The sequence below is a fragment of the Pristiophorus japonicus genome, chromosome 4 (assembly GCF_044704955.1).
Source record: "Pristiophorus japonicus isolate sPriJap1 chromosome 4, sPriJap1.hap1, whole genome shotgun sequence".
Lineage (NCBI taxonomy): Eukaryota > Metazoa > Chordata > Chondrichthyes > Pristiophoridae > Pristiophorus > Pristiophorus japonicus.
The window spans coordinates 74,019,508-74,244,209 of NC_091980.1; the positions used below are offsets into that span (position 1 = coordinate 74,019,508).

Genomic DNA, 224,702 nt, shown 5'->3' on the forward strand with positions numbered 1-224,702 from the left:
TTGTACGCCGCCGCGGAGTGTCTGATTAAGGTTAACGGGTCCTTGACGGCGCCCCTTCGCTTTAGGAGAAGGGTGCGCCAGGGATGCCCCATGTCCGGCCAGTTATACGCCGTTTGCGTGGAGCCTTTCCTGCGCCTCTTGCGGACGAGGTTGACGGGACTGGCTCTGCAAGGGCCGGGCGTGGAGGTCGTCCTCTCGGCTTACGCCGATGACGTGCTCCTCGCGGTAGAGGATCCCGCTGACCTGCGGAGAATGCGTGAGTGCCAGGAGATTTACTCGGCCGCGTCCTCCGCCAGGATCAACTGGGAGAAATGTTCCGGACTCCTGGTGGGTCAGTGGCGGGTGGACTCCCTGCCGGAGGAGCTCAGGCCTTTTGCCTGGAGCACGACCCATCTTCTCTATCTGGGAGTCTACCTTAGCCCCGACGAGGGAGCCTGGCCGGCGAACTGGCAGGAGCTGGAGGCCAAGGTCGCCGCTCGCCTAGGGCGCTGGACAGGACTGCTCCGAGTGCTGTCCTACAGGGGTCGAGCGCTAGTCATAAACCAGCTGGTGGCCGCAATGTTGTGGTACCGGCTGGTCACTTTGACCCCTCCCCCTGCGTTTGTCGCCAAGATACAGAAGAAGCTGGTGGACTTCTTCTGGAACAACAGGAAGCACTGGGTCTCTGCTGCGGTCTTGAGTCTCCCGCTTGAGGAGGGCGGTCAGTCGTTGGTGTGCGTCAGCACCCAGCTCGCGACTTTCCGTCTTCAGACCCTGCAGCGATACCTTTACGTCGAGCCCCCTCCTAGGTGGTGTGCTCTGGCGAGGTATTTCTTCCGCCAGCAGCGCGACCTCAATTATGACACGCAGCTCCTGTTTGTGAACGTGGGGGGTGCCAGGACCGCCCTCCGGGAGCTGCCTGTCTTTTACAGGGAACTCATCAGGGTCTGGAACAAAGTCTCCACCAAGCGCAGCTCTCCGCCGGCTGGAGTGGCGGCCGTCCTGCAGGAGCTGCTGCTCGGGAATCCGTACCTCCACGACTGAGGTTTCATGTGGCGGTCAGAAGAGAGGGCTGTGGCTGGTGAGGTGACCAGGGTCAGGGACCTGCTCGATGGCGGAGGAGCGGGCTGGATGGTGCCAGACACGCTGGCGCGGCGCCTAAATTCTGCCAACGTCCGCCACGCGGCCGATGCCATCGAGTCGCTAAAAACAGCTCTGGGCCCTGACTCTGTTAGGTGCATCGAGGAGGCTCAAGCACATGGGGAGATCCCGTCCGAACTGACCCCCGTCCGGACGGAATTCCTCATCGGCGCCAAACCCCGGAACCTCCCTCGGGGGCCGGCGCCTCACAACTTGAGCCGCCTCGGGGAAATCCCCTCCATGCCTTTCAGTTCCGCGCGGAGGGGTTTCCTGTACGGGCTGCTCCTGCACACTCTCAACTTTGCCATCCTGCCGGCCGTCCGGACACGCCATGGCGTACCATCCTGCCGTCCGGAGGAGGCGGGGGTCCCCGATGGAGGGCACTCTACGCAGGGGTCCTCCCACTATTCGTCGGGGACTTGGCCTGGAGGGTGGTGCACGGAGCAGTGCCGTGCAACAAATTTTTAAGCCGGTTCACGGACTCCCAGGCCGCCTGCAATTTCTGCGGTCTGGAGGAGTCCGTGTTCCATGTTTTTATTGAGTGCACGAGGTTGCAGCCCCTGTTCCATTATTTGAAGGGGCTGCTCCTGAAATTCTGGCTGCACTTCAGTCCCACTCTCCTGATCTTTGGGCACCCTGTGCGGAGGGGAGCGGGTAGGTCCAAAGGCCTCCTCGTAGGACTGCTCCTGGGCACGACCAAGGGTGACATCAGCCGGTCCAGGCAGCGGGCGGTCGAGGGGGTCGTTCAACCTGACTGCCTGCCTCTCTTCTGCTCTTACATCCGGTCCAGGGTGTCCTTGGAGATGGAGCACGCGGTGTCCACCGGTACGCTCGCGGCTTTCCGCGAGAGGTGGGCACCGGAGGGACTGGAGTGCATCATCACGCCCGGCAACCAAATTTTAATTTGATTTTACGTTTTAAAGTTTAATTTGTTTTAATTGCCGGTGCTTTTAGTGTCCCCCTTTCCTTTTATAGGGGGCACTGGGGAAAAATTGTGATTTTAGTGCCCAAAAAAAAACCAAAAAAAAAAAGAAAAACACAAAAAAAAACAAAAAAAGGAAAAAAAAGGGCCTTGTAAATGTCTGGTGTGTCACCCAGGTAGGGTGGCACAGTTTAATGTCTTTTGTTTTTGCAGATAAACTCCAAAAAGGAACATTTACCTACTTCTTGCCTGTCAAAAACTTCTCAATTTTCATTGACTGTTAGGGCTTCACAAAACTCCTCCTTTCTCCCTCTTCGAGCCCTGATATATGGTCCATCTGTAATGGGGGATTTATTTTTTGATTTTTCAACCCCTTTAGCCCAGTTAGCACCTCTGCTTTGCCACAGTCAAAGTCTGAAAGCACACATGATGATGAATGGATGTTGGCTGATGTTTTGTTAGTATCCTCCAGAGTTAAAAGAACTGTAAGAAGTAAATAATTTAGCATTTCTTCACTATCATGTTCATCCTTAACAGCAATATTCACTTGAGGTGTCAATCTTGGCTCAGTGATAGCACTCTTGTCTCTAAGTCAGATGATTGTGGGCTCAAGCCCTAGTCGAGAGATTTGAGCACATAATCTAATCTGCCATTTTAGTGCAGTACTGAGGAAGAGATGCCATCGGTCAGATTAAACTGAGGCTCTGTCTGTCCTCCCAGGTGGGCATAAAAGAACAGGGGCATTCTTTTGGTGTCTCGGCCAACATTTATACCATGGCCAACACCACTAAAATGGATTATCTGCTCATTTATTTCATAATGTTTGTGAGACATTGCTGTGGGAAAATTGACTGCTTTATTCCCCTACACTACAATAGTGACTGTACTTCAGATTACTTCATTGGTTGTTCAGCACTTTGGAGCACTCTGAGGTCACGAGAGGTGCTATATACATGAAAATTCCTTAGGCCCGAGTTTGGTGAAACCTAAGTTCCGCCCATGTACCATCCAAATAACCGCCAGGTGGCAAAAATGGGCCTTGCATGTCGATTCTGGGCGGCAACTGCAATCCTCGGCAAATTATCGCCAAGGATAGAGTTGGACCCAGGGAGGGGAGAATGGTGAAATTAAAAAATGTTCAATACAAAAAAAAACGCACCAGAAATCCTTCAGAGGGCTTCATCAACTTAAATCCCTGCAAAAGAAATAAAGAAAAGAAGTGCTCTAACCTTTTTTGCAGGTCCTCATACTTACCGTTCAGGCCACGAGGCGGTCTCTTCTGCTGCTGGAGCGAAGGGCCACCCAGATCAAACTGGCAACTCAGCAGGCAGGAGGACTTTTGTGGGCGTTGCACAACGGCGGACGCCAGCAGACGGTCCCCAGCGGTCTTCTCTTCATGCCGGCGTTAGGACCAGACCAAACTCGCTTGGAGGGGCAAGCACTCAAAAAACATCGAGACCGCCGCGTTTTCAGCTAGCGATAAGTCAACCAAACTCAGGCCCTTTCTTTCTTATATAATGCCTTTCGCATAGCTAGTCATTCTGAGGTGCTTTATAGGAGATAGGAGACTGTGTAGAAAGTGGAAGAGAAGTTATAGTAAGTAACCAAAGATGAGGTCAAAGGGGCAAGATTTGAGGAGACTTTTGAATGGAGAAACATTTTAGAAATGGATATTGGGTGGGGCCTAGATAGCTGAATGGCTGAAAAAATCATTGCTCATGAAGGGGTGAAGAGGGACAGATATACAAATGGCTAGAGTTGGAAGAATGCAGAGTTTTGGGGGTTGAATAGCTGAAGGAGGTTAAAGAGATAGGGAGAAGCAAGTCCATGAAGGGATCTAACTATGAGAATTTTAAATTGGAGGTGTTGGGGTGACATTAGCCATTGTAGGTCAGCAAGGGCATGGGTGATGGATAAGCAGGACTTGGTGCAGGATAAGATATTGACAGCAGAGTTTTGAATGAGCTGAAGTTTACAGAGAATGGAGGATGGGAGGCCAGCCAGAAGACCATTGGAGTCGTTGAGTCTGGAGGTAACAAATGCAAGGATGAGGGTTTCAGGAACAGATGGTCCAAGGCAGGGAAAGAGGCGGGTGATGTTACAGAGGCGTAAGTAGGCAAGGGAGAGGATATGGGGTTTTAAACTCAGCTTCGAGTCGAATAAGATATTGACGTTGCAAAAACTCAAGTTCAAACCCAAGACTGGCCAAAGAGGGGGATGGAATCATTGACAAGGGTACGGAGTTTGCGGCTAGGGCTGAAAATGCTGACTTCAGTCTTCCCAAGGTTTAGCTGGAAAAAGTTGTGGCTCTACTAAGACTGAATGTTAGATAAGCAATCTGACAGCACTGGGTCAGAGGCTGGCAAGGGAGAAAATTGTGATCCAGAGAAAGGACAGCATGAGCCTTTCCCAATACCACTGTCATGGGGTTGCGTCTTTACACTCCATCTGCTCTGCATGAGAGTGAAGGAGTGTAGCGATGCTCTGACAGATTCTATCCATGCTCTCCTTCATGTGCTGAAAGTCTGAGGAGCTGCTAGGCCCTAGATCCATGATGGCAGCAGTCTGCATTCCCAGCGAAGCTGTCACCAGAGGCTCCAACATTGTGGGGCTCACTGTTCATAGAGTTGACCATTCTCTCCATGGTTGATTGCATGGTCGCAATGCCTTGCTGGATGACCCCACACAAGCTACAACTGGACTCCTCCACATTCTGTGCTATATTGCGCAGGCTCTCTGGCAGGCGGCCCAACGCACTTAAAAGGACTTGGTGTATAGGGAACAGTCTTTGGATGTAGGCTGCGACATCAAGATCTTCATCTGTGCCATCTGCAGCAGGCCTAGGATCATAGAAACTTACCGAACAGAAGGAGCCCATTCAGCCCATCGTGCATGTACCGGTTCTTTGAACAAGCTATCAAATTAGTCCCACTCTCCTGTTGGTTCCCCTTCACCCAACAATTTTCTCCCCTTAGAACATAAGAACATAAGAACATAAGAACATAAGAACCCCTTCATATGAACATAAGAAATAGGAGCAGGAGTAGGCCATTTGGCCCCTCGAGCCTGCTCCGCCATTTAATAAATCATGGCTGATCTGATCATGAACTCAGCTCCACTTCCCTGCCCACTCCTCATAACCCTTTATTCCCTTATCACTCAAAAATCTGTCTATCTCCACCTTAAATATATTCTTTGACCCAGCCTCCACAGCTCTCTGGGGCAGAAAATTCCACAGATTTGCAACCCTCTGAGAGAAGAAATTCCTCCTCATCTCAGTTTTAAATGGACGGCCCCTTATTCTGAGACTATGCCCCCTAGTTTTAGTTTCCCCTATGAGTGGAAATATCCTCTCTGCCTCCACCTTGTCGAGCCCCCTCATTATCTTCTATGTTTCGATAAGATCACCTCTCATTCTTCTGAACTCCAATGTGTATAGGCCCAACCTATTCAACCTATCTTCATAAATCAACCCCCTCATCTCCAGAATCAACCTAGTGAACCTTCTCTGAACTGCCTCCAATGCAAGTATCTCCTTCCTTAAATACGGAAATATTGTATGCAGTACTCGAGGTGTGGCCTCACTAATACCCTGTACAATTGTAGCAGGACTTCCCTGCTTTTATACTCTCTCCTCCTTGCAATAAAGGCCAACATTCTATTTGCCTTCCTGATTATTTGCTGTACCTGCATACTAACCTTTGTGTTTCATGCACAAGGACCCCCAGGTCCCTCTGTACTGCAGGATTTTGCAATTTTTCTCCATTTAAATTATAATTTGCTTTTCTATTTTTTCTGCCAAAGTGGATAACCTCACATTTTCCCACTTTATACTCTATCTGCCAAATTTTTGCCCACTTTCTTAGCCTGTCATATTCCTTTGAAAATTATTTGCGTCCTCCTCACAATTTGCTTTCCCACTCATCTTTGTATCATCAGCAAACTTGGCTACATTACACTCGGTCCCTTCATCCAAATCATTAATATAGATTATAAATAGTTGAGGCCCCAGCATCAATCCCTGTGGCACCCCACTAGTTACAGTTTGCCAACCAGAAAATGACCCATTTATCCCGACTCTCTGTTTTCTGTTAGTTAGCCAATCCTCTATCCATGCTAATATATTACCCCCAACCCCGTGAATTTTTATCTTGTGCAGTAACCTTTTATGTGGCACCTTATCGAAATCCAAATAAACCACATCCACTGGTTCCCCCTTATCCACCCTGCTCATTACATTCTCAAAGAACTCCAACAAATTTGTCAAACATGATTTCTCTTTCATAAAACCATGTTGACTCTGCTTGATTGAGTCATGCTTTTCTAAATGTCCTGCTATTGCTTCCTTAATAATGGACTCCAGCATTTTCCCAATGACAGATGTTAGGCTAACTGGTCTATAGTTTTCTGCTTTCTGTCTGCCTCCTTTTTTAAATAAGGGCATCACATTTGCGGTTTTCCAATCCACTGTGATCTCCCCAGAATCCAGGGAATTTTGGTAGATTACAACCAATGAATTCACTATCTCTGCAGTCACATCTTTTAAAACTCTAGGATGCAAGCCCTCAGGTCCAGGGGACTTGTTCGCCTTTAGTCCCATGATTTATCAAATTTGTTCAAAGTCCTTTTTATGTACCTGTAGAAACTTTTACTATCTATTTTTATACTTCGTGCTAGTTTGCTTTCATAATCTATCTTCCCGCTCTTGATTATTTTTTTAGTCATTCTTTGCTGGCTTTTAAGTTTCCCAATCCTCTGGCCTTCCACTAGTCTTGGCCACTTTGTATGCCCTTATTTTCAATTTGATACTATCCCTTATTTCCTTAGTTAGCTACGGATGGTTATCCCTTCTCTTACAGTCTTTCCTTCTCCTTGGAATATATTTTTTGTTGAGAATTATGAAATATCTTCTTAAATGTCTGCTATTGCTCATCAACTGTCCCACACTTTAATCTATTTTTCCAGTTCACTTTAGCCAACTCTGTCTTCAGATCTTTGTAGTCTCCTTTGCTTAAGCTTAGGATACTGGTTTGAGATCCAACTTTCTCACCCTCCAACTGAATTTGAAATTCAACCATGCTATGGCCATTCATTCCTCAAGAATCTTTTACTAGGGGATCATTTATTAATCCTGTCTCATTACACAGTACCAGATCTAAGATAGCCTGCTCCACTGTTCAAGGAAACTACCCCGGATATAATATGAACTCTTCCTCAAGGCTACCCTGGCCAATTTGCTTTGTCCAATCAATATGGAAGGTTAAAATCGCCCATGATTATTGCCGTTCCTTTTTTACAAACCTCCATTATTTCTTGATTTATACACCGTCCAACAGTGTAGCTACTATTAAGGGGCCTATAGACTACACCCACCAACTTTTTCCCCTTATTGTTCCTTACCTCCATCCAAACTGATTCAACATCTTGATCTTCTGAGCCAATATCGTTTCTCACTAACGCACTGATCTCATCCTTTATTAACAGAGCTACCCCATCTCCTTTTCCTTTCTGTCTATCCTTCCGAATTGTCAAATACTCCTGAATATGTAGGGCTAGACTTTCCACTTTCAGGCTAAGGCCGAAAAAAATGGGCCTTGTTCCAGCGATCGCCCGTGCTGATCGCCGGCTCAAGGCCCTTTTTTTTTTGCGATTTTCCACTCGGCCTTAGCCCAGCAATGTCAAATGGGCGATGTCATTTCTTGGCGATCTCCTGATCGCCCAAAGAAAACGGAAGTGAATGAAAAAAAAGCTTCCCTAGCAACGCATTACTGCGCATGTGCAGGTTGATTTTTTTTTTTCCAGGTTGATGCTTCTTCCCACGTTTTGAGAGGTCAAGGGTTTTCACACATGCTCAGAAGCTCTGGGTGGGTCTGGGGGAGAGAGAGAGAGAGAGAGAGAGAGGAGAAAGGAAGCAGGTCAGAAAGTCTTATCCAAATTACAGATAAATTTAAAGAATGGAGGGAGGTGCAGGAAAGAGAAGGGCCAAACCCTTCAGTGAAGAGGCAAATGAGACCCTCATAAATGCTGTCAGCTCCAGGTGGGAGGATCTGACATGGGGTGGGCAGGGGAAACATAGAAACATAGAAACATAGAAAATAGGTGCAGGAGTAGGCCATTCGGCCCTTCTAGCCTGCACCGCCATTCAATGAGTTCATGGCTGAACATTCAACTTCAGTACCCCATTCCTGCTTTCTCGCCCCGTGCATATCGTAGGAATTGGTCCGAAATAGCCGACGTAGTCACATCGGCCTCCAATGAAATGTGCACACCAGACCAGTGCCGCAAACAGTGGAACAGCCTACTGACAGCTGCGAGAGTAGTTGAAATTTATATTTACCGTATATACTCGCGTATCATGCGACTTTTGAAGACCTAAATTGTAACCTAAATTTGGGGGTCGCATGATACGCGAGATACAAAATTTGCGGGTGTGAAGTGCTGGCCAAGATTAGGCTGTTAGGCTGTTAAGCAGACCGTATCCACACTGAATCTCGGCATGCTCCAACAATCCTCTATGTAAAGACATTTCTCTTGGTTTCTCCTCTCACTCTCCATGATGGTTGTAAATCGAATATCCCTGGTTGATATTAGTTCCTCGATACTCATGACCAAATCATTAGTTTATGTGGAAAACAAGCCAAGTTCCTGCAGCACACCACCAACTACATCCTCCCAATGCAAAAAAAAATCCATTTGACTCCTGCTGAAATTCTTCTCTTCAGGGGGAGAGAGTCGCGGAGGTCGGGGGGGGAGAGAGAGTCGCGGAGGTCGGGGGGGGAGAGAGAGAGTCGCGGAGGTCGGGGGGGGAGAGAGAGTCGCAGAGGTCGGGGGGGGGGAGAGAGAGTCGCGGAGGTCGGGGGGGGGAGAGAGTCGCGGAGGTCGGGGGGGGAGAGAGAGTCGCGGAGGTCAGGGGGGGAGAGAGAGTCGCGGAGGTCGGGGGGGGAGAGAGAGTCGCGGAGGTCGGGGGGGGAGAGAGAGTCGCGGAGGTCGGGGGGGAGAGAGTCGCGGAGGTCGGGGGGGGAGAGAGAGTCGCAGAGGTCGGGGGGTGGAGAGAGAGTCGCGGAGGTCGGGGGGGAGAGAGAGTCGCGGAGGTCGGGGGGGGAGAGAGAGTCGCGGAGGTCGGGGGGGGAGAGAGAGTCGCGGAGGTCGGGGGGGAGAGAGAGTCGCGGAGGTCGGGGGGGGAGAGAGAGTCGCGGAGGTCGGGGGGGGAGAGAGAGTCGCGGAGGTCAGGGGGGGAGAGAGAGTCGCGGAGGTCGGGGGGGGAGAGAGAGTCGCAGAGGTCGGGGGGGGAGAGAGAGTCGCGGAGGTCGGGGGGGGAGAGAGAGTCGCGGAGGTCGGGGGAGAGAGAGTCGCGGAGGTCGGGGGGGGAGAGAGAGTCGCGGAGGTCGGGGGGGGAGAGAGAGTCGCGGAGGTCGGGGGGGGAGAGAGAGTCGCGGAGGTCGGGGGGGAGAGAGAGTCGCGGAGGTCGGGGGGGAGAGAGAGTCGCGGAGGTCGGGGGGGAGAGAGAGTCGCGGAGGTCGGGGCGGAAGAGAGAGTCGCGGAGGTCGGGGGGGAGAGAGAGTCGCAGAGGTCGGGGGGGGAGAGAGAGTCGCGGAGGTCGGGGGGGGAGAGAGAGTCGCGGAGGTCGGGGGGGGAGAGAGAGTCGCGGAGGTCGGGGGGGGAGAGAGAGTCGCGGAGGTCGGGGGGGGAGAGAGAGTCGCGGAGGTCGGGGGGGGAGAGAGAGTCGCGGAGGTCGGGGGGGGAGAGAGAGTCGCGGAGGTCGGGGGGGAGAGAGAGTCGCGGAGGTCGGGGGGGAGAGAGAGTCGCAGAGGTCGGGGGGGAGAGAGAGTCGCGGAGGTCGGGGCGGAAGAGAGAGTCGCGGAGGTCGGGGGGGAGAGAGAGTCGCAGAGGTCGGGGGGGGAGAGAGAGTCGCGGAGGTCGGGGGGGGAGAGAGAGTCGCGGAGGTCGGGGGGGGAGAGAGAGTCGCGGAGGTCGGGGAGGGAGAGAGAGAGTCGCGGAGGTCGGGGGGGGAGAGAGAGTCGCGGAGGTCGGGGAGGGAGAGAGAGAGTCGCGGAGGTCGGGGGGGGAGAGAGAGTCGCGGAGGTCGGGGGGGGAGAGAGAGTCACGGATGTCGGGGGGGGAGAGAGAGTCGCGGAGGTCGGGGGGGGAGAGAGAGTCACGGAGGTCGGGGGGGGAGAGAGAGTCGCGGAGGTCGGGGGGGGAGAGAGAGTCGCGGAGGTCGGGGGGGGAGAGAGAGTCGCGGAGGTCGGGGGGGGAGAGTACGGAGAGAGAGCACGGAGAGAGAGTACAGAGAGAGAGCACGGAGAGAGAGCACGGGGAGAGAGTACGGAGAGAGAGTACAGAGAGAGAGCACGGAGAGAGAGTACGGGGAGAGAGTACGGAGAGAGAGTACAGAGAGAGAGCACGGAGAGAGAGCACTGAGAGAGAGCAGAATCCACTCGATGTTTCATGTTAAGGTCTGTATTCGATCTCAAAAAAGTGACTCGCATGATACATGAGATATATGGTAAAATCATGTTTTGGGGACGAAAATTTAGGGGTCGCATGATACGCGAGATCGCAGGATAAGCGAGTATATACGGTATGTATTATTTAATGATCTAAATAGTAACTAGAATCTGCAATGTTATTGTGTTACATTTAAACATAACTAAATTTTACGCAACCCAGCACAAAGTTAAATGTTCACTTGTTCACTTGTTATCATTACTTAACTGTTCCCTTTCCATTCTTTCTGAAATTGTCACTTGTTGTCATGGCTGAAATGGTCACTTGTTGTCATCACTGAAATGGTCACTTGTTGTCATGACTGAAATGGTCACTTGTTGCCATCACTGAAATGGTCACTCGTTGTCATGACTGAAATGGTCACTTGTTATCATAACTGAAATGGTCACTTGTTATCATTAATTAAATGGCCACCTGTTCTGTAAAATGTTTATTTCTTCTTCTTGTAACGTTTTGGGGATTTTGAGGGAAGGGTGGGTTGGTGCAGGGGGTGAGGGGTTGGAGGGAGGGTGTTGTTCATTAGTTCTTTGTTAATTAAAAAAAAATTCTACAACTTTTGAACCTTCTCTTTTACTTACATAGGTTTTACAACGTACAGTTCTTCATGCAGATTTGTTTGTTTATTTTGTTTCCCCACGGAATATCATTAAATAACTTCACTATGTAAAAGCTATTTCATAAATAATTCCAATATATGCATAAATAAGGTGATAATACCTATTTATATTCCCTGTCCCAAATTTCTGAGTACAGTTTGCATCAATTTTACTCTCTAAATAACTCAGAACAATTCTCCACCCTTCCTCAGAGGCTAAAAATGGTGTCCGTAGTGCCCATTTCCCTCTCTAAGGCCCTGAAAAAGCAACTATTTTTGAGCACTCTTTTGGGCCTTGCATCAGCCCAGCGAAGTGCATGCTAAGTACTGAAACTTGGGATGGGCCTTGTGTGGGCGATCATTTGGGCGATCATCTCAGCGATCAAAGTGGAAACATGGGGGCCTATTTTTACGGCGCTATTTTGGGCCTAGTTTCCACTTTTTGCTCAAAATGGGCGATAGAGGTCCATTTTGGGCCATAGATGGGCCTTAGATGGACGATGTGAAGTGGAAAGTCTAGCCCTTAGTTCCCAGCCTTGGTCATCTTGCAACCACGTCTCTGTAATGGCTATCAGGTCATACCCATTTGCATCTATTTGTGACATCAACTCATCTATTTTGTTATGAATGCTGCGGGCATTCAGATAAAGAGCTTTTAAATTTGTTTTTTTACAATTTTTTCCTGCTTTGACCCCACTTTCATGTTTATACATTCTGTCCCTTCCTGTCACGCTCTAGTTTTTATTTACCCAGTATTAACCTGCTTGGTTGTCTTCTCCTTATTCTTTTACTTTTTAAATTTCCTTTCACTTGAAAGCCCCTGCCCCCCCCCACCCCACACTAATTAGTTTAAAACCCTCTACAGTCCTAGTTATTTGATTTGCCAGGATGCAAGTATTTATCGAATTCCCTTTTGAAAGCTACTATTGAAACTGCTTCCACCGCCCTTTCAAGCAGTGCATTCCAGATCATAACAACTCGCTGCGTAATTTTTTTCCCCCTCATGTTGCCTCTGGTTCTTTTGCCAATTACCTTATATCTGTGTCCTCTGGTTACTGACCCTCCTGCCAGTGGAAACAGTTTCTCTTTATTTACTCTATCAAAACCCTTCATGATTTTGAACTCCTCTTAACGTTCTCTGCTCTAAGGAGAATACTCCCAGTTTCTCTAGTCTCGTTACGTAACTGAAGCCTTTCAGCCTTGATACCATTCTGATAAATCTCCTCTGGACTCTCTATAAGGCCTGTCAGCCTTCCTAAAGTATAATGCCCAGAACTGGGCACAATACTTCAGCTGAGGTCTAACCAGTGTTTTATAAAGGTTTTGCATAATTCCTTGCTTTTGTACTCCATGCCTCTATTTATAAAGCCAAGGATACCATATTCTTGTTAACAGTCTGTTGAACTTGTCCTGTGTAAAACTTATTTCATGAAGACAGGTTTTCTCAGTCACTTTTAGTTCAGTTTATAATCCTTTCCTTTAGTCAGTGTTTCCTGTATCAGCTTGAGCCACTCCTGCTGTTGGTGTATTCTGTTAACACGGCAGATTATGTTCAGAAGATACAACACAATCACTAGCTGCACAATGACCAGCACATGCGAGACAATCCGTATCCAAGGAGGAGTTTTGATATTTGTAACAATGTCCCACCAGGGCGAATCTTCCCCAATCTTAGACACTTCTTTACGTAGTTCATGGTTTTTCTGGGCCAGGGTATAATAATGGTTTGGGACTGTTTAACACGTTTCATTAACTCTATTAAGTGTTCTGGTATAGGGGGTGGGGGGTGTCATAGCCAAATCGTACCATGTACAGGTGTAATGGCTCCTTTAAATCATCTTCTGCAGTAATATCTACTTGTCTATGTAAATAAATGCTTAATAAAACCTCACCCCAAGTCTCACAATTTGGATTGGGGTAAAGGAAAAATTTCCTGCTGCGATGGGAAAATCAAGTTGGTACCCTACTGGTATTCCTGGTGTATGGTGGTGACGCAATATTCACCCTTCACTCTATATGCAGATCGTACGGGAAAATGCTGTCCTGCAATTACCTTCATGGCGCAGTTCCATGCTATCCCATCCCAATTAAACCTGCATGCAGGGGTTGCATGTGAAACCACCTTGTAGGGGCAAATGAACATGTCCTGAGCTTGAGCACACCCAGTTAGTTCTGGGGCTACCTGTGTTGTCCCATCCACCAAGGTCACATAGTTCGGGGGTTCATTGTATCCTACTAAATGGTCTCCCTGAAGCAATCCTATGTTCTCTACTTGGAACAAAGGATTTGGCGTTATTCTCTTTGGCATGATTGGGTAATACAACACTGTCCTTAACAGGGTGATGACATTTTGTTCCTGTAGATGACTCTTGTGCTTCACCGGGTACACCTGTACCAACCTTCTGACTTGGCACAGAGTCTTAGTAAGTTGGTAAGTGTACATTGCCCTCAGATCTCAATCAGTTACCCACAAGGGGAGCTTTCCCTTTGTAATACGCTGCAGGTTTTCTCGGGCTTGTTCCACTAACCAAGATCTATACATTACACATACATCATTTTGAGCAGTTTCATCAAAGACTTTTTTGTTCTCTTCTATAAGCTGGTTTATTTTTTTAGCATGGGATTCTAAGGGCTAGACTTTCCACTAAGATCGTTATCGCCCAAAAAATGGGCGCTGTTACCGGCCTTAGTGATTTTTTATTTTTCAGGATCGCTGGAATATCAGCCATTTTTTTTTAACCGCTCCTTTCGGCTTTTTATTTTGGGCGATGGCCATAATGATGTGGAATGAGCCTTAGCGAAGTATTCATTCATGGAAGGCTGGCATCCATAGCAACGGCCGTTTGCGCATGTGCTTTTTTTTGCAAAGAAGAAAGGAGGTTGAGGAATTTGTGATTTGTAAAGTTAAAGAGAGTTATCGTGAGAAAAATAGCAAAAATTGACATGGAGAGTGGGCAGGAAGTTTCAGGGAGAAATATAAAGCAAAACCCTTCTCTGATGAAGCAAACGATGCTTTGGTGAATGAAGCGGAGACGCGGTGGGGCCAATTAGTCCAGGGTGGGCATGGGAAACCTCCACCCCGGACATACCAGAAGATATGGGGAGAGATCACTGATGTGGTGTCCTCGGTGTCCCATGATAGGCAGGAATCGGACCAATGCCGCAAAAGGTGGAAGAGCCTGGTTGCTTCCGCAAGAGTAAGTATTAAGTAGATTTTAAATTGTAATGATCCACTGAATATGTAAATCTGCCGGATTGGATATTCTTGCATAGATTCCCTGCTAAGATTTGGACTGGGGTTGGAACCCGCGCCCTTTAAGTCTAATTTTGGCACCGTTTCCTTTTGAGTTACATTGGTGGATGGGGCACGACTGAGCAATGAGGGGTCCAGTCACCTTTACCCAGACTGTATCAGTCTCTCAGGCTGCTATCATATTAAAAAAATAGATCGGAGCAGAGGCACAACGGAGGAGGCCCTGCAGAAATAAACACCCTGAAAGACTTGGAGGAATGTACTGCAGCACTAGTGGGCAGCCACAGTCGCTCTGCCACCCATGGTGGTGCAGATCCCGTTGTTGCGCCACGTGAGTAATGTGTAAAGCAGTGTTAAACCAGTGGTAATTCAAAGTAATGTAACGGCATTTCATTATAATATATGAATGAAGTCATGTTATGCATGCAGCTTCTGTACTACTCTCAGGTTAACAACATAAGAACATAAGAAATAGGAGCAGGAGTAGGCCATTTGGCCCCTTGAGCCTGCTCCGCCATTCAATAAGATTATGGCTGATCTGATCATGGACTCGGCTCCATTTCCCTGCCCGCTCCCCATAACCCTTTACTCCCTTATCATTGAAAAATGTGTCCATCTCCACCTTAAATATATTCAATGACCCAGCCTCCACAGCTCTCAGGGGCAGAGAATTCCATAGATGTACAACAATATGATGCAATCATATGTAACGTCTCTTGTTCACATTTATTGCAGTAGTGTTGCTCCTCCTACATATGCCAGCGCAGCGCATGCATTCTCACGTCTACCCTTCTGTTCTAATAACCTCAATTACGTTTTGCAGGCCCGAGACTCCTGAGGCACAAAGGGAGGCCGCTCCATGAATGCCTGTGCCATTGCAGGTGGTCATCACCACGGGTGGAGAGGAGACTACTGAAGAAGAGGTGGAAGATGACCAATTTTCATCCGTTGTACCTGCGGCCACGTCTTCATCAACAGATGAAATAGCGGGGCCAAGCGGTTTGCAGCAGGCGACTCCAAGGCATACAGTGCCAACGCCAACCCCATGGAGGTTGAGTCGGCGAGGTAGTCACACGCTGCGATGGGCAGATTCTAACGAGGACATGGTCGCACTGTCAAGAGCGGGCATCAACATCGATCGAGAGCTCCTCCAGGCGATTAGTGGGTTGACTGGAAACATTGCTGCAATGTCCGCACAAATAATAGAGGTCATGGAGCGGATAGTTGTGGCAATGGGCCAAACGACCGACTCTGTCCATGCCTTGCGGCATGCGATAGTGTCGGGAGATGGCACTGCACCCCAAGGTGCCGCCCACCAACCATCCGGACAGATGCGAGTCAGGAGGAAGAACTTCCTTCTGGCTCAGAAGATGTTTCTTCCGAAGCGTTTTCTCCTCCAGCCACTGAGGGGATTCTGCCAACGTCACCCCCCCCTCCCCCCACAGCAGCATGCCTTGAGGTCTCCTGCTGCAAGACGTATTGGTCCTATTACTCGGGGATTGAAATGGGGGCTTATTAGAAGGGAGTGTCAAGGGTCAGGAGGGAAGCGTGGCTGCAGGTAGAGAGGGGGTGTATTGTTAGCTCTTGTTAAAAATAATTTTTTGTTAAATGTTCACTGTTACGTTATTGTTGTGTTAAAAATATTGTTGAATGTTTGAGGTGGGGGAGGGGGGGTGTTATATATGTTTAAGTTAAAAAAAATTCATATCCCTGTTTAACTATTAAATTCTTTTATTTTAACTTTACAATTGTCCTGAAGTATCTTCTAATAATGTAAAGTAAGAAAAGAATACAATGGTTGGAAACAATGGCTATGGCCAGGCCAGGTGAGGCAAGGATGAAACGTAACGCAACTGTAAGTTCACGCAAAGCGTTCATTTATGAGCTGCTAACGCAAGAGTTTTGCAGCTGCGTAACTGGGCTTTTCCAGTCTTCCAGGGCGGGGGGTGGGCGGGGGCGTGTAGGGGCATGGGTTAATTGCCAGACTGATTGTCCTCCCCGAGGTCCTTGTCATCCTCCTCCTCGTCTTCCTCTTCTGCCTCCCCTCTCTCCTGAGGTGGACCGGCGGTCCCATCTGGCAATTGTTGTCCTCTCCTCATAGCTAGGTTATGCAACATGCAGCACACCACAATAAACTCAGTGACCTGCTCAGGGTGGTATTATAGGTTGCCTCCTGAGTGGTCCATGCATCTGAAGTGCTGTTTAAGAACTCCAATTGTCTTTTCGACGACATTGCGTATAGCTATATGGCTTTCATTGTAGCGCTTCTTGGCTTCCGTCTGGGGCTTACGCAGTGAGGTCATGAGCCAGCTGGCAAGACCATATCCTTTATCCCCCAGCATCCAACCGTGAACTTGTGGCTGACTCTTAAACAGGTCGGAAACAGTGCTCTCACGCAAGATGTGCGCATCATGGATGCTGCCTGGAAAATTTGCATTTACTGCTATGATTATTTGCTTGTGGTCGACAAAGAGTTGCACATTCAGGAAGTGGAAGCACTTTTGGTTACAAAACACCTCTGCATCCTGTAAAGGTGCCCGCATGGTGATGTGTGTACAATCTATTGCTCCCTGCACTTTGGGAAGTTTGCTATTCGTGAGGAACCCAAAGCCCTCTCAGTCTGTGCCTCCCTGGACATAGAGAAGCTTATAAAGTCCACCCTGCAAGCATAAAGGGCTTCAGTCACCTGTCGAATGCAGCAATGTGTGGCGTGCTGAGAGATGCAGCAAATGTCACCAGCTGAAGCCTGAAAGGAGCCTGATGCATAGAAGGAATGTGCCGCACATGTTTTGGGATATGTTTAGGGCTAACAATCGGCTTTTCCCCCAAAATCTGTTTTATTCACAGGAGGAGGATCCTTTAGATGAATTTTTAATTCTACTGCTTGTACAACCTCGCTCCCGTCCTTGCATTCCTTGATATAATGGACGGTTACAGTGGTATGGTTACCATAACACTGAAAATGTACCCTGGTCCTATATCCTCGGCCATCCCTAATTCTACCATTCACAATATCTAAGGGGTCTCCTTCTCTTTCTTTTACTGCATCGTGGTGATGGAGGGGGCTGTGGGGTTTGTCTGTGGGCAGGAGGTGGCTCTGTATCTGGGGCTGAGGAGGTTCATTTGGATCATACTGTACCTGATTTGGTGAGGGTGTCCCATCAGGCACCCCTCCCTACTCATCCTACTGGAGAGGATGAATCCGGGTTACCATGTTCATAATCGTTTCCTGTTGTCTTGGTGACCTGCTGGTGCGCTGAAAAAGCTTCGTTATCAACATGCTTTCAAAAATCAAGTAAATAGTTGTCAACATTCCATACTGGAATACAGGTGAACATCACCAATTCCATCCCTTCTTCCCAATGGTCACCTACTTAGAAAGTAAAAGAAACAGAGAATCCATTGCGACTCTGCTTAAGAGCCCAAGGGGTTAATTTGTCAAATCATAAAATTCCTTCTGCCCCATGGGGCAAATATTCATTTAAAATTAAGAAACTTTAATTTAATAATGTCCAATATCTTTAAAATTTAATTCAGTAATTCAAAAGTAGTTCCTTGCTGAATTAAGCAAACACCTGTCAGCAGAAAGGGTTAACTTCTTTCTAGGTTTATAAAAAGGCAGAGCAAAGCATTCTTTGACATCATTACATCACTTTACATAAATTTAAGAAAACTTTTCCAAACAACCAAACACCATTTTTTTATTTTTCTGAGTAAAAGTCATAAGGCGTCTTCCTTTTTTTCTCCCAGTGGGAAAGTCTCATGTCCAGAACTAGAGACATTCAAAATTTAAAATAACCAGAATTTCACCGTGACAACAATGAAAGAGGGTTTTCATAGGTTAATTAACCTCAATAATTCCAAGTTAATTCAGACTAGTTGTATCAGTGCAACTAAACAGAATATCCATCATTATCAAAAAATTATCAACATGCTTTCAAAAAGAGCAAGTAAATAATTGCATTAACTTTCTCTTTTTATTCCTTCTGGCACCATTCCAGATGACTAAAACCACTGTAAATATGACTGGATAAAAATTAGTTTCCACATTTCAAAGCGATACCTCGCAAAGACAGAAACTTTCCCTTTCTCCTTTCTTTCTGTAACCAAAACTTGTTGCCTCCTGTACAGTTTTTAACACTTTCCTCTAGTATACGAGAGGTGAGTAATGACATAGATCAAAGGGTGATGGAAAATGCCGAAAATTCTGTCGTCTAGCATCCCGTCCTTCTCTCAGTTTACCCTTCAGATCTGCTGTAACTGTTACTCTCAACATTTTCAACATTCCGACTTCCATTTAACTTTCCCTCAGATCATGCTTACAATTCCCATAGTTTTAGCTTTCCACTGAACATCTTTATAATTACTGATTACTTCTCACTTGTCAAAACTTAGAGAGTGGGTGTCTTGGACTTTCAGTAACCAAATTGAAAAGACAGTGCTTTGTTACAATTCTAATTTTTGAATTGATTGAAACCATAAGACAATAACATTTTCTTATAATCCAATCAACACAAAATACTTTGTCTGGTTTACTTTTTAAATGGTCAAATTCATAATTTTTTTTTAGCAGACACCATAGCAACTAACTTCAAGACTGAAGCTTATCTTTTGCAGAACAAACAGTCTTCTGTGCATTTTATAACTGATTGAATTATATCTGCACCTGCATTTTTAACATAAGACATAATTCAATTCTGGGTACACAATTTCATTAGTTCTTAAACAACCGCATTCACACAACTTAGAAATTATTGACCCTTGGAATGGATTATGGGCTGGATTTTTGGCTCCTTTCCGCTCCGTTTTTCTCTCCGGAGCAGCAGCAAGGCAGCATTGAGGACTTCTTGGCAGGCGGTCAGCCTCCAGCGCCCTGCAGTGATCCTCGGGTCTAGTTTTGCGGCGGCAGGGAGTACCACCACCCGGAAGAGCTGCGTGGTATCAACGCCCATGGTTGCGACACCAGCATGAGTTTGAGCTCCTGCCCGACCCGTCCACCTGGAAGCATGCCTTGCACTGACCGCCTGTCAAATCAGGGCGGTCCAACCATCCCATCGACGAAGAGGTGAGTAATGGACTCCTAAGGTAAATGTGATTTGCTTTTTCTTAAATATATTTAGTGATTTGTGTTGTGGTGGCAAGGGCGGCAATGTTTTGGGAATGTTTTTGTGGAGTTTTATTTCGGTTTCTCCCACCTCCCCCCTCCCGCCCCCCCCCCCCCCCCCGCCTGCCCACCTCCCACCCCCGGCATTTCTCGAAGCGCTCCCAGCCCAGCTCTTTAGCTTAGAGATTCCCATTCAAGCACCGAGAGGTGTACAATGCCTCCCTTAGCACTGCACCCCCAAAGGAGGGCCCAGCTACCCAAACTTACCTCCTGACGCACAAACTATTTCCGGGCGCTAACTTTCCCGCCCCGCCAACATTATCGCCCCAAAAACATAAAAGCCTAAAATCCAGCCCAATGAGCTTGAGGAGCCAAATCAAATCAAAACCAAAGACATGGCTCAAGTACCTCTCAAATAATACATGTGTATACATTCATAAATCAATTAACCAACTTAACAGCATAAGCATTTGTCTAACATCCACGAAAAGAATACAAAGGGTTAAACAGCTTTCAGAGCTCTGTCCGAAAAGGTGGACAGAGCTAAGAAAAACATACAGACAATCTCTTTTTTAAAGACAGGCTTTCAATCAAACAAAAAATTCTTAAACTCTCCAAACATTCATGGCTAGTAAGTTTCAATACAAACGTACAATTTCCAAGCAAACTCGAATTCCAATATTCTTTCAAGCTTCTTTCACTCAGTGAAATCCTATGTTTTAATTTTTTTTCCTGGAACCAAATCTGATAGCTTTAAGTGTCGGTTTCAACATTCCATTTGTTTAAAACCTGCTTCCGAATAACCCTATGGGGCCGATTTTCAGCACCTCACTGCCCGCGCCCGCACACTGCCGCCCACTCCCACCAATATTCCTCCTACAGATCCGGCACTTTCGAGGTGGCATGGAGTGGGCGGGAGGGGAGAGCCGACGGGAACCGCCCGCTGACGGTCAACAGACGGTCGAGTGGCGCAACTGAGCTCCCAGCTGCCGAGCTCCCAGATTCCTGCGGACAGGAGTTGGTGGCAGAACAGGGGTGGACCGCATGCTGCAGGCTGGTCTGTCCCCGATGGTAAATCTGAAGAACCTGAAAAAAAGATAAGTGAACATTTTTTTAAAAATTCAACAGTGACTTACCTGCATGGGATCCCCTGAAGGTCTTCGGATAGTTTTTGTATTTTTTATTTGTGATTTTTTTTTCCAGGTTTTTGACCCTCCGTGGGCCTGATTCAATCCTCGGCAGTACTTGGGCGGCAAGCACCTCTGCTGCCGAGAATGCGACCTCCCGCCGGCTGCCGCCCAGATTGGCAACGTATGTCATCCATTTGACGCCCTTCAAGGGACCTTCTTCATGAATATCCCACCCAAAGTACCGTCCGGTACCTTGGCGGCCATCAGCAGCACCTTGGGCGGCACTTGGGTGGGCGGAGGCCTTGCTGAAAATCGGCCCCTATATCTCCCTCTAAGTCTTTTCTCCTTCTCTCTGTTCTGTGCGGTGTCTTTGATCTGTTTCCTTCAACGCCCACATTCCACACGCACTCTCGATGTACTGTGGTTTCTTACACTATCTTTCCTTTTCCTTCTTAAACTTTTCTTTGAGCTTTTTCTTACTTTCCTTTAACTTCCCTAACTCCTCTTCTTTCTCTCTCTCTCTCTCTCCCTCTAACTCCGTCCAAAGTCGGGTTTTCACTGCTTCTTCCTCACTAGCTTTTCTTGCCATAACTTGTTCTATCTCCTTTTGTAACTTAATCTTTGCATCCGCATTGATCTTAACTGACAATCAAATGGCTTCCAGCAATTCAGGCCGACATGGGGACCTTGTATAGTGTCCAACCCCCAAAACCGGATCACCACCATCTATAATGATTCATACCCACCCCTCTCTAAGGGCAACATTTCAGTCACATACGTTGTAACTGATTCATCTATAGGATTTGACATTGTTTGTCTTTCAGAAGTCCATGTTCGCTCAGGTACCAAAACTATAACACTTATCTTAATTTAACCTATAAAATTTATGTATGTTCTTTCCACTTTTCAGAGTTAAGACTTATCTTAATAAATCAGGTTTTATCCTGTAAGATTTATGACTTTTCTCTACACTTTACAGTGTTCGGACTTGTGAGACAGAACAACACAGACACAGGGTGTTTCTTCACTCACCCCTATCCAGTGGTTATCGTTACTTGGAATAATCAAAAGAGATACAAACAATAACGATAGCATCAAATGCACAATCATTTCTAATTATTAGCCCACACCAACCTATCCCATTAAAGTACTTCCGAACAGTTAAAATTATATATTCTCTAAGTGATTAATAGAAAGCAAGACATAAGAGCATAAGAAATAAGAACAGGAGTAGGTCATACAGCCCCTTGAGCCTGCTCCGCCATTCAATTAGATCATGGCTGATCTGATCATGGACTCAGCTCCACTTCCCTGTCCGTACCCCATAACCCCTTATCCCCTTATCACTCAAGAAACTGTCTATTTCTGTCTTAAATGTATTCAATATCCCAGCAACCATAGCTCTCCGAAGCAGCAAATTCCGTAGATTTACAACCCTCTGAGAGAAGAAATTCCTCTTCACCTCTATTTTAAATGAGCGCCCATTATTCTAAGATCATGCCCGCTAGTTCTAGTCTCCCCCATCAGTGGAAACATCCTCTCTGCATCCACCTTGTCAAGCCCCCTCATAATCTTATATGTTTCGATAAGATCACCTCTCATTCTTCTGAGCTCCAATGAGTAGAGGCCCAACCTACTCAACCTTTCCTCATAAGTCAACCCCCTTATCCCCGGAATCAACCTCGTGAACCTTCTCTGAACTGCCTCCAAAGCAAGTATATCCATTCGTAAATATGGAAACCAAAGCTGCACGCAGTATTCCAGGTGTGGCCTCACCAATACCTTGTATAGCTGTAGCAAGACTTCCCTGCTTTTATACTCCATCCCCTTTACAATAAAGGCCAAGATACCATTGGCCTTCCTGATCACTTGCTGTACCTGCATACTATTCTTTTGTGTTTCATGCACAAGTACCCCCAGGTCCCGCTGCATTGTGGCACTTTGAAATCTTTCTCCATTTAAATAATAATTTGCTCTTTGATTTTTTTCTACCAAAATGCATGACCTCATACTTTCCAACATTATACTCCATCTGCCAAATTTTTGCCCACTCATTTAGTCTGTCTATGTCCTTTTGCAGATTTTTTGTGTCCTCCTCACACATTGCTTTTCCTCTCATCTTTGTATCATCAGCAAACTTGGCTACATTACACTCAGTCCCTTCTTCCAAGTCGTTAATATAGATTGTAAATAGTTGGGGTCCCAGCACTGATCCCTGCGGCACCCCACTAGTTACTAGTTGACAACCAGAGAATGAATCTTTTATCCCGACTCTCTGTTTTCTGTTAGTTAGCCAATCCTCTATCCATGCTAATATATTACCCCCAACCCAGTGAACTTTTTTCTTGTGCAGTAACCTTTTATGTGGCACCTTGTCAAATGCTTTCTGGAAGTCCAAATACACCACATCCACTGGTTCCCCTTTATCCACCCTGTCCGTTACATCCTCAAAGAACTCCAGCAAATGTGTCAAACATGACTTCCCCTTCATAAATCCATGCTGACTTTGCCTGACCGAATTTTGCTTATCCAAGTGTCCTGCTACTGCTTCTTTAATAATAGACTCCAACATTTTCCTAACCACAGATGTTAGACTAACTGGTCCATATTTTCTTGCTTTCTGTCTGTCTCCTTTTTTAAATAGGGGTGTTGCATTTGCAGTTTTCCAATCTGCTGGGACCTCCCCAGAATCCAGGGAATTTTGGTAAATTAGAACCAATGCATCCACAATCCCTGCCGCTACTTCTCTTAAGACCCTAGGATGCAAGCCATCAGGTCCAGGGGATGTATCTGCCTTTAGTCCCATTATCTTACTACACTCACACACAAGTTAACTCTAGTCATGATCAACAATCAGAAATTAAGCCCCTGATTCTCTTGGTAACTGACCAGGTCACCAATCACTTGACTGTAGTGTTGACCTCACGTTATGGTCTTTATATACCATTTTTCTGGATGGTTGCCCGCCGTGTACGTAATTGCCTAGGTTTAAAAAAAAAGGATAGCCTTTCACAATAAATAGGTTTTTCATTCTCTTATCTCCTTTAAACAGCTCCTTCACAGTTCCCAACCAATGTCCTTTGTAGCTGAGAGATGTTAAAACTCATGAGAAAGTCTTTTAATTTCGCAAAGCCTTTTGGGTCACTAAAAATGGTCAACACATGTTTTATCCATCTTGGAGCAGTTTGCAAGCACGGTATTAGCAGAAAATGAGACGGAAAAAATGCTGTAGTCTTACAGCTCCCACTTTCAAAGACTTGTGTACATAGATCGCCAGATCTCTCTGTTCCTGCACCCACTTTAAAATTGTACCATTTAGTTTGTATTGCCTCTCATTCTTCCTACCAAAATGAATCACTTCACATTTCTCTGCATTTAATTTCATCTGCCATAGATACATAAGAATTAGGAACAGGAGTAGGCCATTCGGCCCTTAAAGCCTGCTCAGCCATTCAATAAGATCATGGCTCATCTTCGACCTCAACTCCAATTTCCTGTCCAATCCCTATATCCCTTGATTCCCCTAGAGTCTGAAAATCTATCTATCTCAGCCTTGAATATACTCAACAACTCAGCATCCACAGCCCTTTCGGGTAGATAATTCCAAAAATTCACAACTCTCTGAGTGAAGAAATTCCTCCTCATTTCAGTCTTAAAAGGCCAACCCCTTAGCCTGAGACTATGTTCCCTAGTTCTAGACTCTCCTGCCAGGGGAAACAACCTCTCAGCATTTACTTTGTCAATCCCCTTCAGAATCCTATATGTTTCAGTGAGATCACCCTCGCTCTTCTAAACTCCAGAGAGTAAAGGCCCATTCCACTCATGTGTCTGTCCATTTTTACCAGTCTATCTATGTCCTCCTGATATCTATTACTATCCTCCTCACTGTTTACTGCATTGGTTCTTTTGCCAATTACCTTAAATTTGCACCCTCTGGTTAACGATTCCTGCCAGTGGAAACAATTTATCCTTTATCAAAACTCTTCATGAGTTTGAACGGCAGTATTAAATTTCCTTTAACCTTCTCTGCTCTAAGGAGAATGCTCCCAGTTCCTCTAGTCTCTCCCCCTAACTAGTGCTGTGGGGAGGGTTTCAACTAATTTGGCAGGGGGAGGGAAACCAAGATGAAGCTTCAGAGAGAAGATACAAGGTGTACAGAGGACTGGGAGAGACAAACAACATTAGAATAAAGATATAGTTCAGAAATAGAAGAATTCAGGCAGGAGAGAAATACAAGGCAGATTAAGGTGGGTTTGGAGTGCATGTGTATAAATCACTGAGTGTGGCAAATAAGGTGGTGAGCTGCAGATACATGTTGCCACATGGGATTATGATATAGTAGCAATAACGGAAACCTGGCTCAAATAAAGGGTGGATGGGAACTTAAGAATCATGGTTACGATGCATTGAGGAAAATTAGGGAAGGGAAAAAAGGGGAGGTGGTGTGTGACAGTTTCGATCAAAGCTACTGATACAGCCCTGGAAAGGGAGGCAGTGCTTGAGAGTTCAAAGATAGAGAGCTGGATTTTTGGCTTTTCAGATTTCGAGGCATTAATGACGGCAATACGGTCTTGATAGCGCCTGGAAAAGGTTTGCACCTCAGTCAGCAAAATTGGGCAGCTGGGCCCTGAGTGGGGTGGAGCAGTAAGGGAGGCATTGCACACCTCTCTTAAGGCTCTTGGCCAGCTGACCATGCTGAAATCGAGCTAAACAACAGGCTTGGGAGTGCTGTAAGAGAGGTCTCGAGAGAAAAAAAAACACTGAAAAATGAACACCAAAATCATTCCCAATACATAGCCCACGCCATCGCAACATTAATCGCCAAAAGAAATAAAATAAATCACAATCACACTTACCTGAGGCCGACATTACTTTGCACACTGCAGCCGCTGCAGCTTAGACTGTCCGTTTTCACAGGCGGTCCCAGCAGGGCGCTCTATGCAGCACTATGAGTTGGATGCAACTCAAAAATTGAGCCGGTGTCGCAACCGGGGGCATTGCACACCAGCTCGCCTCTTCCAGACAGTAATGCTCCATGCCGAAACCATCGCCGAAAACCCCGATGGGGCAGTGGAAGCTTGTCGCCCGCCCAGAAGAGCTCACCGCCATCATTGCCATCCCTCCGGGGTGCAAGCTGAGGTGGACATGACTGGAAAATTCAGCCCACAATCTATTTGGGTTCAGTTAAAGAACAGAATAGGAGTTGTTACACTACTGGGTGTATATTATAGGCCACCAAATAGTAGAAAGGAGACAGAGAAGCAAATTTACAGGTGATTTTTAGAAAAAGCAAGAATAATAGGGTAGTGATAATCGGGGTCTTCAATTATCCTAATATTGAACTGGGAAAATAACAGTGTAAATGGCAAAGAGGGCAGGAATTCCTGAAAGGTGTACAAGAGAACTTGCTTACTCAGCATGTTTCTATGGTATACTCTCTACGACATCACAACACACAGACTATATGATGGCTTCATTAACACAGGAACTTATCAGGTGACCTGTCACCTGATGCCTTTATTGTATTTACAGCAATGGCTGCATTACCACAATAGTCCACTAGGTGGAGCAGTAGTCGACTAGATAGAGCTATATATTACACTTCTCCCTCCTTAATGAAGAAGTAATTATAACAAACAATCATTATACATAACTGGCATGGTTACACATAACAAAAGATATGGACTTAACTTAACCACGGATTTTCTGTTTCGAAGAGGATACCTTCACTCTCGAACAGAACTTTCCAAACATGGTGTTGAACTTAGACTCATTCTAGGTTGATTCTCAGGAAAGTTTTCCTCCAAGGGAAGCCCTTGATCCACATGTGAACTCTCTACAACTGTTTGTCTGCCTGGCTCGGACTCAGACTTAAATTCTGAATTTCTCTTGGACTTGTTCCTACTTCTAGGATTTGCTACTAGTACTTTACTTGTAACGAAAACTATCTGATGAGTCAGAAATAATCAAATTATTCCAACTTTCAACTCCTTCCACATCTGTAGGTAAATTATGATCAATTTGAACAAACCTAACCTGTCCATGATCAAACATCTTGACCAAATATGTGCGTGGACCACATATCTTCACCACTCTTCCTGGTAACCACTTTAACCATTTATGGTGATGGTTCTTCATTCTCACCTAATTTAATTTCACACTTCTCTCTCTTACTCTACCTCTATCATGATTCTCTTTCTGTCTTAATTGTTTCTCTTCTACTGACTGTGCCAAGTTTGGATTTAACAACGAGAATCTGGTTCATGGCTGTCGCTTGAGAAACAACTTTGCTGGTGTTCTACCAGTAGTTATATGAGGAGTATTATGATAAGTAATTAGAAAATTGATCAACTTGTGGTCCAACGACAACTGCCATTTCTTTGGATTTGGATCTAACATTTGCTTGATGAGGGCACGTTTTACAATTTGTCTTGTGTGCTCTGCTGCACCATTTGAAGCAGAGTGATATGGTGGAATACCATTTTTGCTCATGAACTGTGCAAATTTTTCTGAATAAAATTGTGGGCCATTATCAGATACAATTTCTTCTGGGAGGCCATATGAAGAAAAATAATCTTCGCAAATTGTCTCGTGTTTTACTTGTTATTTTCTGGATCGGAAACACCTCTACACACTTCAAATGGCTATCAATCACAATGAACAATTGCTGTCCTTCTAGCTCAGTAAAATCGATATGTAACCTTTGCACACCCTGGGAGGCTATTTCCATGGATATAATGGTACTGATGGTGATTTCTTGCTTACCAATTGACATGTTGTACACTGACTAACAAAGTACTCTATATCTTTATCTAGATCTGGCCAACATAAGTAACTGCGTGCAAAACTCTTGGTTAAGCACATTCCCAGGTGCTGGTCATGAAGATCTTCTAATACTTTGGACCTGAATTTATTTGGGATAACCCCAGATGATACAATCTTTATCCACAGACAATTCATTCCTATGAATGAGGAATGGATCAATATCTTTCTCTGATACCTGATTTGGCTAGCCATTTGCAATGTAATCATATACCTTTGACATAACTGAGTCACATTTGGTTGCTCTACCAATCTCTTCAGCTGTGATTAGCAGTTCATCAATGTATGACAAATAGAAACCTCCTCTCTATCGAGTGTAACTTGTGATGGGGATGGCAATCTAGACATAGCATCAACATTACTATGAGCAGCTGATCGTCTGTACTCAATGTCATACATAAATGCTGACAAAATCAAAGCCCAGCTCTGCATTCGGGCTGCAGCTAAGGTTGGAACTGGGGACTTCGGATGGAGCAATACTGTCAGGGGCTTATGGTCCATAATGATGGTAAACTTATGACCATACAAGTATTTGTGGAACTTCTTGACCCCAAAAATTAATGCCAAAGCTTCCCTTTCGATATGCGCATCATTACGCTCACTGGCAGTGAGAGTGCGTGAAGCAAAAGCAATTGGTCTCTCCTCCCCACTATGTAATACATGAGAGATCACTGCCCCAACTCCATATCAAGAGGCGTCACATGCTTGCTTGATTTCCTTAGATACGTCATAGTGAACTAACATGGTGCTCTCTACCAACTGGCTTTTATACTCATTGAATGCTGCATCGCATTCTTCTGACCACTTCCAATAGATCTGTTTTTTCAACAGTTCATTCAGTGGATGTAACACTGTAGCCACATTTGGTAAGAACTTGCCACAATAGTTCAAAAGACCCCAAAATGATCGAAGTTCAGTGACATTCTTGGGAGTTCGCGCATTTCTGATTGCATCCAGCTTTCCCTTGGTTGGATGTAAACCATATTTGTCTACTATGTGCCCTAAGTACTCCACTGAGTTTTGAAATAACTCACACTTGCGAGCAGTCACTCATATTCTGTGCTTCTCTAGTCATTTGAGCACTTCATTCAATACGTTATTATGGATTTGCCTGTTTGGTGCATGAAATTAATATGTCATTTAAATAACATACTACCCCTTCAATATCTTGCAAAATCTTGGAATATGGCAGGAGTAGAAGCAACTCCAAATGGTAGCCTATTAAATTGCTATAGGCCAAGATGAGTATTTATAGTCAACCATCTAGTTCAAGTTGTAAGTAGGCATTTGTGAGATCTAACTTTGAGAAGATCTGACCACCTGTCAGTGTTGTGAACAAATCTTCTACATTTGGTCATTTATTGGGGAGCTTACTCTCTAGAACCTGGTTTATGGTTACTTTATAATCAACCTTACCTTACCATCTGACTTATGTATTACAACAATGGGTGTAGCCCAATTATTTAGATCTATCTTAGAGATAATGTTCTCAGTCTCTAGTCTTTTGAGTTCTTGCTCAACTCTCTCCTTGAGTGCATATGGTACGGGACGCAGCTTGCAGTAAACTGGTCCAGTGTCCTTCTGTACTCTGACACTCACCTTGAAGCCTTGGATCGAACTGCCTGTTTCGCAGAACATCTTTGGATATGTCTTTATGGCATCATCCTTCAATGCAAATCTCCTTTCAACATGAAAAATCTTATTCCAATCCAGCTTCAGTGATCCCAACTAATTTCTACCTATTAAGGCAGGCTTGTCTCCTGCTACCACTAAGAACACAAGAACACAAAAACACAGGAAATAGGAGCAGAAGTCGTCCATTTGACTCCTCGAGCCTGCTCTGCCATTTAATAAGATCATGGCTGATAAGATCATGGACTCAGTTCCACTTCCCTGCCCACTCCCCATAACCCTTTATTCCCTTATCACTCAAAAATCTGTCTATCACCGCCTTAAACATATTCAATGACCCAGCCTCCACAGCTCTCTGGGACAGAGAATTCCACAGATTTACAACCCTCTGAGATTATGCCCCCTAGTTTTAGTTTCCACTATGAGTGGAAATATCCTCTCTGCATCCAACTTGTCGAGCCCTCTCATTATCTTACATGTTTCAATAAGATCACCTCTCATTCTTCTGAACAATGAGTATAGTCCCAACCTACCTTCATAAGTCAACCCCCTCATCTCCGGAATCAACCTAGTGAACCTTCTCTGAACAGCCTCCAATGCAAGTATATCCTTCATTAAATATGGAGACCAAAACTGCATGCAGTACTCCAGGTGTGGCTTCACCAATACCCTGTGCAGTTGTAGCAGAACTTCTCTGCTTATATTCTCTAGCTCCCTTGCAATAAAGGCCAACATTCCATTTGCCTTCCTGATTACTTGTTGTACCTGCAAACTAACTTTTAGTGTTTCAAGCTCTGAAATTGATCTTTGTATTTCACCGGTTTGGTGATACAACCTACCACAGAAATGTTCTCTCCTGAATAGCCTCGCAGCTCTATCTTCGACTTCTCCAGTGGAAAATCACTCAGCTTCTCGAAATATATTGATTCTGGTACGACGTTCATGGATGTGCCCATGTTGATTTCCATGGGTGTCCTGGTTCCTGCAGGTTCCTGGTTACCCTCCTGCTCCTGATGACATGTATCTCTTTGTCCTATTGCTTTTCTTCCATGCTATGTAGTCTTTGGGGATTTCTACTTATAGTCTTGAAAATTGGTTTACTCTTCAGTCGGCATGCCTTCGCAAGATGCCCAGTTTTCCTGCAGAAGAAGCACTCTGCCTTCACTTATAGACAACTTTGAGAAATGTGTTGTCCCAGGCACCGATAGCATGACTTCAATGCTCTGTTACCTTGGCCAGTTGCTGAGGCCTTGGGGCCCAAATGCTCTTTTCTTTTAACCTGCAGGCGATTCACCTCGGTTGTCTAACGACTGGAAATGGTATGAAATTCTCAGGAATATTGGTCGGCCATATCCATTGACATAGCTGTCTGTCTGACAAGCTAAATCAAAAGTCAAGTTAGGAGTTGTCAACAACTTTGTTCTGATTTCTTCACTTTTCATCCCACAAACAAAGTGGTCTCGCAATGCTCGATCCTGAAAGTTTCCAAAATGACAGCGAATAGATAGCTTTTTTAATGCTGCAATGTAATCACTGATATTTCAGCAATAACTGATCTCGTATTCCGAAACAATAACTTTCAGCAATTTCCAAAGGCTGAGGATGTAGTGCTGTTCTAACTTACTTAGAATCTCTGTAACTGATGTGTCCTTTGGCTTGACGGGAACAAGCACATTTTTTTAGGGTTTCATACACCTCGGGCGCTGCTTCAGTCAAGAAAATAGTCCGTTTTCATTTTAACACCATTTGGTTATGGTTTTCATCATCGGAGACTTCGATGATACTGTTTGCAGTGAAAACCATTTCTAGCCGCTCCACATACACTCCAAAAGTCTCTCGGTCATGTTGAAACTCACCCAAGCACCCTATTATTCCCATAGGCACGGCCATCTGGACTCTTCAGATCAGCCAAGTGTGCTTGTAATGGATTTTTACCTGTTCTGCAACATGGAGGATCTCTCTAATCTCACTGTTGTTTCACTAGAATCATCCACCAACAAAAATTTCAGTTAGGGTATCCTGGAATCCGATCATTCATTACCAATGTGGTATATTCTCTACAACATGACAACACACAGACTACAAGTTGGCTTCATTAACACAGGAACTCGTCAGGTGACCTGTCACCTGATGCCTTTATTGTACTTACAGCAATGGCTGCATTACCACAGTAGTCCACTAGGTGGAACAATAGTCCACTAGATAGAGCTATATATTACAGTTTCCAGCCCAACAAGGAAGGAAAGAGTGCTGGATTTAATTCTGGGGAATGAAGTGGGGCAAGTGGAGCATGTTTCAGTGGGAGAGCATTTGGGAAACAGTGATCACAATATCATTAAGTTTAGAATAATTATGGAAAAGGACAAGGAAAAAGCAAATGCAAAAGTACTCAACTGGAGAAGGGCTAATTTCAGTGAGTTGAAAAGGGATCTGACTCTGGTAAATTGGAGTCATTGATTGGCAGGTAAAACAGTAAATGAGCAGTGGGAGGCCTCCAAAGAGAAGACACATTCCCATGAGAGGGAAAGGAGGCATCCAAAGCTAGAGCTCCCTCAATGACTAAAGGTATAAAATAATAATAGGGTAGTTCGTGGAGGTGGAACAGAGGCAGCAGAAATATGACCTGCCAATGGGAATTAATGTACCAATCGGGCAGACACTGCTGCCTGCTCTGACAGTGAGGGCACAGTGGGCTGGTGTTCCTTCCGCTCAGAGCCATACTGCTCCCCCTCGCCAAACGAGAGTCGCCTCAGGAATCGATGGGATCAATTTTCATCTTTACTGCATGGGCTTTAAGCATTGCCTGCACAGCATGCAAAAATAAATATCTGGTGGTGAGGATTGCACATCCCTTACAGAACCCATTAGATTTTCCTTCCATTCAGTTTGATGGAAGGAAAATCCAGTGGGTTCTATTACCAGCTTTTCAAAGGTGTCCATTGATGTTTAACAGAGTAGTGCCTCCCAGACTAGGTTATCGTGTTCGGCCCTGATACCTCTACGTTTTCCCATTCCAGTTGTATACTGCAACTTAGGCCGGAATTTTCCGGCGTTCAGCGGGCACGGTCGGTGGCGAGTCCAGTGTGAAAGTGTTTTTTTTTTGACAGTGCTTTTCCCAGTGTCAGGTCTGTCAGAGCTGAGCAGATTCAAAAGGCAGAGGCAGGCAACCCAATTAAACTCATTATTGCCGTGTTGACAGATCATTAATAGGCTTTTTAACTTACCTTTTCACTTTAACTTCATGGCCATGGAAACCTACATTATCAACCTGAGACGGGACTTCAGTGGCCAATGCGCCAACTGAATCCTTGTCAGTTTCAAATGTACAGTAAAAGCTCCCAGCTGACAGAACTTCACTTTCCTCAACCACAAGCTGTTTCTCAGTCCAGTTTCAGCACAGATTTGGCAGGCTTTTCGCTTTCCACTCTCAAGCCAGTATCACCTCTTTGGAAGAACTCTCTCACCATTGACAGAATGCTTCTATCATCTGTACCTCAGCTGCCATCTATTCCATCAACATTAGCCCTTTATAATGTCTCAGCTTGGTCCTCAGAATCTGACCATGAACACCAGGAACACAAGCAGCCCCAACTACAACACCAACATTCTCCTCAATCACCTGATGCTGTTCAGGACAGAGGGCTTCAGCACCCGAGCACATTGCTGCCCAGGAGCCCATGACCAGATTTACTGCCATATGATGCGCCAGGTTGGCACCACCCCACACCAACACCATAAAGCATCCCTACAATGCCCTAGCTATTCCTTTCACACTCACCACCATTGTGGAGGGCACTGTTCTATCTCACCATTCACTGCAACTCACTAAGCCACTTTCAAAGGTGTACACAAATGTGTCCAAGAATGGAAAGTGTTGAAAATAAAGGTTTCAATGTTTGACAGCACATTAATAGAAACTTTACATGAACATTGGACAAAACACCCAAGTGGCTACCCTTGTGTGTTGTTAGTTGGTATGATTGCACTAGGATGAGGGTGAGTGTGAGGGGTGGCTAGTGAGATGGGGATATGAAAATGTAGATAGAGAGAGAGACGGATGGGTGGATGTGCAAGTACGTTGGTATGAGTAAGGATGGCAGGGGTGAGGTAGGGAATGCAAAGTGATGGGGATGTGATAAGAGGCACAGCAGGATGAATATGAGTGTGGCTTTGTACTAACATCTTGACATCTAATGAGATTGAAAGATTTGTGCCATTGCACCCAGGTCCTCCTAATGACATCCCTACTTGTGACCCTCTGTGGAATGTGCAACCGGCTCACCCATAGGAAGGGAAGAAGAGCTCTCTGCATGCTGTGACTTCCTCCATAAGCAAATGGAGGGAGTCCTGGGAGAGCCTGGGTGAGGCCCTGCACCTCTGTGCAGTGATTGTCATTGTTGCAGCACTTCAATGCTGTAGAACTCCGACAGCACAAATGTGAAAATAAAGTTGGCCGTGGTCCCTTTAAGGAAACCGGCTAATGATGCGTCATCAAATTAAGTCATCAGACCTGCTTCCTCTAATTGGAGTGGGAAACGTGCCGGGCGGGCTTAACAAGCCCTATCAATGGAAAGTCATTTCACAGTGCGGGATTGCACCAACAGCGGGGTCGGGACCCGCCACCGACGATGCCCGCCCCAGACCCGCCGAGGTGAGCAAATTCCCGGCCATAGTTTCCCCAGTCAGAGTGAATGTTATTGCTCTATGGTTACCATCATCAGTGTTCCAACTATTTTTACTACTCTGACAATTTCTTCATCAAGAGCCAAGTTCAACCCCATCCTTGAAACTCTCATCCATACTGACCTGACTTTTCCAACACTGTCCCAACTGCTTTTCTGCCCTACACAAACACATGTCTGCAACCTACATCAAATGACACGTTTCCATCACCCCAGTCCCATTTATCTTTCCCATCTCCAATATATTGATTTCGAAATATTCATCTTCATTTATAAATCCTTCCATGGCCTTACTCCACCCTAACTCTGCAACTTCCTGCAGCTCTACTTCCCAGCTCACATCCTTTGCTCTTCTGTATCTGGGCTACTATGAACCATTCTTGTACCTCACGGTAAATGCAGTAAAACTCCAGACATAGAAATGTAGAAACATAGAAAATAGGTGCAGGAGTAGGCCATTCGGCCCCTCGAGCCCGCACCACCATTAAATAAGATCATGGCTGATCATTCCCTCAGTACCCCTTTCCCGGTTTCTCTCCATACCCCTTGATCCCTTTAGCCATAAGGGCCATATCTAACTCCCTCTTGAATATATCCAATGAACTGGCATCAACAACTCTCTGCGGTAGGAATTCCACAGGTTAACAACTCTCTGAGTGAAGAAGTTTCTCCTCATCTCAGTCCTAAATGGCCGAACACTTATCCTAAGATTGTGTCCCCTGGTTCTGGACTTCCCCAACATCGGGAACATTCTTCCCGTATCTAACCTGTCCAGTTCCGTCAGAATGTTATAAGTTTCTATGAGATCCCTTCTCATCCTTCTAAACTTCAGTGTATAAAGGCCCAGTTGCTCCAGTCTCTCCTCATATGTCAGTCCAGCTATCCCAGGAATCAGTCTGGTGAACCTTCGCTGCACTCCCTCAATAGCAAGAACGTCCTTCCTCAGATTAGGAGACCAAAACTGAACACAATATTCCAGGTGAGGCTTCACCAAGGCCCTGTACAACTGCAGTAAGACCTTCCTGCTCCTATACTCAAATCCCCTTGCTATGAAGGCCAACATACGATTTGCCTTCTTCACTGCCTGCTGTACCTGCATGCCAACTTTCAATGACTGATATACCATGACACACAGGTCTCGTTGCACCTCCTCCTTTCCTAATCTGCCGCCATTCAGATAATATTCTGCCTTCACGTTTTTGCCACCAAAGTGGATAACCTCACATTTATCCACATTATACTGCATCTGCCATGCATTTGCCCACTCACCTAACCTGTCCAAGTCACCCTGCAGCCTTTTAGCGTCCTTCTCACAGCTCACACCACCACCCAGTTCAGTGTCATCTGCAAACTTGGAGATATTACACTCTATTCCTTCATCCAAATCATTAATGTATATTGTAAAGAGCTGGGGTCCCAGCACTGAGCTCTGCGGCACTCCACTAGTCACTGCCTGTCATTCTGAAAAGGATCTATTTATCCCGACTCTCTGCTTCCTGTCTGCCAACCAGTTCTCTATCCACATCAGTACATTACCCCCAATACCATGTGCTTTGATGTTGCACACCAGTCTCTTGAGTGGGACCTTGTCAAAAGCCTTTTGAAAGTCCAAATACACCACATCCACTGGTTCTTCCTTGTCCACTCTACTAATTACATCCTCAAAAAATTCTAGAAGATTTGTCAAGCATGTTTTCCCTTTCATAAATCCATGCTGACTTGGACCGATCCTGTCACTGCTTTCCAAATGCGCTGCTATTTCATATTTAATAATTGATTCCATTTTCCCCACTACTGATGTCAGGCTAACTAGTCTATAATTACCCGTTTTCTCTCTCCCTCCTTTTTTAAAAAGTGGGGTTACAATAGCTACCCTCCAGTCCATAGGAACTGATCCAGAGTCGATAGACTGTTGGAAAATGATCACCAGTGCATCCGCTATTTCTATGACCACTTCCTTAAGTACTCTGGGATGCAGACTATCAGGCCCTGGGGATTTATCGGCCTTCAATCCCATCAATTTCCCTAACACAATTTCCCGCTTTATAAGGATATCCTTCAGTTCCTCCTTCTCACTAGACCTTCGGTCCCTTAGTATTTCTGGAAGGTTATTTGTGTCTTCCTTCGTGAAAACAGAACCAAAGTATTTGCTTAACTGGTCCACCATTTCTTTGTTCCTCATTATAAATTCACCTGAATCTGACTGCAAGTGACCTACGTTTGTGTTCACTAATCTTTTTCTCTTCACATATCTATAGAAGCTTTTGCAGTCAGTTTTTATGTTCCCAGCAAACTTCCTCTCATACTCGATTATCCCCCTCCTAATTAAACCCTTTGTCCTCTTCTGCTATATTACAAATTTCTCCCAGTCCTCAGGTTTGCTGCTTTTTCTGGCCAATTTATATGCCTCTTCCTTGGATTTAACACTATCCTTAATTTCCCTTGTTAGTCACGGTTGAGCCACCTTTCCCATTTTATTTTTACTCCAGACATGGATGTACAATTGTTGAAGTTCATCCATGTGATCTTTAAATGTTTGCCTTTGCCTATCCACTGTCAACTCTTTAAGTATCACTCGCCAGTCTATTCTAGCCAATTCACGTCTCATACCATCGAAGTTATCTTTCCCCAACTTCAGGACCCTAGTCCCTGAATTAACTCTGTTACTCTCCATCTTAATAAAGATTTCTACCATATTATGGTCACTCTTCCCCAAGGGGCCTCGCACAACAAGATTGTTAATTAGTCCTTTCTCATTACACATCACCCAGTCTAGGATGGCCAGCCCTCTAGTTGGTTCCTCAACATATTGGTCCAGAAAACCATCCCTAATACACTCCAGGAAATCCTCCTCCATCGCATTACTACCAGTTTGGTTAGCTCAGTCAATATGTAGATTAAAGTCGCCCATGATAACTGCTGTACCTTTATTGCACGCATCCCTAATTTCTTGTTTGATGCTGTCCCCATCTTCATTACTACTGTTTGGTGGTCTGTACACAACTCCCACTAGCGTTTTCTGCCCATTGGTATTCCGTAGCTCCACCCATACAGATTCCACATCATCCAAGCTAATGTCCTTCCTTACTATTGCATTAATTTCCTCTTTAACCAGCAACGCCACCCCACCTCCTTTTCCTTTCTGTCTATCCTTCCTAAATATTGAATACCCCTGGATGTTGAGTTCCCAGCCTTGGACACCCTGGAGCCACGTCTCCGTGATGCCAATGATATCATATCCGTTAACTGCTCTCTGCGTAGTTAATTTGTCCACCTTATTCTGAATACTCCTCACATTGAGGCACAGAGCCTTCAGGCTTGTCTTTTTAACACCCTTTGCTCCTTTAGGATTTTGCTGTAATGTGGCCCTTTTTCCTTTTAGCCTTGGGTTTTTCTGCTCTCCACTTTTACTTTTCTTCTTTCTATTTTTTGTTGCTGCCCCCATTCTACTTCCCTCTGTCTCCCTGCATAGGTTCCCATTCCCCTGCCATATTAGTTTAACCCCTCCCCAACAGCACTAGCAAACACTCCCCCTAGACTATCTTTCTATCCTTCCCTTTTACATTTATGGTTGCCTAGTCCAGGAGGTTTAGTCACATGACCTCCTGCCTCACCCTTATGCTCCCGCTACTGGTTGCCTGACACATTCATCCTCAGGGGTCAGCGCCTTTCCATACTAATTGGAAAGCCAATAGATTCTTTGGTACCCGATTGGATGATTCTTGACGGTTCAAAACCAGCCTTTTTTCCCCCATCTCCAATATTTTTACAACTAATAAACAAGCATGTTGAAAGAAAAAAATCCCAATATTCTTAATGCCCTCATGATTTATTTTCCCCTGGCTGTTTGCAGTAGTGTCCTGAGATTAATCTTTAATTCCTGGAGACTCCAGAGCAATCCTACTTACATTACTTCTCCTTGTCCAGTTACCTTCTTTCTGGTAATATCTTCATGTCTCAGAAAGGTTTCAAGGCTAATGTGGAAAATATGCTATTGGTGCACCTGTTCTGAGGTGGCGTGGGAGGTGGGGGGGGGGGGGGAGTGGTGGGGGGGATTGGGGGAGGCGGTGCTGTAAAGCTCCTTTGTTATGGCAAAGTAGAGAAAGATTTAAGCAGCATCCAACTGATGCTCGACATGCCTTGGGTGGAAAGAATGGAAAACATTTACTATTTCCTGGATCTGTCGGCCTCACCATCATCAGAAATTCCCTGAGAAATATTACATCTTCCATTTACTGTCCTACAAAGCAGACATTTTATTTGTGTGGTATAATACAGCGCAATGAGTATGATTAAATAAGACCAGATATTTTGACAAATTACTTGTCCTTCCTTTAGTGTTGTTTTTTTTATTGTTACCATTCCCCCCACCCCCCAACTTTTCAAAATCCCCTTCAAGTCATGCTTAAATCCTACAAATCATACTTGAATAGAACTTTAAATGCCCAAGGCTTAAATCGGGGGTGGCAGAACAAAGTACAGACTATGAATGGAGTGAAATTAAACTTATTGTCTTCATTGAAAAGGGAGGGGGGATTATCAAGTGCAGTTTCATGGTGTTTCGGGGGAGCCAGTTGTTCCTGCACATTCTGTTCATGTTGGCTGGGGGAGGGAATGTTTAGTGCAGGATATTGCCTCAACTCCCCGTGGGCTCTAACAATAAAAGCAAATGCTCTCCCCTTCTTACTTTTCTTTCCTGGTTTGAGCTGGTGTCTTATTTCAGTTGAATGTATGAGGGAGGGGGAAGGGTGAAAACCAAAGAGATTGATTGCTTTGTCCTTTTGGTCATTTTTATTGTTTTCATTCCTATGATTATAAATCCCTCCTCCCCCAAGGTACCTCCTTAATCAGGGACTATTTGCATGAGTTTTAAGATTCTGCTTTTAAATTTTACTCCCCTTATTCTCACCAATTTTCTCCTGTCTCTTCCTGAACCAGTCACCTCTGCTAGCAGTGAACTCAACTGCTAAGAGTGTCCAAGAGTGATACAGTCAAACCAGACCCCAAATTAGATTCACCTAGGGTTGCTACCTCTTCCAGATTGACCAGGAATCTCCCAAAATGGGGCATCATTCACCTGAAAGGCCCATTTATGGCTTCGGCCTGGATTTTCTTCTGTGTTAGTGTTTCCGCCGGAATTGCGTCAGGGTAGGACTTCCACCTGACAGTGTGACCCACTCTGATCCTGCTGCTTTTTCCTTGGTTGGAGTCGTTATGATTTTCAGGGTGGCTTCCCAGTCCTATTAACGCACTCTATTAGGATAACAATCTAGTGGTTGGGCGGGAGAGGGGGAATAAAGGATGGTGTTGCTGCAACATTTAACTGGCTGAAGCAGCAGCTTAAAGGGGCAGACCACTAATGTAACAGACTTCAAAGAGTTTGTGAGGATGTTGCAACAGGTGCCAAAGCTCTAGAATTTGCAAACACCCCCAGAGAAGTTTTATTTGCCCAAGTAAAGGAAAGGAGGGAGTAGTTAGATGGAATCGAGGGAAGCCAATCAAAGGAATGGTCCAATGGATGGGGAGGCCTTGTAATTCAATGCTACCTTCACATGACAATGTGCTGGAAGAAATTCAAGACTTTACCAAACTAACGAAGGTAAGAAGAGACAGTGAGTGAGAGGGAAATTCAACTTCGATGGGGGTGTAAAACGGGCAGTCGTGGATCAACTGCCTATTATACAGCCTGCCCGATTTTCCTTCTCCTTAAAGTCAGGGGTATAGGCACTACATGTACATGTGTTTCTCATTTGACAGTGTCTATAGCCTGTAAATGACAGCACACTCTGTTTGATCTGAGTGACAATCAAGGCAGAGACAGAACCTGAGCCATTAGAAAACCTGAGACTGCAACTGTCGGGACATTTATCTTTTAATTAGCCTTATCCTGAAAAGCTGATTGTACTACAGTTTGTTTGCTTGGGTAACTCAAACCCCATTTAGTGTACATTTCTCCATATTTTACAGAAAATGAATGAATTTAATAATTTACGGGCATTCATTACTTTGTGTGTATAGAGTAATCGATACTATGGAGAGAGTAACAAAGCTGTAATTCAGCAGAAGCAGTTTTGTAGATGTCTCAGTTCTTCAGGGTTTGTACCAACATCATATGATCATCATGATTCCAAAATAAAATGACAGTCTTTATTCTGAGGGAATGTTAATTTGGTGTTTTCTGAAAAAGGAAACCATGGAGATTGACTGTGTTGCAGTGGCCTCAGGTGGCAGTCAAGCAGAGGTATTAGTTCTGCCCATAGATGCCCTACACCTGGTACAAGGTTCTTATCTGCATTATCTTCCTGCAGTGTCCACACCTGTGTGCTCAGACTGCTGGTCTTACGTGTTTTCCAATTCACTAAATATATTCAAAAAGGAGTTAGATGTAGTCCTTACTACTAGGGGGATCAAGGAGTATGGCGAGAAAGCAGGAATGGGGTACTGAAGTTGCATGTTCAGCCATGAACTCATTGAATGGCGGTGCAGGCTCGAAGGGCCGAATGGCCTACTCCTGCACCTATTTTCTATGTTTTCTATGTTTTTTCTATGTTTTCTCTGGGGCATGTATCAGGAGTCCTTTTCGAAAAGCAAAGCTGTGCAGCAAATAACGCACTACGACAACCCTAGACACCTTCTCTGGACTTTAGTGCAGACCTCCCTCCGATCTAACATGGGCTTTCAAATTCCAGTTGTCTGCTCTATAATGATTCAGGTGACACCATGGACCTGATTATATTGGTGATTACCTGCAGACCCAAACCAAGGTCATTGGCCTCTCTCCAGAGGGTAACCATGATATCCAAGGAGCCACCCACATCCCTTTCAGTTGCTTTCAGTGATGGTAAGATGGACTGCCTCAGTATGAAAGGATTCTGGAAAGAAGCTTCCTGGATGGCGAGAATTTACATGAAATATTTGATGCTTTTGATCACTAAAGGGCTGGACGTTTTTTGAATGAAACCTTTTCTTGTTTAGGATGTTGATTGCATGTAAACAAGAAAGAAAGAAAGTCTTGCATTTATATAGCACCTTTCATGACCTCAGGATATCCCAAGGTGCTTTATAGCCAATGAAGTATTTTTGAACAGCCACTGTTGTAATGAAGGAAACACGGCAGCCAATTTGAGCAGGCATACAATCAGTGACCCCCCTCCGCACCTTGCCAAATCCTGCCACATCGAAAATGTTGATAGCCCTCTCATACTGATGAGCAATTTCTGTAGAGAACATGATATACTGGCTAGCTGTAGCAAACACTGCACCTTTTCTATCGTTCTGAGCAATGGGTGGGCCCCAGGTGGACACATTTGGAAATCCACTGTTTATGGTATTTGGGTGAGCACTTCTTTCTCGCTTATCTCACTTCTGATGGAAAACCCTTATGGGTATTTTTGGGGGGGTGGATGAGGTGTTACACATCATATCTGCATTTTCCTCCACCGGCTCACCACCACCTTCTCAAGGGCAATTAGGGATGGGTAATAAATGCTGGCCTTGCCAGCAATGCTCACTTGCCAGGAACTAATAACAAAAAAGCCACCCAAAATTGCCCAAAATTGTGCGGTTAAATGGAGAAAAACCTGACCCTTGTGACACTATTGAAACACTAATGGAGCAAGCTGCTTCCAATAACAAAGTGTCTTCACTCCCACCCATTTTTAATGATTTTATTTTCTTTCTTCTTTATGTTCCTCCCAATATCACACACCATATGGGGCTAGGCTTTCCACTTTTTTTGCATCGATACCGCCCACTTAACGTCCATTTTAACGCTGATATGAGGTATAATGCCCAGATATCGCACATTTAGCAACAAAATTGAAACTAACACCCATGTATCACTCATTTATCGCCCAGCGTTACTTTCGGCATGTAGTTAATGCTGAGAATTAATAATACCGCCCGCCCACTTTTTTTTGCCGTAAAGATCAGAATGGGCAACACTAACTCCCATAATATCGCCGAGCGTTACTTTCGGCACCTCAGCCACATATCACCGAAAATATCACTCGCCGAAAAAACCGCTGAGAAAAAGTTGCTCTCACCTGAACTAAACCCAGTGGTGTGGACGCCATGTTGTAAATCGGAGGTCGGTTCATATAAAAGGCTGCTTCAACCTGGGGAGTTTTGATGTACTGTGGAGTTCTTTTAAGGTGATTTGAACATCTGAACAAACATCTTATCATACTGTGGATGATTTGAATTTATTTTAGGTGTTTTAGTAGGTAAATTCATTGTTTGTGAACAATAGGTATAATACTGATTGTTATTGTAATGGGGCCTGTAATTTCTCAGCCTGTCTTGACGACTACGCACATGCTGCAGACTTGAGATGGCAGAAGGTATATTCAAGAGCATTATGTGCCCAATCAAAGATGTGGCTGACTACTGAGGACGACGAGAACTTATACCCCGGTTTATCTGAGACAATGCGCAACAAGGTTGTGAAATAAAAAACATTTAATGAGAACATTTGTATAAAATCATAATTATAACTGTAAAAAATGCCCCACCCCACCACAAATCGCTAACATTTATATCATTCATTAAATTTTTCACATTACAGACATAACTTCATAATCACAGAACACAAATGCAAAAAAACAAGGTACCCCCTCACCCCTTCTCCCAAAGCTCCCAACAAAATAGCAACCACAACATAAAAATATTGTGACCAATACAACTCCTGCGGCCATGCACCTCACTTTCCTCTCCACCCCTTCTCCTCCCCACCTCTACCCCTTCCCCTTCCCCTCCCGACTCCAAGCTGCCTGGCCGAGGAGCTCCTCAGGCGCTGCTTCATTGGGGGGGATGACGGCAGATCCACTGGTTGGCATGGAGACAATTGGGGTGCCCTGTGGCAAGGTGCTTGGGCCCCCTACCCCCAAGGGGGAGGAGGGCATGGCTGCAGGAGCACTAGATGTCATCGGTGTTGAATAGGTTATGGAGCTTGTCGATGCAGGCTCCTCAAAGTCGGCACTGTCATCAATGGAGAAGGCACCCTGCAGCTCCACGGGCGAGATTCGGGGCTCCTCAGCACCAGATTGATGATCCTCCGGCGAGTCCAGCGTCGGAAGTGCAGCTTCTTGGCTCGGTGATGTTGCATGGGGCTGCACTGCTGGCTGAGCTACAAAACATAAATGAGGTTATTAGAGGAGAAGGGGGTGCTAGGGTCACAAGGTGATTCAAACGCTACACACAGCATTTGCACGACAAAAGCACCACCGCTATCAAAATCATCACAAACATCACATTTCATGACATGACCAAATTCTGCATTACAATGATTTTCTTGAGGCTATCATTATTTCGATAACACTATTATCAATCATCTATCATATATTAGTGTTCGGATATAAGTGGGCGTTGCATCTATTGACTTAATATCACGCAATGGTGTATACTTTTCTCACGTGGGCATCACATCAGGTTCTGCTGCTGCTTGCGTGGTCGACTGGGGGTGGATCCCCACTAGTGCCAGCACCCACTCCTCAATGTCGGTCAGCTTACTGATGACTGGTGGTGCGCCGTTGCTCGGCCCTCGGCCCTGTTCTTCGAAAGCTTCTTCTGCAAAAGGTAACATCAGCACGAAATGGCATGAGATCATTGCATGAGATCATTGTTAGGTACTATCACAGAGACTGATACAACACATAACTGACATATGCAATCATGATTATTATGAAAATTATTATTTACCTAAAGACGTACACCGTCAATGCAGGCTTTGAGTAAAACATTCCCGGTATAAGTGCAAGACATCACATCTGATTTTAATCATTCATTACACTTACAATTCAAATTATATAAATATATAAGTAAATGTAAATAAATGTAATACTTACTCTGGCAGATCCGACAAGGTGCTTGCGGCACTGGTTGCCCTCACGCACCTCATTTGTCGCCGACGAGACCACCTCGGCTATATTGGCCCAAATCATCTGGTAAACCTTTGGAGTGGGCTCCCCACGCCCACCCCGGGTCAATTGACCCCAGCGTGACGCCACCTCCTACAGGAGGGAGGCATTTGCCTCGTTGGAGAATCTCCGAGCTCGTTTTCGTCCTCCCACTAGTTCTTCTCCCACCTCACTGCTTTCACCAGTGTCCTCAGCCTCCACAGCATGCTATGTCACCTCCTCTATGCCTTCCATTTTAATTATATTTTTTTTCCCAAAATCTCCGTGCAAACAACATTATTGGTGCTCTCAATTCATTTTGCTGCTGCTAAATGTCTTTCTTACCTCCCACAACAGCCAAACAACCACACATCACACCCACACACTCTTTCAGTTCCTCTCTGCTCCCCCTTTCTCTCTCTCCTCTTCTGCGCATGTATTGATGACCCCTGACCTCCTGAAACGCGGGAAACGACATTGCCATGGCGTTGTTATGGATGCCGACATTTTACGCCAGAAAGGCAAAAAATGTACCACTAACGACCATTTCACATCGTTCGCAGTAATACCCATTTTATAAAGTGGAAAGTTAGGGTTTTGAAAATGGACGATAATCCGGCAATCTCAAAACTCATAATGCCAACGCTGGAAATAATGCCCATTTTTGGGCGTTCTGCATAATAATGGAACGTCTAGCCCCATGTCTTAGTCAAGGTATTGATTCCTCCCTACCCTTAGTTTAAGGCTGCTACATATCTGCCTAACCTCCGCCATGTCTATATAACTCAGCTTTCCCTCTGTTCCCATTCATATACATATTAGGCTGCTGCTCCAGACCCATGCCTACTACCTTTCTCTCACTTTTTCAGCATTTCTTCAGTCCCCGCTCTCCTCTCTCCTCTTTCCCTCACCTGGTCATGCCAATCTTTCAGTATATTAGCCTTCCCCCCCACCCCCCTTTCGCCCCGCCAATCATTATCCCACCCATTACTACTCTTCAGCCTACCTTCTCTCCTGTCATCATTCCATAGAACCATAGAAGTCTACAGCACAGAAGATGGTCATTCGGCCCATCATGTTCCAGACTTGACTCCCTCTTGGCTATGATCACATGCTGATCACACACTGCCCTTTTCCAGCACCGGCCACTGGGTAGCAGCAATCACGTGTGCAAAACCTATCTGATTCTACATTGCTGACTGTGGGATCTTGTTGATGCAGTTGCCTACAAAATAACAGTGACTGCACTACAAAAGTAAATTATTGCCACTTTGGAACGCCATGAGTACGTGAAAGGTGCTATATTTACACAAGTTCTTCTTCCCCCTCCTTCCTAGCCAAGGATGCAGTGTCAGTGTCCCAACTGCTAGGCTGGGCATGAGAGATTTAAATATCACACTTTCCTGTATATTACTCAGCATCATGTGCTAAGAAACAGCTTTACAGTTTTATTGCTGGCGTGAAGTCTGCATTGTGTTTGAAGAGATTGTTCCTAGCAGGCACAAGGACAATCCAGTTATGCAGTCACTCTGTTAGCTCTGGATGTCGCTGATGTGTTGTGCAGAATTCACTCCATAAAAACAAGCTGCAAAGTGGATGTTTTCCATTGGCCTCATAGTAGCCATTAACTGCTGTGCAGAGATTGTTAACAACCTTTGTTACGAGACAATGATACATTCAGCTGAAATACATGGAAATCTGGGAACGTTGTATTTTTCCAGTACCTTTCTGATGTCAATGTGTGATAGATCCCAGCCCCGAGGCAGGAATCGATCCAGCTTTAAATTATTGGAAGTGTGCTGCCAAAGTGATGTGATGAAGAGGTCTCCTGGGCATAACTAAAACAGTCGTCATTCATGAGATCCTTCATCGTTTCAAAGGTGAAGAACTGTGGCTTTTCAGCATGACCAACCCCTCGGTGTCCATTTGAAAGAGGCTGTAGAATACTCTAATTAAACCGAGAGCTGTGTGCAGGAGCATGTTTACTGCATGCTGTGGACTACTAGCTATATGACGTGCAGACTCTTCAATATGGAGTGTATTGTCTGTGCTTTAGGGCTCATGCTGCAAAGCATGTTCTGGGTGCTGTATGTTTCTGCTACATGTTGTGAGCCGCTTGGTGCACACTATATGCTGACTATAGTGGGTGGGCTGCATGTGTCTGAGCTAAAGGCTGCAAGCTGCGGACTGTGTGCTATTGGCTACTGAAACTGTGGACTGTGTGCTAATGGGTGCTGCATGCTATTGGTGCTGCATGCTTTTGGGTGGTGTATTCTGTGGTCTCTACAATGTTCTACATGCTGTGTGTTGTGATCTCCATGACACAAACTATGAGCTGGGGCATGAAAACCATTTGCAAAGTGTTGTATCTGTGCAATGTGCTGTATCCAGTTCTGGATGAGCCAAAATGTCCTCTAATTGAATATTGGGAAGACCGAAGCCATTGTTTTCGGTCCCCACCACAATCACTGTTCCTAGCCACTGACTCCATCCCTCTCCCCAACTTTTGTCTGAGGCTGAACCAGAATGCTCGTAACCCCGGTGTCAAATCTGGGGAGGCATGAATGGCAGAGAGAGGGTAGGGAAAGCCAACTCCAGCGGTACCCTATTCCTGACAAAATGTCTAGAACACGAATTCCTCATCACCAACACCTGTTCCGCAAGAGGAACAAATACAAGGCATCGTGGCAACACCCTCGCTCCAAACACTGGCACCTGCTTGACTATGTCATCGTCCGAGTCAGAGATCGCAAAGATGTGTGCATCACCCGCGCCATGACAGGAGCTGACGACTGCTGGACGGACTATCACCTAATCTGATCCATCATCGATATAAACATAGTCCCAAAGCAGAGGGAACAGCAGAAGCAGTGCCGCAAAAAGATAATGCCGGGGCACTTAAAGACCCAGCTGAGAGAGCCTTATACAGCCAGCGCCTCACAGCTAATCTGGCGTGCCTTGACGACCCTGAGATCCTGAATGCCCACAGCACTTGGTCTGCTCTCCAGGTCTCTATAACCAGTGCCTGTGAAGAGACACTTGGTTACTGTTATGTATGTAAACATTACCAATGTGTAAGACTTGCCACCAGGGGGCGCACCTGTGGGAGACCCAAGGGTCACCTGCACACCCTGGACAAGCAGGTATAAAAGGCAGTCTACCATGCTGTTCCTCACTCTGGAGTTACATTAAAGAGACCAAGGTCACAAAAGTTTGAGCTTACAATATATAGTCTTGTGGAGTTATTCTGAACATAACAATTGGCGACGAATAACAGATCATGAACTTTCATTTAGTTATGGCTGCCATTGGTATTCTTGAGAGATTTGTTGAGGGTGATGATTGGGAAGCTTTCGTTGAGCACCTTGACCAGTACTTCGTGGCTAACGAACTGGATACGGAAGAAACCGCGGTCCAACGCAGGGCGATTCTCCTCACTATTTGTGGGTCTACGATATATGGCCTCATCAAAAATCTGCTAGTACTGACGAAACCAATGGAGAAGACATATGAAGAGTTGTGCACCTCAAGCCAAAGGAGAGCATCTTAATGGCCAGATATCGCTTTTATACGCACCATCGCTCCGAGGGCCAGTATGTGGCGAGCTATGTCGCCGACCTAAGACGCCTTGCGGGACTGTGCGTATTTGCTGGATTTTTGGGGGAAGTGTTGTGGGACTTTTTAGAACTTGGAATCAGCCACGAGGTCATTTTTCGCAAACTGCTGTCTGCTGAATCCCTAGATCTGAGCAAGGCCATCACGATAGCCAAGGCTTTCATGTCCACGAACAATAACACTAAACAGACATCATTGCAGCATCGAAGCTCACTGGCAAGTACTGTGCATAAAATAATGCCTTCAGCAGGCAGGCAGAACTGTACATGGCAGGGCCTACACGCCTGCAGAGGCCAGACCTAGGATGACTCAGAGTCCGCCATGGGGCGTGAATGCGAATCCATTAACACCATGTTGGCGCTGCGGGGATAATCATCGAGCCCATCAATGTCGATTCAAGCACTACGTATGCAAGGGCTGTGGAACAATGGGGCACTTCCAGCGAATGTGCAGACGTGTTCCGACTCACCATGTGGCAGAGTCGGCAAAAGATGACCAATCCGGCACGCGTCACGCTGAACGAGTAAGAGAGGCAACTCAAACCAAGGCTGAAGAGGAAGTGTATGGGGTAAACACCTTCACCACCAAAAGCCCTCCGATAATGTTAAAAGTCAAATTAAACGGCATTCCAGTTTCCATGGAATTGGACACGGGGGTGAGTCAGTCAATTATGAGCCAGAAGGCTTTTGAGTAACTGTGGGGCAACAAGGCACAAAGGCCAAAACTAAGCCCGATCCACACCAAGCTGCGCACTTACACCAAAGAACTCATACCAGTCATTGGCAGTGCGGCAGTGAAGGTATTGTACGATGGAGCTGTGCATGATTTACCACTATGGATTGTACCAGGCAATGGCTCAACGTTGTTCAGCAGAAGCTGGCTAGGAAAGATCCGATGGAACTGGGACGACATCAAAGCACTGTCTTCGGTAGAGGATGCCTCGTGCACCCAAGTGCTAAACAAATTCCCGTCGTTATTCGAACCAGGCATCAGCAACTTCACAGGCGCCAAAGTACAGATCCATCTAGTCCCTGATGCATGACCTGTTCATCACAAGGCCCGAGCGGTTCCATACATGATGCGAGAGAAAGTTGAGATCGAGCTGGACAGCCTTCAATGAGAGGGGATCATATCGCCAGTCGAATTCAATGAATGGGCCAGTCCAATTCTTCAAGTGTTGAAAAGCGATGGGATGGTCAGAATTTGCGGGGACTACAAGGTAATGATCAACTGAGTTTTGTTACAGGACCAGTACCCACTACCGAAAGCGGATGACCTGTTCGCAACGCTAGCAGGGGGTAGTCGTTCACCAAGCTGGATCTAACCTCTGCTTACATGACACAGGAGCTGGCTGAACCTTCGAAAAAATTGACGTGCATCAACACGTACAAAGGACAGTTCAGATATCACAGATGCCCCTTTTGGATTCGCTCAGCTGCGGCCACCTTCCAGAGGAACATGGAGAGTCTGCTGAAATCGGTTCCGCGCACCGTGGTGTTTCAAGACAATATCCTGATCACTGGCCGCAACACCACCGAACACTTGCACAACCTGGAAGAGGTTCTAAACCGACTGGACAGAGTGGGACTCATGTTGAAACGCTACAAGTGTGTTTTCCTGGCGCCAGAGCTCGAAATTCTGGGGAGAAAGATTGCGGCGGACGGCATCAGACCCACGGACTCCAAGACAGAGGCTATCAAGAATGCACTCAGACCACAGAATGTGACGGAGCTGTGTTCGTTCCTGGGACTCCTCAACTATTTTGGTAACTTTCTACCCGGGTTGAGCACTTTGCTGGAACCTTTGCATTTATTGCTACGCAAGGGTGATGACTGGGTTTGGGATAAAGCTCAAGAGACAGCTTTTAACAAGGCCAGAAACCTGCCATGTTCTAACAAGTTACTTGTATTGCATGACCCGTGTAAATGTTTAGTACTAGCTTGTGATGCATCTTCGTAAGGGATCGGTTGTGTGTTACAGCAAGCCAATGGGTCAGGCAAACTGCAACCGGTTGCATATGTGTCCAGAAGCTTATCTAAGGCTGAAAGAGTCTACAGTATGTTTGAGAAAGAAGCATTAGCATGCATATAAGAAAATTCACCAATACCTATTTGGACTCTGGTTCAAGCTCGAAACCGGCCACAAGCCGCTCATTTCGCTGTTCTCAGAAAGCAAAGGTATTAACACCAATGCTTCGTCCCGCATCCAAAGATGGGCACTAACGTTATCTGCGTATGACTATGTAATCCGCCACAGACCAGGCACTGAGAAATGTATTGATGCCTTCAATCGGCTACCATTGCCCCCACCGGGGTGGAAATGACGCAACCCGCAGATTTGCTTCTTGTAATCAATGCTTTTGAGAGTGAGGGGTCACCCGTTACGGCTCGCCAGATCAGGACCTGGACTAGCCAGGACCCTGTGCTATCACTAGTAAAAAGCTGCGTCCTCAATGGATGCTGGTCGGCGGTTACTGGGGAAATGCAAGATGGAATTAAGCCGTTCCACCGATGCAAGAATGAAATGTCCATCCATTCGGACTGTCTCCTATGGGGGAATCGTGTAGTTTTGCAAAAAAAAGGTAGGGAAACGTTTATACGCGACCTTCACAGTACCCACCCATGCATCGTCATGATGAAGGCTATGTGCCAGGTCGCACCTTTGGTGGCCCGGCATTGACTCGGCATTGGAGTCATGCATAAACCAATGTAACACTTGCTCACAGTTGAGCAACGCACCAAGGGAGGCCCCAGTGAGTCTGTGGTCATGGCCCTCCAAACCGTGGTCCAGTGTCCACATAGATTTCGCTGGCCCCTTTCTAGGAAAGATGTTCCTTGTAGCAGTGGATGGTTACTCTAAATGGATTGACTGTATAATAATGTCGTCATATACGTCCACTGCTACCATTGAAAGCCTCCGGGCCATGTTCACCACCCATGGTTTGCCCGATGTCCTTGTTAGTGACAATGGACCATGTTTCACCAGCTCGGAATTCAACGAGTTCATGACCCGCAATGGCATCAAGCATGTCAGGTCTGCGCCCGCATCCAATAGTCAAGTGGAACGGGCAGTCTAAACCATCAAGCAGAGATTAAAATGCATGATGGACGGTTCCCTGCAGATCCGGTTATCTCGGATTCTGCTCAGCTACCGCAAACGACCCCACTCGCTTACCGGGGTTCCCCCTGCAGAATTGCTAATGAAGAGAGCACTCAAAGCCAGGCTCTCCTTAGTCCACCTGGATCTGAATGATCATGTAGAAACCCGGCGTCATCGGCATAACGTGTACCACGATCGCACGGCTGTATCGCGTGACATTGAGGTTAATGACCCTGTGTTTGTTCTTAATTACGGTCATGGTCCCAAATGGGTTGCTGGCACTGTGTTAGCCAAGGAGGGGAATAGAGTGTTTGTTGTCAAACTTTTGAATGGACAAATGTGCAGAAAGCATTTGGATCAGACCAAACTGCAATTCACTGACAACCAAGAACAGTTTGAAGAGGACATTACCATCAGTGATCCACCCACACACACCTAACCTGCAATCGACCTCGCAGTCAACTACGAGGATGAACCCACCATGCCCAACAGTCCAATCAGACCAGCCACACCGCAGTGCAGCAATGATCCAACCGACTCACCCATGTCAGGACTTCAACTCGGACGATCAACCCGGAAAACGCAGAGCCCCAGATCATCTCAACTTGTAAATAACTTGTACCTAAGACTTGGGGAGGGGGCGGGGGGAATTATGTTATGTATGTAAACATTACCAATGTGTAAGACTTCTCATCAGAGGGTGCACCTGTGGGAGACCCAAGGGTCACCTGCACACCCTGGGCAAGCAGGTATAAAAGACAGTCTACCATGCTGCTTCCTCACTCTAGATTTACATTAAAGAGACCAAGGTCACAACAGTTTGAGCTTACAATATACAGTCTTTTGGAGTTATTCTGAACATACGTGGCCCAAGTGAGGGCTTATGGAACATCCTCCTCCGTTTTGGATGGCCCCAAAAGTTGGCCAACATCCTTCGCCTGCTCCATGACGACATGCAGGTCGTGATCCTTACCAGCGGTTCCATTAAAGACCCAATCCACATCTGGACCGGGGTCAAACAGGGCTGCGTCATCGCTCCAACTCTCTTCTCAATCTTCCTCGTTGCCATGCTCCACCTCACTGGAGTGGAACTAAACTACAGAACCAGTGGGATGCTGTTTAACCTACGCCGCCTCCAGGCCAGGTCCAAGATCGCCCCAACCTCTGTCATTGAGCTGCAGTACGTGGAACCGAAAGCTACGCTGGTGCACAGGAGGCGGTGTTGGACCTCGTCAGCGATGTCTGCCCTTGCTGATAGTAGGCTCCCAAGGTATGGAAAACGGTCCACATTGTCCAGGGCCGCACCGTGGATTTTAATGACCGGGGAGCAGTGCTGTGTGGCGGGGTCAGGTTGGTGGAGGACCTTTGTCTTATGGATGTTTAGCGTAAGGCCCATGCTTTCGTACACTTCGGTGAAGATGTTGACGATGGCTTGGAGTTTACCTTATCACTAGTTACCTTACCTTTTGTAAATTTGACTATCTCTGTTGGATCACCCCTTAACCTTCTCAGCTCCAGTGAAAAAGCCCTAACTTCTCAAGTTTCACTTTATAACTTTAACTCTTTATCCCTGCTAACATGCTAATGAATGTACATTTCACCTTTTCCACTGCTTTTATAGCCTTCCTTGTTAAGATCTCCAAAACTGCACACAAACAACTGCACGCTATCATCCATTATACACTCAGTTATCAGAGCCTTAGCATTCTGACACAGCTTGTAACCCATTTCCATTCATTCTGACCTCCGACGTTCTACCCTCTGTATACTTGAGATCATCCAAACCTCTGTTGCCCACTTCCTAACTCCCACCATGTCCCCTTCACCCATCACCCTGTGCTTGCTGACTTATATTGGCTCCCAGTAAAGCAACAACTCGATTTTAAAAGTCTCACCCTTGTTTTCAAATCCCTCCATGGCCTTGCCCCTCCCTACCTCTGTAATTTCCTCCAGCAGTACAACCCCCCAAGATCTCTGCGCTCTGCAAATTCTGGCTCCTTGAGCATTCACGATTTTAATCGCTCCACCATTGGGGCTGTGCCTTCAGCTACCAAGGCCCTAATCTCTGGAATTCCCTCCATAAACCTCGCTGCCTTTCTACCTCTCTTTCCTCTTTTATGACACTCCTTAAAACCTACCTCTTTGATCAAGCTTTTGGTCATCTGCCCTAATATCTCCTTATGTGGATCGGTGTCAAATGTTGTTTGATAACCCCCTTGCGAAGTGCCTCTGGATGTTTTACTATATTAAAGGTGCTATATAAATGCAGGTTATTGTTGTCGTTTAGGCTCATAAGTGTTTTTTTAGTACAGTGTGGAGTTTTACTTGGAGCTGGTAGACTTGGTTACGGCTTTTGTTCCATCTGTCACGGTGTGCTTGGCCAGCTCCCTTGGGCAGCAACAGACACACAACAGTCTGGCTCTCCCGGGAGCTGATGGTTGAATGCTTATTGTAATGGGCCGGGGGGGAAGCTTCACCCACGATCCACTCGAACACATCATTCATACAGGAAGGTGAACCTTCTCCATCACTCTTAGTGTATGTTTCTGTCTATTTAGTGGGTGCTTGTGTGTGAGAATGAATGTGAATGGATCTGAGTGTTTTTGTGTGCATTTATGAGTGTGTAAATGCCAGAAGCATGTCTAAGTGTTTTTTGTGTATGTATTACAGTATAGAAACAGGTCATTTGGCCCAACAGGTCTATGCTGGTGTTTATGCTTCACATGAGCCTTCTCCCACCTTTCTTCATCTAACCCCATCAACATATCGCCTCAGCTACTCCTTGTGGTAGCGAGTTTCACATTCTAACCACTCTCTGGGTAAATAAGTTTCTCCTGAATTCCCTATGGGATTTATTAATAACTATCTTATACTTATGGCTCCTAGATTTGGTCTTCCCCCACCCCTGTGGAAACACCTCTATGTCTCCACTATCAAATCTTTTCATAATCTTAAAGACCTTTATTAGGTCAACCCTCAGTCTTCTTTTTTCTGGAGAAAAGAACCCCAGCCTGATAGTTATAACCTCTCAAGTCTAGTACCATTCTAGTAAATCTTTTTTTACATCTTATCCAGTGCCTCTATATACTTTTTATAATTTGGAAATCAGAACTGATCACAGTACTCCAAGTGTAATCGAACCAAGGTTCTATACAAGTTGAACGTAATTTCTTTGCTTTTCAATTCTACCCCTCTAGAAATTAACCCCAGTGCTTGCTATGCTTTTTATGGCCTTATTAACCTGATTTGCTACTTTTAGAGATTAGTGTATCTCTACCTCGATCCCTCTGCTCCTCTACAATTTCAAAATTTGCTGATGACGCCAAATTGGGGGATGTAGTTAATACAGAGGAGGACTGCATTTACACACTCATAAATGCACACAAAAACAACAACAGCAACTTGTTTTTATATAGTGCCTTTAATGTAGTAAAATGTCCCAAGGCACTTCACAGGAGTGCGATAAGACAAAAAATGAATTTGACACCGAGCCGCATCAGATGAAATTACGGCAGATGAAGGAGTTGTTTTAAGGAGCGACCTAAAGGAGAAAAGAGAGGTAGAGAGCAGAGAGGTTTAGGGAGGGAATTCCAGAGCTTAGGGCCCAGGCAGTTGAAAGCGCGGCCACCAATGGTTGAGCAGTTATAATCAGAGAGACTCAAGAGGACTGAATTTGAACGGCGCAGACATCTTGGGGGGGTTGTGAGTCTGAAGGAGATTACAGAGATAGAGAGGGGCAATGCCATGGAGGGATTTGTAAACATGGATGAGAATTTTAAAATCGAGGCGTTGCTTAACCGGGAGCCAATGTAGATCAGCGAGCACAGGGGTGATGGGTGAACAGGACTTGGTGCGAGTTAGGACATGGGCTGCCGAGTTTTGGATGATATCAAGTTTATGTGGGGTAGAATATGAGAGGCCAGCCAGGAGTGCATTGGAATAGTCAAGTCTAGAAGTAACAAAGGCATGTGCCATGTATGTAGACCATGTATACTAACTGTATAGTCACATAAGGTGTGCCACCAGAGGGCAGTGTGGTGGGAGATCTGAGAGTCACCTGCATAGGTGTGCAGGGCCCGGTATAAAAGGCTGCCCACCATGCTTGTGCCTCAATCTGGAGTTACAATAAATGGGACTTATGTCACAACAGCTCAAGTACAATACTAGACCTCGTGGAGTCATTCATAAGAGTCTTAAAGATGTAACAACTGGCGATGAGATTACGAACTTTCACGCAAAAATGACTAATGTTGGTGCATTAGAAAAGTTCTCAGCGGGTAAAGATTGGGAAGTCTTTATGGAGCGGCTCGACTAATATTTCGTAGCAAACTACCTGGCAGATAAGCGCAGAGCTATCCTGTTGACCAGTTGTGGGCCCGCGGTTTATGGCCTCGTCAGGGACTTGCTTGCACCAGAGAAAACAATGACCAAGTCATACAAGGAGCTGAAAGTGCTAACTTGGGACCAACTCAAACTGAAGGAGAGCATCCTCACGACCAGGCATCGATTTTATACACACCGCCACCCCGAGGGCCAGGAAATCGTGAAGTATGCTGCCAATCTCAGGAGGCTGACAGGACCGTGTGATCCCTCGCCAATGCGTTGCGGGATGTCTTTGTAATTGGCATCGGTCATGAGGCCCTTCTTCACAGGCTACTGTCTGCCGAAACCACCGTCACTCTGCAGAAGGCCATCAGTATCAGCTAGACGTTCATGACCTCAAGCTGCAGCTCCAAGCAGATGATGACTCACTCTCAGGACTCAAACCCGGCAGGTACTGCAAATAGAATGGCGCCTTTCACAGGCAGAACTGTTGAACGTGAATCTGCCCAGGGGCAGAGTGTACAGGCCCCCGAGTCCTTTAACTCAGAGTCCACCGAGGGGTGCAAACGTAAGTCGAGTAGCACCATGCTGGCGTTGCGGAGGTAATCACAGGGCTCATCAGTGTCGGTTTAGAACCTATGTGTGCAAAGGCTGCAGTACAAAAGACCACCTCCAGCGAATGTGCAAAAGAGCTGTAACTCACCACATGGAAGAGGAGTCAGCAGACGGCTGTGAATCCAGTGCGGATTATGAGGAGATGGCTAGAGAGGCAGTTCAGTCTCAGGACGAAATGTATGGAGTATATACATGCATCACAGATTGTCCTCCAGTGATAATAGAAGTCGAGATAAATGGCATTCCAGTCTTCATGGAAGTGGACACGGGGGCGAGTCAGTCAGTAATGAGCCAGGAAGCCTTTGAGAGGCTATGGAATGATCAAGCTGAATGACCCAAAGTGGTCCTGGTTCAGGCAAAGCTGTGCACCTACACCAAGGAACTGATATCAGTTGTTGGTAGTGCGGATGTAAGTGTATCCCAGGATGGCGCGGTGCACAATTTACCATTGTGGATTGTTTCAGGTGATGGACCAATGCTACTTGGAAGAAGATGGATGGGGAAGATTCATTGGAAATAGGAAGACTTCATCCCTCCAGCGATTGACGTCCCCTGTGCTCAGAGGCAGAGCAAGCCCTCACCTTCGATTGAACCAGGCACTGGAGAGCAGATCCGTGCAGCCCCCGAGGCACAGACCGCTCATCACGACTGCGGCCGAGACGACCCGAATGCACCTTCCCAGCTTCAGTGGTAGGACTCCTGAGGAGGAAGATTGGATCCGAGGGCGCCTTCTCAGCTTCAGTGGCAGAATCCCTGGGAAAGAAGATCGCGGCAGTCGACATCATGGACAGGGAAAAGGTGGCGTCCAAACCATGAGGTGCAGCGCTAATGGAGCAATGTCACATTGTTCCACGCAAGGAAGATGATTGGGATAAAAGTAGTAAGGCCATTTTAAAGGAGGCCAGCAAAGCGCCATTTTTGAATGACCTGCTTGAAATTGGTAACCAATGTAAAAGTCCAGCTGTAACAAGCAAAATGTTTTTGAGCGATGTCGGGTGCAAATTGCAATCAGCCAATGTAGCGGGTGAACACCATCGGTCGTATACAGGTTCAGCGGGCTACCCAATGCTGTAGCCTGTGTCCCCAGGACCAGAATGATGTATCTTAAAGTGTCCCCACAGCTGACAGAAGTAGACAAGCCGCAGAGTAAACGATCCCTGGAGAGCTGAGGCACCGGTAGCGATACCCTGCCTCAAAGCGGTTTAACATTGCAGGCACCCGATGGCATGAACCGCTATGGGCCAGACACAGTAAACTGCGCCTATGCTCGCAGTCAGCTACCGTCGCCCACCACCCGGGTGGAAAAGGCGCAGCCCACAAACCCACTCACCACCACGGCAATGCCCAAGAGCGAAGGGTCACCCGCAACGGTTCCTCCAAACGGGACCTGGAACAGCCAGGATCCCAAACTAGAGAGTGCTCACAGCGGTGCCCTCAAGGAAAGTGAGTCAGCAGTCCCCTGCGAACTGCTCGACAAGACGAGGCAGCCCCACCGTCGCTTAGACAAAACGCTCACTCGCTCAGACCGCTTTCCAGGGAGCAACAGCGACACTGTGCTAACGAAAAGGACAGGGAGGTCACAGATACATCAGCTGTCTTTGGGCCTGCCCGACACTAGAAGTAACGGCAAAAGCCTTGAGCTCCGGCAACTCGAGCAAAATTAGCTCACCTCGCCCACAGACCCATTAGCACTGGGCGCTGCGCCGCCACCAGACAACCCGGATCTCATCCGGCCGTGCTGGAACTAGACTGTGCTTCTGTACCTGTACTTATATATCTGCACTGATCATGTAAATGTACCACACAAAAAAAAACGCAACTGTAATCCACCCAACAAATATACCAAGATGTAAATTTAAAACCCATGTGATGAACTTGAATGCAACTTGCATGTAACGGGCCATTACCATGATCTCTGTGTGGGGGGGAGAATGTAATAGTCATGGACTCACAACCAGAAACCACGGGGACCTGCACTGGCAACAAATCTCACTACCAACCCACCCAAGCTAGAAACGACCCTCCAATGGTCAACCAGGAAGAGCAAAGCCCGGGTCACCATCAATGTATGAGTCAATTTGCATTAAAGACTTGGGGGAAGTGATGTCATGTATGTAGACCATGTATACTAACACTATAGTCACATAACGTGTGCCACCAAAGGTCACTGTGGTGGGAGACCTGAGGGTCACCTGCATAGGTGTGCAGGGCCCAGTATAAAAGGCTGCCCACTATGCTTGTGCCTCAATCTGGAGTTACAATAAATGGGACGAAGGTCACAACAGCTTAAGTACAATACTAGACCTCGTGGAGTCATTCATAAGAGTCTTAAAGACGTAACAGCATGGTTGAGGGTTTCAGGAGCAGATGAGCTGAGGCAGGGGTGGAGACAGGCAATGTTACGGAGGTGAAAATAGGCAATTTCTCAGATCCATTCACATTCATTCTCACACACAAGCACCCACTAACTACTCAGAAACATTTAGACACTTATGTTCCAAAGAGTATGTTCCCTCCTTATTCTTCCTACCAAAATGTATCACCTCACACTTACCTATATTGAAATTAATTTGCCGTTTATAAGCCCATTCTACAAGTTTTTTAAATATTTTCCTGCATTTAGTCAGAGTCCTCCTCTGTATTAACTACACCCCCCAATTTGGTGTCATCGGCAAATTTTGAAATTGTACTTTGGATTCCTAAGTCCAAATTATTTATGTAAATAGTGAACAACGGTGGTCCCAACATCGATCCTTGTGGAACACCACTTCCTACCTTTCCCCAGACTGAGACACTATCTGTAACACCTACTCGCTGTTTTCTGTTTTGTAGCCAGTTTACTATTCATTCTGCTACTTGTCCTCTGACTCCACATGTTCTGACCTTAGTCATGAGTCTACTATGCACTACCTTATCAAAAGCCTTCTGGAAATCCAAATATATTATGTCTATTACATTATCTTTATCTACCTTTCTGTTATTCTTCAAAAAATAAGTTTGGTCAAGCATGCCCTTCTCTTTTGAAATCCACGCTGACGACTTTTTATTATATTTTCAGTTTCTAGATGTTTTTCTATAACATCTTTGAGTAAGGATTTCATAAAAATTCTACCATTGACATTAAACTAATTGGTCTATAGTTCTCTGGACATTAGCTGTCTGCCATGTAAAATAATGCCTCTGCTATCTCTTCCCTAACTTCTTTTAATATGCACGGATTCAATCCATCCGGACCAGGGATTTTATCCTCTCTAAGCTTGATTAGTTTATCAATAACCTCCCCTGCCTTGCTATCTTAAATGTCTTTATATATTTATGATATCTTCTTCTAATGTCATGTCCAACATGTTAGTCTCCTTGGTAAATATCAAGGCAACGTAATTATTTAATATTTCTGCCATTTCACTGTCATTACCTATGAGTATATCGTGTATCTCTTAGTGATTTTTCTTGTTATTTAGGTGTCTGTAGAGTACTTTACTGTTTCTTTTTATATTCCTTGATAAATGTAATTTTGTAGTACCTCTTTGCCTTTCTAATCTCTTTTGCCTTCTTTCCAAATCTTTTCGTATTCCCTTTTGTCACGCTTTCCTTTGTAGTCTATGTACTTAGCGTATGCCTTTTTCTTTAATTTCACTGTTTCCTTTATTTCTTTATTCATCCATGGTGTATCAGTATGGGCTAGTTTGTTCTTGCTTTTTAGTTGGAAACATTTCTCCTGGATTCACTAAGGAGGACACAAACAACCTTCCGGATATAAAAGGGGTCAGAGGGTCTAGTAAGAAGGAGGAACTGAGGGAAATCCTTATTAGTCGGGAAATTGTGTTGGGGAAATTGATGGGATTGAAGGCCGATAAATCCCCAGGGCCTGATGGACTGCATCCCAGAGTACTTAAGGAGGTGGCCTTGGAAATAGTGGATGCATTGACTTTCATTTTCCAACATTCCATAGACTCTGGATCAGTTCCTATCGAGTGGAGGGTAGCCAATGTAACCCCACTTTTTAAAAAAGGAGGGAGAGAGAAAACAGGGAATTATAGACCGGTCAGCCTGACATCGGTAGTGGGTAAAATGATGGAATCAATTATTAAGGATGTCATAGCAGTGCATTTGGAAAGAGGTGACATGATAGGTCCAAGTCAGCATGGATTTGTGAAAGGGAAATCATGCTTGACAAATCTTCTGGAATTTTTTGAGGATGTTTCCAGTAGAGTGGACAAGGGAGAACCAGTTGATGTGGTATATTTGGACTTTCAGAAGGCTTTCGACAAGGTCCCACACAAGAGATTAATGTGCAAAGTTAAAGCACATGGGATTGGGGGTAGTGTGCTGACATGGATTGAGAACTGGTTGTCAGACAGGAAGCAAAGAGTAGGAGTAAATGGGTACTTTTCAGAATGGCAGGCAGTGACTAGTGGGGTACCGCAAGGTTCTGTGCTGGGGCCCCAGCTGTTTACATTGTACATTAATGATTTGGACAAGGGGATTAAATGTAGTATCTCCAAATTTGTGGATGACACTAAGTTGGGTGGCAGTGTGAGCTGCGAGGAGGATGCTATGAGGCTGCAGAATGACTTGGATAGATTAGGTGAGTGGGCAAATGCATGGCAGATGAAGTATTATGTGGATAAATGTGAGGTTATCCACTTTGGTGGTAAAAACAGAGAGACAGACTATTATCTGAATGGTGACAGATTAGGAAAAGGGGAGGTGCAACGAGACCTGGGTGTCATGGTACATCAGTCATTGAAGGTTGGCATGCAGGTACAGCAGGCGGTTAAGAAAGCAAATGGCATGTTGGCCTTCATAGCGAGGGGATTTGAGTACAGGGGCAGGGAGGTGTTGTTACAGTTGTACAGGGCCTTGGTGAGGCCACACCTGGAGTATTGTGTACAGTTTTGGTCTCCTAACTTGAGGAAGGACATTCTTGCTATTGAGGGAGTGCAGCGAAGGTTCACCAGACTGATTCCCGGGATGGCGGGACTGACATATCAAGAAAGACTGGATCAACTGGGCTTGTATTCATTGGAGTTCAGAAGAATGAGAGGGGATCTCATAGAAACGTTTAAAAATCTGACGGGTTTAGACAGGTTAGATGCAGGAAGAATGTTCCCAATGTTGGGGAAATCCAGAACCAGGGGTCACAGTCTAAGGATAAGGGGTAAGCCATTTAGGACCAAGATGAGGAGAAACTTCTTCACCCAGAGAGTGGTGAACCTGTGGAATTCTCTACCACGGAAAGTTGTTGAGGCCAATTCACTAAATATATTCAAAAAGGAGTTAGCTGTAGTCCTTACTACTAGGGGGATCAAGGGGTATGGTGAGAAAGCAGGAATGGGGTACTGAGGTTGCATGTTCAGCCATGAACTCATTGAATGGCGGTGCAGGCTCGAAGGGCCGAATGGCCTACTCCTGCACCTATTTTCTATGTTTCTATGATTCTATTGATCACCATTTTAAAAGTTTCCCACTGCTGTTCTATTTGTTTGTCAGTTCATTTTTCCAGTTTACTTTCCAGTCTCATCCCCTTAAAAGCAATTTATTACTTGATCGTTGTCTTACTTATGTCCTTTTCCATCTGTATCTTAAACCTCATTTGTTGTGATCGCTATTGTCTAGATATTCCCCAACACTTCTCTTATCTGTTCTGGTTAATTTGAGCTTTCATTCATTTGAACATTTATCTCCGAATGTCTGTTTGAGTGAATGTGTGTGCCGAGAATGTTGTGCGGGCAGGGAACATTGAGTGTAACTACGTCTCTTTAAAAATCCATCCATGTACTGACGGCTTTTGCAGCAGTGTTGAATTGCGCGTCCGGTGCCTTAGCTAACACAAGCTGTGTGTCCCATGTAGTGAAGCGAAATTGAGTGTCGTGTCTCATCAAGGATCGCTGCCGAGTAATGCGCAGGTTGTCGACTTCAATTAGGTGGAGCTGAGTGTCCTGTTTCTTTAAGAATCCAACCCCGTGCTGTTTGAATTGTCCAGTCCCTCTTTTGCAGCTGCCCCGTTTCAGCGCTGTATTGCATTGATAAAAGTGAGATTAGCGCTGGCTGCGCTTTCACAGCGTGTCAGTGTGAGAGCGGGATGGGTTGCAGTCTCTTTCAGTGAGTGCATCCAGTGCAAAGCCGGACAGAAAGGAGTGCAGTCTACCCGAGTGTGTGCATCCAGTGCCAACCCGGACAGAAAGGAGTGCAGTCTACCCGAGTGAGTGCATCCAGACTGGGAGAGCGGGGCAGTCTGTCCGGCGGCTCCTTAAAGCATCGGATCATCCGCCACCCGCAACCTAGCCACAAACGGACATTGAGGAGCAGCGAGTAGTGGCAGCGAAATATGGTGAGATCGGGGGGCAAAGGGCTGTGCATCGTGAGGACATTGTTCTGTGTCCCTGATGGTGTATTTGCTGCTGTGATTGTGGAGCTTGTGTCGACCTGTAAAAGAATGTGTTTCGAGTCTGGGACTGCCGGGTGGGGGTATTGGAAATAGTTGGCGAGCTTCTGGTTTAATAAATGTGACTGGTTACCCTCACGTTGCCTCTCTCTCTAGGTGGTCCTGTGTGTCTGCCTCGCACGTTAAAGCGTGCACTTTACACAATGCACTTGTCCAAGTCAGTGGGCCATGATGGAAACTGACCTGTGCTGCCACTTTAAAACGGAGACCTCCCACTCTCCCGAAGATGGAGGCAGGATTCTGATCTGGAGGTGGAAAGTAAAACACACATCTGCTTTGAGAATATTGTATCCATGGCTAGTATCAAAATAACAACTTTTGGGGAGGGAGACTACTGTTACTTTTGTAACTGCTTCAGTGCCGACTGCTCCAGAGTTTTATAAAATCTTGCACAATCCTCAATGAACAGTTTTTTTTTATTGGTGAAGCTGAGTATTACAGTTGGCGATCTCCTTTTTTGCTTCACACACTATGCCAGAGTGAAGGTCTGATTTTCAGACGAATGTTTAAGCAGCTTTACGCTATCCAAGACCCGTGGTGCTGGCTCCCTACACATGGCTGATCTTGCTGAATCCCCACCAGTTGGTTTTCACCCGGCTGCAATGATCCGTCCGTTAGGGGCCGGCACCACTGGCACGACTCCTGGCGCGATTTAAAAGCGCCTTAGTTGATCCTAGCTGGGGCAACAGATGAGATCTTACAGCCAGCTTCGGCAGCAAGAAGGGGGACACATTGGCTGAGGTTCCTGCTCCCGATTGCTATTCGTTGATCCTTTCTGGAGAGTCCATGTTGATGGATATCGGGTTAGACCAAGATTGAATCCCTCTAGGTTCAATAGCCCATTGACCCTGTTGTTTAGACTTGCATATGAAGAATAGCACCTTGCGCGATTGCTCTGAAGCAACTACAAAAGTGACAGTATGTTCTCCCTTGCGGGAGAAGGCCTTTTTAAGGGGTCAATGTTTAGTGGAGTCAGGGAAATGCAGCAACTGTGTTAGTGTGGAAGTGATGCAATTATATTTTTGTAATGCAATGATTTTCATGACCAGTTAAGCAATCTCACCTGAGGATTTAGATGGGAGATAATTCCCAGTCTATGAATACACTTGGGGCTTCAGTACTGAATTCAAAGTGTTCATGTAATCAAGTTTAAACTTTGGTTGGGATAGAGCGAATGGCTTGACAGGGGACGTCTCATTGGGAGGGAGAATTTTGCACTTTTTAAAATCTTTTATTGAGAGGAATCGAGTAAAGAACAGATTATATGGATACTGACACTGTGAGCAAGTGGTTGCTCTCCTCCTTCTCCCCATCCCCCAGCGCTCTTGTTCCTGCTTGGCACAAGCAATCTCCATTTGATTTCGATACCAATTTGGTGATTAATTTCCTCCCTTCACCCCACGATAGATTTGAAATGAGAAGTTTTGGGAATGGCTGCAGAAAGAGCTCAGAAATCAAACATTTTGGGCAGACCGGCTCTTCCTGATTGGCTATGAATTGCACTTTTCCAGATTTAATTCTGGAGAAGCCTCTCCAGTTTGTCCCTCGGACGCTAATAAGAAAGGCCAGTCTCTAAAGCCGTATCTCTTGTAATTTATTAACTCGTATCAAACTCAGCAGGCCAAAATCTACCATTCTCGGTCTGTCTCCAGAAAATAAATATCTTAAGCATTTTGAATTAAAAAAAATAATGGCAGTGGCAGAGTACAGAGCGGAAGTATAATGATAACTACCTTAAGGACGGGGAAAGAGACTATAATTGAGCAAGAAAGTTATATTGCTTCATAATGCTCCATAAAATTTAAGGATTATTTAACCAGTGACAAGACACCTAGTTGACTCATGTACAACTTCTTCCCTTGGACCAATTTTTTCTAAAATAATTTTGTGATTGAGGTGCTAATTGTAGGTCATGGTAATTCAATCTGGGGTGTGTGTCGCGGGGGGAGGGAGGGGGTGGGGATGGTGAATCAAATGTATAGGCCTTCCATTAAATACTTTGTGAAATGCTGATCCAGTATTTCCCGTTTCCCTGTATATGAACCATATCAGTCACTGAGAGCATTACTGCCTTGTCCCAGACTTGTACAGTCTACACTCCGTGGCACTATGCAGTAGGTTTAAGGCATTGGCTCCAGTCTCTCTGATAGTGATCTTTGTAGCTTGTAATGGAACATGAGGAGGTGGTTGGTGGATAGGGATGGTGCTGGATTTGTCTGGGATGTAGCCTTATGTGCCTGACCACTGCTATGTGAACACTTGTCAGGTTTTGCTCAGTAACATTTTAGAAATTGGCAGGCAGTGAGTAATTCAGTAACGAATAGTGGACAGTGAGCGATTGAGCTGCTAACAGTTCTCTGAAGCGAGTCTGAGCCTGTCTTGATAAGCCTCTCTGCTCGGAGAGTCAGGCATGTTTGAATAATAAATTTCTTTGAGATTTTTCTTCTAAATTCACTGCATTTTTTTGTGCAGATTCCCCACCTCTTCTGAGAATGTTATGAGAAACAGAAAATAGAATGAACAAAAGAGTTCATGACCTGTTTATTCCATTGGATGACATCCTTGTGAGTCACTGAAAGTTGTCCAGTGAAATAGGGATGTTTGATCAGTTTATGTTCCAGAGTGGCTATCTGTGTGATCTGTGTTGTGTGGTTCTGGTTGCTGCAAAGAATTATCAAGTGTGTTATATGCTGTAATCAAATGGACAAGGTTTAAATGGTGTGTATATATGAAGTAGAGGAAATGGTGAAAGAGTGAATTACTAGCTGTAATATAAGCTAGGATTTCAGATGCTTTTTATTCTTTACAGGTCACTTTATCCCTGTCCGTCAGATTCAATTAATCTCTGTGACACTCTTATGATCTGATCTTGCTCTTCCATCCAATTCCCTAATAACAACTTGTATTTATATACAACTTTTTTAACATAGAAAAACATCCTAAAGTACTTCACGGAGGGGTGGAAGGAAGGAGGAGAGAGGAATAGATACCAAGCCATAGTGGGAGAGTTTCGAGAGGTGACCAAAACCTTGGTTAAAGAGATGGGTTTGAAGAAGACTTTGAAAGGCAGAGATTGTAGAGGTGGAGTGTTTTTGGGGAAGAAAGATCCAACAAGGCTGAAGGTTCACCTGGAGTGAAGGGAAAGGAGGATACACAGAAAGCAAGAATCCGAGGACTGAATGGTGAAAGAGGACATAAGACTGGAGGTGGTTGTCAAATTATGCTTCGGTGACCCTATGGTGAGATTTGAAGACTGGGATGAGGTTTTTAAATGCGGGATAGGATTTGGACAAATTGGGCTTTCTGGTGCATGGAAGGACAATGTTGGAGATTACCATAGGTGGGCTAAAAAAAAAATGGGGTGTTGTGTATATAAGAACTCTACGAGGCTCAGTACTGTGAGCTAAACTTAGTGTGACCTTAGTCTTCTTTATTACAACTCCAGAGTGCCTAAACAGCGTGATAGCCAACCTTTTATACTGTGCAGGTGACCATTAGGACTCCAACAGTCACGCCCTCTGGTGGCAAGTATTACATAGTTACATACATAACATCACTCCCCGCCAACACCCCCCCCCCCCCCAAAAGTCTTTGGTACAAGTTATTTACAAGTTGAGGCGATCCGGAGCCCTTCGCTCCCTGGTTGATCGTCTAAGTTCAAACCCTGGCACGTGTGAGTTGATCGGACCATTGCTGCACTGCACCGTGGCTGGTCTGACCGGACTGTCCGGAATGATGGGTTCATCCTCGTGATTGACATCGAGGTCGATTGCTGGTTGGGTGTGTGTTGGTGGATCGTCAATGGTGATGTCCTCTTCAAGTAACTCCTGGTTGTCAGTAAATCGCAATTTGGTCTGATCTAAATGCTTTCTACATGTTTGGCCATTTAATAGTTTGATTATAAACACCCTATTCCCTTCCTTGGCCAAAACAGTGCCAGCAACCCACTTGGGACCATGACTGTAATTCAGGACAAACACAGGGTTGTTAACATCAATGTCATGTGAAACAGCCACGCGATCGTGGTACATGTTCTGCCGGTGTCGCCAGGTTTCCACGTGATCATTGAGATCTGGGTGGACTAGGGAGAGCCTGGTTTTGAGGGCTCTCTTCATTAACAATTTTGCCGGGGGAACCCCGGTGAGCGAGTGGGGTCGCGTCCGGTAACTAAGCAGAATGCGAGACAAGCAGGTCTGCAGGGAGCCGTCCATCATGCGTTTCATGCTCTGCATGATTGTTTGGATTGCCCGCTCCACTTGACTGTTGAACGCAGGCTTAAACGGAGCAGACCTGACATGCTTGATGCCATTGTGGGTCATAAACTCGTTGAATTCCGAGCTGGTGAAACACGGTCCATTGTCGCTGACAAGGACGTCGAGCAAGCCATGGGTGGCGAACATAGCCCGGAGGTTTTCAATGGTGGCTGTGGATGTACTGGATGACATAATTACGTATTCAATCCATTTGGAGTAAGCGTCCACAACTACTAAAAACATCTTTCCTAGAAAGGGGCCGGCAAAATCTACATGGATCCTGGACCACAGTTTGGAGGGCCATGACTACAGACTCAGTGGAGCCTTCCTTGGTGCATTGCTCAGTTGCGAGCAAGTGTTGCACTGATGCACGCATGACTCCAAGTCCGAGTCAATGCTGGGCCACCAAACATGCGACCTGGCAATTGCCTTCATCATGACAATGCCTGGGTGGGTACTATGTAGGTTGTGTATAAATGTTTCCCTACCTTTTTTTTGGCAAAAACTCGCGATTACCCCATAAGAGACAATCCGACTGGATTGACATTTCATCTTTGTGTCTGTGAAACGGCTTAATTTCATCTTGCATTTCCCCGGGAACGAATGACCAGTTCCCATTTAGGACTCAGCTCTTTACTAATGATAGCACAGGATCATGGCTGGTCCGGGTCCTGATCAGGCGAGCTGTGATGGGTGACCCCTCGCTCTCTATGACCAGTAGCGAGTTTGTGGGCTGCGCCATTTCAACCCCAGTGGTGGGTAATGGTAGCCGGCTGAGAGCATCGGCACAGTTTTCAATGCCTGGTCATGGCGGATAAAATAAGAACATAAGAAATAGGAGCGGGGTAGGCCATAAGGCCCCTCGAGCCTGCTCCGCTATTCAATAAGATCATGGCTGAACTGATCATGGACTCAGCTCCACTTCCCTGCCCGCTCTCCATAACCCCTTATCCCCTTATTGTTTAAGAAACTGTCTATTTCTGTCTTAAATTTATTTAATGTCCCAGCTTCCACAGCTCTCTGAATTCCACAGATTCACAACTCTCTGAGAGAAGACATTTCTCCTCATCTCAGTTCTAAATGGATGGCCCCTTATTCTAAGATCATGCCCTCTAGTTCTAGTCTCCCCCACCAGTGGAAACATCCTCTCTGCATCCACCTTGTCAAGCCCCCTCATAATCTTATACGTTTCTATAAGATCACCTCTGATTCTTCCACAGCAAGTACATCCGTTTGTAAATCTGGAAACCAAAACTGCTCGCAGTATTCCAGGTGTGGCCTCAACAATACTCTGTACAGCTGTAACAAGACTTCCCTGCTTTTATAATCCATCTCCTTTGCAATAAAGGCCAAGATTCCATTGGCCTTCCTGATCACTTGCTGTACCTGCATACTATCCCTTTGTGTTTCATACACAAGTACCCCCAGGTCCCGCTGTACTGCAGCACTTTGCAGTCTCTCCATTTAAATAATAACTTGCCCTTTGATTTTTTTCTGCCAAAGTGCATGACCTCACACTTTCCAACATTATACTCCATCTGCCAAATTCTTGCCCACTCACTTAGCCTGTCTATGTCCTCCTGCAGCCTCGTTATGTCCTCCTCACACATTGCCCTTCCTCCCATCTTTGTATCGTCAGCAAACTTGGCTACGTTACACTTAGTCCCCTCTTGTAGATTATAAATAGTTGAGGTCCCAGCACTGATCCCTGCGGCACCCCACTCGTTACTGATTGCCAACCAGAGAATGAACCATTTATCTCGACTCTCTGTTTTCTGATTGTCAGCCAATCTTCTATCCATGCTAATATATTACCCCCAACCCCGTGAACTTTTATCTTGTGCAGTAACCTTTTATGTAGCACCTTGTCAAATGCCTTCTGGAAGTCCAAATACAGCACATCCACTGGTTCCCCTTTATCCACCCTGTTCGTTACATCCTCAAAGAATTCCAGCAAATTTGTCAAACATGACTTCCCCTTCATAAATCCATGCTGACTTTGCCTGACCAAATTTTGCTTTTCCAGTTACTGCTTCTTTAATAATGGACTCCAACATTTTCTCAACCACAGATGTTAGACTAACTGGTCTATAGTTTCCTACTTTTTGTCTGCTCGTAGTCATAAGCGGATAATGTTAGTGCCCATCTTTGGATGTGGGGCGCAGCATTGGTATTTATACCTTTGCTCTCTGAAAACAGCAAAATGAGCGGCTTGTGGTCAGTTTCAAGCTCAAATCGGTCCAAATAGGTATTAGTGCATTTTCTTAACCCCATATACACATGCTAATGCCTCTTTCTCGACCATACTATAGGCTCTCTCAGCCTTAGACAGGCTTCTAGACGCGTATGCAACCTGTTGGCGGTTTCCCGATACATTGGCTTGCTGTAACACACAGCCGACCCCGTACGATGAGGCGTCACAAGCTAGCATTAACCGTTTACATGGGTCATAGTGTACAAGTAACTTATTTGAACATAGCAGGTTCCTGGCCTTCTCCAAGGCTGTGTCTTGAGATTTGCCCCAAATCTTTACGTAGCAACATGTGCAAAGGCTCTAACAACGTGCTCAACCCGGGTAGAAAGTTACCGAAAATGTTGAGGAGTCCCAGGAACAAATGCAGCTCCGTCACATTCTGTGGTCTGGGTGCATTCTTGATGGCCTCTGTCTTTGAGTCCGTGGGCCTGATGCCGTCTGCTGCAATCTTTCTCCCCAAAAATTCGACTTCTGGTGCCAAGAAATCGCACTTGTAGCGTTTCAGCCTGAGTCCCATTCTGTCTAGGCGACCTAGAACCTCTTCCAGATTGTGTAGGTGTTCGATGGTGTCACGACAGGTCATCAGGATGTCGTCTTGAAACACAATGGTGCGCGGAACAGATTTCAGCAAACTTCATGTTTCTTTGGAAAATGGCTGCAGCCGAGAGAATCCCGAAAGGGCACGTGTGGTATATAAACAGCCCTTTGTGTGTGTTGATGCACGTCAGTCTTTTTGAAGATTCAGCCAGCTCCTGTATCATGTAGGCGGAGGTTAGGTCCAACTTGGTGAACGACTTCCCCCCCACCCCCCACTAATGTTGTGAACCGATCATCCGCCTTGGGCAGTGGGTACTGGTCCTGTTGTGAGACTCGGTTAATTGTTACCTTGTAGTCTCCGCAGATTCTGACCGTGCCATCGCTTTTCAACACCGGAACAATTGGACTGGCCCACTCTTTGAACTCGACTGGCGATATGATTCCTTCGCGTTGGAATCTGTCCAGTTCGATCTCGACTTTCTCCCTCATCGTGTACGGAACTGCCCAAACCTTGTGATGGACGGGCCGCGCATCGGGGCCTAGATGGATCTGTACCTTGGCACCTGTGAAGTTGCCGATACCTGGTTCGAGTAGTGAGGGAAACTTGCTCAGCACTTGAGCATACGTGGCGTTATCCACTGAAGATAGTACTTTGATGTCGTTCCAATTCCATCTAATCTTTTCTAGCCAGCTTCTGCCGAACAGCGTTGGGCCATTGCCTGGAACAATCCACATTGATAGATTATGCACAGCTCCATCATACAATTCCTTCACTGCCGCACTTCCAATGACTGGTATGGGCTCTTTGGTGTAGGTACGCAGCTTTACATTAATTGGGCTCAGTTTGGGTCTTTGTGCTTTACTGCCCCACAGTTTCTCGAAAGCCTTCTGGCTCATTATTGACTGACTCATACCCGTGTCCAACTCCATGGATACTGGAACTCCATTTAATTTGACCTTCAGCATTATAACACTGCTCTTGGTGGCGAAGGTATGTACCCCAAACACTTCTTCCTCGGGTTGAGTTGCCTGTGTTGCGTGATTCGTGCCGGATCGATCATCCTCTGCCATGTGGTATGTCGCAGCATGTTTGCACGTTCGCTGGAGTGCCCCATAATTGCGCAGCCTTTGCACATGTAGTGCTTGAATCGACATTGATGGGCCCGATGATTATCCCCCGCAGCGCCAACACGTTGCTAATAGATTCACATTCACCCCCGATGGCCGACTCTTGAGTCATCACAGGTCTTGCAGCCACAGCCATTTGCAGTATGGCCTGTAGCGATGTAATTTTATGCACAGTACTTGCCGGTGAGCTTCGATGTTGAGAAGATATCTGTTTGGTGTTATCGTCCGTGGCCATGCATGCCTGGGTGATCGTGATGGTCCTGTTCAGGTCTAGGGTTTCGGCAACCAGCAGCTTTCGAAGAATGAACTTGTGGCTGATGTCCAGCACGAAAAAGTCCATAGCATTTGCCCCAACGCAGCTCCAAAATCGCAAGATCCCGTGAGGCGTCTCAGGTCGGTGACCTAATCCGCCACGTCCTGGCCCCCGGAGCGATGGTGCGTGTAAAAACGATATCTGGCCATGAGGATACCCTCCTTCGGCTTGAGCTGGTCCCAAACCAACGTGCACAACTCTGTATATTCCTTCTCTGTTGGTTCTTGAGGCAGATTCTTGAGGCAGTATATTTTAGGCCCACAGATGGTGAGGAGTCCTGCACTTGGCTGCATTAGTATTTCCTTCCAGCTCGTTGGCCACGAAGTACTGGTCAAGACGCTCGACGAAGGCTCCCCAATCATCACCCTCTATGAATCTCTCTCATATTCCAACGGCAGTCATGGTTGCGTGAAGGTTCGTATTCTGTTAACTCTTCGCCAATTGTTGTGTATAGAAGAGCTCCACGAGGCTGAATACTATTAGCTAAACTTAGTGTGACCTTAGTCTTCTTTATTACCAACTTCAGAGTGTCTAAACAACATGGCAGCCAACCTTTTATATTGGCCCTGCACGTGTGTGCAGGTGATCATTAGGACTCCAACAGTCGCGCCCTCTGGTGGCAAGTATTACATAGTTATATACATAACATGGGGAAACCATTTAAAGTCTTTTAAAGGGACCAGGTTTCAAATGTACACTAAATCCCTTGTGAATATTTATAGGTTTGTACAGTTTGACAGCACACTGGAATCATGTTCAATGTGGTATCAAATCCAGGTCTTGTGAGGCTGCCTCCTCCCAACTATTTTGCACCACTCCCCTCAGTTAGATCAGTGTTGAAAGATACCAAGAATATAGTTTAAACCCAACTGTTACGCTTACACTTGGTAATCAGTACAGGTAGAGACCACAACTCACAATTGGGATGAGGTCAGAGTGAGTTGTGTCCAGGAAGGGAAGTTGATATGTTACACGTCTGCATTCTGTTGTAGGATTACTCTTGGAGAGGGGTGCTTCAGGTTGCTATGAAAGCTGAACCAACACAACAGGAATAAAAGATGATAGTTTTAAAGAATGCATAGAAACAGGATGGAAATAGGATTAGAATAGGTAGATCAGTTGGGGGAGCTGGCATAGTCATGATGGGTAGGATCGGCTCCTTCTCAAATTTTCAACTGTACTCTGACCCCTTCTAATCTTTCCTTCCACGATGTGGTGTCCATTTCCTTGGAACCTCTGACTTAAAAAAAAATTCAATGAGATCACATACAAGCATGTTCTATATAGAAATTGCTATAAGATATTTTGTTATCTTGTATGCTGAGGAGAATGCAGTACAGATATTATGGGCCTAACAGCTATGACCTATTTTTCTTTCTTCTTTTAACAGATGCACTTGCTGTCTGTACGCGCCACTGTGCTCTGCTCTTGATAATTCTAAATCTGGGACAGACATTACTATACGAGTTCAGTTTCTGTCTGGGCAGATTTTGGCAGTTTGCTCCACTGATGTATTTGCGAGTCTTGCGATCTGCATTAATATCAAGTTCCATATGAAAGATGAGGTCAAAGCTATAGCGACTCTGGGTAAATCTTGGTAATGGATAAGAAATGGGATGAAGGATAGAAAACAATGGTACTTGTTAGAGTTGTGTTGGGGTTGAAGATAAGTCAGAATCATCATAGCCGGTCCCTCGAACGAGGATGACTTGCTTCCACGAGTTCACAGATGTTTCAATGAAGGACCCGATGTTCCAGTCCTGAACTCCAATTGAGGGGGTGGAAGATGCCTGTGCGTGAATTTTTTTAACGTGTGGTGACTGTTGCACACCAGCCACCTCACGGGCTTGACAGAGCTAGGCAAGGGCAGTGGCAAGGGTTAACCAGGATGACTGGAGACCTGCTCTGCTGCACGGACCTAGCGCACACATATCGCAGTGTGGGCTGGCCCGTGCTGCCCCTGGGCCCTCGGCTCTTCTGGGCCCCATACCCTCATTTACCGCTCCTCCGCCACAATCTCTCGCTGCTCCTCCGCCACAAACGTTCACCGCATCGCCGCCACGATCTTTCGCCGTTCCTCCGCCAAACATTCGCCCCACCTCCGCCGCGATCTCACACTGCTCCTCCGCCATGATCTCTCGCCACTCCTCCACTACAAAAACAATCACCGCACCTCCGCCACGATCTCTTGCCGTACCTACGCCATAAACTCTTCACCGCTCATCCGCCCCAACCTTCCCACTCCTCTGTACCTGGGCCCCGCCGATGTTCCTGCCCACGCTCCAAGATAAGTAGCACTGAATGGATGCCCAGTACTGGGACCACTGCTGTTTTTCATTTGAATCGATGTCTTAGATTCAGAAACCTAATGCAAATTGGTCAGATTTACAGATGATAAACTGAAGGCAGCCAGTGGAATAGGAGCAGGCAGTTTAGAAATTTCAAAATGAGTTGGAAAAAATATGCAAGTTGGTAGAACAATGGAATTTAAAGCAAGAACTTTATAATACCTTTCACAATCTCTGGACATAAGCGCTTTACAGCCATTTAAGTACTTTTGAAGTACAACCACTGTTGTAGGAAATGCAACAGCCAATTTGCACGCAACAAGGTCTCACAAACAGCAACATGATAAATGACCAGATCATTTGTTTTAGGTGTTGGTTGAGGGGATACATTTTGGCCAGAACACTGGGGAAAATTCACTTGCTCTTTGAATATTGCTGTGGGATCTTTTACATTCACCTGAGAGGGCAGACGAGGCCTCGGTTTAACATCTTATCCGAAAGATGGCACCTCGATAGTGCAGCACTCCCTCAGTACATGTCAGCCCAGATTTTAGTCTCTGGAATGGGGTGTGAACCATGACCCTCTGACTCTTGAGGCAAGAGTACTAACACTGAACCAAGACAGCTATCATGGACAAATGTGAATTACAGCACATATGGAGGAAAACTGGACAGCACGGGTACTATTTAATGGTTCTGAATAGCTAAGGGTGAAGTTGAAAGTAGTCTTGGCAGACTTGATGCTTAATAACTCTCACCAATGTTGAGCAGCAATCAACAAGCTAATAAAATGTTTTTAACTATATAATATAAACAGTAGAATACAAGTCAGAAGAAATCATTATCAAACTGTACAGGACTATTGGTCAAACTTCACCTTGAATACTATGTCTGTTTCTGGTCACCAAGACACCAGGGAGACATTCAAACATTGCAAGCAGTGTACCAAAGAAGCAAAATGGCTGATTCCTAGTGGCAAAGGCTTTGAGAACAGTTTGCAGAAAACTTTGGCTTTTCAGTTGGAAAAAAGGTGTCTGAGGGGTGATTTTTTTTTTATGGACATGTATTAAGACAGTAAATGGTGTGGAAAAGATAAATCCAGAAAAATTGCTTAAATTAAGTTGCAAGAGCATGATAAGGGAACACTGTATCAAACTAGAAAAAGAAAAACTTGGGTCTGCTGACAGGAACTTCTTCACAGCAAGCATGGTCAACTTGTGGAATGGACCTCTGGGTAGGGTATTGGAGGCAGAAATCCTGGAATCCTTTAAGAAACAATTGGATGCTGCAGTGGGGCCGGGACTTTAGGGTCTCTCAAGATGGATGAACTCCGATGAGCTGAGTGGACATCCTCCTTCGTAGTGATCTTATCAGGATTTCCCCAAAAGGAGTTGTGCAGTGCCTTGTTTGCTCTTGCACTATGCTTTCTGAGTTATAAAATCCAGAGTTTGCAATTGTTCTGTATTCAGATACTGGCCACACTGCAGGTTGTAAATGACCCTCTGATGTATTTTTTCTGATTCCTTTCTAGTTCAGAAACGGATCCCAATGATTCTACTGCACATGTGTGATGGCTGAGGAGTAGTGTCGTTTTATGCTGACACTCTGACATTCCCTATTATTTCTGCAGATGTTAATTATTGTGGTCATTAAAATCCTTACCATGCCATTGAATATAATTTTTCATATTATTTTCATTCCATGTATAGACAAACCAAACTTGCTCATTGTTTAAACTCTACCAGCTATCTTCACTTCACCCATGATATGGAGAAAAATTAAACCCAAACAGTAAATATTCCCCATAGCATTTGCAATGCCGCAAGTGAAGAGAAGTCCCAATAACCAGCTGCAATAGATTCTGCGAGATATGTCTGCCGGCTGTATGGGTTTTACGCACAATAAAGTTGGGCTGTCTCAATCCAGTTCCTACTTGGTATGAGCCCACAGTATAAAAGTGCCCATAAATTTATTACAAATTGAAACAAGACTGAGATGTGGAAATTCTCAGTGATGTGGAAGGGTGCTTTTCTGAAATTGGGGTTCTGACATTCTACTCTGGTCATGTACAAGAAGCTTTACTCTGCATCTAACTTGTGTTATGTTTATAATTGACTTGAGAGGGCTTGATGCTGACATTTGGCCTGAAACATGGAAAGCATTCTATTCCCCAGCACTGGCATCCTTTGCCTTGAATGTTTTTTTTTAAGATACAAATGAGAACAGTCCTTACAATCATAGGCACTGCAAAGTCAGTTCCAATTATTTATTTTGTCATGAGAAATCTAATCTTCTATCTCATTAATAATATGTGCCAATGTTGCCCTAATCAATAACAAATCCTCCTCACTCTTACTCCTGTTTTCTAACCATTTTCTAATACAGATATAAAAACATTTATATATGTGCTGGAGACCTCTAGATACGACGTTGAGTGGTCCGAACCAGAATCGTGATGCACCCTGATCTTAAGCGTGTATGTCATTTGGTGGTTCCCACCTGTTGGATAAATATCCAAATGCCCTCTCCAATGGGTATATATCCTTAGTTTGTATTGTGATTGATTGCTGGTTGAGTTGACAATTTTGAGTCAACTGCAGGATTTGTAAATTGCTGTAAAGCCAGTGAACCTGTCATTCTGCATAGGGCTGTACTTGTAGTATGAGCAAAGATACCAGAGTATCAGTGAGCTCTCCAGTGACTTAGGATGTGATGTGGTATGACACCATGGAGGCCAGAACTTCCAGCTTCGGTTCCCAATCTGTGCTGAGTTGCATGGTCTTAGCCAATGCATCAGTATGAACATCGTATTTAGTTTTCCTTTGTTAATTTAGTAATCCAAATTACTGTCCACTGACGCATGGCCATGTGTGTGGATGTCTGGTGTGGCATGGTTGGGTTTCGCTGTAATATCCTCAGTGGTTGAACGACCTGCCAATATTCTGCATAGGGTTGCATGTGAAGACTGGCCACTTGAATGAGGTATTAGAAGGTGGCCAGCGTCTGTGATGCTGTACCCTAGAACAATTAACATCAACAGATTATCTGGTCATTATCACATTGCTGTTGTGGGAGCTTGCTGTGCACAAATTGGCTGCTGCATTTCTTGCATTGCATCAGTGACTACACTTCAAAAAGTACTTCATTGGCCATAAAGTGCTTTTGGATGTCCGGTGGTTGTGAAAGGTGCTGTATAAATGCAAGGCTTTCTTTTTTAAACAGTGTTGTCCAATAGAAATCAGTTACTAGCAACAGGTGTGGCCACGGCAATGTTGTTTTAGCCACGTGCACTAATTTTAGTAGATAGTGCCTTGCATATACTTGCACAATACAGGTAAATGTATTTTGCGTGTATATTTACTTAAACTTCTACCACTATTTGGTAACCAAGGAAATAAAGCACTCACAATGATCAAAGACCCTCCCACAGTGCCTTTGTCTTACAATATTACCAACAAACACACACAAGGTTTAAAATACACATGCATATGAGCATTGAGATCACATGCCCAATACCGGTACCCATTACTCATTTGCATTTCTGGTTAGTCAATAAAAATAAGAACATCTGGTACCCAGTTAGGCGCAGGTAAATGTCCCGTTTCTTGTGCTAACAGTAACATAGCAATTGATTTGTGAATTCCAACATTTGTGCCCATACCAATCAAGCTGCTATCACATAATTTTCAAAAGAAAGTTAATATAATTGAAAGTAATAACCCACATATAGCATCTATTAGCAAGTCACTGGCTCGATGGCAAGACTTGCATCTGAGTCAGAAGGTTATGGCTTCAAGCCCCATTCTGCAGACGAGCACAAAATCTAGGCTGACACTCCATACAGTACTGAGGGAGTGCTGCATTAATGGAGGTGCTGTCTTTCAGATACAACATTAAATCGTGAAGAGTGCTACTAATTCAACAAATCGAAGTTGAGGTTGAGCAGAAAAGTGTAGTACAGTTAATTCCTACTCTAGCCTTTCCGATTCGGACTGTAGGTGAAAGAACCTCCAGTAGGATGGATTCTATGATTTGTGGTAAGCATAATAAATTGCCCTTCATCTAGCACTAAAGTAATAAACCAACTCGTCTGCTATGGTGTGGAGGTGCTGAATGGAGGCCGGCAGTTTGTCCCTTGGGTAGGAGAGGTGGACAGTGAGAATTGGCGCCAGTTGTCATCTCGTGTCAAAGGCGGCTTTTGTCATGGTTACACCCACACATTAGGAACTGGGCTGAAACTAGCCAAATCATCTTGTGCAGAACCCTACCCTGTTTATATTTCCTCAGATGCAGGCTGAATCTGCTGCCAGGCCCCAGAGGTAAAAGGCCAGTGTAGGAATCAACTGCAACATTCTTTCCCTAGCAGTGCCATCCCATTCCTTTCCCGCAACAGCTGGTAAAAAGGCCATTATGGCTCATTAATGTTTTCTCGAAGCGGGAAAAAAAACGATTGAAATGTTTATTTGATTTCATGCAACTAGCTTATCGCTGCCAGGTAGTTGGGATATTGTAACCCCTAGGTGAGGGGAGAACGAGATTCTGGAGCCAACCTACTGTCCAGTAGTAATGAGATTTTAGTACCATGTTGCTGTCTCATGAGTCTCCTCATTGGCATTGTGGGAGACTTGGATGTAGGTCACCGACAAGATGTGTGTTGTTGACGCAGGTTATTGGGGCCAGGGGGTGAATAGGGAAAAACTAGATGTTGAAGAAAACGGGTAGCCAATTTAAAATCAAACTCTTCCAAACCACAAAGGGATACCTTTTTGCTGGAAACTAATTTGGAGCACATTGGGAATAATTTAAATTAGCTGTACTGTAAATTGGAGATTAGCTTTAGTTGGAAATGGGGCTGTTCTAATTTCTCATGTGCAGCATAACTAGGTAATTTGAAAATGACCTTTGTCAGTTGATGCTCAAGTCTCGGAAAGGTTTACGTTTCTTCTAGATATCAGCCCCCTGCCCCCACTACCAAAGCATAGGGCAGGGTTTTCAGAGGAAGTCTGATCATTGGGGTCGGATCTTTTATAAATTGCCAAACATGGGCTGTCTTGTATACTATGGGCGAGTTTGACAAGCCGTCAGTGTGTTAGTGCTGACTGTCACCATGTTGACATGAGGCCACTTCATCAGCCTGGCGATCGTAGGAACGCTGGACTGGCACACTGCAGAAATGGCCAAGGGACAACTGGGATCTTTTTGTAAACAAGAGTATGTGACCTACCACTCAACTAAAACAACTTGTAGAAAGGTTTATCCTGGGAGCAATTCTATATAATATGGTGGGGGGAAAAAAATGAATGAGAAAAGCATAGCTGAGATGGAATGTGCGTGCAAATTTTCAAAATTTAGAGTATGAAGCATTTATTTGAGGGATCTGGACCAATGAACTCCAGGTTAGCTGTTTTATTCCACTATCCCCCGCCCTTCTATGAGCTGAGTCATGCTTAAACGATAAGGGGATCTTAAACGATAAGGGGATAAGGGGTTATGGGGAGCGGGCGGGGAAGTGGAGCTGAGTCCATGATCAAATCAGCCATGATCTTATTGAATGGCGGAGCAGGCTCGAGGGGCTGTATGGCCTACTCTTCCTATTTCTTATGTTTTTGTGCTAGAGTAAGGGGTCGCAGGCGCCATCCATTGTGTTGAAACCCTCTGGTTCCTCACTGAGGTAGCCATTCTTTATTAAGTGTTTGGATGGTGAGCATTAGCAGGCAGTTTGACTGTGGCAGGCATTACACCCAAGCCCAATCTATTCTCCTCTGACCTCGACACGTGAACACCTTTTCGGCAGAGGTTGCTGCCATTAGTTTGGCTTCAAAATGCTGGCTGATTTCATTTCTTCCCCACCTTCCTTCAAGTGTTATAGCATCCACCTGCCCAGTAGAGAGGAGCTAAGCCTGCAGAAACCAGGGATCAGACTCTGGACTTTGCTGGTTTGTATAGCTGACCCCTATAGTGGTCAGGGCATTTACTAACCAAGATCAGACCGTTTGTTTTCATTTTTTTAAAAGTGAATATTCTACTTTCGCTTGATTTGTTGCTTGGACTGAACTAGAGAGGATGAGCGGGCAATGTATTCTGTAACAGAGCACAGTGAGGGAAGGTGTGATACTGACCTGGATGTCCCCTCCTTTCCTGTGGGGAAGTGGCCGGCTGCCTCACGATTCCACACAGCTCTGCGGCACCTTATTGCATTGCTTACAGATGGACCCAGCTCATTTGGAAGCCTTTGTGTAAATACAGGAAGGTCGTTTAAATTTTTTTTGATGTGGGGGAGGTGAAGGGGTGGGGGGGGGGTGGGGGGGTGGGGAGAGAGGAATACATCTTTTCAGAAAAAAAGATGCAGCAACAGGCTGCTTTTGTGAGTCCTCTTTTCAGAGCAGATGCAAATTTAAATTTTGCTTCATGCTGGTTTTTGAAAAGCTGACGAGAGAGTTTGTGTGGCGAGCAACAATACTGCTGTTATGTACACTCGCTGTCGGTCAGTGATGAGTTTGTGATGTGTACAGAATTGGTGCTGGAGAGCACTAGGTTTCAAGAAATCTTAATTAACCTTGAGGAAAATCTGCTTCCTGACAGCAGGAGATAAATTACTTTTCGCATATCGCCCCAATCCCATGTTGGTAGTTCTATTTACATTAAATGTTAAGGTAGCAAACTGGTGAATGAGACCTGTGGTTTTGGGTCCGAGTGGAGAAATGGGAGCCCACAGTGTAGATTTCTGCTCGGGATGGAATTTGAGCAAGACTTGATTCGTGCCTGCCAAGGCGTGGATTGACTTCACCGGAGCATCTCATGGAAACCAAAGGTCGTTCTCATTTTCTGTACTCTTTCAATGAGAAAATAGTGCATAACAGCAGTGCAAAATTAGCAGCAGTCGATGAATCTCATCCCCTCCATGTGGAGCAAACATTGGCAACTCCCGGAGTGGGAGTGAGCTGGAGAGGAGGAAGTAGGAGGACAGGTTCCTGATGACATCTGCTTGTCATGAAACCCTCCTGTCACTCCTACAGAAAGTGATGTGAATCTCTCTCTCTTTCTCTCCCCTCTCTTTCCATCCCCCCGTCCCGTTTTTCTTCCTCCTAAATATTGTATTCCTAGCACAGATGAGACTGCACACAGGGAGGTTAAAGTAAGAGTGACCTCAGTCTTCATTAAGACACTCCAGAGTGAGAAACAGGCCTTAGGGGCCGGCTTATATACAGTGCTCCCAAGGGATGCTGGGTTCCCTTGGAACTTCAGGGGATGCGCTCCCTGGTGGCGGAATATGGGAGTGCATGCTTTACAGATACACAACATCACTCCCCCCCGCCCCCCCCCCCCCCCCCACTGCAAAGTCAAAGTGAAAACTATTTACAAGGTGAGGCGATCGGGAGCCTTTCTTTCCCTGGTGGACCGCCTCGGTACAAATGTCTGTTCTGGTGTGTTGATAGCCTTGCTGGGCTGTTGGGCGTGATGGATTCAATTTCCTGGTCCGGGGTGGTGTCGTTGATCCTTTGGAAGTGTGTTGTGGACTTGAAAAAGGTGGTGTCTGCTGTGGGTTGTCCAGGGCAGTCTGTGAACCACAGCCTCGTTTGGTCCAGGTGCTTTCTGCAAATTTGTCCATTGTCTAGTTTGACTACAAACACCCTACTCCCTTCTTTAGCTATCACCGTGCCCGCGATCCACTTGGGACCATGTCCATAGTTTAGCACATACACAGGGTCATTCAGATCAATTTCCCGTGACACAGTGGCGCGACCATCGTTTACATTTTGTTGCTGCTGCCTGCTCTCTACCTGATCATGCAGGTTGGGGTGGACTAGCGAGAGTCTGGTTTTAAGTGTCCCCTGTGAGCAAGTGGGGTCTCGTGTGGTAGTTGAGCAGTACTCGGGACAGGCGGGTTTGGAGTGAGCCTTCTGTGACTCGTTTCAGGCTCTGTTTGATTGTTTGTACTGTCCACTCTGCCTGCCCATTGGAGGCTGGTTTAAACGGGGCCAAGGTGACATGTTTGATCCCATTGCGGGTCATGAATTCTTTAAATTCGGCACTGGTGAAACATGGCCTGTTGTCAATGACCAGTATTTAAGGCAGGCCGTGGGTGGCAAACATGGCCCTCAAGCTTTCAATGGTGGCGGTGGCGGTGCTTCACGACATTATTTCACATTCAATCCATTTTGAAAAAGCATCCACCACCACCAGGAACATTTTACCGAGAAACGGGACCGTATAGTCGACATGCTTCACGACATTATTTCACATTCAATCCATTTTGAAAAAGCATCCACCACCACCAGGAACATTTTACCGAGAAACGGGACCGTATAGTCGACATGGATCCTCGACCATGGTCTGGAGAGCCAGGACCACAAACTTAGTGGTGCCTCTCTGGGATCGTTGCTCAACTGAGCACTTACGCTGCATTGCCGTACACAGGATTCTAAGTCTGAGTTGATACCGGGCCACCACACGTGGGATCTGGTTATCGCTGTCATCATTACTATACCCGGGTGTGTGCTGTGGAGATCCGAGATGAACGTCTCCCTACCTTTTTTGGGTAGCACTACGTGCCTGAATGGGCAGCTCGTCCTTTCGCCGCTGGAACGACTTGATTAGCTCTTGCATTTCAACGGGGATGCTGGCCCAGCTCCCATGCAGTACACAGTTTTTTACTAGGCACAGCAGAGGATCTTGGCTGGTCCAAGTCCTAATCTGGTGGGCCATGACAGGTGAGTTATCATTTTCAAACGCTTCCATGACCATCAACAAGTTTGCAGGCTGCGCCATTTCCACCCCCATGGTGGGCAATGGTAGCCGACAGAGAGCATCCGCACAGTTCTTAGTGCCTGGCCTGTGGCGGATGGTATAGTTATACGCTGATAGTGCGAGTGCCCACCTTTGTATATGGGCTGAGGCATTAGTATTTATCCCCTTGTTTTCAGCGCACAGGGATATGAGGGGCTTGTGAACGGTTTCCAGCTCAAATTTGAGGCCAAACAAGTACTGATGCATTTTCTTTACCCCGAAAATACACGCTAATGCCTCTTTCTCAATCATGCTGTAGGCCCTCTCGGCCTTAGACAAGCTCCTGGAGGCATAGGCGACACGTTGCAACTTAACCGCAACGTTGGCTTGTTGTAATACACACCCAACTCCGTATGATGACGCATCACATGCTAACATAAGTCTTTTATACGGGTTATACAATACAAGCAGCTTGTTGGAGCATAAAATGTTTCTGGCTTTCTCAAAAGCAATTACTTGTTTTTTTTCCCCATACCCAGTGCTCACCTTTATGCAATAACACATGTAGGGGCTCTAAAGGGTGCTTAACCCCGGTAGGAAGTTACCAAAATAGTTGAGTCCCAGGAACGACCACAGCTCCGTGACGTTCTGTGGCTTGGGCGCATTCCTGATAGCCTCTGTCTTGGCGTCTGTGGGCCGAATGCCTACCGCCGCAATCTTTCTCCCCAAAAACTCCACTTCTGTTGCCATGAAGACGCATTTCGACCTCTTCAGCCGCAGCCCTATGCGATCCAGTCGCTGGAGGACCTCCTCCAGGTTTTGTAGGTGCTCGACGGTGTCCCGACCCGTGACCAATATGTCGTCCTGAAAAACCACCGTGCGTGGTACCGACTTGAGTAGGCTCTCCATGTTTCTCTGGAAGATCGCTGCAGCCGACCGAATTCCAAACGGGTATGTGTTGTAAATGAACAGTCCCTTGTGCGTGTTGATGCAGGTGAGGCCCTTCGAAGACTCCTCCAGCTCCTGCGTTATGTAAGCCGAAGTCAGGTCGAGCTTGGTGAATATCTTGCCTCCTGCCAGCGTCGCAAATAGGTCGTCTGCCTTAGGTAGCGGGTATTGGTCCTGTAGCGAGAAACGATTAATAGTTACTTTATAATTGCCACAAATCCAGACCGTGCCATCACTTTTGAGTACTGGAACAATCGGGCTGGCCCATTCGCTGAATTCCATTGGGGAGATGATGCCCTTGCGTTGCAGCCTGTCCACCTCGATTTCCACTCTCTCCCTCATCATGTGAGGTACCGCTCGTGCCTTGTGGTGAATGGGACCGCACCTTCGCCCCAATGCCTGGCTCAAATAGGAAAGGAAATTCATTAAGAACATGTGATAGCGCTCGGATGTCATCCCAGTTGCAGCGGATTTTGCCCAGCCAGCTCCTTCCAAGCAGTGTGGGGCCATCGCCCGGGACAATCTCGAGTGGCAGTTCGTGCACCGTGCCCTCATAGGTGACCTTGACCATGGCGCTGCCCAGGATAGTGATGAGCTCTTTGGTGTACGTTCAGTTTTGTGTGGATGTGGCTCAGGGCTGGTCTGAGTGCCTTGTTGCACCACAGTCTCTCAAACATCTTTTTACTCATGATGGATTGGCTAGCGCCAGTGTCCAGTTCCATGGCTACGGGTAAACCATTCAATTTTACATTTAGCATTATAGGTGGACATTTCGTCGAAAATGTGTGCACCCCGTGTACTTCAGCATCTGCCTCCTCTCTCTGAGGCTCAAAGTTGCTTTGATCCAATATGGACCGATCTTCCTCTGCCACGTAGTGGTTAGCAGGTTTTGCAGATCTGCAAGCTCATTGGAGGTGCCCCATTGTTCCACAGCTCTTGCAAAAATACCCTTTGAAGCGGCATGAATAGGCTGAATGGAAGCCTCCACAACGCCAACAAGGTGTGAATTGCCTTGCATTCATCCTTTGTTGCGGATTGAGTCATGTGGGTCACCTGAGGCCTGCTGGCAGTTGCAGACTCGTGATTTCTGCCCTGTACATTTCTGCTTGCAAACAAAGTTCCAGTTATTTTATGAACATTGCTAGCACTTGTGTGCTGAGAGATTTATTTGGTGTAATCACTGGTGGACATAAACGCCTGTCCTATCGCAATGGCCTTACTGAGGGTCGGTGTCTCTACAGTCAAAAGTTTTCGTCGGCTGGTCTCGTGGCCAATGCCCAGTACAAAAAGGTCTCTGAGCATCTGCTCCAGGTAGCCATCAAAGTCACATTGTCCTGCAAGTTGCCTTAGCTGGGCAACGTAGCTCACTACTTCCTGACTTTCAGATCGCTGGCACGTGTAGAACCGATACCTCGCCATCAGCGCGTTCTCCCTTGGGCTAACATGCTCCTGAACCAGTGTACACAGCTCCTCATACGACTTCTGTGGGTTTCACCGGAGCCAGAAGATTCTTCATGAGGCTATAGGTCGGTGCCCCACAGACTGTGAGGAGGACCGCTCTCCTTTTTGCAGTGCTTCCTTCTCCGTCCAGCTTGTTGGCTACAAAGTACTGGTCTAGCCGTTCGACGTAGGCTTCCCAGTCCTCACCCTCCGAGAACTTCTCCAGGATGCCCACAGTTTGCTGCATCTTTGCGTTGGATTCGTATACTCGTCGCCAGTTGTTGTGTTCCTAACACAGATGAGACTGCACACAGGGAGGTTAAAGTAACTGTGACCTCAGTCTTTATTAAGACACTCCAGAGTGAGGAACAGGCATTAGGGGCCGGCTTATATACAGTGCTCCCAAGGGATGCTGGGATTCCTTGGGACTTCAGGGGATGCGCTCCCTGGTGGCGGAATATGGGAGTGCATGCTTTACAGATACACAACACAAAAATGATTGCAGACAAAGAGCCAGACCCCTCTGCTTCTAGCCCTGCCATCACTTCATTGCACATGCTGTCAGTGACACTCTGTCTGCCGCGTACCAGCCCAGAGATAACTACATGAGGGAGTAGGGGTATTAGTGCGTGAGTCAGAAAGGTGTGCACTGGGTGATGCACAGAGCATGAGGAGCAAGGAATTGTTGTTGTACCCAGCTCCTCAGTCAATGAGCCTGGTGCAGCCAAATCTCATGAGTTCTGCTTTTAAAATAAGGATGCTTAATAAATGTATCTCCCTGTTGCCTGCATAGTTTCCAGCAAACTGCAACACATGTGTAATTGAAGGAGCCCACATCTGTCGTTCCCTGATGGATGGTTTCTTGGCACAGCATGCCACCCAAGTAGATCTGCAACGGCGCCCCTAAGGGCAGTCTGTTCCTTCCATGGATGTTCTGACTGTTGCCAAAGAGACCTGGGAGTAACTTTGAACTTTGCCAGGGACGGAAAACCGTCCAGCTATTTTACAGTTACTTGTCCATTGGTTTAATTGGAAAGGGCAATCTAGGTGGGGTATAATGGGTGGCTGATCTGATACTCTTCCACCCCTCCCAAAGTTGAAAGCCACACCCCTTGGGTGCCTGATCGGAGAGGGCTGTTTCACCTCGGCCTCCGGGTGACCGAGCTGGGATACAGAAAAGTGTCTCTCAGGGCATCTCTAACTCATTGGTACCATTGGGTCTGCTTTCCCACAGATTAGTCGCTGTGCAGAGCCAGTGCCTGATATTAGTGGCATGACACTGGAGCTGTCTCTCTTGGGATAGCAGCTTTTGTGTGTCCTCCCACCAGCCCCCTCTGATGCCTGCACTAGGTGGAACACCAGAGGACGGGTTCAGAGTCGCACTTTCTATACTGGTACACAGTATAATGAGCACTCGGCATATACCAGTGCTATGGATGCTCATTGAGATTGTGTGTTATGGAGCTATCATCACGTATCAACCGGAGCTGAGAGTGCAGATGAACATACAGAAGGGTCTGTGGATGATGGCATTTTGGTAGTGGAAGAGTAAAGCTGTCCAGAGGGCTGATTGTGCAGTGGCCAGATGTGATAACAAGAGAAGATCTTCACACCTCAGTGTGGCACAATTTTGCCTTGCAGCCAGGAAACGATTGCCCCTGGCATTTACCTCGGGCTGCTGCTTCCTGACTAAAGGCAGGTAAGTGTGCCTGTGGTGTCCGGTGTGTGGGATACAGACAAGTAGGCGCCTGACTGCCTGCCATTCCTCTTGCAGGAAATAAAAATGAAGGGGGTCTCCAAATGGGACGAGCATTTGATGCATTGCCTGGCGGAGAAGAGTAGGCAGCCCACAGCACAGATGGTGAAATAGTTTGCAGGAGCAAAAGAAAATACCAAAATCCGTGGAGATGTGAGGATTCTGCAAAGCTTTAATATATGTGTTTGGCCTGTTTAAAACTTATTCTATCTTCTTCTTGTGTGCCTCACAACCCTGGGCATATGTTATATGCTGCCGTTTTTTTCCACCTGAGTGGAAATGAGACTGTAATGATGGGAAATAGTGCGGGAACTCACCACAACTTCACTTGCATATGCCCGACCATTTTAGGGTGGGTACATCCACCAGAAATCTCAGCGGAAAATTGGGTGGTACTAAAGTGGGCGGGCGTTTGCATAACGGATCCACAGCTCCCTAAAATCGGGAAGTATTTTTCGGAAAATCTAATCAGTGTGGACACTATTTGCAACCTCAGGTTTTTATGAGCTGCAAGCCTGGGGCGTAGACTTTACACATGAGCAGGCAAACAGGGCCTCAGTTTTATGTCTCATTCAGAAGATGGCACCTCTGAAAATGTGGGATGCTCTCTCTACTGAAACATTAGCCTAAATTATTTGCTCCGATCTGTAATGGGACTGGAACCCACAGCCTCTGACTGGTGAGAGTACTGCCAATTCAGCCAAACTGACACTTGGGGTTATATCGTGCTTTTTAGAGATTGTGGAGTACTGTGCCCAAAATTGAAGGATGCATGCAAGTCTGCCCATCCTTTGCTGACGCAGCCATAAGCCATTCTATAAAGTGCCTGTTCTACAAATTATTTGAAAGACTCTTGTGTAGATCTATCGAATGTTTAAAGTAGATATACTTTACTGGAATTGCAATGGGGGCAGATTTTTACATATTTTATCATTTTTTTCTGCGGGAAACCACCTTAAAAATTAAAATACTTACAAAGTTCAGATTAACTTGAGTGTCCCTTTTTGGTTTATGTTTGAATGGTGTTTTTTTTTAAAGAAGTCTGGCTTCGAGTTGCAGGAAGTGTGGTAAGTGAGTACCTGTATTGTCAATCATCAAACCTTCAACACTCTTGCTGTTTTTAACTGTTCAGATTCCACTCATGCCCAGCTATTTGCTCACTTCTCAATGTAGTGACTCGCATCAGGGTGTCTTTCCACATGTCACAAGTCCTCTGGTGCCCTCCTCGAGTGGCTGTTCTTTGCGAGACTAGATGATTAATGTCTAGACTAATCGCCTGTGGAAGGAGTATAACAGCCCAAGATTATGTTTGCACGTGCAGAAGTTGCAGCTATAGTCTCTGCTTAGTCATGGGTGGAACTCCAACTGACTCTGTCTCCTACTTGGCACGGGTGGTTCTAAGACCAAATGAACCACCTCAACAGTTACTTACCAGCTAACTCAGTACAGATAGGTGGCGGAGAGAAGGAAATCCACATTAAAAGGAAATATTAAGTGATTTGGTACTTCAAAATTTACATTTATACACCGATGACATATTTTGCAGAAACCGTCTTGCTTATCTTGATAGACAGTTTCCACAGGAACCAGACTACAACATTAAAAACCATGCATATACCACCTCCTTTTTGCCTCCGCCCCACCCCCCCCCACCTCAAATCCACCCTGTATGTTTGTGTTTCTGAAGATTTTGCATACTTAAAACTTGGCTGAGCTCCAGGTGACCTGGCATTATACAAACTCCTCGAATCTATTGCTTCTTAATAACATCCCAGACTCCAGCTGTGAGCAGCTATTTCTGCTCCTGTTTTTAATAAAGGAAGACTAACCCAAAGGCTGATTCTTGGCTGGCCAAGTGATGCCGAGAGGCAGTTTTTCAGGCTGGTTGCCAGTTGCCTATGAGGTTAGTGGGTGTGAAGCCTGACTGTTTTGGACTGCAGGTTACTGACTTGCCACAATCCTCTGCTATGAGGTGCATATAAGAACATAAGAACATAAGAAATAGGAACAGGAGTAGGCCATACGGCCCCTCGAGCCTGCTCCGCCATTCAATAAGATCATGGCTGATCTGATCATGGACTCAGCTCTACTTCCCCGCCTGCTCTCCATGACCCTTTATCCCCTTATCGCACAAGAAACTGTCTATATTTCTGTCTTAAATTTATTCAATGTCCCAGCTTCCACAGCTCTCCGAGGCATCATTTTCCACAGATTTACAACCCTCTAAGAGAAGAAATTCCTCCTCATCTCTGTTTTAAATGGACGGCCCCTTATTTTAAGATCATGCCCTCTAGTTCTAGTCTCCCCCATCAGTGGAAACATCCTCTCTGCATCCACCTTGTCAAGCCCCCTCATAATCTTATATGTCTCGATAAGCTCACCTCTCATTCTTATGAATTCCAATGAATAGAGGCCCAACCTCCTCAACCTTTCCTCATAAGTCAACCCCCTCATCCCCGGAACCTTCTCTGAACTGCCTCCAAAGCAAGTATATCCTTTTGTAAATATGGAAATCAAAACTGCACGCAGTATTCCAGGTGTGGTCTCACTAATACCTTGTATAGCTGTAGCAAGACTTCCCTGCTTTTATACTCCATCCCCTTTGCAATATGTGTCCGCTTCTTTATTTTGTTCCCCCTTGCCATTCCAATCCAGTGCAGCTGCTACAAGAGCCCATTGTGTTCTTTGTATAAAAAGGGACACTCCTACAATTGTATGATTCAGTGGTTCCTGCAATTCTTCTTGCAAATCTGTATTTATATATTGATCTGTATTTATCCAACATTCAAGTGTAATATATTTTGGGCTTACTAGGGTGAGGAAAGTTAGTGCTGGGGTGGAATACTTTCTAGTTCAAGTACTCCATGGTCAGGTTATAGAACCTTTAGGTACAGAATAAGGCTGCCTCTACTCTGCTTGGAAAAATGTGCAGAGGCCCTAACCTCCAGTATCCCTGCACTAGTGTGACATTTTTTCATTTCGCACTAGTGTGACATTTTTTCATTTCACACTGCGTGAGTTTGCTAGTAAGTCCAGAATTTAGGTCTTTTTGTGCCAGAAGCCCATGTCCACTAGAGACTTGGTTGAGACTGCCCAAAGAAATTTCACCATAACCCTTGCAGCGATGCAGTTGTAAAGTATGTTGAGTCCTGTATTATCTTGTGCTTTATTACATACTCCGCACATCTCAAAATGGTCCACTTACAATGAATTACTTTTGAAATGCTACTGTTATGTAAGCAAACATCGCAGTGAATTTACACACAGCCATGTCACGCTGGTCCAGGAGGGGCACTCTGCTGAAGTAGCAACCTGGGCACCATAAATTAGACGAGTGACCAGTTAATCTGTTTTTTGATATTTATTTGAGGGATAAGCGTTGATCAGAATACTAAGAGAGCATGATACTTGTTATGTCTGTAAGCACTCTAGTTATGACTCCACGAGGTAAAGGTATTATACTTGAACTGTTGTGACCTTAGTCCATTTATTGCAGCTCCTGAATGAGGATACAGTGAGGTGAGCTCCCTTTTATACTTGGTTACCTGCAGTGTGCAGGTGATCCTTAGGTCTCCACCAGTAGCACCCTCTGGTGGTACAGGTATAGTGTATACAGTGTGAAGATACATTCAGTGGTTTAATGTAACTGTACATACATTATACATACACATTACTTTTCTTCCAATTCTGGCCTCTGGTGCATCCCCCACTTCCTGCGCTCCACCATTGGAAGCTGTGCCTTCAGCTGTCTAGGCCTTAATCTGGGGAATCCTCTCCACTTCTCGCTCCTCCTTAAAACATACCTCAAACCAAGCTTTTGGGTCAAGTTGTATTGTCCCTTCATGTCAATTTTTTTTTGTCTGATTACACTCCTGTGAAGTGCTTTGGGACATTTTACTACTTTAAAGGTGCTGTATGAATGCAAGTTGTTTTCTTTGAATATTGCTTGTGATCTTGGATGGGGCCCCAATTTAATGTCTCGTCTGAAAGATGGAGCTTCAGTTTAGTTTTTCATCTGAAAGGAGGCATGTTTGACAAAGTAGCATTCCCTCGATAAAATACTGGTAGTGTCAGCTGAGATTATGGGGTCAAGTCCTGGAGGAGGCATTGAACCATCAACCACTCTGACTCATGGGGAAGAAGTGCTACTGCTGAGCCACACTGACTAGTCCTATTGTAGTTTCCCATGTTTTCTTGCCAATTTGCTATGTTGCTGCATCATGTGGGTGGAATTCCTGCTTCAATCGTATTCACACAAAATGGGAAAATACAAGCCAACTGACTGATGGTTGAAATTGTGTGGAAAACAGGATGTGCTGTTACATGGCTGCTACACACTCGGGTTGAACATTTGGAAATTATTTCCAAAATGGCTTTGTTCTCTTTGTGGAACAGCTGGCTCAGACTGTCGCCTCCTGAAAGCATTAATATGGAGGTGGTGGGGCAGCTTCTGGCTCCTGAATATCAGAAGGAATCGGGGAATTGTGAACATGAGGGGAAAGTGCATATTTGAATAAGTTACTAACTAAATACAAATCTATACAAAGATATCAGCAATAAGGCTGAAGAACACAGCTAATAAGGGCTGAGAAGTGTAGTTACGTGTGTTTTGAACTTATTTTTGGGAAGGAACTGTTCATCCATATGTCTAGTTTCATAAACTCGAGTATAAGTTGTTTGAGAGGAGTGCTAGCTACTGTCAACATGAACTTGTGTAGTAGAGTTAATCCTCGTTTTAGTAAATTATATTGACTTGGTATGCTTTCTTGTAGATTAGTTCCCCCCCCCTTTTTTTGGAAAGGTACTCTGTGTAGAAGCAGAATTTATTTTTAGTGGAATATTTCCACATCCTGTACTCAGGAAATGCATTGTATTTGGAAGCACGTGCACAGTGCTGATCTCCTTTCATAAGATTGGTTTGTTCAAAATCTTTGATCTGTTTACACTACTGCCCTAGTTTGTGGATTAGGAGTCCTAAAAAATGGATGATTACATTGTTTGAGCTCTGGCAAAATTCATTCAGACTAATAACTGATTTGTGGAATCGAACTGCTCCTGAAAGTGACTCTCTCTCTACTTTCAGGTCGTAGTGAATGCATCACAATTCATTATCATGTCTGAAATCTGTAAGTGTCTAAATATCACATGAGAAAACGTGGAATCTCGTCCCTGAATATCTTGATGAATAAAGACGCTTCCTGGTGTAACAGTGAGCCGTACAACTATTTTAAGTAGAACATTAAATCAAGTGCCCCCTTTTGGCAAGGGCACTAGAACTCACAAATTTCCAAATAAAACTTTAACGGAAACTTAAATCAAATTAAAGTTTGGTGACCGGGGGTGATGATGCACTCCAGTCCCTCCGGTGCCCACCTCTCGCAGAAGGCACCGCGTGCTCCATCTCCAGGGGCGAATGTAGCCGCGGAAGAGAGGCAGGCAGTCGGGCTGAACGACCGCCCTCTGCCCGGACTGTGAGCCGTACAACTATTTTTGTAAAACATAAAATCAAGAACCCCCTTTATTAAAGGGGCACTAGAACCGACAAATTAATAACGTGAGCTGTACAACAATTTTGTTGTAATCAATTAAATCAAGTGCCCCCTGATTAAAGGGGTGGGGGGGGGGGGGGAACACCAAACACTTTCAAACAAGTACCCCCTTGGTTTTTTTTTGTGGACACTAAAACACAAATTATATAAGTGTCCTCTGGCTAAAGGTGGGGGGGGGGGTATTAAAACCGGCACAATAAACAAATTAAACTTTAGACAAAACATCAAATTAAAATTTGGTTGCCGGGGGTGATAATGCACCCCAGTCCCTCCGCTGCCCATCTCTTGCAGAAGGCCGCGAGCGTACGGGTAGGCACCGCGAGCTCCATCTCCAGGGGCAAACATAGCCGTGGAAGAGAGGCAGGCAGTCGGGCTGAACGACCGCCCTCTGCCTGGACTGTGTGAGCCGTACAACTATTTTTGTAAAACATAAAATCAAGAATCCCCTTTTATTAAAGGGGCACTAGAACCGACAAATTAATAACATGTGAGCTGTACAGACCACGTTCAGCTGTGCCAGGTGCGCCTCATAACAGAAGACCCTGACCTCTAGAATAATCAATGTAGCTATTCCTCCGTGGGAGGCACTGACTGCTAGAGCAGCTTGTCCTTCAGGATGAGGCACTGCTGTGTGTGTGGGGTGGGGGCGGGGGGGTGCTTTTAAACAATCTCGTTATTTTGAGGGCCGGGTGGTGCTGGCATAATAGTACTTCATGTTGCCTACCTGCTGTTTGAGAGTTTTATTTTTGGGCGCATCTTTCTTGGTTTCCCTTCTCCAAACCCCTGGGTCAATTCCAAAGTGCAATACTGCGATGGAGCTATGCTGTTAACCATTTGACAATTCCTTCTGGTGAAAGATCTGCTAGTTCTAAGTAAATGATTATTGGCTAGTTCTTCATGGGGGAGGACATCCTCCCAAGCATCTAGTTAGAGTAGCATAGTTTCCCCATTCCAACTGGGGAACTCTTCATGGGCAGTGGATAAAGGAGAAGAAATAGAATTCCAACTGCCATAAAGTTTACAACATGGATATAAATTCAGTAAACAGTTATGACCTGTATGCCATATAATATCATGATTCAAGCTGTGTTCTTGGTTCTGTTGTCTGATACAATAATTATTTCCCCAAAGCTTTTTGATGTGGAATGGTTTAATTTTGTGCTCATTAAATAAAGGCTAATTTGCCTTGACTGAGATGTGTTTTTGTAGAAATGATTTTTTTTTCTTTTGCCTTTTTATCCTGCTACAGCTTCTGGAGGCATTACCTCTTCAATTGGATTTTAAGCTAACTGTTGTGTACATTTTCAGTCTCCGCAGCATTTTAACACTAAAGTAGATATCCTGTCCGGTCGAGCTGTAAGGTGCAAAATGTCCATTAGTTTATATTTTGAGCCGGGGACACAAGGAAGAGGAAACATCAGCCAGCTAAATGAAGTCAATCCCTTTTATATTCATGCCCTCTTGTTCTGGACTCACCCACATCTAATCAAATCTCATCAAAATTTTAAAGACCTATCTTTTCCAGTCAGTTTTTCTTGATGGTTAGATTTGTATAGCACCTTTAACATAGCAAAACATCCCAAGGCGATTCATGGAAGCATTATCAGACAAATTTTGACACTGAGCCACATGAAATATTTGGACAGGTGTGTTTTAAGGAACATCTTGGAGGATAGAGAGATTGAGAGGTTGAGGAATAGAATTCCAGAGCTTATGGCCGAGACAGCAGAAGACACCAAAGAAAATCCTACAACATAGAAAATCTTTTCTGCACTTCCTCCAGTGCTTCAATATCCTTTTTTGTAGTATGGAGACTGGAACTGCATACAGCACTCTGCGGTCTCTCCATTCTATAAATTTAACAGTACTTCCCTGCTCTTGCATGCTATTTATTTTGCACTCCTCTTTATAGCCTTACAACCTGTGGTGCTGCTTTAGTGATTTGTGAATATTTATCTTTATTCCCAGATCACGTTGCTCCTTTATGCTCTTAGTGTCAGCTGTGGCTCAGTGGGTAGCACACTGGCCTCTGAGTCAGAAGGTTGTCCCACTCCAGGAAGTTGAGCACATAAATCTAGGCTGACACTCCAGTGCAGTGCTGAGGAAGTGCTGCACTGTTGAGGTGCTGTCTTTTGATGCAACATTAAAACGAGCCCCCATCTTCCCTCTTGGGTGGATGTAAAAGATCCCATGGCACTATTTTGAAGAAGAACAGGGGAGTTATCCCTGGTGTCCTGGCCAATATTTATCTCTCAATCAACATAACAAAAAAAAAACTGATTATCTGGTCATTATCACATTGCTGTTTGGGGAGTTAACTATGCGCAAGTTTCCCACATTACCACATTACAACAGTGATTACACTCCAAAAAGTACTTCATTGGCTGTAAAGTGCTGTGAGACATCTGGTAGCAGTGAAAGGTGCTGTGGAAATGGAAATCTTTATTTCTGTTACTCCATTTACTTTTTTTATCTAAATACAATAAAGGTGCAGTTGTGGTTAAACTGTGCATGCTAATCAGACCAGGAAAGGTTACTGCTCCACTATTGGGACTGTTATGTATGTAAACATTACCAATGTGTAAGACTTGCCACCAGGGGGCGCACCTGTGGGAGACCCAAGGGTCACCTGCACACCCTGGGCAAGCAGGTATAAAAGGCAGTCTACCATGCTGCCTCCTCACTCTGGAGTTACAATAAAGAGACCAAGGTCACAACAGTTTGAGCTTAAGATATACAGTCATGTGGAGTTATTCTAAACATAACAGGGACAAGCTTCATTGCACCCAGGAGGCTGAAGATCTGCAGACAGAAATGGCACTAAGTCCTTTGGAGTTCAACCATTTATTACTAGATTGAATTTTATTTCTGAAAGCCCCACCTGTACTGTTAGCTTTTAAACAAGTTTGTACCCACGATCCAGCCTCTCATTGTAAGGGAAACTTGGAGGGAGGGAGGGGGGTTGGGGGTGGGGGGCCGAGTTTTTGTCGAACTGAAAGGCAGCGTTGGGTCAGAAACAAATCCAATAACACATGCTTTTAAATCTGGGATTCTGAGCAATGCTGTGCTTAGGATTTCAGGACAGGATTGCAATGGATGTATGAACTTTTCATACTAGGTCCATTGGAGCTTGAAACATTTCCATAAATGCTAGATGCTTGCCATCCAAACTTTGTCTCTGTAGTCAGTGTATTTTGAGTAATAGACAACACACGGGTGAGATACTGGTCTGTCATTGGTGGCATGCAGTTTAAGACCAAGGCCATGTCAATGCAAACATATATTTTTTTCAAACACTCTGTTTGAAGACCAGGCCACCAAGCTCATGGTCTACAGGGCTGTAGTAATACCTGCCCTCCTGTGTGGCTCAGAGACATAGACCATGTACAGTAGATACCTCAAGTTGCTGGAGAAACATCACCAACAATGTCTCCGCAAGATCCTACAAATCCCCTGGGAGGACAGGCACATCAACATCAGCGTCCTCATGCAAGCTAACATCCCCAGCATTGAAGCACTGACCACACTCGATCAGCTCCGCTGGGCAAGCCACATAGTCTGCACACCAAACACGAGACTCCCAAAGCAAGTGCTCTACTTGGAGCTCCTTCATGGCAAACGAGCCAAAGGCGGGCAGAGGAAACGTTACAAGAACACCCTCAAAGCCTCCCTGATAAAGTGGGACATCCCCACTGACAAAGAGCGTGCGGCAAACCAGTCCCTTTCCTCAATGACTATCTGTCCCACCTGTTCAGCCATCAAAGAACTCACTTCAGGATGGAAGCAAGTCTTCCTCGATTCCGAGGGATTGCCTATGATATTTTTTTAAACTGGCAACAAGGAAGATGTTTTTCACTTTGCCTTCCTCTCTGCTCTCTGTCTTCCTGAGGCTAATAAAAATGTTGCTGAGGTGGTGGCAGCCTGTTTTGGTTATGACATATCACATGTGATGGGCTCCATCTCGATGGAACCAGTCATTATGCAAAGTCATGACATTACCACTCTACAGTTAAAGGCTGTCCAAGTTGCCGTGGCCAGCAGATGAATGCGTGGAATGGTGATCCCCCTACATTGCACCAGGTTTCTGAAAAGGAAGGTAGTACAATACAAAAAAACTAAAGCTGTTCGAGCAGCCCAATGAACTCGCTGCTCTGCCGTGAGACCCAGTATTTAATGTTAAAGTAGCTTGAGAGAATCACAAAAGTGATCAAGCAACATTAAGTTGTATTGCCTAAAAGTGTGTTTTTTTTTGTTTAGTACATGCAGTGCTTTAAACTGGGAGTTCAATCTGGCTCCCATGTCCAGTATTTAATTGAATGAGTTCGGAGAATATGAAGTTCTTTGCTTGGATGTCTTTAGCATCCTTAATGTGGCTTGCTGCAACTCTGGTTCAAATGTGATTGCATTAAAAATACTGTACGAGACATCTCAATGCAAGGTGTATTGCATATTAATTTTATCAATTGCCTGATATTTGCAGAAGCAAAGAGGGGAGCCATAATGAGGAGCCCTTTCCCAGGGCTGACATGTTCAAAAATGATCTTATTCAAGACTCCATTAAAAATTTACTGGTTGTTAATTTCAGCATTAGCGTAATGGGGAGGGAAAGCTGTTTTGAGAACTTTAGGTATTGTGTTGCAAGTAAGCTGATTTGCGAAGTGTGGTATTACATTGCAAATCTACAAATTGTGTGTATATATGCTTCTAATAATGCAACCACTAACAAGCCAACATCAGAGAGACCTGCCCACATGCCTTCATTCAAGGATCATTGAAGCCATGAGTCTGTAGTTCTCAAACGTTCCAAAATAAAACCAACTCAAAACGATTCTTATCCCTCACTGATTTCTAGCTCAGAATATTGGTTGTAGCACACCTGCAATAAAATGCCGTTCCTCCTTCTCATTCACTATTTTTTCCTACCCACTCGCCACTTGTTTCTCGTGCTCATTTTGTTTCTTTTGCTAAAGGGGAAAGTAATTTTCTTTGCACTCTACTTACATCATTGGAGCCTCCATGTAGGGAACTGTATGCGGGATGTGAGGGACCCAGAGAGCCAGGTCGCAAACAGTCAGGGTAGCGACATTTTTGAAAGGGGTGCAAGGGATCAGGCCTTTAAACAGGTGGGGGGAGGGGGGAGAAATAAACAAGCTGGCGTGTGTTAAATTTGATAAAAACAAAAAGCAAAATAATGCAGACGTTGGAAATCTGCAATTAAAATAAAATGCTGGAAACACTCAACAGGCCAAGCAGCAACTGTGGAGAAAAGATACAGAAAGCTACAAGACCCCTTTAGGTTCCTTTTCCAGCTGCTGTTTTTTAATTTTAGTTTTTAAGGAATGTGTTGCGGCTATTGATGAAAATTCTGAGTGCAACACAAAACAGTTGTTGAGTGCCTGGTCTCTAGTGGGAATCCTGACCCTTTTTTTTAAATGGAGGCAAACAAAAATTAGATACTCCCAATCGGATTGAGAGATGAAATATCTATATTCCCCTCCCTTCCTGAATGTCCTATTGGCGTCATTCTTGATCTCTCCCTCTCTCAGCTCATGTGAAGCATAAACACAGGCATGGAACTGTTGGGCCCAGTGGCCCGTTTCTGTGCTGTAAATACATTGTCAGATCTCCCCACCTCATCCTTGAGGGACGATTCAAAGGAATATTCATGCAAGGAAGCATACAATAATGTGTACCTTTTAATGTATGGCTGACTGAGGAGGGAGGGCAGGTAGACTATATTGTCCCTCTTTCTTCTCCCCCTACCATATTTACCAAATGTTTGTGTGGATGTTCTATTCCTAACATTGCATGTTTACTCAACCAGAAGGACTGATGTTAAAGGTGGTTTATTTGGGCCAGTTTCAAGCTGTGTCATGGTTAACCATTTTGCTTGGTCTTGTTCTATCTTGTTTTTATTTTTTTTTAAATCTTGCTGCATTATTTTATACATTTTATTTTGTTATTTAAAAGCAACACAAGTTCTGCCCAGCAGTGAGGTTATTGGTTACATTTTCAAGTCCTTCATAGTGATAAATTAGCAAGCACGTATTAATTTCTTTTCTTTCAAGAGCTCAGGACTTTATATTTTTTTTTATTTCAGTGACTGTTGATTTCCTGTGATACAATCTAATTCATGCATCTGGAGTCTCTGCTTTTGATGTCCTAAGTTTGTGTTGAGTTTTCATATCCAAGAATGATCCTTTTTATAATTCTGTTTTCTGTAGTTTGACTGCTTTTGGTGTACTGCTGATTTTGATCTTCCTGGATCTGAGTTTCTCAGAATTATCCGTGATTTCTGTCCATGGAATACCAATAGATTGGTACTTTGCAGGTTGTCATTCTTTACTGTATACGGAGCATGGCACATTGGAGAGCTGGAATTTTGGGTACCGGTAGCCATTGAAGGGCTGCTGCCTCCGACCGCAAATTCTGGGCCAATGTCGAGTGTAAGAGGAGGCAAATCGGGTGCTTGGCAACTGAGACTGCTGCAGAACCTTTTGACTGTGAGCAGACTTCCTAATTTAAATATTTTGATGGCTCTAATGAGCTGAGTACATGGGGCTGTACTGAGTTTGCTGGGCACATGGTGCGATTGAGCGCCAGATAATAATTGAGCGCCTCATCTCTCCCATCTGGAAGGAGGAGACTATGCCGGGAGATCTTAAAGATACAGGGGACAAGTCAGACTGCGGCAACTACAGAGGAATCTCCCTGCTATCAACCACTGGGAAAGTCGTTGCTAGAGTCCTCCTCAACCGTCTTCTCCCCGTGGCCGAGGAGCTCCTCCCGGAGTCGCAGTGCGGATTTCATTCCCTCCGGGGCACAACGGACATGATTTTTGCAATGCAATAACTACAGGAAAAATGCAGGGAACAGTGCCAGCCCTTATACATGGCCTTCTTTGACCTTACAAAGGCCTTTGACACTGTCAACCGTGAGGGCCTATGGAGCGTCCTCCTCCGTTTTGGATGCCCCCAAAAGTACATAAGAACATAAGAACATAAGAATTAGGAACAGGAGTAGGCCATCTAGCCCCTCGAGCCTGCTCCGCCATTCAACAAGATCATGGCTGATCTGGCCGTGGACTCAGCTCCACTTACCCGCCCGCTCTCCATAACGCTTAATTCCCTTATTGGTTAAAAATCTATCTATCTGTGACTTGAATACATTCAATGAGCTAGCCTCAACTGCTTCCCTGGGCAGAGAATTCCACAGATTCACAACCCTCTGGGAGAAGAAATTTCTTCTCAACTCGGTTTTAAATAGGCTCCCCCGTATTTTGAGGCTGTGCCCCCTAGTTCTAGTCTCCCCGACCACTGGAAACAACCTCTCTGCCTCTATCCTGTCTATCCCTTTCATTACTTTAAATGTTTCTATAAGATCACCCCTCATCCTTCTGAACTCCAACGAGTAAAGACCCAATCTATCATCCTAAGGTAACCCCCTCATCTCCGGAATGTACAGTGACCTAAGAACTCGTGTACGTCACCAAACTCCGCCTGCTCCACGACGACATGCAAGCTATGATCCTTGCCAGCGGATCCATCACAGACGCAATTCATGTCCGGACCGGGATCAAGCAGGGCTGCATCATCGCCCCAACCCTCTTCTCAATCTTCCTTGCTGCCATGCTCCACCTCACAGTTGATAAGCTCCCCACTGGAGTGGAACTAAACTACAGAATCATTGGGAAGCTGTTCAACCTTCGCCGTCTCCAGGCCAGGTCCAAGACCACTCCAACCTCTGTTGTCGAGCTACAGTAGGCGGACGATGCCTGTGTCTGTGCACATACAGAGGCTGAACTTCAGGACATAGTCGACATATTTACCGAGGCGTATGAAAGCATGGGCCTTACGCTAAACATTAGTAAGACAAAGGTCCTTCACCAACCTGTCCTCGCCGCACAGCACTGCTTCCCAAACATCAAGATCCACGGCATGGCCCTGGACAACGTGGACCACTTTCCCTATCTCGGGAGTCTCCTATCAACAAGAGCAAGCATTGATGATGAGATCCAACACCGCCTCCAGTGCGCCAGTGCAGCCTTCGGCCGCCTGAGGAAAAGGGTGTTTGAAGATCAGTCCCTCAAAACTGTCACCAAGCTCATGGTCTACAGGGCCGTAGTAATACCCGCCCTCCTTTATGGCTGAGACGTGGACCATGTACAGTAGATACCTCAAGTCGCTGGAGAAATACCACCAGTGATGTCTCCGCAAGATCCAGCAAATCCCCTGGGAGGACAGACGCACAAACATTAGCGTCCTCGTTCAGGCCAACATCCCCAACATTGAAGCACTGACCACACTTGATCAGCTCCGCTGGGCAGGCCGCATAGTTCGCATGCCAGACACGAGACTCCCAAAGCAAGCACTCTACTCGGAACTCTTCCATGGCAAACGAGCCAAAGGTGGGCAGAGGAAACATTACAAGGACGCCCTCAAAGCCTCCCTGATAAAGTGCGACATCCCCAGTGACACCTGGGAGTCCTTGGCCATAGACTGCCCTAAGTGGAGGAAGTGCATTCGGGAGGGCGCTGAGCTCCTCGAGTATCGTCGCCAAGAGCCTGCAGAAATCAAACGCAGGCAGCGGAAGGAGCGTGTGGCAAACCAGGCTCCCTGCCCACCCTTTCCCTCAACGACTATCTGTCCGAGCTGTGACAGAGACTGTGGTTCTCGTATTGGACTGTACAGCGACCTAAGAACTTGTGTTAAGAGTGGAAGCAAGTCTTCTTCGATTCCGAGGGACTGCCTATGATGATGAATATGGAATGCCCTCCATAGCGGCATCAACCACATGTTATGTACCTTTTTGCCTTCATTGTACAGAATGTGACCAATCGCATTCAATGTGTTGGCTGCCTCAACACTGAATGTTAATAAGGCTCTTTTATATTACCTGTTTCGTACTGTTCCCAGCTAGTAGATGTGACCTTCGTATAACACACTTCCACTTTTACTTTTCAGCCAAGCACCAGTTGTAGCATCAGCTGTGTAATGGAGGCTCAGTTGCTTAAGGCACCAGCTGCTTGGCCCTTTCTCAAAGAATTTCAATTGGGAAAAATGCTGAGCAGAAGGGGAAGGGTGAAAAAGCGATTTGAAGCTTGACAGAATTGAAGTGATGTTAATAGAGTGTAAGTGCAGTGTCCGGCTCCTATATCCCAAAGGCACATTTGTAGTTTGTGTTTACAGTGCCATCAAGTCACTAAACATCAGGGTGTTTATATACAGTGAGTGTAGCTGACAGAACGGGACACTGGTGTTTGCCATCTACTACACTCATGTAATATAAAAGCACCTTTAGTTTATCCTGGCGGCTGATCTGGGATGAGGAAAATCTCACGGGAAAAGTTGAGGCTATCTTAAACTGACGATAATAGCACAAAAAAAAAGCAAAGCAATAAGCAAATTTGGAGAATCTGAGAGAGACAGCCTAGCACCAGTCTGTGACATGCCATCACACTTCCAAAGGTTTCAGTTGAGCCAGTGAGGAAATGTGTTTTTAGTTCATCTCTGCAATTTTTCCTCTGCCTCCTTCTGAAGCTATATCATTTCCTGCCTAAGTGGTGACATGGAAAAGCTCAACAGGGATTCTCCATTTGTATTACTAATGGCTCATCCACACTGCTCCGGCACAATACCCATATATTTTGTCTGACTTCTGTTTTCTGGTTGGGCCGTTTTGAAGATGCCTCCTGTAAAAGGGTTTGAGTCCAGCACTACAATGCCTCTCCCCTTCCATTAAAGGGGAAGGATTCTACACACTCTGCATGGCCCTGTGATGGCCGCCACCAGGGATGCGGCGACTGGGCCAACAGCCCGGCACCCAAGACAGAGTGCCAGGCTGCACGATGGCGGCCCGGTCCACTCTAGGGCCGTCATGGTCATGCCGACCCAAGAGTCGGCCGATCAACAAAGATGGCGGCTCGGGGCGCTGCAGGAGTCTCCTTTAAAAATTGCCCCAGGAGCGGATGTCCGCCAGCTTCAGGGCTGAACACGACCTACAGGTTGAACGTTTGTGATGTGTTAAACAAAATCTGTGATTGCAGCTCTGCAAGGGGTGTCTTTTTTGATATTTAAAAAAAAACATTATCAAATTCAGTGGAAAAAGATTTCGGGATGGAAAACAAGTCTCCTCCAACATACTGACCCAGATGGAAAAAACAGCAACTGCATCACAAGCTCTTGTTTTGTACTGCTTGGATATGTTTTGTTTGTTTTGATTTGATGTTGCTCTAATGGACCTGCAGAATGTACATGTTTCAGACTTTGTTTCAATTGGGTCCACAGGCGTGGGAAGGATATCTTTCTCTCAATGAGCTACTGTATTTAGACTGCCTGCATTTCTTTTAACAATTGTAACCTTGTGTGTTGCTGGGTTGGGCCACACTTGATTATGTACAAAGATGGCTCTGATAAAGGCCATTGTTTTTTTGCAAAAGCCCACAACTCCTGCAAGGCGCCACCATTTGCCTATTGATGCAGAGAGTTTGTTTCTGCTTTTGATCAATCCTTTATATCAATACATTCAGCAGCGGTTTCTTCCTGTTGCCACATTTATTGTATGATTTGGTAGATGACCACATTTAAATTACAAATAACTTTTTTGTTGATGTTTGTCCAGATTTTAATTTGGAAATTTGTACTGGGAAATTGAGCTTGTGATAACTATCACTCACGTCAGCGAAGAATGCAGGTTAATTGCAGAGTAATACTGAGCATCGGTACCTACATCTAGAAACTGGCCCTCTGGAGATGTAGGTCCCATTATTAACCCAGAGACTGGAATGCAGCGTGTTAGCAGGTGACGTGTGTAAGGCTGGCTGATTTTAATGACCAGCCATCATTTACATAAAGTTTCTGAGTTCCTCAATAGAATTCCGTGACTGAGTGTGACACCCACCCGCATGACATACCGCTTTGGATATCAAGGGATAGAGGGATAGTGCAGGAAAGTGGAGTTGAGGTAGAAGATCAGCTATGATCTTATTGAATGGCTGAGAAGGCTCGAGGGGCCAAATGCTCCTCTTGTGTTCTTGTGTTCTTGTGACACAATTTCCCCATCACTATTTAAAGGCTCAGTCCACCTCTGGAAGGCAGGCTGAGGACCTTGAGCACTGAAATAATTGTTCATGATTGGAAGGATGTCTAGTAAGAGAAGGAGGGTCGGCCCCAAAGTTCAGTGATTCATTCTTGGAGATAATGCTGGGTACGGAGCGGTCTAGGAGCGATGTGGTGTTCCCCACAAGTGGATGTGGGGAGTGAGGGGAAAAGAAACCTGCAATGGACAAGAAGGCCTGGATAGTCAGCAGAGCAAGCATGTCGCCCAGGATGTGGATTCAATGCAGGAAACTTTTCAATGACTCGACTAGGTCTGGACAATTCCTCCTTTCACTCCCTGTAGTCCACCCTACACCATTCACCCCTGAATCACTTTCCTCACCACCAATCATAATAGTGCACTACAATACCTCTCGTCCTCACTCCTTACACTTCCTCACGTAAGAGTGGTAACGGTGACGTATGTTTAAGTGAAGTACTGAGCTAGGAAAGCATCTCTTGCATCTCTGACTGCAAGATGATCCACAAACCATGTGTTTGGCTTGCCATCTTCCTCCTCACCATCCTCTTCCTCATCAGATGATAAGTCCTGAATGACGACTTTCTGCTGCACCTCCAGTCCTTTGAGAAAAATTATGCAGGACAATTTGAACATCCAAGTGGCCTGCTCTACGACTCACCTTGTGCTCATGGCTGCTGTTATATCTGTTCGGCTTGGTTGGGTTGTGAAGAAGTTTCATGAGCCATGGTAGAAGGGGTTCCTTAAGCAGCCAACCTTTAGGACTGGTCCCTGGGTGAAACATAGTGGTGATATTAGACTGTCAATATGAAGGCATCATGGCCACTCCCTGGGTATCGGGCTCATACCTGCAAGAACCTCTTGTGGCTAGTCAGTAGATATCCTGATGGCTATGTTTGTGTCGATCTTGTGAAAGGCATTTTTAAAATGCAAGTATGTGATGTCTACTGCATTACTCTTGTCTATTCTTTCCATTATCATGTATACTCTTTTCATTATTGCTTCTGTCTTCACTAAGGAAGAGACGAATAACCTCCCGAAAATACTTAGGGACCGAGGGTCTAGCGAGAAGGAAGAACTGAGGGAAATCCTTATCAGTCAAGAAATGGTGTTAGGGAAATTGATGGGATTGAAGGCCGATAAATCCCCAGGGCCTGATAGTCTGCATCCCAGAGCACTTAAGGAAGTGGCCCTAAAAATAATTGATGCATTGGTGGCCATTTTCCTACATTCCATGGACTCTGGATCAGTTCCTATGGATTGGAGGGTAGCTAATGTAACCCCACTTTTTAAAAAAGGAGGGAGAGAGAAAACAGGGAATTATAGACCAGTTAGCCTGACATCGGTAATGGGGAAAATGCTGGAATCAATTTATTAAAGATGTAATAGCAGTGCATTTGGAAAGCAGTGACAGGATCGGTCCAAGTCAGCATGGATTTATGAAAGGGAAATCATGCTTGACAAATCTTCTAGAATTTTTTGAGGATGTAACTAGTAGAGTGGACAAGGGAGCACCAGTGGATGTGGTATATTTGGACTTTCAAAAGGCTTTTGACAAGGTCCCACACAAGAGATTAGTGTGCAAAATTAAGGCACATGGTATTGGGGGTAATGTATTGATGTGGATAGAGAACTGGTTGGCAGAGAGAAAGCAAAGAGTAGGAATAAACGGGTCGTTTTCAGAATGGCAGGCAGTAACTAGTGGGGTACCGCAAGGTTCAGTGCTGGGACTCCAGCTATTTACAATATATATTAATGATTTAGACGAAGGAATTGAATGTAATATCTCCAAGTTTGCAGATTACAATAAGCTGGGTGGCAGTGTGAGCTGTGAGGAGGATGCTAAGAGGCTACAGGGTGACTTGGACAGGTTAGGTATGTGGGCAAATGCATGACAGATGCAGTATAATGTGGATAAATGTGAGGTTATCCACTTTGGTGGCAAAAACAGGAAGGCAGGTTATTATCTGAATGGTGACAGATTAGTAGAAGGGAAGGTGCAACGAGACCTGGGTGTCATGGTACATCAGTCATTGAAAGTTGGCATGTAGGTACATAAGGCAGTAAAGAAAGCAAATGGCATGTTGGCCTTCATAGCGAGAGGATTTGAGTATAAGAGCAGGGAGGTCTTACTGCAGTTGTACAGGGCCTTGGTGAGACAACACCTTGAGTATTGTGTGCAGTTTTGGTTTCCTAATCTGAGGAAGGACATTCTTGCTATTGAGGGAGTGCAGCAAAGATTCACCAGACTGATTTTCAGGATGGTAGGACTGACATATGAAGAAAGACTGGATCGACTAGGCTTATATTCACTGGAATTTAGAAGAATGAGAGAGGATCTCATAGAAACATATAAAATTCTCTCGGGATTGGACAGGTTAGATGCAGGAAAAATGTTTCCGATGTTGGGGAAGTCCAGAACCAGGGGTCACAGTCTAAGGATAAGGGGTAAGCCATTTAGGACCGAGATGAGGAGAAACTTTTTCACCCAGAGAGTGGTGAACCTGTGGAATTCTCTACCACAGAATGTTGTTGAGTCCAGTTCGTTGGATATATTCAAAAGGGAGTTAGATGTGACCCTTATGGCTAAAGGGATCAGGGGGTATGTAGAGAAGGCAGGGGTGGGGTACTAAAGTTGCATGATCAGCCATGATCATATTGAATGGTGATGCAGGCTCGAAGGGCCGAGAGGCCTACTCCTGCACCTATTTTCTATGTTTCTATGTTTCAAAGAATCTGGTTCGTTAAGCATGACTTAGCCGTTCAGATGCCATGCTGACTTTTTTATTTTCTGACGTTGAGCTAATTGGTCAATAATCTACAGATTTTGTTCTGTTTTTTTGTATAGAAATTGCAGATAAAGGGAGCAACGTAGTGGACAGGTTTGATGACTGGAGCAGGATCTTGAAATTGATTCACTTGAGCAGAGGGAACCAATGGAGCTTGGGGAGGGCTTGGGCTAATGTGCATGTGAGGATGAGGGTGATGGATTTATGTGTGAATGAAGGTTTATACAAAAAACCTCTGCTGAGTTACTTCAGTCCTGCCACAGAGAAGGCACTGAGCACGGACTGGCAATTCTCCAATTTATGAAAGAAAAAAAAACTTGTATAGGGACATATGAACATGAGACATGCACACGCACGCACACTTCAGCTCTTTGTCTTTCTTTTCAGGCGGACCGGAAGTCGGTCATAATGGGGGTGGCAGTGGGGCGGTAAACAGAAGATCAACCACGAGGGGCAGATGTGGAGGAGGGACGGAGTATCCGCCCGCTGTCATTCATCAACGGAGTGGTGGTGACGTCATGACGCGTGTGCGCCACCACGTCTCGCCACTTCACTTAAAGAAGACAGCTGCTGCGAGCTCGGCGAAGATTTTAGTTGGGTCCACTAGCCCATCAGGGAAGGTTTTGGCCAGGCCAGCAGCCTGGCACCCAAGAGGGGCTGCCTGTTTGCGGCCCAGCCGAACCTAGGGGCCTTAATTGTCGGGTCGATCTGGAATTCGGCCAGCAACAAAAATAAACTGGCGGCTGTGGCAGTGCACCCTCCCCTTGAAGGGCCACCGCGCAGCCATTCCGCACACACTGAAAACAAGGTGCACCCACAGAAAAAGCTGTCGGGGCAATGCTCGGTGGCCCAAACATTTTTGTGCTGAATATCAATGGAGGCGTGAGAGATCGGCAGTGCGCCCTTTGATGACGCACTTAGGAGGGATCAGCAACAGCGGGGTGGAAGTGGGGACTACCGGAAAAATTAGAGGTGAATTTCACTGGCGGCAGCCACTCGACCCCACCGCTTGGCCGCCGCTTTCCGGCGGTAAGCGGCCTTTTTGGGTGGCTGGATTTTGGCCCCTTCGTCTTGCCCCACCTGCTACTGGGCCCACTCTGCAACCTGCACGTTCCTGCATGCGTTCCTGCCTCCCAAATCCGTGCCCACCTTTCCTGCAACTCCATGTTTCAATCTCTGTCTTCCGCCTTGGCCACAGCGCTGAAATGGTCCAATTCAAAGTTACAAATGATATTCCCTGATGTATTTTCCTTCCACAACCTCTCTGCAGCTTTTGACACCGTCAAGTACACCATCTCCTGCCAACACCTCTCCTCTGTTGTTTAGCTCAGTGAAGTTGTCCTCGCTTGGCTCCACTCTTGGCTATCCAATCCTGCCCAAATCATCTCCAATAATTACAGGTCATTGCTTTATGCCAGTGTTTATGCTCCACACTAGCATCCTTCCAACTTACTTCATCTCACCATGACTTCTCGTCCCACCTTCCCCATCGGGAGTCCCACCCCCCCAGCCCATACAGGCCAGAAGTTCTGGCGCCCTGCTACTGGCTGGATGGGAGAAGTGGTCCTGGCTTATAACCCAGCCAACCACTGAATTGATTACCCCAACCCCCCGCCCCAGAGTTATGACAGGAGTTTGCTGGAAGATCTTTGTGTTTTTGGAGCCAATACTGTACAAAATCATTACATTTTGTACCAGTTACAATTTTGAGTTGTATTTATTAGTATACTAAAAACAGAAAATGCTGGCAATCTCAGCGGGTCAGGCAGCATCTGTGGAGCGAAAAACCAAGTTAATGTTTCAGGTCGATGACCCTTCGTCAGAACTGGTGAATGTTCGAAAAGAACATTCTTAAGGAGCACTGAAAGATGGAGCGGAAGAAAGAACAAAAGGGAAGGTCTGTGATAGGGTGGAAGGCAGGAGAGATTGGAGAGACAAAAGGGATGATGGGCTGAATTGAAATGGTAATGGAAGAAGTTGGAAAAAGGTTAGTCCAGATTGGGTGTGAATGGCAGAATAATGACCAGCTGTCATTGGAGACAAAGAGAAAAAAATAAATAAAATTGGGGTGGGTGGCGGGGGAGGGGGAAAAGGAGCCAACAATGGGCTGGGGTTATCTGAAAAATTATTGAACTCTATGTTGAGTCCAGAAGGCTGTAAAGTGCCTAAACAAAAGATGAGCTGACATTGTTGAACTCACTGAAATTTCCAGCATTTTCTGTTTTTATTTCAGATTTCAGCATCTGCTGCAGTATTTTGTTTTTTTTATTAGTGTACAGTTGGTTATACTGGTCCAGAGCAAGAAAAGTGCTGTATGTGATCAATTTTATTACAAATCAAACAAGTGGCTTAAAACACACAACAGAACTAATCTAGGTAGAATTAATTATTTAATTGGACTTAACCTTTTAATAAAGGCTCTCTAATATGTCACATCACCATCTTGTATTGTCAATATAGGATGTGAATTATGTATGCTGAATTAGTTTTGGTTTTGAATATCACTCTCCAAACTAGGAGCCATTTTTGAGGCACACCAATGTATAAGGTGGTGAAACGTGTTTGAACTATACTTTGGTTCCTTTGCCCAGGGTTAGCAGGATAGAACCAATTGATGCTTGCAGTTAGTGGTAGAGTTATAAACAGTTGAATTACAACCACTTTTAAAATGCTCTTGTGTTTGTTGTCTTTGTAGGGACCTCAAAGGCCTATGGTAATAGGCTGTCCATGGCAGAGCTAATTCTTATCCATTACTCACTTTTAATCTATCCATCCCTTTTGGCGGCCGGGTGGGAGTCAAAAATCTTATTCTAAGTAGGCATAAGTGGATTATTATCTTGAGTTCCACTGCATATAAACCCACTTCAGGCCAGGCTTGATGCTTTGAATAGTTTTCCTGGCATGTAAATGTCACTTCCAGATGTTTTTAATTCTGGCAGACACTGTTAACTATACAATACATTCCCTTTCAAACATATGCATGAAAATCCCATTGCCTGGTTTACCAAGAGTCCTGTGATGTGTGCTGAATATTGACTGTGCGATGCTGAGTGTACGATATTGCACCTTCTTTGTGAAGGTACGGCACGAGAAAAAGGAGCCTGCGGGCATGTTGCAATTCCAGAACCTGCACAGGTGAAAGGATGTGCTCATATCGCACCTACATCAACTGCCAATGTGACACTATCCTGAGGATACTTGGGTTTGGACATGTTCACTCTACATATAGACACTTTCAGTCAAATGGATTCTATAGCCCCAAGTTTCGGCCCGCGCCGAAAACGGCGCACCTCCGAGCTGGACGCCTGTTCTTCGCGCCTAAAAGTGCACTAGAAAAAAACTTCAATATTCTCCGGCTCCTCGGAGCTCGATCTCAGCTTGGCGCGGCGCGCTCTTCACAGCGGGGGGCGGAGCCAAACACTCGCGCCGATTCTGTAAGTAGTGGGGGGCAGGTCCAATTTAAATGAGCCAACGTGGTGCCGGCAACCCTGCGCGTGCGCGTTAGAGCGTGCGCGCACGCACAGTGTCAAACAAACATTGGCACTCGGCCATTTTTAAAAGGACTCGGCTGCCGTCGAGCCAGTGACGCCGCTCCTATCCCATGGCCGAATGGCCTCAACCCCCTTGAAAAGCTGCGTGCCTCCGGTGTTGATCCTTCGGCTGCTGGCCAGCCACTGAAGCCGCTCCTATCCCATGGCCGAATGGCCTCAGCCCCCTTGAAAAGCTGCGTGCCTCCGGTGTTGATCCTTCGGCTGCTGGCCAGCCACTGACGCCGCTCCTATCCCATGGCCGAATGGCCTCAGCCCCCTTGAAAAGCTGCGTGCCTCCGGTGTTGATCCTTCGGTTGCCGGCCAGCCACTAACAGAATGAGGCCTGCCTGCAGCACAGCAGCTCAGCTCGAAGGCTGCTTGCTGCTGCTGTTGGGGCTGCCGTCGAGACACTGACGCCACACCGCTGTCTGTCTCCAACATGAAAGGCCTGCCTGAAGCACAGCAGCTCGAAGGCTGCTGATGTTTCACACAGGTAGGAACATGGTTTATTTTCTTTTCTTTGCTTATAAATTTTTATTCAGGTTGGATTTATTTGTATAATATTTGTATAAGTATAACTAAGGATTGATTGTAGAATTTAATGACTTCCCTTCCCCCCCCCCCTCCCCCCCCCCACCTCGTTCCCTATGCCTAATTTGTAACCTATGCCTGATTTTCTAAAGTGTAGACAAGGTTTTTTCGAGCGTACAAAAATCTTCACTTACTCCATTCTGAGTTAGTTTGGAGTAAGTTTTCACTGCTGAAACTTTGAAAACAGGCATAAGTGGCCGGACACGCCCCCTTTTGAAAAACAAATTCTGTTCCAAAGTGAAACTGTTCTAACTGACTAGAACTGGAGCAAACTAAATGCCGAGAATTTGAATTTCTAAGATACTCCGTTCTACACCAGTTGCTCCAAAAAATCAGGAGCAACTGAGGCCGAAACTTGGGCCCTATGTGTTGCGCTTTTATGTACTGTATGATGACCGCTATGAACTGGGTGCTGTAGGCTCCCTATTGCATTGATGACGTGCTGTTGGCACCAGGAGTAATTTTTAAGGCTTGCTCATAAGTCATTGGATTGAGGGATAAACAGGAATGTAACAGTATAGTCCTATGGTAGTTCCTTCCTATTCCATTGGGATTACATTTAAGTGGAGTAGAGCTTTTTGTCTATAATAAAAACAGAAAATGCTGGAAATCTCACTAGGTCAGGCAGTGTCTGTGGAGAGGAAGCAGAGTTAACGTTTCGGGTCGACGACCCTTCGTTAGAACTGGATTTGTGTTAGAGCTTTTTGTCTCCCTTTTGTAAAGCGCAGATTAATAATTCTTTTCACTGCCACTTTATTAGTTCAAAATTAATTCTCTCTTTAGCTCACTAAAAATGTTACCTGCATGTCTTGATATCTGAATGTGCTTACATAAGCTGTTTTGAGGCTGCATTAATAACTACCTTTCAGACCTGATTCTGTGAATTTAAAACTCTAACTGGGATCAGCGTTCTAATTAAAATGGGACAGGGGTGGGAGGAGAAAGGGAATGAGAAGCTACTGATGAGGTATGTTCCATCTATAAAAGAGGCAGGTACAGAACAAAACAACTGTACACAGGTCTATCAATTTATTTTGGGATCGTGTACTGTGATAATCTTTTCCCAGGGGATTCTGAGTACATGGGGAAGAACTCTTGCCGACTGACTCTCTTGCATTTGGCCAGAGTCTGAGATTTTGTGTTGTGTGCTGCTAATTTCTGGCCTTTTTCTTGTTAATGAGCAAGAGAAATGGAGATGGGGCTTTCCTAGTGGTAATGAAAGTCCTTGCACTTAGCTCAGCAATAGCGTGCCCCCTTCTGATTTAAGAAATTTGTGGGTTCAAACCCACTCAAACTTGAGCTGATACTTCAGTGCAACACTGAGCGAGAGCTACATTGTTAGAGGTACCGTCTTCTGGTTCAGATGCTAAAGCAAGGCCCTGCCCACCTCTAGCACTTTGCTCCTGGTGTCTCGGTGTCTTCAAACAGCAGAACTCTGAAGAGTCATCTCTTGTGGGATTCATCTATATGTGGGACTTCTATGCAAATTAGTGCTGTGTTTGCACGGCAGTGACAACACTTCAAAAGGCAATTCATTTGCTGCAGAGCACCTTGGGATGCTCTGAGCAAGTGCGATCGGCATGCTTGTTACTGTTAAGTGTTGTTGGTGTGATGCAACTACTCCGGATTATGGTTTGACAAAGTCTCGCATCTAGGATCTGTGTGATTTGTCAATAGCTACAATGCTCAGTTATGTTGGAATTCTCTCTTTTAATGGGAAGAGTTTTGGTCCAGTACATTCTACTTCACAATCAACCATGTGTTTACAGGAAGGCAATTCCTTTTGGCAGCCATGTCTGCTTTGTAGTAACTGATTTCTCATGAGCGATGTCACTGTGTTGTGCTGTATTGTAAATCCCTTTGACCACTAGGCTTGCCTGCGTGACTTGTATAATACTGGTTCAGCATCTTCCTCGACTCCCTAATTATAACATCAATGGTGGCTTTCAACAAAGGAGCCATTCATCAAAAGCTGAGAGGAGCTTGGGGTTTGATTGATTGATGACGTGAACCAAAGAGAATACCGTCTATGGATTTATTTCCAGATTTAATTTGAAGGTGTCAGAATCTTCTGGGGAGAAAAAGGAGGCTTTGTTTACTTATAATATAATAAAACTCTTTTTTAAGTGCCCCAGTGTTGGGTAGAGGCTTTAGGGGGCAGCATCTTAATTGTATGTTTTATGTGATCATGAAATCTCACAACCAGGCAGACAACTGACTCCAACAGGAAGTAATTAAACTGAGTTATGATCTACTGCTGTCAACAACATTCAGATGATTTAATAAAAAAGAAGTGATCCTTTGCTGGTACTGATCCCAAGCAATTTGTGCTGCAGGATCTTGTTGTGAATCCGCTGTGTGACGTTTTCATGGGAAGCCTCTGTCCCAATACACTTTTCTAGTATCCAATTCCACTTGCAAATTTAAGTCACCGACACAAGAATCTTTTTTGAAGTGCATGTTTCCTGCTCACACTGCAGCAATTGATCACTATTGAGCGAGGTGATTAATGGCTGTTGAAAATGAAATGCTGACTCAAATTTCATGAAGATGTTTTGTTTGTGCGATTTGGGATGCTGTTAACGCACCAAAGAGTTCTGCTTAATCTCCACTGAGAGCGTGTTTTAATGGAATGTCCTGATTAAAAGCCCTCCCGCAGTGCTATTTATAGTTTCCCTGTTTTAGTTTGTCCAGCGGCAATTGGTGTGACAAATCATCTGATGCTGATGAAGCTGCTTAGGATCTCTCTGCAATTTAATGACTGCACTTAGTAATGCCCTGTTTACTATTGCTGAATGACTAAGATTAAGGTGATTTAAGAAACCCGATTTTTAATCTAATGCGTCCAGTGGGCCACAAGGTGCATTCAGATCTGATACCCGATTTTTATTTACCCCACTCGAGTTTTGGCTCCATTGAAATCAATGGAACATAGAATCGGGTGAGCTGTAAATCAATCCAAGGGACTGCCTGTGATGATGTAAATCCGGTGTCCGGCCCGATCTTGTCGGGTGCGTTGGGTTAAAATCAGGGCGGAGAGTTGATGCAGGATGGGGAGACATTTGACTAATTTGACTTGACCGTGCAGATAAGGGTTTCAGCAGCCGAGGGCCAGACTCGGATCTGGGTTTTCAAGCTCGGCAGAGGGCCAGACAGGATACCAAGGTTGTGCACAGTCCGGTTCCATTTGAGCGAGTGGTTGGGGGAAAAATACAAGGAACCCACTTTTTTTTAAAAACATGGCGTGAACTGTGAAGCACTTGTTCTACATTCAAGGCCGTTTAGAAAACGGGGAAGCTGAATCTGTTTCTCTGTACCGCTAACAATCTAAAAACAGCTCAGACTTTTTATATGAATGTACATGGAGCTAGAAGCTAACTCTCAAGTAACCACATCTCAGAAAAATCACAGAACCTTTATTTGCGGGTGAAACAGACTAGGCTCCAGTTTCTTTCTCCTGTCTGTGATGCTTGTGTTTGTGGCAAGCCACCTGGTTGAGCTGCAAACAAACCCTTCCATTTTTTTGATCCTTGACTCCACGCAAAGCGCTCCTTTACTTGGAGCTTCTGTGTTTTGCACTGAGAGCGCGGCACCTGATCCCCACATTAACATTGCTGAAATGTGGATCTATATAAATTGGCTGCCAAGTTTGTTGATGTAAGCACTACTACCCTTCAAGGGATGTGATCGGGGTCAGGGGCCCAGGGGCAGCACGGGCCAGCCCACACTGCGATATGTGTGCGCACTGGGTCTGCAGCAGAGCAGGTCTCCAGTTGTCTTGGGTAATCCTTGCCACTGGACCAAGACCTAGCTCGGTCAAGCCCGTGTGGTAGCTGGTATGCAACGACTATCACATGTTTAAAAAAAAATAATCCACGCACAGGCATCTTCCACCCTTGAGGATGTAGTTCAGGTTCTTCATTCGAAACACCTATGAACTCATCCTTTTTTTTGGCGTGGAAGCAAGTCATTTTTATTTCGAAAGACTGCCTATGATGATGAGACCCTTTAAGTACTTAATTGTCTTTGGGAAAATGTAAAAGTGTATCTGATTTCTTTCCAGAGAGCGGACACACCGATGCCACCTCTTGATCCAAATGATAGAAGCACTGAATGAATATACAAGTTTCTATAGCTGAACTTTGTGTACCCACCCTTCCTGTTCTGATATCCAGTGCAGAATCTCATTGATTCCATTTACACAATCGTTGTGTAGCAACAGATTTTTAATCTTGTTAAAATGATGGCGATGGGGCAAGTGTAATTGCTTTTTAATTGTCATGATCAGGAACATTTTTGACCAGTTTGAGGTTTCAAAAAAACAGCTAATATATGTAGATTGCATATAATTACATGGTAACTGCCATGTAGATATATGCAATTGTCAGAAAATAGTTGAGATTTTGACTGAGGAAAGAATGATGGCGTGTACATGCAGCCAGGAAACCTCCCAATATCCACGACAGAATATTTTGAGATTTATCAACACTACACCAGATGAAATTAAACGTCACCAAAATGTGTGTAAATGTGTTTGAAGTTCTTGTTTTTTGGGGGATTGGATATTCTCAGCTTCATGTAGAGCCATTAACAGACCTGGAAGCACTGAGCAGGTTATTCCAGTAAGCCTTCCATTTTGGTGCTCATCCTTTGTGGATTCTCTTCTTGGAGATCCTTGTAGGAACAAGGAAAAGCATTTCCCACAATCACTTTTTTTGTGGGGGATTGCAGTGAAAATTATGTAAACAAATATGACGGCCGGTCTGTGCCAGCAAACCCCCACAAAAAGCGGAGAATTAATGGGCTGTTACTTTTATTATAGCACTGAAGGGGCAAGTTCCACATTGGCGCTGTGGGTTTTCAGCTGGCCTATCTTGCGTGCAGTAAATACACAGGAACACTGAAGTCAAAATTTTGTTTTTAAAATCTTGTCTCTGATTGTGCTGCAGACAATGTTAAATGGTACCCTTAGAGTTCCAGTATTTTTGGAAGTCAGGCCATGTTTATTCTCTTTCCTGTTCTTCCAATCTTTGACACCTGATGGCTTTTAGGCACTTTCCTGGTGATGGGATACATAGAATTGCATAGGATATACGGCACAGAATAATGCCATTCGGCCCAACCAGTCCATGCCGGCGTTTATGCTCCACTCGAGCCTCCTCCGTCTTTCCTCATCTAAATCTATCCACACCACTCTTTGGGTAAAGAAATTTCTTCTGAATTCCCAATTGGATTTCTTGGTGACTATCTTGTATTGATGACCTCTGGTTATGCTCTTCCCCACAAATGGAAACATTCTCTCTGTATCCACTCTATCAAAATTTTTCATAATTTTAAAGACCTCGATTAGGTTACTTCTCCGCCTTTATTCAAGAGAAAAGAGACCCAGCCTGTTCATCCTTTCTTGATATGTATACCTTCGCATTTCTGGTATCATCCTTGTAAATCTTCTCTGCATCCTCTTCAGTGCTTCCTATGTCCTTTTTTTTATAATATTGCGACCATAACTGTATATAGTACTCTTAAGTGTGGTCTAACCAAGGTTCAATACAGGTATAGCATAACTTCCCTACTTTTCAATTCTATACCTCCAACCCTAGTGCTTGGTTTGCATTTTTATGGCCTTGCTAGCCTGTGTCTCAACTTTGTGATACTGTCGTCCCCTCACTATCATCATCATCATGGGCAGTCCCTCGAACGAGGATGACTTGCTTCCACATGAGTTCACAGATGTTTCAATGAAGGACCCGATGTTTCAGTTCTGAACTCCAATTGAAGGGGTGGACGATGCCTGTGCATGGATTTTTTTAACATGTGACCGTTGCACATCAGCCACCATATGGGCTTGACAGAGCTGGGCCTTTATCCAGTGGCAAGGGTTAACCAGGACGAGCTGACTACCTCCAGAAACCCTGTTTTTTTGGGGCCCCATAAGTTGTTTAATGTATTCCGGAGTAACGGCACCAACAAATATTTATGGTAGGTGGAGAACAGGGAGTTCCTTTTTGAGTGCCTCTCCTGGAATGCATTTATTTAATATAAAAGTGCCTATTAATGCATGGAGCAGCCTGAGCCTGTCTGTGCCACTAATCCTGTACTAACCAGATGCCAGACTGGAAACCAGGCATTCATCATGTAAAAAACAATTAAAAAAACATTTTGTTTGCTATATTTTAAAGATCCAATACAGGTACAAACAATTGCAAAAACATTGAAAAATAACATTCTTCCTGAGCACTGCACAGGCTGTATGTAGAGTTTATTGACCTGTTTACTCACTGAGGAAGAAACCCGTGTGATGATTGTAACACCACCTCTAATGTAGATCTCGGGTTTCTGAATCTTTCGAGCCAGGGACTTTTATGATTGGGGCGAGTTTGGCTTCTGGCTTTTTTCCACGCCTAGGCGGAATCTTCCCAGCCCTGCAAGTGCTGGTTTGGAGACTGGCCCGCTGTCTTAAATGGCCCTGATTGACAGCGGGTCGGGATCCTGCTCCAAACCCGCTTCCGTGTGAGTTTCTGACCTGTCAGATGCATTCAGATAGTAGACCCGATAGCAAGCGGCGGAACAGGTAATTAACATTTTAAAAAGTACTTAAATGCTAGTTAAGAGGCTTAACAGCAGGCACTTAGAATTTTACCAATCTTTTGATGGGTTTGCCGTGCCTCAGACAATATGCCAGGTAAGTGGAGTCAGGTTCTCAGTGACTATTGCTTTGGCTACTTGACAGCTGATGAAGTGGTGTAAAATCTACCATTTCACAGCTGTTCACGTTCCAATGTAAGAAGCTGAAGCCTTCAGGTTTTGGAAGAGACTTTTGAGCTGTATGCACTTTGGAAGTGTTTGCAGTGAACTCTCTTAACTGTCACCTCCTTAGAACAACCTCTCTTACCATTGACAGATCGCTTCTGTCATCTCAACCTCACCTGCCATCTATTCCAGCAGCATTGGTGCCCTTGAAAAAAATCTCCCTATGGTCCTTAGAATTCCACCACGATCAGCTGCAACACCAACACTAAACACACCAGCATCACCAACAACACCAACCTTCTCCGCAATCACCTAATGCTGCATGGAACCCAGGGCTTCAGCACCTGACCACATTGCTGCCCGGGAGGCCAGTGATGGTCTCACCATGGCCACATTTACTTCACTTCATGCCGTACATCGTGGCTGCCACATGAGGCACCAGGTTGCCACCGACCCACACCAGCTCCATAAAGCATCCCTGCAATGCCCAACCCATTCCTTTCACACTCATCACCATTGTGGGGGGGGTACCCTTCTGTCTCACCATTCACTACAACTCACTAAGCCGCTTCCAAAAGAGCCCACACATCTGTTCAAGAACACACAGTGCTGAAAATAAAGATGTTGATGATAATTCAACATTAACTATACATGAATATTGGCTAAATTGCCTACCCTTGCATGTTGTTAGTTGGTATGATTGGACAAGGGCGAGTGTGAGGGGTGGCCTTTGAAAAGGGGAACTGATAATGGGGGGAGAGAGAGAGCGAGGCATGGGTGAGGTGCAAAATAAGTTGGTGCGAGTAAGGATATGCAGGGGTAGCATAGGGAAGGCAGAGTGATGGGGATGTGATGGGGATGTGATGAGTGGCATAGCAGGATGAGGTTATGTGTGACTTTGCAGTAAAGTATCGTGATCTACTGAGATCATTGAAAGGTTTGTACCTGACGACACCCCTGCTTGTGCACTGTGCAACCAGGCTGCGTTAGTGTCCTGGGGAGGTCTCTTCCACCCATTTGAAGAGAAGAGGACTTCCCTGTGTGCTATGACTCCCTTCATAAGCATCTGGAGGGAGTCATGGGAGAGCCTGGGTGCAGCTGTGCACCTCTGCAGTGCTTGTCAGTGTTTGCAGCCTGGCTGGTGAACTGGCAGGAGCTGGGAGGACGGTCAGGCGTTGGTGTGCGTCGGCACCCAGCTTGCGACTTTCCGTCTTCAGACCCTGCAGAGATAGCTTTACGTTGAGCCCCCGCCTAGGTGGCGTGCGCTGGCGACGTATTTCTTACGCCAGCAGTATAGCCTCAACTACGACACGCAGCTCCTGTTTGTGAGCCAGGGGCTGCCTGTCTTTTACCAGGAATTCATCAGGGTCTGGAACAAAGTCTCCACCAAGCGCAGCTCTCCACCGGCTGGAGTGGCGGCTGTCCTGCAGGAGCCGCTGCTCAGGAATCCGTACCTCCACAACCGAGGTTTTAGGTGGCAGTCGGACAAGAGGGCTGTGGCTGGCGAGGTGACCAGGGTCAGGGACCTGCTCGATGGCGGAGGAGCGGGCTGGATGGCGCCAGACGTGCTGGCACGGCGCCTAAATTCGGCCGACATCCGCCGCTGAATCGCTAAAAACAGCTCTGGGCCCCGACTCCGTTAGGTGTCTCGAGGAGGCTCAAGCACGTGGGTAGATCCCGTCCGAACTGACCCCGTCCGGACGGAATTGCTCATCGGCGCCAAACCCCGAAACCTCCCTCGGGAGCCGGTGCCTCACAACTTGAGCCGCCTCGGAGAAATCCCCTCCGTGCCTTTCAGTTCTGCGCGGAGGGGTTTCCTGTACGGGCTGCTCCTGCACACTCTCAACCTTGCCATCCTCGTCTGCTGTCCGGACACGCCATGGCGTACTATCTTGCCGTCTGGAGGAGGCGGGGGTCCCCGATGGAGTGCACGCTACGCAGGAGTCCTCCCACTATTCATCGGGGACTTGGCCTGGAGGGTGGTGCACGGAGCAGTCCCGTGCGACAAATTTTTAAGCCGGTTCACGGGCTCCCACCCGCCTGCAATTTCTGCGATCTGGAAGAGTCCGTGTTCCACGTTTTTATGGAGTATGTGAGGTTGCAGCCCCTGTTTCATTATTTAAAGGGGCTGCTCCTCAATTTCTGGCTGCACTTCAGTCCCACACTCCTGATCTTTGGGCACCCTGTGCGGAGGGGAGCGGGTAGGTCCGAAGGCCTCCTCATCGGACTGTTCCTGGGCACGGCCAAGGGGGCCATCAGCCGGTCCAGGCAGCGGCGGTCGAGGGGGTCGTTCAACCCGACTGCCTGCCTCTCTTCCGCGCCTACATCTGGGCCAGGGTGTCCTTGGAGATGGAGCGCGCGTTGTCCACCAGTACGCTCGCGGCCTTCCGTGAGAGGTGGGTGCCGGAGGGACTGGAGTGCATCATCATCCCCGGCAACCAAACTTTAATTTGATTTTATATGTTTTAAAGTTTAATTTGTTTTAATTGCCGGCTTTTAGTGTCCCACTCCCCTATTATAGGGGGCACTTGTAAATTATGGTTTTAGTGCCCAAAAAATTACAAAAAACACCCCCAAAAAAACCAAAAAAGGGCACGTGAAAAGTGTTTGGAGTGTCCCCCAGATCGGGGGGCACTTGATTTCAATGTTTAATTTTGCTTCCCAAAAAGAGTTGTCAGTGTTTGCAGCCTGGCTGGCGAACTGGCAGGAGCTGGAGGCCAAGGTCGCTACGCTGGACAGGACTGCTCCGAGTGCTGCCCTATGGGGGTCGAGCACTAATCATAAACCAGCTGGTGGCCGCTATGCTGTGGTACCGGCTGGTCTCCCTGCGTTTGTTGCCAAGCTACAGAATGGAACAAGAGGAAGCACCTCTGCTGCGGTCTTGAGTCTCCCGCTTAGGGAGGGCGGTCAGGCGTTGGTGTGCGTCGGCACCCAGCTTGCAACTTTCCGTCTTCAGACCCTGCAGAGATACCTTTACATCGAGCATGCGCAGGCGACGTATTTCTTCCGCCAACAGTACAGCCTCAATTATGACACGCAGCTCCTGTTTGTGAGCTTGGCGGGTGTCAAGACTGCCATGCGGGGGCTGCGTGTCTTTTACCAGCAACTCATCAGGGTCTGGAACAGAGTCTCCACCAAGGGCAGCTCTCCGCCGTCTGGAGTGGCGGCTGTCCTGCAGGAGCTGCTGCTCGGGAATCCGTACCTCCACGACCGCGGTTTTAGGTGGCGGTCGGACGAGAGGGCTGTGGCTGGCGAGGTGACCACTGTCAGGCACCTGCTCGATGGTGGAGGAGCGGGCTGGATGGCGCCAGATGTGCTGGCACGGCGCCTAAATTCGTCCGACGTCCGCCGCGCGGCCAATGCCATTGAATCGCTAAAAACAGCGCTGGGCCCTGACTCCGTTAGGTGTGTCGAGGAGGCTCAAGCACGTGGGGAGATCCCGTCCGAACTGACCCCGTCCGGACGGAATTGCTCATCGGCGCCAAACCCCGAAACCTCCCTCGGGAGCCGGTGCCTCACAACTTGAGCCGCCTCGGGGAAATCCCCTCCGTGCCTTTCAGTTCTGCGCGGAGGGGTTTCCTGTACGGGCTGCTCCTGCACACTCTCAACCTTGCCATCCTCGTCTGCCGTCCGGACACGCCATGGCGTACTATCTTGCCATCCGGAGGAGGCGGGGGTCCCCGATGGAGTGCACTCTACGCGGGAATCCTCCCACTATTTATCGGGGACTTGGCCTGGAGGGTGGTGCAAGGAGCAGTCCCGTGCGACAAATTTTTAAGCCGGTTCATGTGCTCCCAGGCCGCCTGTAATTTCTGCAGCCTGGAGGAGTCCGTGTTCCATGTTTTTATGGAGTGTGCGAGGTTGCAGCCCCTATTCCATTATTTGAAGGGGCTGCTCCTCAAATTCTGGTTGCACTTCAGTCCCATACACCTGATCTTTGGGCACCCTGTGCGGAGGGGAGCAGGCAGGTCCGAGGGTCCCCTCGTAGGACTGCTCCTGGGCACGGCCAAGGGGGCCATCAGCCGGTCCAGGCAGCGGGCGGTCGAGGGGGCCGTTCAGCCTGACTGCCTGCCTCTCTTCCGCGGTTACATCCGAGCCAGGGCGTCCCTGGAGATGGAGCACGCGGTGTCCACCGGTAGGCTCGCGGCCTTCCATGAGAGGTGGGCGCCGGAGGGACTGGAGTGCATCATCACCTGCGGCAACCAAATTTTAATTTGATTTAATATGTCTAAAGTTTAACTTGTTTAATTTGCCGGTTTAAGTGCCTCCCCCCACCCCCCCTTTAGCCAGGGGGCACTTGTATCATTCGTTTTTCGGTGCCCTCGGGGAAAAAAAAAAGTAAAAAAAAACAAGGGGGCACTTGTTTGAAAGTGTTTTGTGTGTCCCCCCCCCCTCACCCTCTAATCAGGGGTCACTTGAGTTAATTGATGAATTGATTACAACAAAATAGTTGTCAGTGTTTGCAGGATCTCAATGCTGCAGAACACTGATGAGAACTATCAAAAGCAATGTGGGCATGGTTCCCTTAAGGAAACCAGCTGATGACGTGTCATCAAATGATGTCATCAAATTGGCTTCCTCTTAATTGGCCGGGAAGCCCACAGGGAGGGCTTAACGAGCCCTATTATCCGATCAGCCATGATCTTATTGAATGGCTCGAGGGGCCAAATGGCCTACTCCTGCTCCTATTTCTTATGTTATATTATGAAGATCTGGGACACGCCACTAACCCCGGCTGTATCGATCCTGCCAAGTGTGGTGAAACCATGACCCCAGTGTCACCCTGGCTCCTATCGGTTGTCACTAAATGATGAAATGGGAGGGGGGCAGAAACATGCAAACTAATTAAATAGCTGCTCAGACCAAGGACAGCAACTAATCAATCCATCTAACCATGTCGTGGTGAAAGTGTTCGAGCAGGACCTATTTGAGAAGTGTGCTGCACCTCCTGTTACCAGACTGGTAGAGGAATGAGGAAACTGCCCAATCTTGGATTAGTCACTGGCAGAATGTCATCTTGTTTTCCATAGCTCTAGTGTCTGTCCTAGTTTTTGAGCATGATTAAAGGCACTTTTACATTAGTGGAGCACAGTTGGCTGCAGCGTCGTGGGTCTTCCTCTGCCAACTCCACTCCATAGTGTGAACGAGCCCTGGTCTCAGTATCTTGAGGTAACACGGACCCACCAAAATGTGGGTCTCTAATTCTTCCATTTGAGGGACACCATACCTAGATAGAACAGTCATCTTCAATCACGTTATTCTCTTTATTCCAAGATCCGTGGTTTTCTAAATTTGCTCTTAAATCCAATTGGAAACTTGTAGATTGACGTTGTAAGATTCCTCCAGTGGCTCAGCTGTTCCATGTACAACCAGGTGTGGTACTGAGCTATATATGCCAGCAAGATCCGAGGTTGGTTATCGATTGCATAGTGACGAGCTGATTTTCAGTCTAGGTTGAGTGTGTTGGGAATTGGCCTCAACAGCCCCTGGGCAAAGAACAGACCAGCATCAGTTGAGGTTCCTTCTACTGATTTAGTGTGCAGTGACTCTGCTGGGGAGTGCAGATATAAGTTAGATAAGGGCAGGATTGACACCCTACACCTCCCCTCCACACACACATCTGGGTTAACACATGAAGAATGACTTCATGCAAGGTACTAGAATGCTGCTGGACCCTTTTGTTTTGTATCCCAGCAGGAGTCAGTCCTAACAGGAATTTGAATACATTAATGGATTGCTGCAATTACTTTCTCAAATGGACTAATTTTTTTTTAGTGGCAGACATTACTAGTTGTATTCCCTGTTTCTGTAAATACATCAGTATCTGCTGTTTTGCCACAGAAGGAATGGAAGAGTGGAAAGACTCCTTCCTCCTGTGTTGTTCACCAACGACCTTGGCACAGTCCCAAAAGCACTTGATTGTTCCAATTAAAATCACCCTGTCACTAGTGCAGCCAAAATAATGTCAGACGTGGATCTTCCTCCAGTTCTCCTCCTTCAGTTCCCGATAAGCACAGCAATTTTTATTCTTTTTAGTTATGTGCATGTTAATTAAAAGATTAATAATGTTAGCTGGTGCAGGAGAGTTCGAAGCATGGGCTGAAGTATTTTGGGGCATCTGGCCTTGCCATATTGCAAATGGGAAGAATTCCATTCTCAGCATTATTACCCCTCACCTTGATGAACACAACATTTTATTAAAAGTATTCTAAATCTACATCAACTTATGTAAATTCAGAATTGTATTTGCTAAATTAGACCTAGCATCGCTCAATTGCGTGTCTAGGATTATGCTCACACCATATAAATAATTGCTGGATTTATGACCACATCTCTACTGCTTGTTGTGCAGTCTGCCTGCCATATGATATCAAACAACAAGCTTTACTCTCCGTATGAGCGCTTGCAGTATAAATGAATGCATTCAATCTGCTTACATTGGGTTTTTCTTTCCACATTTCTCTTGTGAGGCTGCTGATTATCTCTAGCGTACTTTGCCATTGCTATGGGGGGTAATTTACTGCTGCTGGTGCGTTATTAACCCAAACTAGTGTCGTACAAGTTGGGCTGATTGTGGGTTTCACAAGTTTTAAACTAGTAAAAGTAGTTAAATTCACTGAGACCAATGGCGCTTTTTGCCTTCGGATCTCCACCCAATAAGCTCCGTTTCTGCAACGCAGCAATAAGGTGTGCAGGGTTTGGTTACTGTGCATAGTTTAACAGCTACTAAACCTTTGTGTAAAAGATTTTTGAGTCATGGTTCTAAGCATAGTTAATATTTAAACATTTGGCTGCAGTTGAATTGTCTGGCTATCCACAGCAGCAGTACTAATGATGTTGCCCAATGTCCGTAAATTACCTTTTAGCAAAGCTTTAACTAAATAGGAGTGACCTGCTGTGGGGTTTGTGGACAAAGACCAAGATTCCAGCTTGCTGCAGAGGGGTTTGAGGGTAGACAGCAAGACTCCAATAAACTGGAATAACATCGAGACTCCTTTTATGGCAAACCTACACACCGCAGATGATAAGACATTAACCATTTCTAGTTCTTGATCTGTCTGTGTTGCATTTTCATACTGGCATCCTTCTTGGTATGGGTATGGAGGCGGCACAGGCTGCAGAGCTCTGTCACTTTAGGACTTCATTGTAATGTCCTGCCACCTACATCATGGTGGAATAAACTGCACTGCCAAGGGGATGTGCCTTCCTCCCCTTTCCCCAGTTTGTAGATACCAAAGTTTTATCTGTATTGAATTCATCCATGAATGAAGTACAGGGAATTGAGCAGAAGTGAAAGAAAGAACTTGCATTTATATAGCGCCTCTCATGACCTCGGGATGTCTCAAAACGCTTTACAGCCAATGAAGTACTTTTGAAGTGTAGCTGCTGTTGTAATGTAATGTAGGGGAACGTGACAGCCAATTTGTGCATGGCAAGATTCCAGTAATAGCAATGAGACCAGATAATACCGATGTTGGTTGAAGGATAAATATTGGCTAGGACACCGGAGGAACTCCCCTGCTTGTCTTCAAATAGAATCATTTATATCCACCTGAGGGGGCAGATGGGGCCTTGATTTAATGTCTCATCTGAAAGGTGTTTCTGGAACCAGTGTAATGCAACTTGTTTGATCATTTACAGCAGCTGAATAGGTATTAAAACACAGACCAGCTTCGGGGCCAGTTATGTGGCAAACAGAAAGGAATTGCAATGAACATGTCCTGGTCTATCATGCTCATAAATGAGGGAGATGTATTTGTAATAACTAGCCAGGAGATAGAGGGAATGACCAGATGTGCATTGGACAGCACAGCAATTGTGAGGGTAAATTGAGGTGAAGCGTCACTGCCCTCTTCGTACAGGAACTTGCTCCGCCACAGTATAGTACACCCCGCTCCTCCATGTGGGAATGGGATACCGGTTGGCATCAGTAATTATATCAAGATGGGGAAGTACTAACTGTAGGCAAACAGCTTTTCTAACACAGCCAAGAATCTCCAGGGATAGCTTTTTCCTGCACAGCCACCTCAGGCAGTCTCTAAAGATTGATCCTTGGATCCTGCTATTTTCTCGCCTGGCTATTTGCAAGTACCCAGCTCCTAAATCTCCAACAGTTTTCTCGCTTACTTCTGCTGTCAGACTACCTGCGTTTGATATTAAATTGTGGATGAGACAAAATTTACTGGGAAGACTGAAGCCATCATTTTTCACCCCCACTATAAACTCTATCACTGAGACTACCCCTCCCCATCACTTGCCCAATTTGAAATGGGATATAGGGAACCATGGCATTGTGTTGAACCCAGAGCTATTACCAAGGCTGTTTATTTCCACTGCCATAAAATGATTACCTCAATCCCTAGTTCATATCCCACTAGTATGGGATCCTGCTGAAATCCTTGTCCTCATTGTTGTTGTCTCTCGACTTGATTATCCTCGTTATAAAATGCCTTTTTGTCTCTCTCCACCCAATACATTTGAATTGTAGTCATATTCAAATCTACCCATGACTATGCCCTATCCTAGTTTGACCATCTCCTCTGTTTTGTCCTGTTCCCCTCAGTCCTCTGACTCTGGTCTTTGCAAATGTCATCCAATGCAAGGTGTGCTGATATGCAGAGTACCTTTAGTAGAGGAAGGCAACATGTTACTTGCCCTCCTACTGCTGATTGGATGCCCACCTACCAACATATCTTTGTTTTTTCTCCTTAAGTTTCCCCCCCCCCCCCGGCCATTATAATGATCTTTCCCCTTTGGTAGGTGACCGCTGCTGGAACACTGGTCCTATGGTGGCAGCAGTCCTCTAGCACCCTGCTTGATTGGTCAATGTTCACATATGAACCTAGAAGCAAGTCCCAGATTATTCAAACATGTTTTGGGGAAGGGAGAGAGTTACAGCCAAGCTGGATCTTTAGTTGCCTTTATGCACACTTCCAACAGGTTGGTTTTCCCCCCCACGCTAATCCTGGACACCAATTGCACCGCCCTTCTGCTGCCCTGCTTGAAATTATTTAATTTGCAGGCATTAAGATCAAATCTGTAACTTTCTTAGTCACTGGCCTACTGGAATCCAATGCACATAGTATTGAAATCACTGAATGTTAGTACTGAAAATCACCAGAACTTTCCGTCCTAACCAAATGTCAATGTCGCCTCTTTCTCCATTTGTAGAAGGATAGGTTGTGGGCCTGGTTTTAAAGAAAGACTTGCATTTATATAGTGCCTTTCACGACCGCGGGACGTCCCAAAGTGCTTTATAGCCAATTAAGTGCTTTTTGAAGTTTAGTCACTGTTGTAATGTGGGACACATGGCAGCCAATTTGCACACAGCAAGCTCCCACAGACAGCAATGTGATAATGACCAGATAATCGGTTTTAGTAATATTGATTGAGGGATTAATATTGGCTAAGACACCGGGGATAGTGGCATGGGATCTTTTATGTCCACCTGAGAGAGCAGACAGGACCTCTGTTTAATGTCTCATCTGAAAGACGGCATCTCCGATAGTGCAGCGATTCTTCAATACTGCACTAGTGTGTCAGCCTAGATTTTTGTTCTCCAGTCTCTGGAGTGAGACTGGAACCCATAACCTTCTGACTTGGATGCAAAGGTTCTACCAACTGAGCCATGGCTGACTCCACCCACTCAAAGGGTATTTGTCCGAAGATCTCCAATTGGACTAACCTTTCCGCTTAGAAGTTTGGTGTTGGTAGTTAAATTTGTCATGCATGCACATCCAGGCAAGAGTAAAGTCCTGTTCAACATATCTATCAATCTACTGCAAAATCTTCAGCTCCAGTGACTGCACCAAAAGCTAATTTTGCTTTCCAGTTGTCTTCAAAGTAATGAATACAGAAAAGTCCTGAGGCAGCTTGCACAAACGTCAGATGATTGCTGCTTTTAACTTGGTACTTTTTTGATACTGCGCCAGAAGGGTCCTTGTTAAATGTTTTGTGGAAATCCAGTTATAGAATATTCATTCATTGAACTCAATCCATCCTTAAATTCCAATTAACCTGTTGGTTACAGTCTCTGTTTAATGAATCTCTCGTTATTAATTCTATTACTTTCAACTCTAGATCCTAAATTGCTTCTCTCTCTTTTTATTAAAATAAATGTCAGTAACTGGCCTATAAATCTCAGGACCATAACTCGCATACTGTTGGAGAGCAAAATAATCCTCCTCCCTGCCCCCATCCCAGTAGGTTTTTAGAACAATTTCTCCCTGAGGAAGTATTCCTATTTGTGTCAAAGTGCGACTTGTGGAGACCTACTATTTCTGCACTAATGTCCTTGTACTTTTGTCTTTCCTTCCTCCCTCCTCTCTTCCTCTGCCCCTCCCCCCCGCCAGCTGTGATAACCGACTATTAAATAATCAATGTCCCACGTAAGATGTATTCAAGCAAACTGATTTTAAAAAATCAATGTTTCTAAAACCAGTTAATTCCCTTCCTTACATTCTCTCACTGAGATGTTGACTGCTGCTGGGGTTACTGTTCCACGTGTGCCAGTCACTCTCCAGTACCTTGCCCAAATGACCATCCTTTCATGTGCAAGCCTAGACCAATGAGTTTTGCCACGGTGTTTGACACTGGAGAGCCATCACTGCTCAGCCAAATCGTTTCATTGCCCGTTCTCCACTTGTACTACTGCCTTGAGCAAGTTTTTTGTGGTGGTGGACCTCGAGTGGCTCTCCACATGACTAAGTTTTAAAATGAGTCCCTGTCGCAGGTTTCGGGTCTATCTTGTGTATATACTCGCACGTACAGCCATGCTGGTTGCTCCTGTTACTAGTCTAAGGACTAGAAATTCGGTTGGTTAGCGCCGGGGCGCTAAGCATCTCCCGCCCGACGCTGCGCTTTCAGCGCCTGCCGTGAACTCCATGAAGCTTTCGAGGCGGCGCTGACGATTTGCGCTGTGTTCACTAGCGCTGACGACTTGGTGACGTCACTGAGTGTACAACGCCCCCGTAGCAGCGGGTTTGCAAAATTCAGTCTTTTGCCTGCCGCTGAGACCGGCAAGGAAAAGCAGTCGGTCCAGCGACGATCCCAGGGCTATATTGTCCAGTGTGCAAGGTAAGTGCTGAAATTCCACTTTTTCAACTTTTATTTATTTGTTGCAGTAGTGGGGAAGTGTGGGTGAAGTTTATTGGATTTTTTTTGCCAGCATCCTAGTGCCAAAAATGAGTAGGCCTCCTGCACTATCGCTCTGTTAGCGGCCGAAGAGGAGTGTGGAACGCTTCTCTTAGCGCTCCACTTGCCTCTGGGGCGGTACAACAGAATATCCCACTTGGGGAAGACATGGCCTGGTGCTAAACGTAGCACCCCGGCGGCATCACTGCCTCAAAACAGGCGATACTGAATTTCTCGCCCCAAGTGTCTTGCGTGCAGTGGTATACCTGTACCTATATTTAAAAACAATTCTCTGTATGGGTGTCACTGGCAAGGCTGGTATTTATTGCCCATCCCAAGAGCCGGTGATGGTTGGCTGCTGACTTGAACTGCTGCAGTCAGTTTGGTGAAGGTGATCCCACAGTGCTGTTGGGTTAGCGAGTTCCAGGATTTTGACCCAGCGACGATGCCCAATATCTAATTTGTGCGGTAGAGTAATCCAGGGCTACTTGTGATCTAAACTGGATGTCGTGTCTTTTGTATGTGTCCTCAGGTGAGCTCTTCCAACCTTTCAAAGGTGAATTAAGAAACACTTGGTAAAATAAGGTCAGATACATTGAAACATAGAAAATAGGTGCAGGAGTAGGCAATTCGGCCCTTCGAACCTGCACCACCATTCAATAAGATCATGGCTGATCATTCACGCCCGTACCCCTTTCCTGCTTTCTCTCCATACCCCTTGATCCCTTTAACCGTAAGGGCCATATCTAACTCCCTCTTGAATATAGCCAATGAACTGGCATCTATAACTCTCTGCGGTAGGGAATTTCACAGGTTAACAACTCTCTGGGTGAAGAAGTTTCTCCTCATCTTAGTCCTAAATGGCTTACCCCTTATCCTTAGACTATGTCCCCTGGTTCTGGACTTCCTCAACATCGGGAACATTCTTCTTGCATCTAACCTGTCCAGTCCCGTCAGAATGTTATATATTTCTATGAGATCCCCTCTCATCCTTCTAAACTCCAGTGAATACAGGCCCAGTCGATCCAGTCTCTCCTCATATGTCAGTCCTGCCATCCTGGGAATCAGTCTGGTGAACCTTCGCTGCACTCTCTCAATAGCAAGAACGTCCTTCCTCAGATTAGGAGACCAAAACTGAACACAATATTCCAGGTGAGGCCTCACTAAGGCCCTGTACAACTGCAGTAAGACCTCCCTGCTCCTATACTCAAATCCCCTAGCTATGAAGGCCAATATACCATTTGCCTTCTTCACCGCCTGCTGAACCTGCATGCCAACTTTCAATGACTGATGTACCATGACACCCAGGTCTCGTTGCACCTCCCCTTTTCCTAATCTGCTGCCATTCAGTTCATGTTTTTGCCACCAAAGTGGATAACCTCACAATTAGCCACATTATACTGCATCTGCCACGCGTTTGCCCACTCACCTAACCTGTCCAAGTCACCCTGCAGCCTTTTAGCGTCCTCCTCACAGCTCACACTGCCACCCAGCTTAGTGTCATCTGCAAACTTGGAGATATTACACTCAATTCCCTCATCCAAATCATTAATGTATATTGTAAATAGCTCGGGTCCCAGCACTGAACCCCACTAGTCACTGCCTGCCATTCTGAAAAGGACCCGTTTATCCCGACTCTCTGCTTCCTGTCTGCCAATCAGTACCCTATCCACGTCAGTACATTACCCCCAATAGCATGTGCCTTTAATTTTGCACATTAATCTTTTGTGTGGGACCTTGTCAAAAGCCTTTTGAAAGTCCAAATATACCACATCCACTGGTTCTCCCTTGTCCACTCTACCAGTTACATCCTCAAAAAAATCTAGAAGATTTGTCGAGCATGATTTCCCTTTCATAAATCCATGTTGACTTGGACCAATCCTGTTACTGCTTTCCAAATGTGCTGCTATTACATCTTTAATAATTGATTCCAACATTTTCCCACAAATTGACTGGGTGCTTGCAGCTATTTCACCCTTTTAAAAATAAATAAAAATAAACTGCACATTCTGCCCTTTTCATGCCCTGACTTGCTTGCTTTTTGGTATATATTTCTTTCTAAGTAATTATTAAATTCAAACTTGATTGTGCATTTTCAGGCTCCAACTCCAGCCCCAAATCTATGCCTCATTCCTTTTACTGAAATCCTAATTGGCGCCGACCATTGTTTTCCCCTTGTTTTGTAATTCTAACCCCAGGAAGCAGAGAGCTGGTATCAGACATTTTTTATATTAAAAAAATCATAGAGATTCATTCATAAGCAGGCCTGCCAAACAAGCCGACAATCTCCTCTCCAAGGACTAAATTCTCTGAATTGGTGAAAATATTTGTTGACCATCTGGGATGAGTTGACAAATAATTTTAACATTACCAATAACCTTGACTAATGAGCCTGGGATAAGGTACTTGATCCTTCTTGTACGAGTTTTGACATCCCCACAGACTGACGTGTCTGACTTCAGTACACATTGGTATCTACAGCCAGGGATTTTCTTTAAAACATACACAAATTCACTGAATTATATTTAAGGATTGCGTTTAAACACAATCAATCCCAAAGTCCTTTCCGTGAATAAATAATTGAAATCCCAAATTGCAACCGTTCCATTCATGCTGTTTGGGGAGAAATTATATGTTTTTATTATTTGCAAAGAGGAAGGAATGCTTTCTTTCTATTCTTCCCCTCGCACCCCCCCCCCCCCCCCCCCACCCCAGTAATCTCTTCGGGGATGAAGTTACATTGGCTATTGTCCCTATTCTTCCCAGCGTGGAGTGTCGATAGAGATGAGTAAATATTGGTCTGACTTTTTGTAGCTTGATTTGCTGCTCCTTCCAGTCCAGCTACAACTATTGTACTGTTGGGTTTACTCCTTCCTCCACTCAGTGACAAACTCTGGATACCCCAGCATTAAAGCTCCATGTGTAAATCTGAACTTAGGAAGGTTGGAGCAACCTTGCATTCTCACACCTGCCAGTCTTGTGACCTTGGAACCTCCACCTCCTTACATATTTGACAGAACTGGAAGAACAAACAATGATTGTGGGGATGTTAGACTTGCTGGCAGTGTTTCGTAAACAGCAGTCTGGTTCTCGCTTTGTTTTGGCCGATACAGCTGGGCTTTATCTGTGTTCAAAAACGAAGCATTAATGATTACTGAAGAGGAATTTGTGGTATTTGTGCATTCCATCCGCTTGTGCAAACAAATGAAATTTCCTTTGGCTAGGTGTTCAGGAACAATAAAATGATTATTGGGAGCATGATGGCTGAAGAGGCTGTTCTGTTCTTGACCAGGCCAATCCTGAATCTGTCTGTTCTGATTTGGGTGTTCTGGGGAAAGTAGCAAGTCCAACTGCACTATGCAACCCCCCGCCCCCCCCACCACCCTCCCAGTCCACAGAGAATGAAATGTAGATATTCATAGGAGCCATGTGGCCAGATCGGAAAGTGCAGTCCCATTGTATCACCTTGCACCCTATAAATGGGAGTCTGGTGATGTATAGGGAAGGCCGTTGATCTATTTCAACTACTTTTTGACTTTTTAGTCTTTAAAAAAATATATATATTTCTATGAATATTCAACTCCAAAGTAGATTTGATGCCAATTTCTTCCCACTTTGTCTGCTCCTCTTCTGATGGAGCTGACTTAATAACCGGGATTAATTTCATCGGCACCAGCCACTCCTGGTACCGTGCCCAAGTGGCTGTTTTTCACACATGAGCCTACACAGTATGTTTTGCAGGACCTTCAACTAATGAGGGCATCTCTCCTGTGCCTGATCCAGCATCCCGTGTGAATGGTCTATCAAGTGACCCAGGATAACAATCGGAATTGGAAACCCTGGCTGTGTTTTTTTTCTTCCTTTTTCCCTTCAAGTTCTTCTGTGTAGAAATATTAAAACTGATATAATGCAACAATGGATGAATAAACATCTGACAGTAATATGTAGTCTTGGTGTGAATGTGACATATAAAACCACACAACAGTAGTGTAATAAATCTGAGTGGGTATATCACTGCAAGGGTTCCCCATTCACCAAGTCCAGAGGTGACATGCAAGACTGGATGTTACTATTTTTAGCCTTTGGATTTTGTATCTTTGACATTTAACGGCTGCACTAATAGTTTGTTTGGTTGGAATTTCTAGTTGGCAACAGTTTGTAATTGAGATTGGAAAAAACAATGCACCTTAAATGCTAGTCTTTAAATGGAGTGGAGGGATTTGAGTATGCAAATACACAAAGCCATGAAAGGTGGCAAGGCAAATAGATAAGGCCATAACAAAAAAAACTGCAAAGAGGAATTTATTTTATGCTAAACTGCAGATGGTGGTCTCTGTACCTATACCTATTGAAGTGTTGTGGCTGATGTTTGAAGGGCCGGGGGTGGAAGGGGGACATTAACCAGTGTTCCTTTTGATAATTGTAGGGGGTGGTGTGTGGGGTCAGGTTCACCTCTGACCTTCTGAGCGGTTGAATCGCTCCCACTCCCTGGGTTCTAGACTTTAGATTTATTTGGGGGATGTGACAAAGTGCAAGAGACAACTGGTTTGGTGCAAAGAACTTCGATTTTATTAAGGACAAGAAAATACAATGTCAAACTTGTAATCATTCAAATGAAGAACACTTTATCACAGATTCAAAGGGGTTGCAGAAATAATACACCTCCCACCTCCCAATGCCAAACTCTGACTAGGTTAAACTCCAGGGCAAACAGGGATTATGCTCACCAATGCTTTATTGTCAGTTGGCGGTGGTTCGCGATTTCAGGGTTCGTTGGACTCTGTAGGCTCTGCTTGCCGTACCCCGAACCTCGTAGAGGACTTCTCACTGTATAGTCTTCAGTTGGGTGGTGTCCGCTGATGCGGTAGGACGCGTATTGGACTTATGGGGTGAGTACCCACTTTCTTTCGTTAGAAATAGGTTTCAAAAGCCTCTTTAGATAATGCTTCACCTGTTGGTAGTCAGGACTAGATTGTAGAGTGGAAACTTTCGAATCTTCGGTTTCTTCTTTGAGGAGCTTTGTTTCGGAGTTGGTCAATCGCGGTGTTTTCGATGGTACCACATTGGCTGTGGTCGGTTGCTGCCGCGATGGCGACGTCCGGAGTTACTGGGGCTGCTTTCTCTGCCGTGGTGATATTCTTCCTTCTTCTTCGATAGCAGGGCAGTGTGGCCCCGGGAGTGTCGTCGAGGCTGGAGAGGCTTGTTAAAACTGCTGCGGTGGTCTCTCTCCTTTCCTTTCTCCCTCTGATGCATTGCCATGTAACTTCATTAAAACAGGGTCCCAGTTATGCCTTGGGAGCTGTTCTAATCTTCGCGCCAAATCAGCCCTGATTCTTTGTTTAATTTTTGGCAGGCTTGATGTCGCTTTGTCATATTTTGGCGGGCCCATTAACGTTAACCTGTCTCGGATGTGTCGCTCTTTTAAATTTGTTTCTTGATGGGGAAAAATTAGCTTTGGTATTTGCAATGTCTGCCTAGGCCTGGGTTTTCTATGCGGGCTGGATGTACCATTGACATTATGTATGCGCTGGATTGGTTTCTTGCTCAGGGTGATGGCTGGCTAGCTCTGGGTTAATTGTTGCTATTTTAATGTCTCCTGGGGAGAAGGGTTTTCGAGTTTACACAATTCCCCAGACAATTTGTTTAGCTTCAATACCCCAGACAGTTTCAATACTCAAAACTGGTTTCTTTTCAAGGATAGTTCTCCTTTAGTTCTTAGCCCTTTCCACACGGACCCAATCTGTCTTGTAAAATCCCAAATTCAATTAAAACTTGTAGTTTCTTCCATGTGCACTTTAGGATCTCAAACTTTCTGGTAGATAGTTCCAAATTAAATTTCCTTTCCAATGAGTCCAAACACTGAAGGGGGGAGGGTTTCCCACGAATTTTGCAACTCTACATAATCATCCATACACATATACAGGCCAACCATCAGTTTCATGCTGATTGTTGGTGTTTTGAGGGCATGTCGGCATTTACTGACCATTTGGCTCAAACTGGGTCTGTCTGCATTCATTGCTGCTCTCAGTCCTGATGCTAATTATGGCAACTGCAAACTAGCCAGGAATTGTTACGAGAAGAGGAGTTCCCATCTACACTATGTAGTGGCCGGGATCCCTTCCATTGGATGCAGTAGTGAGAAACTAAGGGCAAAATTGCCCCTTTTTATAGCCCTGTTTGTGCAAGGCAGATTTTGCCCAGAGGAGGTGGGGCACTACCGCCTCCCAGGGAAGTGCACAGGAGTTTGCGGAAGCACTGCCATCGCAATGCCTAGCCCCGCGGTTAGCACCCCAGGCTGCCGCGCAACTGGCGATGACATAAGAATTAGGAACAGGAGTAGGCCATCTAGCCCCTCGAGCCTGCTCCGCCATTCAACAAGATCATGGCTGATCTGGCCGTGGACTCAGCTCCACTTACCCGCCCGCTCCCCATAACCCTTAATTCCCTTATTGGTTAAAAATCTATCTATCTGTGACTTGAATACATTCAATGAGCTAGCCTCAACTGCTTCCTTGGGCAGAGAATTCCACAGATTCACAACCCTCTGGGAGAAGAAATTCCTTCTCAACTTGGTTTTAAATTGGCTCCCCCGTATTTTGAGGCTGTGCCCCCTAGTTCTAGTCTCCCCGACCAGTGGAAACAACCTCTCTGCCTCTATCTTGTCTATCCCCTTCATTATTTTAAATGTTTCTATAAGATCACCCCTCATCCTTCTGAACTCCAACAAGTAAAGACCCTGTCTACTCAATCTATCATCATCTCCGTGCGCGGCGACCCCTGCGCCGACCCCTTAATGCCCGTGGGGGAAATTGCCCCACAGGCTGAGAGGCTGGCCCGAGCGGATGCCAACACCAGCTTCGCTGGTCACGGACATCCGATCACAGATGCTGATTAAAGGGGATGGTGCCAGTGCCCCGGGCCGCCATCTTTTTTTGGTAGCCAGCTTGACGATGGCAACCGCCATCATGCAGCCTGGCACTCCTTCTTGGGTGCCAGGCTGATGGCCCGGTCACACGCTGCCCTGGTGGCCCAGTGGAGGCCATGAGAGACTGCCCAGCGGCCCTCCCCTTTAATCGAAGCGCATCAGTGCTACACTGAGCATCTGCGAAGCGCTGAACATTTTGCCCCAGTAGCGTCCTGGGACCCACCTCCAAAGGAAGTGGAGCGCCAGAGATTGCGCTCCGCTTCCTTTAAGGGACGGTAAGCCCAATTCAGCGACAGGGGCGGGACCTCCACGCCGTGAGCGAGTCCTGGTCCAGGAAGGTTATCGCCCCGCCGCCCCCCCCCCCCCCAGCCCCCCTGCCAAATTGGGGCACGGAGAAATTTTGCCCCCTAGGAGTGGTACTGAGGGACAGGAGGGTTAATGGATGGCATTGGGGGGGTGGGGGAATGGATGACGGTGAAAGAGGAAGGATGTGAGAAATTGGTGATGCAATGGGGAAATGAGGAAGGGCAGAAGCAGTAAGTGTTTTGGGGAGGAGAGTGCCAACATTGAACTAATGTTTGGAGGGAGGAAAGAAAAATGGCAGGTTGACTGGAGAGCGAAAGTGTGTCAGCTTGTACAAGGTTAGAGGGTGCAAGGAAAGGGTTGGATTGATAGGGTGGGGAAAGGGTGAAATGTATCCAGGAGGGCTTGGAGGTAAAGCAATCATCTCTCAAAGGGTAGGAAATTAGTGAGGTCATGGTCGGGGAGAAGGACTGTTTTGGGAAGTCATTATCTAGTTGGTCTGTTGAAAATCCAAAGGCCATTTAATCTAAATCTTAAAACAAAATATCAATTATGAAGTATAAAAGTCCTAAAATGAACCTGAATGCATAATTTTTAATGTTAAAATGTGTGCATTTTTCATGGGCTTCTAATCAGAGCTATTCTTGATTTGTGTGAATACAGCCCAGGGGCTGACCTCTGTTAATGATTGATTTCAGAGTGATGATCATGGCATCTTAGACTGGGTGTTGTGTAATGAGAGAGGATTAATTAGCAATCTCGTTGTGCGAGGCCCCTTGGGGAAGAGTGACCATAATATGGTGGAATTCTGCATTAGGATGGAGAATGAAACAGTTAATTCAGAGACCATGGTCCAGAACTTAAAGAAGGGTAACTTTGAAGGTATGAGGCGTGAATTGGCTAGGATAGATTGGCGAATGATACTGAAGGGGTTGACTGTGGATGGGCAATGGCAGACATTTAGAGACCGCATGGATGAACTACAACAATTGTACATTCCTGTCTGTCGTAAAAATAAAAAAGGGAAGGTGGCTCAACCGTGGCTATCAAGGGAAATCAGGGATAGCATTAAAGCCAAGGAAGTGGCATACAAATTGGCCAGAAATAGCAGAGAACCCGGGGACTGGGAGAAATTTAGAACTCAGCAGAGGAGGACAAAGCGTTTGATTAGGGCAGGGAAAATGGAGTACAAGAAGAAGCTTGCAGGGAACATTAAGACGGATTGCAAAAGTTTCTATAGATATGTAAAGAGAAAAAGGTTAGTAAAGACAAACGTAGGTCCCCTGCAGTCAGAATCAGGGGAAGTCATAACGGGGAACAAAGAAATGGCGGACCAATTGAACAAGTACTTTGGTTCGGTATTCACTGAGGAGGACACAAACAACCTTCCGGATATAAAAGGGGTCGGAGGGTCTAGTAAGGAGGAGGAACTGAGGGAAATCCTTATTAGTCGGGAAATTGTGTTGGGGAAATTGATGGGATTGAAGGCCGATAAATCCCCAGGGCCTGATGGACTGCATCCCAGAGTACTTAAGGAGGTGGCCTTGGAAATAGTGGATGCATTGACAGTCATTTTCCAACATTCCATTGACTCTGGATCAGTTCCTATGGAGTGGAGGGTAGCCAATGTAACCCCACTTTTTAAAAAAGGAGGGAGAGAGAAAACAGGGAATTACAGACCGGTCAGCCTGACATCGGTAGTGGGTAAAATGATGGAATCAATTATTAAGGATGTCATAGCAACGCATTTGGAAAGAGGTAATATGATAGGTCCAAGTCAGCATGGATTTGTGAAAGGGAAATCATGCTTGACAAATCTTCTGGAATTTTTTGAGGATGTTTCCAGTAGAGTGGACAAGGGAGAACCAGTTGATGTGGTATATTTGGACTTTCAGAAGGCTTTCGACAAGGTCCCACACAAGAGATTAATGTGCAAAGTTAAAGCACATGGGATTGGGGGTAGTGTGCTGACATGGATTGAGAACTGGTTGTCAGACAGGAAGCAAAGAGTAGGAGTAAATGGGTACTTTTCAGAATGGCAGGCAGTGACTAGTGGGGTACCGCAAGGTTCTGTGCTGGGGCCCCAGCTGTTTACACTGTACATTAATGATTTAGACGAGGGGATTAAATGTAGTATCTCCAAATTTGCGGATGACACTAAGTTGGGTGGCAGTGTGAGCTGCAAGGAGGATTCTATGAGGCTGCAGAGCGACTTGGATAGGTTAGGTGAGTGGGCAAATGCATGGCAGATGAAGTATAATGTGGATAAATGTGAGGTTATCCACTTTGGTGGTAAAAACAGAGAGACAGACTATTATCTGAATGGTGACAGATTAGGAAAAGGGCAGGTGCAAAGAGACCTGGGTGTCATGGTACATCAGTCATTGAAGGTTGGCATGCAGGTACAGCAGGCGGTTAAGAAAGCAAATGGCATGTTGGCCTTCATAGCGAGGGGATTTGAGTACAAGGGCAGGGAGGTGTTGCTACAATTGTACAGGGCCTTGGTGAGGCCACACCTGGAGTATTGTGTACAGTTTTGGTCTCCTAACCTGAGGAAGGACATTCTTGCTATTGAGGGAGTGCAGCGAAGGTTCACCAGACTGATTCCCGGGATGGCGGGACTGACATATCAAGAAAGACTGGATCAACTGGGCTTGTATTCACTGGAGTTCAGAAGAATGAGAGGGGACCTCATAGAAACTTTTAAAATTCTGACGGGGTTAGACAGGTTAGATGCAGGAAGAATGTTCCCAATGTTGGGGAAGTCCAGAACCAGGGGACACAGTCTAAGGATAAGGGGGAAGCCATTTAGGACCGAGATGAGGAGGAATTTCTTCACTCAGAGAGTGGTGAACCTGTGTAATTCTCTACCATAGAAAGTTGTTGAGGCCAATTCACTAAATATATTCAAAAAGGAGTTAGATGAAGTCCTTACTACTAGGGGAATCAAGGGGTATGGTGAGAAAGCAGGAATGGGGTACTGAAGTTGCATGTTCAGCCATGAACTCATTGAATGGCGGTGCAGGCTAGAAGGGCCGAATGGCCTACTCCTGCACCTATTTTCTATGTTTCTATCTATAGGCCCCTCTTGGCTAGAATATGTGGGCGACTCGAAGGTGGAGTAATGTTTTCATTTTTTTTCTTTTTTTACTTCCTTGCAGATTTCCCCTGAGGTGCTAACTCGTGACATGCCTATGATGACATGTAATGTTTTACAGCCTGTCTTCCAGTACCACCTCCGAGATGTGAGGCTAGATAGTAACTGTCAGCAGGCTATTAAACTGGTGGCATTCCATCCAAGCACGATCCTGCACACTATTTACACACACTCGTTCCCCAACAAAGGTCACTTGGGTAGTGATCAGGTGTGGGAAAAATAAAAACATAGAAAATAGGTGCAGGAGTAGGCCATTCGGCCCTTCGGCCCTTCGACCCTTCGAGCCTGCACCACCATTCAATATGATTATGGCTGATCATGCACTTCAATACCCCATTCCTGCTTTCTCTCCATACCCCTTGATCCCTTTAGCCATAAGGGCCACATCTAACTTCCTTTTGAATATATCAAATGAACTGGCCTCAACAACTTTGTGTGGTAGAGAATTCCACATGCTCACAACTCTGAGTGAAGAAGTTTCTCCTCACCTCGGTCCTAAATGGCTTACCCCTTATCCTTAGACTGTGATCCCTGGTTCTGGACTTCCCCAACATTGGGAACATTCTTCCTGCATCTAACCTGTCCAATCCTGTCAGAATTTTATATGTTTCTATGAGATCCCCTCTCATTCTTCTAAATTCCATTGAATACAAGCCTAGTCGATCCAGTCTTTCTTCATATGTCAGTCCTGTCATCTCGGTAATCAATCTGGTGAACCATCGCTACACTCCCTCAATAGCAAGAATATCCTTCCTTAGATTAGGAGACCAAAACTGTACACAATATTCAAGGTGTGGCCTCACCAAGGCCCTGTACAATTGTAATAAGACCTCCCTGCTCCGATACTCAAATCCTCTCACTATGAAGGCCAACATGCTATTTGCCTTCTTCACCGCCTGCTGTACCTGCATGCCAACTTTCAATGACTGATGTACCATGACACCCAGGTCTCGTTGCATCTCCCCTTTTACTAATCTGTCACCATTTAGATAATCTGCCTTCCTGTTTTTACCACCAAAGTGGATAACCTCACATTTATCTACATTATACCGCATCTGCCATGTATTTGCCCACTCACCTAACCTGTCCAAGTCACCTTGCAGCCTCTTAGCATCCTCCTCACAGCTCACACTGCCACCCAGTTTAGTGTAATCTGCAAGCTTGGAGATATTACATTCAATTCTTTCGTCTAAATCATTAATGTATATTGTAAATAGCTGGGGTCCCAGCACTGAACCTTGCGGTACCCCACTAGTCACTGCCTGCCATTCTGAAAAGGACCCATTTATTCCTAATCTTTGCTTCCTGTCTGCCAACCAGTTCTCTATCCACGTCAGTACATTACCCCCAATACCATGTGCTTTAATTTTGCACACTAATCTCTTGTGTGGGACCTTGTCAAAAGCCTTTTGAAAATCTAAATACAGCACGTCCACTGGCTCCCCCTTGTCTACTCTACTAGTTACATCCTCAAAATATTCTAGAAGATTTGTCATGCGTTATTTCCCTTTCATAAATCCATGCTGACTTGGACCGATCCTGTCACTGCTTTCCAAATGTGCTGTTATTACATCTTTAATAATTGATTCCAACATTTTTCCCACCGCTGATGTCAGGCTGACCAGTCTATAATTCCTTGTTTTCTCTCTCCCTCCTTTTTTAAAAAGTAGGGTTACATTAGCTACCCTCCAGTCCATAGGAACTGATCCAGAGTCTATAGAATGTTGGAAAATGATCACCAATGCATCCACTATTTCTAGGGCCACTTCCTTAAGTATTCTGGGATGCAGACTATCAGGGCCTGGGGATTTATCAGCCTTCAATCCCATCAATTTTCCTAACACAATTTGCTGACTAATAAGGATTTCCTTCAGTTCTTCCTTCTCACTAGACCCTCGGTCCCCTAATATTTCCGGAAGGTTATTTGTGCCTTCCTTAGTGAAGACCGAAGCAAAGTATTTGTTTAATTGGTCTGCCATTTCTTTGTTCCCCATTATGAATTCGCCTGATTCTGACTGTAGGGGACCCACATTTGTCTTCACTAATCTTTTTCTCTTCACGTATCTCTGTAGAAACTTTTGCAGTCAGTTTTTATGTTCCCTGCAAGCTTCCTCTCATATTCTATTTCCCCCCTCCTAATTAAACCCTTTGTCCTCCTCTGCTGAATTCTAAATTTCTCCCAGTCCTCAGGTTTACTTTATATGCCTCTTCCTTGGATTTAACACTATCCCTAATTTCCCTCGTAAGCCATGGAATTCTGGATGACATTCCCCCCCCCAAAAAAAAAATTCTCTAGCTAAGGGTTTCTGGGGCCATTAGGCTGAGATACACAAACTTAGCACAGGCTAGATAGTAAACCTGGGACTGACCTGGTCTGCTGGATTGAATTCTGCCATGTTAGTATGGTTGCAAGTTGCACTAATGGGTGTGCTTAGCAGAAATTTTTGAATGTAATAAAGTAATGGTATCAGTGAACTGCAGGACAGTGATCCATTTTCAGGGTTTAAATATCCATAAGAATGCAAGCTTTACTCATGACCTCTGATCCCATTTGGAGGTGCTTTAGGTGCTATTGTTTTAGTATGCATGGAGGTTCCTTGTTTAGTGATTTTCAATTATTTATATGTGGTTAATCAATATATTGTCTAGAAAACAATGATGCCCGCAAAGTGGTTGTGAAACATTCTTTAGATGCTGGACTCCGATTTCTTGGTTGTTGAGTGAGTGGGTTGATGTTGACAGGAGCCAGCTGTAATTCTTTGTTGAAGAGAGACTGGTGTATGTTCCACTTGCTGACCTCCTGTCACCCGGCATACTTCCTTCAGCTTCTCAAAATGTGGTGTGTGAATACCAGATTAGGGCTCGTGCTCTCTCCTTGATGGAGATCATCAGAGGTCACCTGAGCTAGTCATTGCAACAAAAGTGTTTTGAAATGCTTGCCTCCTGGTTTTATGAATGAAGTGTTGCTTTTGAGTTTCTTCTAGCAGCAAGCCTAGGCCTGAGTATTGAAGCTTCAGTGCATGGTGTGATTTGAGAAGCATTTTTTTTCTTAAATTTTAAGAAAATTTAGTGTGATATTTTAACCTTGCATATTGAGGCTATGCAGCCAGAGCTGTCCAGCTCTGTTTGGGGTTTTCATAAATTGCTTTCCCTCCCCCTCCTCAGAGAACAGTACTTTAGTAACCTATTGATTTGGTTCGGATATGCACGGTTATCTTAATGCATTGCATGATGTTGCATTTGAAAATCGATATTTGGGGATCTTGGTCTTTTGCTAGAGCGGCATATCTTTGAGGATGGGATTCAACTCCTTCCTTTCTGTTCTCTGCCTCCCCAGCATTCCACTGCTGCACATTATTTACTGTGAGTTGCTTCCTTTTGTTGCATTCCCAGAAAAGATGAGAGGCCGAATGTGGCCACTTTAACATGACAATAACATGAATCGCTCCTGATTCTTAGAAAGGTTATCCAACGAGTAGCTTGAGTCACACACAATGGGGAAAACCCTAGGTTTCATCCGCTGCCTTTGTTGGTTTTAATCAATCTCTGCTACAGCGATAATGGGGCTGCCACATTTGGCTTCAGCACCCCCTGAGTTAGGGAGGGGAAAATTAGCTTGTGTTCACTCTGCTGATCCTTATCCAGAGACCCCTCCTGGACCTGCACATGGACATTGGGCTCAGCTGTGGTGCTTCCCACACACAATCTATTGGCCTTCACTGTTTAGGCTCACACGTCAATAATTGCTATTTGAGCAAGTCACCAGAGGTCGACTGCTAGCCCTGGATCTCTACCCCAGCAAAGTGTTAGTGTTTGGGAGGGAAGGAAGAAAATGAACAAAGAAAAAAACCCAAATTTGACCTTTCTAGCTGCACTGAGCCCTTGCGACCAATACCCGGCTCATCCTCTGACTCTCCATCATGTAACTGGTGATTTGGTGAAACAGAGCTTTAAAACTGTTAACTGTCTGCACTTGAACTAAAAGGCCGAGAGCAAAGTGTCTTTTTATCGAGCAAATATTGTACATCATTGACCTTGTTCTGTTAGGAACTTGTCTCACGTGGAACTTGTCTCTCGCTATTTTGCAACTTTTTGCAATTGTATCAGGAAAGTTTTAATCGTAAAAAGCTGCAAAGAACACAGAAGCAAAAGGTTGATGAATTTCTCCTATTCAACAATGCATGTGATTTCCCATTTGAGAGGCCTAGCAGGTGCCTGACTTCTGCTCCGTCTCTAACGACATGACTGAGATGGGGAATTATGGATGGACCGAGATCCTGCTGTTAATGTTGGAACGCCAGTGACTGCACCATCAGCAATATCAATCTGCAAATTTTGCTATCTATGTGCTGGGCCATGCAGAACCTGAGGTCTGGTGTGTGTGGGAAAAACAATTGGACTCCTTATCCTCAAACTTGTCTTGGTCTGTTTCGGTCTCTTTATTTTGTCTTGTCTTTCACTAGCCCTGACTTATGCTTTCTTTCTCCTTTTTTCTCTAAACTTTTGTGCTGTGGGTAATCTGCTACCTTGGTTAATAAGAAATTTCCGGCTGGTGCTGGCTCTCTCTGAAGTGGCCAGGATTAGAGGAAGTAACTCTGCTGAGCGAAGGGCTGTTATTAATCAGGACATCTGTTTCCAATCGTTAAACCTATATCTCATCAACAAAATCTACTCTCGCCTAGAAATGAGAGATCAGCAGCTTCTCTGGGCACGGGATTGATCTCCTCGTCTGCAGGGAGAGCCATAAATTGCTGCTTTTATTTGTTTTTTTTCTCCCGCTGTGCGAGAATTTAGAAGGATCGATATATTGGAGGATTGATCACCATCTGAATTGTACAGCTTGTACTGAGTTTTACTTCTGATTGCAGCATGTAACCTGTATTAAAGTGAGACGGGTGCAATGCTGGTCCTCTCCAGGGAAGGAGGAATCCAGGGGCGGTTGTATGTTTGTGTGTGTGTGTGTGTGTGTGTGGGGGGGGGGGGGACGGGGAAAGAGTGTGGGGAGGGTGGTAGTAATTGTAGCCAAAAACCTGTCTTTAGGATGAACAGAGCCCTCCCCACCTGGTAACGATCATTCAATGCCTCTGATGTCCTTTCCCCAGTGAAAGGAAGCTGGATCAGTAATTGTGGGCAAAAGGTAAGGGGATTGAATATATATCTAAAGAGTAACTGCAGCAGTTGTTTATATCTAGATTGACATCTTTAATCTTGATACACAAAATCAGTCTTCAGAATGCAGTCTTTGTTTTTACCCTAGGGTAGACATTACCACATCAGGTTTAGTCTGGATTAGGTTAAGAATAAATTCCATTTATGTGGTCCCACAGCTTGCCTTTTATTCCAATTCACAACTCCCCTCCCCTCCTTTTCAACTTCATCATTGTGACATTTCTATTTCCTAACCAGCCAATCTAGGAGCAGGTTTGAGGTGTGGTCCTGTATGCAAACTTGTTTTGATTCAGGATCCTTCCAGCTGGGCTGAGTTTGAATCCACCAGCCCAATGTGCAACCAGCTTTGTCAAACAGTTGGGGATACAGTATTGTCTCATTAGAGAGCTTGATATTAACTGAAGAGATTTATGGTAGCTGCTCTTTCACTATTGGTAAGTTGAAACTGCATATCTTTATCCTGCCTCTTGCCAAAAGTGCTGTAATACAGTTCCATGGGCATTGCCAAATGCCAGCTTTTCATGTGTGTGCTTTTCTGAACAGCAAGTGTTGAGGGGTCAGTTTGACCTTGGGTTCAATTGTATCAGAGCCCAGCCCTCTACTGTGGTGTGTTTCCATCAACTGAGCTTGGTCGATGTTTGGGAATGGGAACCTTAGCACCCACTCCCGCACACCCAGATAACAGTTCCAGCTGGTGGACAGCAAGCCAGCTGTGACCTTGCAACATACTTGGAGTTTAAACAGTACCGTCTTCATCTGGAGGCTTCTGTTGGCGCATTACATTGCATTGTCCTGATGAAGATCTCCTAGTCTTTAAAAGAGGATGCCATTTCACATCCCTCGGAATTTCTAATGGTGCTCCTTCAAAAGCTCCAAGGCTATCATCTAAGGCTATTGCGCAAAGCTGTGTTTATGTGAAACTCTTATCTGAAGAGCCAAAATAGTTTTAGATAAGGCTGTTGCAAAATCCGAGAGCGTTGACACTTTCCCACTTCCAGGCATTCTTGTCCACAGCTGGCTGACTGTTGCAGAAGGAAAACACGCACACTGCTTCTAGCAGCAAGTATTAACTTGAAAATTTCAACACTCGAAGCAGATTTTATTTATAAATAGCCCTGTAAAGGGAGTCATACTGGACACTGAAGTAGGGACCATAAGACAAGAAACTGATTTCTCTTGCCTTAAGACTATTGCCTGTTGAGGCACTCGGTGAACTCACAAGGTAATAGTTTGTCTAACCCTTCAGCAATTGTACACAATCCAATTCTCTGATGCCAAGATTGCCTGAATCCCATGTAAAGACATCCAATTGCAAGCTGCCATGTGTATGATGTGTCAGTGCCAATTGTTTTTTTTAAATAATGCTGTGTGGTAGTGCTGCATTTCCTAGGAGAGAATGGCAGTTTTATTTTGTTCTCTGGATGTAGGTGATGGCAAGGTTGCTTTTATTGTCCATCCCTACTTGCCTTGATAAGGTGGTGGTGAGCCGCCTTGAACCGCTGTGGTCCTTCTGATGACGTTAGGTAGGATTGAGTGCAGCTTGTCTGGCAACCATCAACTTGATCCAGACATGGGCACGACACGAGATGAGATGTGGAACTGAGTAGTTCCCTCCATCATAAAATCAGAAGTGGAGATGTTTGCTGATGGCTGCAGTGTTCAGTTCCATTTGAAACTCCTCAGATAATGGAGCAGTCCATGCCCGCATACAGCAAGACCTGGGCAACATTCAGGCTTGGGCTAATAAGTGGCAAGTAACATTCGCGCCACACAAGTGCCAGGCAATGACTATCTCCAACAAGTGAGAGTCTAACCACCGCCCCTTACATTCAATGGCATTACCATCGCCGTATCCCCTACCATCAACATCCTGGGGGTTACCATTGACCAGAAACTTAACTGGACCAGCCACATAAATACAGTAACAATAGGAGCAGGTCAGAGGCTGGGTATTCTGTGGCGAGTGCCTCACCTCCTGACTCTCCAAAACCTTTCCACCATCTACAAGGCACAAGTCAGGAGTGTGATGGAAAACTCTCCACTTGCCTGGATGAGTGCACTCAAGAAACTCAACACGTTCCAGGATAACTGCTTGATTGGCAGCCCATCCACCACCTTAAACATCCACTCCCTCCACCACCGACGTACCGTGGCTGCAGTGTGTACCATCTACAAGAAGCACTGCAGCTACTCGCCGAGGCTTCTTCCACAGCATCTCCCAAACCCGCAACTTCTACCATCTAGAACGATAAGGGCAGCAAGCACATGGGAACACCACCACCTCCACGTTCCCCTCCAAGTCGCACACCATCCTGATTTGGAAGCATATCGCGTTCCTTCATCGTCGCAGGGTCAAAATCCTGGAACTCCCTCCCTAACAGCACTGTGGGAGTACCATCACCACACGGACTGCAGCGGTTCAAGAAGGTGGCTCACCACCATCTTCTCAAGGGCAATTAGCGATGGACAATTAATGCTGGCCTTGCCAGTGAGGTCAACATCCTGAACGAAAACAAAAAAGTTCTTATGGAACAGGAACTGAACTTTGGTAAATAGGTGTTGCAGGCTGGCACAATTGATGACTCCTCGATCACATTGATTTGTGGGGAAACTAATAGGGTGGTAATTGGCAGAGTTGGATTTGTCATGTCCTGTAGCTAGGACATATTTGGGCAATCTTCCACATTGTTGGGCAGATGCCAGTGGGAAGAGCTGTGTGGAAACCGCTTGTATGGTGCACAAGGTTGAGCAGTACAACTGGGATGTTGTCGAGGCCTATAGCCTTTGCTCTTGAGGTTAACCAAATTGGCTGCAGACTGGGGATCTCGGGAGGAGGCTGTGTACATTCAGCACTTTAGGTTGAAGATGCCCCTTCTTGTGCTCCATATTTCAGTGTGTTTTTTTGCACGTGGGGTTGGGATGTGGTGGGTTAGGGTGTCGATTCAGTGTAGCAGCACAAACTAGGGCCTAATTTTTATGCATCTGGCTCATTCTTCAAAGAATGAATCGTGCTTCAATGAAGGATATATGTATTCTCAGCCAGGGTATTGTAGGTTCACCAGATCACTGATGCCATCTTTAGAAGAACTGGAAAACTCATCCATTTTGGGATGATGGCATGAAAAGCTGTTTGAAGCACCCTGAAAGCCATTTTTGGGGGTCATTACCTTTTTGAGATTTGATTTCATTTGTAGTCTGCAATTTTTGGACCACCTATCAACATTGTGCCCATGAGTCTTGACACACTGCTCCCTTCATCTTTTTGCCCAATCTCCTACAGTGGCACATTAAGTCTGTGAGCAGAAGTACTGGTATATAAATAGAAAGTTCAGACTTGTGACCTTGTGCATACCAGAATTCAATAACCTCACTCACTTTTGGCAAGTCCCTTTTCATGAGGGAGATGTGCACTCTTGCTGTGGAGATATTGTAGATGGCCTAAGGTTTGACTTCAAATCTGACTGCAGAGAAAGTACTTTGCAATCTGCCTCTTTGAGAAACCATTTTAATTAGAGCTACTACATCTGGCAGAAGGTGAATTGTGAGTCCTACTTGGCCTAATAACAGATCTGTGGCAGTGAGCTATGTGGCTGTCGGGTAGTTCATTAGCATGATGGATTGCAGGTGGCATTTGGCATGAATTCGAGGACTGGTGCTAAGTTTCCTTATGTTTAAATTTTGTGTTTTAATTTTATTTAAAAAAGATACTTGTTGAAATATAGAATGGCTGAATTAAATCGACATGAGTAACAGAAACGACTCTAAGTCACTGCACAAAAACAAATTATTTTGTGGCTCGACCTTTATTCTCCATGGCTACTTGATGATTTGTTGCATATGGATATCCGGGATCCTTTTTGTTTGAAACTTGGAGTTGCATCAATAATTTTGAGATTTCTTGGAGAATACCTGCAATACAAAGTGACGCTAACTTTTGATTTTTAATACGTGTTTCAAGAGTGTTGAAAATATCCCATGGTATAATTACAGTAAACTGTCAAAGGACTGAAGTTGTGACCTGAACAGTCCCTTCTGAAAGTAAAGATTCAGGGACCGAAATTGCCCACCGCCTAAAACGAGGCGCACCTACTGTTTTCAATGTGTTCTGGCCACCTCAATGCATGGGGCGGCCTAACTCTCGAAATTCTGGAGCGGGGCGGAAGTGGGGGTGGGACGGAGTAGCCGTCACTAGCAGTGGGGGTGAGACAGAGTGGCAATCACTAACGGGGGCGGGGGGGGGGGGGTAAGTGGGGGTGGGACGGAGTAGCCGTCACTAGCAGTGGGGGTGGGACAGAGTGGCAATCACTAACGGGTGGGGGTGGGACGGAGTAGCCGTCACTAGCAGTGGGGGTGGGACAGAGTGGCAATCACTAACGGGGGCGGGGGGTGGGGGGTAAGTGGGGGTGGGACGGAGTTGTCGACACTGCAAGGCATCATCGCGCTGGCGCATCAAAACATCTCTCTCCTACAGAAAGGGGACTGTCACTGTGAACTCTGCAGCCACTTTAGTGGCAAACACTGGGCCACCAGGGAGGGTTTTGGCCGGGCCAGCGGCCTAGAACCTAAGAAGGGGTGCCAGGCTGCCTGTTGGCGGCCCGGCCGAACCCGCAGCCATAATTGTAAGCTCGACCTGACAGTCGGTCGACAAAAAAAATAAAATGGCATTGCCGGCAGTGGCACCTCCCCTTTTAAGGGCGGCTGTGCCGCCAAGCCACAGTGTACCGACAGCGAAAGCTGTCAGTAGCACCGACCGGCTGCGGGGCCACTCCCGCGGGGCAATTCCGGGAAAAGGACAATTTCCCAAGGGGCAATTTTGAGAAGGGGGTAGGCGAGTTCACGCCGCGGCAGGAAAGCGGGCGCAGCGGTCTCCTACAACACTCCAAACCTGAGGAAGGGCAATTTTCAAAATGGCGGCCCCTCTTCGAAGACTCGGCGGCCATTCCACACCAGCCCATGGCCGCCGATTTCCGGTGGCCAGAGGCCTTGTAGAAAGGGGCAATTTCGGCCCCTGAGTATTTTTTAAATGAGCTTTTTTGTAAAGTCCAGTGTGGATTAGGTCATGCAGAGGTGTCACCACGATCTGGTTGGCCTGAGAGACAGAGACCACTGATTAAATGATGGATCAATTGGAAAAGCAGAGAATTTTAACTCTCCTGGTTACTGAACACTTGCAGAAAAGTTGTGTGGCTGACGATAACTAAAGACTGAACTGAAGGATTAATATCATGTGTGCTTCATAGGAAGGTGAGTAGTAATGCTGGAAAGTAGAAAACCCCAAATAACAAGTGTTGGCTTGGCTCAGTGGTAGCACTCATACCTCCAGGTCAGAAGGCTGTTGGTTTGAACCCCAGTACAGGGCCTGACCTGTGCATATGAATTTAGGCTGATGCTTCAGTGCAGTAGTGAGGGAGTATCACATTGTCAGAGGTATAGGCTTCTCAATCTTCCTCGCTGCCATGCTCTACCTCACAGTTGACAAGCTTCCTGCTGGAGTGGACCTAAACTACAGAACCAGTGGGAACCTGTTCAACCTTCGCCGTCTCCAGGCCAGATCCAGGACCACCCCAACCTCTGTCGTCGAGCTACAGTACGCGGACGTTGCCTGCGTCTGCGCACACACAGAGGCTGAACTCCAGGACATAGTCGACGTATTTACTGAGGTGTACGAAAGCATAGGCCTTGCGCTAAACATCAGTAAGACAAAGGTCCTCCACCAGTCTGTCCTCACCGCACAGCACTGCCCCCCAGTCATCAAGATCCACGGCGTGGCCCTGGACAAGTGGACTACTTCCCTTATCTCGGGAGCCTCCTATCAACAAAAGCAGGCATTGATGACGAGATCCAACACCGCCTCCAGTGCGCCAGTGCAGCCTTCGGCTGCCTGAGGAAAAGAGTGTTTGAAGACCAGGCCCTCAAAACTGTTACCAAGCTCGTGGTCTATAGGGCTGTAGTAATATCAGCCCTCCTCTATGGCTCAGAAACATGGACCATGTACAGCAGACACCTCAAGTCGCTGGAGAAATACCACCAACGATGTCTCCGCAAGGTCCTACAAATCCCCTGGGAGGACAGACGCACCAACATTCGCATCCTCGTCCAGGCCAACATCCTCAGCATTGAAGCACTGACCACACTTGATCAGCTCCGCTGGGTAGGCCACATCATTTGCATGCTAGACACGAGACTCCCAAAGCAAGCGCTCTACTCGGAACTCCTTCATGGCAAACGAGCCAAAGATGGGCAGCGGAAACATTACAAGGACACACTCAAAGCCTCCCTGATAAAGTGCGACATTCCTACTGACATCTGGGAGTCCCTGGCCAAAGACTGCCCTAAGTGGAGGAAGTGCATCCGGGAGGGCGTTGAGCTCCTCGAGTCTCGTTGCTAAAAGCATGCAGAAATCAAGTGCAGGCAGCGGAAAGAACGTGCAGCAAACCAGTCCCACCCACCCCTTCCCTCAACGACTATCTGTCCCACCTGTGACAGAGACTGTGGTTCTCATATTGAACTGTTCAGCCACCTAAGAACTCGTGTTAAGAGTGGAAGCAAGTCTTCCTCGATTCCGCAGGACTGCCTATGATGATGATGAGTCTTCTGGAGAAAACTGAGGTCTCGCCTTGGATGGATGTCACTTTTCTGAAAAGCAAGGGAGTTGTCCCTGTGCCCTGGCCAAAATATAGCTCTCCACCATCAGCAGCAAAACAGAGTAACTGTTTGTACAACATTGTGTGCCGATTGGCTTCCATGTTTATTTACATAACAGTGATTACACTTCAAAAGTGAATCACTTTAGAATGCTTTGAGTACATGAAAGGCATTATATAAATGCAAGTAATTTACTTTTAAATGGTTATGGATACAGTCAAACTAATCTCCAAATTATGTGTTCTTCTCTGGGAGTGACTGGAATCTGTGGTTGTTATTATCCATGGTTTGGGGGCAAAGAATGTAAAGGGGCAGAGATAGCCGAGGAGAAGGGCTACTTAGGACTATGTGGCCAGATCAGAAAGTAGGGGGATTCGGGGTGTTAAATTGGGGAATCTATTCAAACTTTCCTGTTCCATATTAAATTTGAAAAGTCATCCTGGGATTACTGTACAGTTCACCTACATGGATTTTTAAAAAACTTGCATTTATAAATACAGTATTAAATAAAATGTGCTTGAGACAACATCAATATTACACCAACTTCTAAAATATCAATTCGATGATGAGGGGGGGAAAAAAAAAACTGAAAATGCTGGAATTATACAGCAGGGCCATCAGCATCTCGAGAGGGGACTGGTTAATGTTTGGTTATATTGACCAGTTGCCTGCAAGTTCCAATTCTAGATTGTTACAAGAGGGGTTCTACAACATTTTCTCACTTCTACTTTGGAGATCATAGAAGTTTTCTCCCAACTCAACTCATTTTTTGTTTCATTGGCAATGAGCTTCTACACCTCAGCAAAGGAAACTTTGCAAGGGCTGCTACAATCTAATATCCTTATACTTGCATTGATCAGATTGTACTGGTTGGGCAGCAGGCAAAAGTAGTAATTATTTGAAAAAATTGGAGAGTTTGCTGTAATATGTGCTGGCTGCACATTTTTGTCATTGGGAGATTCATTTAATGACTCTTCTCGGTGAGATGTATGTGAGTGAAATCTCTATACTGTGGAGGCACGTGAGGGTGGGCTCTGAATGAACAGATTCACTGTCCTCCATCTTTTAACTGGTTGAACAGAGTAGAAACACAAGATTTATAGAGCGGTGACCTGATAGCAGAAACCAGGCGCAGGCAACGGAAGGAGCGAGGGACAAACCAGACTCCCCACCCACTCTTTCCTTCAACCTGTGACAGAGACTGTAATTCCTGTATTGGACTGTACAGTCAACTGAGAACTCACTTTTAGAGTGGAAGCAAGTCTTCCTCGATTCCGAAGGACTGCCTATGATGATGATGATGATGATAGCACATCTGATATTGGCTCACCAATGAGAGTGTCAAATTGTTGGGGTGGGGTAATTCTTATTTGCCAGAGAACAAAACAGCATTTCAGATACATACCTGAGTTCACTTTGATTTCAAGAACAATAGATTTTTTACCCAATTGGATGATTCTTGACAGTCAGAACAGCTTTTTCCTCATGTCTCAATGTTTTTATAACTAGTAAATAGGGATTCAAAGAAAATGTAAAGATAACACTTGTTTTCATTGCCCCTATGATTTTTCTCCTGTTTTGCTCACAACAGTGCCCTGTTGGAGATGAGTCTTTATTGGAGACTCCAGGGCCACCCTGTAATGTTGGCAACCCAATGAATTGTGACTGATCACTGCTACAACTAGTCAGCACCTTGTGTGTGTTTTCCTCTTTTACAAAATCAAATATTCATTGTTGGTTCTGGAGATACTCCAGGGTCTTGTTCCTGACTGAGCTAGGTCAAGAACATAGAGAGAAAATTGAACAAATGCAAATTGAATACAGGTTAAAACTGTTTATTCTACGTCTAGACCTGTTCATGCTAAACAGTTTGATCAAAGTAGAGGATTATTGGAGCAGTCATGCAGCAGTGAGGCTACATGCACTGCTGGCTTTAGAGGGACTTTTGAGTCTCTGGATATCATAGCCAGGAGAGCAGTCCTACAACCATTCCTACTTTCTGATCTCACCATATAGTCTTAAATAGCCCTTCTGTTCTTTCCTCTTTTCCCTCCTCAGCCACTAGCCGCCCCCCCCCCCCCCACCACCCGCTCCGCTCCAGCCCGGTTACATTCTTACAAATGTTGTCACTCGCTTGATTTCTCAAAACGCTCGGTGTGGGTTGGGGGAGAAAGAAAAATCACAAAGTCTAGTATAAAGAACAAACCACTACAAAGTCCAGATTTTTTTTAATGTTCAGGAGGAAAAGCCAGTAGGGTTGAAACTTGAAACTGTCTTTCTGGCCCTTGCATAATAGAAATGACTCGTAGATTGTTCACTGTCCGCTCCCCTCCTTCATGGCACACCTGCACTATACTGTCTACACATGCACAGAGATTCATCCTACTCTACTATAGGAATTAACTACATCACTATTGTAACATGACTGCTTTATCTGGAACAAGTATTCAGCTTTATTGTTCCCAAAAAGAAGCCACAGCACTGACACAATATACAGATGTAACTAGCGTGAAGTTGATCCTTTGAGTTTTTTGGGAGTTGAGAGAACTTCATTGAATTTTTTCCTCTCTTATTTGTGGAGTCACCAGTCTCGTAACAATGGCTGCAAGTTTCCACATGATTTGCTCCTGATTTTTAGGAGCAACTGGTGTAGAACGGAGTATCTTAGAAATCGGAATTCTCGTCATTTAGTTTGCTCCAGTTCTAGTCAGTTAGAACAGTTTCACTTTGGAACAGAATTTCTTTTTCAAAAGGGGGCGTGTCTGGCCACTTACGCCTGTTTTCAAAGTTTCGTCCGTGAAAACTTACTCCAAACTAACTTAGAATGGAGTAAGTGAAGATTTTTGTACGCTCGAAAAAACCTTGTCTACACTTTAGAAAATCAGGCGTAGGTTACAAATCAGGCGTAGGGAATGGGGGGGGGGTTTAAAGGGAAGTTTACAAACATTAAACACTTCAGTTTTACAAATAAAGAGCCATCATCAATAATAAATGATAAATACATCAATAAATCAATCAAAAAAAATTAATAAAAAAGATTTTTTTTTTAAAAATCAATAAATAAAACATTTTCTACTTACCGACTGCAGCACCGGGAGCCCTCCAACAGCATGCTGGGATGCCCCCCTCAGTATGTCTCTGTCAGTGTCTCTATCTCTCTGTCTGTCTGTGTGTCTCTCATTCTCTGTCTGTCAATGTCTGTGTTTCTGACAGCGAGGGGAGGGGGAGGAGGGGGGGTAGAGGGAGAGAGGGGGGGAGCAGAGGGAGGGAAGGGGGAGGGATGGGGAAGATGGGAGAGGGGGGGAGAAGGGGGGAGGGGGGGAGAAGGGGATAAAGGGGAGAAGGGGGGGATTGGTGGGGGGGAAGGAGATTGGGTGGGGGGGAAGGAGATTGGGTGGGGGGGAAGGAGATTGGGTGGGGGGGGAAGGAGATTGGGGGGGGGGTGGGGGGTAAGGAGAAGGGGGAGGGAGGCTGAATGGGCCGGGCCCGAGACTTCGGGCAGGGCCCATCCCCAGCACCAGATTTACAGGTAGGTGGCGTTGAGTTGGGTCGGAGGGGTGGTGGGAGGGAGGTCGGTTCGGTTCGGGTCGGGGGGAGGGAGAGAGGGAGGTCAGGTCGGATCCAGTCCGGGGGTGCGGGGAGCGGGTATCGGGTCCGGTCCGGGGGCGAGGGGGAGCGGGTGTCGGATCCGGTCCGGAGGTGGGGGGGTGGGAGCGGGTGTCTGGTCCGGTCCGGGGGCGGAGGGGGAGCGGGTGTCGGGTCCTGTCCGGGCGGGGGGGGGGGGGAGCGGGTGTTGGGTCCGGTCCGGGGGCGGGGGGTGGGGGGGAGCGGGTGTCGGGTCCGGTCCGGAGGCGGGAAGCGGGAGTCGAGTCGGGTCGGGAGGAAGCAGAAGCTGGCCGTGGGAGGAGCCTTATTCACACAGCCCCAGTGAGGCCATTCGGCTAGGGGCTGCGTACTTCAGGCTTCTCCCACACAGTTTCGGGCACCTGGAGCTACTGCACTTGTACGCCCACTGTAGCGCGCATGTGCAGAGGTCCCGGCATTGTTTTCAGCGCAGGGACCTAGCTCCGCCCCCTGCAGCTCTTGCTGTGCTGCGCCGAGGGCCAGAGGACCTGCAGGGAGGTGGAGAATCTGGAGGTTTTATTTAGGCGCACTTTGTGGCGCGAAAAACGGGCGTCCAGGTCGGGACTGCGCCGTTCTAGGCGCGGCTCGAAACTTGGGCCCAATATACCTACCTCTGCTAGGTGGCCTAACTGGAGACCTGACAATGTTACTTTATAGTCGGCTGCTGAGAAATGTGCAACATCAGCCTGGGCAGCCCTTCCTCTGATTTCCTTCCCTTCCCTCCTCTGTCGCCCCTCGGCGTGGGAAACCGCCCCTCACCAGAACAGCACTGTTCCGATTGGGAACTCCTAGGAAATAGCAGGTGTGAGCCCATGGTCGGCCATTGTGTGGTGCAGCAGTGGAATGCTGGTGGACTGTCGGTCTGCTGCCTAAGGCTGGTTTGGTTCAATTGGGCAAGACTGGTGGTTCTTTTTTTTTAAAAAATTTCTTTAAATTTTTCTGTTGATTATTAAAAATGTTTTTCACTTAAAACTTCTTAGTGTACAGACTGCCTTAGTCGTGTGTTTAAGTCTTGTTTTTTTCCCTCCCATTTTTTTGCTTTGATCTTTTACTAAACTTTGATCTGTGCTCCTACCAGCTGCGCATTGAAATCAGGACTTTGCAGCTTTTTCTTTTTGTCTGATAACCAGAAGTATGCGAGCAAAAGAATAAGTCGTGTAAAGTCTGGTTGTTGGTTGATCTGCACGTCTTCAGCTGTGAGATTCCCAGCTGCCAAGTTTCCTGTTGCACTGTTTGAATTCCCAGTCTGTCTGTAGTCTCTGTTCCATTTCTTCCTGGTCTCTCTCTCCATTTCCTCCAAGACTGTGGAGTTTCACCTGCATCCCTCATTATGCTCTGTCCAAACAGCCTTCAGTGCTGTGTAGATGTAATTCAAAGGCAGCACTGCACAGCCTGAACTTTAATACACACATCAGTTGAAATTTCCAACATTTTAATGTTGGCAAAACCTGAAGCCCTCAACTGCCATTCTCTCTCTAACACCTGCATGTCTCTGGCAAGGCAAATCAACCTCCCAGGCTGCCATCTCAGACTACGTCTTAAGGGGCCCAAGTTTCGCCTCAGTTGCTCCTGATTTTTTGGAGCAACTGGTGTAGAACGGAATATCTTAGAAATTCAAATTCTCGGCATTTAGTTTGCTCCAGTTCTAGTCAGTTAGAACAGTTTCACTTTGGAACAGAATTTTTTTTTCAAAAGGGGGCGTGTCCGGCCACTTACGCCTGTTTTCAAAGTTTAGGCAGTGAAAACTTACTCCAAACTAACTTAGAATGGAGTAGTGAAGATTTTTGTACGCTCGAAAAAACCTTGTCCACACTTTAGAAAATCAGGCGTAGGGAATGGGGGGGGTTTAAAGGGAAGTTTACAAACATTAAACACTTCAGTTTTACAAATAAAGAGCCATCATCAATAATAAATGATAAAAACATCAATAAATCAACCAATAAATCAATCCAAAAAAATTAATAAGAAATAATTTTTTAAAAATCAATCAATAAAACATTTTCTACTTACCGACTGCAGCACCGGGAGCCCTCCAACAGCGTGCTGGGATGCCCCCCCCCCGCACCCCCAGTGTGTCTCTGTCAGTGTCTCTCACTCTCTGCCTGTCAGTGTCTGTGTTTCTGACAGCGAGGGGAGGGGGGTAGAGAGAGAGAGGGGGGGCAGGGGGAGGGGAGGGAGGAAGGCAGAGGGGAAGGGGGGAGAGGAGAAGGGGAAAGGGGGGAGGAGAAGGGGGAAAAAAAGGGGGAAAGGAAAGGAGAAGGGGGGAAGGAGAAGGGGGGGGAAGGAGAAGGGGGTGGGAGGCTGAACGGGCCGGGCCCAAGACTTCGGGCAGGGCCCGTCCCCAGCACCAGGTAGGTGGCGTTGGGTCGGGTTGGGTCCGGGGTCCGGGGTCGGGAGCGTGGGTCGGGTCCGGGGTCGGGAGCGCAGGTTGGGTCGGGGGGGCGGAGGGAGGTCGGGTCGGGTCCGGTCCGGGGGGTGGGGGTGCGGTCGGGAGCACGGGTCGGATCGGGGGGGGGGGCGGAGGGAGGTTGGGTCCGCTCCGGTCCGGGGGGTGGGTGGGCGGTCGGGAGCACGGGTCGGGTCGGGGAGGAGGGAGGTCGGGTTGGTTCGGATGGTGGGGGGGAGGGAGGGAGCGCGGGTCGGGTCCGGGGTTGGGAGCACGGATCGGGTCGGGGGGGCGGAGGGAGGTCGGGTCAGGTCGGGTCGGGTCCGGTCCGGGGGGTGGGGGGGCGGTCGGGAGCACGGGTCGGGTCGGGGGGGCGGAGGAAGGTCGGGTCCGGTCCGGGGGGTGGGGGAGCGGTCGGGAGGTCGGGTCGGGGAGGGGGGGAGGAGAGAGGTCGGGTTGGTTCGGATGGTGGGGGGGAGGGAGGGAGCGCGGGTCGGGTCCGGGGTTGGGAGCACGGATCGGGTCGGGGGGGCGGAGGGAGGTCGGGTCAGGTCGGGTCGGGTCCGGTCCGGGGGGTGGGGGGGCGGTCGGGAGCACGGGTCGGGTCGGGGGGGCGGAGGGAGGTCGGGTCCGGTCCGGGGGGTGGGGGAGCGGTCGGGAGGTCGGGTCGGGGGGGGGGAGGAGAGAGGTCGGGTTGGTTCGGATGGTGGGGGGGAGGGAGGGAGCGCGGGTCGGGGGGTGGGCAGAGGGAGGTCGGTTCGTGTCGGGGGCGGGGGGAGGGAGGTCAGGTTGGGTCGGGTCCGGTCCGGGTGGGGGTCGGGAGCGTGAGTCAGGTCGGGGGTGGTGGTGGGAGGGAGGTCGGTTCGGTTCGGGTCGGGGGGGAGGGAGGTCAGGTCGGGTGGGGGGGGGCTGGGGGAAGCATGGGTCGGGTCCAGTCTGGTCCGGGGGCGGAGGGGGGGGGAGCGGGAATTGTGTCGGGGTCGGGGTCAGGTCCGGTCCGGGGGCCGGGGGGGAAGCGGGAGTCGAGTCAGATCGGGAGGAAGCAGGAGCTGGGCGTGGGAGGCAGCCTTATGCACGCTGCCCCAGTGAGGCCATTCGGTCAGGGCTAGGGGCCGCGTGCTTCGGGCCCCTCCCACACAGTTTTGGGCGCCTGGAGCTACTGCACATGCGCGCCCACTGTAGCGCGCATGTGCAGAGGTCGCGGCACTGTTTTCAGCGCAGGGACCTAGCTCCGCCCCCCCACAGCTCGTGCTGCGCCGCGCCCGGCTCCAGAGGACCAGCAGGGAGCCGGAGAATCTAAGTTTTTTTTAGGCGCACTTTGTGGCGCGAAAAACAGACGTCCAGGTCGGGGCTGCGCCGTTCTAGGCGCGGCCCGAAACTTGGGCCCAAGGTGTGGAACCTTGGGTTATTCCTTGATCCTGATCTGAATTTTCATTCCCTACTTCTGTTCTGTTCTGTTACTAAAGCGGGTTTCATCCACCTTCACGACGTTGTACACCACATACTTCTTCTCCAACTGCTGTCATAGCTCTCGCTATCCAGAAATTAAAACTCCTTCAAAATCCTGCTATCTGTCATCAGTTACAGTCTCCTCACTTCCATTATTCCAGCAGTTGCCAAACTTCACTAGCTCCCTGTGCCCCAGTGAGTTGATTTGAAAATCCTTGCCTTCATTTTCAAATTCTTCCATGGTGTTGCCCTGCCCTACCATGGCAACATCGAGATGTACTTTCCTGCACGCATTCCCCTCATCCTGCACTCCCTGTACTCCATCCTTTCAGCCAGCATTCCTCTACCCTCTGGAACTGCTTCTCAAATTCGGCCATTCCTCACTGCCTTCTAAACCCTCCTGATTGAATAAGCTTTTTCCTCTCCCTCCTGCTTAACATCTACCCTTTCCCTCTGCTCTCCAAACCATTGTGAAGCGCCCTTCTGTAAATGAGGAGCACTGTGGACATAAGTTGTTGTATTGGGGAAAGCTGTTGTCGGGAGGAAATAAACAATAAGTTGTAAGGAAACCAGGTGAAAAATGTGTGTTTTTTAGTAACACTGAATCTTCCCTTTTTCTACATCACAGCTACACTTCTATGATCTTGTTGCAAATAAATCCTCTATTAAAGAAATAAAAAGAAAGGCTTGGATTTATATAGCGTCTTTCACAACCACCGGACATCTCAAAGCACTTTACAGCCAATTTTTGGAGTGTAGACACTGTTGTAATGTGGGAAATGGGGGAGCCAATTTATGCACAAACAAGCTCCCACAACCAGCAATGTGATGACCAGTTAATGTTTTTATTGTTGTGTTTGTTAGTCTATTTATGCTCGTGCTTTTGATTCGTTCTGCAACTGATAGTTGTGCTGATTCCCTCCATATGAAATTTTATTTGCGAGTCTGACTACCAACATTGTGCCTGCTGGTTTACATTGTGGGACATTTGTCTCAAGTGCCAGTATCTATATTCACATTGCATTCATGTCCATCATTTCTAAATTAGCTTGATTGAAGAGCTCCTAGATGAACAAAGTCACTTAGCCTCGTATTACTTGTGATGAGCTAAATTTGGAACCATGGAGGGGTTACTCGGGTGACGTGGTGATTACAGGATTAGATATGGAAGTAGCTACTTTAAATGGTGATACTGACCTTCTAGCTTAGTGTTTTACATTTCTCTCTGCTTCAAGGAGCAGAAATGTTCATTTGTAAGTGAAAAGCTGTTTTGAGGACTGAGATAAAATGTGGGTAGGTGGATTTGTTTTATACTGCATTCTCTTTTTCCATCCCAGATCAGTTATATGGTGGTGCATTTTGAGGTTTCATGTATTAGAGTCTGGCTGCTATTGGTATCGATAACATTGCTTTTATATCTGATTGGAAACTTCCAGGTGGCTATCTGACAGAATTGACCATTATTTGTTGTTCTAAGAAGACATTTTATTAGATACTGGTCCCTGCTGGTGTTTTATGAATGTCTTCATGCTGTATAATATACATCTGCTCTGTCCATAAGTAAAATGCAGAGGAGTCTCTTTGAAAGCTCTGCTTCCCATTCATAATATATCTATCATATGTACTGGTGAATGGGATTGTGGAAAAGGGTAGTTCATTATTTTAAATTTCTTTCCTTAGGCTGTTGTGTTCTCCAAAACTCCATCATTTCTAATTTCTCTTCTGACTGGATGTTTCTGTTGTTCTTCTACTGCAAAGTACTGAGTCATTCTGTACATTTACAAGGCATTTATATAAATGCAAGTAGTTGAATACAGTAGCTAATGTCAGAAACAGGTTCCACAAACAGCAACAGTGCCCCTCTAATCCCTTTCCCCAAGTGTCTGTTATTTATGTGAGTCTGACAAAGAATGTTGGAAGACTATATGACAAAACTTCAGTGCCTGCTCAGTCACACTCTTACTAATTCGGCTAACATGGCATTTTCCAGACATCTTTCTGGTCTAGCATAAACATGGAAAATGCTGGGAACATTCAGTAGGTCGGGCAGTATCTGTGAAGAGAGAAAGAGTTAACGTTTCAGGTCAATGACCTTTCCTCGGATCTTTCTGGTCGATATCGCCTGCTTCCCCTACCCACCGGAAGAGCCAGAGCTTGCTTCTATTGCTGCTCTTGTGAGAAACATTAAGCTGCTGGATTACACTTTTTTTCAGTTCCTGAGGCTGCCTTGAATTTCTGTGAGGAATCTACTGTGCTCCTGCCACAATGTTGGCAAAATCCTGGAGTAACGAGTAATGGCTATTTTCGCCATTTTTTAATGCAGGGTTTCCACTGAAGTTAGTGAGAGATGGGGACAACTCAGCAGACATTCCACCCCCAGATAACTTAAACTAATTTTATCTGCGGCATCCAGTAGGAAGAAACCTAGTTGTCTAATGCCTCCAGCCTTCCCTCTTGTCCTTTAGCTTCATGGTAATGTGAAAACCTGGCTGCAGTCTGAAAGATATGATCTGAAAATTGTCCAAGGTTTCACAAAATCTTAACTCGAGTTCACAATGTGTCCACCTCATCACCCATCCTCCCACCAGCAATTAATCTGGCCCAAATTTGGATTGAATCCAGGTCTTTCCTATTCTACGTGACTTAACACCATGCCAATCAGTGAACTTGCCCACTGCTATTTACTGACAAACTAAAATTCTGTTTGCTGCTTTGGTGGTTCTATTCAGCCTGAAGCTGAGCTTCTGACCCCCTATTCTCTCCTCCAACACAGAGACTTGCTGCCATCTCAGCCCATCAGTGGCTGAAACTCTTGATTTATGTTTTTGTCACCTCCAGACTTAACTATTACAATGCTCTCCTGGCTGCCCTCCCATCCTCTAAACTTCAGCTCATCCAAAACCCTTGCTGGCCATATTCTATCCTGCACCACCGTGCTGCTTGCCCAGCACTCCGTCTTCACCGACCTACATTGGCTGCCGATTCCCCCATTGACTCATTGAAAATTCTCATCTGTGTGTCTAAATCCCCCGCCCCATGACCTTGCCCTTCCGTCGCGCTCTCTAACCTCCTCTATCCCTACAATCCAATCCCCTGGGGTCTCCACTCCTCTGACTCTGGTGTCTGACGTATCTTTCATCTCTTCGCCCCACCATTAGCAGCCACCTCGGACCCATGTTCTGGAATTCCTCTCCTAAACTCTTCCACTTCTACACTTCCATCTCACTGAAAAGTGTTACGGTCTCCTGGTGAATTATGGATGAAGATTGATTGCATTCACTCTGCTGAGCATCAACTAAAACTGACATAACATTTTGTACTGGGCTCAGGAATTGTGTGCAGTTTGGGTGAATCTTGGGTGATTGGTATGTTAACATTTGATACATGAATCAGACAGCATATCTTGTAGGGAGGGATCTAGATTTGTGCCCAAGATTTTTCCCATGGCAAAAAGTTGTAGCAGGGGCATTATACTGCCAAATGACTCAATTTGTAGAGAGGGAAATTCGACTTCAGGGCTGCTGCTAAGGATCTGCCATTCTTAAATAAAGTCTGTCTCCATCAAAGTGTATGCATCTGCTATTTCCTATATACCAGGTATGTATGTGCTCCTGTTGATTTCTGTGGATTTATGGACCGTTTAATGAGATCCAAATGGCTATTCAGAACATACTGTCAGCAGAAGATAATGTCCTCATCCTGACTATTGGAAATCCCAATCTGACCTAAATGGATCATTCACCGACACCAGGCCATTCTTCCAGTGCACTTGTACCAAAGTGTTTAAAAGAAAGAAAAATAAAATGTGTTTTACATTTTTCAGAAGAGTTCCATGGTCTAATTTGTGATACTTGGTGAAATTGCAGGAGTATCCCTGCCTTGCAGAGCTTAGGTTCCAGAATGAGGAATGGTGCAAGAGGGAGGGATTCAAATTCCTGGGACATTGGAACCGATTCTGGGGGAGGTGGGATCAGTACAAACCGGATGGTCTGCACCTGGACAGGACTGGAACTGATGTCCTAGGGGGAGTGTTTGCTAGTGCTGTTGGGGAGAATTTAAACAAATAGGACAAGGGGATGGGAACCTATGCAGGGAAACAGAGGGAAGTAAAATGAGGTCAGAAGCAAAAGGTAGAAAGGAGAAAAGTAAAAGTGGAGAGCAGAAAAATAAAAGACAATGATCAAAAATGGTCACATTACAGCATAATTTTAAAAGATAAAGAGTGTTAAAAAAACAAGTCTGAAGGCTCTGTGTCTCAATGCGAGGAGCATTTGTCATAAGGTGGATGAATTAGCTGCGCAGATAGCGGTAAACGGATATGATGTAATTGGGATTACGGAGACATGGCTCCAGGGTTACCAAGGCTGGGAACTCAACATCCAAGGGTATTCAATATTCCGGAAAGATAAGGAGGTGGGGTAGCATTGCTGGCTAAAGAGGAGATTAACGCAATATTAAGGAAGGACATTAGCGTGGATGAGGTGGAAACTCTATGGGTAGAGCTACGGAACACCAAAGGGCAGAAAACACTAGTGGGAGTGGTGTACAGACCATCAAACAGTTATAGTGAGGTTGGGGATGGCGTCACACAGGAAATTAGGGATGTGTGCAATAAAGGTACAGCAGTTATCATGGGTGACTTTAATCTACATATAGATTGGGCTAACCAAACCGGTAGCAATACGGTGGAGGAGGATTTCCTGGAGTGTATAAGGGATGGTTTTCTAGACCAATATGTCGAGGAACCAACTAGAAAGTTGGCAATCCTTGACTGGGTGTTGTGTAATGACATAAGATTAATGAGCAATTTTTTTTGTTGTGTGAGGCCCCTTGGGGAAGAGTGACCATAATATGGTAGAATTCTTCATTAAGATGGAGAGTGACACAGTTAATACAGAGACTAGAGTCCTGAACTTAAAGAAAGGTAACTTCGACGGTATGAGATGTGAATTGCCTAGGATAGACTGGCGAATGATACTTCAAGGGTTGACGGTGGATAGGCAATGGCAGACATTTAAAGATCACATGGATGAACTTCAACAATTGTACATTCCTATCTGGCATAAAAATAAAACTGGGATCGTGGCTCAACCGTGGCTTACAAGGGAAATTAGGGATAGTGTTAAATCTAAGGAAAAGGCATATAAATTGGCCAAAAAAAGCAGCAAATCTGAGGACTGGGAGGAATATAGAATTCAGCAGAGGAGGCCAAAGGGTTTAATTAGGAGGGGGAAAATAAAATATGAGAGTAAGCTTACAGGGAACATAAAAACTGACTGCAAAATCTTCTACAGATACATGAAGAGAAAAAGATTAGTGAAGACAAATGTAGGTCCTTTACAGTCAATCAGGTGAAGTCATAATGGGGAACAAAGAAATGGCAGACCAATTGAACAAATACTTTGGTTCTGTCTTCACTAAGGAAGGCACAAATAACCTTCCAGAAATACTAGGGGAACGAGGGTCTAACGAGAAGGAGGAACTGAAGGAAATCCTTATTAGTCAGCAAATTGTGTGAGGAAAATTGATGGGATTTAAGACCGATAAATCCCCAGGGCCTGATAGTCTGCATCCCAGAGTACTTAAGGAAGTGGCCCTAGAAATAGTGGATGCATTGGTGGTCATTTTCCAACATTCTATAGACTCTGGATCAGTTCCTATGGACTGGAGGGTAGCTAATGTAACCCCACTTTGTAAAAACGAGGGAGAGAGAAAACAGAGAATTATAGACCGATCAGCCTGACATCGGTGGTAGGGAAAATTTTGGAATCAATTGTTAAAGATGTAATAGCAGTGCATTTGGAAAGCAGTGACAGGATCGGTCCAAGTCAGCATGGATTTATGAAAGGGAAATCATGCTTGACAAATCTTCTAGAATTTTTTGAGGATTTAACTAGGAGAGTGGACAAGGGAGCACCAGTGGATGTGGTATATTTGGACTTTCAAATGGCTTTTGACAAGGTCCCACATAAGAGATTAGTGTGCAAAATTAAAGCACGTGGTATTGGGGATAATGTACTGACGTGGATAGAGAACGTTGGCAGACAGGAAGCAGAAAGTAGGAATAAACGGGTCCTTTTCAGAATGGCAGGCAGTGACTAATGGGGTGCCACAAGGTTCAGTGCTGGTACCCCAGCTATCTAAAATGTACATTAATGATTTAGACAAAAGAATTGAAAGTAATATCTCCAAGTTTCGAGATTACACTAAGCTGGGTGGCAGTGTGAGCTGTGAGGAGGATGCTAAGAGGCTGCAGGGTGACTTGGACAGGTTAGGTGAGTGGGCAAATACATGGCAGATGCGGTATAATGTGGATAAATGTGAGGTTATCCACTTTGGTGGTAAAAACAGGAGGGCTGATTATTATCTGAATGGTGACAGATTGGTAAAGGGGAGGCGCAACGAGACCTGGGTGTCATGGTACATCAGTCATTGAAGGTTGGCATACAGGTACAAAGGGGAGTAAAGAAAGCAAATGGCATGTTGGCCTTCATAGTAAGAGGATTCGAGTATAGGAGCAGGGAGGTCTTACTACAGTTGTACAGGGCCTTGGTAAGGCCACACCTTGTATATTGTGTTCAGTTTTGGTCTCCTAATCTGAGGAAGGACATTCTTGCTATTGAGGGAGTGCAGTGAAGGTTCACCAGACTGATTCCTGGGATGACAGGGCTGACATATGAAGAAAGACTGGATCGACTAGGGTTGTATTCAATAGAATTTAGAAGAATGAGAGGGGATCTCATAGAAACATATAAACTTCTGACAGGATTGGACAGGTTAGATGCAGAAAGAATGGACCCAAGAACGGCACAGCCCCGACCTGAACACCTGTTTTTCGCGCCACAAAGTGCGCCTAAAAAAAACTTACCTCTTCTCCGGCTCCCTGCAGGACCTCTTGAGCCGGGCATGGCGTTTCATGAGCTGTGGGGGGCGGAGCCAGGTCCCTGCGCTGAAAACAGTGCCGGGACCTCTGCACATGCGCGCGACAGTGGGCGCGCATGTGCAGTAGCTCCAGGCGCCCAAAACTGTGTGAGAGGGGCCCGAAGCACGCAGCCTCTAGCCCTGGCCGAATGGCCTCACTGGGGCTGCGTGAATAAGGCTGCCTCCCACGACCAGCTCCTGCTTCCTCCATACCGGGACCCGACCCGACTTGACTCCCGCCCCACGACCGACCTCCGCTCCCAACCTCCCCCACCGACCTCTCCCCCTCCCCCGACCGACCTCCGCCCCCCCCCCGACCGACCTCCGCCCCCCCCCCAAACAACCGACCTCTGCCCCCCCACCCACCGACCGACCGACCCATGCTCCCCCAGACCCACGCTAATGCCCTCCCCCGGACCCGACGCCACCTACCTGTCAATCTGGTAAGTCTAAGCTCGAAGTCTTGGGCCCGGCCCGTTCAGCCTCCCTCTCCTTTCTTTCTTTCTCTCTCTCGCTCTCCCTTCTCTCTCTCTCTCTCTCTCTCTCTCTTCCCCCCCTTCTCTCCCCCCCCTTCTCTCCCCTCCCCCTTCTCTACCCCCCTCCTCTCCTTCCCCTCCCCTCCCTTCCCTCCCCCTTCTCACCCCTCCCCCCCTCTCCCCCATCCTCCCCTCCCCCCTCCGTCCCCCTTTCCCCCCTTCCCCCCCAACCCCCTCCTCAACCCCCCTCCTCTCTCCACCTCCTCACACCCCCCCTCTCCACCCACTCACTCCACCCCCCCACACCACTCCTTCCCTCCCCCTCCCCCTTCCCCTCCCCTCGCTGTCAGAAACACAGACACCGACAGACAGAGAGTGAGAGAGACACACACAGACAGACAGAGCGATAGAGACACTAACAGAGACACACGGTGGTGGGGGGGCGTCCCAGCATGCTGTTGGAGGACTCCCGATACTGCAATCAGTTAGTAGAAAATGTTTTATTTATTGATTGAAAAAATATATATATTTTTTATTAATTTTTTTGATTGATTTATTGGTTGATTTATTGATGTACTTATCATTTATTATTGATGATGGCTCTTTTTGTAAAACTGAAGTGTTTAATGTTTGTATGCCCCCCCTCCCCACCATTCCCTACGCCTGATTTTCTAAGTGTAGACAAGGTTTTTCTGAGCGTACAAAAATCTACACTTACTCCATTCTAAGTTGGTTTGGAGTAAGGTTTCACTGCCTAAACTTTCAAAACGGGCGTAAGTGGCCGGACACGCCCCCTTTAAAAAAAAAAAATCTGTTCCAAACTGAAACTGTTCTAACTGACTCGAACTGGAGCAAACTAAATGCCGAGAATTGCAATTTCTAAGATACTCCATTCTAAACCAGTTGCTCCAAAAAAACAGGAGCAACTCAGACCGAAACTTGGCCCCAATGTTCCCGATGTTGGGGAAGTCCAGAACCAGGGGTCACCGTCTAAGGATAAGGGGTAAGCCATTTAGGACCGAGATGAGGAGAAACTTCTTCATTCAGAGTTGTGGGCATGTGGAATTCTCTACCACAGAAAGTTGTTGGGGCCAGTTCGTTAGATATATTCAAAAGGGAGTTAGATGTGGCCCTCACGGCTAAAGGGATCAAGGGGTATGAAGAGAAAGCAGGAATGGGATACTGAAATGCATGATCAGCCATGATCATATTGAATGATGGTACAGGCTTGAAGGGCCAAATGGCCTACTCCTGCACCTATTTTCTATGTTTCTATGTATTCCCCTAGTTATTTTAATGAGATGAGAGGGCTGTCTTATGATGAAATTGTGTAGAATTGGCCTATACTCTCTGGAGTTTAGAAGAATGAGACGTGATCTCATTGAAACATACAAGATTCTGAAGGGGATTGACAGGGTAGGTGCTGAGAGATTGTTTCTCCTGGCTGGAGAGTCTAGAACTAGGGGGCACAGTCTCCGGATAAGGGGTAGGCCTTTTAAAACCGAGATGAGGAGGAATTTCTTCAATCAGAGGGTTGTGATTTTTTTGGAATTCTCTATCCCCAGAGGGCTGTGGATGCTGAGTCTCTGAGTATATTCAAGGCTGATATCGATAGACATTTGGACTCTCGGGGAATCAAGAGATATGGAGATCGAGCGGAAAAGTGGAGTTGAGGTAGATGATCAGTCATGATCTTATTGAATGAGAGAGCAAGTTCTTATGTTCTTATCACTGGTCAGCAACCGTTTGAAGATAAGGGCCATTCACTCTGTAGGTAAAAATGCAGAATATTTCTCAATACTTTGCAAAAGAGATACTTGGAGTAATTTATTCAGTTTTTTTCTAACCATTATTGTCTTGATCTGGCAAAAGCTTTGCTGATTTGTTATGATACAGACTGGCCTCAATTCACGTACCATATGATTCCCGATTTCTGGATTTTTAATTTGTTCTAGGTTGAACAACTGAGAAGTTGTTTTCGACCACATTTGTGTCTTCCTCCTCCTTTGGATATACTTCATGTTGAATAAAGGCCCTTTGGTTCTGTCTAGTACAACTTGACACTTGGGGGTAGAAATTTCCCCCCACCTCCATTTCGGTGTTTTTACCGCAGCTGCAGTTAAGATCGCCTCTTGAGCGACATTTGGCTCTCTTTTCTTTGTTTTGATCCGGAAGTCGGTCATAATGGAGCGGCAACTACACCTGAGGGGTAAAAACGTGGCGGTGACAGCAACTGAGGGGCAGAAGTTGGGGGCGGAGCGGAGTCACCACCGCGATGAAGTTATCACGGCGCCTCATCACCACGGCCCTCCCCTTCATTTAACGGGAAGAGCCTTCGCGATTTCAAAACTTCGGCCCACTGGGCCACCAGGGAGGGTTTCGGCCTGCCACCCAAGATTAGATCGGTGGTGCGCACGGTGATGACCGCTTAAGACGGATCGGCGGAGATATAAGGGCGGGATCGGAGCACTGCCAGGAAAACTCGGGAGGGCAATTGGGCTAGCAGCAGCCATTCCACCAAAAGCTGGCGGCCACTCCACTCCGCAGCGTGTCCTCCATTTTATGGTGATAACAGGCCTTAAGGAAAGGAGCAATTTCGGCCCCTTGTACTTTTCTATATTCAAATCCTTCTTTGTCTCTGTGTTTTTTCTGGTGCCTCTCCTGCCAAAAGACTGAGATATGGCTCAGAATAAGGCTCGTGTAAGGCTACAGAGATGGTGCAGGAGGGATGGCTTTAGATTCCTGAGGCATTGGGACCATTTCTAGATGAGGTGGGGCCTATACAAGCCGGACAGGTTGTACCGCAACAGGACCGGGACCAATATCCTCGCGGGACGGCTTTGCTCGTGTTGCTAGGGAGGGTTTAAATGAGCTTGGCAGGGGGATGGGAACCAGAGAGTAGATTCAGAGGGGAGGGAAGAAAAGTTGGAAATGGAGGGCAGAAAATTAGTAAGCGAGTTTGGAAGGCAGAGCAAACAAAGGCTAGAAAATAGACAACAAGGGAATTTGACAGTGGTAAATGGTATATACGCAATGCAAGGAATCTAAGGAATAAGGCAGATGAGCTGAGGGTGCAGATAGACATGTGGGAGTATGGTATTATAGTTATTACTGAGGCATGGCTGAAAGAAGGGCAGGAATGGCAGCTCAACATTTCTGGTTACAGGGTTTTGACGAGATAGAGAGGGGGATAAAAAAGGAGGGGTCACAATATTGATTTAAAGAAACAATTACAGCTGTGAGCAGGGATGATATGTTAGAAATTTCAACTGCCCTAATATTAACTGGGATAGAATTAGTGTGAAAGAAATAGAAGGAGCAGAATTCTTAAAATGCATTCAGGAGAACCTTTTTAGCCAGTATGTAGCAAACCCAATAAGGGAGGGGGCTGTTCTGGACTTTGTTTTAGGGAATGAAGCTAGGCAGGTGGAAGGGGCAATCATGGGAGAGCATTTTGGTGGCAGTGATCAGAATTCAGTTAGGTTTAGGGTAGTTATGGAAATGGACAAAGATAGACCAGAAATAAAAGTTCTCAATTGGGGGGGAAAAGCTAGTTTTACTAAGCTGAGATGTGATTTAGCCAAAGTGGTCTGGAACAGCTACTTGAAGGTTAATCAGTGTCCGAGCAGTGGGAGGCATTCAAGAAGGAGACAGTGCGGCTTCAGAGCAAGTATGTTCCCTTAAAGAAAAAGGGTGGGACTAACAAATGTAGAGCCCCCTGGATGTCAAGGGGCATATAGGGTAGGATAAATAAAATAAGGGAAACTTATTACCGATACCAAGTGCTCAATATGACAGAAACCCTAGAGCAGGAGTGAAAATAAAAAGGAAATTAGGAAAGCAAAGGGAGGACATGAAAAAATATTGGCAAGTAAAATCAAAGAAAACCCAAAGATGTTTTATAACTGTATTAAGAGCAAGAGGATAACTAAAGAAAGAATAAGGCCTATTAGAGATCATAAAGGTAATGTTCATGTGGAGGCGGAAGACGTGGATATGGTTCTTAATGAATACTTTGTGTCTGTTTTCACAAGAGAGGGACAATGCAGACATTGCAATCAGGAGGAGGAGTGTAAAATATTAGATGAAATAAACACAGTGAGAGAGGAAGTATTAAGGGGTCTAGCATCTTCAAAAGTGGATAAATCCCCAGGCCCAGATGAAATGTATCCCAGGCTGCTAAGCGAGGAAATAGCAGAGGCTCTGACCATCATTTTTCAATCCTCTCTGGCTACAGCTATGATACTAGAGGACTGCTAACATTGTGTCGTTAAAAAGGGAGAAAAGGATAGACTGAGTAATTATATGCCAGTCAGCCTAACGACAGTGATGGGAAAATTATTGGAAAAAAGTCTGAGGGACAGGATAAATCTTCATTTAAAAGGTCGGGACAGTCGGCATGGATTTGTTAAGGGAAGGTCGTGTCTGACTAACTTGATTGAATTTTTTGAGGAGGTAACAAGGAGGGTCGGTGAGGGTAGTGCATTTGATGTAGTTTATATAGATTTTAGCGAGGCTTTTGATAAGGTCCAGCATGGCAGACTGGTCATGAAAGTAAAAGCCCATGGGATCCAAGGCAAAGTGGCAATTTGGATCCAAAATTGAGTCAGATGCAGGAAGCAAAGGGTAATCGCCGATGGGTGTTTTGTGAAGGGAAGGCTGTTTCCAGTGGAGTTCGGCACGGCTCAGTACTAGGTTCCTTGCTTTTTGTGGTACGTATCAATGATTTGGACTTGAATGTACGGGGTATGATTAAGAAGGTTGCAGATGATACAAAAATTGGCTATGTGTTTGATAATGAAGAATATAGCTGTAGTCTGCAGGAAGATTTCAATGGACTGGTCAGGTGGGCAGAACAGTGGCAAATGGAATTCAATCTGGGGAAGAGTAAGGTAATGCATTTGGGGAGGGCTAACAAGGCAAGGGAATACACATTAAATGGTAGAACACTGAGTAGTGTAGAGGAACGGAGCAACCTTGGAGTGCATGTCCACAGATCCCTGAATGTAGCAGGACAGGTAGACAAGGTGGTTAAGAAGGCATATGGAATACTTACCTTTATTAGCCGAGGCATAGAATATAAGAGTCGGAAGGTTATACTTCAACTATATAAAACACTAGTTAGGCCACAGCTAGAGTACTGCGTGCAGTTTTGGTCATCACATTACAGGAAGGATGTGATTGCACTAGAGAGGGTACAGAGGAGATTTACAAGAATGTTGTCTGGACTGGAGAATTTTAACTATTGGAAAGATTGGATAGGCGGGGTTTGTTTTCTTTGGAACAGAGGAGGCTGAGGGAAGACCTAATTGAGGGGCCTAGATAGAGTAGATAGGAAGGACTTATTCCCCTTAGCAGAAGGGTCAATAACCAGGGGGCACAGATTTAAAGCAATTGGTAAACGTTTTAGAGGGGATTTGAGAATATTTTTCACCTAGAGTGGTGGGGGTCTGGAACTCACTGCCTGAAAGGGTGATAGAGGCAGAATCCCTCACAGCATTTAAAAAATACTTGGATTTGTGAAGTGTCATAACCTACAGGGCTACGGACCAAGAGCTGGAAAGTGGGATTAGGCTGGATCGCTCTTTGTCGGCCAGCACAGACATGATGGGCCAAATGGCCTCCTTCGCTGCTGTAAATTTCTGATTCTTTGATTGTATGCCACAGGAAGTGAAGAGGAGTATTTGATCAAGATGGTATAGATCTCAAAGGGATAGTATCTTGTGTTTATTTCTTGTTGGAAAATGGCATTTTTAGCAGTATTTGGAAACTGAATTAGGCACAGACCAGGCAGGTTTCTGATTGGATCACCTGGCCTGTGCTGAATGCATAGGTTGGGCACCATAGATGGGGAAACATTTCCCATGGCTTTATTCCTAATGACAATCCTGTGGCATATTTAATTGGAAATACATGTATGCTGAGCAAGACTAAGTTGAATTTGGTTATAATGACCTACCATGATTGAATTGCCAATAGAAACATAATTCACATTCATTGGGATGTGGTGCCAAAGCACTAAAGTACCTGTGGTAACTGGCTCGGGGAGGGACCTCCTGCGCCCAGTGCCGAAGTCCCGCTCTGGCCGCGAAATTGCAGTTACTGCCCGTCTGAGGAAGTGGAGCACAATCTCGCATGCTCCACTTCCTCTTGGGGCAAGTCCTAGAGCGATGTTGGGCGTGATCGGCAGCACCACGCAGATGCTCCTCGTAGCACTGAATCGGTTCAATGCCCCACCCATTCGTTTAAAGGGGAGGGCTGCTGCCCACTTTGCATGGCCTCCACTAGGCCACCAGGGCAGCATAGGACCGGGTCTACAGGCCGGCATCCAAAACTGAGTGTCGGGCTGCACGATGGCGGCCCGGATCCCGCAATGGGCGAAGAAGTTGGGCTGACTGGTGAGTCGGCAAAATCGGCAAGCTGGTGGCATGGAGCACTCGCTGTCTGCCTTTTAACTTCCGTCCCGCGAGCGGATGTCAGTGCGGTTCAAGACACTCAAGGCTGGCGCTGACCACGCTCGCGGGACCGGGATGCAGGGCAAAATCCGCCATGGGGCGGAATAGGGTCGGCGAGTGGCAGAAAGGGTTCGCTGCGCACGACGATGACATCATTACCGGTTGCGCGGCGGCACGGGGTGCGGCACTACCGTGGCAGCATCTCCGCTAACTCTCGCACAATTTCGCGGGAGCCTGTAGCGTTCCCCCCCCCCCCCCTCGCACACCCCGGGTGAAAGTGTTTTGCGCCCCCCAGAGGGGCTAAAAGGGGCAATTTTGACCCCAAGTGTTGACGGGGAGGGGGGGCTGACCTAGTATCAGTAAAGAAACATCATTAACCAACGGCTGCTTCAGTGATTGTCATTTTAACTGGGTTTATGTTAATTCCGCTCCCTCGTTCTGTCAGAATCACCAATTCTTGATCATTCTGATTTCAACAAACATTTGCAGCTAGATGTGAACATTAATTATTGAAGGTTGCGAGTGTCCTTTTTAAAGGGAAGTTTGATGTGTGGAATGGGTTAATCGCCTGTCCTTTTACCTCTGTACTTTGGGTTTGAATTTAGCCCAGGCTGATAAGGAAAGTGTTCCTTTTTTCTTTTGCTCCATGTAATCCTGAACAAAATGAGGTTGGACATTCCAAACACAGTTCCATATTGGTGTAAGCCCACTGTACAAAACTATCTACGGTTCAACTATTAGCAGTTTTGTATAGAGGCCATAGGATTGCTGATGTAGGAAATGGGGTGGGGGGTGAGGGGAAATGAACTGTGGTGGGAGTATTCTCAAGTTTCAGATTCTTGTGTATTAATGGATTGGTGTGCAATTATACAGCTGTAATGAGCACAAATATCTCCCCTTCACATCCTGGTGGCTCCTCTGAGCACATTGAATATCCCAGTTACATCTTTGTTCCAAAGAGCACGTCAAAAGATTTTCTGTCACCTTAGCAAACCTATTTAGCATGTGGTTGTGTATTTAAATTTCTAGATGCAAGTGTTCCAGAGCCAAGAACATAATGAGAAGCTGTGCTGTTGGTCTGATGCAGAATGTTGTGATGCAGTTCTTATGCGTCTGGTATGAAATGCTGGCCTGCTTTTAATATGGGCAATGGATATGAGGAATGATAGCGCCATTGTATCCTATGCTGGGGAGAGCATTCTGACTGTGGTAGCCCATCCTTGTCTAGTCTACAGGTTTGGACAATACAGTCAAAATAGGTGACAATATTGTGTGACTGGAGAGACACATGCAAGCATGAAATTACTGACTGTGAACTGGTGTGGTTAAGCATTCTTGACCATTTGCATTCTCCAGTGTTTCCATGGTCCTTTTGAGTTTTTGTCCCCGGTTTGGATGTGAAGATTAAGCTCAGAAATTAAATATTGAGGAAGGAGAGCTTGGTAGAAGAGAGGTGGTTGGGCAACATAACGGTCTTATCATTTTGAACGGAATGAATGACTTGGACCCTCAATGCTGAGTAAGAGGCTCATTGTCCATGTAGTGTCCAATTGTCTCTCTACCTACCTTCAGTGATTCAGTCACCTGCCTTCAAAAGGTAAGGAGAGAGTAATGTAATCAGTAAAGAGAATGATTTTGTTCAAACCATATCTGGCCAGTCATTGAGGAATAGAATGGGTTAAAATACTTCCCTAAAGAATGCCTATGTAAGTGTTGTGCTGAGATGGATGTGCTTCCATCACAGATGTTTGCATCCAGTTCAAATATGCTACCAATGTCAGCTTCATTCTCCTGTGATGGCTTGGTGGATCAATGTGCTGCATGATGTATTACTCAGGAATATCGATCAGGAAGATCACAAATTTCATCTCTGTTCTCAGCTAGGATAGTGGTCAGGGGAACATTTCTGTCAGGTTCTATGACCTGCCAAGCACTCCAGAAATGTCAAGTGTTAACTGCTCTAATGTTATGCGTGGCATTGAGTGTCTCTATTTCTGGATCATGAGACTGAGTGTCACAATTTGACTAATTTGTTCTGAAGCAAATTGTTAACTGTGCAATGGGTTTTTGGGACTATTATTACAACAGCTTCCCATTCACCTGAGCTTTGATTGGCAACAGGGATCCTGGTTTATAATGATTGGAATGTGATTTATTAATCCCTTTTGTGATTAGAACATTTACTGTTTTTTTGCCATCAGACAAACACTTAATTTAAGGAATAGGGAGCAGAAATTACCCCCCGACTAAAAATAGACGCACCTACCGTTTTTAAAGTTGTTTCCAATCCAAGGGGCAGAGATTAGAGCGATTTTCAGCACTTTATTTTTCTTTTGTTCTTCTGGACGGTGTTGAGGGGTGGTGTTGCAGCGGGGCGGACGTCAGTAACTGTCAGCAGCACCGCGCTGATGCGTCACGGTCCCTCTCCTTCAGTTAAAGGAGCAGGCCGCTGCAAGGTTTGCACTTAGTTTAGTTTGGCCCACTGGACCACCAGGGAAGATTTCGGCCGGGCCAGCCAAGAGCGGGTGCCGGGCTACCTGTTGGCGGCCCAGCCAAAACCCGTGGCCCTCATTGTCGGGCCGACCTCAGTCAGCTGACAATTTAAATAAAATGGCGAATGCGACATTGTGCCCTCCCTTTTAAGGGCGGACGCGCCGTCCAGCCACAAGGAGCTTCCCACCCCGGGGAACTGCCGGGCACCGACCGGTGGCCGCTCCGCTCCCGTGGGGCAATTTCCCTCTCTGGTCGGAAAGGGTCGCCGCTGGTCGGTAGGAGATCAGCGCGTGCCCAACGGGCGGCAACACAGGCGGCGCGGTGGCAATCATCGCAGGGAAAACCCGGCAGAGTAATTTCACAAATGTCGGTGACACCGCACCAACTCAGCAGAGAGTCCATACTGACCCATGGCAGGCGACCACGGCTCTTAAAGAAAGGGGCAATTTCAGCCCCAATTTATCTTGGCATTGAGAGCTGAGATTGCATCCGAGTGAGGTGGGAACACAGAGAATAGAGACTTCTAAATGCAAATTTGTTGAAATTGGGTGCAAAGTGGACTCGCTGATCTACACAAGTGAGCTTTAAAGTAGAAGTTAAACCTAAAAATGTCAGCACAGGAAGGGAGAGTGATGTAATTGCTGCCAGATGTTGGAATGTCCAGCACCAGGTGTTGACGCGACAAACGTCTGTGGGAAATGTCACCAACTCGCATAGGGAGTGGTGTGGAAATTTGCAGATGATACCAAAATAGTATAGTTAATTCTTTAGAAGACCATAGGAAGCTGAACAGGAATATTGATAAGATTGGGCAATGGACTAAAACGTGGCAAATGGAATTCTATGTCATTGTGTGTGAGGTGATATATTTTTTTTAAAACAGCAGAAATTTTACTCTGACTGGAAGAAGGCTCAGTGCTTTGATGAGCAGAGGGATTTCAATGTTCAAGTTTATGGGACTGGTCCTTTGGTTGATGATAAAAACTAATTCCATTGCCGCTTTTCTAATCACGAGATATCGAGTACAAAAGCCAAGAGGATAATGATCCGATAAAGGACCTTAAAACCTCCGCTGGAATACTGTGTGCAGTTTTCGGACTATGGAAAGGATATTGAGCTTTAGAGAGCATACCACACACTATGTAGCAGCCTGGTATGAGGAAATACAAACACAAAAGACTCTCTTAGACTAAAATTTAGGTCTGGAAATTCATCAAACTTCCGCCGCGTTTTTCGGCGGTATTTTGTCGTTTTGGGTGGAAAACGGTGTGGCGGCAAATTCATTGAAGTCTTCTGCCGGTGGTTTTGAAATACCGCTGGGGAGCGGACCACTGGCGTGCAAGACTTGAAACAGCGCTTCCGCCAGAATTTGGTCACAGGGGACCCTTAGATAGGGTTAAAATAAAACGCTGAGGAAAACCTGTCGGTGCAGCCCATGGAAACGGAGGTAGGTATGAAAACTTGCAAAAAAGGGAAGTGAAAGTTTATTTTTAAATTCTTTTGCAGCGATTCACTAGAAAAGGGTCTTGTGAATGATTTGCGATCTTTATTTTGAATTTTTTGTTTTTGGAAAAATATTTTTTGTTTCCCGCCCCCCACCCGCCCCCAGGCCCAACTTGCAGCGGTGATCAGCCTCTGACTAAAGTTGGCCAGGATTGCGGTTTCCACCGCCTGTCCTCGTGCAACGCCGATTTTTCCCAGCGGGCGGATTTTTCCCCATTTTTTTTCATGAATTTTCCGCCTCAATCATAGCGGAGCCATAGCGGGTTTTTTGCCGGCAAACCGGTGGTAGCGGTTTTTCCAGCCATTAGTCTTTTTCTTGTTAGAATACAGATTACGGGGGGATATGATAGAATTATTTTAAATTATGAAAAGATGGGGCAGGATAGATGGAAGCAGGCTGTTTCCAATAGCTGAGAAAGTTGAGACTATTGAACTTGCTCTCCAGATTAGTGGTTTAGCACAAGCTATGTCAACATTCAAGATTAGATTGAATAGTTGGACGTAGGGATATGAAGACGGGTGACTAAATACCATTCCTCACATGGAGGGTAAATACCAGAGCGGACTCGGTTGTGTCAAATGGCCTGTTTCTGTGGTATGACTTCCCTGTATTTCTCAGTATGCCAAGGGGTTTCTGGGATCAGATTTATGAAGGAAATCTTTAACTGCAGAATTACAGTACAGAAACTGGCCACTTGGCCCAACACATCTAAGCCAGTGTTTAAGCTCCATATGAGCCTCCTCCCACCTTACTTCATCGAACATATCCTTTCTAGTCCTTTCTCCCTCAAGTACTTATCTGGCTTCCCCTTAAATACATCTATGCTATTCACCTCAACCACTCTTTGGGTAAATAAGTTTCTCTTGAATTCCTCATTGAATTTATCGGTGACTATTTTGTATTTATGGCCCCAGTTTTGGATTCCTCCAAGTAGAAACATCTTTTCTGCATCTAGCCTTTCACACCCCTTCATAATTTTAAAGACTTCTATCATGTCACCTCAGTCTTCTGCTTCCTAGAGAAAACGCTCAAAGTTAGTTGGGTTGCTGTAGTTCAGTGAAATTTTTGGGCCCGAGACTTGATTTTGTTTTGATGGCTCGTGACTCCATTCTGGAAAGGAGGAAGAGTGGTACTAAGCCCGATGGAGACAGTTTTGACTCTCTCCTGCGAGTCCTTGAAATTGTGAGGTTTGGGTAGATTTCTGAATCGCCTTTCTGACTAGCTGATGAAAGGCACTTTTTCATGTTGATATTTTGTCATTTTGGTTGCCTGATCTTTTTCAAAGCACTTCGAATATATCATTAAATAAAGGTTCTGAGATGATGGTCGAGTGTGGTCAATGCTTCGATGCTGGGGATGTTGGCCTGAACGAGAACACTGACGTTGGTGCGTCTATCCTCCCAGTGGATTTGCAGGATCTTGCGGAGGCAGCGCTGGTGGTACTTCTCCAATGATCCGTTGGACGGGCCACATCGTCCGCGTGCCCGATGTGAGACTCCCAAAGCACGCGCTCTACTCGGAATTCCTACGCGGCAAGCAAGCCCAGGTGGGCAGAGGAAACGTTTCAAGTAACCCTCAAAGTCACCTTGATAAAATTTAACATTCCCACTGACACCTGGGAATCCCTGGCCGAAGATCACCCTAAGTGGAGGAAGAGCATCCGGCAGGGCGCTCAGCACCTCGAGTCACGTCACCAAGAGCATGCAGAAACCAAGCGCAGACAGCGGAAGGAGCATATAGCAAACCAGCCCCACCAACCCTTTCCTTCAACCACTGTCTGCCCCATCTGTGACAGAAACTGTAATTCCATATTCGAGGGACTGCCTATGATGATGATGAGCTGATGCCATGTGTAGTTTTGGAGCACTCTTGTAACTGCTTGGTATAATCTTTAGTGATATTTGGATCACTAACTGATCTACAGTAGCAATTTACTATTTCAGATTTTTCCAGTTTGCTCTGATAAACCTGAAGTGTTGATTTGCTATGACTGGGATGAAGACCATATCACGGTGACATGCTAATTGGTAATTTTGTCGTTCTCCCTCCACCCCCACCAAAAAATGTATTTGGGTGATAAAGGATTAGGACAATTTTGGATTTGTGCACACATTGGAGTCAAGTTTCGGCCTGAGTTGCTCCTGTTTTTTTGGAGCAACTGGTTTAGAATGAAGTATCTTAGAAATTGCAATTCTCGGCATTTAGTTTGCTCCAGTTCCAGTCAGTTAGAACAGTTTCACTTTGGAACAGAATTTTTTTTTTCAAAAGAGGGCGTGTCCAGCCACTTACGCCTGTTTTGAAAGTTTAGGCAGTGAAAACTTACTCCAAACTAACTTAGAATGGAGTAAGTGTAGATTTTTGTACGCTCAGAAAAACCTTGCCTACACTTTACAAATCAGGCGTAGGTTACAAATCAGGCGTAGGGAACTGGGGGGGGGTGGGGGGAAGGGAAGGGAAGTAATTCAATTCTACAAGCATTCAACAGTCTTACTTATACAAATAAAGAGCCATCCTGAATAAAAATTATAAACAAAGCAAAGAGGTAATGGGGTACCGCAAGGTTCTGTGCTGGGCCCCTGTTGTTTACATTGTACATTAATGATTTAGACGAGGGGATTAAATGAAGTATCTCCAAATTTGCGGATGACACTAAGTTGGGTGGCAGTGTGAGCTGCAAGGAGGATGCTATGAGGCTGCAGAGTGACTTGGATAGGTTAGGTGAGTGGGCAAATGCATGGCAGATGAAGTATAATGTGGATAAATGTGAGGTTATCCACTTTGGTGATAAAAACAGAGACAGACTATTATCTGAATGGTGACAGATTAGGAAAAGGGGAGGTGCAACGAGACCTGGGTGTCATGGTACATCAGTCATTGAAGGTTGGCATGCAGGTACAGCAGGCGGTTAAGAAAGCAAATGGCATGTTGGCCTTCATAGCAAGGAGATTTGAATACAGGGACAGGGAGGTGTTACTACAGTTGTACAGGGCCTTGATGAGGCCACACCTGGAGTATTGTGTATAGTTTTGGTCTCTTAACTTGAGGAAGGATATTCTTGCTATTGAGGGAGTGCAGCGAAGGTTCACCAGACTGATTCCCGGGATGGCGGGACTGACATATTAAGAAAGACTGGGTCAATTGGGCTTGTATTCACTGGAGTTCAGAAGAATGAGAGGGGATCTCATAGAAACGTTTTAAATTCTGACGGGTTTAGACAGGTTAGATGCAGGAAGAATGTTCCCAATGTTGGGGAAGTCCAGAACCAGGGGTCACAGTCTAAGGATAAGGGGTAAGCCATTTAGGACCGAGATGAGGAGAAACTTCTTCACCCAGAGAGTGGTGAACCTGTGGAATTCTCTACCACAGAAAGTTGTTGAGGCCAATTCACTAAATATATTCAAAAAGGAGTTAGATGTAGTCCTTATTACTAGGGGGATCAAGGCGTTATGGCGAGAAAGCAGGAATGGGGTACTGAAGTTGAATGTTCAGCCATGAACTCTTTGAATGGCGGTGCAGGCTCGAAGGGCCGAATGGCCTACTCCTGCACCTATTTTCTATGTTTCTATGTTTCTATGTAAAATATTCAATGTTCCTACCTGTGTGAAGCAGCAGCAGCCTTTGAGCTGCGGTGCTTCCGGCAGGCCTTCCTTCCATCTAGGAGACAGGGGCGCGGCAGTGGCTCCACGGCAGCCGAAGAAACAGCAAACAAGCAGCCTTCGATCTTCGAAGGGGACTGAAGCCATTTGGCCACGCGATAGGGGCGGCGGCAGTGGCTCGACGGCAGGAAGAAACAGCAAACAAGCAGCCTTCGAGCTGTGAGGGGGACTGAGGCTATTCGGCCACGGGATAGGGGCATCGTCAGTGGCTGGATGGCAGCCGAAGACACAGCAAGCAAGCAGCCTTCAAATCAACACTTTTCTTCAAGCCCCTTTTAAAAATGGCCAAGTGCCAATGTTTATGCGCTACTGCGCGTGCGCGCACGCTCCAATGCGCACGCGCAAGGCTGCCGGCACGACATTGTCTCATTGAAATTAGCCCCGCCCCCCCCACCACTTCTAGAATAGGCGCGACTCTCTTGCTCCGCCCCCCCGTGCTCTGTGCGTGCTGCGCCAAGCTCCAAAGGACCTGCAGGGAGCCGGAGAATCGGCAGGTATTTTTTGGACGCACTTTCGGGCGCGAAAAATGGGAGTCCAGGTCAGAGCTGCGCCGTTCTAGGTGCGGCCCGAAACTTCACCCCATTACTTCTGGCTGAAGAAAGAACATCCAACTGTGTGTGACCATTAGGAATGTAAGGAAACTGCATTGGCCTTGCCCCCTCAGTCAGTCCTCCAGTGGCATTTGCTGATCAGAGGAATTGTGCACTATAGGAAAGATTGGGAGGGGGCGGAAATGGAATCTGTTGCTAACTGCACATTCCACTCATCCACAGAATCTGTTAAAGGCCATTGTTTGAACAGAGTAGGAGTTTGCTCGGCATCTATCCCCAAATAAGGAGCAATTGGAATCTACAAAAATGGCTCATTGCACAACTTTGGTCCAAAAAACATCTGACAAAAAGTCCTATTTCACAGTAGAAGTGAACTAAATTTTAGTTCTATCACTTCTTTGAGTACAGCAGATCATGCCATCACTTAACACTGTTGTATCTGCAGCCACGTAGCAGGTTACAGTAAGTCCACGACCATCTTACCTTGCAGTCGCTTAAATCTGATGCAATGCTTAGTGAAACAGCAGGAAATTCCTCTGTGAAAGTTTTACATATTTTTAAACCCCTTCAGTACCTGGTGTGGAGTTGAATCTTGGTTTTTTATCATTTGTGTGCCTTCTAATGCTGGGGTCACAAATTAAATGCAAGTTTTAATGTTTCATAAACAGTAAGTTAGGCGCAGAAAGTAGCAATGTTGCATTGCATGGAGCTAGACTTGCTTCCAGCTTTTCAGTGGAACATTTTCTGCCACTTTATTCCCCTTTTTCTCCCATCATGTTGGGGTGACACTGGCTCCTTTTCTGGTTGCTGCTAGCTGGATGGCACCTTATTCAAGTGCCCAGCTTGCACATCATTAGGCTACATGACTACAGAGGGCATCAAAGCCAGGCCCCCTCCTGTCCTTACCCAGTATCTACACATCTGCATTTTCCAGCAGGAGGCATTATGATGCTGAAAGCAAGAGCCCTAGCTGACTGCTCCTTTTTTTCTCTCTCTCTCTAATTCTCTCGTGTCTTTTTCTCTCTGTCTCTCTTTTTCATTCTCTCTCTTTTCTCTTTCTTTCTCTTTTTTTCCCTTCTTCTCCTTTCCTCTTCTTCGTCCTTTTTCTCTTCCCTCCCCCCGTTATCTGCACTACGTAGCGGAGTCCATCGTATGATTTTTGTACTAAATACAGTTGATGCCTTTACCCACCAGGCCATAGGAGGAATTACTGATATGAAGATATGAAGAACTAAATTTAAAAAAAACTTGGCTTAGCAGTGTTTCTAATTAGAATAAAGGATTGCACAGAGTCTCATTTAAAATGCTGCAAACTCTTTCTCTCTCGCCTCCCACCACCCTCTTCCCCCGGCTGGTACAGAAGGAGTACTAGGATATGAGCCATTCATCTGTACACTTTGACGGTTAAATTGAAATAGATCACCTGGAGTATTGAAGGTTTAAATTTGGTGGCTCACCCCCTTCTGGAGGACAGCTAAGGATGGGCAATAAATGTCAGCCTTGTCAGCAGTGTGAACATCCAGGAGATGAATATTTTACATTGTTTGTCATTAAAACGGTAGTTTTGGCAATGGCAGTAGTGTACAAAGTATTTACACTCATGAGGGATGTTCACTGCATTTACTATGTGTAGTAGGAATGTGTGCACATTTTGTTTCCTCTGTCAGAGATAAGAGCACATCCTTTGCTTCCTGTGTAATAGATGACGTGCACTGTGCTGATAGTGAAGGCAAGGGTACAGCCTAGCCTGCATTGCCTCCATAGTAATGGAGCTCTAAACTGCTTGTGTTTTTTTTCCTTCTAGTGTTGCCATCGAGCCGTTTCCTTGGAGTCCTGAGGGTCCATGGCTGCAGTCCAAGCCTTGTCTGCATCCAGAGATCGCAGCAGCCACCGCAACGACCTGTACCCTTGTTCTCTAGTCACCAGCAAGTGCAACATGGGAAGTGTCGGTAGTCTGATGGCTGAAAAGCAAGACCTTCCAGGTGACGGTCTGAAGAGTAACCGAAATGGGAATGCTTACAACATCAGGCAGCCAGATGGGCTACTTAAAAAGGGATTGACCCAAAGAGAGCTATTGAACTACCTGAACAGCACTAAAAAGGGATCAAAGGCGGAGAAAAGGATTGCATCTGGGAGTTCTTCCATGGAACGTTGCCGAAAAGATGGACAAAATGATATTTATGGGCAAACGTGTTATAAAGATGGGAAGGAGATTGATTTGACAAACAATTCGCTTCCTGTTGGAGGGAAATTTGAAAAGGTACTTTAAACCTAGGACTGAATCTCTTCACCTTTGACCATGAGCAGTTGGATGTCGTAGAAAAGCTGGCCGTTACTCCATTATGGCTGTTACACTTTAATCAACTTTTTCTTCTACTTTTCCTACATATTTTATTTTCATTTCTTTGTGAATTTTTATCTTTTCTCTCTTTCTATATTCTGTTTCTTCTGATTTCTGTTTTTAAATAAGGTGCCTACCAAAGAATTGCAGAGGAATCTAAATCCACACTTCTCTTTCCTCCCTCTTCCACTGCTCCCAAATGTTTTATATGTAAATATGGTCAACTTATTTGCAAGTTGCATCACAAGTCAGAATTTGGTTGTCCGATCTAATCAGTCTCTGCTGCTTTGACCTTTGAACCTATGTATCTCATTCCAGTGTTGTAGGAAAATTGGAAAATACAGCCCTCTGACTCCATTTCAGTTGTACAGTTTTTTAAAATAGATCACATCAATGTTCCCCCTAATTTTTTTTTTGGGGGGGGGGGGTGGGGTGGCGGCGGGGGTGCTCCCTTTTAACTGGCTACATGGCCCATTTAAAATTTCACCCATTTGCAAAATCTCCCATTCAAAAGCCGGTAAGCGGTTTGCGCAGGACCTCCAGGCAGCTGTGCAGCCGCGTAGCTTAGTGGGAACGTTAGACCACACGCTGGTTTGGGTCCACATGTGAGAATAATATAACAATGAGGCAGCAGACAATGCCTTCCAGCAGGGCTCTCTTTTTTTTCCCCCTCAGCAGGCTAAGCAGTGTCTGTGGAGAGAGAAACAGAGTTAACGTTTCAGGTCGGTGACCTTGAGACAGAACTGAAACACTAACTCTAATTCTCCCTGCGCAGATACTGTCTGGCCTGTTGAGTATTTCCAGCGTTTTCTGTTTATATTTCAGATTTCCAGCATCTGCGGTATTTTGACATTTGTTTGTTTTTTCTCACCAGTTTTCCTGAATGATGTTTTGGAGAGGTTGTCTTTGTCCGTTGCTTTTCTTTGCTGCTAGGACAAGATCGTAACGGGCTTCTTGTGTCCATTTTAGATCCTCTCGTAATGGGGGATATAGAAAAGATTCAGAAAATGCCATCAATTGATATCTAGTTTAAGGACCGGCTGAGATTTGCGGCTTTTTAGTAAATGTAGACTTTGAAGGAATATGATTGAGGCCTTCTAAAAGGGAAATGGGGCACACATATAAACGTAGAAAAGCACAAAAATAGCCAAGATACTTGGAGGTACTTTTCATAGTTGTTTACCTCTGAAATAAGTACGAGCAGTAATTTTAGATTTAGTGTAAACATTGAAAAGGGAGCTGGGCATGTTCCGGAGAGTGATTAACATGGCTACATATGGGTCATTGGGAATATGTCACCCATTCACCATGGTCTCTTAGATTTTGTTTAATTGTCTTCAGGGGTCAGAGTACGGGTAAGAGTGATGTGCAGAAGTTAACACCATGCTGGAATGTGACCGTGTCAGTGAACCAGGTCTTTTTCTACCCTTTTTTTTGTATGCTTTTGAGGGTACTTAGCTTGGATGTGAGGATCGGTAGTTTCATTAAATATTCAAAATGGATTGTTTAGGATGTTATGTAAGATCATTTAGAAGACTCTCAATAGGACTAAAGATGGTCAAGTGTTTATCACTGTACATCTCATATTTTATGGGGAACATAAGAACATAAGAAATAGGAGCAGGAGTTGGCCACCTGGCCTCTCGAGCCTGCTCCGCCATTTAATAAGATCATGGCTGATCTGGTCATGGACACAGCTCCACTTCCCTGCCCATTCCATAACCCCGAAAATGGAATGAAGACTGCTGTGGAGAAGTATGGCAGAGTCTATTGGGGTATTGGTATTTTAAGGTTGTCACCAACCTTCATGCTTATTGCATCCCTTATTGAGATGGGTTGTCTACCTCCGGAGTATACTAGATGTGTGTATTTGTTTGCCACCCCTTTTTCTCTTTCATTTGAAAAGGCTACTGCCTCACACACCGTGTCTCTCCTGAATATTGTGATTGGATGGTGTGACTTTTTCAGTAAGTGAGCCATGTATGATTTACCCCGCGCCCCCCCCAAAAGATGTGTCAGGATTATTTTCTTTTCCCTCCCTCTTCCTTTCTCTCCTTGCATCACTTGACTCTTGCTGAGGTATGTACCTTGGCCTCAGGCAGTCCTCTGATATCTTGTCCAAGTGACTATTTTTCACCTTTAAGCCTAGACGGTGTGTGTCAGTGGACTAGTCAATAGTGGTGTACATCACAACCAAACTAATTCTCTGCTCAGCCAATATCGACACTTGCACTTTCCAGCGGTAGGTACTGCACAGTGTTGAAGAGCAAGAACTCTGGTTGATTGTATTTCTCCCTCTGGCCGCCCCACCCCCCCCCACCCCATCCCAAAAGATACCCTAAGTTATCCCCTCTGACTTGAGGTTGAAGTCATCATCGGAGGAATAATCAAATCTCCTCCTGCCCTCGCATGCTTTCTTCATTCCCTCCTGTATCACAAACCATTTCATTCAAGTTGCTCAGCAGACTTATTTTTCAGGTACATCCTGGTGCACTGGCCTATCTTTCAGCAGAGAGCAATGAATAATTCCAGGTTACAAGTAATGGCTGTAAAGATTCAGTAGGTGGAGTTATGGGGAGTGGGGGCGGGTGGGGGGGGGGGGGGAGATTTATCCCCCACAACAGGCATAAAATGGTTGGGAGGGTTAAATTGCTAAACCCGCTGCTCACGCACCTGTTTCTGTTTTAACCGCGGCGAGTTTGGGCCATCAGAGTAACCCACTCTGGAGAGGTGAGTCCATGATTATAATATTTGAATGAGGCTCCGTTCCTGATATATTGGCAGCGATTTGAAATTCTGCATAGATTTCCCAGGGTTTGGGAAAACTGGCAGCTAAGGGGAGGCAGGAGCAGCCAGATTAACCAGGTAAATGTTTTTTTATAACGCTGCTCATGGCCAGTAGGAGTGCTCCCCCCACCCCTGGCCCCTCGAGCAAATCTATTGCTATTATCTGCCAACACCCCCCACCCCTCTCCAAACCTGCAATCTTTCCTGATTTCCACCTTCCGGATTGTTGGACAACCCCCAATGGTACCGGCTGTGGCTTTCCACCACTGGCTTTCCTGCTGGCCAGCCTGTCAATCTGGCCAGCTGCTGGGTGGGAACCTGCTGTTAAATTTGGCATGACCTCTTTGTTCCTGGGATTTTTGGTTCCTTCCCAATAGATACTGGGACCTTGGTCCTTCTGCCTCACATAGGAACGGACAATTGAGATTTTTTTTTGTCTTTTGAGCTGCTTTTATATTGCGTGACAACCATGGTTCCTGACCATACAAGACTCATGTATTGGGAGCCAGTGCCATGAACACCGGCCTTGTGAATGCAGCTCCAGTTAGAGAGAGAAAAACAGAAAATGCTGGAAATCTCAGCGAGTCAGGCAGCATCTGTGGAGAGAGAAACAGAGTTAACGTTTCAGGTTGATGAGCCTTCGTCAGAGATGGAAATAGTTCGAAATGTAACAGATTCTAAAGAAAGTGCTGGGGCACTGAAAGGGGGACGAGGGGGGTCGAAAGAACAAAAGGGAAGGTCTGTGATAGGGTGGAAGGCAGAAGGGATTTGAGAGACAAAAGGGGATGATAGGCCGAATTGAGATGGTAATAGTACAAGTTAGGAAACAAAAGGTTAGGTTTAGAGAGGGTGTGAATGGCAGAATAAATGCCAGCTGCCATGGAAAGCAGAGAGAAACAAAATAAAAATAAGGGGGGAGGTTTTTGTAAAAAAAAGCGAGGAAAGGGAACAAAGTGTGGACAGAGGTTATAGTCTGAAATTGTTGAATTCAATGTTGAGTCCGGATGATCAGAGTGGGAGTGGAGCAGAGAATTAAAGTGACAGGCGACTGAAAGCTTTGGGTCACCCTTGCGGACTGAACGGAGGTGTTCTGCAAAGCGGTCCCCCATTCTGCATTCGGTCTCCCCAATGTAGAGGAGATCACATCGTGAGCAGTGAATACAGTATACTAAATTGAAAGTCGTACAAGTAAATCACTGTTTCACCTGGAAGGAGTGTTTGGGGCCCTGGACAGTGGGAAGGGAGGAGGTAAAAGAGTGGGTATTGCATCTCCTGCGCTTGCATGGGAAGGTGCCGTGGGGAGGGGGTGCTGGGGGTGACTGCGGAATGGACCAGGATGGCCTGAGGGCGCTCCGCTTCTTCCTCGAGCAAAGGCTCAAACAGTCCCCATCCACCACCACCCTCCTCTGCCTGGCTGAACTTGCTCTCACATTGAACAACTTCTTTAACTCCACTCACTCCCTCCAAATTAAAGCTGTTGCTATGGGAACCTGCATGGGTCCTAGCTATGCCTGCCTTTCCATGGGAGATGTGGAGCATTCTTTGTCCCAGTCCTACTTGGGTCCCTTCCTTCACCTCTTTTTCTAATACATTGATGACTATCAGTGCCGTTTTCTGCTTTCACCCTGAACTAGAAAATTTCATTCACTTTACATCCAATTTCTTCCCTCGCTTTCACATGGTCCATCTCCAACTCTTCCCTTCCCTTCCTCAACTTCTCTGTCTCCATTTCTGGGGATAGACTATTGCCAAACATTCACCATAAGCCCACTGACTCCCACAGCTACCTGGACTACACTTCCTCCCACCCCACATCCTGTAAGGACTCTATTCCATTCTCCCAGTTTCTCTGTCGCATCTGCTCTGATGACACCACCTTCCACACTAGTGCCTCTGACATGTCTTCCTTTTTCCTCAACCGAGGATTCCCCTCCGCCATGGTTAACATGGCCCTCGACCGTGTCCATTCTATTTCCTTCACCTATGCTCTCACCCCTTCCCCTCCCTCTCAGAACCACGACAGGATTCCCCTTGTCCTCCCTCACCTTTCACCCCACCAGTCATCACGTTCAACGGATCATCCTCCGCCATTACCGTTACCTCCAGCGTGATCCCACCACCAATCACATCTTCCCCTCCCCTCTCAGCATTCCGAAGGGACTGCTCACTCCACGACACCCTGGTCCATTCCGCAGTCACCCCCAGCATTCCCTCCCCTTCCCGCGGCACCTTCCCGTGCAAGCGCAGAAGATGCAACACCTGCCCTCTTACCACCTCCGCTGCTCACGATGTGGTCTCCTCTACATTGGGGAGACCAAACGCAGATTGTGTGACTGCTTTGCGGAACACTTCCCTTCAGTCCGCAAGGGTGACCCCGAGCTTCCGGTCGCCTGTCACTTTAATTCTCCGTTCCACTCCCACTCTGATCCCTCCGTCCTCGGCCTCCTATACTGTTCCAATGAAGCTCAACACGCATTCGAGGAACAGCAGCTCATAGTTTAGTCACTTTTTACAGCCTTCTGGACTCGACATCGAGCTGAACAATTTCAGACCATAACCTCTGCCCACATTTTGTTCCCTTTCCTCGCTTTTCTTTTACAAAAAAAATCACACTTTAAAATTTTTATTTTGTTTTTATGTTTTCTATGGCAGTTGGCATTCTGCCATTCACACCCTCTCTACACTCACCTTCTGTTTCCTAACTTGCCAGTACTGACTAAGGGTCAGCGACCTGAAACGTTAACTCTGTTTCTCTCTCCACAGATGCTGCCTGACTCACTGAAATTTCTAGCATTTTCTGTTTTTATTTCAGATTCCAGCATCCGCGCTTTGTTCCAGTTAGAGAGATGTGGCCTTGAACTCCTTTATTCCACAGAATTGTTTGGGGAGGAGGGCAAAAAGTCCATCCTAAAAATACTCGATGCAGATTGCCATCCAAACTGAAGGGTGCCTGTTACGGCACTAGTGTGATATTTCCCACATTTTGTGGCCTAAAAATGATTGCCTGGTCAATCCAACTCTGCTGCCAACAGGACACTTCATGGTCAAGTGCCTTTAACTTGTGGAGCACTGGAAAATACCTGTTTATTTTCAGCTGGTTCAATCCATCAGGAATAACTGAAAATACTGGTGCATGTGTTGTAAGACCAGGTACAAGGAAATTTGGTTTTGGAATTTGATGGGATGCTGTGATTATGTCAATGTTTTGCAAACTCTGCCCAAATTGCAATGCGCTTCTGCATTCTAAGATCTGAAGGAGTGAGATTTCCAGATTTTATTAGCATCATAAAATAATAGACTAATGCAGAAATAAGGAAAATAACTTAAAAATCAGACACTGCAGTGTTTAGTAAGAACTTGAAAGTTTAATTAACTTTCACTTTTCTCTGATGTAAAAATTACTATTTTAAACCCTCTATCTCCAGTGGGACTCGGCTGAGATGGAGGATCTCATTTATACAGAGACTCAAGTAATTATGTGTAATAAGTATGCAAATAAATAGCTAAATAGTACTGTATTGCAGAAAGACAGATCGGTTACAGGGTCATGGGCACAATACACTATTAAGACAACACCATTTATCATCTCCCGGCCAGAAAATTATCACCATTATTAAACCTGATGTGCTGTAATGTTGAGTTTATATTAACAGAACTGATTCTACATGAAATGGTCTTGTAATTCCCTTGGCTACTAGTCCATGAAACTAACACCAGTTACATGCACAGTTCAAAAGTCACTGACTGGGGATTGTCCATGTAAGCCACTCCACTGCTATGAACAATTAAGTGAGATTACCTGAGCATTCATGGCCAGAAGAACTGGGCCATTTACATTTCTACACCAGCTCTACTGCTTCTCGAGGTGCAGGGAAGTGCCACCACAGGAGACGCTTCTCCAGAGGCAGCAACACTCTCTTGTTACCTCAAGGAGCTGCTGTTGGTCATAATGCTGTAAGGTAAAGTGCGGCATTAGTCTGACGATCTCAGTTGGGCTATGAGGATGGCAGATTTGAGAAATGGAAGTGTCACATTAGTGCAGTTGGCAGCATTTTTCTGAAGATGGATGGCTTGATGGTGAGAAAATGTTGTGCGTAAAGATGGTTACTATAATTGCATGGCATTTAATTGAAGTGCTTGTGGATTTGTGTCTCATTGGAATGTTCCTACAAACAAAAATGTGTGCAGACCTCAAAACATGGTGTGGAGGTAAGATTGGGACCAGTCAGTGCCTCAGCTTTATTTAGTCATTTCCTTTTCTCCTTTAGTATTAACATTTCTCTTTCCATGTTCAACATTCAGATAAACTTCCTTCAGGTAATTATTGTATTTTTTTGAGAATGTATCTATTTTAAAATTCTTCTTTGGTAAGACAAATAAAGGTGCAGAAGATGGGGTTGGTGGCAGAGTGGAGGACCACATTAACATTCAGCCATGAATTACACCCAAATCCAGACAAAGGTGATGGAAGTCTCACTCATATGTTGTATGAGTCCTAAATTAAATGAATCTGACGATCTCTGTACTTGGGGATTATGCCCATAACTGGGCACTAAATTGATAGACAATGGCCACAATGACCTGGATTGGGAATGTCACCATGAGGTTGATCTTCTAAGGCAGTGTACAGGGTGTTTTACCATACACCTGACAGTTTTTGATGTTGATACTGCAAAAAGTTAGAAATTAAATAATTCTTTATGGTTGACTATGATGAGCACAATAACAGAATATTTTATTTCACTAGTCCCTTTCCAATAAATTACAAAGTACTAAAATGTACCTTTCAATGTATATTAATTGCTCCTGACCCCTTCCCCAACCTTGTCTTCCTTTCACAGTCTCGGTTCCGAGCCTCTGCGTTTAAGCCTGTGGTACCAAAGAACTTCAGTTCAATGCAGAATCTGTATCCGCAACAGAGCAAGGAGCTGTCTGACAGCACAGCCAGCCTCAATGTCTTCAGCAAGGTGGATCATTCACCATTGAGGAATGGCGGTGAAAAGCAGGATTACTTCAGGACTGTCAGTCAAGAAGAAGACATGTCTGACTCGGGGCGGAACTCTATGACTAGTCTCCCTCCATGCGGAACAGGCCTGAAGCATCACGTTGGGCAGATAAGTGCATCCATGGGTCAAATCAACCACATTGGGTCAAATTACATTAATGGGGGATCCAAGGAGGTGGCAAACTCTGCCGGTGGGCGTTTTTCCTGTAAGAGTATGGCCGTCCTCAACCGGTTAAACCCCCAGGGCAACATGTCCCCCTCGTGTGAGCTTTCACGCTCCATGGAGGATGTCGTCCGAGAACTAGAGGACCGGCTTCACGAGAAGGAAGTGGAGCTGAAACATGTGAGGAGGAACTTGGATGAAAGTGAGGATGCCATTGCTCAGGTGTTTGAGGACAAACAAAGGCTGTGGGAGAAGGAGATGGAAGAGCTCAAGCGTATCTATGCCACCAAGCTGCGGCAGGTGACCCAACAAGCCCAGCGCTCCCAGCGGACTCTGCAACTACAGGTCTTCAAGGTCCAGCAGGAGAAGAGGCGGCTGCAGGAGGATTTTGACAAGTTGCAGCTGGAATGTGGACAACTCAAAGGCCGATGTACATCTTACAGACAGGAGCAAGATGATTTAACCCCGAGGCTAGAGGAGACCAAATGGGAGGTAAGATTATTTACAGATATTATCTTGCGATTTAAGTAACCATGGGGAAACCCCAAATAGTGAGCAATATTTTCCTCTTTATTGATTTTGGTTTCTGTATGAAGTGAGAAACACTGTTTTATAATCCAGTCTACTTTTCCTTTAACGAGTGAGGGAAACTCTGTCTGCATATTTCTAGAGTTAACTTTAATCCTTTAGCATAAAGAGCTTCACTTTTAATTAGAAGCCTATCCACTATCCACAGGGATAGTGGAAAGAGCTGGGGAGTGGGACTAACTGGATTGCTCTTTGAAAGAGCTGATGCAAACTCGATGGGCCGACTGGCCTCCTTCTCGGCTGTACTATTCTATGATTCACATTTTTTGTTAATCATGAAAGTACCACACCAGGTGGTTGGGGTTACACATCACTGTTCAGCAGGGGTAGGAGACATTGATCACCATGCTTGTCCGCCCCCACCCCCTCCCCCCGTCGCCCCCTCAATTTCCTCTTCCTTTCTACCATGCTGTCTTGAAAGCATTGACTCATGCAGGGTATGGGTTCCGAAACCCTCGCCTACTTCACCCAAGTGATCATCCAACACATCTGAACCTGGACTGTGCATGACACAGACGTGTGTAGCACATTAGAGCAAACTTGTCTGATGTACGCACTTTACAGAAACCTCACTGCATTTCATTCAGGAGTTTGACCCCTGACTGATTTGTTGTTTGTTCTCTGGCATCCACCACTGGCAGTGACCAGATTTTTCTCATGGTTGAGTAAGCGTGATGCTTACTAAAATGTCATGGGTAAAGGATCCAACTTGGGACAGGAAGAAAACTAATGTACCCTGCCTGAAGTCTGCAGACCGGGCTGCCTGATATTTCCTCCCTGATTGAAGTTAGAAGAGTAAAATAAAGAAAGACTTGGATTTATATAGCGCATTTTGTGACCACCGAACATCTCAAAGCGCTTTACAGTCAATGAAGTACGTTTGGAGTGTAGTCAGATAGCTCCCTTGCTCTTCTACAAAATAGTGCCATGGGATCATTTACATCCACTTGAGAGAGCAGACTCAGTTTAACGTTTCATCTGAAAGACTGCACCTCCAACATTGCAGAACTCTTCTGCACTGAGTGTCAGTCTAGATTTATGTGCTTAAGTCCCTGAAGTCGCTGGAGAGAGACTTGAACCCACAACCTTCTGACTCCGAGGCAAGGGTGCTACCCACTAAGCCACTGGCTCACATAAAAGAGAACAATGAAGTATATTCTGATGTTTAAATCTGTGGGGAAAGAAGAGAAACAATCCGAGGGTTTCTGGTTAGTCAGTTGTGTCTGCCATTATTTGGGGGTTGGGGGGGTGGAAATTCCATCTCTCTCCCATACTTGGTTTATAGAAGGGAACCCATAAACTTTGTACAAGTCCTACTCTTGGCACTCCTAGCTTAAGATGAGCAGTTCTCTGATTCAGGTGGCCAGAACAACCAGTTTACTTGATATTTGTCTCATTGCAGGTCTGTCAAAAGGCTGGTGAGATCGCCATGTTGAAACAGCAGCTACGAGACTCACAAGCAGAGATGGCAGAGAAATTGAGTGAACTGTTCAGCCTCAAAACCCTGCTCAGAGAGGTCCGAGTGGAACTTTGTACCAAAGATGAACAATTATTGCTATTAAAGAACTCTCTGCAGGCACAATCCATTCAACTAGCTAAGAGCACAAATGCCCTACAGCAACAGGAGGAAGCCATCTTGCTCCAAGAAGCCTCTCTGAGGAGAGATGGAGCTTCTGAAGAAATGAAGGGTTTCTTGAGCGGGGAGACTGATGATCTGAAGTCCAGAGGACTTCAAGAGGACAGTGCCCAAAGTCTTGTCCTCCAGGTTGAGAGACTCAAAGCAGAACTGTTGTTGGAACGAAGACAGTGTGAAGCCCAGGCTGCCAATTTTGAAATTGAGAGGAATACCTGGCAGGATGAAAAGGAAAAAGTTATTCAGTATCAGAAACAACTGCAGTCCAGCTACTTGGAGATGTACCAAAGAAACCAGACCCTTGAGCAAGAAGTTCAAGAGATTGCAGCCAAAATGGAACTAACAGACACTGATGTCAAACAGAACCTACCATGGATAGAAAGAATTGAATCCTCTGAAATCTGACAACTGCCAGGCGGTGAAACTATCTATCATTCAGTGTTTGTAGATCGGACATTCATTTAAAAAAAATATAGTGTTGGATTTCTCATGGTGAACAACTAAATTTTACACAGGGTGATGGCAGACCAGGTTGTAGCATCTGGAAGATACTTCTGACTTGGGTATACAAACCGAGGGGATATAATAATTTGGGGGGTGGGGCGGGGGGGGGGAGAAGGAGGAGAGAGAGAGAGAGAGAGAGAGAGAGAGCGGAAAAGAGAACTTGGAACTCTTGGTTCCTTTTCATGTCCAGAGAGCTGACTGGATAGAGGATGCTACACACAACTTGCATTCATGGCTTCAACAAGCCAATTTTATGTTTAAGCCCAGAATGTGAAATTATCTAAGGACATTATTTTATATATATAAAATTATATATGTTACCATCACTGCAGAGAATGATAAATTAGTACAATTTCTCAAATACCTCTCTGAATCAGTAATTTTGGAGTCAGGAATGTCTTTCTCCAGATTAAAAGCTGCAATAAGATTAACATATTTGGTAAGTAGTAATGCTGATATTTTAGTTATTGTAACAATGTGCTTTTAACTACCCATGTAGGCCAATGAAAAGTATACAAGGTCAGTGTTTAAATTTATATGGTTCTCCCCTTTACCTGAGGTGGAATTCCATTGGTTGTATTTTATTCACGTTTTGTTTTGAAGGAGCTGTATAATTTTTCAGTTGCAAGCCATAAAAACTCATTTAATTTCTTTTTGTAACTAATTCTCTCCCTTCACACCTTCCTCCCTCGTTCCATTTTGACAGAATAGAAACTTAACCTGCTCAGGGCTCTAATTGTAGATTGTGAGTAGACTGACGTGCTTTGATTCTCTTTCCTCCACATCCTCCTGGGGAAAAGGATTACCTTTGCCTGGTCCCTCTCTGTGACAGTCCTGCTGAGAGTTGGGCCTTACCAGAGGGAAAACTCCAGAAGGACTCTTGAAACACACTTTGCCATGCTGATACCAGTGGCAATCTCTGCCCTTGCTTGCTAGTACTCACTGGAATTAAATGTATAAATATCCACACATGATGGCTATTTACTGCAAAACCAGTGATGTGCAATGTTCCCTTTAAGCTGTGTGGACATGTGGCCGGGAACATTGATGCAGTGATCATTTTTTTTTGTTAAAGCACATCAGTTGCTGTCCAGTCATGGCCAGAGTCCTGTTTCATTTTCAAAGAGTTCAGGACACTTAAATTAAACCCCACGGCAGATGGGTGTCCAGCTTTTGCCTGTATCCTTCCCAATAACTAGCGCTATTGAGAGAGTGTTCTTCTTGGGTGAAGCCTTGCTCTAAGCTGGATTGTTGATGGGATGCAAACGGGATGGTTAAATTCATAAAATTGTTTTCTCTGTTACTGCAAGATTTGAAAATGTTGAACTGCAGTGAGAAACGGCTCACAATATATTGCCCTCAGAGTGTGTCTCAGGGCATCCCAAATCACCTCACAGAATCATTTACTTTGAAATTGTTGTGAGTGGCCATTTGCTCATGGCAAGGTCCCATAAACCTGAAGTAAATACCCAGTTAGTCTATTTATGGTAATGTTGATTGAGGAAGGAATGTTGACCAAAACTCCTTGCTCTTTGAACATTGCTTTAATATCCATATGAATAGGCAAATGTAGCCTTGTTTTAACATCTCATCCAAAGGTCAGCACTTCTAACAATGTAACGTATGCAGTTCTGCACTGAAATGTCATCTTAGATTGTGTGTTCAGGATCTGGAGTGGGACTTAAATCCACAACCTTCTGAGGGGTCCTAACTGAGCCAAGCTGACACCTGACACTAGCCATAATAGCAAAATCAAAAGACCAGTGAATGGAACTTTCATGCTGACAAACTAAAATTTCTAGGCAGTTTGGCTTCAGTGACCTGCAACAGAATAAATGTTCTGTCTCTTGGATTTCAAGATGTTCTTTTTGTAAGATGTGGGCCCTCCCACATGGCAAATCAGAAACTCTTTGCTAGCTGAACAATGGTTTGCTACTGTAGTTTAATCAATTGTGCTCAGGCTCCATGGTCAGTGCGGGGGCTTGTGAGTTTCCTGCAGGTCAGCATAAACTCTGATTTCTTCCTCCTCCTCTCGTCTCGATTGTCTTTACAAGTTCATCCCCTGTGCTGGAAAATTCCACTCATCCATTACTATCCATTGTATGAGCTAAGCAGCAAAGTAATTTCCCTCTTTCGCCAGTAAATCTCGTGGCTTTCTCCAATCATTGCTTTCACAGTCCACATCCCTGTCTGCCACCTCCATTCTGTTGTGGCTTTTTGTAGCACCTGTGTTGTCTTCTTTTTCTAAATCCCAAGATATATTGAAAGCTGATTTTATTCCTTGCTGTTAAATTTAGGGGACTTGAACTGAATTTAGGCAACTTGCAAAATCAGCAAATCTCCCACTCACTTGAGTATTGAATAATTTCCAAAAGAAACTTCTGGTCCGAGTTCTTGCCAGTGATGTTCACCTCTTTATAGTATTGTAGGGCACAGCAAACCCTGTCCAAAAAAATACTTCCTTGTATGATTTTGATGAGATTGATTTTAGAATAAAATTATGATTTGGCCTGCATTTTCACCAGGCTTGCTTGCCAACAAATCCTGTTTGTACTGACAACCATATCATGTTTCAATTCCATCCCCCCTTTCAATACTTAGCACTAGGAAGCACAGTGCCTTTGTGTATGATGATCTAAATAACCAAATATCTTCAAAATATTGGAGGTGGCTTCAAGTCATTTGATGCATTACATTTTTAGTGCTGGGATCTGGGTCCCAGGACCATCCCATAATGAGGGGGTAAAAATCTACTCTCTCTGGCTGCAAGGGCCCGGACTGAAATAAGTTTCCATATTTGCTGCGGATCCACATCAACAACAAAAAAACTGCATTCACAGTTTGGTGCTAAATCTGTTGATCAGAATGAAGAGATTCATACTGATGTAGTTAAAGGGGCACCTCTGATGTGGAATCTCCGTTTTCTTTATTTCCAGCATTAATATTCCTTGCTTTGACCATAAACATCACCAAAGACATGTACATTTAAAATAGTTGAGCCGAATGTTCTCTTTTGATTCATTCTTGGCTTGTGTATGTATTCATGGTTTTGCCACAAGCCCAGAAACCCCTTTTTGACCCTGGGAATTCTCTGTCCTGCCCGTGAACTATATGGAGCAGCAATGCCAGTTATATGGCAAGATTACAGACAATTACACAGTAATTTACAGCACAGAAACCGGCTATTTGGCCCAACTGGTCTTTGCAGGTGTTTAATGTCCACACAAGCCTCCTACCACCCTGCATATATCCTTCTGCTTTCATTAAGTTTACTTTTAAAATACAGCTACTTTGTAGTGTTGAAGACCACATCAGGTACTGGCATGGTTTAAACAGAACACAAACGCTACCCTGTGTAATAGTTGGACCAGGGAAGAGAGGAGAGGAACGTGTGCCTGAAATGAATGAAGCTGCCCTCTGATTCAATGTTCAAAATTGTTCATATTCCCCAAGTGCAGACGAGCTGGTCACTGCAATGCGAGGTTTTGCTAAATTAGTAATTACTTTGTTTTGCTTTTTTCTCCAACAATGAAGGTTACTAGGATTTTGTCACTTGGCCCAGTAGGTGCCAGTTCAGTGCATCACGCATTTGGCTTAGTTTGGAAACTGTTCTGCCTTATTGGTTTGTGCACAGTCAGACTGTACACAAGTTGATGTGCTTGAGAGCATTGTTTTAGAATGAACTGATTTATAACATGGTAATTTAACCTGCATTTTCACACACCGCTTGCTTTCCTGTAAATGGTGTTTGCACTGATGAGTACTGGCCTTGATCAATCTGTTCAGCACACAGTTGTGTAAATCTTGCATTTGTTTATGAAGGGCTATGAATGTTTGTCCAATTTCCAGCTGATGCCAGCAGTTCATAGAATTATACAGCACAGAAGGTGGCCATTTGGCCCATCGTGCCTGCGCCAGATCTTTGAAAGAGCTATCTAATTAGTCTCACTCTCCTGCTCTTTCCCCATAGTCCTACAAATGTTTCTCTTACAAGTATTTATCCGATTCTTTATGAAAGTTACGATTGAATCTGCTTCCACTACCCTTTCAGGCAGTACATTCCAGATCATAACTCGCACCGTTAAAAAAAATTCTTCTCATCTCCCCTCTGGTTATTTTGCCAATTATCTTAAATGTTGCATTTTTTTTATTTGTTCTCATGATGTGGGTGTCATTGGCAAGGCTGCACATGTTGTCCATTTCCACTTGCCCTGAGGAGGTGATGGCGGACCTTCTCCTTGAACTGCTGACGTCCTTATTACGTAGAGTACGAGAGGCTGATCTAATTTGGCTAGGACACCAGGAGACTTCCCCCTGCTTCTCATCAATAGTGCTATACGATCTTTTACATTCACATGAACGGGCAGATAGAGCCTTAAAGTCCCATCTGAAACTGCACCTCTCCCCATGCAGCAGTCCATCAGTTGAGTTGAGATTATATGATCAAGTCCTGGAGTCGGTCTTGAACCCATAATCTTCTGATTTACAGGATAGAATGAGAAGGTCTTTGTTGGGACAAATTTGCCAATGAAGATGTTCCCCTCTCACATAGAAACATAGAAAATAGGTGCAGGAGTAGGCCATTCAGCCCGTCGAGCCTGCACCACATTCAATAAGATCATGGCTGATCATTCCCTCAGTAACCCTTTCCTGCTTTCTCTCCATACCCCTTCTCCATACCCCTTGATCTCTTTAGCCATAACAGCCATATCTAACTCCCTCTTGAATATATCCAATGAACTGGCTTCAACAGCTCTCTGCGGTAGGGAATTCCACAGGTTAACAACTCTCTGAGTGAAGAAGTTTCTCCTTATCTCAGTCCTAAATGGCTTAGCCCTTATCCTAAGACTAAGTCCCCTGGTTCTGGACTTCCCCCAACATCGGGAACATTCTTCCCGCATCTAACCTGTCCAGTCCCGTCAGAATCTTATACGTTTCTATGAGATCCCCTCTCATCCTTCTAAACTCCAGTGAATACAGGCCCAGTCGATCCAGTCTCTCCTCATATGTCAGTCCAGCCATCCCTGGAATCAGTTTGGTGAACCTTCGTTGCACTCCCTCAATAGCAAGAACATCCTTCCTCAGATTAGGAGACCAAAACTGAACACAATATTTCAGGTGAGGCCTCACCAAGGCCCTGTACAACTGCAGTAAGACCTCCCTGCTCTTATACTCAAATCCCCTAGCTATGAAGGCCAACATACCATTTGCCTTCTTCACCGCCTGCTGTATCTGCATGCCAACTTTTAATGACTGATGAACTATGACACCCCGGTCTCGTTGCACCTCCCCTTTTCCTAATCTGCCGCCATTCAGATAATATTCTGCCTTCGTGTTTTTGTCCCCAAAATGGATAACCTCACATTTATCCACATTATACTGCATCTGCCATGCATTTGACCACTCACCTAACCTGTCCAAGTCACCCTGCAGCCTCTTAGCTCACACCGCCACCCAGTTTAGTGTCATCTGCAAACCTGGAGATATTACACTCAATTTCTTCATCTAACTCGTTAATGTATATTGTAAAGAGCTGGGGTCCCAGCACTGAGCCCTGCGGCACTCCACTAGTCATTGCCTGCCATTGTGAAAAGGACCTGTTTATTCCGACTCCTGTCTGCCAACCAGTTCTCCATCCACGTCAGTACATTACCCCCAATACCATGTGCTTTGATTTTGTACACCAATCTCTTGTGCGGGACCTTGTCAAAAGCCCTTTGAAAGTCCAAATACACCACATCCACTGGTTCTCCCTTGTCCACTCTGCTCGTTACATCCTCAAAAAATTCCAGAAGATCCGTCAAGCATGATTTCCCTTTCATAAATCCATGCTGACTTAGACCGATCCTGTCACTGCTTTCCAAATGCGCTGCTATTTCATCCTTAATGATTGATTCCAACATTTTCCCCACTACTGATGTCAGGCTAACCGGTCGATAATTACCCGTTTTCTCTCTCCCTCCTTTTTTAAAAAGTGGTGTTACATTAGTTACCCTCCAGTCCATAGGAACTGATCCAGAGTCGATAGACTGTTGGAAAATGATTACCAATACATCCATTATTCCTAGGGCCACTTCCTTAAGTATTCTGGGATACAGACTATCAGGCCCCGAAGATTTATCGGCCTTCGATCCCATCAATTTCCCTAACATAGTTTCCCGCTTTCTAAGGATATCCTTCAGTTCCTCTTTCTCACTAGACCCACTGTCTCCTAGTGCATTCGGAAGGTTATTTGTGTCTTCCTTCGTGAAGACAGAACCGAAGTATTTGTTCAATTGGTCTGCTATTTATTTGTTTCCCATTATAAATTCACCTGAATCTGACTGCAAGGGACCTACGTTTGTCTTCACTAATCTTTTTCTCTTCACATATTTATATAAGCTTTTGCAGTCAGTTTTTATGTTCCCTGCAAGCTTCCTCTCGTACTCTATTTTCCCCCTCTTAATTAAACTCTTGGTCCTCCTCTGTTGAATTCTAAATTTCTCCCAGTCCTCAGCTTTGTTGCTTTTTCTAACCAATTTATATGCCTCTTCCTTGGTTTTAACACTATCCTTAATTTCCCTTGTTAGCCACAGTTGAGCCACCTTCCCCGTTTTATTTTTACTCCAGACAGGGATGTACAATTGCTGACGTTCATCCATGTGATCTTTAAATGTTTGCCATTGCTTATCCACCGTCAATCCTTTAAGTATCCTTTGTCAGTCTATTCTAGCCAATTCACGTCTCATACCGTCGAAGTTACCTTTCCTTAAATTCTGGACCCTAGTTTCCAAATTAACTGTGTCACTCTCCATCTTAATAAAGAATTCTACCATATTATGGTCAGTCTTCCCCAAGGGAAGATTGCTAATTAGTTCCTTCTCATAACACATCACCCAGTCTAGGATGGCCAGCTCTCTAGTTGGTTCCTCGACATATTGGTTTAGAAAACGAACCTAATACACTCCAGAAACACTTCCTCCACCGCATTGCTACCAGTTTGGTTTGCCCAATCAATATGTAGATTAAAGTCGCCCATGATAACTGCTGTACCTTTATTGCACACATTCCTTATTTCTTGTTTGATGCTGTCCCCAACCTCATTACTACTGTTTGGTGGTCTGTACACAACTCCCACTAGCGTTTTCTGCCCTTTGGTATTCCGCAGCTCCACCCATACTGATTCCACATCATCCAGGCTAATGTCCCTCCTTACTATTGCATTAATTTCCTCTTTAACCAGCAGCGCCACCCCGCCTCCTTTTCCTCTCTGTCTATCCTTCCTAAATATTGAATACCCCTGGATGTTGGGTTCCCAGCCTTGGTCACCCTGGAGCCATGTCTCCGTGATGCCAATCACATCATATCCATTAACTGCTATCTGCGCAGTTAATTCGTCCACCTTATTCCGAATACTCCTCACATTGAGGCACAGAGCCTTCAGGCTTGTCTTTTTAACCCACTTTGCCCCTTTAGAATTTTGCTGTAATGTGGCCGTTTTTGTTTTTTGCCTTGGGTTTATCTGCTTTCCACTTTTACTATTCTCCTTTCTATCTTTTGCTTCTGCCTCCATTTTATTTCCGTCTGTCTTCCTGCATAGGTTCCCATCCCCCTGCCATGTTAGTTTAACTCCTCCCCAACAGCACTAGCAAACACTCCCCCTCGGACATTGGTTCCGGTCCTGCCCAGGTGCAGACCGTCCGGTTTGCACTGGTCCCACCTCCCCCAGAACCGGTTCCAATCTCTCCGGAACTTGAATCCCTCCCTCTTGCACCACTCCTCAAGCCACGTATTCATCTGAGCTATCCTGCGATTCCTACTCTGACTAGCACGTTGCACTGGTAGCAATCCTGAGATTACTACTTTTGAGGCCCTACTTTTTAATTTAGCTCCTAGCTCCCTAAATTCGTCTCGTAGGACCTCATCCCGTTTTTTACCTATATCGTTGGTACCTATATGCACCACGACAACTGGCTGTTCACCCTCCCTTTTCAGAATGTCCTGCACCCGCTCCGAGACATCCTTGACCCTTGCACCAGGGAGGCAACATAACTTCCAAGAGTCTCGGATGCGGCCGCAGAAACGCCAGTCTATTCCCTTTACAATTGAATCCCCTATCACTATAGCTCTCCCACTCTTTTTCCTGCCCTCCTGTGCAGCAGAGCCACCCACGGTGCCAAGAACTTGGCTGCTGCTGCCCTCCCCTAATGAGTCATCCCCCTCAACAATACCCAAAGCGGTGTAACTGTTTTGCAGGAGAATGACCGCAGGGGACCCCTACACTACCTTCCAATGCTCTTCCTGTTGGTCACACATCCCCTATCTGGCTGTGTACCCTTTACCTGCGGTAAGACCAACTCGGCAAACGTGCTATTCACGTCATTCTCAGCATCGTGGATGCTCCAGAGTGAATCCACCCACAGCTCCAGTTCCACAACGCGGTTTGTTAGGAGCTGGAGGCGGATACACTTCCCGCACACGTAGTCGTCAGGGACATCGGAAGCGTCCCTGATTTCCCACATCGTACAGGAGGAGCATACACATGTCCGAGCTGTCCTGCCATGACTTAACCCTTAGATTAACTTAATTTGGCAACAACAATGCTGAAGGTTACTTACTGATCAAGAAAAGAAAAAGAAAAGCTACTTACCAATCACTTACTCCCTTGGCTGTGACATCACCTTTCGATTTCTTTCTACTTTTTTGCCTCCCTGCTGCAGCTGCACCGGCTGGCCTCTCTGACGCTGGACCTTTTATAGGCCGCCTGCTCGATGTCCCTGCTCGAAGTCCCGCTGCCTCTCCGACCCTGGACTTTTATAGGCCGCCTGCTCGACGTCCCCGCTCGAGGGAATGTCTCCTTTTTTTGCAATCTCTCAATGTCCTACTGATTGAAACCATCCAAACCTCTTGTCTCTGGTCTGTTGATGAGTCCCTTTCAGACAATGGAGTTTGGATAATGATGTGTGGACTTGCTCCTCAATGAAAGCAGATGTTAGCAATTATAACAATCCCATGTGGGTTGATATGCTACACAGAGCTTCTGGATTGTTTTTTCTTGCCAGTAACTTATGCTAACGTATTAATCAGAGTCCAGAATTTCAGGCACAGTCCTCCTTTGTGAAAGTAGATCGCAGTTTTGAACCCCGCCATCTAAATTATACTATATCATACTCGTAATATAAAAGTGCTACATGTAAAGTGTTTTAATAATGCTTTTTAGAAAACAAGTATTTACTTAGTTATCAGTGAGATGGGTGTACCTGCTTCTCACTGCAGAGTCTGTCTATCCTTGATGTGATGTATGATAATGGTGCTCAATTCATTATCCACTTCCAGACGGGGCCTGTATTTTGTCTTCATTGCTGCCATAGCAGAAAATGATGTTTCACAAGTATATGTTGTCGGGAAAGCTAGCAACACTTCCATTGCTTCTTTTACCAATTATGGGTACTCCGCAGCAACAGATGGCCAAAATTGGGAGGGTGTTTGTTCCTGAAACTTAATTTTCAGCGAGCAGTCTCAGGACAGTTCCATCAGCTCCTCTTTTGTCTTGTCCCACTTAATCTTGGGCAACAAGATGACGTAGCAAGCATTGTAAATGAAACCTGACCTAATCAAGATGTGCAGTGACCCTTTCTTTCATACACTCAACTGTCATTGTTTGCATTCAGGAGCGGGAACATATCTGAAACTCCATCGCTCAGTCTATTTTTCCAAATCTCAGTTTTCTTCTTAAATGTTGCAATCTTGTCATTCATTCAGAATATGGTTATATTGCTCCCTTGTATTGATGTTCATATTGTATTCAACGTATTTAACAGGCTCAAAATGTCAGCAAGTTTTGTTAACCATAATTGGTTTGAGAAGTTTTCAGCTAATACAGGATTGTGCACCAAAAGAAAAGCCAGCAGCTCTTTATGAAACTCAAACTCTTTCTAGGGCTCTGCCGCGAAATAACCAACGCACTTCAGTGTGAAACAATTTTTCATGTCTTGCACCCATTTCTGAACACCGCTTTGGAAACAGATGTGAATTCACAGGTCTGGACGTCACTAAATTCACAGCAACAGTTAACACAGCATGTAATTCGGGTTCCATTCTTTTTGAAGCAAGGGCGTTTGGCGATACAGCACACAATGTGTCACAATTACCCGTGAGTTTACGGCCCTTATTCTTGCAACAGCACCACTCCCATTCCCTGTCATAACGGCAGCACCATCTGTGCAAAAAGCAACACAGTTCTCCCATTTAAGCAATTCTGATTCCATTAAATTATCCAATAACTTGAATATTTTCTTCACCTGTTGTTTGTCTGGTAACGACTGACAAAAAAGAAAATGTTCTACCCACCCAAATAGCCAACATTGGCCTGGAAATCTCGGCCTCTCCGGGTCCGTACCAAGTTTCTATGAACCCGAGAAGACATTGGAAAAGCTGGTTTTCAGTGCACACATGCGCATGCGCTGAAAACCGGCTTTTCCGATCTGTCGAGTTGGAGCTTGACAGATGATCCACATCTCTGGAGCGAGGATATTTGCTTGGGCAAGATTGTAGTATTTACCCATATCTTGCCCAGCAAATGTCCTCAAAATTCTTGCGCCTGAAAAAGCAGTCGACTTTTACAGCTGTAAGTGTTTAAAAACATAAACAAATATTATTAAATTAAATTAAAAAACACACATTGTAAAAAAAACCCTGCCCCTACGTTACATTTATTTTTAACCATAATTAAAAAAACCTTTTAAAAACTCGGAATTTTTTTTCTAAGATATTTATTAACTTTAATTTTAATTGTGGGGTCTGTTTTTTATTTTTTATGATGTGTTTAGTGTGTTTGCTATTAACGGGGGAAAAAAACAATGAGAACTTGTAGATACAGAGTTCTCGTTGCTATTAATGGGAAAGCTGTGGAATACTGTACCTGATTGGCTGAGCAGTCACACATGGCTGCATCTTCTGCGTGGGAACCAGGAGGATGGGAGCGCGCTTCGCAGTGCGGGAAGAGAAGGCCTCCCCAACGGAATTATAGGCTCCTCCTGAACCACCAGGTAATTTCGTAGAAATGTCTCAGGTCGGAACAATTGCCCGCGGGAAGCCTCCGACCGCAATTTCAGCCCCAATAGTTGCACTGCATCAGTTGTCTCATTGAGCTGAATTGTAAACTGCTCACATTCACAAAGCCTTTGTTAACTGGCATTTTATATCTCTTGAAAGCTTCTCGATTCTTCTACTAACTGTGTCATTAGATAGTAGTGTGGCCTTCAACTTTTGTGGTGTGTGTTCACTCACCATCACTTTGTACATTTCTACAGCAGCTGGAAGAATCAGTTCCTTTCTGATAATATGGGCTTTCTAGCTTTAAGCAATTCAAAACGCTGATAAGAAGGATGCTTTCAGGGCCTTTTCCGGAACTGATAGATTTGTCATTTGAGTTTTCTGAGTTTTTTGGTTTATCTTTACATTCTGGATGCTTTGTTGTAAGGTGTCTCTTTAGTTGGATAAAATTTGTAAGCATACAACACATTGTGGCTGTCCACCACAGAGCTCCATACATCTGAATTCTATGTAACTCTGCTCATGCTTTCCATTCTTTGTTTGTACCTTGCTACTGGATTCAGCACTGCCCATGGCTTCAGCTGAATTACTTGCAATGGCAGTATGAGGTCGTTTCAACATATTTTTCTATTTTAAAGTAATTTACTCTCACACTATCATCGATCAACTTTTTGGTGCCCACCACCAACCTTGGTAACTGAGTCTACATGGCGATCTTCATGCTGCTCTCAGTGCTCCTCCATGCACGCTCCCCTTCTAGGTGAGACAGCGAGCCCACTCTGCACTGCACGTGTGCTGGCCGCACTCCGCTCCTGCTTTCCGGCTCGCACCAAGCCCGCCTCCGGGCTCCGCTCATTCACTTACTCTAAATCACAGCGCCCATCCCTGGTAAAGCCGGCCCTGCTCAGTACTCATTATTTCATGGACCCTCTGGAAAGTTTCTACAGAACTCCATTGGTCCGCGGACCCTAGTTTGAGAACTACTGGACTATACCACCACAAAGATGAGTCATGAACCCTTGTCTGTCATGTGATCTCACTGGACTGGTAATTGTGCAATAAAACTCAAGCTCCATCTTGTGGCAAGATCTGTACAGCACCACCATTACCATTGTCTCATCCTCTTTTCCCGCCCTCCCCACCCCCCCCAAATAGGTGATTGTACCAGTTCTGCTGTTGCCATGAGCGTCAGCAGCAATATCAGTTCAGTTTCAATTTCCTCCATTTTAATCAGCGTTGAAAGATAGAATTAGATATCTGGACAATGATAAGCCAGTACCTTAACACGGTTTGTTTAGTGGCTGAGACCAGATGTATTAAACCTGCTGTTTACTGGTCTTTTATGACTAGACCTCCATTAACCCCATGGAACTAATAAAGTTTTCAAATAAAAATTGATGACTTGCATTAAAATGGACTCTTTTTTTGGGGATGGTTGATGTGTGTTAATGATGTGGATGGATGTTACTGTGCTTGGGTGATCTGTTTTGTACACAAAGTAGTGAAGTTATATTTGGAAGGATGTTTGAGAAGCAGCCTGGATTAGAACCTTGCAATGGGAAGCTAACATAAACCAAGTCATTTTCAATGTCCTGGCTCCTATGCATTCAATTCACCCCATGAATTTATCCTTTCTGAAGAATCTTTGGGAGTAATACAAGTTTACAAAAGCCATTCAAGATGAAAGGCAGTTAAAATGCTAATGAACTATCATTATTGTTTCACTAAAGGCTGTAAATGGTGAATCCTGTCTCAGCAATCGAGAGATCCCATACAATTGTTACATTAGGAAATCTGGCCCCCGGCTGCTCACCACTGATAAGCGAGACCCTAATCTTGCAACAACTGCATACAGCACTAGATTTTCAGGTCTTATTGTAAGTATTTCATCCCTAATATCACCTAGTAAATCTATTGCATTTTTCCATGATTCCAAAATACTTTCTATAATGGAGTGACTAAAACTGAACACTGTTTTCCAACTTGGGTCCAACCATTGTCTTGCACAGATTATCCCTATCTCTGTGCTTTTGTATTCAGTGCCCCGATAAATAAAATCTCAAGTGCCCTTTCTGTGGCTTTTCCCAACTTCAAAGTCAGATTTTGGCTTAAGTTTCTTGATTGAGAAATCTGCCATTTTAAAGCATGACCACGATATGTGGGGGGGTTTTTTAGTGGAAAAATGTAGAAACAGAAACAGAGTTAACGTTTCAGGTCGATGTCCTTTCGTTAGAACTGGAGAAAGTTACAGATGCAACAGGTTTTAAGCAAGTACGGAGGCAGGGGAGGGGGAAATCCAAAATGGAAGGTCTGTGATAGGGTGGAAGGCAGGAGAGATTAACAAAAGTGATAGTGCAAGGCAAAAGGAGATGTTTATGGGACAAGTGAAGAAACAAAAGATGGGTCTCGAGGAGGTGTAAATGGGAATGGCAGAATCATCAACAGCTGCTGTCTGGGAAAAAATGGGGGCAGAGGTTATGAAATTGTTGGGCACAGTGTTGAGTCTGGGAGAAGGCCTCATCAAAAATGAGGTGCTGTTCCTCTGACCCTACCTCTCCATCCTCTGCCTCCTACACTGCCCCAATGAAGCTCAACGCCAGCTCGAGGAACATTACTTCACTCAACATAGAGTTCAACAATTTCAGACCATAACCTCTGCCCATATTTTTTTCCCTTTCCTCTTTTTTTTACAAACCTCCCCCCCGCCCCCCCACCACCTTTTTTTTCTCTCTCCTATGGCGGCTGGTGATGATTCCACCATTCACACCACATCTAGACTCATCTTTTGTTAACTTGTGCCTATACCATCTCATTTTTTCCCATCATCCCTTTTGTCTCTTAAATCTCTTCTGTCTTACACCCGATCACAGACCATCCCTTTTATTCATTCCTCCCCTCCCCCTTTCACTGCCCCTGCATTTCCTTAAGAATCTGTTACATCTTCAACTTTTGCAGTTCTAGTGAAGAGTCACAGACCTGCTGAGATTTCCAGCATTTTCTGTTTTTATTTCAGATTGCAGCATCTGCAGTATTTTGCTTTTGTATTGAGGTCTGAAAGTCGCCAGCTCGCCAGCAGCTTTCATTGTGGAATGATATATGGTGCAGGGAAATGAGAAAGGACAAGAAAGCACACATCGATAGGCACCGTCTGTATGGCACTTGGTTCATGCCACACGTAATCTGGTAACGCTTCACTGCTTGGTGCTGTCCAGGGTTTTTATCACTGTGGTACTGCCATTCCTCACCCTAGGAAGCACAGGCACTCAATCAATTAAAAGAAAACTAAGTACATTGTCATCTTTTTGTTGACCTGAATTTATTTTTACTGAAATATATCAGCTGTGTTTGAACAAGCTTCTGCTTAAAGGTGAACTGAGATTAATTGCCCTCTGAAGGATTAATGACCCAGATCAAAGGTCCTGCTTTACAGGCAACAGGTGTATCCTTGGCAACTAACTAAATACTGAAATATAAACATGGTGGGAAAGAAAAGGGAGTATCTGCTGGAAAGTAAAGGAGAAGTTAGTGAACCTGTATTATGTCTGTAATGTACTTATGAATGATTCCACGAGGCACTGTGTTGTACTCAAACTGTAGTGACCTTGGTCCTTTATTCCACACTCCAGAGTGAGGCACAAGCATGGTGTGCAGCCTTTTGCACTGGGCCCTGCCACCAGGGCAGGAAACCCCCGGTCTCCACCAGTTGCATCCTCTAGTAGTGCCAGCATAGTATATACACAGTGTAAACCTATTGATAATACATCAGGTAAACAAGTCTCCATCTTATGCAACCACACAGTGACTACACATAGAGTACATCCGTAGTCTACATATACATCACTCTTCCCCAAGTTCTTTGTGCCAACTACCTTTGCACTATGTGCTCTGGCTTAGCTCTCCGCAGACTTAAGTGCCAATAGCCCTTGCACCCTTGCTGTGCTTTGGCTTGGCTCTCTCCCTGTTAACCCCCAAGTCCTTTTGCCACATGTTGGGTGGTGGATCGGACACAGTGCAAGTACAAAGAAAGGAAGAAGAAATTTTTTTTTACAGTTTGTATCGTGACACCTTGGTTCAGTAACTGACATTCGTTACGTTTTACAGTCATGCGCCAGGATTGGGTAAATTGCATTCATGGCGGGAGTCGAGAGAGGCAGCGGCCTATAAAAGGCTCAGCAGTCCGGGGAGCGTCGAGAGAGGCGGGAGTCGAGAGAGGCAGCGGCCTATAAAAGGCTCAGCAGTCCAGGGAGAGTCGAGAGAGGCGGCAGTCGAGAGAGGCAGCGGCCTATAAAAGGCTCAGCAGTCCGGGGAGCGTCGAGAGAGGCGGGAGTCGAGAGAGGCAGCGGCCTATAAAAGGCTCAGCAGTCCGGGGAGCGTCGAGAGAGGCGGGAGTCGAGAGAGGCAGCGGCCTATAAAAGGCTCAGCAGTCTGGGGAGAGTCGAAAGAGGCAGCGGCCTATAAAAGGCTCAGCAGTCCGGGGAGCGTCGAGAGAGGCGGGAGTCGAGAGAGGCAGCGGCCTATAAAAGGCTCAGCAGTCCGGGGAGCGTCGAGAGAGGCGGGAGTCGAGAGAGGCAGCGGCCTATAAAAGGCTCAGCAGTCCGGGGAGCGTCGAGAGAGGCGGGAGTCGAGAGAGGCAGCGGCCTATAAAAGGCTCAGCAGTCCGGGGAGCGTCGAGAGAGGCGTACTTGTGCAGCTCCAGCTGAGAGAAGTCAAAAAAGAAGTAGAAAGAAATCAAAAGGTGACGTCACAGCCAACGTGGTAAGTGATTGGCTGCTGATTGGTGAGTAGTTTTTCTTTTTCTTTATTAGTCAGTAGCTTTTAACATTGTTGTCGGCAATTTAAGTGTATCTAAGGGTTAAATCATGGCAGGACAGCTCGGTCACGTGATATGCTCCTCCTGTACCATGTGGGAACACGGGGACAACACCAGTGTCCCTGACGACTACATGTGCGGGAAGTGTGTCCACCTCCGGCTCCTGACGGTCCGCGTTGCGGAGTTGGAGCTGAGGGTGGATTCACTCTGGAGCATCCACGATGCTGAGAATGACGTGAGTATCACGTGTAGCGAGTTGGTCTTACCGCAGGAGAAGGGTCCACAGCCAGCGAGGGAATGGAAGACCAGCAGGAAGAGTAGTGCAAGGAAGGTAGTGCAGGGGTCCCCTGTGGTCATCCCACTGCAAAACAGATACACTGCTTTGAGTGCTGTTGAGGGGGATGACTCATCAGGAGAGGGCAGCAGCAGCCAAGTTCATGGCACCGTGCTGGCTCTGTTGCACAGGAGGGCAGGAAAAAGAGTGGGCGAGCGATAGTGATAGGGGATTCAATTGTAAGGGGAATAGATAGGCGTTTCTGCGGCCGCAACCGAGACTCCAGGATGGTATGTTGCCTCCCTGGTGCAAGGGTCAAGGATGTCTCGGAGCGGGTGCAGGACATTCTAAAAAGGGAGGGAGAACAGCCAGTTGTCGTGGTGCACGTTGGTACCAATGACATAGGTAAAAAAAGGGATGAGTTCCTACGAAATGAATTTAAGGAGCTAGGAGCTAAATTAAAAAGTAGGACCTCAAAAGTAGTAATCTCGGGATTGCTACCAGTGCCACGTGCTAGTCAGAGTAGGAATCGCAGGATAGCTCAGATGAATACGTGGCTTGAGCAATGGTGCAGCAGGGAGGGATTCAAATTCCTGGGGCATTGGAACCGGTTCTGGGGGAGGTGGGACCAGTACAATCCGGACGGTCTGCACCTGGGCAGAATCGGAACCATTGTCCTCGGGGGAGTGTTTGCTAGTGCTGTTGGGGAGGAGTTAAACTAATATGGCAGGGGGATGGGAACCAATGCAGGGAGATAGAGGGAAACAAAAAGGAGGCAAAAACAAAAGACAGAAAGGAGATGAGGAAAAGTGGAGGGCAGAGAAACCCAAGGCAAAGAACAAAAAGGGCCATTGTACAGCAAAATTCTAAAAGGACAGAGGGTGTTAAAAAAACAAGCCTAAAGGCTTTGTGTCTTAATGCAAGGAGTATCCGCAATAAGGTGGATGAATTAACTGTGCAAATAGATGTTAACAAATATGATGTCATTTGGATTACAGAGACGTGGCTCCAGGATGATCAGGGCTGGGAACTCAACATCCAGGGGTATTCAACATTCAGGAAGGATAGAATAAAAGGAAAAGGAGGTGGGGTAGCATTGCTGGTTAAGGAGGAGATTAAGGCAATAGTTAGGAAGGACATTAGCTTGGATGATGTGGAATCTATATGGGTAGAGCTGTAGAACACCAAAGGGCAAAAAACGTTAGTGGGAGTTGTGTACAGACCTCCAAACAGTAGTAGTGATGTTGTGGAGGGCATCAAACATGAAATTAGGGGTGCGTGCAATAAAGGTGCAGCAGTTATAATGGGTGACTTTAATATGCACATAGATTGGGCTAACCAACTGGAAGCAATACGGTGGAGGAGGATTTCCTGGAGTGCATAAGGGATGGTTTTTTAGACCAATATGTCGAGGAACCAACTAGGGGGGAGGCCATCTTAGACTGGGTGTTATGTAATGAGAGAGGATTAATTAGCAATCTCGTTGTGCGAGGCCCCTTGGGGAAGAGTGACCATAATATGGTGGAATTCTGCATTGGGATGGAGAATGAAACAGTTAATTCAGAGACCATGGTCCAGAACTTAAAGAAGGCTAACTTTGAAGGTATGAGGCGTGAATTGGCTGGGATGGATTGGCGAATGATACTTAAGGGGTTGACTGTGGATGGGCAATGGCAGACATTTAGAGACCGCATGGATGAACTACAACAATTGTACATTCCTGTCTGGCATAAAAATAAAAAAGCGAAGGTGGCTCAACCGTGGCTATCAAGGGAAATCAGGGATAGTATTAAAGCCAAGGAAGTGGCATACAAATTGGCCAGAAATAGCAGTGAACCTGGGGACTGGGAGAAATTTAGAACTCAGCAGAGGAGGACAAAGGGTTTGATTAGGGCAGGGAAAATGGAGTATGAGAAGAAGCTTGCAGGGAACATTAAGACGGATTGCAAAAGTTTCTATAGATATGTAAAGAGAAAAAGGTTAGTAAAGACAAACGTAGGTCCCCTGCAGTCAGAATCAGGGGAAGTCATAACGGGGAACAAAGAAATGGCGGACCAATTGAACAAGTACTTTGGTTCGGTATTCACGAAGGAGGACACGAACAACCTTCCGGTTATAAAAGGGGTCGGGGGGTCTAGTAAGGAGGAGGAACTGAGGGAAATCCTTATTAGCCGGGAAATTGTGTTGGGGAAATTGATGGGATTGAAGGCCGATAAATCCCCAGGGCCTGATGGACTGCATCCCAGAGTACTTAAGGAGGTGGCCTTGGAAATAGTGGATGCGTTGACAGTCATTTTCCAACATTCCATTGACTCTGGATCAGTTCCTATGGAGTGGAGGGTAGCCAATGTAATCCCACTTTTTAAAAAAGGAGGGAGAGAGAAAACAGGGAATTATAGACCGGTCAGCCTGACATCGGTAGTGGGTAAAATGATGGAATCAATTATTAAGGATGTCATAGCAGTGCATTTGGAAAGAGGTGACATGATAGGTCCAAGTCAGCATGGATTTGTGAAAGGGAAATCATGCTTGACAAATCTTCTGGAATTTTTTGAGGATGTTTCCAGTAGAGTGGATAAGGGAGAACCAGTTGATGTGGTATATTTGGACTTTCAGAAGGCGTTCGACAAGGTCCCACACAAGAGATTGATGTGCAAAGTTAGAGCACATGGGATTGGGGGTAGTGTACTGGCATGGATTGAGAACTGGTTGTCAGACAGGAAGCAAAGAGTAGGAGTAAATGGGTACTTTTCAGAATGGCAGGCAGTGACTAGTGGGGTACCGCAAGGTTCTGTGCTGGGGCCCCAACTGTTTACACTGTACATTAATGATTTAGATGAGGGGATTAAATGTAGTATCTCCAAATTTGCGGATGACACTAAGTTGAGTGGCAGTGTGAGCTGCGAGGAGGATGCTGTGAGGCTGCAGAGCGACTTGGATAGGTTAGGTGAGTGGGCAAATGCATGGCAGATGAAGTATAATGCGGATAAATGTGAGGTTATCCACTTTGGTGGTAAAAACAGAGAGACAGACTATTATCTGAATGGTGACAGATTACGAAAAGGGGAGGTGCAAAGAGACCTGGGTGTCATGGTACATCAGTCATTGAAGGTTGGCATGCAGGTGCAGCAGGCGATTAAGAAAGCAAATGGCATGTTGGCCTTCATAGCAAGGGGATTTGAGTACAGGGGCAGGGAGGTGTTGCTACAGTTGTACAGGGCATTGGTGAGGCCACACCTGGAGTATTGTGTACAGTTTTGGTCTCCTAACCTGAGGAAGGACATTCTTGCTATTGAGGGAGTGCAGCGAAGGTTCACCAGACTGATTCCCGGGATGGCGGGACTGACCTATCAAGAAAGACTGGATCAACTGGGCTTGTATTCACTGGAGTTCAGAAGAATGAGAGGGGACCTCATAGAAACATTTAAAATTCTGACGGGGTTAGACAGGTTAGATGCAGGAAGAATGTTCCCAATGTTGGGGAAGTCCAGAACCAGAGGTCACAGTCTAAGGATAAGGGGTAAGCCATTTAGGACTGAGATGCGGAGGAACCTCTTCACCCAGAGAGTGGTGAACCTGTGGAATTCTCTACCACAGAAAGTTGTTGAGGCCAATTCACTAAATATATTCAAAAAGGAGTTAGATGAGGTCCTTACTACTAGGGGGATCAAGGGGTATGGCGAGAAAGCAGGAATGGGGTACTGAAGTTGAATGTTCAGCCATGAACTCATTGAATGGCGGTGCAGGCTAGAAGGGCCGAATGGCCTACTCCTGCACCTATTTTCTATGTTTCTATGTTTCTATGGTTCAGTCATGGTCAGTACTGAGGTAGCAGTACAGGTGTGCAAGGACGCTAGTTCCAGAGCAACCGACGGGGTCCTAGTTGTCTGATGGCGGCACTGAGCCCCCTGCTAGTGGGGTAGGCTTGGTTTGCTCACTTAGCCAGGACTCCGGACCTTTGCCATTGCCTAGTGGTGGGCAGAGCAACAGATGTGTGTGGCCTCCCTGTCCTCCTTTGAGGGCTGCAGAGTCTTCTGCCTGCTCTCTAATGGTGTTGAGAACCTGGCTGTTCCAGGTCCCGTTTGGGGAACTCATTGGTTCTGACCTTTCGCTCCCGGACATGGCCGAGGTAGCGACTGGGTCTGGGGGCTGTGCCGTCTCCACCCGGGTGGTGGGCAACGGCGGCCGACTGCGCGTATTGGCAATGTTTTCGTTTCCGGGTCCATGGCGAATAGTGCCATCGGGTGCCTGCAGCGTGAGATAGACCTTGGGCAGGGTATCAGAATCAGTGCCTTCACCCTCCTGAGGTCGCTCGCTTGCTACTTTTGGGGACACTCTATTCCCAACATCTCGCAACAACATTTTGTTCTTTACATTAGGAATACTACCGACAATTCGCAACAACATTTTGTTCACAATCTTAATCAGTTTGTTACATTGATGGCCATGCATACAATGTCTCTAAGTTCAGTTGGTTGCAGGTCTCCTTTAAGAGTACACTGCTGGCTTTACCCCAGTCAAATCCTCTGTTAGACACCACATGTTGGTCCCTCAGCATTGCACCTCGTGATATTGTTGTGGCCATCTTTTTTTTCAGCCACGCTGCCCCTCGCTGCAGCAGGGACGCCATCTTGCCTCTGTCCTCGAGGTCGACTGCCTTGATCCTTCTCTCCCGCGATTCTGCCACAAGAGCTGGAAGAGTGCCTGTGAATTCGATTTTCCTCCCCAGGAAGGAGTCCTGCCACTGGAGCCGGAAAGGTACTTCTAGGTCGTTCCGGTCGGATCATTGCCACGCAGTCGTGATGGACGGTCTGTGCCTCAGGTGCTGCACTGGTCTGTTCTCTGGTGCCTGGCCCAAGCGAAGGTGAGATTTTGCTCTGCCTCTGAGCATGGGGGACATCGATTGCTGGAGTGAAGAGGTCTTCCCATTTCCACTGGATCTTCCCCATCCACCTTCTTCCGAGTACCGTTGGACCATCACCTGCAACAATCCACAGAGGTAACTTGTGCACCACGCCATTATGGATTACACTTACATCCGCAGTACCAAGGACTGGGATCAGCTCCTTGGTATAGGTGCACAACTTTTCCTGTACTGGAACCAGCTCGGGTTGTTTTTCATTCCATAGCCTCTCAAAGGCATCCTGGCTCATCACTGACTGGCTTGCTCCCATGAAGACTGGAACACCGTTTATCTTGACTTCCGTCTTCACTGGAGGACAATTGATGGTGCAGGTATATACTCCATACACTTCTTGGGGCTGAGCTGCCTCTCTGGCCAAATCATCATACTCCCCGCTGGATTCAAAATCATCTACTGACTTCTCTGCTAGATGGTGAGTCGTATTTCTTTTACACATACGCAGGAGATGGCCTTCGTGTTACAGGCTTTGCATACGTACTCAGCAAACCGACACTGGTGAGCCCTATGGTTTCCTCCGCAACGCTACTCAATTAGTACCCCTCGGAGGACTGTGAGTTTTGGAACCCTGAGGTCTGTGCTCTCTGCCCTGGACAGAGCCACGTTCTACAGTCTTGTCTGTGAAAGACACCATTCTGTGTACAGTACTTGCCAGGTTTGAATCCACAGGATGAATGATTTGCTTGGTACTGCAGGTCGAGGTCATGAATGCCAGACTGATGCTGATGGCCTTCTGCAGGTTGACTGTGGTGTCGGCAGATAATAGCTTGTGAAGGAGGCCCTTGTGGCCGATTCCCATAACGAAGATGTCTCGCAATGCTTCATTGAGGTGCGTGCCGAAATCACACGGTGCCGCAAGTCTCCTGAGGTCCACAGCATATTTTGCAATCTCCTGGCCCTCAGGACTGCGGTGAGTGTTGAATCTGTAGCTAGCCGTGAAGATGCTCCCTTTTGGTTTTAGTTAGTCGTGTATTAGTTCAGTCAGCTCATCATCGTATGTCTTATCCTTGGCCTTCGTGGGTGCCAGCAAGTCCCTGATGAGGCAGTTGACCTTGGGCCCACAACTGGTCAGCAGTATAGCCTTGTCCGTCTTCCCCTGCCAGGTCGTTTGCCACAAAATATTGCTCGAGCCTTTCTGTGAAGGTATCCCAATCATCACGCTCTGCAAAGTCTTTGAGTGTGCCAAAGGTAGCCATGATCACGTGAAAATCCTTATTCTCGTCGCCAGTTATTATGTCTGTAATGTACTTATGAATGACTCCACGAGGCAATGTGTTGTACTCAAATTCTAGTGACCTTGGTCCTTTATTCCAAACTCCAGAGTGAGGCACAAGCATGGTGGGCAGCCTTTTATACTGGGCCCTGCCACAAGGGCAGGAAACCCCCGGTCTCCACCAGTTGCACCTTCTAGTGGTGCCAGCATATATATATACACAGTGTAAACCTTATTAAAATACATCAGGTAAACAAGTCTCCATCTTATGCAACCACGCAGTGACTACACAGAGAGTGCATCCATAGTCTTCAGATACAACAACCTGGATCTTGGAGTTTGCTGTTGGCGTCCTTACAATGATATTAATGTATTTGGCACTCAAGCTACTGGGAGTCTTAGGAAAGGTATGAATCATATAGTCAACCCTTCAATAACTGATGTGAATCAGTCTTTCCTAAGTAAAAGCAGACCTAAAGCTGAGGCTCTAATGTTGTTAGACTCAGCCGCAGGGCCAATAATTTGGGTAAAGTGCTGAATATGTGGGAGGCCTGAGCAGAGCCACTCTGATCAGTGACTCTGCGGTGTACATCTGTGACCAAACAATTTTGGAACTTTTCAGAAAGTGTACTTTGGAACAATAAAAGGTATCATGAGAAGCTACCCCACACATTTCCCCATCCACAGGTCCAGGCAGCGCACAGTCGAGGAGGTCGTTCGGCCTGACTGCCTGCCTCTCTTCCGCGTCTATGTCACGCCCGGGTGTCCCTGGAGAGGGAGCGCGCAGTGTCCGCTAGTGTGGTTGAGGTCTCCAGTGACCAGAGGGACTGGACTGTATCACTGATACCCAGGACAATATTTCATTTTAATTTGTTATGTTTCCTTTAAATTTTTGATAATTTACACTTTATTATTTGTACCCCTTTAAAAAAAGGGCACATGGTAACTCTCATTGTTGATGACAATTGTTATCCAAATTGGCAATTAACAAACAAAAGAGTTACCCTATTACATTGCCATCGTAATAAAACCCAAGGTCGAAGTCTTTGGAGAAAACAAATGAACAATCCAAAGGAGTGCACCTCCAGGTTCTAGCCCTATTACCTGAAGCCATGGTCCAGTGGGCTACTCTAAGAATGTAGTCTGTATATCTTGGCAGTAACTAGTTCCCAGTAAGTGATGAACTGTAGCACATTTAAGAAACCAGCCCCTTTAACTATAGAGTAGTAAAGAATACTGCAATCCTTTTGTCAACACCTTGGTAACTACAAGTATTCACCACCTGAACCTTGCCCTTTGACCCTTGTTATGTGCCAGGGTAGTGGTTGGCGTTCCCATTCCTGATTACTATCCAGTGACCACTATTGATAGTTGGCATGTGTGATCATCATTTCAAAACATAATTGGGCAGAGCTGTGTTCTCCCATGCAGTTAACTATCTAAAGGCTATTGCTGTCTAAACTTGTACATGAAGATCGGCTACTGGGGCAAGGTACTGGAGGGCACTGACACCGTGGAATCAGATCCAAAAAGTCAAGATCTTGAGGGGAAGGGAGAAAATTTGGCAGAATTATGGAGGAAGAATTACAAAAAAAGTCAAAAAAATAATAATCATTGAAACCTGGTATCATCCCATTCTGATGGGTGGGTTGTTGAGGACGAGGTGATAGTTTTGAAAAGGAAGAAGATAGTGTCTGAGGAGTATTTAGGTTTGTTTCTGCAATTCAGGTGAAGGAATGTTGTGTGCACCTACTGCTAACTTACAAATCCAGTATAAACTGTTTGTTCTCACATGTCGGGGTCCTTCTTAAGTTGTCGACCCTTGGAGCAATTGGCCAGCTTTTTCTGGTTTTTATGTTGGCAGTTATGGGTGGAGTACATTTCAGCGAAGCCTAATCCAATTGCCACACAAGCAAGGGTCACTGGATAACCATCTAGAGTGGGAATCCACTTTGGCAGGAAAAATAAAAAAGCAAATTATTATTTAAATGGAGAGAGATTACAAAGTGCTGCAGTACAGTGGGACCTGGGGGTCATTGTGCATGAAACACAAAAATGAGTATGCAGGCACAGCAAGTAACGAGGAAGGCAAATGGAATGTTGGACTTTATTGCAAGGGGGATAAGAGTATAAAAACAGAGAAGTCCTGCTACAACTGTATAGGGTATTGGTGAAACCACACCTAGAGTACTGCGTACAATTTTGGTCTCATTTAAGGAGGGATATGCTTGCAGTGGAGGCAGTTCAGAGAAGGTTCACAAGGTTGATTCCTGAGATGAAGGGGTTGACTTATGAAGAAAAGTTGAGCAAGTTGGGCCTATACTCATTGGAGTTTAGAAGAATGAGAGGTGATCTTATTGAAACATATGAGGGGGCTCAATAAGGTAGATGCAGAGAGGGTGTTTCCACTCGCAGGGGAATCTAGAACTAGGGGGCATAGTTTAAGAATAAGGGGTCGCTCATTTAGAACTGAGATGAGGAGGAATTTCTTCTCTCAGAGGGTCATAAATCTGTGGAAATCTCCGCCCCAGAGAGCTGTGGGGACTGGATCATTAAATATAATTAAGATGGAGATAGATAGATTTTTGAATGCTAAGGGAGTGAAGGATTATGATGAGTGGGCAGGGAAGTGGAGCTGAGCCCAAGATCAAATCAGCCATGATCTTATTAAATGGCGGAGCAGGCACGAGGGGCCAAATGGCCTACTCCTGCTCCTATTTCCGATGTTCTTAAGAATCCTACTCAATTGTTCTATTTCCTCCTCTTGTCCAGGGCACTGAGACCAATTGTAATTCTATTCCTGACACTTATAACACCAGTTAGGCTTAGAGTAGTTGGAGGTGCAAAATATTGCACTGTAAAACTAGTTAGAAGTGCATTGCAATGTACTGTAATACTAATTACTATTGTGCTGTTAAAATTAGAGTAACATATTTTAATGGTTATTAATGATGGTCTGTGCTGTGAAATTGAAGCTAGATTAGAACTGAAACATGGACGTTTTAAAGCATGACTAGCAACATAAGGCACATTTTAATTGAGGAACCAGTCTGTGTAGGTTGGATGGTAAGTGCTCTGCTGGGGAGACACTAGACAGTTTGATGCAGCAGAATGGGGCTGGCCATTTTGGCATTGAATAAGGACCTCTCAGTGGTTGAAGTTGGAAATGGATCACTCTCAATCACTTGCTGAAAATGTCACATGTAATCTGAAATATAGGCCTGTCAGATTAGACACATGGTTGAAAGAAGCAAGTGCCTAACATATGAGTGATTCATTGACAGCAACATCTTGATTTAAGTTTCCACACAGTAATTCAAAAATAGAATGGATGTAGGGGGCCACACCTGTACAGGCTGGGTGTACTAATGCTTGTGCACCCTCATATCAGAATATTGATATACAATGCTGTCACTCTTCCTGTGATGAAGACAAGGAAAGAATGGGAGATTGGGCTGCCACATCTGAAGGCCAATTGTCTTTGGCCAAATCCAATTCATGGCTTGAATTCTGATATTTTTGCTGCTGATGGAAATTAGTTGATAACGATCTGCGTTGTAAGTAGGGAAAATTTTATTGTCCAGTTTACATTTAGAAGTTTCCAGACCATCCACTCGAAAAGGATCAACAACAACAACTTGCATTTATATAGCACCTTTGACATAATAAAACATCCCAAGGCATTTCACAGGGGTGTAATCAAATGAAATTTGACACCGATCCACAGAAAGAGATGTTAGGGCAGGTAGGTTTGAAGGAGGAAAGCGAGGTGCACAGGTTTAGTGAGGGAATTCCAGAGCTTAGGGAAGGCACAACTGCCAATAGTGGAGCGATTAAAATTGGGGATGCAGAAGAGGCCAGAATTAGAGGAGCGCAGAGATCTTGAGGTGTTGTAGGGCTGGAAGAGGTTACAGAAATTGGGAGGCCATGGGAGAATTTGTAAAAAAAAGCTGAGAATTTTTAAATTGAGATGTTGCTCAACCAGGAGCCAATGTTGGCGAGCATACGGGTGATGGGTGAATGGCACTTGGTGCGAGTTAGGGCACAAGTTAGAACAGGTTTCTGCGCCACCCGTGTTGCCACTCCGTCGGGCATGCGCCAATCCCACACCGACTGGCGGTAAGCTCTGTTTTGTATCTGTAAACATGCACTCCCATGTTCCGCCACCAGGGAGCACATCCCCTGAAGCCCCAAGGGATCTCAGCATCCCTTGGGAGCACTGTATATAAGCCGGCCCCTAAGGCCCGTTCTTCACTCTGGAGTGTCTTTATTAAGACCGAGGTCACTGTTACTTTAACCTCCCTGTGTGCAGTTTCATCTGTGTTAGGAACACAACAACTGGCGACGAGTATAAAAATCCACTGCAAAGATGCAGCAAACTGTGGGCATCCTGGAGAAGTTCTCGGAGGGTGAGGACTGGGAAGCCGATGTCGAATGGCTAGACCAGTACTTTGTAGCCAACGAGCTGGACAGAGAAGGAAGCGCTGCAAAAAGGAGAGCGGTCCTTCTCACAGTCTGCGGGGCACCGACCTATAGCCTCATGAAGAATCTTCTGGCTCCGGTGAAACCCACAGATAAGTCGTAAGTGGTTCGGAAGCATCTTAACCCGAGGGAGAGCGTGCTGATGGCAAGGTGTCGGTTCTACACGTGCCAGCGATCTGAAGGTCAGGAAGTGGCAAGCTACGTCACCGAGCTAAGGTGACTTGCAGGAAAATGTGAGTTTGATGGCTACCTGGAGCAGATGCTCAAAGACCTTTTTGTACTGGGCATTGGCCACGAGACCATCCTACGAAAACTTTTATCTGTAGAGACACCGACTCTGAGTAAGGCCATTGCAATAGCACAGGCGTTTATGTCCACCAGTGATAACAGCAAACAAATCTCTCAGCACACAAGTGCTAGCAATGTTCATAAATTAACTGGAACTGTGTCTGCGAGCAGAAATGTACAGGGCAGAAACCACAAGTCTGCAACTGCCAGCAGGCCTCAGTTGACCCAGATGACTCAGAGTCCACAACAAAGGATGAATGCAAGGCAATTCACACCTTGTTGGCATTGTGGAGGCTTCCATTCAGCCTATTCATGCCGCTTCAAAGGGTATGTTTGCAAGAGCTGTGGAACAATGGGGCGCCTCCAACGAGCTTGCAGACGAGCTGCAAGCTCTGCAAAACCTGCTAACCACCACGTGGCAGAGGAAGATCGGTCCATGATTGATCAAAGCTATTTCGAGCCTCAGAGAGAGGAGGCAGATGCTGAAGTACACGGGGTGCACACATTTGACGAAATGTCCACCTATAATGCTAAATGTCAAATTGAATGACTTACCCGTAGTCATGGAACTGGACACTGGCACTAGCCAATCCATCATGAGTAAAAAGATGTTTGAGAGACTGTGGTGCAACAAGGCACTCAGACCAGCGCTGAGCCCCATCCACACGAATGGACATTCACCAAAGAGCTTATCACTGTCCTGGGCAGTGCCATGGTCAAGGTCACCGACGAGGGCATGCTGCATGAACTGCCACTCTGGATTGTCCCGGGCGAAGGCCCCACACTGCTTGGAAGGGGCTGGCTGGGCAAAATCCGCTGGAACAGGGATGACATCCGAGCGCTATCACATGTCGATGAAGCCTCATGTACCCAGGTTCTTAACAAATTTCCTTCCCTTTTTGAGCCAGGCATTGGAAACTTTTCCGGGGCGAAGGTGCGGATCCACTTGGTCCCAGAGGCATGACCCATTCACCACAAGGCACTAGCGGTACCTCACATGATGAGGGAGAGACTGGAAATTGAGCTGGATAGGCTACAACGTGAGGGCATCATCTCCCCATTGGAATTCAGTGAGTGGGCCAGCCCGATTGTTCCAGTACTCAAAAGTGATGGCACGGTCAGGATTTGCGGCGATTATAAAGTAACTATTAATCGTTTCTCGCTACAGGACCAATAACCGCTACCTAAGGCAGGCGACCTATTTGCGACACTGGCAGGAGGAAAGACGTTCACCAAGCTCGACCTGACTTCGGCCTACATGATGCAAGAGCTGGAGGAGTCTTCGAAGGGCCTCACCTGCATCAACATGCACAAGGGACTGTTCATCTACAACAGATGCCCGTTTGGAATTCGGTCGGCTGCAGTGATCTTCCAGAGAAACATGGAGAGCCTACTCAAGTCGGTACCACGCACTGTGGTTTTTCAGGAAGACATATTGGTCACAGGTCGGGTTACCATCGAGCACCGACAAAACCTGGAGGAGGTCCTCCAGCGACTGGATCGCATAGGGCTGCGGCTGAAGAGGTCGAAATACGTCTTCTTGGCAACAGAAGTGGAGTTTTTGGGGAGAAAGATCGCGGCGGACGGCATTCGGCCCACAGACGCCAAGACAAAGGCTATCAGGAACGCGCCCAGGCCACAGAACATCACGGAGCTACGGTCGTTCCTGGGACTCCTCAACTATTTTGGTAACTTCCTACCGGGGTTAAGCACCCTCTTAGAGCCCCTACATGTGTTATTGCGTAAAGGTGAGAACTGGGTGTGGGGAAAAAAACAAGTAATTGCTTTTGAGAAAGCCAGAAACATTTTAGCTCCAACAAGCTGCTTGTATTGTGTAACCCGTGACTTGTGGTAGCATGAGATGTGTCATCGTACGGAGCCGGGTGTGTATTACAACAAGCTAACGTTGCGGGGAAGTTGCAACCTGTCACCTATGCCTCCAGGAGCTTGTCTAAGGCCAAGAGGACCTACAGCATGATTGAGAAAGAGGCATTAGCGTGTGTGTTCGGGGTAAAGAAAATGCAACAGTACCTGTTTGGCCTCAAATTTGAGCTGGCATCCGATCATAAGCCCCTCATATCCGTTCGCTGAAAACAAGGGGATAAATACTAATGCCTCAGCCTGCATACAAAGGGGGGCACGCACGCTATCAGCGTATAACTATACTATCTGCCATGCACCGAGAACTGCGCGGATGCTCTCAGTCGGCTACCATTGCCCACCACGGGTGGAAATGGTGCAGCCTGCAAACTTGTTGATGGTGGCGCAGCCCACAGACTTGTTGATGGTTATGGAAGCATTTGAAAATGATAAATCACCTGTCACGGCTCGCCAGTTTAGGACTTGGACCAGCCAAGATCCTCTGCTGACACTAGTAAAAAACTATGTACTGCATGGGAGCTGGCCCAGCATATCCGTTGAAATGTAAGAGCTAATCAAGCCGTTCCAGCGGCGAAAGGACGAGCTATCCATTCAGGCAGACTGCCTGTTGTGGGGTAACCGCATAGTGCTGCCCAAAAAGGGCAGGGAGACGTTCATCTCGGATCTCCACAGCACACACCCGGGCATAGTAATGATGAAAGCGATAGCCAGATCCCACGTGTGGTGGCCCGATATCGACTCTGACTTAGAGTCCTGTGTACGGCAATGCTGTGTGTGTGCTCAGTTGAGCAACGCGCCCAGAGAGGCACCACTAAGTTTGTGGTCCTGGCCCTCCAGACCATAATCGAGGATCCATATCGACTATGCGGGCCCGTTTCTATGTAAAATGTTCCTGGTGGTGGTGGATGCTTTTTCAAAATGGATTGAATGTAAAATAATGTCGGGAAGCACCGCCACCATTGAAAGCCTGAGGGCCATGTTTGCCATCCGTGGCCTGCCTGACATACTGGTCAGTGACAACGGGCCATGTTTCACCAGTGCCGAATTTAAAGAATTCATGACCCGCAATGGGATCAAACATGTCACCTTGGCCCCGTTTAAACCAGCCTCCAATGGGCAGGCAGAGCGGGTAGTACAACCAATCAAACAGAGCCTTAAACAAGTCACAGAAGGCTCACTCCAAACCCGCCTGTCCAGAGTACTGCTCAGCTACCGCACGAGACCCCACTCGCTCATAGGGATGCCCCCGGTTGAGCTACTCATGAAAAGGACACTTAAAACCAGACTTTCGCTAGTTCACCCCAACCTGCATGATCAGGTAGAGAGCAGGTGGCAGCAACAAAATGTAAACGATGGTCGTGCCACTGTGTCACGGGAAATTGATCTGAATGACCCTGTGTATGTGCTAAACTATGGACATGGTCCCAAGTGGATCACGGGCACGGTGATAGCTAAAGAAGGGAGTAGGGTGTTTGTAGTCAAACTAGACAATGGACAAATTTGCAGAAAGCACCTGGACCAAACGAGGCTGCAGTTCACAGACTGCCCTGAACAACCCACAGCAGATACCACCTTTTTTGAGCCGACAACACACACCCAAAGGATCAACGACACCACCCCGGACCAGGAAATTGAAACCATCACGCCCAGCAGCCAAGCAAGGCCAAGCTCACCCAGCAGCCCTGCAGGGCCAACAACACGCCAGCCCAGCGAGGGCACAGCCAACACACCAGAACAGACATTTGTACCGAGGCGGTCCACCAAGTAAAGAAAGGCTCCCGACTGCCTCACCTTGTAAATAGTTTTCACTTTGACTTTGCGGGGGGAGCGGGGGAAGTGATGTTGTGTATCTGTAAAGCATGCACTCCCATGTTCCGCCACCAGGGAGCTCATCCCCTGAAGTCTCAAGGGATCCCAGCATCCCTTGGGAGCACTGTACATAAGCCGGCCCCTAAGGCCTGTTCCTCACTCTGGAGTGTTTAAATAAAGATTGAGGTAACTGTTACTTTAACCTCCCTGTATGTAGTGTCATCTGTGTTAGGAACACAATAAGCTCCTTACTGACCCCAGTGGGAATTTTCCCTATGAGAGCAGCACCACCAGCAGTCGGTGCCACTGACAACTTTCCCCCACGGGAAGCTGTATGTAGCTGGGTGACGCTTCCGCCCTTAACGGGAGGGTATACTGCCGACGCCTCCATTTTATTTTAATTTTCAGGCTGACAATGGTGGCCCGGGTTCAGCTAGGCCACCAACAGGCAGTCCGGCACCCCTTCTTGGGTGCCAGGCCACTGGCCCAGCCAAAACACTCCCTGGTGGCCCAGTGGGCCTAAGTAAACTAAATGCAGATTTCGCAGCGGCCCTTCCATTTAACTGAAGGGGAGGGACGTTGTGACGCGTCACGTCGATGTCATGCTGACATCATCAGCGACTCGCTGACGACTCGTTGGGGCGTCCAACCTGATCAAACGGCTCTTCCACCCCTCAGCAGCGCCCCGATGGTAAATAGAAGTCAAAGAGGCGAATATCGGCGCAAGATCCAACCCATGGATTGGGGACTTCAGGTCAACATGTCGAGGGCTGCAGACAAGGTGAGAAGGATGAGAATGTATAGTTTATCACAGTCATTTGTGACTTTAATGAGAGTTGTTTCGGTACTGTGGCAAGGACGGAAACCTGATTGGAGGGATTCAAACATGGGTATAGATTTGGGAGGTGACAGCACGTTCAAGGATTTTGGAGAGGAAAGGGAGATTGGAGATGAGCTAATAGCTTGTAAGCTCAGAGGGGTCAAGGGTTTTTTTTTGAGGAGAAGGGTGATGACAGCAGATCTGAAGAGAGAGAACCGTTAACAATACCAGCTAACATGGGGATCAGCAGTTTAGTGGGAATAGGATCGAGAGCGCAGGAGGTTGATCTGACGGACAAGATGAGCTCAGAGAGGGCATGATGGGAGATAGGAGAGAAATGTGAGTTCAGGGCTAGGGCAGGGGTTAATCTTAGAGGAGGTTTATCCTGATGGGCGAGGAGAAGGGAGGGAAGCAGCTGAATGGATGGTCTCAATCTTTGTGACAAAGCTGTCCTTAACCCTCTCGAGGAGCTCATCTTTGCATTCCAGAATGGTGAGCAATTACGGCAGAGGAGAGCAGGACATCATGATGCTTTATGTGGTCCGACCAGATCTGGCTAAACTACTTGTCCACCATAAACTTTCAAATCTGTATCCCTTGGGCGTAAGGGAGCGGAGATGAGGGCCGTACAAAGAGGGATGACCAAGGTGAGAGAGAGTAATGGTTTTCATGGGGATAGCGCATCAAAGATGGAGGTGAGGATGTGATTGAGCAGATCAGTAGCTGCAGAAATGTAATAATGAATGGAGGGCCAAAGGCTGGAAAGTTTGGATTTTAAAAATGCAGTTGTAAGTGAATTTGGAGAGGTTTTTTCTAGTGGCAGACACAGACGGGTCCTAAGTTAGAATAAAGTGATCCTACATATCTCGCAGCCTGGGTGGCACCATTTGTGATGGTATTGAGCAGAAGCCCAGGGATTGCAGTATGTGTAAATGAATGCAAGACTACTGAACAGATAGGTGCTACAAAATCACCCATACAGCAGAGTGGATAACAGCCAACTCAACAAATACAGCATGAAACAGTGCCACTCAGTGGCCTTAGGGCTACCATAGTATTTGTACTTGTTATCTTGAAGAATGTAAGCTGTTATTTTAGTGTCAGCTAGGTAGCCTGTCTCGCCTCCATAAATGTTTGGACAAATTCAACTCCGAAAGTAAAAGCCCATTCAGTGACTCTGCTCCCCCGGGCCATTTTGTCTAATCACCATCACATATTGGGCCCAAGTTTCCACATGATTTGCACCTGATTTTTAGGAACAACTGGTGGAGAACGAACTATCTTAGAAATCGCAATTCTCCACATTTTTTTTTCTGCAGTTCTAGTCAGGTAGAACAGTTCTACTTTGGAACAGAATTTTTTCTTCAAAAGGGGGCGTGTCCGGCCACTGACACCTGATTTCAAAGTTTCCACAGTGTAAACGTACTCCTAACTAACTTAGAATGGAGCAAGTGAAGATTTTTGTAGAACTGAAAAAACCTGTTCTACACATTAAAAAATCAGGCGCAGGTTACAAATTAGGCGTCCAGAACAAGGTGGGGGGGGAGGGGGGGGGAAGGGAAGTCATTAAATTCTACAATAAATCCTTATTTATACTTCTACAAATATTA

General features: G+C 45.8%; 1 protein-coding gene across 2 annotated transcripts; it reads left to right on the forward strand.

The window, feature by feature from the left end:
• Nucleotides 1-61,336: 61,336 nt before the first annotated feature.
• Nucleotides 61,337-204,007, forward strand: n4bp3 (NEDD4 binding protein 3). Of its 2 annotated transcripts, none has more exons than XM_070878354.1 (4): nt 61,337-61,649; nt 180,344-180,799; nt 188,509-189,327; nt 190,826-204,007. In XM_070878354.1, the coding sequence occupies exons 2-4, from the start codon at nt 180,383-180,385 to the stop codon at nt 191,459-191,461; spliced, it is 1,872 nt and encodes a 623-aa protein (XP_070734455.1). In that variant the 5' UTR covers nt 61,337-61,649; nt 180,344-180,382; the 3' UTR covers nt 191,462-204,007. The 2 variants fall into 2 exon arrangements, with proteins under 2 accessions (XP_070734455.1, XP_070734456.1); XM_070878355.1 differs by lacking the exon at nt 61,337-61,649 and adding an exon at nt 142,779-142,813.
• The last annotated feature ends 20,695 nt before the right edge of the window (nt 204,008-224,702 follow it).

Excerpts from the sequence above, each read along its gene's own strand:
- n4bp3 (XM_070878354.1), top strand. The coding sequence starts at position 180,383 with ATGGCTGCAGTCCAAGCCTTGTCTGCATCCAGAGATCGCAGCAGCCAC. Across the intron at positions 180,800-188,508 it reads TTGGAGGGAAATTTGAAAAG|TCTCGGTTCCGAGCCTCTGC; the intron begins GTACTTTAAACC and ends TTCCTTTCACAG. Across the intron at positions 189,328-190,825 it reads TAGAGGAGACCAAATGGGAG|GTCTGTCAAAAGGCTGGTGA; the intron begins GTAAGATTATTT and ends GTCTCATTGCAG.